Source organism: Salarias fasciatus, chromosome 12 (assembly GCF_902148845.1).
Source record: "Salarias fasciatus chromosome 12, fSalaFa1.1, whole genome shotgun sequence".
NCBI classification, from domain to species: Eukaryota; Metazoa; Chordata; class Actinopteri; order Blenniiformes; family Blenniidae; genus Salarias; species Salarias fasciatus.
The window spans coordinates 29,988,450-30,218,776 of NC_043756.1; the positions used below are offsets into that span (position 1 = coordinate 29,988,450).

The 230,327-nt window shown below is 44.2% G+C and overlaps 8 protein-coding genes and 1 non-coding gene across 15 annotated transcripts in view; 2 read left to right on the forward strand and 7 right to left on the reverse strand.

Annotated features, from left to right (window-relative positions):
* Positions 1-21,759: 21,759 nt before the first annotated feature.
* cacna1ba (calcium channel, voltage-dependent, N type, alpha 1B subunit, a) lies at positions 21,760-120,824 on the reverse strand. Of its 2 annotated transcripts, XM_030105731.1 has the most exons (52): positions 120,097-120,824; positions 117,633-117,738; positions 116,094-116,233; positions 83,103-83,194; positions 82,827-82,979; positions 81,051-81,238; positions 73,179-73,282; positions 68,524-68,639; positions 67,715-67,801; positions 66,103-66,186; positions 65,529-65,735; positions 64,084-64,196; positions 63,202-63,314; positions 62,990-63,121; positions 62,567-62,639; positions 62,370-62,487; positions 62,175-62,242; positions 61,606-61,712; positions 60,413-60,478; positions 59,537-59,572; positions 57,373-58,197; positions 56,805-56,992; positions 55,398-55,518; positions 51,798-51,927; positions 51,523-51,582; positions 51,213-51,319; positions 50,771-50,782; positions 50,127-50,147; positions 46,919-47,015; positions 45,727-45,887; positions 45,494-45,631; positions 43,562-43,763; positions 42,658-42,822; positions 42,041-42,151; positions 41,884-41,967; positions 40,197-40,202; positions 39,291-39,407; positions 37,489-37,554; positions 37,315-37,406; positions 36,895-37,045; positions 35,506-35,633; positions 34,500-34,596; positions 32,772-32,877; positions 31,098-31,205; positions 30,199-30,314; positions 28,627-28,769; positions 27,731-27,869; positions 27,533-27,652; positions 26,055-26,093; positions 23,847-24,081; positions 23,429-23,646; positions 21,760-22,443 (listed from the first exon to the last, which is right to left on the reverse strand). In XM_030105731.1, exons 1-52 carry the CDS (start codon positions 120,408-120,410, stop codon positions 21,880-21,882), a joined length of 7,284 nt encoding a protein of 2,427 aa, XP_029961591.1. In that variant the 5' UTR covers positions 120,411-120,824; the 3' UTR covers positions 21,760-21,879. The 2 variants fall into 2 exon arrangements, with proteins under 2 accessions (XP_029961591.1, XP_029961590.1); XM_030105730.1 differs by lacking the exons at positions 21,760-22,443; positions 23,429-23,646; positions 23,847-24,081; ... (2 more) ...; positions 27,731-27,869; positions 34,500-34,596 and adding an exon at positions 35,272-35,368 and having other exon boundaries at positions 28,606-28,769.
* Positions 120,825-121,830: 1,006 nt separating this feature from the next.
* On the reverse strand, positions 121,831-134,310 carry LOC115398782 (histone-lysine N-methyltransferase EHMT1-like). Its single transcript, XM_030105732.1, has 23 exons — positions 134,272-134,310; positions 132,932-133,314; positions 131,274-131,403; positions 131,105-131,193; positions 130,803-131,013; positions 130,578-130,714; positions 130,356-130,499; positions 129,762-130,060; positions 129,598-129,681; positions 129,411-129,499; positions 129,185-129,291; positions 127,273-127,395; positions 127,064-127,165; positions 126,868-126,972; positions 126,195-126,349; positions 125,943-126,110; positions 124,956-125,100; positions 124,776-124,853; positions 124,502-124,617; positions 124,314-124,400; positions 124,158-124,236; positions 122,350-122,525; positions 121,831-122,158 (listed from the first exon to the last, which is right to left on the reverse strand). The coding sequence occupies exons 2-23, from the start codon at positions 133,283-133,285 to the stop codon at positions 122,062-122,064; spliced, it is 3,075 nt and encodes a 1,024-aa protein (XP_029961592.1). The 5' UTR covers positions 133,286-133,314; positions 134,272-134,310; the 3' UTR covers positions 121,831-122,061.
* A 933-nt stretch (positions 134,311-135,243) lies between these two features.
* On the reverse strand, positions 135,244-146,925 carry arrdc1a (arrestin domain containing 1a). The gene is made up of 8 exons (XM_030105733.1): positions 146,745-146,925; positions 140,241-140,351; positions 140,080-140,130; positions 138,991-139,145; positions 138,488-138,670; positions 137,815-137,991; positions 136,934-137,432; positions 135,244-136,197 (listed from the first exon to the last, which is right to left on the reverse strand). Exons 1-8 carry the CDS (start codon positions 146,860-146,862, stop codon positions 136,160-136,162), a joined length of 1,332 nt encoding a protein of 443 aa, XP_029961593.1. The 5' UTR covers positions 146,863-146,925; the 3' UTR covers positions 135,244-136,159.
* LOC115398840 (U6 spliceosomal RNA) lies at positions 136,449-136,555 on the reverse strand. Its single transcript, XR_003932610.1, has one exon. It is a non-coding gene; the product is annotated as a U6 spliceosomal RNA (small nuclear RNA).
* Positions 146,926-152,203: 5,278 nt separating the features above from the next.
* LOC115398481 (P2Y purinoceptor 2) lies at positions 152,204-154,643 on the reverse strand. The gene is made up of 2 exons (XM_030105266.1): positions 154,589-154,643; positions 152,204-153,416 (listed from the first exon to the last, which is right to left on the reverse strand). Exon 2 carries the CDS (start codon positions 153,382-153,384, stop codon positions 152,374-152,376), a length of 1,011 nt encoding a protein of 336 aa, XP_029961126.1. The 5' UTR covers positions 153,385-153,416; positions 154,589-154,643; the 3' UTR covers positions 152,204-152,373.
* Positions 154,644-154,828: 185 nt separating this feature from the next.
* On the reverse strand, positions 154,829-162,750 carry nelfb (negative elongation factor complex member B). The gene is made up of 13 exons (XM_030105600.1): positions 162,361-162,750; positions 161,055-161,215; positions 159,926-160,025; positions 159,605-159,835; positions 159,337-159,522; positions 159,153-159,265; positions 158,972-159,074; positions 158,109-158,204; positions 157,881-158,023; positions 157,629-157,735; positions 157,413-157,554; positions 156,083-156,191; positions 154,829-155,132 (listed from the first exon to the last, which is right to left on the reverse strand). Exons 1-13 carry the CDS (start codon positions 162,460-162,462, stop codon positions 154,974-154,976), a joined length of 1,752 nt encoding a protein of 583 aa, XP_029961460.1. The 5' UTR covers positions 162,463-162,750; the 3' UTR covers positions 154,829-154,973.
* A 7,339-nt stretch (positions 162,751-170,089) lies between these two features.
* On the reverse strand, positions 170,090-179,658 carry LOC115398509 (ectonucleoside triphosphate diphosphohydrolase 2-like). Its single transcript, XM_030105317.1, has 9 exons — positions 179,483-179,658; positions 175,395-175,512; positions 174,161-174,311; positions 173,893-174,052; positions 173,267-173,494; positions 172,590-172,862; positions 170,927-171,046; positions 170,649-170,783; positions 170,090-170,433 (listed from the first exon to the last, which is right to left on the reverse strand). The coding sequence occupies exons 1-9, from the start codon at positions 179,597-179,599 to the stop codon at positions 170,227-170,229; spliced, it is 1,509 nt and encodes a 502-aa protein (XP_029961177.1). The 5' UTR covers positions 179,600-179,658; the 3' UTR covers positions 170,090-170,226.
* A 25,015-nt stretch (positions 179,659-204,673) lies between these two features.
* Positions 204,674-211,542, forward strand: fgf17 (fibroblast growth factor 17). The gene is made up of 5 exons (XM_030104922.1): positions 204,674-204,824; positions 204,915-204,951; positions 205,135-205,312; positions 208,072-208,178; positions 211,235-211,542. Exons 1-5 carry the CDS (start codon positions 204,793-204,795, stop codon positions 211,523-211,525), a joined length of 645 nt encoding a protein of 214 aa, XP_029960782.1. The 5' UTR covers positions 204,674-204,792; the 3' UTR covers positions 211,526-211,542.
* Positions 211,543-221,106: 9,564 nt separating this feature from the next.
* The window catches only part of LOC115398579 (SEC14-like protein 2), a 19,781-nt gene continuing 10,560 nt past the window's right edge, over positions 221,107-230,327 (forward strand). For 3 of the 6 annotated variants that reach the window (XR_003932584.1, XR_003932585.1, XM_030105416.1), the window contains exons 1-3: positions 221,107-221,429; positions 223,441-223,516; positions 224,975-225,046. Coding sequence is in view for 4 of the 6 variants with exons in the window: in XM_030105416.1 (XP_029961276.1) it covers positions 221,376-221,429; positions 223,441-223,516; positions 224,975-225,046 (202 nt within the window). In the remaining 2 variants the exon portion in view is untranslated. Of the gene's footprint in view, positions 221,430-223,440; positions 223,517-224,974; positions 225,047-226,899; positions 227,097-230,327 lie in introns of those variants that run through there. The other 3 variants (XM_030105419.1, XM_030105417.1, XM_030105418.1) reach the window with 3 other exon arrangements.

Sequence of the window (230,327 nt, forward strand, 5' to 3'; positions counted from 1 at the left end):
ACTCCACCAGGTAAAAGAAACTTAAATCTTACTTGAGCGCTACTAAACGAGTGAAGAGGGAGTTCCTCTCTTCCGTGCACGTGAGCCACAGGGACGAGTTTTTCACTAAGCTGCATTACGCCCAAGGCCTGCAGGGGGCGCTGTTTCGTATAAAACGTGCAAACTCCTCAATGCACCTTTAACCTCTATTATACAATGTGGCATATTGTGTTTTACACAGATTTCAAGACTCCTAATCTCCAATTTTCCAAAACTTGCCGGCCGCTTACCGATTTGTTCCGGCAGCTCAGTGGGCTGTGCAGCCGCATGCCGTGCTCCTCGGTTGGGAGACTGGAGGACAAACGGTGTGATTACGGTGACTGAGAGGTTAAAGGTGGAAAATGTGCCTTAAGCTTCATGTTTTGCCGTTCTGTTTGAACTGGCTAGCTTGGCTACAAGCAAGCAGAGCTTATTTGCTCACGTGTTCAGCCGGCAAAGCATCATAGGAACTGCAGCTAAACAACACGGACTGACAACCGGGTGGTCTTTATTACCGTATTTTCCACAAAGAAGGCACACTGTTGGTTTTTTGAGAAAATTAGAGGCTTTTAGGTGCACCTTATAGTGTGGAAAATACGGTAATGGTAATCTTAAAATCTTCTCCTATCATGCTTTATTTGACAGTCTGGAAGAAGAAGCCTCCAAGCAGGGAGACATGGACATATCTGCTGGAGGAGAAATCAAAAAGTATATCTTGGGTTTACAAATAGATTTTCACAATTTTATAATTTCCATTTCAAATCAATAATCACTCGTGCTTCATACAGGGTTTGTACGTTTTAAAAAAAACCTGGAAAAGTCATGGAATTTGAAAATGTCGTTTTCCAGGCCTGGAAAAGTTTTGGAAACATAAATTCACCCCAAAAGTTTTGGAAAAGGCATGGATTTTTTTTTCTCACCAAATTATAACATTTAGTAATAACGACATTTATTAACATTGATTTAAAATTGATCAATAAATATTTCATATCAAAGTGTCACACATTGATCTGATCAGCCTATGTTCTTGTCAGGTCACGTGACGTGCGTGGCAAGGTGCAGATTGGATTGTGCGATAACCTGCAACAACAGTTAGCCTCGCAAGTATGCCGGGAAAGTGCTCGTTCAGCAATATCTGGCTCCACACAGAAAAATATAAATCATAGCTGGAGAAGACAGAGGACAAAGGCAAAGCTAAATGTGTGGTATGCAGTAAAAAGTTTGATAACTCTGATATCGGGGAGGCAGCATTGACTAGCTATGCTAAAGGAGCAAAGCACCAAGCTGCTGTGGCTGCCCGCGAAGCTAGCGCCATCACGAGCTTTTTGTGACCCCAGACGACCTCCCAGACAACAACTGTGACGCTGGCTGTTTGCAGCAGCAGTACCACCACCTCGACCTTGAAACAAGGTACTCTCTCAGCTGCTGGCTCCAGAAATGAAGTGCTAACTGCAGAAGATTTATGGGCGCTAAAGGTAGCTGATGCTCACTTTTCATGCAAATTATGTGCGGTGGAAAATGCAAACGGTTCAGAGAGAGGTGGTCAAGCCTGCCCTCACTTATCAAAGCATGGTCAAGCTAGCACCCAATTCTTTCTGCGGTGCGCGCATACGCTGTGCATTACGGGAACAACATTTTCTCAGTGACTTCACAGTAACTCAGTAACTCCCCCCTGACCTGCCACCTTAAAGTGGTGGGGGAGTTTGAGTGCCAGCGTGATCCCAGGAGCCATGTTGCCGGGGGCTTTATGTCCCTGGTAGGGTCTCCCATGGCAAACAGGTCCCAGGTGATGGGCCAGACTAAGGGCAGGTCAATAGCTCCTATGATAAGGTTAAAATCTAGGTCCGTGAAGTCACCCGGTATGGCGCAGCTGGAGCCCCACCCTGGAGCAAGGACTGTGGTTGGGGCTAGCAAGCAAGCGCCTGGTGGCTGGGCCTTTGCCCCAGGGCCCGGCCGGGCTCAGCCCGAAGGGGCGACATGGGCGAACCCTCCGGCGGACCTACCACCCACCGAGGGAATCATAGGGGTCAGGTGCAATGTGGATTGGGTGGCAGCCGACGGCAGGGTGCCTGGCGACCCGATCCTCGGACACAGAGACTAGCTCTAGGGACATAGAATGTCACCTCGTTGGGGGGAAGGAGCCCGAGCTTGTGAGGGAGGCCGACACATACCGGCTAGATATAGTCGGCCTCACCTCCACACACAGCCTGGGCTCTGGAACCCAACCTCTCGAGAAGGGCTGGACTCTCCACTTCTCTGGCGTTGCCCGCGGTGAGAGGCGGTGGGCTGGTGAGAGTTTGCTTATAGAGTATTTGCAGTCACATGACCCAGAAGTTGGCAACAGGAGGACCGCCGCCATGTTGAAGTGAAAACAAACAGTGATACGCGCTGTCATCCCTAGAGAGTAGTGCACTGTTATGGCAATTTTATTTAATAAAGGGCTTCCGCCGGTGAGTTCGTTTTGGTATCTTTTATTATGCTGTACAGCAGGAGAAGTCACGCAGTCAACAGAGTAACAGAGTGAGTTCTGCCCTCGCAGGGGCGTGCAAGCCTCTAATAACTATCTGCTACGTTCACTACCAGGGGCCTTGACTGCACCGAGCCATAGGCTGGACACAGGAAGTCTCCCACGAGTGCCCGCAGCTGCTACGCTAAGATTATCAGGAAAAGTAAATTCTAGACAAAGCATTCGCGGTTCCCCACACATCTGAGTGTGTGAGAGCTACGGGTATTTATAACAAATAAATCTAAGCACTGCAAAACAGTTAAGCATGCACTCAATAGAAATTTCCACCACATATTCCCCCCTTTTGATTAAATCAATCACGTTTTAATCAACCTTATGGGAAATTTCACCTGATCACCTGATCACTCAACTTCAAATCATCAAACCATCAGGATCAGTGGAGATGTGTGTGAAAAAGGAATCAGAAGGTTCAACAGAAGAAAACGAAGAATACTGAGCCAAAGTAGCCATGTGAGCCATATCAAACAATGAATCATGAGAATAATGCTGCAGGAAAATGAAGACAACACAGATAAGGAAAAAGCGAGCATGCCAGCAATCTCAGTAAGCCAAGCTCGCCAGACATCCCCAGAAGTCCCATCCGGACAAGGGGACGCCCGTGTCCTGAGAGTGCAATTTAACAAGCAGGGAAAACAGCTGAGTGTCTACGTTAGTCATGTTATCTGAGATGTCAGGAACCCAGGAGCAGTGCTGATCACCTATGAGAGGGCAAACCCCACTTTCTTTTCAAGAAGGAGGTCCAGGGCCACTCTGTTCAGCAGGCCCAGGACACACAGCCTTCTGTTCCTCCATGAGGAGGTCAAATCCATCAGTAACAAGACTAGTGAGGCTCTCATGCTGGTTATGAATGGTGCCATGCTAAGGGAAGACACCTCCTTAGAATGCTGCTGAAAAGGAGAGGGAAAGGGAAAGGGTAAGGGAAAGACTAAGACTAAGGGTAAGGGTTAGAGTGAGAAGCATTAGGATGTCACAGCTCCGAGCCAGTGCTATTCCTGCCTGCATGCAGAAATGTGTAGAGAGAATCCTGGAGAGGAACAGGAACAAGGAATTGTCAAGTGTTAGCGGAGGCAGTATAAGGCTTAAAGCACAAACAGTACAGTTGGCATCATGTGACTCTGGAGCTACGGCAGGGGCAGCTCTCCACCGCAGGCTGTCCTGGAGTCCTGTGAGGTCCACCATACGTCTGCGACGAAGCAGGGGGGCCACTGCGGTTGGGGGCAGCAGCACCCTCAGGAGCAGGAACATCTTCACCGTTGCCTGGTGGAGGGTGGACTACCTCACACAGGAGCTGATCTCAGGGATTATTCTGCCCTGTGGCTGGGAGATCAGCTGTTGGAGTCAGGGTGGTGCTAGGAAAGGCTTACAGTGACTCGCCTGGCTCCAGGTAGCTCGCTTTGCTACCTTAAAAGCAGCATGAGTCCAGCAGGACCTGGACCTGGCCACTGCCTGGCCTTCCAGTGTTTCCTGCAGAAGTCCTTCACCTGGATCCAGTCACCTGGGTTCAGCCAGCGAAGAGTGGAGAGGCCCTTCAGTCAGGAGGGGAAGGGCCCTGTGATGGTCTGTCTGATCTGAAACAGAGCAGCTCCACGAAGTCCACCATCAGGTGGTCACAGGGTACTCAGGTGGCGGTGAGCAGCATTCCCCATGGTGTTCTCCTCGCCTTGCCTTGTGAGCTGCACACACCAAACACTCTATAGTGCTGTTCTGCCACCACTAAGAACTTCCCAGAAAACCACAATGATGTAACCTGGTGGGAATGATGTACCATTCCCCCCTCAGAACCACCATGTAGAATATATCACATCAGAATGGGTTAGTCAGTTAATCGAAGCTCCGAGTGAGAAAAAAAAAACTGTCCTCATTCCCCAGAAAGTTGGTGAGAGTGTAAAGGAGGGGCTGAGCAGTCTGAAGAGCCAGCTCAATGAAAACAACTTCAAACACAAGCTGCATGTTATCAGCATGTCCTTCAACGCCGTCCATTCCCCCGGCGTGAATCCCAAACAACCTGAGCCTGGCGGTCAAAACAGCGCATCGTGAAGCAAGCTGCTAATATAGAAGGAACATTATCATTTTACCAGAACTATCAGAACCATAACATCACAGTTTGTTCAATATCAGAAACAACGAAATGACAGGTCGAGACAGAAAAGTGAAGAAAGACTGCAGGGCCCGGGACGCTTCCAGTGCATCTGGAGTCCAGGAAACCTGCAAACATGCAGTCAGAGACCTAATGGGAGCAATAAAATCAAAATCATTTGGAATAAACTGTCGGCAGCAGGAATACATTCCCAGGAAAGAGACAACCTGTTTCCTGGTGAGCGGATTTGGTGTGAAATCAGGTGTATCATATGGACTGTCCGTCTCAACTAAACACCTTCAGCAGTTATTCACGCCATAACACATCCAATACCTGTAACCACTGTCATCATCCAGGACGTGTTAATGTGACACTTGGCCTCAGTGTTACTCAGCAAGGTTTAGCTGAGCTTATTAAGCTACATAATCTATGTTCGGTCCACAAATATTCCAGCTAAAACAGATGGAGATGGAAGTTCCATCTGTGTCAGTGGATCTTGAAACTGACATTTGATGGAGGGTTCTTGTAGCCAATCATAAACAAACCTTCACTTAAAGGTCTAATACACGATTTTCTCGAAAAGACGAAGCCTCAAGTCTGTTACTCACTTTTTGAACAACGCCATGCGCCAGACCATCCGCCCGGCTGTCCTGCTTCTCCCAGGAAACGCGGAAGTGTACGAGCGCGATCTCCTCTTCTCCGGCGTGCACGGCTCTGTTTACAGTTTCTGCGATCCGCCTCGCTCATAAATAAAGCTTTTTTCCTGAAACAGTTCCAGTTTCATTATGTCAGACTCGCCATCGGTAAGTACTAGCTCAGAAGCTCACGGCTACAGAAACACTCTGAATGCGCAAAAGGGAGAAGCTGATTGGGCGCAAGCACGTAGAACCGCCTTACGAAAGCAGCTCTTCAGAATGATTGACAAACAGAACCACCAATTATTTAGGTGATCCACCCGGAAATCAAAATCGTGTATTATACCTTTAAATAAGTTCTCTTGTGTGTTTAGCATTGGTATATTTTCTCCATAATACGTACAGATAAACATAAAGTTCACAATATTAAAGCCTGACATCTTAAATAATTTCACTAAGACGATGAGCCTCACAGCCTGTGGTCAGAGCCACAGCGCTGTGGGGGGAGAAGTGACCCATAAGGGAGGCAGCCTGCTGCCTCTTCTTTCTCCCTTTATCAGGATTGATCAGTTCTGTTGACCCACTAATATTCCCCCCTTTCCAATTACCTCTCTTTTTCTCTGTCTGTGTGGTTTTGTAAGTGTCTGTGTGTGTGTGTGTGTGTGTCTGTGTGTGTGTGTGTGTGTGTGTGTGTGTGTGTGTGTGTGTGTGTGTGTGTGTGTGTGTGTGTGTGTGTGTGTGTGTGCGTGTGTGTTCATGCTCTGACCTCGGCGATCAGCCAGCAGTCAACATGTCGTCATCACGTCGGAAGTTTCCACGTTCGTAGTCAAAACCCCATCGCCTCCACAACCTCCTCAACCGCCAGCCGCCCCGCCTCCAGCCTCTGGAGCAGCTCTCTCCATTATTGTGTCCACTGCTTCCACAGCCACAACAGTTTCTCCCTCTCCCCTGCATTAAAAAAAATCTCAGCAGAAAGAGAAGAACAGAATCACCACATGTCCTCACAGGCTCAGAAAAAAACAATTTCTCCCTAAATCTGTGTCAATCTGAGTCCCTCTAGTTGTGTGTGTGTGTGTGTCTGTACTTCCCGCTGCTGTGAAGCTGCTCTCCTCAGGTCAGTGCGGTGCGGCTGGCAATGGAGGATCGGGATTGTGGATCGGAGCAATGGGGGTACCTGCAGGAATTTTCTAACAAAACAAACAAATGCTTCCCAGACAAAAAACAAAACAAAAACACATTAGTATATTATTTTGTACTAAACTGTCTGATCGGTGCATCTTCAACCTCACATCATCAGCTCACTAGGCTGTGTGTGTGATGCTGTTTCTCAGGCCTCTGCAGTTGTTTCTTGTTCAGCTGTCCTCAGCTCCTCAGCTGTGTTCGGTGTTCTTTAATGTTGAAAATGTCGACTGATAAGGAGTGTCGGGATATTGTTGTGTTGTCAGATCAAATGGACAATCTTGACGTAACAAAGACTGAAACCGGGAGAAACTACAGATGTCAGGCTGCAGCATGACCCATATCCACGGCTGCGACTCAAGAAGTCCCCGATCTGGAGTACACCAACATTTACTGTTAAATAATCGACAGTTCTGCGTACAAGAGCCTGGATTCCTACAAGTATTTTTTTTTCTGGCTTTGTGGGAGTGCTGGGACAGTATCGAATCAGCAACACGGAACATTCTTGTGAAGTCTAAGGTGCGTAAATCTGCTAACTTACGTGTCAATGATAAACTCTAGGCCAAATAGACCTGTTCATCATGTAAATACAGTCGGCGTTTCTATATTTTCATTTTTAAGGAAAAGCGATCATCAACAACATTGAAATGGTCCTAAGTTGTTGGCAATGCAGAACTGTAATTGTTTTTTATAATGCACTTCCCACATTTCACACATGTTGTTGTCTTAAAAGACATTTTATTTAACAAGTTGGTGACTGAAGACAGCAGCCGCAGTAACTCCCGGTATTTCATAATTAAGCTGATTTTTTTTTTTTTTTTTTTTTTTGACTCTACAGAGTGAAGCACAGCGAAGAACAGAGTAACAACACAGTCTGGTTTGAACACAGAGCCAGCAGAGTGACAGCATCTGTCTTCAAGCAGCAGCCAGGACCTCCCAGAAAATCCCTCCTTACCTTTACTGAAGAGAATCTGCTACCCAGAATCGCAGAAATTCAGTTCTGAGGCAAAAGGGTATGAACACTATCACATCACAACAGTTCACTTGTGTCCGTTTTGTAAATTATTTGAAATATTTTTTTGAAATACTGATACTGAAACGGTTTCAGTGTCAGAACCACAGTGCCGAGGCTCATGTATAAGGGTCGATTTTTTATTACATTTCTTCTCTGGATATTTGGACGATACGAGATAAGTAGTACATAAAATTGGTAATAATAATATATGTGGGGGAACTTGCATGGGAGCATAATATATTGGAGCTTGTTTGTCCTTTCCAATGATATCTTTAACGTGTTTATAAAGGTTTTATTGTTTTAATCTTTCAGGTGGGGGTGTGACCACAAAAAGACAGCCCTGTCACTGTACAAGAATGTTGTGCAGCATATCCACCAAGAAGCTGACACTGCAGTGGTTGAAGATGCCGACCTGCACATCCTGCCAGAACATCCACACTTAGGGGCGTCTCCAGATGCCATGATAAAATGTCATTGTTGTGGACGAGGGATCCTTGAAATCAAGCGTCCCTACTACAGAAAAGATGACAGAATTACACAATTTGCAACTGAGAGGCCATTCTGCTTACAAACGATATTTTCAAGTCTCCACGTCTTTCATAAGCAGATTTATAAATGTTCTGTGTTGTGTTTAGTACTAAAAGAAGCATGTGACAAGAGAAAAAGACTAATCTTGTGTGGTTTATGAACAATGACACTTATTGCAATGTTTGTCATGTCATTCTTTACATTCTTTGGGGTTAAATGTCAAACATTAAAAATACATCTGTACTTCCAAGTCTCCCCATCATCTCTCACCTGTTCTAAAAATTGTTCCTTATGTATGGATTCCACAAGTAAGCATTTAGCCATATAAACAGTGACTAGAAAAGCATACAATTTTTCACATCAGCTTCCATTTCCGGGTCCACCACTGCCTCTGCTACCATGTCTTCTGGCTGGGGACCATCCTGAAAAGTTGCATGGAGGGTTAACAACACTCTCGCAGCTTCAGTGTGTCTTTCAATTGCCCTTCTTTTTGTTTTTGCATCCTCTCTGTGCATGTAGCTTTGAAGAGCTCGCTGTCTTCATCCCTCTGGATTGTCAGACCGGGGTGGTGGTTCCCCTTTTCAAAAAGGGGGACCGAAGGGTGTGCTCCAACTATAGGGGGATCACACTTCTCAGCCTCCGTGGGAAAGTCTATACCAGGGTACTGGAGAGGAGGGTTCGATGATAGTCAAACCTCGGATTCAGGAGGAACAATGCGGTTTTCGTCCTGGTCGCAGAAAACTGGACCAGCTCTATAACCTCCATAGAGTGCTCGAGGGTTGGTGGGAGTTCGCCCAAGCAGTTCACATATGTTTTGTGGACTTGGAGAAGGCATTCCACCGTGTCCCTCGTGGTGTCTTGTTGGGGGGCGCTCCAGGAATACGGAGTCCAGGGCCCCTTATTAAGGGCTGTCTGGTCTCTGTATGACCGGAGTAGGAGTCTGGTCTGCATTGCCGGCAGTAAGTCGGACCTGTTCCCGGTGCATGTTGGACTCTGGTAGGGCTGCCCTTTGTCACCGGTTCTGCTCATAATCTTCATGGACAGAATTTCTAGGTGCAGCCAGGGGCTGGAGGGGGTCTGGTTCAGGGAACGCAGGATTTCATCTCTGCTTTTTGCAGATGATGTTTTCCTGTTGGCTTCAACGAACCCGGACCTACAGCATGCACTGCGGCAGTTCGCAGCCGAGTGTGACGCGACAGGAATGAGGATCAGCACCTCCAAATCCGAGGCCATGGTCCTCAACCGGAAGAGGGTGGCCTGCCCCCTCCAGGTCGGTGGAGAGACTCTGGCCCAAGTGAAGGAGTTTAAGTATCTTGGGGTCTTGTTCACGAGTGAGGGACGGATGGAGCATGAGATTGACAGGCGGATCGGTGCAGCGTCTGCAGCGATGCAGTTGTTGTACCGGTCCATTGTGGTGAAGAAGGAGCTGAGCCGAAAGGCGAAGCTCGCGATTTACCGGTCAATCTACGTTCCCACCCTCATCTATGGTCATGAACTTTGGGTCATGACCGAAAGGACAAGATCCTGGATACAAGCGGCTGAAATGAGCTTCCTCCATAGGGGTGCTGGGCGCTCCCTTAGAGATAGGGTGAGGAGCTCAGTCACCAGGGAGGAGCTCGGAGTAGAGCCTCTACTCCTCTGCATTGAGAGGAGCCAGCTGAGGTGGCTCGGGCACCTTTTTAGGATGCCTCCTGGACGCCTCCCTGGGGGAGCATGTCCCACCGGGAGGAGACCCCGGGGAAGACCCAAGACATGCTGAATGTCGCTTGGCTGGCCTGAGAACGCCTTGGGATTCTCCCGGAAGAGCTGGAGGAAGTGTCTGGGGACAGGAAAGTCTGGGCATCTCTGCTTAGACTGTTGCCCCCGCAACCTGGTCCCAGATAAGTGGTGGAAAATGGAATGGAATTTTAGTGGGTCGCTGTAATGATAAGTTCAAGGCGCAGTCCATTGTACTGAAATAGTCAAATGATAACTGTGATTATCAGTCAGTCAAAGTGTAATGATGAATACAAGGCCCTGTTCATGGTGCTGAAAAAGCCAATTGACAATTCTGGAGCAAGTCATCAGTAGGTCACCATTTCATGATTATTCCAAGATGCTGTCCATGGTGCTCAAATGGCCAATCCACTGTTGTGGTGACAATTATCAGTTTGTCATTGTTTTAATAAGTCCAAGGCGCTGTCCATGGTGCTGAAATATCCAATCCAGCATTTTGGTGAAGATTATCAGTGGGTCACTGTTTTAATAAATTCAAGGTGCTGTCCATGGTGCTGAAATAGCCAGTCCACCATTTTGGTGAAGTTTTTCAGTGGGTCACTGTTTTAATAAATTCAAGGTACTGGTCATGGTGCTGATATAGCCAATTGCCTGTTGTGGTAAAGGTTAAAGGTGCTGTAGGCAGGATTCAGCATCTCCGACATCTTGCTTAGGTTTACCTACGCAAGATGGCGATTTGACCCATCTAAGATGGAGATTTGAAACCCAGCACAGCCAATCCTGTCCTGTTTTCTCTGACATTACACCCTTACGCAAGTTAAGCCCCTCCCACAAGAACGTGTGACGAAAGCCCCTCGACCAATCATGGTTAGAGCCTCAGGGGCTCTTCTGATTGGTCAAAGATACCTGGAGCTGTTGAGATTCCTTTTCAGCTCAGAACAGAGACAGATGGAAACGCTGCACCCTCGCGGTAGTGCAATTATGCTACACTCCTAAAGGATTATCAATGGATACTCTAACATTTAATCCAAAGAAAACACAGAAAAATTAGCATTGACTAGCCAAAATCCTGCATAACGCACCTTTAATATTAGATTAATGTTTACTGATAAGTCCAAGGTGAAGATTATCAGTGGGTCATTGTTTTAATAAGTCAAGGCCACTGTCCATGGTGCTTAAATAGTCAATCCACCGTTGTTGTGAAGATTCAAGTCAAGTCAAGTCAATTTTATTGATATAGCACATTTACAGACGGCTTAGCTGTGCCAAAGTGCTCCACAAAGTGCAAACAATAAAAGCAATCATAAGAGGTGAAAAGTCAAAATTAATAAACAATCATTAAAACACATCTCGAACTCAAACACAAAAAAAAAGACTAAAGTCAAGGTAGGACCTAGCTGAATGCCAAAGAAAAGAGGTGGGTCTTCAGCAGGGTTTTAAAAATTCCCAGAGACTCGGCTGCTTGGATGTGGAGGGGAAGTGAGTTCCAGAGTCTAGGGGCTGCCACAGAAAAGGCTCTGTCCCCCCTGGTTTTTAACCTTGACCTGGGAACGGCGAGAAGGCATTGGTCAGCAGACCGTAATGCTCTGGAGGAGTTGAGGAGGTGGCGAAGATCTGTCAGGTATGGTGGGGCAAGATGGTGAAGCGATTTAAAAACTATTAAAAGGATTTTAAAATGAATGCAGTAGCGGATTGGGAGTGTTAGTGAGTCACTGTAATGATAAATTCAAGGTGCTGTCCATGGTACTAAAATAAGCCAAATGATAACTGTTATTATCAGTCAGTCAAAGTGTAATTTTGAATACAAAGCAGTCTTCATGCTGCTGAAAAAGCCAATTGACAAATCTGGAGCAGAATATCAGTAGTTCAACATTTCATGATTATTTCAAGATGCTGTCCATGGTGCTGAAATGGCCAATCCACCACTGTGGTGAAGATTATCAGTGGGTGATTGTTTTAAGTCCAAGGCAATGTCCATGGTGCTGAAATAGCCAATCCACCGTTGTTGTGAAGATTATCAGTTGGTCACTATATGATTAAAAATCCAATTCACTGTCCATGTTACTGAATTAGCCAATTCATCGTTTTGGTGCAGATTATCAGTGGGTCAATGTTTAATGAGAAATTCAAGGCACTGTTCATGGTCCTGAAATAGCTACAGGTCAGTTTTCCATGAAAAATTCAGTGCGCTGTCCATGGTGCTGAAACAGCCAATCCACCATTTTGGTGCAGATTGTTAGTGGGTCAATGTTTAATGAAAAATTCAAGGTGCTGTCCATGGTCCTGAAATAGCTACAGGTCGGTTTTCTATGAAAAATTCAAGGCGCTGTTCATGTTGATTAAATAGCCAGTCCACCATTTCGGTGCAGATTGTTAGTGGGTTGATGTTTAAGGATCAATTCAATGCACTGTCCATAGTGCTGAAATAGCCACTCCACCATTGTTCTGAAGATTATCAGTTGGTCACTGTATGATTAAAAATCCAAGGCGCTGTCCATGTTACTGAATTAGCCAATTCATCGTTTTGGTGCAGATTATCAGTGGGTCACTGTTTTAATAACAGTGGGTCAATGCTTAATGAAAAATTCAAGGCCCTGTCCATGGTCTACAAATAGCTACAGGTCGGTTTTCCATGAAATATTCAAGGCGCTGTTCATGTTGCTTAAATAGCAAATCCAACATTTTGGTGCAGATTGTTAGTGGGTCAATGTTTCAAGGAGCTATATCATGCAAAATCTACTTTTTAAAGGTTTTAAGCATGCCACAAAGTTGATTTCCCTTTAAAACCAACCCCAAAACGTTATTTGCCTTCATCCACGAATGTCTGAGTAATCTTTTTCAGTCTGCTGCTCTTTACAGCAGCCCCTCCCTTCGGGTAGAAAACAGCTCATTTGAAACTCTTCAAACCTTAAGTACGTCACAAAAATTGAACTCCTCCCCACCACCACTCTTCTCCCACCCCACCCCCGCGCAGGCAACATGCCCACTCTCCTCTGACCAGCACGCAGCTGATTCGCATTTTCCACTGAGGAGACCCCCCCCTCCGCAGGCCCTCGGCAATCAGCGTTGCCACTTTTTGTATTTCCAATTACGGAGATAAACTTTAACCATCGTCTGAAAGCAACAATCAAGCAAGAGCAAGAGTCTGAAAGGTCTGCGCTTGGTGAGTTTCTAACAGGAAAAAACGTTTTCGTGTCTTTGCGTGTAGAGAAGCTAGAGCTAAAGAGCTAAAGCTAAGACGCTAACGTATGACATGTTTGTTTGAAGCTCCGATTGGCTGAAGTACGCTGTCAGTCAAAGTCCAGAGGGGGAGAGGCGGGATTTTCAGTGAACCAGAGCGTTTTCTCTTCCGGGTTTCAGAATTAGCCTCTGAAAATCTTTTATTTAACACAAAATTACTTTTCCTTAGCACCAAAAATAAACTATTACCATGTTAATGCCAATAATAGGGTTTGGACTTGCTAAAAAAGCATGATACAGCCCCTATAAGGATAAATTCAATGTGCTGTCCATGGTGCTGAAACAGCCAATCCACCATTTTGGTGCATATTGTTAGCTGGTTGATGTTTAAGGATAAATTCAATGCGCTGTCCATGGTGCTGAAATGCCAATCCACCATTTTGGAGCAGATTGTTCGTGGGTCAATGTGACATGAAAAATTCAAGGCGCTGTCCATGGCACTGAAATACCTACAGGTCAGTTCCCATGAATTATTCAAGGCTCTGTCCATGGTGCTGAAATAGCCAATCAAAAATTGTGGTGCAGAATATCAGCAGGTAGCTCTTTCATGAAACATCCAAAGCACTGTCCATGGTGCAGTAATAGCTAATACACCATTTTGTGTCAGATTATCAGTGGGTCACTCTTGCATGCAAAATCAAAGGCGCTATCCATGGTACTTAACTAGCCAATGGAAAATTGTGGTGCAGATTATCAGCAGGTCGCTTTTTTGTGAAAAATCCAAGGCGCTGTCCATGGTGCCTAAATAGCCAATCCACCGTCACGGTGCAGAGTATCAGCAGGTAGGTCACTGTTAAAAAATAAGTCCAAGACGCTGTCCACGGTGCTGAAATGGCCAATCCACCGTTGTGGTGAAGATTAACAGTAGGTCTCTGTTCACTAGTGATTTCAAGCTGCTGTCCATGGTGCTGATATAGTAGTAGTAGTAGTAGTAGCAGTATTAGTATATTTATTAGGTCAGCAAGGAAAAAAGTAAACATTGTAACAATTGTGTACTATGATGGCATCGGCATCATCATCATCATCATCATCATCATCGCCATCCACATAAGTTATCATCGTCAGCATCAACAAATCATCATCAAAATCTTCATCAACATCATCATCCTGTGACTGAAGGGTTTAGGCTTAAGTCAAAACTTATTTTGCCTAACCCTTTTCAACCAAAACAAAATTTTCCATATTTCGTAGGAGAAAAGGAAATTTACTGTTGCAGTAAAGATTAACATCAGGTTGCAGTTCACTGAGAAATCTGCAGCGCTGTACATGGGGCTGAAATAGCCAATTCACTGGCACAGACTGTTAGTAGGTTGACTTTTAATGATAAATCCAATATGCTGTCCATTTGACTCAAATAGCTAGAGGTCGCCTTTACATGAAAAATCAAAGGCGCTGTCCATGGTGCTGAAATAGCCAGTCCACCAGTTTGGTGAAGTTTTTCAGTGGGTCACTCTTTTAGTAAGTCCAAGGTAGCCTGGCACGCCAGACTGTTTCTCCATGCTCAGGGATACATGGGGAAACAGTCTGGTAGCACGCCAATTGAATCTGACTTCTGCCCGGCAAACTTCTGCCGAGCCAATCACAGCCCATGAGAGGCGGGAGTTAGCGATGCGTCATATTATACCCCCCTCAAAACAATCATGGTGGCAGCCGCAACACAGCGAGGTTTTGTCATGGCTCTGTCTGAAGTTTTGAACGAACTGAATTTGGCGTTGAAACCACAGCAAGAATCTGCTCTGAAGGCTTTTCTTTCTAACCCCCAAATTCCACCGGACGCAAAGCGCCGCGTCGCGTTCCAGAAGCACTGGTGTTATGACGGATCACCAGAACACCGGCGCGCGCCACGGCACTGGTGATTTGCTAGGTCACCATTTCTAAACCGCGCCGCGCCGCGCCGCGCTTCAGGAACGCGTCGCTTAAGTGTCCGGTGGAATTTCTGGGTAAATTGGATGTAAAACTCCATGCCATTATCCCATGTTATGGACTACAAAACCACTACAACAGAGCGCTGCGTACGTCGCATTGTCGTTGCGTCACAGCCTTGTTTCTTGGATTGGTTCTCTCCGCTAAATAGTCCCGCCTCTCGTCAGCCTGTTTGAAATGATGCCAGAATGGCGCGGTACCAGACTGTCTTGTGTGTAACACATAAAGTCAGTCTGGCATGCCAGGCTAAGTCCAAGGCACTGGTCAAAGTGCTGATATAGCCAATTGCCTGTTGTGGTAAAGATTAATATTAGATTAATGTTTACTGATAAATCCAAAGTACTGTCCATGGAGCTGTAATAGCTAATACACCATTTTGGTGCAGATTATCAGTGGGTCGCTCTTGTGTGAAAATTCAAGGTGCTGTCCATGGTGCTGAAATAGTCAAATCGAAAATTGTGTTGCAGATTATCATCAGGTTGCTCTTTCATGAAACGTCCAAGTTCATGGTGCTGAAAACAGCCAATTCTTCATGGTGCATTATATAAATAAATATAACGTAATAATAATAATAATATAATATACATCATAATATATCATATAAACATTATAATATGATAGAAATAAATTTGAAAATTTGAATTTAAAGGGGGGGGTATTATGCAAAGACCACTTTTTGAGCTATGGAGCTCAAAAAGCCTGATGCAGAGGCAAATTTGATTAAAGTTTTTTTTTTTTTTTTTGGACACATGCAGCTTTCACCATCCAACTTTGGGCAAAGCTGTTGCTTGAGTGTGCTGTACAATGATACTAAAGGGCTAAAAAACACGTAATACCCCTTCTTTAAGGAAATATCTCTGTGAGTGCTTTTTGGAATCTGTGAGTCGGGACTGACTCCTCAGATAGCGACTTTTATCTGATTGTTGGACAGTGGCACGAAAGAGTCACCCATACAGTCATAGAGTTTTAACAGTTTCTATTTACAAATGAAATATTCTTTCATTATTTTTAAAAGTTTGACCAATTACAGACAGAATATAACTTTGATATAATGTGATAGTTAAGAATAAAACCTGAACAGAAACTACTAGGTTTAGCTTGCACGAACCTGACAGTAATCCATCTTTATTTCTAGATGAGTTCTGTCTTTTAGTAAGTTTTGGCTAAATAAACTCAACAGTTAGCAAAGTTACCAATAGCATAGTCATGGATTATGAGAAGCATCATTTATTTAAGCTATAAACTCACCACATCATCACGTACAAATGTCTATTCATTCATAAAATAGCTTTATAAAAAAAAATGAATTTCAGGTTGTACAACAAAATAAGCTGAATCAGTTGTGAGAGGCTGGTTCGGATTTATTAACACCAACTTATATATGGGCCATTCCATGTCAAATCAACCAATATCCAAAAAGTTCCAGCAGCACCACCTTTGATTTCCACCATATTCAGTCTGTGTGTGCCATTAGGTCCCAAAGGAAGGTAGGAAACTGGCTTTCTGTAAAATGTGTATGCATTTTGCTTTTACACCCCATTATATGGGGGTAGGTTTAGGCCTACAATTGATGGTCGTCATTCTGGTAGGTAATTCACATTGCCATAATTCTTGAAATATAACAGCTAGAGGCATGAAATTCACAGGATCATCTCATTTTTCACTGCTGAGTACAAAACAATCAGACTTTTAACCCTAGCCTGAGTGTGAAAAATGTTTTGGAGGGTTGATTTCTTGAAAAAAACTGAGAATCTTAATTTCGCCCATGTCTTTACAGCTCTCTGTATGCCTTTTAAATTAATAAATTATGACTCACAGTATTTAGTCATTGAGTATGGGTCTTGACTGACATTTTAGAACCACTGTTGAAATACTCAGCTGTTTAGTTTCTCTGCAGGACCACTTCAATTAGGGATGAATCTAGAATTTTGTGGAACTCAACCATATTTTTCACTGTGTGTGATAAATAGCACCACTCTGAAACTTTTTGCAGTGAATCTTCATATTCCAGTAATAAAAATGTCAAAATATTGAATTGGTGTTCTATCTCCTTCATATAGAAAATCTATGTCAAAGACGGGCCTGAAACTGCCCTCGAGCAGCATTTTTGCCATATAACATATATTATTTTGAAGTATCAAATGTGTCATATTGCACCTCAGGTATATCAGCAGATGTTATTAAACCACACCTAATACCTGTTGAGGCCAACACACCCTGTTTTTCACCCTAACCCCAAACCCTCCCCTTAAAGTACGACATCAGTGTAAATAGTTGTGCTGTCCCTAGACTGGGTGTGTTGGTCTCAACAGGTAATAAGTGTGGTTTATATATATATAAATACTCACCAGTCAGCGTGGTTAGCCTGTAGCATCGTCGTCTTTATCCTACTAGACTAAATGAAGTCAACTATTCTTTCATTTCCATCTTTTTTATTTCAAGGAACTTTTGCTTCATACAAAATGTTTAATGTAGAAACAACAGCAGAATTGCAAGTCTGGTCGAGAAACATAAAATCAGGCAAACAAACATTTCACCGAATCCCAAGTAAAGACCCAGATGAAGGAATGTTCCAGTTCTTCGGCGCGGCGGTGGAACGTCCACGTCTTCAATACTGGTTTTGAAATAGAAACGACCCCACGCTTTATATCAAAGGTTAAAAATCAACAACAAAAAGGACATATGGTATCTAAAAGTACTAAAGTTCCTACATGCACATACATCGTTAGAACATGCAAACATTTTGTTTTTTTTTCCTCCAGAAAAAGCCACATGGACACTCAGGATCCGCTACTTGTTCTTGAGAGTTAATTCCTCAGATGTTGAAGGTTTTAAAACCACAATATGATAAAAACTCCTCGGAGCAGATTTACTGTTTATTTACCAAAACCTCTTTTTTCTATTTATTTAGTTTTTTTTTTTTAATCGCACCCTCACAGGACACGACTCCTCCCACTTTGAATTGTGGGTAAATGTTCCGCATGCAAATATAGGTATAAAGTTGCTGTAATCCTAAATAGTCTATCTGCTTCTTGTTTACACATTGTGCCTTTATGCAGGTTGTCGTTTTTCTTTTTCATTGTTTTTTCTTTTTTTCGAGGTGGATTTCCGGAGCTTTTTCTACGAAACATTTGGTCACGATCATGCTGAAGCCTGAATCTGAAGAGACCAGCACGTAAAGCTACAGGATGGATGGAGAGATGGGAGTTTTTTGTTGTTGTTGTTGTTTTGTGTTTGTGTGTTGTTGCATAGCCCTACTCGCCTGTCTGCAGCAGTATGTTCCTCCAGGAGTCCTCAGAGACACCTCGGTAATCACATCTGCCCCGCTCCAACAGGTTGACTTTGTACAGCAGACGCTGAAGCTAGTTGCATATAACAGATATTGTGTATTTGTGTGTGTGTGAGTGTGTGTGTGTGAGAGAGATGTGGTTATTTCCTTGTATTTTACTCACACACCACACAACTTCCCCTCTCAGCAGTTTTTCCAAACACTAAAAATAATTTTATGCAAGGGATTAGCTGTTTTGAGTTCATGACGTTGTTTTCGTTGTTTAAAATCCTTCAAACTGCTCCAAACACAGCGAAAACTAACTCCCACGCGATTATCAGCTCACCACATTAGCATTTACGGTCTTTGAAAAGCGCAGCTGAAATGTTCTGATTTTTAAAACGTCTTTAAAAGTGAAATAAATAAAGTTGTGGCAAACTTTTGTCAGATTTCAATATTTAGACAATTCTTTGAATTTTTTGTAAATACCTTGAATAAATGTGAAATATGGGTTAAATAATTTAGGAATTTTAGCCTAAGCATGTAGCATTTCCTTTGCTGAGCTAGCTTTATGAGTATGTAACATTGCCTTTCTTAAAAAAAAAAAAAATCCTTAAATCACCTGTTAAACGAAACAAGAACATGATTTAAAGAAAGCTTGAAAAATAAAACTAAATGTAGAAATGTAAGAGGCTACAATTATACTCCACTGAGCTAGCCCATTTAGCATGAAGCAGTAAAGTTAAAAAAAATCCCATAATTTATCTACTAAGAAATGAAAATAGTTAATGACATAAGAAAGGCTCCAGATATGCTCTTATAATCTCAAAAAAAAAAATAAATAAATAAATAAAACACAATCTCATTTTATTCTTCTTTTTCCGACAAAAGAAGAATAATAAAAACAAAATCTTGTTAAATTCAGAAGATGCTAATGTGGCAGAAACCACTAGGCAAGGATTTTTGTTGAATCACATGCCATTGAACAAATTTAAGCAAAAGGCTTTCCTGACAGCTCGCAAGATTTTTTTGTATGGTAAATATTCTGTATTGACAAAATAAAAAGCACATATCTACCTTTATATGATGAGAATGAGAGTGTTTAAGTTCGACTGACATCTTTTGTGTAGACTGTTTTGTTTTTCTCATAAGTAGCTCCACAAAGAAACATGCTAATGTCTACATGTCACATTGTAGGGTTGGTAGTTGAACTTCAGTTGATTTAAAGTGTTCAATCGACGCATGAACAACCAGAATGAGAAGACTTTTAGTGTATTTGAACCTTTAGCAGCTATTTTTTCAGTCACAGCTGGAGAACTGGAGCACAGCTAACCATGCTAAACTTGCTAACTGTGCCAAACGTGCTAACTCCAGGCCTGCTGAAGAGGAGAAGTTGATCTCTCTGCTTGTTTTATCGCTCTGCTCCCTGTGAGGGTTTAACAACCAGCACGAACTGACAGCTCCGGGGAAATAAAACCCCCTTTCTTCATGCTGATGTTTAATATAAACCAGTTAGCTCACTGTAAAATTCCCTGCTGCTCAGCTCCACGTCCACACTCTCTTAACGCATCAAACGATGGAAGAACAAACCCAGAACACACACGCATGCGCGCGCACACACACACACACACACACACGCACATACACGCAAATATAAATCTGTATGTTTGTGATATAGTAGTGTCTGTACTTGTACTTGTTGCACACAGATTAGTACACTCGTAAATAAAAATGTGTACGTTTTCACTTCCACCTCAAGGATCACTGACTGAGTCTTTCTTTACCCAAAGTTCAGACTGGCAGCTTCAGTATTTGTAGTTTGGTCTGAAACCCTCCACAGCCACATGTAGCTCCCGAAGCCACCACAAAAGTCTATGTTTTTATCTGGAAATATGACAAAAAGATTGTGAAACCTAGGATAAAATGGCTAAACACAGTTAAAATGGGAAAAAAAAAAAGGTAAAAACTGTCAAAGTGACAGCTAATTTGAGGAAAAAAACCCAAATGAAATGTACCAATCTGAGATATACTGGTAGTCAGAGACATTTACAGGTCCTTGTAGACAAACACACAGCTCAGTACACTCTGAGGGGACGCATAAGCTCAAATCAAATGATACACACATATTTTTCTTCCAATACAAATCTGTGTGCTGTCTATGTAAACTCATAAACCCCCACCTCACACACACACGCACACGCACACACACACACACACACACACACACACACACACACACCCCGGTGTTTCCAGTGAGCCCCTGTCTCCAGTCTCGACATGCACACTGTTACTGGCATTAATGTGAATAATCTGATGTATTTCTGCAGTTATTAGAGTTAAATGTTCGCATAGTGTTTCCTTAACCCTCTCCTCCTGCACACACACACACACACACACACACACACACACACACACACACCACAACACTCAAACCCATGACTTAGCCGTTTGCTCCTCTTCCCACTGTAGGCATGGACTCTGCTCGCAGATAAGGCCTTCTGTACAACGTGTTTTCCTGCACAGCTACATACAGAATGAGTCTACTCGCACGTGGATGCATTAGAAAACAGTTGACGTTGCATCTTCTCTCTACAGTATATCTAAAAAGGATAGGCACTTCGTCTTAAAACATCGCAAAGGAGTCTGTAAGAAACGTCAGACCTGAAAACGATGGCAAACCGGAAGCAGTTCACACAAACACGCCGCTGTCTCCCTCCATTTGTTTTTTTCTTTGCCTCCCCCGCCTCATATGAAAATAAATGCACACAATGAAAAGAGAAAACATCGAGAAGGAAGGGTTTGTAGAAAAGGAATGAGTCGCTGGGGTGTTTCTGCTCTTCTGGGACAGGGTCAAAGGTCATCTGTTCGGCCGACACTGAGGGAATGTCGGAGAGGATTCAGGCATCATCATGGAATGGTTCAGGCCTCGGCTGAAGAAAGTGGGAGGTCTGACTCCTCGTCTTCATCACCTGAGTGTCAGAGCTTCAGTCTGCCCTCCGACTCTCAAACAGCAAAACCTCAATCTAAGCTGACTGAACTGAATTTTAGTTTGGTTAACGTAGACCAGCAGTTCTCAAAGTACGGACTGGGGCTTTGACCACGTTTTCCTTCATATAGGTTTCATTTGAAAGGGCATCTCAAATTAGAATAATGATGGAAAATCAATTTTTCCCCCAAAATTTTGAAACTTCCATGCATTTTAGATTTATCACACAAACACTAAAAGATGTTGTTTTTCATCATTTCACTTTGAAAGTCATGAAAAATAATTATATAATAAAAAAAATATATGTATAAAAAAAATACCGTAACGTTGGATGTTTTTCCTATTTACCGTTAGTGGTCACAATTAAAATGTAGAAGATGTTTGAACTTTTTCTGTTATGAGAGCTGAAGTAACTGAGCCACGCTGCCGTGATATTCCAGTTTTCTGAGACGCCTGGCCCCGTCGCGCGGTGTGTCGCTGTTTGAGGGTCGGAGACGGCGTCAGAAGACTCCGAGGTCAGCGTGAATTGGGAGCAGCCCCTCCAAAGACATCAGAAATGAGCAGGAGCTCCGTATGCTACGTACTCCCCGGAGAGGAGGGTACTTGTTTTGCTGACATTCAGACATCGGCGGCTGAACGCGGTCGACTCTCCGGGGTCGGGTTGAAACACACACACAGTGACGATGTAAACTAAAGCCTTCAAAGAAGATGATAAAACTCATCACGATTCCTCCAGGATGCATTCAAAAGGTTGGTTTGAAGCCATGCTAGCACCATTCGTCCTCCTCCGCCTCCTGGTAATACCTGGGAGCCCTGACGCCGGGGCCGGGGCCGCCGCCGTCGCCGCCGCCGAAGCTGAAGTGGTACCCGTTGGGCAACCCGAGGTTCTGCCGTGTGGCGGGGGGCGGGGCTCCGATGGAGCGGGGCAGTGCGGTCCGAGAGGAGCGTCCGGCGCGGGGGCCGGGGGACGCCGCCGCCGCGTCCCGGAAGACGTCCAGCTGGTCCCGCAGGCTGCCGTAGGGGCCGCCCGGGGCCTCGCCGTGGCCGCGGCCCAGGAAGGGCTCGGAGCTGATGCGGGTGACGGGGCAGGGGAGGAGGTGGCGGGAGTCGCTGTGGCGGAGGGCGTTGTGCTCCGACAGGCCGCGGCTCAGCCGGCCTGGACTCAGACTCGACTGGCTGGACACAAAGTGCACGGGGGAGGAGTTGGCAGTCTTGAAGGCCACCCCGGGCCGCGGGGTGAGGGGGGTCTGGGGCAGCTGCCGGCGGCCGCGGCTCGGCGTGCTCGAGGCGGAGCTCAGCGCCACGGGGCCGCCTTTAACCCAACCACTGCCCTAGATGAAAAGTGGACAAGCAATTTGAAACGATAGAACGATGAGGAAAGAAAAAAAGGGAGGAAGACGGAGGACAGGAAGAGACAGCAAAACATGGTGCATGAAGACAGACAGGAAGAGGAGACGGAGAGAGGAGACACACTGATGCGAGGTGCAGGACAAATGGATGGAAAACCATGAAGAGAGAAAGTGGGAAAAGAAGCGAGAAGCCATGAAAGGCTGAACACAGCAGACAGAGCAGAAATAAGCAGAAGAGAGACAGCAGCGTCCGTCTCTGTCCAACACTTCATCAACACTCTGGAAACAGATGGACAGGAGGGAAAATCTCCCCCCACCCTAAAACATCCTATCAACCACTTCAGCAGACAAAAACACAGTCAACGCAATGAATTTTAATGTCTAAAACTAGCTTGAAAAGGGGGATTTTTCTCTCTTGACTCACTTTAGATTTATTACTAAGTGAAGCTGCTTTAGGTTTAGAAAGAAACTAATGAACAAATACTAATTTAGAGAAAATTGAATAAATATACTCATCTTAGTAACATTAGGAAAGTACTGGAAAGTACTGAAAAGACTTTAAATAAGCAAAAAAATATTTCTATTAAAAACATAACTACTGTTTTTTAAAACTGTCATCACTGAGCTTTGAGTAATAACTATAAGAACTTTATAAGAAAGAAAAGTAAGCATGATTTAATAAGCTAAAATATACTGTCAATGTAACAGAAAAAAAGTAAAACTTCCTCCAGAAAACAGACGACTGTGAGTCGTCATCTACTTAAGTGGATCATCTGCTTCCTGACATCAGTGTGTTTGTTGCTCTCGTCTCCACCTCTGAGCTTCAGCTTGTTTCTTTATGTGAAAAACTATCCAGGTTCTCTCTATAGAGGAGCTCTGAGACGAAACCAGATGAAGACCCTCAGAACTGCCGTCTTTGTGAGGCGCAGCCCTGCTATCGGCCTGAGGTGATTTCCTGCCCCCCCACCTGCTTGTTGCTGGTTTCCTGCCCCTCGCTGGGGGAGGCAGCACAGCTGGCGGTGGCAGACTTGGTGTGGCAGTGTTCCCGGCTGCAGTAGCGGTCACAGGAGTAGTAGCGCTGCTTGTCGGCGGAGGAGTGGTGGTGTTTCCTCTCGTGGGAGCGCCCTCGGTCGTGTCCTCGCTCCCTGGAGGCGGGGGGGTTGGACGCCGGCTCTCCTGCCGCTCCTGCACGGGGGGGGGAAATATAACTGCGGGGGTCTGCGGTGGGGAGCGGGCCCGGACAGGCTGGGGGCCACACTTGCAGAGAAGTTTAAAGGCGAGTTGTAAATAAATTTCCACAAAATTAAATGTAAGTGAGTCAATGTAAAGTAAAAAAGTGTGTGTACATATGTGTGTGTGTGTGTGTGTGTGTGTGTGTAACTGACCAGAGCTGGCAGGCTGAGCACCCAGAGGTGTATCCAGAGACCTCTGCCTCTTCTCCCGGTCTCGGTCCCGGTCTCTGTCCCTGCGGTGGTGGCAGCGGTGGTGGTGGTGATGGTGGTGGTGCGGCCGGTCCTGGCTGGGTTTCTCCAGGGTGTAGTCCCTCAGGTTGACCTCCTGGGGCCGCTGTGGAGCCACGGTGGAGGCGGACCGCTTCATGGGACTGGAATCAGGGACAGTCTGAGGGGGAGAACCAGAGAAACTCATCTGATCTGAGAGTGAAACCATCTGCAGCTCAGGCCATGGGCTTTTTTTGTTTGTTTTGTTTTTTTAGTTAGATTAGATTTTATTTCGGCCATAAAGCATACATGGCAGATAAGATATGTATGCATACATATACATGTACACTCACATACATGGACACAGACAGACAGATATATATGTATATATATATATATATATATATATATATATATATATATATATATATATATATATATACATATATATATACATATATATATACTGTATATATATATATATATATATATATATATATATATATATACACACACACATATACATGCATACATACATACACATATGCATACATACACTTAAACGCACATCACACATATACACACAGTTAACATATCATTTGGCTGAAAAGGTTTGGGGCTGAAGCCGAAGCTTATTTTGCCCACCATTACCTCGCCGCTGTATGAAAATGAAATAGAACCTTACACAAGTCGCGCCAAGACAACAAGACAAAAATCTAAATAGAACATGGCAAAGGGAAACGCTTTTGTTAATTGAAATATTCTTCCTGTCTTTTGTAGCAATTTTTTCTTTTCCATTTGTTCTTTTCCTTCCTTTTAGTTCTACTCTCTCTTCCCCCGTCTTTTCCCTTTCCTTTCCCTGTCCTCTCCCTTTCCGTCCAATTTTCCTCCCTCCTCCTTGTACTTCCCCCCATTTTTGAGGCCGATAAGAGTAGTACTTAGAGTAAATGGTAAAGCGGGATAGATTACAGAAAAGCAAACAAACTAACATAATGAATAAATGAGTGAATTAACGAATGATTAGTAAAAAAAAAACAAAAAACAAAACGGAAAGTTTAGCTTGGTTGTAAGTTCTGTATGATGTGTGTTGTTGGGTTTGTCTGCTACTTCAGTGTAATATATTTATTAATGACCCTTGTTTTGTATAATTTTTTGAATATATTCAAAGACTTTGCTGTTTTCAGTTCCTTGTCCAGGCTGTTCCACAGATTCACCCCTTTGACTGAGGCACAATGTCCTTTAGTGTTTGTTCTTGCTTTTATTTTATTGTCTATTGCAGTGCCCCTTAAATCATATCTGGTCTCTCTTTGTTTGTCTGCATGCAGTCTGGGAGAATATCGTGATATGTTTTATACATTATAAGTGCTGTGTTTAACTTTGTTAAGTCATCCAGTTTAAGTCACCGGTTTTTAATGAAAAGGGGATTTGTTGGTGCATGATAGTCGCTTTGATTGATAATTCTTATTGCTTTGTTTTGTAGTATGAAGATCGGATGGATTATTGTTTTATACGTCTGCCCCGACACTTCCACACAGTATGTTAGATATGGCAATAAAAGGGAGCAGTATGTGTGTGGAGGGATTTTTTTGTTGATAAAATATTATACTTTGTGTAAGATAGCTATTATTTTTGATATTTTTCTTTTGAAGTTGTCAATATGGGCCTTCCAATTTAATTTGTTATCTATAATCACGCCTAGAAATTTGGTTTGGTTTACTAGTTCGACGGCTCTGTCGTTAATGATCAGTTTTTTTGGAATTTTGATCATTTTGTTACCAAATACCATGAAATTTGTTTTATTTGTATTTAATGATAATTGATTATAATAATGTCTTATTTTCCATTTGATTACAGCCATAAAATGTCCAGAAGACGAATCTAGCATCAAAAAAGATTTTAAAACAAATTACCAATTTGATGATGTAGCAATTAAACATGATCATTGTGACTGACTGAGCTCTGACAGTGTGGGACTAACAGAATATGTATCAGTGCTTTAGAATGTATCAGAGTTCTAGAATGTGTGAGAGTTCTTCTTGAGCACCCCCATTTAAATGATCAAACTGTAACAAAGAAAGTGGAGGTACTTCTACTACTTCTACAGTTCTGAAAAAAAAAAAAAATGAAGCGAGGGTGTGAGGAGTGTGTACGTACGGCCAGGTGGATCCCAGGAGAGTGACGGGAGTGACTCCGCTGAGACAAAAGACAGAACAGGACGGTCAGTAACAGAGAGCGGAACAGCCACTTCACCAAGGATGGAGGGATTAAAGTACATCAGTACGGCGAAAACACGTCATCGTTTAAAGAACATGACAAACACACCAAGCTTACAGTGACTCACAGAAATGGATTTTTCTGATGCACACTGAAACTACAAACTGATTTCCTGCGACATAGAAAAAGCTCTGAAAGTGTTTGTTAAAAGGTTTGTCAGATTTTTAAAAAGCATATTGAATCTTGATTAGGCGGCGGCGGTGTCAGGAACATTATCACGACTGTTATTGTAATGTTGCATGCAAAAATACTTGACGAACATTAACAAAGGGAGAAGACGGAAATCCATATGGACAGACCGCCAGGTTGGACGTTGATGAGCAATGAACTCAAAACTAAAGCGCCATTTTCGTGCAAACAGATCCCCAAAGTGCAATCAAACTTTTGCGTTTTTCCAAATCCATTTTCTTTGTTGCTCGCTCAGGTTTCACGACCCACAGACGACTCCTCCTGGATTCACGTGAAGGAGAAAAGTAATCTGCTAAAAGTGGAAGATAAAGTGGTGCAGGTGAGGACTGGGAGGAGCAGTTCCCATCATGCTTCAGCAGCAGCAGCAGGTCATTTCCAGCATTAATCCAATCAGCCGGAGGATTTCCTGCTCTTTCTTCCAGAGGGTGAGGAGAAAAAAAAAGGAGTCAACAAGCTGTTCCACCCATCCTTTCATTAATCCTCCAGCGTAACACAATTACCCTTCCCTCTCCCCAAGAATCTTCTGGCTTCCAAACCATTTGCAGCCACTCTCAAGTTTTCGGTTGGCAGAGGGAGAAAAACAATACTGGACAAACAGCTGGCGGCCGGCCAGAGTGTAATCAGATTACTGCAGCCTGTTCCAGGGGCTGCGAGAGCAGGATCAACAACGGGCCGGTCCCAGCGGGCCGCAGGAGGTATGCACTTTAAACGCTCCGATCGATCGACAGCAGCGTCACTCAGGAAATGAGCATTCAGTGAAAGATTCATCTGGAGCTTTTCAGACTGGAGACACAGCTTCTACAGAAAGCTGAGCGAAGCTGAGTCAGTGTGCTGTCGAGCAGGGGGGAACCCCTCCAGTGGGGGAACCTCAAAACAAAACACACTTTCTAGACTCTAGAATGTCTCAAAAATTCTTTAGGCAAGTCAAACCAGACAGAGAATCACACAAATTAAATAGAAGAGAAAAATAGAATTAGGTGTAACTGACCAAATGAAACACATTTTACCATTTAGATGTGAAACTTTTCTATAAATGGCTTCAATTTCTCAAAGAAAGTCCAGAAAAGGTTGCAAAATCTAGTGTCTCTGGGTTTTATCTCATTTAGACCCACTGGTCAAACCAACTGCACAGCAGACATGCATGTGGCAGAGGTCCGATGTGTTCTCACCTGCAGCTCGGCGTTGAGTCGAGGCATGGAGGCGGCTCTGCCCTGGTTATCCAGACCGGAACCGGGAGCCGGGATGGTGCTGCTGACGCTGGTCTCCATCTTCCTCATCTCCACTGACTCCTGAGCACAGACACAGGATCCGCTCGGTGTCGGGCTGCGGGTGAACGGGCACCGCTCTCCTGCCGACGTGTGCCGAACCTGAGCGGCGGCAGCGGCGTCCGGCGCGTCCTCGGACGGACCCCGGGACACGCTCTTCTTGGTCCTAGCTCGAGACGGCTCTTTGGGTTTGTCTGTCGCCCAGGAAGAGGACGGCTTGACGCTGCGGTCGTGACTCGGCCTGCGTGTTGTCAGTGGGGCCAGTTACACAAACTCACACTTCACTTCCAGTGACTCACCTTCAATGAGTCACCTCATCATCATCATTTAAAAGCCTGGAAATTTATAGGTAGTTCCGTTTTTTTGTGTGTGAATCGGTACTTTGCTCACTTCTCTTCGGGCAATTAGGGCTTTGCAACCTACCACTGACATGTTGTCACAACGTTCTGATGAAGATGGGAAAACAGTCGAAACATGTCAGAAGATGTGTTGAAAAAAACCTACTTCACTAATGAGAAGAACGCAAAATATTGGAAGACATTGACATTGGAAGACTCTGAGTCAATTTTTCAAAACTATCAATAAAAGACTAAAAACCGAAATTTGAACTAGGCGCGTAAAGCTGCTTTCCTGTCTCAAAATCTGCACGTTCTGGAAATATGACGATGTGAATATGTTTTATCTTTAAGTTTCAGGTTTGAAGAAACATCTTTAAAACAGAAAGTCCATTTGAAGGTGGGACTTTTATTTTTGTATCAAACACATTGATTTTAACGAGGTTGGTTTGTGGTGAAGTAAATTTTAAAATCCATGCAGGAAAGAGATTGAAAAAACAAAACTGAAGGGGGGGACACGTTGATCATCCCTCAGAGAAAATCACATCTGGTGCATTTGTGGGATGAGCATATAATACGTTGAGACTAAAGTATTTTTGTGCCTCTGTGTTTGATTTGTTATGCGGAGTGGGTGTGGCTGCGTCCCCCGGAGGCGGGACTTACACGGCGGCGCCCCCGTTGTTGAGGGAGTTGGAGCTGGGCGGGGCCTGCGGCTGGGGCTGGGCGAGGGGTCTGGGCTGCGGCAGGTCTCTCTCCTGCATGTGAGTCAGAGGCAGCAGAGGCTTAAACAGAGCCCCGACCTTGCACTGTGGAGGAGAGACCATGGACCATGCTGAAGACATTCAGAGGCAGCAGGCAGAATATCGATGCTCCCGGATACAGACCGCGGGGGGGTGGCGGCTAGATGGAGGGGGTCGAGAGGCCAGAACCACCACCGCCCTCTGGTCTGGACACCCGGGGCAGAATATTCTATTCATTTCTGGAGCTCATGCTTTCATGTGTGAGTGTGCTTGAGTGCTTGTGAGCAAACCAACATGCACCAGAGGGGTGGAAGTAGAACCTGCAGCCACAACCCAAAATCTGCCTTAATCCCAGCGCAGCAGGTGCAAACTGAAGAAACGCCGTGCCACTGCAACCTGAACTTAACCGGCATCAACAAGGGGAAAGGCTCTCAAATGATACGGAAAAGAAGATGAATTTAATACTTAAAGGTGCATTAAGGAGTTTTCCAACCTTAAAAATACTTATTTTCCACCATAAATATGTTACACATTTTTAATGATGTGTACAATGTGCCCTGACATATTCATTACAAGTTCCTCTAACAGCGCTAAATTGTCACTTGAAAGTCGCAGTGCCGGTCCGGCACCAGCATTTTTTTGGGGAGAATTTGAAAGGAATGATGTAATGCGCGCTCCCACTGACCTGATTTAGTTAGGTTTCATTTTGTCCGCCATTACTCCGCCAGATGCTTAGTGAGCAACAACTGAGCAGGATCTTCCAGAAAGTCAGAACAGACTGGCTTCTAGCACTGCCACAGCTCCACACAGACTCCACCAGCCAGAAGAAACTTACATCTTACTCGAGCGCTACTAAACGAGCAAGGAAGGAGTTCCCCTCTTCCGTGCACGCCAGCCACAGGGACGAGTTTCACTAAGCTGCATTACGCCCAAGGCCTGCAGGGGGCGCTGTTTCGCATAAAATGTGCAAACTCCTTAATGCACCTTTAAACATGGAAATGAAAATTTAAACAATAAAAAAATGCATCAATTTCTTTTTTTTTTAAATTGGAAATAATCAAATAGCAAAATAACTTAAACAAAAGCAAATTTAATAAAAAATTAAAATTAACTAAACTGAAATACAAATTGCAAAAAGTAAAAAAAACAAGTGACTTTCTTTTTCAATAAAAACTCCAGTTTAATCTCCATCTAAATCTAAATCATCTTTTCAGATTGTAGTGGCAGAAGATTTTTTTCCTCAGGCATCTTAAATGCATTTCTATTTAAGATAATGAATAAATAAAGCAGATGGTAACTTTTGTACATCACCAGAAGAAAACAAAGGCTGGTGAGTGCAAAGGTTTCATCGTGGTGTTTGTGTGGGCATACAGTCCAAATGTGTGTGTGTGTGTGTGTGAGTGTGTGTCCATGCAGCAGTGTGCTACAGCGTCCCCTGTGTGTGTGTGTGTGTGTGTGTGTGTGTGTGTGTGTGTGTGTGCTGTGGATGTTGTACCGGGGGGCCTGATGTGCCCTGCTGCTGCTGCAGCTGCAGTCTCCGGGCTCGATTCTGCTTGTAGTAGTCGAAGATCATCAACGCCGCATAAACCTTCCCAACTGTCAGCTCATTGGCTGAGGAGGAGGAGGAGGAGGAGGAGGAGGAGGAGGAGGAGGAGGAGGAGGGGTGAGGAGAGAAGACACAATGTGAGTTAAGGAGGGAGGTGGGGGGGAGAAAAGATGAAATAGTGCTGACTCACTCCTCCCTTCCTCCTCCATCCATCTCTATTTGCTGCTGGTCTCCTGAATTCTTTGGTTTAAATAAGAGGAACTTCTTCCAGCGAGACACTTGATTAATTCACAGGAAGTGATTACAAGAGATTTTAGAGGGAACTGAAGAAAGAGGAGCTGGAAGGTCCTGGCTGTGGTCACAGTGTGTGGAGGACGTCTGCGGTCAACAGGTGGCAGCAGAACAACAGCTCTCTCACACACACAGTCACGGCCGAGCCACATGTAGAAGCAACATGCTGACAGGAACACACAGGTATTTACAGCAACTCAGATGTTTACAGTAACACACAGATGTTCAGAGTGACCCACAGGTGTGTGACTTCGCAGGATGACTGTGGAGCAGCTATTAATTCCGACTTGTAATCTCTAAAATGATCTCAGGCATTTTGTTTGTATTTATTCTCATGTTCGGGGACAGTAAGAGGAAGTGGAGGGTACGGTAAACGCGAAGGACCCCACAGATCACAGCAGCCATCACCAGGCCTCATTATGGGCTGTCTCCATGGTGATGACCCGGAGACATTAGGGGTTATTGTTGAGTTACGTCAGTGAGTGAACAGGAGAAGTGAACTTCTGGAACAGCAGGGCAAAGACGAGGAGGGAGTGTGTGGCGGAGGGGATACGTACGCTTGTGAGGCGTCACCAGCAGGTCCATGGTCTTCTGGGAAAGGCTGGGCCACACCGTGGACAGCTCCTTCTTCAGCTCAGCGTCCGATAGTCGCTGGGCCACCATGCCTGAAAACCCACCGAGGAAGAGACGGAGACGGACTCTGAACTCTAAACAGTCAGCAGGGCCGGCTAGAATGGCTTCAACAACTACAACAGCAGGAACAATCAAAACTGCTTCAACAGTTACAACAGTAAAAACACATACATATGGTTTCAAAAGACAAAAATGGCTAAAATAGCTGTAACAACCAAAATAAAAATAGAATAACTGAAACAGATAAAATAGACAAAACAACTGAAACTCCAAGAAAAGCTAAAAGAGCTAAAATGGGTAAGTTAGTGGAAATAGCTCATGAAATGAAATGACAAAGCTGAGGCGGCGACACAGGCAAAATAGTTAAAACTAGGGATGTGCGAGTACCGATACCAGGTATCGGTATCGGGCCGATACTGGCCTTATTTCAAGGTATCGGGTACTCGTGAAGGCTACCGATGCCAGCCGCCGATACTCACGGCAAGAAAACCCCACGCGTAGTAAGCCCTCCTCACCAGCAGTTGGCGGTAGTGCAGCTGAATGGGATGCAAGCTGCCGACAAACATGAAAGAGGAAGAAGCTCCTCTCTGGAGTCGCTGACAGGCGCAGGGCTACACTGCAGCGGACTCACTTCTCCATGAGTCTCATCCAGAGCAGAGACAACAGGAATGAATCCAGAACGGCTGCTCGTCTCACCAGAACCGCCGGTGTGGAAATTCTGTTATATAAGTGAAAACGAGCCGAGCTTTGCAGAATGCTAACTCTGCAATGCTAAAATTGCTAAAGGAGGTGCGCGATGTTGTTCATTTACCACTAGTAATTTGTTGAAAACCTCAGGGCGAAGCTTGTGGACGAGAGTCTGACGCTGTTGTGCTGGAAAAAAAGAAAACTCCGGCAGCAATTCCACGGCAAACTCTCCAGAAAACCGAGAAACTGAAGAGCAGAGATCCGAGAGCAGCACAGAGAACACCAGCAACTCTTTAAACTCAGGGGTTTTTCTATCTTTGACTTTAGTTCTTAAAAAAATCATTCAAATTAGTACATTTAAAAACCTTAGTTTATGTAAAGTGTAAAACTCAGAGGAATTGTTTTGTCTTGCACTTAATTTCATTTAAATAAGTGCAAACTCAGTTGCTTGTTTTATTTTTCAGACTATTATTTTGGACTTAAACGTAGTGGCTGGGCTGCCTTTTTATTGGAAATAAAATTCATTTTCAAAAATAATCTCATTGCATTATTTTAAATTTTATGTGTATAAAGTATCGGTATGCAAGTATCGGTATCGGTGAGTACTGAAGATGAAGTACTCGTACTTGGTATCGGTCTGAAAAAAAGTGGTATCGCACATCCCTAGTTAAAACAGATGATATAAATAGTAAAACAGCTGAAACTGTTCAAATGGCCAAAAAAGTTCAAATGTAAAACAGCTAAAATGGGCTAAAACAGGTAAAATAGTTGAAGCAGCAAAAATGTCTTCATGTCTCCATTATAGTTCCATAAATGTCATGAAATGCAACGTGAACCCCAGTCTGGCAAATCATGGCTAAATCTAAAAGTGTGCCGAAGTTTGATCTGGAGGTCTTGGGTCCTGGTCTCACCTGAGGCCAGTTTGATCTCCAGCGCGGTGCGAATCAGCGCCATCAGGGTGGACGTGAAGTGGACCGTGTTGTCGTCGGCGATGGGCATGTTCATCTTGACGAGGCGCTGGGGGAGAAGGCCGAGTGACACATGTGCGTTAGCTCGATCGGCCGCGGCCCGGAACACAGAATCCACCCGGAGAAATCAATCTGTGTGCTGCTGTCAGGTTCACTTCCCTTCCGCTAAGTTTTGGTGCAAAAATTTGGGCTGCATGGTGTTTCAAAAAAAATAATAAAAAAACATAAATAAATAAAAAAGACTTCCTGTGACTTGGTTCAGCACACAAAAAGCCTTCTCCACAAGAACGCACAGAAGAGACAAACTAGACATCCACATTCACTGCTACTGGCTACGGTATGCACTACGCCGCAAGTCAAAGTGCACTGGTGCAAGACTGACATCGACCCAAAGAAAGGTGAGAGAAGGCATGTAACGCATAACCATGAAGGTGCCTGGACAGTCGCAGGAGCTCCACTCTGTGCTCGCCATCCTAGCAATCATCAACTTGGAGTTGAGGAGGCCGGGTGCGCTCTACGTGTGATAGAAGCTAGTAGCAATGAAAACAGAGAGAGTCCATTCCTCCGAGCTTCAGCAGCCTTAGCAGGAAGACTCAACGCAAATGAAAGTGATTAAAGGAGGGAGACTAATGGCGCCAGAACGGGATGCTGAGTGTGGGCTGGGTTAAGAGTTGAGCTCCCCTGAACACAGAAAGCATTCACCTGCATGAGCTAACAGAGGCAGTGCAGACAGTCAGAGACCAGTCAGGATGAGGCGGGGCGGACGCGGACAAGACGCACACGCACACGCACACACACACACACACACTCTCACATGCACACAGTAGGAGAGCTATTTTTACATCCTCACTTAAACATTTATTGTGATTCTATTTTGCTTCATCCTGGAAATCCTCCAAATTCATCAGATAGCAGTTGAAAGCGAAAGAGTTGTTTAGACCAGTGGTGGTTCCCAACCTGGGGTCCGGTGCTGAATATTAACAACGGTGAGTTCGCCAAGGTTCATATAAATGCAGCAAAGCACTCAAAATCATCATTTGAACATTCACTGAGTTATCCTTTGTTGATCATGTGTAGAAGTATATTTACAAATTTAAATCATCTGTATGCATTTATCCTTTGTTCAACGTGACTGGACTCCTGTACAGGGGACTGCAAGAGAACTTTTCCTTATTACTATCATTAAAATCCAGCAGTTGCATAATTTGTTGGTATTGTGCAGCAGCAGTAACGCACACACATACACACACACTCAAACACACACATATAAATACTACCCACAGTGAAAATGACATGGGAGGAAGGGATGAGAAGGAATGAGCAGCAAAGAGTGAAAGGCACACACAGAAAGTGTTTCTCCCTTGGAAAAGCAACAGCTACACGCACGCACGCACGCACGCACGCACACACACACACTGCTCCACAGTAAGTTTCTGAGGTCCTGATGGTCTGGGAAAAGCTCCGTGTCATTATCTTTAGAGATGGCTTTGAGCCCACACAAGCAGGAGAGACAGGAGAGATGAGGACGGAGGCTGGGGAGGGGGGGGCGGCTGGCACCCCAAAATATCAGAGCAAAACAAAGTGAAGGAGAGGAAGAGGGGGAGGAGGAGGGGAAACACAGCAGAGCACAGACACTGGCTCGAGCCAGGGTGGAGGAGGAGGAGGGTCTACCTTGTAGGCGACTCTGGGCGGACATTTCTTTCCCAAACCTAAGGGTGGGGACATGTGGAGCAGCATCTGATACATTTCGAGGTACTTGATACGGCCACTTCACGAGGTAGGGAAACCAAAAGAACAAAAAAACAACCGAGGATGGGGAGTTAGAGAAGGAGGAGAGGAACAAAGGGGAGGAGGAGGAGGAGGAGGAGGACAATGGAGAAGGACAAACAGAAATCTGGTGTTAATAGATTTCCTGGAGTGAGATGTTGGAGGTGGATGCCATCGCCGGCCACTGGGTGGAGGCACGGGGATGCATCGCGGTGAGGCTCAGGATCCCTGAGAGGAGAAGATGGGGCGATGTAGGGTGAGGAAGAGGAGGAGGATGGTCAGGGATAGAGATGAGAGCATCGTAACAGGGATGTCTGCCGGGGGCATGCTCGCAGACATCCCGCTGGTACTTCAACCAATGTGCACGGAGACAAAGCTTTCAGCGCCACCTTCAGGCCAGCGCCTGGCCTTCCTCCCGCAGGTCGCCTCCAATCGGCCCTACTCCTCTTTTGGAGCTGCTCCAATCTTCTCCTAACAGGATGAGGAGGGGTGGGGGGAAGCGGCGTGCCGTGGCTTGGAAAGCTTTGTTTCCACTCCGGCATCATCAACCAAAAGCCAGACAACTTGGAGGGGCGGGTGCTCGTGTTGGTGCACAGCCATTCAAGTTAAAGAAAGTCTCGTGGCAGAGAGGCACACAAAGCACCCCCGGTGACGGAAACGTCTGGGATTTGCAAACCTTGTATGCTACCCTATTAGGGCAGTTCTTCCCTAAGCCGAGGGGGGGCGAGATAACGCGCAACAAATTGTACATATCCTTATAGGAAATCCGTCCGCTGCGGGAAAAGACAAGCAGATCAATGAGGAAACGTAGAGGACAGCGTCACATCAACAGTAATCATCAGTGGGAGCAGGCCGCTAACATCCAGAGGAGGGGAGGGGACGGGGAGGGAGGGGGAGGGGAGGGACATACCACGCGGCCGGGTCGTACTCTGCCCAGACCCGGATGAACTCGTCCAAGTGGTGAGGGCCCAGGATGGACGAGTCCCGGGTCAGGTACTCGAAGTTGTCCATGATGACGGCCACAAACAGGTTCAGCATCTGCAACACGCCAACCCAGCGGCACCCAGATCAACCCCACAGCCCACAAAACCTGGGACAGCACCTCCACCCAAAAGCAACTTCTGTTCCCCTCATCCGTCAGACCCAGGAATAACGAGCCAACCCGGACTTCAGATGGAAATCTGCACCTCTCATTGTGGTTCTGCAGGTTCTTTCCTGTTTCTCCTTGCCAGTCACTTTTGCTTGCTCGTGTCCAATTGAGTTTTTTTTTTTTTAATTGCCCATAACTTACTAAAAATAAAGATGAATCGCACTGAACCCCACTGAATTTACCTATGAAAGATACTTTAAAGAAAAAGTACCTAGCACTATATTTGCTATTGATGATTGCTGTCATAATTGTTTGAGAAGTTATTAGGTATTTGGAAGAGTGAATCTTTCGTTACTTCCAATTGTGTCCATCTGTAAGACCCATTAATAATTAGTAAACTATTTTCATCAGATAAAACACTTAAAAAAGGTAAACAACATTATATTTGCTGTCTACACATTTCTATTAGTTTAATTGTAAATTCATCAACTATCTATTCTCCTGTTTTGCTTGTACTCTTAAATACTCTAATTCTCTTACTAACCTGTTTTACTTCTATGCAATTATTTATTTAATGTAATTTCATGTATTCCTTTGCCTTTGTGAAGCATTTCAAATTGCCTTGTGCATGACCGGTGCTGTACGAATGAGCACGCCATTGTTGTAGCGAAGTTACTCGACTAGTTACCTGTAACAGAAAGTAACCCGTCACCATGAAAAGCTACTCTTTCATCACTTTTAGCTTTAAGGTGCATTAATAATGAGCATATACTTTCTTTTAAACTCTACTTTATAAGTTACTTCAAGTAAAAAGTAACGAGCAATACAGCATAGTTGTCTCAAAATTTACTGGAAACAGAAAACTAAATTGAAAATAAAATTAGTAGCTTAGTAGAAACTTTTTGAACTGTTTCTCTTTGGCCTGTCTGTCATTTGGAGTTAGTTCGGGATTGATGAGGCCCTGGTTCCAGTAAATAGGAGTTTAATGAAATAATAAGATGGTGCTAATTGAATCTGCATGAAGGATGAAAGAGAGCGGAAAGAGAACTCTGACTCTTTTCACTTAGTGCAAAAGTAATCAGTGAAATTTCGATATAACAATTATTCCACAATCGTAATCAGTAATTATCAAAACTGGAGCAGTTACGGTGCCTGAATACTTCGTGACATATAGCATAGCGGCTACATTCAGCTAGCTGCACAACTGACCAGGAAGGAGCAGAGGAAGATGAAGGAGACGAAATAGAAGTAGGCAAAGTCGCTGCCACACTCCTTCCCGTGGGTCCCCGATCGCTCGTCACAGGCGCGGTGGCTCAAACACGACAGCATGATCTCGTGCCAGGCCTCCCCCGTCGCACTCCTGCAGGCCGCCGGGGAGAGAAGAGGAAGGAGAGGTGAGGAGGTGACGCGCAGGCACCTGTGAGGACTGGAATTCTGTCGTTGTGCATTTGTCATTAAATTAACATTTGGAAAGCCAATATATGAGTTCTCCTGAGTTGCAAACATGAAACCGCAGAGTTCATCTGAGGTCCTGCTTCTCCCCTGACAGACACTTCTGCAGTAAAACTGTATGTTCACGGTGATGTAGAGCGTACACAAGACACCTCCTGTACAATACAGCTCCCTGACCTGAACAGCAGCATGAGGGCCTGCAGGAACGTGCGGAAGTTGTTGTGGTGATTGATGGCCGTGTCCTCGTTCAGATCGATGTTCCCGAACACCTGCAGCGGGAGACGCGTGGAGACGGGGCGTCAAGTCCAGCGTTCCCAGCGCCGGCGTCTGCACCGGAGCCGAGTCACTCACCTGCATCCCGATGATGGCGTAGATGAAGAAGAGCATGGCAATCAGCAGGCAGACGTAAGGCAGGGCCTGACGGGAACAGTGACGAAACAAAACACGCTCAATTATTTACACACACTCCGGATTGTTCCAGCCAGCGTGTCTGACTTTATGCGTGCGGGGAGTTACTGTATGTGTGAGCGGGGGGGCTCATCTTTATTTATAGACCAGGGTTATTCTGGGTAAAAAAAAAAAAGTGAAAACAGACAGAAATCATACTGCAGAGAAGAAAACAGAATCATTCAGCTCTGGGGTGAATCTTTAAACTGAGGGCCACTGACTGAAGCAGTGCGCTGAGCAAGAAAAACGGGGCAAAAACCAAACCCGAAGCGATGCAGAGCGATCCAAAATGATTCATCCATCAAGCCAACATGGGGCCAGCAGAGCAGAGAAGGTCAGACATGTGATGAGCTCTGAGCTGCTCCCATGCTAACTGATGAAGAGAATTAATCCAGGAGATATCAGATCGAGACCAAGTGGACCATGACTGGTGCACCTATGAAGGAAGGTGGCAAGCTACATATTGGAGCCACAGATTTAAATCTGTTCAAAGGTCTTGTTGAGATGGATTTGCACCCATTGGTGGCATTAAAACATGGTGGCTTGAGCGCAACAAGAAAAATCAGAGGAGCGGATGTGGTCCTGGTGGTGATCTATTGCCTGAGCTTTCCAGACCACCTGCCTTTCCCACAGGAGCATCCGTCTCTCTGCTAGACGCCAATTAACTCGGAAGAGAACTTCACCACAGAGTTCAGACAGTTCCACAGAAATGGAAGTAAAAAGCGAGTCTGTTCCACAACCATCGGAACAGGATAATTCCTCTTCAATCTATGGAGAGGCTGAGATGAAATCTCTGTCCTGTGGCATTTAACAAAAAAAAGTGGACTTCACCTCTCCTCATCCAGAAATACAGAACCAGAGCTCCAATGCGTTTTCAGATTAATGTCAAAGAAAAGCCCACAACTTACAAAAACTGAAGCTTTTTCCTGCACAGCTTTATCATTCATGGGTCGTTGCTCAGAAAATGCTTTTTAACTCCAGAATCCCAGAAAACACCAGGTCCAGGTCTCTAGATTTAGGACATCATCTTAAAGTAAGTACATCCCCACTGAGCAGAGCTGGAGAACCTCTGGCAGCGGATCTCAGGGTTTTGCTAGTTTGTATGTTTTCTGAAGACACGTTTCGTTACCGTGTCTCTTTGATCGTCCACATGCTGCCATGTCTCACTTGGGGTTTTGTGTGAGATGTTAAAGTGGCAACAAACTGCTTGAACCTCTGTTCAAAGTGTTTGACCTGAAGGTGAGACAGAACTGACACACTTTGTTTTAAAACTCAACATTTAATGTCTTGAACGACTTCCAACTATAGCTGGAGTCAGAACTGTTGTCTACAAGACGATGATTTACTGGGAATGGCACCATGGTAGTTTGTTTCTCTCTGTCTCTGTCCTTTCCTCTCTCGACTTCTGTCCCGTAAACCCAACTGGAACAGGAGAAAGTCTCCTCCTCTGAGTCTGGTTCTGTACGTTTAATCCTGTTAAAAGGAAATTACTCCTCACCTCCTCCTCCTCCTCCTCGCTCATGTGGAATTGTTATTTTCTTTCTCTCAAACTTCCTTGAAATGATCATATTGTTATTGACGCTATACAAATAAAATTGAATTGAACTGAATTGAATTACAGGTTGAGAGGTTGGGGTTAAGAGCTTCGGCATTAAACCGGCGACCTCCCAAGAAGTGTTTTTTTGTACGGCCGCCCTGAGTGTCACCTTGAAGGACTGGACGAAGGTCCACAGCAGGATGCGGATGGTGTAGCCCTGCCGCAGCAGCTTGATGAGCCGCGCCGCTCTGAAGAGTCTCAGGAAGCTCAGGTTGAGCAGCCGGTCCTGTTGAAGACACAGACGCAGAGTCCACGACTCAAACTCAACACGACTCAGACCGCATGGCGTCAAGCAGACACCAAAACTCCACAAGTCCGAAACTGATTCAAGTTCCTCACAAGTGAAGTCTCAGAAGAGAGAAGGCTTTGTATTCTAAGCAGATGAAAGTATCGGCAGCTTCTCTACACTGTTGAATTCTGGGTTCTTTTCTCTCTAAATTCCACATGTACTTATTGAAAATTGGCTGCATTAAAAATACTCACTTTTATGAAACTTCAGAAACTGTTACAGAGTTTGAAATTATTAGATGATGATGAAGTTCCAGTGTTAACTAACTGTAACACAGATCTCAATCGACTAATAAGAAAAATAAGGGTTGTATTAACTAATGCTTAAGCCTTATGCAATGACTTACATTTGATATTTGATTCCTATTAGAACATGAACAAGGTCAGAAACCAAGAAACTTCACGATTTCATAGAAAATAAGAACTAATTTTGAATTTGGTAGCAACCAAAATGTTGAAAACTTCATTTTCACAAATGAAAAGTCAAAAAGAAAAAGAAAAGCTTTGATTTACATCCAACCTGGTGTCCCACCTTGAATCAAGGTTGATAAAAAAAAGTTCCAGGTTTGATGATTTTAAGTCACATCGTCTTCTAACCGTCAGGAAAACTTGAGCATCAACTGCTCTTCATTTTATAAAGTTTTGGCTGTTATTAAGCTCCTTAATAATGAAGAGGTGTCCTGATACTTTTGTGGTGCTTTGAGGATAGCAACAGGAAGTCACTCACCTGTGTCTACAGACGTTTGAGACCGGGGCATGGCAACACCGCAGGACGACAATCAACAAGATGAGGACGTGGAAGGAGAGAGAAGGACGGAAGATATAAAGAGAGAGACAGAGTGGAGGCAGCAGGACAGGCCGGAGTACACTAACAGTCATAGAGCACAACAAGAAGTGGTACAGGTCAACAAACATGCAGTCTGAGGCCGGGGGGTCAAACACAGCTCGGACGAGAGATCAATTGATAAATAACAACTCTTCGAGCAAGTTTTCGAAGTGTTCAACCCCTCTGAAGAAACAGAGAGCCATGGGAAATCTGGGTTTCTCTTCAGAATCAAATGGGTGAAAAAAAAAACAACATCAACTGCGTGGCTGTTACAGTAGCAGAAACGTGTGTGTGTGTGTGTGTGTGTGTGTGTGTGTGTGTGTGCGCGCGTATGAGGAAAGTTGTGTGAGTGTGTGTCCATTTGACATTGTGTGTAATAAGATCCAGAGCGTCAGCTGCCTTCCCTCATATTCAGCTGCTGGATAGATGCACTAATTTCTCAGTCTTTACACAGCAACCAATCCGATTTATGTCTGAAAACATTTGCGTTGTTCATGATTGTTCCTGCTGTTATTGTGGTGAGAGACATTTCCTCAGCTGGCTCCCCACAACTTCTAACTTCAGACTTTATCAGCACTTATGTTCTTTGTTTTATCTGTCAGTTTGTTTGCCGTACCGTATGTTATTTTTGACAGTTTTTGTTTTTGAGAAGGTTCCATGATGAACAAAAGCAAAGAAACTAAAAACAAAACACATTCCAGATGAGAAATCTCATGTTACATATGGTCCTCATTTAAATAATCATGACGTATAAACAAAAGCTACCCAAACTGCAGCTTTATTAACATGAACACGCAATTCAGCTGATGTTTTAGGTCTTTTTGGTTGTTTGTAAATGTGCTGAATAAATACGGTTATATTTTTGTTTATTTCTTTATTGATCTCATAACTGCAGGTTTTATATTGAGCTCAGTCTCAGCTTGCAGGTTCATGCTTGTCTGATGGAACTTCAAATGAGGATTCTACAGTTGCTGCTCCGCCTACTGAGGTCCCTTTTCCAATAAAAACCACAAACTTTTGTAGCATTTTCTGTGTGTAACCTTTACTTTCTGAAAAAGGTTTCCAAAGTGGAACTTTTTGAAAACACAAAACTAATTACACACACTAATCTTGATACTGTAACAGCCACTGATGTGATTTTGCTCGCCGTAACACAGCCAATGGTAAATTTCCTTCCGGTACGAACTGCTGTCTACTTCTGAAACTTAGCGCTCACTAACACACTAAACTAAACTCTTGGGCAAATTAGAAAGAGTGGAAACTTGTATTTAAAAAAGCCGGTAGCCTTTGTGCTGTCTCGGGGAAACTAAATCCAGTTGGCACTGTTAGTTTGACCCCCCTGGTCTAAACACAGAGATAACTGAATGAGTAGAGAAGCAACAGAGAAAGCAACACAGGAGGCTGCATGTTAACTCTCTGAGGAGGATTCAAAGACGCTCCTGTGTCGGATAAATCCTTCCTATCAACAAACGCCCGGCTCAGACTCGTCCCCAGGACGAGCGGCCCGGGCTCCCTGCCAGACTCTGCCAACGTGGCTCGCTGGCTTGTTCTCATAAACGCAGCCGTACAGGACAAACCGAGCTCTTACATTGATTTCAGTCACCAGGATGTCAGTGATGCTGCCCAACACCGTCACAAAGTCAAAGACGTTCCAGGCGTCCTTCAGGTAGTTCTGAGGAACAAGACATTCGGAGTCAGGGTTCCAGGGCCTCTTCTTCCAGAGCTGCTCTGTGGGGGACACTCACCAGAGGACCGAAGGCGATGATCTTCAGGATGCACTCCAGAGAGAAGAGGGTGGTGAACACGATGTTGAGGTTCTTCAGCATCACTTCATAAAAGTCAGGAGCTCCATGAAACTACAAATCAGGAGCACAAAAGGAGTTTGTAAATAGTGTAAAGTTTATAGACTGTCCGCACTTGTGTTTGTATATTATGTAGAAAAAGCTGGTATCTAAGATAGATTGAAGGTCGAAGTACTGTACAGAATATAAAAGTGATTTGAAGAGTAAAAGTCACAGTGATGTAGAAGTTGCATTCATTTTTCACACTGAGATTTATTAAGAGTTTGACTTTGTGACTTTTGAGTTGATGAAGTTATTGAAATAGGCCACGTGATAAAAGAAAAGAAGAAAAAGAAAAGAAGTGAGAACCCCGTTTCAGTTTGATCCAAATGAATCCCAAACATGGAAAACGTTCATTGTCTTTTCCAACTTTTTCCAGAAAAAAGTGTTTCACTTATAATCTGGAAAATACTGTGATTTGAGCTGAAGGCGGTAAATAGGTGAGCAGCCGTGGAGGACAGGTTTTCCTCTGAACTGGAAGACTCTTGTGTTTCTGGTTGAGTTCTGTCAGATGTTCTCACCTTCATCATGAGAACCACGGTGTTCAGGGCGATCATGATCATGATGGAGTACTCGAAAGGAGCCGACACCACAAACTTCCACATCCGGTACTGGAAGGACTGCGTGTTCTCCGGCATGTAGCGCGTCAGAGGTTTGGCGTTGATGGCGAAGTCGATACAAGCTCTCTGGAGTACGGACAGGAAGAAGAACACACTTCTGCTTCACTGCAGCGGGTATTTACACTCAGAACAAGAAAATAAAAAAACAAAAGAAAGAGGCTTCAGATTCTGAAACAGAAAGTTTCTGGAAAGAGACATGGAGAATATTATGGGATGGAAGGATTAGGAGGTAAAATGCAAAATAGGAACGTATGTGACAATGAATGTTCTAAAAATGTACAATATCTATCACAGATGAATACCAGCAAATGAAAGAAGATATTTTTGTAAGAATTAAATGAATAAATGAAGGGATGGATGGATGGATGGATGGATGGATGGATAGATCAAAGATGGATGGATGGATGGATGGATGAATTGATGGGTGGGTGGTTGGATGGATGGATGGATGGATAAATGGTTGGATGGCTGGATTGATGGGTGGTTGGATGGATGGATGAATTGATGGATGGTTGAGTGGATGGATGAATTCATGGGTGGGTGGATGAATGAATGGATGGAAGGATGGATGGATAGATGGATGGATGGACGGATGGATGGATGAGTGACTCCTTTGAACCACAGAAACATTTGTTTCCACTAACATGGAGCTTTCAGAACTTTGGAGCATCTCAGTAATTGCACTTTTTTTTAATTTAAATAATTATTTCAACTCTGTGCCAATCAAACGCAGTTTGATTGAATGAGTGAATGAAGCAGTACTTTTTTCTCTGGGCGTTGTGAAGCACTGTAACTGCGTTGTTACCTCGTTCTTCTCCAGGCTGCACTCGGACAGGGCCTTGTCGCCCTGCTCCTGGAAGGTGATGATGATCAAAGCCACGAAGATGTTGACGAAGAAGAAGGGGAACACCACGAAGTAGACCACGTAGAAGATGGACATCTCTATACGGTATCCCGGACTGGGGCCCTGGTCCTCGAAGGTAGCGTCCACAGAGTGCTTCAAGACACTGCAGGTGGGGTTATCCAGAGGTCAAATACAAGTAGGAACTCATTAAACTCAAGAGCAACACTTCAGAAGGACATTAACTGTAAGATGACCGCACCATTGTGAAGATTCAGTACGACTTCCTTGGTATACTTAATAATTTCTCTTTCAAACATTGGCTATTTATTAAATTCATTTTCAAGCCTAACCTATCCATTGTGTGCAACTGATTAGTATTCAACATTGAAAATATGAAGGTTTATTTAGCTCACACAGCAACGTGAGGCCGCACAAACGACCTCCAGGCTCCAGAAGTGAGCTACATATAATCGACTCCCGTGAGAGTGTTTCATACGCTAACCTTCTGCTAATTACTCTGACTCTGAGTGTAACAGGATGAAGAAATGTCTGAGCAGGTCACCGGCGTGGAGGCAGCAGATGGAAAACACTGTGTAAATAAAACTGAGGGAGAACTGAAAAGATCAGAATCAGTAAAGTTGGGATTTCTTCACAGTTTATCATTTCTCTGATTCTCCAGTGTCTTCAGAAAGCTAAGGAACTTGTAAACAGAATCTCTGATAAACAAGCAGAACTGAACACGAAAACTATTGAATCAACCAAAAATTAAACAAAGAGACGAACCAAGACGGTCTGAATTAAAGGTGCTGTAGGCAGGATTCCGCATCTCCGCCATCTTGCTTCGGGTTACCTAAGCAAGATGGCTATTTGACCCAACTAAGATGGCGATTTGAAACCCAGCACAGCCAATCCTGTCCTGCTTTCTCTGACATCACGCCCTTACGCAAGTTAAGCCCCTCCCACAAGAACGTGCGACGAACGCCCCTCGACCAATCACGGTTAGAGCCTCAGGGGCTCTTCTGATTGGTCAAAGATACCTGGAGCTGTGGAGATTCCGTTTCAGCTCAGAACAGAGACAGATGGAAACGCTGCGCCCTCGCGGTAGAGCAGTTATGCTACACTCCTAAAGGATTATCAATGGATACTCTGACATTTAATCCAAAGAAAACACAGAAAAATTAGCACTGACTAGCAAAATCCTGCCTACAGCACCTTTAAGTACAAACACAAAAGTTACAAAAAATGATGCTTCACACTGAATAATGAGGTAAACTAAAAGGCCCCATTTCCACGATGTTTCACACAAAAAAGCATCGTTTTTGTGTTTTTGTTTCAGAAAAGTTTTGCATTATACTTCGACATTTTGAAAAGGGTTGCTGTTTCCATGGAAACAGCAGAAACGCCGAAAACGACGTGGCAAGCACGTCAGCGGATGAAAAACCCCCAAGTTGTTTTTCAAGAAGTTGTGATTTCAGTGGCTCTGGGCACCGTTGCCATGTAAACAGACACTCAAAACATTACAGAAAATTTCCGTTTTCACTTCAAAACACTGTCGTGTAAACAGGATCTAAGTTTACATAATATGATTGATTATTGATGATCAATGTTCCATTGAGCTGATTTTATGTGATTTCCCATCAGAGGCTTAAGTGTTCACAACTTTTCTACAGATATGAGGAGGAGATATCAATATTAAAAATCAGTTACAGAAAAAAACAATTGGCTAAAGTTTTCTGTAAACCATCAAATCATTTTTGTCTGAAAACATACATTTTCGTTGTGCAATGACAATAAACTCTATTCTATTCTATTCTAGAGCGTGAACTGCGATGACGCGTTTTAAACACTATTTAACAGAGTGAGAGCGAGTGAAAGTAAGCGGGGTGGTCTTACGTTGGCCAGCCCTCCCCGGTGGACACGGTGAAGAGGGTGAGGAAGGCCCACAGCACGTTGTCGTAGTGGAACTCGTACTTCTTCCACTCGCGGGGCATCGCCGCCACTTCGTCTTTGTCGTAGTCGAGGAACTGGCCTCTGAAAGACACAAGGAGAAGAGCTGAGAGGGGCTGGGGGGGCGGCGGCTGGCAGGAGGGGGGCAATAGAGGGGGGTGGGGGGGCTTCGGACGGACTTGCAGTCCTTCTGCAGGCCTTTGGACTCGTCGGTGCAGTAGAAGAACTTCCCCTTAAAGAGTTGCACGGCGATGACGGCGAAGATGAACATGAAGAGGATGTAAACGATCAGGATGTTCAGGACGTTCTTCAGAGAGTTCACCACGCAGTCAAACACCGCCTGGGGAGGGGACACACGCACACACGCACACACACACACACACACCAGATCATTTCTTTCTAAAGCAAACCAAAATATGCCACTTTCGAAAAACCACAATTTTGAATTTGAAATTTGCATTAGTGCAACAAATGTTGTTATTCCGAAGTTTTTCCAGATTTTAGATCACTTCATGAAGGTCAAATCATAAAAGATGCAGGTTCACTGAGGCTCAAATCTGACAATCAGTTGGTCTTTTTTGCATTTTTATGCAAAAACCAAAAGATTGATGTAAATGTACGGAAATTTAGATTTGATTATTCTTTTGTGAACTCCTATGGGTCGATCAGAGAACCAAAGCTACAATATATATTTTAATTACAGTATTTTCTGGACTATAAGTCACTTTTTTTCTTTAAAAAAAAAAAAACAGCTGTGTGCAGTCAAGCAATCTATACAAGATAAACTTACACATCAAAATATACTGGTAGATACCATCCTATACCACTCGAGGTCACTACGGGATCAGAGAATTCTGCTACAGAACCAAACAAAAATAAAATGTAAATGTAAATAAAAATGCTAAAATGTGTCTCAGAAAGAGCTCAGAGAGTGTGATAAAGTTTTGAAGGACCGGAGGAAAGCAGATAAAATAAAACTAGGCTGAAATGTTGAGGAACAAATTCGCAAAAGGTTCTGGAACGAAAGCTGCTGGATGAGCAGTGAGACTATTTATTCATTCTTCATGAAAGTTTTCAATAATTTTGACTTATAATCCAGAAACTAGTACTTATTTAGCATCATTCTGTTCAAAAGGCTCCTTGAACGGCCTGATATAAATTCATAGCTGTTTTTTTAAACTGGCGGTTCCACACATGAGGTCTGGGACCCTCTGGAGAACAGCCTCAGAGCTCTTCTCCTGAAATGATATTTAAAAAATTCAGCATATGCTGGTTTCTGGTGGAAGTGAATCTGCTGTGCTGATTAGAATCACAGCGAAGCTCTGCGGTCGAGGTTGAATGAGGCAAAAGGAAGCTTTGGAGGAGCAGGACCTTGAGTTTGGGCAGACGTTTGATGGTCTTGAGAGGCCTGAGCACCCGAAGGACCCTCAGTGACTTGATGGTGCTGATGTCTTTGCCTTTGGTCCCCCTGTGGCCAACAAAAACACTCTCAGAAAAGACAAAGTGCAAAGCTTCAAGCCCAAACTTAATCCTTTTAGAAAATGCCACGTGCTAAAAGATCAGAAGTCATCTGGCTTGAAATGTGGCAGGAGTGACTGCATGGCGGGAGATGGAGAAGGGATAGAGGACTTTTTTTTTTTTTCCACAAACACAGACACATGCATCACCCAGTCCTCCCTGTGGGTGTGTTTGTGTGTCATGTAATCCTGGTTTACATGAACAAGTCTGTAGTCCCTGTATGAACACATGCGAGACATGAGTTAATTCACAGGAAATCTTGAAAGTGTTCAGAACACGGAAGCATGCAGACATGGCCACACTGACGATTGTGCATCAGGGATCTTAATCCACGAGCTGTTTCGCTTCAGCGCCCGTGGGATTAGGATCTCTCAAGAAGGCTCGGACAATGATTTACTACCTAAAAGAAAATATTAGTGATGAAAAGACAATAAAACACAAGAAGAAGCTCATTGATTGCATGGTCTTTGTGTGAATAGAGTTGTCATGAATCAACGTCTCCTTCCAAACCGTGGCTTCTTTTCGACTTTTTCTTGACAGATGTGACAACTGAATACACACACACACACACACACACACACGCGCGCGCGCGCCAAAACGCGACACTGCAGATGGCTGATGTTTTTGTTTCCTCAGTGTTGAAGAACAAGCGTCACTGAGTCACTGCAAACACTCATACAAGGTTCTGGGAAACAAGAAACCCGAAGAAAAGGGAAAAAAATGTGCCGATCAGTGGAGATGTAACAAATACTGACAGGTAGGAAGGATTTCGCTTTATCTCTGTATGTAAAAGAAAAGAGAAAGATATTCTAAGGTCATATGTTGGTATAAAAATCTTCTGACTTGCGGTGTTGACAGAAATCATCTCAAATTAAAATTCAAATTAAAACATGTACTACAGACTCTCCACAACCTCTGAGTTTTGTTCTGTTGAAAGCTCAGATTTAGAGGAGACAGAAACTCAAGTGAGACACAGTAGGATGCTAAAAAAATGCCACTACTTCAAACCCTCAAGCCAAAAATCCTCCGACACATCTAAAGTCCTTTAAAGTGGGTTAGAAGCGATCATGTGGTGAGAACCCAGAACCCCAGATGGGCCTGTGCCGAATAAGCTCCTCGAGCCGCCGTGAAGACGACGATAAGAAACGTATTCACATGGACGAACAGACAGAGAATGTCAAAGGTCACGTCTCGCTATCGCCCAGTTTAAAGACTCGCCATGAGATTCTTGAGAAAATACAAAAATGGATCAGGGAACGGCTGAATGCACAGTCATATTTCATGTCTCGGGACTGTTTACTGTATGTATTATAGAAGAAAAACTCGAAAACTCGAAAATGTTGGAAAAAGATGTAAAAATTAATACTAATGCAGTGAAAAACGCTGCCGATCAGGTAACGGTTACTGTTTTCCCTTTATGCTTTTTTAATGGTTTACATCTCACCAAAGCACTAAGATGGGATTTTGTAACACCTTTACGCTTCATTTGAGATTAACTCATAAAACATCTTGTATAATCACACTTGGAAGTCGTCACTCGACCATCTGAGTTCAGTTTGGCGCCTCGGAGCTCCTCTAAATGAGATGCATCGCTCTGAGCTGGTCTTTAAAGTTTCCCACCTGCAGTTTGTCTGCCCAAAACAACAACAGCTAAAAAACCTTTCTAAAACAACAGGAACAGGAAACCAGAGAACCAAACCGAATCCTGACGGCTGCTGATCCTCTGATCCTGTTCGAGGGTCGGATTCATGTCAGGATCTGAACGTTCAGAACATACTGTAATTACGCAGCACCACTCAGCAGTTTGAAAGGCTTCACGAGCTTTAAACTTCCCGTCCTATTAACCAGCAGGAAATAATGAAGTAACTCTTTTTTCACACATGCAATAGCTTCCATGCTCTGATGCACATCGGTCCAGCATGCTAGCATTTGTATCCTTCAGACAGTTATGATGCAAGCTAATGAATTTATTTTTTTCATTCTGAGAGCTTCCAAAGGAAACCCTCACCACCGGGAAGCAGCGTGGAGGTGGGTCGGACTCATTAGAGGGGCGAGAAAGTGAGAAAACCTGCGAGACGAGGTGGGGGTGTGTGATTGTTGAACTACAGGGAGGATGAGGGGCCGAGACGGAGACCGGCTGAACCCTGGAAACTCTGATTTTACCTCCAGTCCCTCTGCTGTCGCTCTCACGCTTTGTCCTGGACGAACCTCTGCATTTAGCCTGCAGAATTATTTAAAGGTTTAGATCTTTTACGAGTCAAAAGACCTTTTAGCCTGCTATGATCAGAGGTGGCAAAAGTTCAGACTTTTCTCCTTTTTTGGGTGATATTAGTTTTTTTTCTCTTGCAAATAACATATACTAAAAATACATGAAGCACACATCATCGTCATTATCTTTATTACTTTTTACAAATCTTGCATTTAAAGATATTTCTGTATAAAACCTGATATTTCAGTGTGTTGTTGTTTCCCCAAAATCAGTAGATTTAGGTTATATTTGACTCAACAAAATTAAAAGAAATAAAGTAAAATTCATTTCATAAAAAAAGTCAGAGGAGATTCCATCAGAACAAAGTTACATTCTCCAATTTAAAAATATTTCAGTCCATCACGGAAAGAAAGAAAGAATCACATTTAAGTAGAGTAATTGAGAAAAAATACTGAGATAACTGCTGCCTCTGATCTGCTTTAACTTTAACTTCTTCCAAAAAGCCTCATGATTAATGTGAACTTGTTACCTAAAAACATCTTTCTGGACTTCTCTGTCAGAAAAACTCATGCAGGTGAACTAATAACCGTTTCTCTTCCTTCCTTTAGGATGTTTTCATTTGCTCTGAATGTTTACAGCCTTTAAAAAGGAGGATGTGGCGACAGACCACGGGGATATTGGGCGATTTGTGGTTTCATTTGAAAGCTCTCAGACAAACTTCAGCATTAAATTCACTCCAACATGATTCCTGCTACATGGAGGCTGACGGAGGGGCGGTTATGGAGGTGGGAGGGGTGTTGTACGTGGATGGGGAGTGTTTGAGATGTCATCTGGGGGGGGGGGGGTTCCCACCTGGTCACACCTTGTTGCGATCTACTTGGGGGAAAACAGTGGTAAAACAAGGTACAGCACATTTATGGATGCTTCACACAAACAAGATAAAACAGACCTTTGTATCACGACAACAGCAGAGTGTGTGTGCGTGTGTGAGACAGGGAAACAGTGTGTGTCTGTGCGTTACAGGTGGTTCGTGTGTGTGTGTGCACTGCATGCTGAGACCCAACGCCCTCTCACACCGATCTGATGGGTTCAAACAGTGAGTGTGTGACAGATGGAGGAAGACGGAGCATTCCAGCCGAGCAGGAAGTGCTGATGGAGATGAGTCCCACTGCCCACCCCCAAAATGCCCCGCTCTCGATGTGCGGCTGTGTGTGTGTGTGTGTGTGTCTGTGTGTGTGTGTGTGTGTGTGTGTGTGTGTGTGGTGGGGGGTGGTGGGTGATGAACACTCAGGTGGCATGGCCCTCGGCAGCAGAGGGCGGACCTCCAGCCGGCCGACATGAGGGTCACCAGCTGAGATGGAGACAAGGAATGTACTCCACACACACACACACACACACACACACACACACACACACACACACACACACACACACACACACACACACACGATGTTGATGACACAGACAGGCAGGCTGAGAGGGAGAGGAGGCATTACCCCATGAAGCTCCTTCAAAACGAACCCGGGACAGAAACAGGGAGAAGATCGAATCAATGAAACTGCACAAACAAACACACACGCACGCACGCACGCACGCACGCACGCACGCACGCACGCACGCACGCACACACACACACACACACACACACACACACACACACACACACACACAGCCACCAGGTCCAAACAGAGACAACATTACGCTGACTCAGCAAATCCAGCAACAGCTAAAACCCACTCAAGGTGTTCTCAGTTTAATAGTGTTCAACAACCTGCTTCTACCACCAAACCTGGTCTATAAAGACCTTTCATCAGTTTCAAATGGCTTCAGAGATGATTTATATAATCAAAGGAAACAAGGAAGGACTTGACAACGCCAGGCGAAACGGAGGATAAAACAAACAATCTGAAAAAAGATGACAGGAGAAATGGAACTTACGAAAATGCAAATGCCACCAGCGCTCCACTGACCACTATGAAGTCCAGAATGTTCCACAGGTCTCTGAAGTACGAACCTGGATGAAGCAGCAGGCCCAGGTCCACCATCTGAAACACAGTGGACTTGATTATTAGACAATTTGTGCAGAATAAATAATGGATCTGTTATGTGATTATACTTATTACCTTTTCCTTATTTATAAAACTAACCTGTTGTCATAATAACTCTTTACTGCCCCCGAGTAAATGGGAGTGGAACGTTCGGTAAATTACCACGAGTCACAACACATCAGGCATTTATGGCAGCTCACCTTGATGACCATTTCAAAGGTGAAGACTCCGGTGAAGGCGTAGTCCAGATATTTGAGTACCTGCAGGAAAAACAGTGAGACAGCCGCTCAGTGAAGACACAGGAAAAAGAAGAAATGGTCTGCGTAAGAGTGTAAGAAATTTATCATGAAGAACCTTTCAAACTAACGGTCTCACATGAACCATATCGGATTATCAGAACACATTTACTGAAATTTTACCACCTTTAAATACAAAACCATCCTGGGTGTGTGTTGGCACAGTGTAAGTGTCTCACGTTGTTTCGGGGGGCGTTGGTCCACACGGGGTCCTCCGCTGCCAGAGCGATGCTGCTCATGGCGATGACCACCAGGATGGACATCTCGAAGTAGCGCAGAGTCACGATGTAGTGACACAGCCGCCTGACCCTGGGGGAGGACGGAGAGCGGCAGAGGACCAGAACACTCTAAGCTACCAACACCTGACCAGCTGCTCCTCACACCGACTCTCAAGTTCACAGAGCACAAGCCAAATACCATTTTGGTTGTTTGGTTTGCCATGCAAACCTTATAAAGATGAAGATTTTATATTTTGATGGGAAACTGTTAATTTATCAACTCAGTCTTCTGATGCATCTCAAAAACCGCAGATTACTGGCAAAATAAATGATTTCTAGATAACAGTATTTTCCAGAAAATGAATGACACTGTTTTTTCTGTTTTGCTCTTATATTAAGAATTGACTTAAAGGTGCTGTAGGCAGGATTCGGCATCTCCGCCATCTTGCTTTGGGTTACCTAAGCAAAATGGCGATTTGACCCATCTATGATGGCGATTTGAAACCCAGCACAGCCAATCCTGTCTTGTTTTCTCTGACATCGCGCCCCTACGCAAGTTAAGCCCCTCCCACAAGAACGTGCGACGAACGCCGATCAACCAATCACGGTTAGAGCCTCAGGGGCTCTTCTGATTGGTCAAAGATACCTGGAGCTGTGGAGATTCCTTTTCAGCTCAGAACAGAGACAGATGGAAACGCTGCGCCCTCGCGGTAGTGCAGTTATGCTACACTCCTAAAGGATTATCAATGGATACTCTAACATTTAATCCAAAGAAAACACAGAAAAATTAGCACTGACTAGCAAAATCCTGCCTACAGCACCTTTAAGTACAAACACAGATCTGTCGTTATCCCCCGTAGACAATTTGAAACCCGTTTTACTCAATAGAAATCACCCAAACCGCCGTCTTGGATGAAAATGCACGTTAAAACCGTATTTGTATGATAAAAAACACGTCATAAACACAGAATCATTTCATCAACCTGTCCAACGTGTTCAAAAAAGACGCTTGATTTGGAACAAGCCCGCCCAATCTGGCAACACGGAGCTGCTCCGGTCACAGAGCTGTTTTGAGCCATTTTGGTGTCATTTGGCTTTTCAGCAGTGACGAAATGCAAAACCGTTTGATGTGGAATAATGCTTTGTTTTCAAAGTTCTCAGGAACACAGTGTGAAGGCCGCTCTGTTTTGTCTGAAGTCACTTGGAAACAGCGTCTGCTAGTCTCGTGAGATCTAGCTATATGAGATGGCATGGCCGGAAGTCATGCGAGAGTCGGGCTGGATTCTCCCCGGAGCAACAGCCTTGCTCTCAATCAGCTGATTTGTGTGTGCTTCCTCTGCAATCCTCAATAAATCCTCCTTGTGCAGCGTCAACACCTTGACTCGTCATCTTTGGCTCTGATTCACCAAAAATTCCACAACAGTTTGGGGGCTCGTCCGGGATCTAAATACAACATAAACGAGGTGAGTGCAAATGTTTCCTCTGTTAAATATTTAACTCAGGAAGTAATGCCTTACCTGTGGGGATGTTTGACTAGATAAAAGAACTATTTCATAGTTGATTGGAATTGTAAAAGCAAATTTCTAAACATAAAGAGCCAAAGATGTCCCTAAATTTTTTGATTGATTCTTCTCAATCAATTGCTAATGATTAGTAACAATTGGGTTGTAATAATAATTTAATTCTAACTTGGAACTGTGGCTGAGAGAGCTTAGGAAGAGTTTCTAGACTTGGAGTCTGGACGGCCCTGGGGGCCACTGGCGTGGAAGGGCTGAGTCCCTGAAGCGACTTTGTTTTCACTCGGATTGGATCCGATCTGAGATTGACGCACCGCAGAGCTTGGGGGGTATCTTAATATAGCCTCTTCACCAGGGCGGGCCTGGTGCATGTAACAGAAGGGTTGATGATTTCCCTAACGGGCTGACCTGTACTGTTGCAACTGTGGGTGGCGTCGCGTGTGGAAGTTTCTACTGGTGAAACTTTTTGAAAACTGGGTGAGTGTGATTCTGCAGGTCACACCTCACGACTCTGACTCTCTCTTTCACGTTAAAAGAAAAGGGGGTAAATAGAGAAGAAAGTCATGATGCTGGGAGGTTGTTTAGGTTTGTAGAGGACATGTGTTGCTGTTTGTGTTGCTGTTTTGTGTGCAGTTATTGTTTGTGCTAAACGTTTGGTAAACACCAAAGTGTTAAACATAGGAAAAGAAGAGACAGGAAGTAGAACAGCACGGCGTGGTCTGATCCCGTTGAAAGTTTTCAGCAACTATTCGATAAGTTCACACCGGTCGGGATGGTCGGCAGGACCAAGATATTGGAATGTTTGGCATGAAGGTATTTGCAGCTGTCACTGTCCCATGGTATGCTGGTTTGTTTAAATTGTGCATCCATGACTGAGTGCTGCTTGGTGTTTTTGTGACAGTGGATCAGTTGGAAATGGTCGTTGAAACATAGGTAACTTAGGACATATAAAATAAAAATGACAATGCACTTGGAGGAACTGATCTTATTGATGTTTATGGGAAACATTAATATTGACGTGTGACACAAATGAAAAGTGGTTTTACTTTGTCTGGCTTTACTGTTTCCGATAGTGAGTTAGATTATTGTTAAAATTCGAATTTATTTTGTGTCTGGTTTTGTTTAAATTGAAATTTAACAACAGGAGGGATTGATGTGGAATAATGCTTTGTTTTCAAAGTTCTCAGGAACACAGTGTGAAGGCCGCTCTGTTTTGTCTGAAGTCACTTGGAAACAGCGTCTGCTAGTCTCGTGAGATCTAGCTATATGAGATGGCATGGCCGGAAGTCATGCGAGAGTCGGGCTGGATTCTCCCCGGAGCAACAGCCTTGCTCTCAATCAGCTGATTTGTGTGTGCTTCCTCTGCAATCCTCAATAAATCCTCCTTGTGCAGCGTCAACACCTTGACTCGTCATCTTTGGCTCTGATTCACCAAAAATTCCACAACACCGTTCATTCTTCTAAAGCGTATAATGACTACATCACGTTGTTTGTTCTGTATTCTACCAGAAGAAGGAAAAAAATAGAATATTAAGGCAAAAACACGACAGATTTTATTTTGAAGTGACTTATTTTGGAACACGTATCGCGTTTCCTTCCGGGCACGCGACTTGCTTCCGTCTGAATTGACGCGGTAGGGCTCCGGCATGCGGAAAAATAGGATCTTTGCGGAAAGAGACCGGAGCTCCGCAGAAGCTCCGGAACCGGACCGGAGCCGGACCGCGGGGGTGAATCCAAAGAAAACACAGAAAACCTAGCACTGACTAGCAAAATCCTGCCTGCAGCACCTTTAAATACCAAAATGCTCTGGTGGATACCATGTTGGACCACAAGATTTCACTGTGTGACAACAGAAAGCTACAATGCTGCAGCAGAAAAACCTCCATTACTGAGAAAAAACTAAAAGTTATGAAAATTACACTGAAAAATATAAAATGTAAAGCAGAAAGATCAACTTTTCTCCTCATTGTGATGTTTCTAACAGTAAGCATGTTTTAATGAAACACTACAGTGTTTCTGACTCGGTGAGTTCGAGGAGACTCACGGGTTGGCCTGTCCGAAGATGAACATAGAGCTGTAAGGCAGGATGGGTTTGGGTCCAATCTGAGCCAGGTCCTCCAGGGTCTTCTCAGTCATGGGCATCGTCTCACAGTCCATGCTGTTCACTGGGAATACAGACGATCAGACCACTGTGAGCTCAGATCACGTCTGACATGAGAAATGAACTGGTGGCGTGAAAAGACAATGTGGCTCAGCGATTTATTGGTTGGAATGTGAATAGTAAACCTCACATGAATAATCCTGGTAGCTAATTGTTGAAGGTAACCAATAAATAACAAGACTTGGTCAAACGTTAGCATTATGTAACTCCAGCTATTCATTCCTAAAGGTGGGTCAGTCTGTATGTTAATACATGTATAATATGACAGTCTTTATCTGTTTTAGCTATTAAGTCATTTATTCAGTTAGTTTCTGATTTGTATTTAAGTTCTATTGTGTTTTTAATTGTACATCAGCAGCTTGACAAAAAGCCAAATGTCGTCACACATGTAACAAGTAGTATTTATATTCAGCTACAGAAATAACACATCATGTGTCGTAAAAGGTAGCATTAAGTCAAAGTCTTCCTTCAGCCTTCTGGTCACTTCTCCAATTATTCCATTAATGCAACCAAAATCTGTTTTTTTTCTCCAGGACTAAAACATCATGAATACTACAAATAAATAATCAGCTGCATTAATGAATGCATTAACATTAACGTTAATGAACGTTACTCTGAGTCAGATTTAATTTTGTCGCTTCTCACAGAAAAAGATCAAATAAGAGATCGACTACGGCTCTCTGGGATGATAGTGCTGAGTAATCAGGGCTAATGAAGTGGGATGACTGGAGAGCAGAGAAACATGAGTCATTCCCGTCAACTCAACCCTGAAGAAGAAGAATACCAATAAACAGTCACACAAAGTGGATTAAAAATGTTTACAATACACAAAAAATAACTTTGTTGACTTAAAAGTGAAACGGTTATCAAATAATTGAATCAGTCTGCCTGAGTAGGTGAACTGCTGACATTCATTTATCCATTTCTTTGTTTTTAATCCTCATTTCTGTTCCCTTTCTGCTCTGCTCCTTATCTTCTCTTTACAGTATTAAAACAGCAATTCAGTGAAGCAAGATCAGAAAAAAAAGACATCCCATGGTATTAAGACGTCCCTCATGAAAAGTAAAAGTGTCTTAAACTTACTGCTGGGCCACAAATCTCCTTCCAACAGAGCTTCAGCCTCTGAGGAGCATAAACTAATATTATTAACAAGTGAGAGTCAGATGTTTGATTCGGGGGTGAATAAAATCATGACTGTATCAAACTGTGAAAAGGAAACCCTCAGTGTGTGTGTGTGTGTGTGTGTGTGTGTGTGGGGGGGGGGGGGGGGGGGGGGGTGTCATGACTCACTCTGGATCAGGGTGGTCTCTCCGGGTGGGGAGGTGATGGTGACAGGAGGGATGTGGATGGAGGACTGCGAGGTTCGTCCGACGTTCCTCTGGTTGTCAGAGTCCTCTGGCTGGTCTGTGGGCCAGTTCATCCTCCTGGAGCCCTGCTCGGGGGAGATAGCCAGGGACTCCCCCTCTGAGTCACCCACCCTGCATCAAGAGACGCATCACACACTGAACGCCTCAACAACTCGACAACTCCGACTACGAACCGAAAATCACGACACTGACGAACATCATTTCAAGACAATCTGCATCAAGTCTGTAGAGAGTCAAGTCAGCTGAACTGTAACTGAAGTCACGGCTGGCCGGGGGAGGGGAATCGGGGTGTGAGAATGGGAAAGGAAGAAGAATGTGCAGTGGGATCTCAGGCCACATTTACATGATCGCCATCAACTGCATGTTTGTTTCGGAAACGTTTTGTGTTTAAGCTACAATGTTCAAAAATGATTTCCAGAGATGTTGGGAAAAAAATTGCACACAGTTCCACAGTTCCTCATGCAGTACCATGCTCAGTCAGTTAAATTTACCTGTAACTGTGGCTCTTCTCTCTATCGTTGGACTCCTCCCCCTCCGCCGTGGACTGACCCCTGGATCCATGAGTCCGATGCGTCCTCCTCTCCCCGTTCCCGCCGCTGTCCCCCCTGGAGTTCCTCTCCCCATCTCTGTTGGACGAACGGCCATCTTTATGACGGGACTGCCGCTCCCCCCTCCCCCCGCTATTCACTGTCCCATTGCCCCCTCGGGACTGGCGGTGCGAATGATGATGCCGGTGCTGTCTCTCGCCGGTGCCGCCTCCGCCGTCCTCCCCCGAGCTCTGGTGGTGGTGCTTCTTGCCTGCCTCGCGGCTGCGGGACCGTTCGCTCTTCCCTTCTTTGCAGCGGCTGCCGTCGTGGTCTTTGGAGTGGCTGTGGTGGACGTGGTGCCGCCCCTCTTTGGTGGCGTCGCCATTGTCGTTGGTTTCGTCTCTGGTCCTGGCGCGGTCCCTGTCTCGGTGGCGGTGGTGGCGGCGGGGCTGGTGAGGGGCCGTGTCGAGCGGGGGAGGCGGTGGAGGAGGGTCGGCAGCGGTCTCAGCCTCCTCCGGTGCGCAGGGCGTGTGGTGGTGGTGGTGGTGGTGGTGGTGGTGGTGGTGGGGGCCGCCTATCAGAGCACCGTCTCGAGGCTCCACGACCAGCGGGCGGTCCAGGTGGGTCTTCATGTCGGGCCGGATATGGAGGGCGGAGGACAGGCGGAGGCGCTCTTCGGGGTCCAGTTCGCTGTAGAGCGCCTCGCAGCTGGCCCGGTTATGCCTCCTCATCTGGTTGGCCCTCTGCTCCCACACCGACATCGTCTTCACCGGCTTCTGCTCCTCTTTGCTGCGCACAGAAAGAAAAACCAAACAAATCACAACCACTGGAGCGCTGACAGTTCAGAAGGCAGCATAAAACTCTGCGGGAACTATCTCCTGAAGCTCCAGCTTTATTATCAGCAACACAGTTTGGACACAACAGTTTATTACAGCCACAAAAGGGTTCAAGCATCTCCGACGGATACACGGACAGGCATGGTTTCCTTTATGGCACATTTAATATGTATGTACTTTACACTCCATGGCACATAAAACCAGCAATATATCTTGTTTTACATCTCATGATGACACACATAGTCCCTACATGCTGAATGATTTACAGTATGACCACAGTGCAATGGAGCTTCTCACACAGCAGACGATGCTTCTATTCATCAGACTGTGGAGAGAGCTCGTCTATGGAAATGCCTCAACAGAAGGTCAAGCATGACTACCATGCTTGGTTTCTTTTTTTTTTTTTTTTCCTTTGAGGGGGTGTGTTCATGTGTCTGCATAATAAAGCATTTTGAGATGGTTGAATGCATGCACTTGTCACAGTTTGTGACTGGGAATCTGTGCTCTTCCTTTCTATTGTTTAACAGTCGATAACTGCAAGCTGGGCTGCAGACATACAGCTTCGGTCTGTGTTTGTCCTGCAGGAGCATTCTTTGATTGCACATTCTAGAAAGCACAACACACTGCATTAGGCCTAAGGACCGCATGGGACTGTTAGACTGGTAAAGGCTCATTTATGCTCGAGTTTTTTTGATATGTAAGACATGTGTCTCCACGTATGCAGATGATGGTGAAGTAAAAGTGGCTAAACTTTAGAGAATTGATGGCAAACCTGAAACATTGAGCAGCACAAAAACAACCGCTTAAAAGACACTTCCTTCTGTAAATCAGATTACCAGAGAGGAAAAAAAAAAACAAATTATAGGAAATATGCTATTATCAGAGAAATGCATTTTCAAAAGGCTTCATGATGACAGTCTCTTCAACCTTCGCCATGTTTGTTGTGACCAACCCAAATTTGTGTTCTGTTATCACAGAGGCTATTGTCAGGTTGACTCCGAGATACAGAGACATTAGAGATACAGAGTAATGTCCATGCCAACCTAAAGGGTGTACTTTACAAGAGCAGTAACAGGAACTCTGGTTGAAACAGGTGCAGTCATTTTGGTGCGTACGCGGAGCATAAATGAGCCTTGAATGAGCCTCGAACGTGGTGTGCTGGTGATGACAGGGGAATACACCGGGAAGGCCCCGGTTTGGAATTTGGGCTCTTGCTCTCAGGCATGTAAAGAATGACAAGATGATCATATGGTCGGCGTTAATGGACCGTCTGTCCAGCAGGCAGTGTTTACCTCAGGTAGTGATGAACAGGGGTGCAGACATAACTCCTACGAACACATAGAGGGAGCCACATTGAAACAAACGTAGCGGAGAGAAGGAGCTGCAAAGGGTCTGAAACAGGTTACAGGCTGAAGCACGGTGGAGGGGGGCGCAAATAAGCAGCAAAGTACTGACACCAGGTAGGAAACATCCACACAGGTGCAAAATTAAACAAAAATGCAAAAAAGAAAAAAGAAAAGAAGCTCCAGCTTCCTCTTAATGTCATTTTGAACGCTTCTATCTCAGTTTGGAACAAAGAGAAAGTTATAGATAGATAACCTGAACATCTTGCTCCTAATAACTGATGTAACTCCAGCAAACATCTCGATTATAGAGCATCTTCCTCCCGCTAACTGACCCACACAGGGTTGTCAGCTCAACTGATACTAACACTACAATATTACAGGTATACGACACACTTACAGTAATGGAAGAGTTTATTTAACAAGCAAAGAATTGCTTCTTAAATGTACATTTTCATGCAAAATACTTAATAACATTTTGAAGAAGCCACTAAAAACTGGAATCAATGATCTGCAATAACCTGAACGACACTGTTGGAAAGAACAAATACTGAGATACGACACTGACTGACACCACTGTGGCACTTCACAGGGGGAGCATGAGAAAAACAAAACACACACACACACACACACACACACACACACACACACACACAAATGTAATTAGTGAAACACACATGTAGCCGGAGGTGAAATCGCGGAGGAGCCGCCACGTTCTCGTCCCACAGTAAAAAAAAAAAAAAAAGAGAAAAAAGAAGAAGGCATTTTGCAAGAGGAGGGGTGATGGGAGGGTTGGACAATCGGAACAGAGAGGTAGTAACTCACAGTGAGTTAACGCTGCAGATGGATGAGCTGCTAGAGTGCGCGTTACCTCGACTGCGTGTTAGAAAACTGTACATGCACAAAACAAAAGTGGGGGAGGGGGGGGGACATCATAATAGGACGGAGTCAGAGAAAAATAACCAGACAGGGAATGGACATTTTCTCCGTCTTCTCCGTGGCCTTCTGCGCTCAGACGTCAGAAGGACTGTAAACTGAAGAAGAAAGGTAACGAACCATCGAGGAGGTTCTGACTGCTGTGGTAGCGGCAGAGTCATACGGCACGATTAACATTTACACGACAGACACTGAGGTCAAAACCAAACCAGCAAAATCTAAGCCGACGTTCGGAAGGACAGAATAAAGTTACAGGTGGAGAAAAAAAAGTGGAAACACTTGCAGGTTCCGTTTACAAGTCGATGTGTCAAGTGAAAAAGCATCATTTTTGTGTTTTTCCGTTGGTAAAGTTTCACGTTCACACACACAAACGGCAGAAACGCGGAAAACAATGCAATTAGCACTCCAGGCCACCAGCTGGTGTTGCTGTTTGTTCTTCTAATCAAATGAAAATTTACATTTTCTGTGGCTCAGAGTAATGTTGTCGTGTAAACGGATTTCCAAAACGTAATGAAAGCTTTTTTGAACATTGTGGTGAAAACGGGGCCTGAACTTTTGTCTTCGGTAAACACCGAGTCGCTGTCTCTCTCTGGCTTGCTAACAGTGATGTTTGCTTTAGCATTAGCAATTATTATCTCCAAAATGCAGCTCGTTTAAAATTAAACCAAATTACTGAAGCACTTATTTGTTAGTCGCTATCACACATGAATTTTTTCACTGTTAGCATCAGCCGAAGCTGTTTTAACCATTACCATTAACATCTGCTAGTTTCCTTTTCCTTTTCAAGAGGCCAGAATGTGACAGTAAAGCAACAAATATTTTCCAAGTTGAGGCTTATTTCCAGTAATTCATCGAGCGACAGCGCATCTAGAAAACTCATCTATCAGTGGCTGTTCTTGGTACATTACTGTTTTAACTTTACCTTTACTACTAGTTAGTTACTTTTCCATAAAGCTAACATGAGCTGATAGAAACAACACATTTAAAGTCCTGTGTAAACTGATCGTTAGCATATTCAGAAAAATACATCCAGAGCAAAGGAACACCGACTGTTGGTACAGTATGGAAGGAGGGGGACTTACGCTGTGATGGAAATGTTAGCGGCCGACATGGGGCTGACCTCCTTTACCTCCTTGGCCTTCTGAAGCGCCAGCTTCTTATTGATCGCCTCCTCTTGCTCCTCCTCATCCTGAATGGCATGTGAAACGTAAACATTCACGCAGGCACCAAGACCTTCCTGTGACATTGCGATCATCTTTTTTCTGCCGATGTGACTGGTCTGCCGGTGTGCCAAGCATTTTCACAAAGTCGCGTTTTCAGTGTCTCTGACTACCGTTGTCATGTCAACAGGCCCCAAAATGCAACTGAAGTTTTCCATTTTTCCTAAATGTATCACACGTCACAAGGGTTTAAATTTAACTCAGAAGGCAAGAGGATCTCAGTTTACTTTGATGGCTTTTCTAGAGCTATCTGGAGCAGAATCAGAGGGTGTTATTAGAGACACTGTGATCGCGCCAGCCGAGGTGAGGCACCCTCACATCTTGCCAATGTCAACAGGCTCCAGGACTGAGGGTCTGTGTGAGATCGAACAAATGCTGCTGCTTCCTCCCCTCAGACGGAAAACTGCACTAAAACAAGGAAAACCCAGTACCTTTGTGAGCTCCTGTGCATTTGCCAGGTTATCCACAGCGATGGCCAGGAAGACATTGAGGAGCGTGTCTGGTTATCATTATCATCAGGGAAAAAAAAGAAGAAGAAAAGTCTCATGATAAATGCTTAAACACACAATCAATATCTAGGGGGGCGGCGGTTCTTCCGATCGATTGGGATCAGTGATGCAGGATACAGTTTCCAAAGAGGGTGAGGACAATGAAATAAATGGAGGAGAACATCCCCCCGTGCACGCCGCCCTGCGACTTGATGCCATGGTACATGACGGCGTTCCAGTCCTCGCCTGTCAGGATCTGTTGGGGAGGAGAGGGGCGGGGGGGGGGGGTCAGAAAAACCAAAGCCAGAGACCGCAGTGACGGAGCTGACCTTTACCTGGAAGACAGTGAGGATGGCCGCTGGGAACGTGTCAAAGTTGGTCGTCGGTGTTTCGTCTTCAAAATTAAACCTGTGGGGAGAAAACAGTTTGGCTGTGAACGCTCTGTCGGACCTCCAGCTGCATTCGGCAGCTCCTTGTCCCCTCACATCCCCCCAGATGATAATCTGCATCTCTCTGTTCTGTTTTTCCGATGTTTCAAGCATGTATTTTTTTTACATGTTTTTTTTACATGTTTTTTTTTACGTTTCTTTTTTTTTTTTGCAGTTCATTGCCTGCTTCTGAACAGATATTTTTTTCTCTGACTTCAGCATCGTCTGTACAGTAAAACTCTAATCATTTGGAAACCTTTGGCTCAAATCAGGATTTTGTTTGGAACAGTGACCAGATCCCAGTCAATTATGAGACGTGAACAGACTTACTGTCCACCAAACAGCTGCATGCCCAGAAGAGCGAAGACCACGATGAAGAGGAAGAGCAGGAAAAGGAGACTGATGATGGACTTCATGGAGTTCAGCAGGGAAACCACCAGGTTCCTCAGAGAGTTCCAGTACCTGCAACACCATCAGATTGCAGTTTTACCGCCTCGTCGTGTGCTTTATCGCCGACAACAGAGACGTGGCGCGAGGCTCACTTGGTGACTTTGAAGATGCGCAGCAGTCGGAGAGCTCGCAGGACGCTGATCCCGAATGAGGCTCCGGGTTTGATGGCAGCCCAGATCACCTCGAAGATACTGCCGATGATCACCTGAAGGAAATGCTCCCATCAGTACAACGCTTTTTAAATCATGTTTGTGCTCTGAAACATAAAACCCCAAACACTCTAAATAGCCAAACTTAGAAAACTACAAAATCTCATTAAAAGAAATAAATCCACAACAAATGTATAAAAATGTTTTATACTATTAAATAATAAGAATAAATATAAATAATAAAACATCTAAATGCAATAAAATAATAATATTAAAAAAGCAAAAAAAAAAAATTATCAAAATATAAAATCTGTGAATCAAAAAGAAATCTGTTAAATAACAAAGTAGTACTTTAATTGAAAAGAAGAATGAAAAAATAATCTACAACAAATGCTGATGATTTTTTTAAATATCGATTGTGTTTATTAAAAGGAAAAATTATTTGTAGAAGATCACTAATAAATAAAAAATGAGTAAATCAAATAAGTAAGTTTGAACAACACAGTGAAATCCATCAGGGAAATGTAACATAATGTAAAATTATTAGCAAACTAAAACAAACAGATGAAATGCCCTTAATGAACTGTAATCTTAATGTCTGTACAGAAATGTATGCTTCTGTCTCTGTATGATTAAACAATCCTTATGATGAACTGAACATTTAACAAACTGAATGTGAGCGTCTCTGTGTTTCTGGAGGTTCTTTTGCATTAATTCTGTGTAAACAGAGCTGGAGTGGCGATGTGATCAGAGGTAAACAGGCCAGGTCGGGTCAGGGAGGGGTGAGAGGGGCAAATCCTGCCCCCGCCCCGCACGACTCCTCACCCCGAAGTCGAAGCAGTTGAAGGAGGAGTGGAAGTAGTTCTGCGGCCCGAGGCCGTACATCTTCATGGACATCTCGGCCAGGAACAGGCCCAGGAAAACAAACTCCGCCAGGTCTGAAACACAACACGCTCAAACGCCAGGGCTTCGATATAAAAGAGAGAAAGAAACCCAGGCCTGCTGGGCAAACACAGCAGAGAAAGAGATTATTGTTGTGCGTTGATGGGAGGAGATAATGGGTGATCGAGGCAGGTGCACACAGAGTCAACATTGCAGTGGATTACATTACACAGCGAGTGACTGGGGAAGAAAGTTACCATGTGAAGTAAGTTCCCAGCATGCATTTCTACATATTAAAGGCGCCAACCGCGATTTTAATTTAACCAGGATGAGAAAAATGCTTTTTACATGATGTACTACGAAGTCCATGCTATATTTCTGTGAAAAAAAAAAAAAAATCACACACTGATCAGCGTGTTTTGGATATCTGGCCCCGCAAAGCGCTGCCTGAGGATTCAGCGTGACGACCTCTCTGCTCCACTGGCAGCTGCCGCGTGCGTGGAAATGGACATCATTTAAAAGGTCACTGTACGTTTCACTTGAAACGTAGTGGAAACGGGGCCTATATGTGGACTGGTGTTTGAACCAAATGTTAAACGAGCTTCAGAATGAAACCCGAGGAGGAACAGATGTGGCCGATGGGCAGAACTTCTCTGGATTGCAGGACCTGAGACTGTGTTTCAGATGTACAAGAATTTAACGTTCTTCCTCTACTTCATCGCATGTTGGCTGCAGCAAACGGAAAAACTCGGAAAGACTCGCCGCATATAATTTGCACCGCGTTGCGGCTGTAGCGTGTCATGGCACAGGTAAAACTCAGCTGCTGAGAGGAACTGACTAGAATGGGGGCTTTCCGTTGCGCCTGCGCACCACGCCACTGAACACAAGCAGTGGAATTTGAGCCTGACATATTGTCACTTGTTTGTGATGAAACTCGCTGTAAAACAATGGTTTGTAATCTTGTAAATAAACAAATACTTGATTAAAACAAACTTTTTGTTTAAAACCAAGTCTGCGGTGATTTTGTAGTGATGAAGGAATCTAGAATTGGAAAAACAGACAGACGTATATTTGATGGACACTGGCCCATCATTCTTGGTAACAAAGGTTAAACACATTTAAAACCTTTAAATAACTGTTACTGAATTGATAAGAAATGCTGCTGAGAACATTATTAAAACTTGAACATAATGATTGCAATGCCTTGAGTGTTATCATCAGATAAATTTCCCCTTGTTGGCTCCATTTTAATGTATTTTGAGTCGAGCCAACAATGACATGAAGTTCTCTTTCTTACTGAATTCAAAAGAAGTCCCTGCACCAGCGTGTCATGGCAGCATCACCGATGTCCCCGGAGGTGTGCTGGCTCCGGGTGCTCAGGTACTCACATAGGGCGTAGGTGAGCCAGTCGGGCTGGTCGTAGTGCACGATGGCCACGCACAGCGTGTTGAGGCCCACCAGGCACAGCACGGTCCAGTAGAAGCTCTGAGACTTCACCAGGCGGCGGATGGTGAAGCGAATCCGCTTTTCCTTCCTCCTCAAGTACGAGGAGCTCTCGTTCTTGCTCTTCACGCTGGCCCGGGCGAACGGCGACCCTGGGGGGGCAGTGGGGACGAAGAACATGGAGCTGCGATAAAGTAACTGCTGAAGCTGAAGCCCCCCGCCCAGCTGAGTGGTCTCCGCCGTCTGCACACATTTAGCCTGAACTATATTAAACCCTCAGTAACTTAAATTAAGAACGGGTGTCAAGGGGGACTGGACACGGAGGAGACGGAGAAAAATGGCTCCATTAGAATTTCATTACGGGCACAGGAAGACGAGCAAGTTCATCATTTCCTGCTCTATTTCCAGCCTCCTCCTCCTCCTCCGGCCCCCCGAAACACCTCAGGACACATCTACCCACACCTTCCATCCATCCATCCATCCATCTACCCATCCATCTACCCATCCTCTGATCCTCACCAACAGACGAGATGTCGGTGAAGTGGTCCTCTCCCTCCTCTGCATTGATCAGGTCGTTCTTACTCTTCTTGGTTCTTTTCAGCACTGCAAACAGACAGAAGTGGATCAGGTCAAGCAGCAGCTCTCTGTCAGAGGTAAAAACAGACAGAGGCTCCAGGATGAAAGACTTTAAAATCGGTCCTCACCAGATTACCGTGCGATGTGATTTACTACATCCGACTGTTTATTATTCAGTCTTTTCAATGAGAAGGTGACAGTTACAGCAGACCTTTCCTCTCAAGCTCAGTTTTCAGTGACTCTGAACGAAAACCCAAAAACGTTTTGGAAGTTCAGTGGTTTTTCCTTGAAAAGTGTAAACTTCGTATTGCGGAGGTAGGACGCTCCCCCTGCGCTTGCATTTTTCTAGGTTTTGCGTGCGAACACACTGAGAGGAGCAGCCAGAGGAGTGTGAAGAGCTCTCCTGCTCCCACTCCGCCTCCCCGCTCCTTCTAATCTCATTAACCCTCCACCCCGACGCCAGTAATCACTGTGACTGCTACCCCGGGCGAGGCTGCAGGTGAGAGGCAGCGCGGCCTCGATAAGAGCGCGCGCGCACACACACACACACACACACACACACACACACACACACACACACACACACACACACACACACACACACACACACACACACACACCTCAGGGGTGCCAGTAGAAATGATCTGTATCAGCCACACACTGATAACTCAGTTAGGAGGCTGCACAGATGGTGGTGGCTCTCACAGTTTGGAGTAAGCCAGGAACCCCCCTTCCCGACACACGCACACACACACACACACACACACACACACAGTCTAAATCCAACAACAAATAAGATGCAAATGCTGAAATGGCAGTGAAAAGCTTCTTCTTGTGTGTGTGTTGCTGAGTAAGAAGGTTATCTGGTTTCATTTGAACAGATTAGATCAGTTGTTGTCAAGGTGTTTTTTCTTCAACCGCCTCATACTGAATCCATAAAAAGGCAGTGGACTCCCTCTCCAATCTGATCCCTGATCCACTTGGGCCATGTTTACTTGACATCTTGAGGCGAAAACAGAATGCTTTCAGAGCGTTTTGGGGGTTTGTTTACTTACACAACAATGGCGCTGAGAGCGCAGGTTTTCAAAAACGACTCTTCAGTAGGTTCACCACCTGCCCCGTACTATCTGGGACTTACGGCATTTTATTCTCCTTTCCACCGCAAAGTATGAATGGATTGTTCGAAAAATAGCTGTCTAGTTCACCAGTTCATCAGTCAGCTGTTAGCTTAGCCATCAGTCATTTTATTTACACGCCTATGAACGCAGCCGCGCTCTGAACAGTGACTGGCTGTGTTGTTCCTCGTCCAGCCTCGTCTCATCAGAGCCACTGCTGTTTGTGCGCAGGAAGGAAGCTGCTGCAGAAAGCTTCGTCGTTCACACAACTGGTGGCTGTAATGTAGCGTAGAAGTGATTCAGCACTTAAAAAACTCCAGCTGCTGCAAACTAATGTAGCTCAAACGAGGGTTTTCATGTCAGTTACCTGACCTCGGCGCTTGCCTGACAGGGTTTTCAGCATCAGTGTGTTTTCTATCTTCGGTTTGTGAGCCTCTCACCAGAGTTGGTGTGTTTCCTTTTGTACCACGCTCCATCCAGACACTTCTCCACTGCGTTCTTGTCTTCCTCAGCCAACATCACCTCCTCTGCAACACAAACACACCAAACTGAACAACGCAACAGTTTCATCTCTCTGCTTCTGAGTTCTGGATACCGAAATAAAAAAGCCCACTGAACTTCTGAGGACCGCCTGGCTGTGAGGAGCCCACATCGCTTTCAAAACTCCTGTTGTGCAGTTTGAGATGATGTTACTTTAATAAAAGCACTGTTCAAAAGTTTTTTAGCAAAAATCTGTCACATCCCACCACATTAGCTTATCTCCGCCCTTCAGAGCAGATGGGAATTACTGTGTTTCTAAACCTACAGGTTCCATGAAGGAACAGAATAGAGCTTCCACTAGTTTGCCTGTGCTTGATGTGTGGAGAGAAGAAAAAGTTCCTAGAATAAAGATAATTGACTAAAATAGAACGACTGCTAAACTAAAATAGCTAAAATGGTTGAAGTGACCAAATTAAACTGACGAAACAGCTAAAATGTGCAAAAAAACAAGTTAATTTTGCAAAATTAATAAAACAGCTAATATTTAAAAATATTTTTTAAGTGTTAAACCTGCAACAAAAACAGTTTTAGTTGATTTACATTAAACATTTGTGTGAGATTCCACAAAAACAGCCAGCAGCACTAACTAGTGGCCTGGCGGACTAACTACACTGCTCCCAGGGCTTCTGCCAATGAGAAGGACCTGAGGCATCGGGGTGTGTGTGTGTGTGTGTGTGTGTGTGTGTGTGTGTGTGTGTGTGTGTCCGACCTGCTTTGCAGATCCACTCCAGGTACCCCGTCAGCTCTCTCTCTATCTGCTGCTGTCGCCGCAGTTTAAGGAACTCCTGCCTCTTCTCCACTCGCTCTCTCTCCTTTGCGAACTCCCTGCAAAAAAAAACAAAAAACAACACACAAACACACACAGACGTTTATTAGAGAAACATGTGAAAGCCCTGCAGCTCTAACATGCACAGCAGCCTCACACTCTGGATTGTTCTGTCCGTCGTAACTTCAGATTTGGACCGAACGTCTCAACATTACGTCACTCTGAGCTCCTTGAACGACGACGTAATGTCGTCGTTTTGCATCACAATAACTTGATGATTTGCAACAACCTCTTGTGCCGATGACTTTATTTTCTTTGTTTGCACAAATAACAGTTCTTTCTCTTCCCACCAGTTGACATCAGCTATTTTTTTCAAGCTGAATTTCTACGGAGAGCATCATTTTCCAGTCACCAATGACTTCAAAAACACGACTGTTGCCCCTTATCTGACAATTTTGTTACTTTTCTGCTTTAAAATAATTCTGAGGATCGGCTTGAACTCTCTGTTGGGCTAGTGTTCGACCACAGGCCACGTGTTTGAAACCTACAGGAAAAATGACGGCCGCATCCAGATAATAAACCTTGTCTTTTGTGTTATTTTCGTCCTGGCAGTGGACGTATCTGTTTCCCCTGGGATGCATTGTAATCCCGAGTGTTGGAATTATGTCACGCAGTGTGTGGGAAATGCAGGAGAAGAAAGGAGAGATGGAAGGAGAAGATAAAGACGAAGAAGAAGGAGTGGAGGGAGGCAGAGAGAGTACAGAAATAACAGAGCGAGGATCTCCGGTCCACCCCCACCGCTCCGTGATTGGTGGCTCTCCCACACAGCGGAGGGGGAAGCTCCATTCTGCATTGCAGAGGCTGTGTGTGTGTGTGTGTGTGTGTGTACACAGCCAGGATCTCCCGGCGTCGGACCGCCGCCGAGCCATGCTTCTCACACAGATACACGAGTGTCAGCATCAGAGGAGGTCATTAAAAGCTTTCATGCTCGCACAGAAGACGAGTCGCTCGCCTGCAGGATCCGCCGCACTGAGAGAGAAACAGGCGGATTCTGCCTCGCAGATCAGCGGCGCTGCTGCACAAATCCTCCTCTCATGTCAACATGCTGAGATCTCAGCAAGGTTAAAGGTTTGAAAACACTGAAAGAGGAAGTTCATCAGAAATACTGAGGATTCTTTTTTTTTTTTATGATTCAAACGACCGATCAGACAACCAAACTGGAGACTCAGAATTTGGCTTTGGGATCTAATTTGGTACGAGACTCAGCAAAGACATAAGCAGATTAAAATTTTAGTGTTCTGATGGAATTGTAGTATTGAATTAATTTCTTGAAATACTCATAAAAAAAAATTATTGTCGAGAATTCATCTCTACTACTACTACTAATAATAATAATAATAATAATAATAATAATAATAATAATAATAATTTAGGTAATTAAAGATTATTTCTGAATAACGCAAAATAAAAAAAAATTAATTAATTACACAATTAATAACTCTAATCAAGCCACTTCAAGTGGTTTAGGAAGAAACAGTTGTAGTAGTACCTCATAGTTGACAGAGTTTATGTAATAAAATAAAAGCTGGGGTTTAAAACAGAGCCTTGTGGAACACCAGGTCAGATCATAAAGAAGAAAAAAATAACATTTTGCATGTTTGCATGACTTTGATGAGTCTATCAATTGACCAATATAAGTGTTTAAAGATACTATTAAGAATCTATTTTCCTGCAGCACATAAAACGATACAAAGTTTCAGGGTTCTCTTGGCCACCCACTCCTGGCTTTGACCAAGATAAAAACAGTGTGAGAGGATTTTTCAGAGTGTACGATTGACGGTTAGATCGCCGTCTCGTCTCGGACCGCCCACACTGGCTGGAATAAAGCGACAGAGGGGGTCCGCTGCCTCTTCACCCTGCATGTGTCTGAACTCCTGCCCCCTTCTGAAGTTCACATCGTGGCCTTTAAACAACGCCAATGCCCCCGCACGGCCCTGCAGACAGCAGCGCCGACCTTTCACCTCCCCGCTAACTGTAAAACCATCTGACAAGGTCTGTGGAGGGAAATGAAGAGACTCTGATTCTGTGCACGAGGGAGAGAGAGCATCCAGCTTAAAGAGATGCAAAGAGGCAGTAAATGCTTCGTTTTAGCTGCAGCGCCGGGAGTTTTTCTGCCTGCACCTGGCTGCTGACTCTGGAAAAATCCTCAAATGAACACATAGAAGAAGGCTTCAGAACGTATCAACCTCCTGAGGTTCTGCTGCTTCCTCACCACATTTCATGTTCATAAAATATATTAAAACAACCAAGAAATTAGAATCTAGTAAAGAAATACTGGAAGTAGCAGCTGAAAAAAAGAAACAAACAAAAAAAAAGGGATCTAAATCAGAACCTTGTAGAACACCATGTGGGAAAAAAATAATATGCATGTCAGACATGCATAGATATATACATCATGTGCTTTCAAATGCTGTTTTTGCATGATATATTACATTTCTCCGGTCAATTATAAAACAGGAGGAAAAACAAAGAAGCACAACCACTGTTAGTGGTAAATAATCCTCATATTTTCCATAATGAGCTGAATTCTCCACTGAGCCAGAGCTGTATCACACCCTGAATGAAAATAACCCTCAAAACAGGAAAGTGATGAGCATTAAAAAGTCTGTGAGGTGAAACAAACATTAGCGTCGCTGACGCTGCTTTTCCTTCACTCCGCTCATCAGAACTTCTGTCCCCAAGGCTCCCAATCCATCAAAACCGAGGAAACAAGGTTAAGTTACAGGAACTAATGTGGAAGTTTCAAAAAAAATAAATAAAAAGACAAGATGTTGTACAAAGACGCTCAGCTCCACCTTCATTTTCAGACTGACCTTATGTGAGCAGCCTGGTGGAACCAGAACACTAAAGACCACAGCAGTAAACCAGAGCAGAGACAGTGAGGAGTCCGTGAGGTTCTTTCACTGTCTAATCATTCAAGCCTTTCTTGACTTGTTTTGTTTTTTCTATTTACTTATTTTTTATCTCAAATCTTTTACATTATGTTCCTTTGTCAGAACATGGAATCTTTAGAAACACTGATAATTATGTAGTGAGCATACCAGGCTCGGGGGTGGCGCTGTGAGCTGTTTTTGAAGTGAAACCACACACGAGCAAAGAGAGTACGCCCTGAATGTCGTGTGGAATTTGTAGGATTTTCTGTAAAACGACTCTCAACTATAAAACTTGAAGCCGTTCTCAAAATGCTGCATCTTCAGTGGATCAGAACACAGCGATATCATTGATAGACACACAGAATACAACGCAAGAGGTTCATTTTCACTTGAAAATGCCGTTGAGCAAACCGGAGATTCAGCATGGTTGCCATCTTAGATGAGGACACGTTTCTCCTCCAGCACATTCACTTCTATTGAGGTCTTTAAACAACTAAAATAATCAGAATTTAATGTTTATTTGAACCAATTTTCACAGTTTGGTTTGTTTCAACCAGCAGACGAAGTCTGAGGTGAAGACGAGTGTCGGCGACAAAGATGTGTGGCAACCAGAGAAACTAACTTTAACTAGTACTACATACCGGCATTATCATGCATTTGTGGGATGAGCATCAGAGCTGAGAAGGTAAAACGATGCCAGATCCTTGCTTGTGAATTCAATGGCAGCTTTCATTTTCTGCTGTTTATTATTTGATTGGCCTGAAGTGGAGATTTAGAATTCAGAGTCGTTCCTCTCCTGGTTTTGTGGGATTCGGCTGCTGCAGCTGCTCAGGGCAATAAACCAAGAAAAAAAAAACTAAAACAATAATACAAAGTAATAAAAGCAGTGCGTCGCCCTCCTGGTGCTCTCACTAATGCTTCAGAATCACACCGACGGGCCCTGAACGCATCAGGCGGGCGGGGCCAGTGGAAAACGATCAGCAGAGGCAGAGGGGCTGATTTATGCTCATAGCTACAAAGTTTTCAGAGTTTCTGTGAAAATGAACATTGTTTTCAAAGCGTTGCCATGTCAATGAATAAATAACGATAAAATGTTGACAGATGTCACAGATTTCAGGAGTTCTTCAAAAATATGAGACAGCTTCTCATCACACATGTGAAGTTCCAGCATTAAAATACATTCAGTCTGGTAAAATATGATTCTCATGTTAACATAACGCAACAAAATCCAATTTGGGGCCATTTTTGAAGATGTTAATGACTAAAACTTGTCTGATTCCACTGAAAAACAAACAAAAAGAAGCTTACATAAACATACAATCACTGCATTTGATCCTAAAGAGCTTGATGTGGATGTCAAATGCCCGGATAACCTATTTCTCACGCATAAGAAACATAATGCAATCTAATATTTATTTCCAATTTTTCCATCCACAGATGCGATATATTTCTCATACATTTTCAAGGCTATAAAACTATTCTGTGCAAAAACAAAAACACATAAAAAAAACCCCTTAGGGATTAATATTCCAGAAAATACAGGAAAATTACAGTATTTTCCCAGTTTGTTCGACAGATATAGAAAAAGAAGCTTCAGACTTCACCCCTCAGTCACCCTGCGGTGTGTTTGAGGGCGGAGGGCATGTGGTTAAAGTGAGTACTCACCCCGAAAGGACACCCAGCACCAGGTTGAGCATGAAGAAGGAGCCGATGATGATGAGTGGGATGAAGTAGAGCCAGTTCCACGTGTTCCCCGAGGCATCGTTTGCCTGGAGCACGCAAACACACACACACACACACACACACACACACACACACACACACACACACACACACACACACACATCAGGACAGGTTTCAACAAATCCTTGCAAAAGAGAAAAATCATCTCAGACATGATGAGACACTCCTGTCTGACAACTCGTCTTCAAACTGGATTTTCCTAACAAACACCACTCAGCAGGAGGAGAGGCTTTCAGTCCATGTCTGGTTCTTGTTGAGGATTTGTTATGGCAGGATGATGAGTGTCACTGATCCACCAAGTTCTCTCACACTTTGTCAGATTTTTATTTTACACGCAAAGCTGAATCAAAACTGGAGACAGACGTTATTTTAGGTTTAAAAGTTTTAGGAAATTGCTCTCCAACCTGGACGTTAGTCGGAGGAAGATGCTCGATAATCTGAATGTTAGTGGGAGGAAGATGGTCTGGGCAACAAGAAGTAGCAGCAGATAACTGAGATGAACTACCAACCTGCAGACAGTTTAGAAAGGGAACCTAACGGCTCTTTAAGAATGCTGATGTTAAATGTAGCTAATATGGATACGTACATGCTAATGTTAACACTGTGAAGACAACTGAATTACTTCAGTAAAAATGCTGTACTAATATCATGTAAGCTGGAGTTTAGTGAATCAGTAGAAGTGCTTTCCTAACAGTTAGCTCCGTGACTGAAGTGGGAACTTTCCTCATGGGAAGCTCCCAGCTGGACTGTGTTCTAGTGGACTTTGGAACCTGGGAAGTGGGAACTTTCCCAGTGGGACGCTGTGGGTTGATCGTACTCTGCTAGAACGTTCCCACCTCTCAGGTGACTCATGAATGACGCCAGTAGCTCCAGAGAGAAACTCCAGCTTTAAACCCGTCTTCTCACCGGTCCAGTGGCTCTCCAGCCATCACTCCTTCCACCTCGCCTGAGAGCGTCTGTACAATACGAATGTTTGCAGAAAGTCTCCGAGAGCATCCACTGGCGTTATTACTGTGGACGGTTAATTTGATCGCTGTATTGTCTCAGCATGCGCCCGTTCGGTTCATTGCGATGCCTTCCTCTGGCTAACAGGCTCGCCTTAATTTCTCATCTGGCATCCATACATTCGCTCATTGTTTCCGCACACAAAGGAAGAGTCTCATTATCCTGTGTGATTGTTAATAAAGCAACGCTGGTATAATTGCCACTTCCACACAATGGAGGCATTATGTGAGCTTAATTAGAGGGGAACATGGTCGGATAACATGAGACATGCAAGACGATGAATTCACATGACAGAAGAGTGAGTGTCATGTAAAACATGGGATCAGAAAAGATGTGAAACTCTCACATGACTGGATTTATTCTGACTTTATGTCTGCGAAAAAGTCCAAAAATGTATAATGAGTGAGAGATTCAAGATGACTTTCAGTACCCGGCAGTTCTCAATGGTACTAAGAAAGTCAGGAAAATATTACTTTAGATTATCATTGGGTTAGAAAACATGCAAAAAAATCAAGTAACTCACAGTATGAACATTCCTTAAATGTACTGTAACTATCCAGGATGTACGGATGAATAGCTCATGTTACAAATATGTGACATCTGTTGAAATCCAGCTTTATGTTTTAGTGTTTGATAACGCAGAAACGCACCCTGAGAAACTATCCGTGCAGCTTTAGCAGCTGTGCCGTGGCAGTAGAGCTCCTCTCGTTGGTCCTAACTTGCTCCACAGCGGCTAATTGGATGAGTTTCATCAGTTGTATAACTCAGATTGCGAATCATCAAATAGATTTCTCATCATCAGCGGCCTCGGGGACCGAGTGCAGAGCAGCCGTCATTAAAACCCTGCAAGATGAGAGAAAAGTGCCTGTTGATGCACTGAACCTGTAATTCAGGTGAAGCACTGCAATGTTTTTGTGGTAATGAGCTGCAATAGCAGGGTTCTTCATGTTTGTGTCCACAGATACGATGTGATGCTTAGATGTCAATATGAACCTGAAGCTCTGAGAGGTGTTTGTGGCACTTGCTTGAATCTACGACACTGAGAATAAAGACGATTTTCCAACACAGATAAGGAGTACTGAATGAGAATGATTAAGGCCATGATTATCTACTGATGTCTAGCTATGTATCCATCTATAGTTGCATTTTTCCTCATGTCCATGGAGACAGAGACGGACCCTTTTCCAAAAGTTCCACCATTGGAGCCATTTTCAAGACGTTGTGTTTTCAGTGGCTCCAAGCATCAGTCTTGTGTACACAGATGCCAAAAACCGTCCCACAGTTTTCCATTTTCCCTTGAAAACGTTCCCTAAACAGGGCCTAAAGGAGTGAAAATTCAGGCTTCCCTCCTGGATATTGGAAAGTTTTTAGATGACCCAATAAATCATGCAATTATGTCAGTTGAACTCATAAATGTTGTCGGCGTCTGGACAGTTTCAGGAGCGTTACCTGCTCTTTGGAGACAAAACTATGATAAATCATGAATCCGAGATAATAAGCCCTAAAGGTTTCTGTGTGTGACCGGAGTTCAGACTGAAACTGTCTCCTGTGATGAGACAAGGCCGACAAACCCTCCTGCAGATGACTGCCGAATTGATTTTACTCTAAATGACTTGTTACCATTGATCTGCTCCTGCTGTGTGGGAGAGGGGAGGTGCAGATGATGATGATGGTGATGATGATGATGATGATGATGATGGTGATGGTGATGATGATGATGATGATGATGATGATGATGATGATGGTGTGGGTTTCATATTGACCCAGTCTTCCAGTATGTGAGACAACGTCTCCTCTGAGTTCCCACATGCTGATGTTTCTTTGCGTCATGTCGTTTCTCTTCATTATTCAGCACTTGGTTGGTCGCCGCTGACTGAACTCCTCACTCATGCTGGATCGTCTTTACATTCTCACGTAAATTGCTTCTAACCAATGGATGGAGGTCTGAGGCAGAGCTGGACTTTCAGGAAGAGCTGCTGAGTCATCGGTGCAGGTTAATCCTTGAATGTCAGGTTTTAAGGCTGATCCAATTGAGTGTGAAATCAAACACATCAACAGATAAACAAGTTGGACTTCAAGAGATTGTTGTAGAAAAATACCATCTTGATGAAGATGAAAAGTATTAGTCAACAAACCTTTTCCATGGATGAAAACTCAATGAAAATTCTCAATGTCTTTCCCGTGTTGATTTGTTTGCATGAAGTGATTTGTTTAATGTGTTAAGGTCCTCAGGAAGTCCTGTCAGTAGATCCACCTCCAAGTCCAAACCTTTAGTAGATTGGATGTTTTAATAACCACGAACAAGAAAAGTTTGTATATCACTTGTTGCGTAAATACGACACCTGGTGTTTTTTAGGGGTTATGAATTAAATCTATAATATAACAGTGATTATTGCTTCTCTCTGTTGCTGCATCAACTCCTTAAATTCCAAATAATCTTCAAAAAAAGGGAGAAAATCCATTTGTTTGTGCTCTAAACTGGGGAATAACATCATAATTTAAAATAAAAGGTATAAAACTCATGTTAAAGAGTTGGTATAAAGCTGATTAAAAGATGCACCACAGCAAAGAGACAAAAACAGATAATGACAAACATTAAATGGTCCGATAAAGACAGATTGAAACCCTCTTCGGCTCTGTGTGGAAGACAAGCTGCACATTCTGTGGGATTTATGATCTGTTTTTATCATAATCTCACCGTCAGATTTTCCTTTATTGGGCACGCTTCACCAATGATGAACGTCATAAACTTTCCTCCTGCACCACCACAGCGCAGTTTACTGACAATCTATAAATGTTTAACTTTTGTTTCTGAGAACACTGATTCTTCACGCATGACCTGTCTTACATTGAGGGTCCATAAGGCTTCAAACTGTATTCAGAAACACATTTATTCACTTTTTAATATGGATCAATTACTCCACCCTAGTCCTTTGAGTCCGATAATTTTTTTGTAAATAAAAATAAATGAGAATTCACATTGAAGGAAATGATTGTTGTTTTCATCCTCAAACATCAGAATTAAGTAAAGCGTTATATCTATGATGGTTGTCACAGACATCGGGGTGTAACAGGATTGATTCATTCAATGCACATCCTGTTTGCTCCTCCTCCATCACAGATAAACTAGATTTGAGCAGAAGTGGTCCAGCTCTGCTCTGTAAAATAATCTGACGAAGGTGCGAATGCCAGCAGTAGACACAGAGAGGTGTGTGAAATGGAGCTCAAATCTATTACATTGATTTGGAAAGGCATTTTGTCTGCGAAAAAGAGATCTTCGTACACCTCCAGAGATGCTCAAGGTACTGTAACCGGTCACTGACTGAAGATTAAAGCTGCTGTAGGCAGGATTTTGCTAGTCAGTGCTAATTTTTCTGTGTTTTCTTTGGATTAAATGTTAGAGTATCCATTGATAATCCTTTAGGAGTGTAGCATAATTGCACTACCGCGAGGGCGCAGCGTTTCCATCTGTCTCTGTTCTGAGCTGAAAAGGAATCTCCACAGCTCCAGGTATCTTTGACCAATCAGAAGAGCCCATGAGGCTCTAACCGTTTTTGTTCGAGGGGCGTTCGTCACACGTTCTTGTGGGAGGGGCTTAACTTGCTTAAGGGCGTGATGTCAGAGAAAACAGGACAGGATTGGCTGTGCTGGGTTTCAAATCGCCATCTTAGATGGGTCAAATCGCCATCTTGCTTAGGTAACCCTAAGCAAGATGGCGGAGATGCCGAATTCTGCCTACAGCACCTTTAAAGGCATCATATGTGAAATTCATTAAAAAAAAAAAATAAAAAAATAAAAAAAGCTAATAAAAGCAACCTGCTGCCGTGATGTCAATACATTGGTAATCACTGACTTAAAAATTGATAGAAAACAGAGATTCTAAGCAACTTTGTCCACTTCTTGTGTGGTTATAGAAAGATGTCGGATGAGGCAGAATAAAGGTTGCTCTCTATCATAAGACACAGGAGTCTTTGGCCATAAAGCCGCTTGGAGCTGGAAGTGGCTTTATTAGTGCATTAGCTGGTGTCGGGGTGAAGCGAGAGCACACCAGGCAATAGAAAAGCCATTAGTAGCCCTGCGCTGCCCCCGAAAGTGTTTGCCCGAGGACAGCCATCAATTGAACGGCAGCGCCACACCCAAGGTACCCTCTCACACAAACACAAGGAGGGAGGCCGGAACCGACACCACTGAATACTAACCATTTAAACCCACTGTATTTTCATTTTTAACCTTTCAACATCCCCGTTGTAGATACAGACGGGTGAACGCTGAGGAAGGACTGCCCTACTCTGAGAGGCAGGAGTCCAACAAGGTGGAAAAAATTCACCTGAACAATTCATGTCTGGCTGGATATGACTGAATTGTTTGAAAGTTACAGACATTGCTAAAGTACGTCTGTGCAACTTGCACTAGCTGGGCTTGATGTTGGATATAATTTGTTGCATATATGTAGGAAACTGAATCTGTACTGTTATTGAAAACCAAGTTCATTCATTCTCCAAATGAGAACACCCCCTCTTTTCCACCTGTTACCGTCACAAATGGTGTGCCACAGGGTTCTGTTCTAGGTCCTGCATTATTTTCGGTACATAGGACTTTAAACAGTTTCTGCTGTAGTGTGACTGATTCATCTTTATGCTGATGACACAGCTCTTTATGCTTTTTGTCCTGACACACACTTCTCAAATGACATTAGTCTAATTTCAATGACATTGAACAGATTTTTTTTGTTTGCCATAAAACCAATGTTACTTAAAGTAAATATTTCTTGCTTTTGGTGGAAAAAAAATATGTTCTGTTAAAATGATGCAACACTATATCTTCTCTTTTATTCACCAATTATGATATGGTGTGAAAAGGCGGCACTGGCTGTCAGAGACTGGAGTTAATGGTGACGAGGTCCTGGGGTTCTCATCCAAGTCTGGCAATCGGTCCACGTCCGAGACGAGTGGCGCTGCCGCCTGGGCGTGATGAATGGCAGCTTCGATGAGCTGGATGACGCTCCCACAGGAAGTGACACAGCCGTCACTCCTCTGGAGATGATCCCATCAGAGCGTCGACCAATCAGAGAAGAGCAGTGGTCAGACGGTGTCACGAGTCCGTCGGTAACCCGAGAGACGGGGAAATCATGGATGAAGGCGAGACCCTAACCTTTGTCTCATCTGGACTAAGTCTGGATTAATGGCTTGGGAGGTGTTCAGGTCCAGACAAAGGTGACAATTGTATTTTTCCACCAATGATTAATCAAATCTGACTGTACTCTATAAAGTGTTTCTTTGAGAACTACCCGCAATTGCTCATCAAGTCATAAAACATGAAAGAAAATGTGAAAAAAATGATCAATGGCATTCTTGAAATGTTATTAAAAATGCTTTGCATTGATTGGTTGATTTGGTAAAGGGGCGAAGCCTGATTCCTTAACAAAATCGCTTATATAGATGATAGTAATGCCTTTGTTTCTAAATAATCTGGTCTTGTCTTGTTCCCATCAGATCACTTACACATGTTCACCAAACATCATGCCTTTCTGAGAGAAACTACAAGTGCATACCTTTGTGTGGTACAAATCACAAAAAAAAATTCAAAATACAAACAGTGTTTGAAAAGGGCCAGAAGTGAAGTCCTTTGCACAGCAAAAGCGTGTTTGAAAGAGTGAAAATTGATGAAAGAATCTTTAAAAGGAAAAGCTTGAGTTTCTCCTCCATTCACCCTGAAGTCCTTCGGTCCACGTTACAGAAGAGAAACAATTATTTGACATCAAAGCAGCCGCAAAGAAGTGTTATCTGCAGCGTTCCTTCCTCCCAGCACCGATGGCTTCAGTTCCTCTCGTACATCCTTCTCCCACCACAGCTCTTTAATAATTGACCCTCCTTACATAATTGTTTCTCCCGTCATGATATAATTGTGAGTCTTATGCAAATGGCAGCAAGCTGTGATTTGTGCTGCAGCGCAGCGGTCCTAATGGGAGCTGTAGCTGTGAGTCACCCTCCTCTTGTGTCTGATCGGACAGCAGACAGGAGCTGACGGCACGTCCGGCGTGGACGAACAGGATGCAGCGGCCACGCACACTTTCTACTCTCCGTTTCTGCACGCTGACATTGTAACAAAAACTATGAAGATGTAATGAGTCAGGTTCATATTAAAAACAATTACAATCGGCTAAAAGGGTATGGACAAGTTATTAGTACTTTAAAGGTTGAGTTTAATTAGTTATGTGCAGAGTTTTGTGAATAATGGCAATTATTTGCTTTTCCATGTTCAAAAATCTGCCACTTTGCATTTCGCATTCATTTTAAAGTCTCATAAATTTTTAAATTATTATCATTTTATGACTTTAGAATCAAGTTATGAAGCTTTTTGTTTTTAATATTTCTAATATTCTTACTATTTTTTAATTTTTTGATCGTATATTGTTTTATTTTAAGGCTTCTACTGCTGATTGGCCACAAGAAAACAGCTTCAGATAATGCTCATGCTAGCGCTAATATTACAGGTAAACTCAACAAATGTTAGAACTAATATTACAGCTAATGCTACAGCTAATGCTAGAAGTAATTCTAACCATGGGTTCAGTATTTCTAAACTGAAAATTGACCGTTTTTTCTGCGGACTGAGAGACTTTAGCTGAAGAGCAACATGTTCATAGAAATGCTAACTTTAGTATAAGGTAGCACAACGTAGAACACTTTGGAAACTTTAGGATTTCAGTAAGTTGCTCTGATTTGTTTTATTCCTCAAACCCCTCCCCCCACATTGACGTTCAACAGACAGGTCTTTCCTCTGACTCACGTTGTAGAGGATATCCACCCAGCCCTCCATGGTGATGCACTGGAAAACGGTCAGAACGGCAAAGAGGATGTTGTCAAAGTTGGTGATGCCAAAGTTAGGTCCGATCCAGTACTCCTTGCAGTCGGTGCCGTTACCGCAGGTCCTCGCCGGCGCCTCCAGGCCACATGGGAAATCCTCCACCTGCTCGCCTGTGGCCATTAACGCACGCCAACGCACAAACACAAAGAAGTATTTTTAGAAAGAGGCTGGGGATCTATTATGTAAAGGTTCTCCAGAAAAACATGCCATCATATGCATAAGACATACATTCAGCTACAAAGATACATTTACTTGAGTTCTATGTTTAGTATTGTGCATAAAATTAGAGCAAAAAGAATCAGTACTACAAAAACACCAACACCATTTGTCAACCAGTTCAGAATCAAGATGACATAAAGAAAATCACACTGAAACCGGAGCTCCAAAAAAGTCCATATCCTGAAAGTGCTCTAGACTGAAGACTCACGACTTCTGATCCGTCAGTCTAAAACCAGCTTTGACTGTCACTACAAAACCAGTCTCAACCCAGTTCCGAAAGGTTTTAAGTTGGAAGTCCAGAACTACATCCAAGGACATCCTCATCACAAACAGAATCTTAACCATTTAAGTGTCAAACAAGCAAACAGGAAAACACACTAGTCCAGACGAAGGAAAAACCCAGACAAACCAGTCCATAACCAAAGACACTAAAAATATAAATAGAATGAAGATGTCTCCAAAACTGCAAACTTGTCCAGATTGAGGGTAGACTAAGTTAGGAAGAGAGAACCAAATGAATCCGAAATCTCAATTTAACCCCAGTAATAATAAATAAAACATCAAGAATTTGTCCAAATCCAGCTTTGAACTGATATGTTCGTCTCCAGATGGCAGCAGAATGATTCAAGACATGAGCTAGGTCTCAAAGCATGTCAAACCAGCCAAGAACAACATCCAAACCCAGTTTCATCAGAGCACAACCTCAAAAAACGTTCAAACCAGTTTAGAACAAATTCTAAGGTCATGATGAAACCTGTTTCAGATGGGCCAAAACTACTCTAAAACCCTTCCAGAATGAGACTGAAACCAGTGTAGTACCAAGTCTAAAGATAGTCCAGCTAAAATCCGTCCTAGACTGAAATGTCCAAGATTAAAAACATGAGCCAGAATCTCATCCAGATCAAATCCCGAGATATTCCAAAACATAAATACAAAGAACAAGTCTTAAATCACCATCCAAAGAGTACTAAACCAAATTGTGAATAAGGTCAAAGTCCTTCCAAAAACAGTCTCCAACTAATATAGAATGAGGCTGAAATGTGTTACAAAGACTAGGACATAGTCCAAAGACTTTTCAAACACAGAATAGAAATCATTTCCTGAACCACTTTTATGCCAATTTGGAACAAAACCTGAAATCATTAAGAAACCAGCTGTAAATGAGGCTAAAATAAGTTTGAAGTGGTTTCAACCAAGCTCAGAATGAAATCCGAATCCATCAGAAAATCAGCAAAAACCAAGTCCAATGATTTAAAGGACATAAGAAACAGAGAGAGTGAAGAACCTGGTCTATTTCACACCAGATGAACACTGAAGAACCACAGCAACAAAGAACCATCGTTGGTAAATCTACTGTCAAGTTACAATTATACAATCATATACATTTAAGTCCAGTCTCAATGTTTAGCAGAAGTGGGGCACCGTCTTATTTACTAGTCACACCATCTGTCATCCGAAAACAACTTTCAGACATCTCACCCGTGTCCGTCCTGAAGCAGGTGCGGTGGAACTTTCCCATGTAGAAGTCAAGGCCGATGATGGCGAACATGAGGATGGCGAAGAAGAGCAGTAGGCCGATCTGCAGAAGAGGCACCATGGCTTTCATTATGGACTTCAACACCACCTGGAGACCTGAAGGAGGAGGAGGAGCAGATGAAGAGCAGTTTTACTTTTGAGGCTTCTGTCAAATCATTTGTGAAACGCTTTACTTTGCCAAACTCCTGGAAAGGGGACTGTACTAAAATATGAACTCACTTGGAATACCGGAAACCAGTTTGAGTGGCCGCAAAACTCTCACCGCCCTCAGCGTCCTCAGGTCAAAGTCTGCGCCCACAGTGGCCAGGATCCTGCAGAGGACGGCAGAAGGAGCGCATTACACAGGAGGACCAACACGTTACACGCATGTTACACAGCAGCACAGGCCCATTACACACAGCCTGTTAACTTTTCCTCATATATTTCAGATCTGATAAACTAATAAATCATGGTCGACATGAAAATACAGTTTGATTTTAATGAATTTGTTTATATTTCCTAGTGGTAATGGCCGTATTGTAGAACAAGACTGAAGCAGAAATGTCATGAAAATCCTATTTCATTACAATATTGTCCTCTCTGTAAAAGTAAATCCTGGTTTGAAAACTCATCTTTAAATCACTGTGACTCTGATTGCACTCAGAAAACTATTTGTAATTTCTGGTGTACATATGCACTCTCAATAATAGATTTTACTTGTGTTATAAATCTGAAAACAAATGGCGCCACTGGAAAGAAGCCACTTGTTAGGGACTACACGTTCCCACACAAAATTTACTATAAAAATGTCCCTGCCTCATTAATCTGAAGATGGATTTCACTGTGCAAAGTGGCTTGTTGGAACCTTAGGTCTGTACACTCCAAATATCTCCAGGAAAATTTGAAAATTTGAAATGTAGGAGGTTGTGGTTTGCTTGTGCACACTCAGAATTTCTTAGGAAATCGAAGGCCGTATTGACACAACAATGATTTCAAGTTTCAACTCCTGTCGAGGTTTGGATGTCTGTTAACAGGACGATGGCGCTCAGAACCACTGATGAGGCAACTTTTTTAAAACGGTTCCCAAGGTGGAACTTTTTGAAAATAGTGCTACTCTGTCTCCATGGAAACTGGGGGAAATGCAAATTTTCTGAAACGCCGCTACTGCTCATGCACCACAACTGTATTAAAGAGTTCTGCAGTAGATGGACGATAATAACAATGGCGGTCTGCAGGGCAGGCGTTCAGCTGCTTGGAGGTTTCACACGTCGAGCTCGCTTAACGACAGGTTGAGGAGCCAGTGTCCTTTCAGTTCTTCAAGCAGGGAAGTGTTTACATTCATCGACACAGTGCAGAGAGTGCGCCGGTCACAGGGATCAGTACGGAGAACAGCAATGACGGCACAGAAGCGGGAGATGGTATGCAGAGTGGTGAGGACCTGTGGACGTAAATCATTCACCGCTGAGCTTCTTATGAGCCCCAGCTGCTTCACAGTAATAACTTTCTCTCTGTGCTGCTCCTTCCCTCAGGGGAGAACCCTGCATATCTTAGACAGCCCTTTCTCAAAAATCCACCTCAGTCCAACGCACGTGACAGCCGTGTCTTTGAGTCTGACGTACGATGAAAAGAAGTGTCACAACACAAGGCTGCGTGTGAGGGCAGCAGAACAGAAGGGAGCAAAAAATGAGGCAGGAAGATGGAAGAAGGCATGTTAGGTGAGTAAACTGCTTTCAGAAGAGGATTTTATATCTAGAGTTTCCACTTTGTAGTGACAGAACAACTCAGGGATCTTTCGTTTAAGCATTGGTGGATCAGGAGAAATGGTCATGGTCAATCACAATGACATTTTTTTTTTTTCCTCATATGAGCTCAAATTTCTCCAACAACCACAATGAAGGTCAGTAAACCACAACAGATCATCCAAGGTCCACTGAAAAACCATAAAATCTTCTGAGATCCACCAACTCGAAGCATCTCTAACCTGAAACATTTGTTCCAGAAACCAAATGAATCGATATGAACCTGGACTGATGAAGACAAAGTGTTTCATTATAAATTCAGACACTGAAAAAGTTATGTTTAGTCCATCACAGTCACTCTGTTGACATTTTTTTCAACTTTAAATGACTAAAACAAAAAGAAGTCCAGAAATGTCCACAAAACCTCCTCCATTTCAGATTCGCAGTCTGTCCACATGTCAAAATATCCTTGAGACAGTGAACCTCAAAACGCTCCCAGTGGATCGACTGAGCATTTGGAACGGCCTCTATCGGGGTGTGAGCGTGAATGGCTGAATGTGACAGTCTGAAGCACTTTGGGGCCTGTTCGTGAAAAAGTGTTACATAAGAGAAATCAGTACTATTGATCCACAGCCATTGCTGTTGCTGATGGACATTATGGTCCAAACCTCAGTGATGCACCTGAAGACTTGAAATACCTGAGCACCACTAGTTGGTTTGATTAACCAGTCTAGCTGAGGAACAGCATGAAGCCACTTGGATAACGAGTGAGCAGTCCTGGATAAATGATAATATGTATCAACTCCAATGATCTTCTAACCCGATAAGACCAGTTCACACACAACCGATGTGGATTGGTTCAACTTTCATCATTGAAGCAATGGCAACAGCTGAAATACAACAATATTTAACCTCTCATTACAGTCGATGTTTTGAAGGACTGTCCAAAATGTATGTATACATGAAGAAAAAAATGTATATGCAAGACAAATGATTTGTCCATCCCCTGATCTAGAATCTAGATGTAGATGTTGTGCATTGCTCACAGTGGGTGTGTCCAACACAGCTGGCTTCATGGTGGGAATTTTTTATTTTAATTTTTTTACTCGAAGATCACAGAGGAGGTCCAGATTTGAGAGGTCCCAAAGGAAAAAAGGCTGACAATGTCTCAAAAACCTCCCATTGAGTTCCTGTATCGGTTCTCAAACACAGAACATCATCAAACACTGCCTGAGGCGCTGGACTGGAAGGAATTACTGGTACATGAGAGAGATTGTTAGATCAATGAGAATGAAAAAAGAAGAGGGGGAATAGAAATGAAGAGGGAGAAATGATGAGCAAATGGAGAGCAGAAGGTAAAAGAGTGGATGTCTGATCAGGGGAGGATGGAGAGACATGGACGAGTAGAAAGAGGAGCAGATGTGGGAGAAGGAGGGTGAGGAGCGGCAGGAGGAAACAGAGGCTCAGAGGGACGGTTCGGGGGGGGGGGGGGGGGGGGGGGGGGGGGGGGGGGTGAATGGATGTGCATTAATACACTTAGCTCCTGAGCTCAACTTCCACCAATCAGACTCCCATGTTCTCCCACTGGGAACCCACAGCATCACCACAGTGGAGCTGAGTGTTCACAGCCACACACACATGCAAATATGATGGAGTTTGTTGTTGATACACTAAAGAAACCAGAAGCTCCCGACACTGGAGCTTGAAATGGTTTCTGCCTGAGATCCTTTCCTACTTCACTCTTCCATTAGCCCTAATTCACCCTTATTTTAGCCTTATATTATCATTCTATTATCCTTATTTAACCCTTATATTAAAATCATGTCAGCGTTATTTAACCCTTACGCTACCATCGACCTCACTTCTTATGAGCGACTCAGCATGAGTTTAGTTTGTATTATATCACAATGTGTTTTTAGTAAAATAGCATTTATACTGTCAACGTTTAGCAGTTCATGAAGTTTTTAGTATGTAAACGTCAGTACAGACCAAGGGGGTCAAACATACGGCCTGTGGGCAAGAAAAGACCTGCCGAGTCCAATCCTAAGGCCTCAATCACACACACGCGGTCACTGCGCGGGCGCGGGGCGGACGCGGAGACGGCGCGGCGCTGGAGCGGCGTGTTCAGGCGTCCCTTTCTCACCAGCGCGGTCTGCGTGAGAGGGTTGTCCACAGCAACGGGCGGCTAGTGTCATATGTTTGAAGTAATTCCAGAGGCGTTTCGGGAGCAAAAGGATGTTTATTCCCAAGAGCAGGCATCCAGAAACGTGCATCAGCATCAGGAGTCAAAAACACACAACACAATGCGGCTTCCGTAGCTCCGGCATAGACCCATAGATATAGATCTCTAGATATATGTATCTAGACACGCGCGCTCCTCTCAACTGCGCTAAATAGTAAATTCAAACGGATCATATATCTGCATATATGACAACGAGGCCCTGTCTTCATTGTTTTCAATGGGACTCGCTCCAAGCCGCACGGAAAAATAGACGGAGCACAACACTGGCGAAAGCCTCTTGTGTGACCAGTTTGTGAGCAGACATGAGCTCAATGCATGCATAGGAAGCCTCGCTGACACGAGATGTGTGTTTATGCCGTTGGTTTCAACGGGACGCCGCGCACAGCCCGCTCAAGTCCGCGCAGAAAAATAGGCTTGATTTCTATTTAGAAATCGCCGCGCGGATTTGAAAGGGCCACACGCGGCAGTGTGAAAGGACTGATCTGTTTGCATGCAGTTCTGACTTTTCCACGCAGACACCGTGCAAACCCGGACAGATCCGTGCCCGCACAGCCGCGTACGTGTGAATGAGGCCTAACCGGTATTATATATTTGTCCAGTGTTGGCTTGAGTGAGACAATCAGATCCACTGATGGAAAAGCTCCACAAGTTCTCAGGACGTACAAATGCTTTTCACATACAGAAAAAGACACCGAGACCAGGGCCGAGTGCCAGAGTTCAGTTTGCTCACTTCTGGTCACCAGCAGCACTTTTCTCTAGTCGGCTTTGCTCTGCTGAGAATCATCCAAGACAGAGCTAGAACTCCACAACAGAGTCACGGACAGGCTTCGTATTTGAACCGTAATCCAATATATTTTCAGAATTTGCAGCAAGCCAATTAAAAATTTAATTGAAAGAGCTGTAGTTCCACCACGTTTGCTTTAAGTCCTGGAAATTGCCTCCGTGGGGCCACATGGATCAATGAGCGTCGGCTGTCCATGCTGCTGTAATAAAGACGCATGGGTTTGTTTTTCTAGTAATTACATGGAAACCCACCTTCTAATCTGTGGTTTTGTCAGAAAATAAACTGAATAAACTGAGTTAGCAGAGTGGATCGTCTTCAGATCAAGGTTGGTGGATCAATCCTCCGTTTACGCTACATTTTCAAGTGTTAACAGAAAACTTGCGATGCGTTAGGGGTTCGGTGCTCGGAGCCAAATCCGGAGTAAATAGTTATTCTGCTCATGTGAATGTTCTGCTTAAAAAATGGATTTTGGAATGAGAGGAAGGCAACAAATGTCTCCTGCATGAAAGTCCCACAGCCGCTTTTGTTTCGAGGTTAATTAATCCGACGTCCCTGCACGACCACAGCCGAATGCAGGAGCCATGAAGGCTTGCGAGGAGCTGAGGGAGCCACCAGCTCAAACAAAGCAGGTGGAGGCTACATAATCCAAAGCATCGAGCATATCTGCTCACAGAAAATCACCTCTCTGGAACGCATGTCCCCGCTTCTCCAGCAGCAGTGTTTATATACACTCCCCAACCCGGTGATGGACAGGTACCATGAGAGCAAACAAAGAGACTGGATTCAACACGACAAAACAAAATCCTCCCACTTCAAACTGCCTGACAGCACTTCATTCATTTTGACCGCAGCATTAAAACATTTTTTTTTTGTTTTTTGCTGTTTGGTAATCCCACTCAGTGATGACTGTGGAGATCATTTTAATGAAAATAACAATGCAACATGCAGATGATGTGGGATTATTACCTAGAATCACGCAAGACGGGATCATAATTTTCTAGCAAATGATTAGTTACTTCCAGTAAAAAGTGTCCAATGGGAACAATGTTCACAACATAACTGTTGTGTTAGCATCACCATTAACTGAGCTATTAGCACTTAGCGTGTCTCATTTTAATAACTGATGTACTCATTAAGTTAAGGTGAAGTTATATCAGCTAATGGGAGGAATATGCTCTATAATCTGGATGACAGAGGGAGGAAGATGCTCTGTAACCTGGATGTTAGAGGAGGAAGAATAATCTCAGTTGGCTCAGGGAGTTGGATGAAGACAACATCACAAAAAGCTCCCTGAAATTGAATAAAAGTAACCAAAACTTTGTTAGTAATTCCAAAATAATACCCAGTTAATAATCATGACTGACAAAAATAAAACTGAAAGGGCTTCAATGCTTCAGCAGTCTTGGTGGGCTCTGTTCAGTTGCATTCAGCCATTCACGCACATGATTGGTGGAATTTTGAAGTTTAATGTGTTACTGAAAGACACTAAAAGAAGAAGAAGGGGGATCGAATGACCAGATTGGAACTGGAAGATAGCCCTCTCTGAACAATGACCTACTGCAACACAATGCTTCATAACATGGTTTTCACACTACCATCCACAGCCACCTTGTTGGAGTGAGTAACTGCTCTGCACACCCACCATCCACCCCAACCTCCTCCTGACTGGGGTGTGGATGGGCTGAATATTTGAGCTCCGCCATACTGGAGGGGCTGAAACACGAGAAAAACCACAATCCTGCACCCCAAAACACGGGCAGAGGGTTACATAACAAAAGGATGAGGCAGCAGTGATGAAGCATTCTGGATGGGACTCGTACAATCAGATGAAAATAAAGAGCTGCATGAGTCAAACAAATGAGAGCGCTCAATCTGTTTGTTTCCAGCTGCTCCCTGAAGAAAGCTGTGCGGGAGAAAAGCAGCAGGTGACTCAGCACAGAGCCGGCCCGTGGCATAAGGAAGCCAGAGAACTCGAAGGAAACGTACATGCATGGACAGAGAACTCCCAGCAAACTCCTGTGTTGACAGGTGAAAACAGAGGAGAAGCTTTTTTGGTATCGTCTTTCTTTCAATTCTGCATCATTGCGCTGACTTGTGAGAGTTTAAATTTGGTGAATTATTTAGGTGCTGTCTAGCCAATGCAATGGTGACATTTATGAGGATTTTATGTGAGAAAGACAAGCAGGGAAGTGAAAATTTCTCTTCCGCTCTCTTCCGTTTGCGCCTAATTGCTGCTTGACGTGCCTGAAGGACCTCCAAAGGATGTGGTATTGTAGTGTAAAATAGGTTTTGCGTTTGACAGGTGAAAAATTGAAGTTGTGTTGACAATACATCACAAGTTGTGTTCTTTATGGGGCTCTTATTTTGAAATGCCAAATCAGATTGCTCTGAAGTTTGGTAAGTGACATCGTGGGAAGGTCTGCTGTCATCCTGGGGTGAAATGGTTTGTGGATATCAGAGGGATTTTTGCCGAGTATAAGCGCGCACTGCGGCACTTAGTTTTACAGTATGTGCAAATCTGGTGAAGAACTACAGGAAACGTTTGATATCTGCAATTGCAAACAATAGCTTCTGCACTAAATATTAGCACTGATTTTCTCATGAGCACAAATACTTGTCAATACTTCAGGAAACAACCGAAGTGCAGTGTGACCGGCGGCTCACACAGGCGGAAGGAAAAGTAGTCCCCACTGGTTTACACGACTGTCGTGCTCCTTTTGCTAAAATTTTTCACTTTTACTCCAGTTTGTGTCCGTCCTCCAATGAATTTGAAGTTCTGACTCTATCATAGATCAGATATGCGGGATTGTGTAGCATCGTTATTTCAGTATCCATGCGCGCAGCTGTGAAGCCGTTGTGACCAGCTCGTCATTAGTCAGAAGCTCCGAGGACCTCCTGGGGACCAGTCGCATCTCCTCAACGGGCTCCATTGGCGAACCCCTCAGCTCTCTGGGACTCGGCTAAAACATTCACAAAATGCGTGAAATCGTGCACCTGCAGGCCGGACAACGTGGAAACCAGATTGGCACTAAGGTATGGAGACCCTGTGATTTTTAATGAAACCTGGAACTGTTGTTTGGTTAAAGACTTTAACCAAACAACCGTTACAGCTCCTTTCACTTAAAGTCAACACAAGTGACCGCCTGTGGCGAGTAAAGACAGTCCTTCTGGATAACTGCAGAGTTTTGTGACTGTTGCGGGAAAAAAAACCTTTGATTATGCGGCACGTTTTCATAAAAAAATGCAACGGATTGTGGCAGATATTTAAGCAATGAAAATGCGGGAACTTGCAAAACACCCTGTTCTTACTAGGCTACTATCATAATGTGAAGAATCATGACTTTTAGTGCAGCAGATAAATGACGTTTTCAAGGTGAATCGCTGAAATTGTGATACAAGCCAAACTTGGCAAAAATACTAAATAAGGGTTACTTCTTTGAAAAAAAAATACACTGGCCACCTGAAATTAAAGATAGCTGCCATTTTTTAAGAAGCCCGCCATTCTGGCATATTTTACCACAGAATCTGGTCGCAGTAACAGAACTCGGGAAGTAGGTCAGTAGTGGCGGGGCACAGAAGCATCCTTCAGCTGGGCGGTGGCAGGCGGAGACGTCCCGCCGGGTCACGCTGGATGCTGCTCCACCCGAAAGAGTCCCATAACATAGTTCATCTCATTTTCTCTCAACGGCTTGTTCAGCTGCCTTCATGTGATAATATTGAATTATTCTGCATTTTCACTATGAATCCAAAATGTATGCTGAAACGAGGCTCATATCCAAAACTTTGGGAGGAGGAGGAGCCAGAAAATCATCCCTACCTCACAAAAAAAACGTATGTATATTCCCGTTCTCGATGTGACAAAACAGAGCCGACTTTAGCACTGTGCAAGTATTGATAGGCTTCAGTGCTCTTATAATTCCTCACAGCCGAGCCATCCGCGCCAAGAGACAACACGAAATAGTTGAAAATATCGCCATACATGACCTGTGGCCACTTTTTCATGTCATCCCCCCAACTCTGTAATAAGTCCCGGATGAGGCAGACTCCATCCATTTGCGTTTTTTAAAGAGGTTTTCGTTTCTTCCTACATCATTTTCTCAGCTGTAAACACCGCCAGTACGCTGTTACCAGAAGTGCTACTGAAAACAGGAAGTCCCGCCCCTTGGAAAATGGGCGGGGCTGAATACGATGAATAGGCAGATGCTGAGGGCGCCGTCCATCAGGGGGCGCCAGCGCCGCCGCGCTTGCAGCGCAAATGGGAAAGAAGAAGAGGTGTAACTTTCTAAGTAGTTTTACTTGTTAGTAGTAGTTATTAGTTAGTAGTAGTTGTACAGTTGTACTCTTTGCAAAGACGACTAAATAATTACAGTTGTCTACAATATTATTTACCGAGTTATCGGCGCCCCCCAGCTGCCCGCCCCCACGCCCCCCTCCTCCCCCTCTCCTTCCCGATTCACTTCATGATCGATTCTGGACGTCCTCCATCAGATTATCAACAGATGTCAAGACGACCAGAACTTTCTGGTGTCCCAGAAAGAAACACAAGAGGAGGAGAAACGAGAAAAGACAGATGTAATGTCACATGGAATTATGTCTCTGTTGCAGAACGTCACAAATAGCGCAAGCTAACTGTTTTGATACCAGTCAATAATGTGGAGGGACTTGTTATGGAAAACAATGTAGATCATGTATGGCGTTATATTTGTGCCACAATTCCGAGGGAGGCAAAAAGATGAAGTATGCATTAGCGCACCTACAATTTTGTGCGCTTGCTCGACCTGCTTCTCTCTCTCTCTCTCTCTCCCTCTCTCTCTCTCAATATGTCTCTTGCGCTTGCTCGACGGGCCCTGTGCGCTCGCTCCACGGTGTGCAGTGTTAGAATTCTGCCACGCTGATTGGTTGCTGCGGCTCCAATCAGATTTTAGCATTCCAGAAGTATGTCTAGAACCAACGAAGAAGAAGAGAATGTAAACAAACAGCAACCTTTTGATTTCGAAAACAGACAACGGCATGGCTTCAGAGCGAGACCAAAGTTTACCACCACAGCCTCAAGTAAGTAGTTTGTTTCATTATATTATTACGCTACCACATTGTGATAAACTTAATCAAATTGCGGTTTTTGTAAGCTTGTGTGTCTTTAAATTTAGAATTACATTAGCTGTCCAATGCTAAGTTAGCCTATCCGTGTCAACGAGACAAACACATGCCAACACGTTTATAATGTAAAGTAAAGTAAGTTAATCTGTCCCAAAATAACAAATCAGCTCCCAAAGCATCATATAAATTGTTTGGTATTGTAAGGATAAAATTCAGCATTCAGAATTTCTTAGTCTTCAAGGTTTGGAGCAATTCTGTGAGCGCGTGTGGATGTGTAATAGAGTAACCTTCATTTATCTCATCATGCCTTCTGGTTGGCTGACGGCTCTGCTGCTATTAGTCACTTTTCCACCCAGATCTTATAGTTGTGAGCCGAGTTGTTAAAGCGATACTTCAACAATTTGGCAAATTGGCCCATTTAGTGCAATTCCTTAGTCATTTCGAACAGCATACTTACTTTTTTTGTGAGGGCGAGCTGTTGTTTATTCAGAGGCGAGTCGGGGAAGGTTTTCGGGACGGACACAATGGAAGTGGATGGTATTTTTGTTCCCCCTCGTCAAACTCATCAAATACACAATCCAACAACCCCAAAACACTTTGGTGGACACGTTATAATCCGCACATTCACTACGCTGTGGAACACCAACAAATAATCTTGTAGCGTTACGACACTTCACAAGTGACTTCACATGTCAATCTGAGATTTCACTCGGCAAATCCGTTCGTGGAAGGAGGGAGTTGCTGTAGAACTCTTTGCGTTCATTGGATGGAAGGACACAGTGCGCCGCCTAACTATGTTTGGTTTCAGCCAATCACTGCAAAGAAAAAACCTCTTGCTGATCGTTTTTCAAAGACGCAATAGAGGATTCATTCAAAACAGATTTAATGGCTGTCGGGACATCCATTGTTTTCGCTAGCCATGCTAATATTATTAGCAGTCCGTCACTTCCTGCTTCCGTCCTGCTTGATGTCCCGCCCTAAACGACGCGTGATTGGTCTGACCAAAAAAAATCTGAGCGTGATTGGTCCAGCCAAAAAAAGTCGGATCCCGAACACATGAGGCTGGAGCGGTACAAGATGGATTCTCGTGGTGTGTGAGAACAAATACCGTGAGAATTCAGCTTGCCGGCAAGGTTAACTCAATGGAGTCACATACTCTTTTCAGATGTGCTGCTGAAGTTTCTAAATCCCCCCTGGACCATCTACCACATCTGCTGCTGCTGCCTCCACCTCAGCAACTCAATCCACCTGGGATGCAGCAGAATCAAGCGCTCATCCTGGTACCTCCACCTCAGAATCAAGCGCTCATCCTGGTACCTCCACCTCAGAATCAAGCGCTCATCCTGGTACCTCCACCTCAGAATCAAGCGCTCATCCTGGTACCTCCACCTCAGAATCAAGCGCTCATCCTGGTACCTCCACCTCAGAATCAAGCGCTCATCCTGGTACCTCCACATCAGAATCAAGCGCTCATCCTGGTACCTCCACATCAGAATCAAGCGCTCATCCTGGTACCTCCACATCAGAATCAAGCGCTCATCCTGGTACCTCCACATCAGAATCAAGCGCTCATCCTGGTACCTCCACCTCAGTTACACCTTCATGAGAAGAAGCTGGCAGAACTTTACCCCAACATGTGGGCTGCACTGAGAATCTCTGCCACTTTTCCTGTTACAGTGGCTTCTGCTGAAAGAAGCTTGATGTTTGATTTTCTGTACCATTCATGTCAGGTACTCATATTGTATTGCATATGTTATTCATTTTGCATTTATTTATGATTTATTATGTTGTCGACTATGCTGATTGGGAATTTTCTTTCTTTAAATAAAAAAAAATTGTCAAAGACAAAGCTATCAAGTTTCTTGTTAGTATACAGTACATGCTGGAAATGCAAGGGGGCGGCGCCACCTAAAATCTTGCCAAGGGCGCCGGATTGGTTGAGGCCGGGCCTGACTCAGCAGCAGATGGGATGTGACGCCTGCAAACAAACAGGCTGACCGTCAGGCTCTCTGCAGCTCCTCTGACGAGACGCTGGACGAGACTCCAGCTCCCGTCTGATGATTTGGCAGAAACAACAAAAATGTACAAAGGAGTTGAAAACCAAAGTGTCGCTTCGCCAGCACCTCACACCTGCAGTCACCGGAATCAACCCTGCAGCTGCAGGTATCTCCCAGCATTCCTGGTAATCAAGTTAGCCTAAAAGGGGATATTTCAAATAAAACATTCATCTTCTATTAACTTCATCTTCAGTTAGGTGAGGATGGTAGATCTACATTATCAGAGAGACAGAGGAGGATCCACCAGGTCCCCAACAGCAGAGAGCAGGAAGCAGAGGTGGCTCCCTCTGAAGTCACATGTCAGTGATAACACGGACAGCCGCGAGGCACCACTTTGTCATTTATTAACTTTATCTGAGTGTCGGCATGATTTATGCATTATCCAGTGACTGCTTACAACAGGCTGCAATTAACGGCAGCGTTACAGTGGACTGCAGATAAGAAGAGTCAAAGCATTTACTCTTAAAACAACGGGAGGAAACACAGCTTGTGGCGCAAACTGTGGATTATAGATCATCTAGATTATAGAGCACCTTCTTTCCACTAACTGATTCTGACAGTTCAGTCTTATCAACACAGTTGATGACACATCATTTACTGAAAATAGCTATTCAACACAATGTGCTAGTTACAATGAGGTTTACCACATTTTCAGTGTTTCAATTCTAAAAAGACATTTTATTTGAGAGAGGAATGCGGCAAAGCAACAAATGTAAATAGTGAGGTACAGTCCAGGTATTACAGAGTTTAATACTTGAGTAAGTCTATCAGTCACACTGGAGTGTTTATGTTGAAGATAAAGTCTTAAATCCTTTCCAAAGCAGATTTTTCTAATAAAAAGAAAGAAAGCGGTAAAATCCTGCTTTGTTCCAGTCCTAAGAGGCTTTATGGTGACACCAAGGCTGAGAGCTCTGAGCTGCTTCCTCATCACCAGCCGCTGTTACACCACTTCCAGCCAGAGTGCATCCTTCACACCCCATTAGAGGAGGCCTTCAGCAGGTGAGGCCTGGCGAACGGCGTGTCTGTCTGACACACACACACACACACACACACACACACACACACACACACACACACACACACACACACACACACACACGCACTTAATATGCGCCTTCCGTTTGCCAGTTTGTGCAACAACTCATTCAACATGAATTACAAATCCATTATTTGTATTCCAGGGTGCTTCAGCACCTCTGTAATTACAGCAAAAACACACATACACACACACACACGTGTGGGCCAACACACAGGAATGAGACAACGGTCTGTATAGGGAGGTATATATGGAGCTGGTTCGGTAGTTCGGTGAGGTTTAATTTTTTGTTTTTCCAAAACTCTGCAGCTCGCCTCATTACCCGGACTCCCGCCATTCACCACATCTCCCCCATCTTACAACAACTCCACTGGCTTCCAATGAAACAGAGAATTAACTATATGACACCACTATATAACCCGGCCCCGCCTGACAGATCTGACCTCCCCCACATCGCCACTCCTGTCCGTTCACTCCGCTCTTCCTCCAGCCTCCAGCTTTCTGTTCCCCCTGCCCGCCTCGTCTCCATGGGGCACAGAGCATTCAGTCGCTCTGCTCCCCAGCTCTGGAACGCTCTCCCTCTCGACCGCCGCACCACTGACTCCCTGCCACTCTTTCAAGCCAGACTCAAAACTCACCTGTTCAGACAATCTCACTTCACCCACGGCTCATAGTCGCACTCACCATTCAATGTTGTTGCTCTCTGTTTTATGTTGTTAATACTGTTTTTAACTTTTTCGTGTCCTTGGGTGCTTTGAAAGATGCTTTTAAATTGAATAAATCATCATTATTATTATTATTATTATTATTATTGTTTTAGATTTGAAAAAGATAAAGGGTAACATTTTACTTGAAGCACGCTGTATAACGCATTATAACAACGTACATTTATAAAGTATTATAATGCCATTCTAGCACTGTGTAACTATAGATATAAACACTCATAAATGATCACAAAGCTTTAAAACATTGATTAGGGCCAGGACCTGGTGTCTAACCCTAAACCTTACCCTATGCTGTATAGTGGGTTATAAAACATTGTGATCATTCATGAGTGTTTTTAACTACTTATAAAGCGTTATACAGGTATGCTTCTAGTAAAGTGTGACCAGAAAAAGAAACCAATCCACCCATTGTGTGACACTTCTGGCTTTGAGCGGATTTTCTGTGTGATTCAGCCTCATCTGTCCCAGGCAGATCCGATCTCCAGCAACGCTGTGAAGCTCTTCAGAGTGTGAGACTCTTTCTGGGAGTGACACCTTGTCACCGCCGACCCCGGATCACACCGCCCCGGTGACACGCTGCCGGAGCTTCCCAGACAGCCTCGGCTCAGCGTGGCATTGGGCGCCGCCGCCCGTGCCAGCGACCCGGTGAGTCTGACGGATGAGTGCAGTGGAGCAAAGAGCTTCATGTTTAATTCAGGACAGTACAGTAGGAAGACGTCCAGGCTTTTACTACTGGAACAGCTGGAAGGTGACGTCTGCTGGCTCGGAGCGGACGGTTCCCAGATAAAACGACTGCAGACGATCTGCTCCTCAGACGTTTCACTTTCTATCAAAGGATAAAGTTGGATTGACAGCGGGGAGAAGCTCCAGAGACGAGCCAGACACCAGCTTAGCACTGCGTGTTTCCCGCTGCGTCTGTGTGTGTGTGTGTGTGTGTGTGTGTGTGTGTGTGTGTGTGTGTGTGTGTAATCTCTCTCCTGCAGTTCATCTTGTTGCGATGAAGCCAGTGTTTTGTCTTGTGATGCTGCCCGAAGCGGCGCAGAGGCAGGATCTATTGTGCAGGTGGTGTTTACCTGCTCCATTCAGTTCGTTTAATCCAGTCTGCTCCCAGTGTGTGTGGGTGATTCTTCACTGTCTCCCCTCTTATAATCCCATCTGAATTCACTTTATGCTACTCAGCGAGCTTGCGGCGTGAAGCCACATCTGTATGTTTCAGCGACTCTGTGAGAAAACGGAGGAAACTGAGAGAAACAATCAACCAAATAAATAAAACCAGTCAGCACAGAAATTAAGAATGGACTTGCTGATGGTCTCAACCACTAAGATATTCAACATTTATTGAACAGCATTAAACAGATGCAATATGAACATTTTAGAGTCAACCTAGTGTCCGATGTATTCCAGAGAAACCTCTAATTAATTAATATAATAATAATTAATAATATAATAAAGAAATAATAAAATAAAATGATATAATTAATGATATAATAATAATAATTGCAGGTTATTACTGTTTTTATGCACGTCTTCCTTTTTCTTTTACCTTTATTCCTTCAAAACAGCCTATGTCCACTTTCTTTCATTTCCATTCTCTCATTTAAAAACAAAAAGGAAAGTATGAAGCAACATAAGAAGAGGATCTCAATTTACAATCACGACAAATAAAATCTGCAGCGAGAAAAAGTGAGTCAGAAAAGTCTCAAACGCTTCTTTATCTTGTCCACTTTGACCCTCAGATTTTCTCATTAAAAACTAAGACAAATACTCCTGAGTATCCTCACGTTTGGTCTAAAGGACAGACAGATGGGCAGAACAAAGGAACTTGATAAACATGAAGGTTTCACTTTCTCTGAACACCTGCGAAGAAGTCAAACTACACAATATAATGGAAAGAGAGGGAAAGATTTCAAAGCACTTCAGGGTCGTGTCGTACGAATCCGTGTGTCATTCGATCAAATAATATTTCACTAAGAATCAAAAAACAATATATTGAAAAATTAGCCGTTTTTCCTTTTTTCATTTTTAAAATAAAAACAAATAAATGAAAATTGGTTTGTTTTTCAATATCCCGTTTGTTAAGACAGATCAAATAAAGGAAAGTTGAAATACTGGCCACAGAGCAGACTTCGATGTGTTTTTTCAATTTCTTCGATCCATAAAAATAGAACAAGGCAGAGTTCTGTCTTATTCTTTTTCTGACAGACCGTGGTGGTGGTGGAATTATCCATATTTTGCCATCGATGGCAAATCGATGACAGTCCACTACAGGGGTGAGCGTTCATGTTTTTAAAGGCGCACATGGAAAATCAGCACTTGTATTAAGTTCATTAAAGACGTAAATACAAACTACATTTTTTTCATTAACCATCTTTATTTCCAGCATGAAACACTAAAGAGTGGCTACTTCTGCAAGTCAAGATGGTAGACGCAATCAATAATGCAATAATGACCAGTAATATGAAAAACGTGATTACTGTTGGTGTAATAATGTCAGTAATTTTCAGTGGAATAATGTTTCTGCAGTGACACTCTCAACCTAAGGACTCCTGTCTCTTTGCTCATATTGCAGAGGGTACAATAACTACGTACAAAGAAAAAAAGTAGCTAAAATCACAAAAAAACTTGCAAAAATTGCTACAACCGCTTCAAAAATGAGCTGAAAAAAGAAAAACATGTAAAGCTGCATTTGAAAAAGTTAAAATGTCTTAAAAAGTCCAAATTATGTAAAACTTTCTGAAAAAGATGGATGAAACTGCTGAATCAGGTACTCGGCTGAAAATATAAAGAAACGCTTACTCCCGTTCTGCAGCTCCAGTTACATTTGATTTGGTAAAAAGTGACAAAAATGGCAAGACCATATACAGGTTTAAAAGTTCAAACTAAAATTTTAAGATTAAGATGAATTGTGAAAGCAGATTTGTATCATCCATTAAAAGACTCATAATAATCCAAATGAGAAAAGATAAAATCGATTGCGTCCATGTCTGTCATCACAATCTACCCAAACCTGAAAACGGTGCGGCGCTCCATCACTTTCAGAGCCCTTGGTTTGCCAGCGCTTCAGGTTTCCACAGCCATAGGAAGTCAGGACTTCCTCTTGGACCAATTAAAAACATATATTAATGAAAGTCTGACAGCCTCCTGAGGACACACCAGCGTTTAGTGGGTGGAAATGCTGCTAATGGCACGGAAAGCAGCTGAAATTATGACAACCCTTCCAGATCGATTCCCATCCAAATGGTGAATGAAAATAATTGCATATAAATTGCATTTATGCTGCCAATTCCTGTCCCATTAGTCTATTATAGTGTCATTATGAGAGGCTGGAAGACACACCGGGGAGAAGACACTGCCTAATACTGAGCCTGCTACCTGGAGTTGTACACCTGTGCAACCGAAATACCAACAACTGTCTTCTCACACTAACGTCAACTGTTTGAAGCACTTATTTTTTACCTCTACATGTTGTATTAACAGCTGAATTTTTCTTTTTCCAGTTATTAGTGATTATTAAGTAGTTATTACAACTATTTACTACAGTGGTGCGCATGAGCAGTGGCAGCGCTTCAGAACATGATAAATGGGGCCTAAAAAAAAAAACTGATTACTTAGATAAAACAATGGTGACCAATGACAGCACCATAAAGACGATGAGATCTTTTCCACAGTAATCTAAGAACTGTGGCTACACCTCCAGTCGTCTCCTCGCGGAACATGACCCAATTCCTCAAATGTGTGAAGGTAAGAAAGCTTAAATGGAAGGGAAAAAAAAGCCTGAGTTAAAGCGGTATTAAAGTGAGATCGCGACAAGATAACAGCAGTAAATCCTGCGGCTCTCAACACGTTGAATCTCCACCTTCTCTTTAACGCAGCGTCTGCATCGATATTCCCAGAGTGAGTCAGCTCTCTGGCGAACGCCGCGACTCTCGCTCTGCTTCGCAGAAAAGTGGATTAACTGTGGACTGAAACACTCCTGTGTGCCTCGTTTCAGAGTTTTACGTCTTCACACGACTGGCTCGATGGAGACAGAAGCTCCTGAGTCACACAGCGTAAACAACATCGGTTCTCTTAGTGAAGACGCATGGCTCTGCTGTGCCACGTATTTCCAGAGAACGATGGTGGAACGACCATTTCAACCCTCAGTCTTCCTCACCCAGAACGGGGGGGGCTGAAACCTGCAATCCATCCGAGCCGCCATGGTGTGCATGCATCCAGCATCCCGGCTGGCCCCAAAATTTCCTATTCCATGCAATATTCATGACAGCCCCATACTTGGGCTCAGCTCAATGGCAAGAAAATAGAAAATGTCTTCCTCGGGGAGAAGGAGGAGGAGGAGGGGGTGGAGAACAGGGTTCAGACTGGGTGACAAATCAGATTCACTGTGTATTTGTACTGTGCTCAGACTGGGCTCCTCTCCCATGGAAAGGTGGAGAATGGAGCAGACTCTCAATATAATAAAATATAATACGCCTCCACTCTCCACTGTATTGAGTGGAGGCAGAAGTCGGGCTGCAGCTGACAGCGTGTGGAAGAAAAAACTGGTTACAACAGTATCAGGAGACGAAGTCAGAGTTGATACAAGTTCAGAAACAGTTGAAAAGTCAGTCCAAGCTGCTGCAAAATGAGTCCCAAATGTACACAAAAAATTAATAAATAAATCAATGGAAAGCTTCTTCAAAGTACACCAGATGAAATTATTGTAAAAAAAAACTTTAAAACTGCCCAAAATCAGGCAGATCTCGTTTGAATACTTCTTAATACAGACAAAACCGATGTAAAACCTCTTCATCCAAGTCATCTTTAAAATAAACTAAAAACGACTATTTTAAAGCCAGTTAAAAAAAAATGTCCACAATCAAGCAGTCAGTTGAGGCGTTTTGCTCAAGTAAGACTCACATTGAGGAACTTATTTTTTTCACCTCATATGTGAGCCAGCTCAACATTTAATTAGTAGGTTTGGAAAGTCTGGAAAAAAGTGACACTTCTGCTTTTTAATGAAAAACATTCAACATGTTTTTGTTTCATTCTTTTGCTTAAGCCTGATGTGAATTGAAAATCCTTTATTAGTCCCACAGGGGGAAATTAACAATACAATACAACACAAGCACTGACACTGTAAGACAGACAATCAGTGGTCCTAATGTTCTGGCTGATGGTGTTATTGATCATGTGCTTCCTCCTACAGGGGGCAGTATTGACCCTTCCCGTGCGCTCAGCTGAACAAACGGAGGATGCTTCCTCATATCTGTGGCTGTTGCCTCATTAAGAAACGCTGCAAACTTTTCCACCTTCGTCTGGGATCCGTCCGCGAGCGCTCGTCCACGGCCCCACAGGGCGGAGCGGAGCGGGCCGACGACGCCGAGGACAGTCAACAGCTCGGCGGGGGTGAAGGATGTGAAGCTGAGGGAATGGATAGATGGAGGGTGGAGGGTGGAGGAGGAGGAGGAGGAGGGACGACACAGAGGAGACGACTGGAGGTGTAGCCATAGAAACAAAGGAGGCTCCACTGATCTCATTAGAGACAAACAGCCGAGAGACGAGCTGCAGCTCAGCCGGTCGCTGGCTGCTCATATCTCCACATGTACAGCTCAGGATTAATCTCATTAATTCACCGTTAACGGAGCACCTCGTTCTGGGGTGGCGAGCAGCAATTACAACGGCTGGACGCAGATCATTTATTCATTTGTTTATCATTTGTGATGAAAACAGAGAGGGACCGTCGAACCCAGCCCAATGGAAGATTCTCGATTCTGCTGTTCATTGTTGTCACACATGAAGGAGCAAAGTGGCGTGATTTAAAGAATAAAAACGCTGACAGCTGGTCTAATGACACACGAACAGAAGGAGCAAACACAGATGACACGTTTTCACAGCACCGTTTGAAACGTTGTGTTTTTCAGTTTATCATCAAGTCTTGAAGTGCTTTGATTCATGACAACAAAAAACTTATGTCTAAATCAAATCTTGAATACATCATAATCCTTCAAAAAGGAAGTCGATAAATCAAAAAAAAAGTGTAAAACAAGACTGTCAAAAACTGGAAAACCACTGCGCTCTCCTCCTCCTCTCCAATTTTTTTGTTTGTTTGCTTGTTCACTTGTTTGTTTCCTTCACTCTCCATCGCTCTGCCAGTCTGTGTCCCCCTGTCAGGTCCAGCAATATCATGTATGAGTACTCAAAATAAATATAATAAAGTAAGAAACTCTGTTATTAAGAGGGGCTTTATATTTAAAAGCTCCTCTTGGAAGAGCAAGTCTGTGGGGATCATAACCAGAAAACCAAAAAAAAGTCCATAACCAGCCAAATAAAAATCTAAACGTTTGTTGAAAACTAGACAAAAAAGCCCCAAAAAAAAACAAAAAAACAACAACAACAACAAATGTAGTACAAAAGTCAGAAATACGTTCAAAACTGGCCTTGAATAAAGTAGGAAAATAACTGTAAAACTCATCTAACATACAACAACCCAGACTAAAGCTAGTTCATAACAAACCTTAAAACAAAAAATAAATAGATAGGCATGCGGCGTTCCTCAAGGCTCCATCCTGGCCCCACTCCTGTTTAACATCCACGCGCTTCCAAAATGTGCTGCAGCTCTGAAAAGGAGACCACGTCAGTCCAGTTTTCAGGTCTTTGCAATGATTTCCTGTCATAGAATACATTTAAAAATAAAACCCAACCTCTAATTGGTTTCGGCTAAAAATCTATCACAGATCTTCTGTGGTGTTCTGATCCATCGAGACCTTTCAGGTCATCCAGATCAAACCTGTTTTCTGTTCCAGAGTCAACCAGATATGCAGAAGCTGACCCTCTGACTTGAATGTCATGAACAAGATGAAGAAGTAAAGGAAGCAGGTCACCCGCCGGACGAAGTGTCCATACATCTGCATCTACACGCTGGACTAACACGTAAAAGATGCCGTCGCCGTCACCGACATGGCGCTGCAGTCTGCCTCTTTATCAACCGCTGCTTTAACGGAGTCTGACCTGATTAACGTCTGATGTGAAAAGCACATCCAGTCAGAGGCTGCACAGACGATCACAGTCTCGAGATTCGACTGCAGTTTGACAGCATCAGCAAAGCGATGTCTACTCATAACAAATACACAGACGTATGACTTGTGGAGATGTATAATCTATGTAGTAAAACAAACTTTTCTCTCCATTCAACTTGTTTTCCACTGAGAAAATGATCGACACTGTCAAAAAAAAACAAAAAAAAACTGGTGCTTTCTTAAATCTGTCCTCTTTATTCTGTTTTGGATTTAACTTTCTTGTGTGTTTTGTTATCGACACATTCCTAAAGATCTCGTGACTGAATAAAATTTTTTTCAAATTTGAGAAATAAACATCTCGTCATATGGGATAACTCGGACGTTGTTCTTAAATAAGCTGCTCAGGTCAATAGTCTCATCAAATTCTAGGGTAATGCAATGTAAACATAGACAGATGACTGATAGCTAAATACTAGAATAGTGCGGCCTGATTTACTGATTTATTTACTAATTTATTGATCTTGTGCAAAGTGCTAAATATTATAGATTGTATTACAGATATTACAAATAGACAGAGCTTTCAATTTCTGTGCATTTTGCAGATGATCAACTAAAAATTACACCATGACTGAATTTACACACAAACGGAATTTAAATGAGATTTTTGCATATCAAAATGTGACGTCTAATCCGACAGCTCTGTAGCTCCGACTAGTGGCGGGCGGCTGTATGACCGGTTAGCAGCCCTATGAAAGAAAAAAACACTGACTGATGTCTGATGTCGACTAGTGACAGGGGGAAGGTTTCATCTTTTAATCGACTGGTCGAGGCCAATATGTGTGATGTTCTCTGGCTTTAGGAGGAGGTTCTGTGCTGATTTCCAGTCGGGGTCACTGGAGCCTCCTATGAGCCACTGACGCAACACACAGATACAATATTTGTCCAGTCAAACGTGCCGTGAGGTTCAGATCGAACGGGCGCAATAAAACCGGGCCGGAGCGTTTCCGTGATGGACAGTAAGTGCAAATCAATTCTTCCAGTTGAGTCGGAGCTCCGAGGCCAAAGGCAGCGTCCATGTAATGGACATCAGCTTAACATAATGACAGAGCACGCTCAATAAACTCCACTCATCACTGTCTGGCATTCAGACAAAGAGATAACATGGCTGAATGGGGCAAAATAACCAATTCTGAAAAAGAGCCTATTCAAGAGTTGCAATCTGGGCGTGGCCCCGGGCCAGAAAAATACCAGAAGCGGCTTTGTTTCATCCCTCTGCAAATAGACTCAGCTATTCAGGCTCCGCGGCTGCTATCGCAGCTGAGAGGGGGCAGCGGTGCCCGGCTGCCTGTCGGGTCCTGACCCACCTCCGATAAATGAGGCGGTGGGGGTGGGGGTGGTGTCGAGACCTCTACTGGGCCATCGATCGGCAGCCTCAGACACTTGGGTCCAAAACAGAAAACATGCTCCCATCTCTCTCTCTCTTAGTAATGAGGCAGTGGAATGGTCCACATGTTCCTCTGAAAAGGTCCAAAGTTCAACTCCCATCTGCTTTTTTCTGCCTAATTTGTTAGATGCAGTCCACCTGACAGACAGACACTGTGTCGCACACAAGCTAATAGTTCTAATATAATAATGTGAGATAATTTAGAAAGTAATGTGATTTTCTGAAGCTCTGATAAACGTTGTGAGGAATGATCAGTGAAGCCTTCGCTTCAGCTAGCTTGGGTTTCTTTGGTCCAAACTAAGTTTGAACTGCTTTCTCTGCCTCATTTATAAGACACTGTCCAACTGCTGATGGTTTCATAATAAAAACAGTTTTCACATTGACTTTATTTTTTTAAACCTTCTTATGTATTTTTTTCCCTACAGCTAAATGCATTCTTCTTCTTCTATTTTATGATAAATTCAACTAAATGAAAGTGAAGTCTGAGCTTTGGCTCGCTTTAGATTTTTCAGTCTTGAAAAGATCCAAAGTTTACCTAACAGACAGATACTGTCAAAAAATCTGGTTTAATCTGGAACAGAAAATAATGCAAGAAAAGCTAATATAAGAGGTGGTTATTAGAAAGAAGAATTTTACTGCTTTAATATTGAAAAAAAACAAACCCTTTTACATTTTTATTTCCATAGTTTCACATAATATTGATAAGTGTTGCTTATTCTATGACAACTTATACAAAAACACAGTCCATGCATGCTAATCTCTCTGTTCTGATCATTTAACTGTATTTTGTTTAAATTTATATTGACAATAATGTAGCAACAAATAAAAGTCATGAATGAAAACAAAATGCAAAGAATATATTAATTATTTCTCTGTTGTATTGATATTTATTTAAAATGTTTTAATCAATATAAATTTTATATTTGTTTTGCATGTGTTGTGAATATTTTCCATGTTTTGCATGATGGTCCTTAAAGTCCCACTCCAATCCCCTTTTGCTTTTTAAACATTCTCAGGAGTGTTTCAATTATATATTGGTTCTGCAGACCGCCCTCCGCCTCTCCTCATCGCAGGGAGATCCGTTACTATCGGATCGCACGACTGTCGGTGGACTGCCCCACAGTGTCCGGTGTTTCAGATTAACTGGTTCTCCTAACTGGTGCTGGTAATAGCAGATGTTAAAATAAGACTCATGAAAGGCAGGTCTGTAACTGCAAATAACCGACATTCGTCAGAACAACTACAAGTTTCGGTCGCGTTTTCAACATCCTTAGGTCACCAGTTAACAGGGAACCCATATCATCCGAAACACTGGGCTGAGGACGTTACGCCGCTTCTTCCCGGATAACAGCAACTGGGGGTTCTCTCCAGCCTGTGAATCCCTGAACAGTGTCGCGACACCATGCACTTGACTGCGTTAACAGGAAAAGCCCAGGAATGAGCGGGGCAGGGTGGAGTGGGCGGGGCAGGGTGGAGTGGGCGGGGCTCGCCAGAGGGTTTGTGACGTAACAAGTCCAGTCTTTTTGATTTTGGATTTTCTAGTTTGATTGTCGCTCATAGAGACTTGAATGCAGAAATACTCAGAAAAATAATTTTGAGGGCAGTTTTCTCAACACGTCCTGTAGCACAAGAAAAATGCTACGTGAACATGTGAACAACATAAAAACATGATTTTCATTGGAGAGGGTCTTTAATGTTTTCCTCTTAGCTTCAATAGCGGTAAATGTTTGTTTATCCTCTGAAATGTGAAATATAAATAAAGCTGTTTCTGTAATTTTCATTTCTATTCATGGATTCATTTTCTCGTTCTTCACACAGACATGTTTGGATTAAACTGTGACAGCAGAGTCACAAACTGTGATTCAGACCCGTCCTGGCATCTTAAGAGTGTTACAGTCTGTTTACAGTGTTATACATTCACACGTCTCAACACTGGTGCACTGATTCATTCAGGGAAATGTGAAAACGAGCCAAAATGAAACGGCGGCCACTGCCATTGAAATCAGACGCCGTCTCTCTGCACGTGTTCAGGAGGGAGTGGAGGCAGCGCTCGCATTTCCCAGCACAATCCTCCACTTCCCGAAGAATAAAAGTCCATTTAAACAAATGGCCGGGAGAGTCCCGTGCAGCTCGGCAGCCAGTCGAGCACCTCAATCCCCACCGGGCCTCTTCAGCGCCGCTCCCAGCAAATGGGCGGATCCTCGGAGTAGTTCTGACAGATGTCGGTTTCTGGGAAGCGGGAAGCATTCGTTTTAACTGGCCCCACTCATGGCTGACATTCACACCACATTCTATCATCTTTCAACAGATTTGCTTCTGAAAAAAATGCAGGGATTTATTATAAATGCGAAAGGTAAAGCTAGTGAGAGACAGCAGCTCGACAACAAAACAAACAAGAGCACTGAAACTTCTTTAAGTTTAACTTCTGAAACTTCAAAAAGTTACTCAATTCAACTCATACTTTTACACAGATTTCACCATCTTTCAGGCTAAAATTCTTCTTAAAACATGTAAAGAAATACAGATTTCAAATAGATTCTGACTGTGAAAGTGGATGTAGAGACTCATGGTGGAGGATGAAGAGGAGTCATACTGAAAGAAGTCCGTGTTTTCAGTGCAGAAGAACACAGATCTGGGTCAATACTCTACCGCTTCATGCAATAATGATGCCTTATTTATAGTGAGCTCTGTACGCTACGCGCCTCAGGAAAGGCAGACCGGAGCAATAATGTGGGCTTATCAAAGGAGACAAAATGCCCCCTCGAACAGGGCTAATTCATCCAGTGAAACCTGATCAATTATTCATCTATTTGTTCCAAGTTTCCCTTCAGAGAGCGGCTGCTTACAGAGGAGCTGGCTGTGCTAACGCTGTGCATTAGCTCCGACCGCAGCGCAGCCATCATCACCCCATCCACCGGACCCCCCCCCCCCATACCTGCAGGGCTCATTGACTGCGGACTGGATCAATGTTCTGCTTTCAGGACCAGGTACTTCTCTTTAACTCCACAAAGGACTGGAGAGGAGAACAGCACCTCCTGTGTTGCTTAACACTCTCTCGGTTTTAACAAGGCTAATGCAGCAGTATGACTGCAGTGTTAGCATTAGCATTAGCTGAGCTGTTGGCACTATGTGAGTCAGTTTAATAACCGATTCACTCTATAATCTGGATGTTAGCGGAGGAAGATGTGCGGATTCCTCTGCTGATCACAGAACATTTGAATTGATGAAGCTGCAGCCTGTCGCTGAGTTCAGACTGCAGGGATCACAGGAAACAGACGGAGGGTTAAAACCAGAGCTCGCAGCCTTTCTTCTCTTTCCGAGGATTTTGTTTTTCAAAAGACTCACAGCTTGCTGTTCAGACTGAAGAGTGAAAGTGTGAAGAAACAGCCATAAAAGCACAATCCACTCAGGTGAAGAAGAGTGAAGGACGACCACGGAAACACAGTGAGAGCATTTGGATTGCAGCTTTGCAGTTTATGATACCAACGAAACACAAAAACCACCAGAAAGCCGAGATGAAAAGCCAGGACTTGTTTCTAACAAGAGCTTCTCAGAGCCAAGGAAAAACACACAGCAGCGTTAAAGAACTGGCAGATTGTAAAACTTCGAAGTTTGTCAAGAAGGAAACAAGCTGGAGACTTGGGATTGAAACAGAAAGAGAAAAATCCAGAAAGAGAACTTACACAAAGGAAACAGAAGCCAAAGTCCAAACCGAAAGAAAATCCTGGAAGGAAAATCAAAAAGAGACAGAACTGAGCAGCGAAAACAGGAAAAAACACACTGCTGAAGACAATCAAGAAAAGAAAGACACTGAACTGAACATGAAACGAGACCAGACCAGACCTCAGAACTGAAACATGACAGACACATGAGGGAACACAAAATTTGAAAACAGTCAGGCAGAAAACTAAGAAACGCACTAGGTTGTCAAGAAAAGTCATTTATTTATTTCTGCACTCATAAACTATGAATCAATCTAGCTCAATAGAGCAGAGTCAAAGACAACGCAGCAGACAGAAAAGTCTAAAAACTCAGATTTAGAGTCATTCTGAAGGGTTCTGGGAGTTTGTTCCAAATATTTAATGCATGAAAACAAGAAGCAGCTTCTGCATGTTTGGTTCTGACCGTAATCTTAAATAACTCAAGAAAATGTTCAATTGGCTGTTTTTGAAAGTTTGAGGTCTCGTTTAAATGACAGCATTTTTAAGTGAAGATGGGAAGCTTTAGTTGAGTTGTGGGGGTCATGTACACGGCGACGGTGGTCGGAGTCACTGAAAACACAAATCCTTCTTCAAGGAAACGCGGACAAACACAACTGAATCTGAGGAAAGAGAAAGAGCACTGTGATGTGGAAGGGACAAAAATAAATCTCAGAGCATGAAGACATTTGCATCTCCTGCGCAGTGATCTATGCGTTTCTGCTACTTCATGAATGTGATTAAAACTGTCCTCAGGTGTTTAAACGGGGATTTGAAAAGTGTGCTGCTTCGATAAGAAATGGCCCTGGTGTTTGAAGGGGCTTGGAGCTTTCCTCATTCTGACACCATCGCTGCTCACAACGCGTCCTCCATTGATCCACTGGATCCATTAGGGGGGGCTTGGCTGCTGCACTCGGCCTTCATGAAAAGACCAGCTCTGAACCTCCCGGGCCGGGTCAGGCCTCAGCGATAATAAGAGCGTGTATCGGCCCCCGTCCTCCGATCGATGGCGTATCGAGCCGCGCGTCAGGTGGAGAGGGTGGTGGGGGGCAAATCCACTCTCAGCATCACCACGGCCAACACAGCAGCTCGGCGAAGTCCCAACAATCCAGATAGCGTTCCGAAAAAACATAAAGATATCTCTGTTCTGCAGCGCTTTTATTATAAATCTAATTAATAGATGCTATCGGTGGGGGGGGGTTGCTCTGTTTGAAAAGTGGCAAAGTCAGCATCTTGGGCTCCGTGGAATCAGAAGGAGGTCGAAGCTCTCACACATGGAGAGCTCAGATTAAATGCTCCTTTAGCTGCTGCTCCCTCAATGACTTTATTTTGGTACCAGCTCGACTCACTCTGAGAGAAAAGTCACGCTTTCAGACACTGAATTTATACTCCATGCACAAATTACACACACGGCTGCTGCTTCCACGATAAATGAACTCTACCAATGACCGGTTTTGACCGATTTGTCTGGTGTTCCGACAGCGAACCACCTGGAGCCACATCTGACCTCGACGCAGGACCTCCAGCCTGGAGGGAGTGTGCAGAAGCTACACACCGACACGCCCATGTGCACGTCCTCCAACGGAGCCGAAGCCGCCCCAAAACCTTCCAGTTGCCGGATATAAAAGGAGGATTTTCCAGAAGAAAAGGAAGTGGAGAGACCTGCCTCCATTCCTCCTGCTGTAATTACAGCCACTGCCAGTAAAAGCACTCCGCTGTAATTAATTAGCAACAATTAGCAGAGTTTACAAAACAGCTCAATGAGAGAGGTGAATGTGCCGTTTGCGTAGCAACGTCTCGTGTCTTTTTCAGGCCCACTCGGCTCCAGTTCTCCGCTCCCTTCTGTCAGACTCGGCCCAGCAGCAGTTTGTGAGGGTTAGAAACACCTGAGCTGTCAACAGTCTGATTCACAGCACACGGATCGGGTGGTTCCTCCTGTGATAGGAGGCCAAAAATAACAAGACGGTGAGAAATGGGAGAGATTTCTAGGAGAAAGAGCTCCACTCCACCCATTTGATGATGACAGCTTGATATAGAAGACTCACAAGAGCACGATGAAATCAACAGAAAGCCAAACAATATCGACACTTTTATTGTGATATGTTCTGTGTTTAAAATCTCATTTGTTTTACAACTAATTTGAAAATGTCCCCAATCTTAATACTGAACCAATATTGCATTTAATGTATTCTTTTAATCACTCATGTTTATGCTTTAGGCATTTAGACTATAATAAAGTTAATAACATAACAACTTGCCAATAACCTCATTAAAAAGAGGCTCCCAGTATTCCATGAGTTTTTCCACTTTGGCTGGTTATCACCTTAAAAAAATGACATTTCTTGCACATTTGCAGTGTGTTCATGAATAAAAGGTGAAGTGGGTGGTATAGATGCCATTTTCATTCCCTCAGCTCTCTGGATCAGTAAACACTTTGAATCTTTAGTTACTCATGTGGTTCAATAATACAAGTGAAGAACCACATTTTCTGCTCCTGACGTCTGCAGAACAGCTGTGAAGACTTCTGTTTCAGACTTTGGTGCTCACTGTAAGAAAAATACAGCTGAAATCTGTTCAGTTTAACATTTTCCATTTCATCAATGAACTGTACCCACATAAGTTTTTATTGAAACAACCTTCCACCCACATGCAATCTACATTTTTCGGAAACTGCTAATTTCTTGAAAAAAAATCCACGACCACGGATATTCAGATCTAAAATCAGTATCCGGCTATCACCACAACGACCGAATATTGGCACATTTAGATATCTGGGTCAAACATAGCGCCATTAAGCTCAAAACTTAGGTCATCACAGTTCTCTTGAAGAATTTCCATCCTGCATCATTAACCCAACATATCTGACGACTTGTGGTATTTGACTCGCAGTCAAACAGTTTAAACTGTGCTCACAATGCACTTCTATGTCTAACAGCGGGGAAAAACTCAGGATACCGCTGCATGCATAATGCAGCCTGCTAACTCCCTTTTTTTTTTTCTTTTTTACGCACACAAGTTTTGAATTGCAGATGAGGATTTAATTATTTACAAAGTTAAAATCTCAAGGAGGCGGACTGCTAAATTGGTTGAATAAAATGACACAAATAACCCGACAATCACCTATAAAATAAGAGCAAAGCGCCTCGTTTACGGGCCGTGAACAGGTGTAGCAAAGAGTCAACATGGTTCCAAAATTTCCTCTGAGATGAGATCAGTTCAGCTTCATGGACGGCTGCTAATGCTAATCACGCTGCTTTGGATACAGCCGAACGTCTCTCTAATTCAAGATTAATGAGATACTCCTCAAATCTTCGTCAAATAGTAACTGAAGTATCTGCCTCCCCTGCTGCTGCACCGACCATCTCCATCACTGCATCCGTCAATCTTCTGCTTCTGTCTGCAATGAATGTCTCTGCTTCTTCTTCTCTGTCAGCTCCTGTAACTGTCTCCAAACCTCACAGCAGGTCTCACTACCTTCCTTTAAAAGCTTCACTCTGGCTGCTCTGGTTGTGTCGCCAGTCATCTCCAACACTTGTGTCCACCCGACATAACCCATAACACCAACTCTAACCCTGCATCTTCACAAGCTGTGATAAAATCATAGTGTTGAGCTCCTGATGGATCAACGCTGCAGCTTCATCAGCGTTAGCGTGTTAACACGTGGCTCTGGCGGCTCCGACGCACACATCACCAACAGTTTGAAACTCAGAGGGCCTGATAATCAGTGAGTCACTGCTTCGGCCTAATAGCTCCGGGTTTCTACACCCAACATCCTGCAGGAAATGGACGTCATCATGGACAAGTGATTTGTTGACGTGTGCATGTTTTAAGTGCATCGCTCACGTGTCTTTGTGTGTGTGTGTGTGTGTGTGTGTGTGTGCATTGTTCCACGTGAGCAATAGGGCATCTGTGGTGTGGCACCAATGAGATGACCAGAGCTGCTGCTGTAATGGCCTCCATCCACCACCCAGCCTTCAATTATGGTCATCAGGTCAGCCAGCTCAGCTTCAATTCAATCAGGCACTGCTCGGACCGCTCCCACACACACACACACACACACACACACACACACACACACACACACACACACACACACACACTGAGGAGGTTGTAGATGAACGCAGGCCCTGACAAACTGTCCCTGACCTTGACGGAAGAGCTGCAAAACATATCGAGGTTGATCAAGATCAACATGTGCGATAAACAATGACTGCTGAATTACGATTTAATTCAATGTGCATTTAGAGTCTGCATATTCATACAGGCTGGATTTCATACATGAGAGAAAACTGAGACCAATAGCAATTAATTCACAGAACTTGAGCCAATAAACCATTCCTAATTATTTCCTACCTGGTGGTAACAGAGAAAAGGAAAATATAACAGGTTCAGATGGGGACCTTATCTTGCAGAGTTTGCCATGCAGATTGTTGCTAAGGTATGTATCAACGGTAGCATGTGGCAATAGCAGACAGTCAGCATGTGAGGCGTTCGAGGGATATCGACAATTTCATCATCTCTAACAATGACCTGTGGACAGACACAGTACACGTTTAGGGAATAAACTGTACTGGCTGCTTTGTAGTCAGCACATGATGCATTTAGGGAACATCTGCAAACTGACGTGGTTTGCAGCAGTCATGCAATAGAAAATTGTAAAATGCAGCAACTGCACTTAGGGGAAATTGGAAAATTCATCATGACCTGACTGAATAGCCAAAATATGTATTTAGGGAACATCTGCAAACTGTACTGACTGAAATTCATTTATCACGTGACGTTTTCATAAAACATCTACAAACTGTGGTGGTTTGCAACAGTCAGTATGTGAGACGTTCAGGGAACATCTGCAAATTATAGCATTTGAAGGCTGCAGTCAAATGAATAGGTTTCAAATGAGAGGCTCAGGAAACAGCCTGTATGTGAGGCATTCAGGGAAAATGTGAAACCTGTAGCATGTAACAACAGTGTTCAGCGTGCATCAGCAAATCCATCACATGTAGCCTGCTTGACTGGCAGACCAGCCACTATGGACATGGTGGGAACATCTGGAAGCTGCAGTGTCGTCAGCATGCGAGGCATTCAGCGGGCAAACGGAAACTGTAGCATTAAAAGAGGCGTTCAGGGGATTTAAGTGGCTGCATCTCAGGACAGTCTGCATGTGAGGCGTTCACAGACTTTAGCAAGTTTATGATTCACCAAAGAAGAATCGTCTCCAATAGGAGTAAGGTTTAAAAAAATAAAAAAATTAGTTTAACAGGTTGATATTAATGAACAGACTTGTTGGACAATTGTAGTATTTATGTTTCTGTATCCAAATTGTAAGAATTTCTTCATAAAAGCAAGCTGTTCGGTGGAATTTTAGCAGAGCAGTCAGGAAGAGTCTGTGTTGTGCTATGGAGATGTTACCGTGGTGTGAGCAGCATCGAGCAGAGGAAGGCAGGATGTGTTTGAGGGCTGAGAGCAGGTTGCAGATCGAGCACTTATTCATGGTGAAAAAAAAAGCTGAAAAATTCACAGGCCAACAGAGACTTGGTATATGGATGCATGAACTGCATGGACGTAAATATCTGAATATTGATGTAAATACAAGCCGGTGACAAAAGGGATTGTTCAAAAAGTCCAAATATACTACAGATTAAAGGACTGGGGGAAAAGAAAGGGGCAAAATATCTGTAATGAAAGGATGAAACTTCCAGAAAACCTTGTTGTGGTTTGATACAAAAGCCACATAGAAGAGTGTGTGTGTGTGTGTGTGTGTGTGTGTGTGTGTGTGTGTGTGTGTGTGTGTGTGTGTGTGTGTGTGAGAGAGAGAGAGAGATTCTGGAGTAAACCACACTCATTCCGGTCCCTGAGTGGAGGGTGTTTAGGGACTTTCTGCAGCGTAACAGCATCCTCCGTCACTAACCGCCCCGCCCCAGCATCCTCCCACCTCCCCCCATGACACACACACACACACACACACACACACACACACACACACACACACACACACACACCAACAGCACTATTCCCGTACACCATCTCTCCTCTGGTACCAGGGGATCCTCTCTGTTTACTCCACAGACGATCTGTGGTAACACTGTCGCTAGCCCGTTAAAAATAACAACACAAAAATACAAATATAGATATAAGTGTTGCTCTGTTAAAGAAAATATGCTCACATAAAGCACAGCAACATTCTGTGGTCTGTGGAATGAATGTCTGACAAAGCTACAGCAAAGAAATCATGAAACGCGTCTTCTTAAAAAGCTACATTAAATATTCTCTCACAACGCACAAAGATTTAAGGGGAAACTGAAGCAACAACCCAGCAATCAACAGAGCTGACAAAAGTAGAATTAACATTTAAAATAAACACATTTAAATATACAGAAGAACAAAACTATCTGACTTATTGGGTTTTTTTTATTTGAAACATCAAAGATGTTGGTGGAGAAGGTGCGAAAGGTGGTTAGAAAGTAAGAAAGGCTCAAACTAAAAGTACTGATCATCAGAGGAAACTGTCATTTAATGAAAAAAGAGAGAAGTAAAAGTTTAAAAGTGGCCAAATCTATTTAAATCTACCTTTTTTAACATATTGGCTCCCAGCAGGGGAGGTGTTCAGGTGAGAACTGTAGAATCCAAAAACAATTTGAATGTAAATTCTACCACTGTCAGGCATTTAGAGAACAAATTGGACTCTAAACCAAACGGTCATGCCCGCATGAGACTTTGGAGGTTATTTCAGGGACTGCTGGACATCTACAAGATGTCTCCAATGATATCCTGCACGTGAGGCGTTCAGGGAACTTTTGAATGATTGCATCTAATGGCAGCGCGCATGGGGGGCAGCATAGCATTTATAAAAATAATTTGTACAGTACTCTGAGGACATAATTAAATTGCTGCATCTTTAAATCGCCTGCACGTGAGGCGTTCAGGGGACCCCTGGAGTTGTTGGCTAACCCACTAGTTTTAGTTGATGTCCATGCAGCAAGGTTCACAGACATCTTTCAGAGGACAATGAAAATGTTTGACATATTGTATCTTTAATCATTTGTCGTGTTGCACACAAGTGTCCTCATCTGCACTCATGCAATAAAGCAACAGAGAGAAAGAGGTGAAAATATTCAAAGAAGGGAGTGGGGCTGTCATTTCTTCACTGCATTAATCCTCCACCCCTCTGGTTTTCTGCATGTCTAATGCAGACAGCGGCACCTTATCAAGAGTCCTGTTTATTCAGACAGGAAGAAAACACTCGGCCATCTGGAAAGGCTCGGCTCTGCTGATCATTACAAATGCAACACACACACACACACACACACACACACACACACACACAGCAAAGCGCTCCCCTCCCCTCATTAATCGCTGCTGCCCATCAGCTCTGTCAGTTAGCAGCTGTATAAGCCATTAGGCCGGCGCTACTCACCCTGTTAGGACCACCACAAAGTCCATTACATTCCAGCCATTACGCAGGTAGGAGCCTTTGTGAAAGGCGAAGCCCAGGGCAATGATCTTGATGCCAGCTTCGAAGCAAAATATTCCAATAAAGTAAGGCTCTGTGTCGTCCTGTCGGGGAGAGAAGACACAGACGGTTGATACAAAGTAAGAGTGCTCATGTCGAGCACTTCCACTGAGTCAAACAGGGTCAGTCTGAGACAATTAGTCATTTGAATTAGTAATCAGAGTTGATGAAAGGTGAATTTCAGGAAGTACATTTAAATTTGAGGTTGAGCAAAGCTCTGTGACCCATGTGAGCAAATTGGACATCAAGCATCCCAGTCACTCCTGTTAAAATGTAGAAATAAACGAGTATTTCTCAGCTTGAACTAATAGAAAAATACTCTGTAAGGCGCAGACAGATAAGGGTTGGGGCCACATCTCCATGGAGCGGATCAATGAGAGCGGGCAGCGGGGACTTGCTGCCTCGCGGGGTGACATTTCATTCTTGAAAACAGTCATGCAGCAGGCGCCGCAGCCAGAGGCTCTCTGATTGGACCGAGCGGCTCGCAGCGCTTCTTTAATGGAGGGATTTAACAAGGGAGCCCAGGATGGATGGAGGGGGTGGAGGAGGGGGAGACGGGGGAAGGAAGGTTGGGGGAAGGAAGGTTGGGGGGGGGGGGGGCGCAGCAGGGGTAACCTGAGGTAACGACACACTGGGGTGATCACAGGCAGCTCTGCAGGTTTCTGCTCCTCCTGCAGCCCCGAGCAGCAGGAGGAGGAGGAGAGGAGGAGAGGGGGACTGGATTAAACCCAGTCTGAGAACAAGAGCAGCAAGCTCATTAAAAATGGGTTTAAAAGGTACAAAATCATTTTACTTAGTCTAAAACAAGCAAAAAAAAAAAAAGAAAAACATTAAGTAATCACAGTGTAGCAGAGAATTCTGGGAAGGTTCACTAGAAAACCAGCAAGTACCAGCACTGGTCGTTGTGTAATACCAGTCTGAACCACTAGGTGGTGCAGTGAGTCGTTAATCTCAATTCAAGAGAACAAAAGAAAGAAATTCACTTTGCTTAAATGTGGCATCTTCATTTTACTTCACTTTCAAATTTACTTCAAATCAAGAAAGAAGCAAAAGCAGGCTGTTTGAATTACCTTTATCGTGATTAATTCCACGTTTTATACACTGTACATGCCTTTGTTTTTGCCAAATGCCAGATTTAATGACATTATCATAAAAACAACTGTTGTGTGAGCTAGATGCTTTTGAAATATCTTCTATAGTCTACGACTGTCCTCATCCACTTTATTACCGTTACCCGAACGGTCAGTTTTGATTCATCATGCATTTTCAGTCAGGTTTGAGATTTCAGACTTGAATGGCTGTTGGTTCCAAATTAATGTGATGAAACTTTATAAACATAAGACATGGATTTTCATTCAATATCAAAACTTTTAAAGCACTAATATTTTTCAAAAACGTCTCCCACACAGATAACAGACTTCTGGTTTCACTGCCGGGACTCACCAGGCGCTCAGACATGGGCGTCTTGTCCGAGGCGGGCAGGTGCTGCTCCAGAGCCAGGACGATGCAGTTCGCTATGATGGTGGCCAGAATCATATACTCGAACGGAGTGATGGGCGAGTTAAGGAGAACTTTCAAACACACACTGAAACTCTTTCAAATATCCAGTCAAGATACAAAACACTTCCACTCATCAGAACAGAATTAAAAAAACCTTTGATCTGTAACATCAGGAAAACACACAATCACAACACAAACTAATTCTTCATTATGGTAAATTTTAAAAATGAGAGTACTGAGGACTTAAAGTCTTTTAAAGTGAAGTATTGGAATCAATGCACTGCAAGTGCAGATGGAAAGTGAAGTGACGATATGATATGACTACAGTTTAGTCTGGCATTGAATATAAAGCACAGAAACACAACAAACTTATTTCAAAGGGAATATTTCATCTTTCAGAATTAACATGAGGAATACATCTGTTGTCTACCACAATTAAAAATGAGTTTCATGATGCAACAGGTTCTCGTGGGAACCATTCTTTTATTATTTGCAGCTTGGGGTTGCTTTCTTTATCATCTTTATCATTCATGTCATTTAAAGTGAAGTAGAAGCAAATTCCCATAAAAGGCATGTGAACTCAGAATTGCTTTCAGTCGATTTGAGAAATTCCTGTAAGTAATAGTAAATAAAAGATCATTCTTAACAAAAATGTCCTGGGAAAGATCTGAAAATTAATGTTGAGATAAAAAACAACCTTAAAAACGGGAAGTCTGAAGCCTACAGCTCCTCTGCAGTGGCTAAAATAGAGCTATAAACTATAAAAAGTTCTTAAATTCAATAAATGTAGTTAAAGTACTAATTTTGGTAAACAAATCCAAAGTAAACAGAGAAGCTGTGATTTCACTATGTGACACATAAAAATAAAGCTACTCTGTTCCATTCTGTTGTCTTCATTTTGAAGGTTGAACATGTTTAGTAATTATCAATTTCATCTGGTGAAAAGTGAGCAGACACCTCTGTTAGTCGTAAAAATCACAGCTCTACAGAGTTAATAGAAAATGAATTTGAATGCATTTATTAATCTCTTTTCAATGTAATCCAGATTAAGAAAAGTCTCTTCTGAGGGATTAGTGGCCACTGTATGTTCTCTGTAATTCATAAAAAAATAGCAAGAGTTGTCCCTCTTTCTGACATCTTATATATTATACATAAATAAATATTCCTCTTTAATAGCGAAGTATGTAACCCAATCAGCCAGTACACAGAAGCCTACATTTCCCACAATGCATCTGCACAGCATCCTTCACCCTGGAGTCCTTCAGCAGACTGTTGACATCTAAAACCTCCAACATGATGTTAGAAACCTGTTTCTTCTGTGCTGGATATCATCGACATGCAGCATCTCTGCACACTCACACTCACACACACACACACACACACACACACACACACACACACACACACACGCAGTTTGTTCTGTTCCACACATAATCATACAGATTATATACGTGCACTGCACCTCTGCTGTGTCATTACTGACCCTACAGCCAGTGGGCTCCCTGTGGGCCCCCGGTTGGCCCCCGGCTGCTCGCGGGGCCACGACGACACTTCATCCTACAGTGGCTGCTCTGATAATGCACTGCGACAACAAAAGCATGATGAATGTCTGCTCGGCGGCAACCGGCAGCCGGTTACACAACTTCATCTGAACTAAATGCAAACACTCTGCACGTGAGAAATGACTCAGTTCAACAGGTGGCCGTGCACAGGGAGATGTGTTCGAACCCTGCAGCAGAGTGCTGCTCGCCCGGCCCGGCCCGGCCCTGCCCGGCCCGGCCTGACCTGCTGTCACACCCATGCAGACAGGCCTGTTGCTGAGGAGAAAGGCTGCTGTTTGCTGGGAGTTCAGCACCTTGGACAGCTCCATCTGCAGAGAGGAGAGAGGCTGGGGGGGTCTGCACAGACCGCGCGCGCGCGCGCACACACACACACACACACACACACACACACACACACACACACACACACACACACACACACACACACACACACACACACACACACACACACACACACACACACACACACACACACCAGAACTGAGAGCTCAACCTGATGTCTGGTTTCAGCTGAAACAAGAGAAAACTGGGATTACAGCTCTGGCTCAGGCTAATTTTCCCCAAAAGATTAACAAATTAAAAACAAAAAAAGTTATATCTCAACTGGAAATGCACTGTGTGGATAAGCCAATCTCCGAGATCCAACTGTAAGCCCAAGTGTAAACTTTAAAATACCATTTCCATGATTATATACAAGCCGGATTAAAGAGTGCGGTCGTATGCTTGACTGTAGGCGAGTGCAGCACATTACTGGTGCATTTTTCTCATATCTTTTTGTCAAAAACTCTTAAAATGCGCGTTTCGTCGGCGGAGCCCACCGCGCACAGGTGCCGGGGTAAGGATATGGCCATTCGGTGATCTTTTTGGCATATTTCCGGATGATGTTGTCCTCGCTGAAGATGAACAGAGAGCGATTGACGGTGAGGCAGTTCTGCTTGACGGGGATGGGGTTGTAAATGGCCATAGTCCGGGCTCTCTGGGCCATCGTCTGCTTGTACATCCTCTGGCCCCCGGGAGGCCCCGGCGGCGGACGGCTGGCCCCTCTGCCCGCCGCCGACGCCGTCGACCCCGCCGCTGTCGAGGACTGACAGGAGCCGGGACCGCTGCCGCCGCCGCCTCCTCCTCCGCCTCCTCCTTTGTAGTCTTCGAAGCGAGCCATTGCGGGATAGCGCGGATCTTCTTGGGGAAACCAAAACTGAGAGCAGAAGAGAAATGGAGCAGAAGCATCACCACAGCGCGCCCGGCCGTCCCGTCGTCCCCCGGCCGCAGGTGCTTCAGGTGGGTGAGGCGGCGGCAGCCGGCCGGCCGCTTCTCCTCCGGGCTCCACCCGCTGGGAGGGCGTCAGTGTGCGGGCTCCGGAGCTCCGCGGCCCCCCATGCCGTCACTCCGTCCGGGCGGGAGAGTGTGGCTCAAAGTTTGGTGCCATGATGCGGGGTGTTCTTCCTCCTGCTGCACCTCCTCCCCGGGGCTCCTCAGTCACTTTCAGCCGCTGAAAATCACAGCCTCCGTCCCGCAGACACCGCAGCACATTCCCGCGTTTCCACTGAGCCGCCGCGGGATTCAACTAAATTAAATCAAATCAAATTACAAACCAAAACGTTTCGTTTCTTGTTCCCTTTTTCCTCTTAAAGATGAATAACAATAATAAAAAAAAATTATAAAATCGTCGCCGCTTCACAACAACTCTCCGCTCACGTGAACGCGCAGCGCGGTCTGAATCCACGTGATTCACTCGGAGGCTCCACCTGGAGCTGTTACCATGGCAACAAGGAGGAGCCTTCACAGTAAGAGCACGCAGATGGAGGGTTTTCAGAACGAGATTTACAAAATAAAGTGCACTCACACACACTAATTAACTCTCCAGACACACACGCACACGCACACACTGACAAAGAAACACAGGCGCGCAAGCGCACGCACGTACACAATTTCTTTGTCAAACACATTTTCTCCAAACAAAGGTGAGCACACACAGACATTTTCTCTCCAAACACATATTCCAATCGTTTTAATTCCCATTCACGCTGTCTCCACACACACACACACACACACACACACACACACACACACACACACACACACACACACACACACACACACACACACACACACACACACAGTCACACACACACACACACACACAGAGTCACCCTCTCTGACGAAGGCACGCACACACAAACCAACTCTCTCCAAACACACAATCTTTTAAAAACTCATTAACTTATTCAAAAAATGCCCTTTAACTGTCTCCAGAGACAAACATTCAGCCTCTTTCCCACAGGTCCTCCCTCACACACACGTTACTACCGTGACATGTTTTCTTTCTCTACATCTAAAACATTTTCAGATTTACTTCATTATAAATCATGTTCACTTCACTCCAACTGTTACTTATTTCTAAAATCCCTTTTTCCTTTGGATTATTCACATTCATTCAATTGAACTCCTTTTTTTCATCTTAAAATTCACTTCTTGTATGTGTTGTATTCATCTGTGTTGATGGCACATTAATCTTTACATGCACGCTGTCTTTCTATGAAAACTTTCAAGAAGAAAGAAACAAGACAAAGTTATTTTAAAAGTATGTATTTCTAAGTTGAACATGTAGCAAAAACAGACAACAAAACCTGCATTTACTTTTTTAATCCACTATTAAGACACTTTGTAGGATTTAAATTCAATTCAAGCTAAAAAGAACAATAACAATAATCAGTTAAAACTAGTTGAACTATAGAACTGAGAGATCCTGAGCTCTTCATTCCTGATCACTGGCTGGATGAACTCAGAGATCCGAGGTCACGGTGGAGTTTCTATCGGCCTCCAGCTGAGTGGCGACACTTGGGAGAGCCACACTGACAGCTGAAGTACTTCCTCTTCACCCTCCAGTAGTGATCACCATAGTCAAACCTGGAGAGACAATTCATCAAATTCATGTTCCATGATTCAGTGGAAATGAGAGATTATTGACTTTTAATGTTCAATACTGGTCTTCTGTGATAGAAAATCACTGAAATTATTAAAAATCAAAGGATAAAATGGAAAGAGTGGCAGATGGATGATGAAAGCCGGGAAAGCGGTTAATTTCGTTCAGGTCTTACCCGATGTGTTCGCCGGCTTTGATGTTCCTGCTGGAGAAGAAGGCGATGCGAGGGAAGCGCAGGTCCTGGTGCATGGTGAAGACTCTTACGGCCAGCAGGTTGGGCTCGCACAGGTGGTTGATGAAGCGGCCGATGTTCCCGAACAGCCGGGCGTCGATGCAGTGGACGTCGCCCACCTTGACCGGAACGTCAGAGAAGAGAAGCGCTGAGGTCACGCTTTTCTCCAATAAAAGGTAGGAAGGAACAGGTGAGGCCTGGCGTGGAAGCCGGGTCGCACATTCACCAAGACAGACATACACAATTCAAAACCACTCCTCTGAATACATCAACTGAAATCATCATCAGAAGAGCAAACCAGTCAGGAGACAGAGCTGTGCTCCAGACAGATAAACAGCACAGCAGCGCCACCTTCTGACCAAAGCTCACGGGTACGCCTCCTGAACATCTGAGATGGAAAAAAATCCTCCTTCACCTGGAAGGTGGGAGCCACATTCATTTTCTGTTTTATTATCATTTTAACTGTTTAAACCCTTTAATATTATTTAAAAAAATGACCATGATTAAAGGGAACATGAAATCAAGACCAAACTCTCTAAACTTCACCCACAGATCCTTAAAACACTTCTGGAATCTTTGAAATAGAGTGAGGACCCGTTTACACCACATTTTCAAATGAAAACTGAAAACTCTGGTAGCGTTCAGACCAGGACTCTTCAACTAAACCCTTATTCCTTAAGGGTTGTATAGAAGATCTTTATTACTAACAAAAATGAATTAAAGCTAAAAAATGGCGTTATTAAGCTGTAGCAGCCTTGTTTTTATCCTGACCAAAAAAAAAGAAAAACAATCAACTCTGGATGTTGTAAAACCAACATTACTCTAGCCAGTAGATAACGAGGTAGCCTCGTTATCTATTGGTTTTCTAATGTGTCCTACATTAGTAGCGTAACTGTGATGCTCCTACGCCCTTTTCGTCCCCCCTCCCCCACGCGCTCCCCCCCGCTCCACCATGCTAAGCTCTGCTGCCGCTATCAACACCTTTTCACCTGCAGACTTGAGACAATTTTTCTTAATCATAGCTGCAATGTGCTGCTATTTGGCGAAAATGTATGTTTTAATCTTAAAACAAGACTTGTATGAAAAAGTCCGGAGAGTGAGAGGAGGAGGGGGGGTTTGTTTACGCGTGCATGCTGCAGCCACACAGATCAGCTGTGAGCTCCAGCGTCTGCTCCAGTCCTGCAGCTCCACACAAACCTCCCCGTCCTCCTCTGATCCACCGAGAGCAGGGACGGCTCAGGGACAGGGTTTGGCGCAAGTGCAGGATTTCACTCATATTCGCTGTGTTTTGTGTTGTTCAAAAGGACACGTTGGCAGCTATGTGTTAGCGCTATGATGCTAAGTTGCTACATGCTACTTTCTGCGTAAGGAGGAGGCGTTCCTCCGTAGAGAGCAGGGGAGGAGGGGTGTGGGTCACGCATGCGCAGCATTTCAAAAAGGACTAACTGTCACTGGATTTCTCTCTCCATGGAAAATCCTCGATACAACCTTTAAACCAAGTTGGATTCTTTTCTACTGGATTTTGGTGCATCTGGTGTGAAAGAACCAAGACTCTATTTTCTCCTTCAGCTTTGTAGTTGAACTCTGCTGCCCTCTTAAGGGGAACCACTGCCACTGCAAGTAAAACACAGTTCTAAAGAAACTGCAGATAAACAAACCAAAAAAAAAACCATGTGTCCTTCTGTAGAGAGCTGGTCTTGTCTGGTAATCTCTCGACAGGTTCATCTCACCAGCCATCAAAAAGTACGAACCTTGTTGTCGAGCGTGAAGAGGAAGGAATCGTTCTCTCGTTTGTCAGCCTCGGCGTCGCTGATAATCTCCCCGACATACCTGTGGGAGGAGGAAGAAGATGAAGAGGAGGAGCAGGAGGGACAGCAGGAGCTGAGCGCGCCTCCAGTGTGACTCACTCGCAGACGAAGGTTCCTTGAGGAACGTCCTGCATGGCCTTCACCCCCCAGCCCATGTTCAGCGTCCTGAAAAGTTGCAGCCGCACCCTGAGGCCACAACCAAACACACCAGCAGGTCACTGTGTGATCCCTTCACCAGCGGAGAGCGGCACGGAGCCGGGAGGCTCCGAGGAGGAGGTCACTGTCACCTGAGGCCGTTCTGCACCACTCGGTTCCTGCAGGTTCTCCAGCAGGAGCAGGCGTGGTTACACTCAAACAGCACCGGCGGCTCGCGCTGGCAGAAGTCCTGAGGGAGACGACCCTCCTGAAAACACATTTTACCGCCTTCACTTTCAATCTGCCTTTTTCTGCCCCACTAGAGACATCTAGTGGTCACAGACTGTATAAATCAGAACATTTTGACATCTAATCCAAATGAGCAAGAAAGTTGAGACTTGCAACGTGAAAACTGTGTGAACTCACGCTGTCATACCAGCAGCGCAGACTGAGCTGTCCACACACACAGGAACCGGACACACAGTCGTCAGTACAGCCACAGTGCTGAGAGAGGAAAACACACACAAACACAGTTTTCACATTAGAACTTCAGATCCACAGCGGCGGCACGGTGGAGCAGTGGAGCGCGGGGCGCGGGGCTCCGACCTGCAGGCGGGTGATGTCCTTGTCTATGTTGAGCGGCGACGTGACGCAGCTGTCGGGGATGTATTTGAAGTTGTCGGGACACGGCTCGCCGTCCACACCATTGACACAGGAGATGGGGACAGACTCGTAACCCCGGGAGACGTCTCTGAGGGAGGAGGGGGAATCAGATTACACAACCGACAGAGGAAAACCACTTTTATAGAGAAGCTTGATGAAATCATTCTAATTCAGACTCTCTTGTCCAAAAGTGCCTATCCAAAGTGATGTACAACACAGATAGACATACAACGATTACACTCACATTCAAACCTCGGGGCAATTTAGGGTCACCAATTAACCTGACATGCATGTTTTTGGACCAAGGGAGCATGGGGAACATGCAAACACCCAGCTGGGACTTGAACCCAGGAACTTCTTGCTGTGAGGCAAGAGTACTAACCACTGTTCCACCGTGTAGCCAACTACTGTTCTGAATATTTCAAATTAATTAAGATTTCAGTTTGATCTGAAATTTTATGTCTTTGTAATATCTTGACAAATCATTTTATTCTTTAAAAATGTGTAATTAAATTCAGATTTGAACATTCTATTAAACTCGTAGATTTGATTTTGCATTCATTTAAATTGTAATTCTTTTTCTAAATATTTGTGGTGAATAATACCTTTTCTGGTTTTTCAAACATTTTTTAAAATTGTTTAAAAGATTTCCGTTATAATTTATAACCAGTGTTGAAACTTTTAATTTCTGATTTTTTTTTTCCTGTACTTTTGCAATTTTTTATATTTAGGTGACATTTTTGGAACTACTACTATATCGTCGACATAAAATTGAATTTGTCATGGATTAGAGAACAGTGATTGTCTTCTATTAATTCTCCCAACTCTTCAATGCTTGATTTTCTCCTCAGGATACTAATTCCTGCAGCTGCGTCTCTAATGAGCATCAACAGGAGGAACTTCAGGTGTTTCCAGTGAGATCCAGCAGACCTGCTGAGCACTCGCTCTCCCAAACAGTCTCGGCCTCGGCGGGCATCGGTGAGCTTCTTGTTGGCGTTGAGCGCCGCCCACACTTTGGATCCAGTCAGGCAGCAGTCCAGAGCGGTTTGGCCCTCCACGTTCCTCAGAGACACATCAGCGCCGCGAGACAGGAACAACCTGGAGACACACTCAAGGTCAAGTCAGGATCTCAGGGGCGTGTGTGTGTGTGTGTGTGTGAGCTGAAAGGAGCTTCACACTCACACAACGCACTCCAGATGGTTTTCTCTGGCCGCAACGTGGAGCGGCGAGTCTCCGTGCACGTTGATGGCGTTCAGGTCGCAGCGGGCGTCCAGCAGAGCCTGAGCGATGTCATCGCAGCCCGACAGGGCGGCCCAGTGCAGACACACGTTCTCCTCCTGGCGAGCACAACAATCCACCGTCAGTGCCGCCGTTCTCAGAGCGTTACACTCCCCTTCTCATTCACACTGATCTCTGAATCCACTGCTGCTGGTGGTGCAAACAAGACGCCAGAAAGTCCAAAGTTACAACTCCAAAACCTCAAGCAGAGCTTCTGTCTCCAGTACTGTGTCACTATTATGCTAAATTTTCGATTTAACCTGTTCAAAGTTCAATTTATATGCTTAAAGTTCAATGTTATGTGTTTAAAATAAGGTTTTGTGTGTTAAAAGTTACATTTTTGCCCTCATATTGGTCCATTCAACATTAAATAGTACAATCATCTGTTTTTGTTCTGTCTTTTCTGGACTTTTGGCTTGCTGATTCCAGGTTGATGTATTGTTATCAACACAGGAGCTCCATCTGAATGAAAGCTGTGAACGGAAATATGTCACTGATAAAACTCCCGTTCAATCTGAAACTCTTCCCGTGGTAAAAGCGTGGAGTCTTCCCTGTCGTGCGTGCTGCCTTCACTGACCTTGTCCCGTATGTTGACGTCGGCTCCTTTGCCCAGCAGCAGCAGCACCACCTCCACGTGTTTGTACTCGATGGCCCAGGTGATGGGGGTCCAGCCTCCATCATCCTGCACGCGCGCACACACACACACACACGCACCGGCTGCAGGACTCACTCACACACTCGGGCAGTGGCTGAACCTCTGGGTGTGTTTTTACCTGGCAGTTGATGTGCTTGGAAGCCTTGGAGAGCAGATGCTGGATGACATTGTAATGTCCCAGTTTAGCTGCCAGGTGGAGACAGGTGAAGCCCAAGACGTCCTGAGGAGGAGACAACCAGGCGTCTCAGCAGGTTCGGGTCTGGACGCCACGGAGTCACAACACTCCGATACAACAGCACGACAACCCAGAAACCCTGCAGGACTCACCTTATGGCCGACGGCGGCCCCGGCTCTGATCAGGTACTTCACTGTGTCCAGGTGGTTGTTCTCGCAGGCGGACATCAGCGGCGTCCTCTGCTCTTGGTCAAACATGTCCAGGTTGGCTCCGGCCTGAGAGACACACACCAAGCCACAGATACTACTTGGAACATGAAAAATACACTTTAAAATGTATAAAATTGAACTTTAGACATAAAAAAATTGAACTTAAAAAATAAAACATTGAACTTAAAAATAAAAAATGAACTTAAAACATAAAAAACATAAAAAATATTTAATTGAGCTTTAAACTTAAAATGTATCTTCGAAATATAAAAATTTGAACTTTGAATATATAAACTTGAATTGAATGATTAGAAAATTGAAACTAAAACAATTTAAAGGGCAACTCCGTTTTTTTGACACCTGGACCTTATTTCTAGGTGTGTCATGCTCATATACTCACTCAGACAAACATGGTGCAGCTCAGAGTCCTTCAGAAGTTATTTAGATCCAACCGATATAGCGGGGCCCCCGCTGCGGGGGCCACGGCAAGGGAGCTTCAGCGCGACATAATCTCTGCAAAATCGCTCATTTCGGCCATATTTTTTCATCCATCGCCAGTGTTATCATAAAGTCAGCTCGTCTACCGTCTTCAGGTGGGTCAGCTGACAGTTTTCACTAACTTAGCCACAATTAACTGGGATGGGAACGTTGCGGAGCTCCTCTCCCCAGCAGAGAGGCACTTTGAGTCGGCCTCGGCTGTCATGGCGCTCGGGCGTCTGACTTCCAGGTGCCGAGTTGGAGGTCCGGAGGTCCCAAAGCCGGCGGAGACGCACGGCTCTCCTCGCCAGGAGGCTGCGGAGCTCCGCTCCCCGGCGGATGCGCGCCGGCCACGGGGCGCGCGGACACCCGCTGTGCTGCTTCTGGAGCTCTCTCTGCAGCGGGAGGATCCAGATCTCCGCCGCCCGGCGGAAGCGCGTTCCAGACCGGGCCACAGGGCCCCGCTGGAGGCCCACCTTCCGCATGGAGGTGTCAAAGAAGAGCGAAGCGCAGCAGATCCCATTAGAGCAGAGCAGAGCTTTGAGCATCCAACCCCGGACCGAAAGGCAACCCGGGGCCGCCATGGGGGTCCCCCGCCCGGCACAGTGCTCAGCGCCGCCGCCGTGGCGGACGGTTTCCCCCGACCCAGCGGCCCAACCTCCAGGCCCGGTCGGGCTCCGCGGGCGGGCGACCTGACCCACGCGCCGGCCACCCCTGGCCATCCGACCATCTTCAGGTGGGTCAGCTGACCCACCTGAAGATGGTAGACGAGCTGACTTTATGACACTAGCGATGGATGAAAAAATATAGCCGAAATGAGCGATTTTGCAGAGATGATGTCCCGCGCTGAAGCTCCCTTGCCGTGGCCCCCGCTAAATCGGTTAGATCTAAACAACTTCTGAAGGACTCCGAGATGCATAATGTTTGTCTGAGTGAGTATATGAGCATGACACACCTAGAAATAAGGTCCAGGTGTCAAAAACCCGGAGTTGCCCTTTAACTTTAAAAGTTACAATTGATCTTCAAGTAGTCCGATAAGGTTCATTGGGCCTTTTTTTGTATTCATGGTTTGGATTTGCCAAAACATGTCAAGGTAGGCAAAATAACCTCTGGCCTGTGTATATGAATCCAAACCATGATCTTCAAGTACAATAATTTGACTTTGAACATGTAAATGTGTGTTTTAAATGTGTAACAAAGCATATTTTACATTTGAAATTCACCTCTCTACAAATTTGTACAATACTATTGTTGTCATCTTTAAAAAAGGAAAGAAGATAAAAAAAAAAAAGGGGGAATTCTGAGGAGGAAAGTGAAACGCCTCCCTCAGAGTCAGAATCACAAGTATCTCCCAGAATGACTCACTCCAGCTCCTCACCTGGACCAGCATGTGGCAGACCTCGTGGTGACCCTCGGCTGCCGCGGCGTGAAGCGGGGTGCGCTTGTTCTGACCATCCATCAGGAAGTTGGGGTCCTTCCCATTGACTGCAGACACACACACACACACACACACACACACACACACACACACACAGCGGGGAGAATCTGTGAGGTGGGTGAGGGCTCGGTGTGAACGGGTGGAGCGCCGTCTTTCTTCCACTCACCCAGAAGATGGATGACCTTCTGCAGGTCGCCCTGCTTGGCTGAGACGTACAGCTGCCTGGCGGGGTACTTCACTTTCTTTGGCTTCAGGCTGTGATGAAGAAGATGAAGAACAGGAATCAGTCTGTTCAAACTGAGAAAACTGACTATTTTCATAATAAAAGTCAGATAATTTCAGATTAAGAGTACTTTTCATCATCGAGGGCCGTCAGGATGTTTTCCAGGGACTCTTTGGGGAGTCTCTCTGCAGGACGTGGAGCTTCGTCCTTCAACCTTCAGCAGACAAACCGAGCGTTGAGGAACTTTGCTCTCGTGTTGTGAATGAAGTGTTTTATTCCCGAGCCTCCTCCTACCTCTTGGGACTGTCGTCTCGGTCCCGCTGCGGCTCGCTGCTCTTCTTGGCTCGCAGCGTCTGCGGCACGGCGGGCGTGGCGGGGACAGACGGCAGCGTGGCGGCGGTGGGCAGCGACGGCCCCGGGTTGGAGCGGGGCACGGAGGGCGAGGGCTCGGCCCGGGGCACCGTCACCTGCGCCGCCCTCGTGGCGTCCTCGCCACAGTGCGGGCAGAAGCGGCGCTCCTTCAGGATGGAGGCGCAGTCCCAGTGGAAGCGGTGGGAGATGTTACCGTACGGCCGGCACTCCAGGAAGCTGCCCTGTGGGCAGAGGTTTTTTTGTTTTTTTTTTAAACAGCAGATAATAAATAACATTGCATAATTAAAGTAAGCTGTGAAACAGTTTTCAAACAAACACAATGAGGTCGCCGTAAATTCAATTCATTTTGCTTTATACGTTAGAGACTCAGAAAGTGTCAAATGGAGTTTAAATAAACGCAACTTTTCAGTCTCATTTCACAGAAACTTAAAGACAATGGAGCTGGAGTCAAATTACAAGTACTCAGCGCTCCGACAAATGTGCAGATTGAGGTGGAGTGGAGGCGGTGGCGCTCACCGCCCTGCAGAAGAGCCCACAGCCGGGGCAGCACTGGTGCTTGACCATGCCGGCCCGGTGGTCCTCACACAGCACCAGCAGGTGCACCGTGTTGGAGGGTCTCATCATCTCCTGCTTCATGGCTCGCCTCTGGCAGCGGCTCAGCTGGGAACACACAGCAACGCTCTGTAATGCTCGTTCTCTCCTGCGAACTGACACACGGTGTCCGCTCCGCCGGTTTACCGTTCCATCAGCGGTCTCCATGGCCATGCAGATCTGATCCACGTGGCCGCCGCCGCACGGCGTCTCCATACGACAGCAGCAGAGCGGCAGCTCCTCCGCCAAGTCCGACTCAGTCACCTCAGCATCTGCTGCTACATCTGCGCACATGCACACACACACACACACTCAGCATCTCCCTGCAGCACTCAGATGGGGCTCAGGGAGGAGGGTGAGGCAGGACCTGACCTGACAGGGGAGGCGACAGCAGCTCCACCTGAGCCTTGAGGTCCAGGCAGTCCAGAGCCAGCTCTGTGTATTCGACAGGGCCGCCCGGCCCCGCCTGCTCCTCCTCCTTCTCCTGCTTTAGAGGTTTGCTCCTGACCACTGGAAGCTGTCGGTCCTCTGGAGGAGCCTCGGGTTTGTGTTCCGCTGCAGCGCGGCTCTTCTTCATCTCTTTCTGATTCCAACACGGACGCCACAACATTCGGTTCTCACTTCTCCAAGCAGTTTTCCTTTTGTGTTATGAGATTAACAGATGAATAATGTACCTTATTGTGCTGCTTCACAGTCTTTACCTTCTTCTTGGGCACCAGGTTGTACATTCCCATCTTCCTCTTCCTCTTCCTCCCCCTCGCCGCTGGAAAAACATGAATAACACACACCATGACCAGGAAGTGATAAACGTGTCATTCAAACTCATCTCTGACTCTAACTGACCTCCCGGAGGTTTCTGTGATGCAGCAGAGACTTTCTGCTGAATGTTCTGATCAGGCTGAGGTTCAGCTCTGGGACCATCAGACTCCTGGGGATCCACCGGAGTGGCTTTCCAGGCCTTCTTCCCTGCAGGCTTCAGAAACAACATAATCTATCATTTAAGCGAGAAATAAGTAGATATTTGCAGTCCAGATGTTACCGCACACACAGGCAGCATTTTCACTGACCTTTTAAAACAGCTTTTGCCGCCAAAGACGACAAACAGAAATGCACTTTTCAAGTACCTTGAACCATTCCTTAAGTTTTCTACTTATTGCACATATGCAGAAGCTTAACACATCTCATAAGAACTCCAAACAGAAAGGCTGGATCTTTCTCCCTTCTGAGAGTTTTACTGCTGTATTACAGAGTTACAGAGTTTCAAGTTGAGGAGAAAACATTTTGCATGTGATGGGAGGAATGAAACACATAACTGAAAATTTGGCAGAGATGGAAAATTTACAATCACAGTATTCAAAATTATCATTAACTTATTACTTATATAAAACATACACTCACCGGCAACTTCATTAGGCACACCTGTCATGACATGACAGCAAATCAGTGCATTTAGGCATGTAGACATGGTCAAGACGATCTGCTGCAGTTCAAACCGAGCTTCAGAATGGGGAAGAAACGTGATTTAAGTGACTTTGAACTTGACATGGTTGTTGGTGTCAGACAGGCTGATCGGAGTATTTCAGAAACTGCTGATCTACTGGGATTTACAGAGAATGGTCCGAAAAAGAGAAAATGTCCAGTGAGCGGCAGCTCTGTGGGTGAAAATGCCTTGTTGATGCCAGAGGGCAGAGGAGAATGGCCAGACTGGTTTGAGCTGATAGAAAGGCAACAGTAACTCAAATAACCAGCCATCTCAGACTGGTTTCTTGAACATGACAATAAGTTCACTGTACTCAAACGGCCTACACAGTCACCAGATCTCCATCCAACAGAGCACCTTTGGGATGTGGTGGAACGGGAGATTCGCATCATGGATGTGCAGCCGACAAATCTGCAGCAACTTTATGATGCTATCATGTCAATATGGACCAAACTCTCTGAGGAATGTTTCCAGTACCTTGTTGAATCTATGCCACAAAGGATTAAGACAGTTCTGAAGGCAAAAGGGGGGTCCAACCCGGTACTAGCAAGGCATACCTAATAAAGTGGCCGGTGAGTGCAAATTAATACACAGTATTATTAATTATATATCTATATCAACAAATTACATCTAATTCATATATTACATGTTATTGTAATACTGTTATATAATATTTATTACACATATATACAATGGAGTGTTCTTTTTTTAGTAAGTAAATCCTGTAGATTTTTGATAAAATGTACTCGCAGTCTTTAACTAAAGGGAAATATTGACACCTAAAAGTAAAAGTATGGATTCAACTTTTGGATTCAGAAAATTTCAGAAAACATTTATTCAAGAATCAAAGTAAAACTTCAGAATCACATCATGATTTCATAGAGTTTCTAAAAGAGTTTCCACATTGATTTCTCTTCAGTTTTCCTGCTGTTCTAAGTTGATCCCTCTTAAATTCCTCACCTAGCTTTATAATAACTGTAATAAGTTGTTAGAGCTGGTACGACGCAGTCCGAATTTTTACCCTGACTGGAGGCGCTTCAGGTGTTTCCTCCTCTGCTGGCGTCCGGCCTGTTCTGGAGCTGAGAGTCATTCCGTCCGCACTGCCTGAAGAAGCAGTGGCAAGTCTCTCTCTGATGAGGGGTGTGGCCAGACGCCCCGCCGTGCTTAGAAACAAGCCGGCGGGCGCCGAAAAACGTTTCCCCCGCCCCGGCCCTGGCCTGCCGCGAAACGAGGCATTGCTGCTGATAATGATGGGAGAGCAGTGGAAGGGGGTAATGGACACTTTGTGTGCTTTAGCAGCGGCGGGGGGGCGAGAGGCTGGGCTGGAGGGTCTTCTGCCGGACAGAGACCCCTCGCGACCAGTGCTGGGCTCCATGGACGAAGCTGGGCAGACTGCAAAGGCTTCTGGAGAGAGAAAAGTGTATCTGCTGACTTTTCCACTTAACTTTAAACATGTGACTACTACTCATGAAGATAACTTATCTTCATTTCGAGGGTAAAATGGGTTTTGTGGCTACAGAAAAGACACACATTGATCGGTAGAAGAGCGTTCCTGAAAAAGCTGCAGAACACCCTGAACTAGACTGTCACCACTGAAAGTTTAGAATGGTTTAAGCGTTTACAGTCATCCAAATGTGTCTTTATTGTTTAAAGCTGCCAACTGTGAGTATGCTGGGAGTTTCTCTGTCATGACCACAGCACTGATAAAATACCCTTCCACCACATATTTACTGAGACTTAAAACTTTTAACAAACACGCAGACACTGAAAGGAAGTCGGTCATCAGTTAACAAGGACACCAGTTCATCCGAAACACCGGTCAGAGCTAACTATTGTTATTACATGGAATAGGGTTTAAAAGTATCCTAAAACAACACGTATTGCGGCCCCAGATGTATTTTAAGAACCTTGAGGCAGTCTTCTAACACTCTGGGTTCATAACTCCGTCCAGAGATGGAATTTAAAGATGTTTCACGAAGTTTTAAAAGCGATGTGTTTACCGCAGGGAGCAAGTGGGATGTTTTGATTCTGGTGAACACGCACAGAGAACTCGTTAAAAGAGTTACAAATATAGCTGAATATTCATCCTGATAATCAGAAACGTATTTTAATGGTCTGTAACTGCCCGCTGAATGTTTGTGCTTGATGAAGCTGCTCACTTTCTGGAGCAAAAAGTCAACAATTAGCTAAACAACATGCTAACGCACGAGAAGCGAAAAGTAGCTTAAAGTAGGAAGAAAAGCGGAACAAAGTGGGTTTAAGTGGCTGGGCGGGTTACAGACGACCGGTACCGGCAGAGAAGAGGAGAAACCGTCAATTAGGAAGAGAAATAAAGCGCAGGCGCTGCAGTTTCGGACTTACCAGCGTCGTGATGCTCTGACCCGTTTGAGGCGGGGCGGGAAACCAGGGGGCTTTACTTCCGGTCCAGTCTGATCGGTCACGTGGTCCTGTGGTAACTAGTTACTAGTTACGACACTAGAGATTAGTTTAACATGTTGAATGAAATAAGCCAAGGGCGTCATCACTTCGCATATATTTCACTGACATTTGCGAAGTTTACCAATAAATTACATTTAAAACATTTCCAAAGAACAGACGGATGAACAGGTGAAATGATGGATGAAGGATAGAAGGATGGATGGACAGGTGAAGGATGATGGATGATGGATGGATGGACGGACAGGTGAAGGATGATGGATGGATGGATGGACGGACAGGTGAAGGATGATGGATGGATGGATGGATGGATGGATGGATGGATGGATGGATGGATGGACGGACGGACAGGTGAAGGATGATGGATGGATGGATGGATGGACAGGTGAAGGATGATGGATGGATGGGTGGATGGACGGACAGGTGAAGGATGATGGATGGATGGATGGACAGACAGGTGAAGGATGATGGATGGATGGATGGATGGACGGACAGGTGAAGGATGATGGATGGATGGATGGATGGATGGACAGACAGGTGAAGGATGATGGATGGATGGATGGATGGATGGATGGACGGACAGGTGAAGGATGATGGATGGATGGATGGATGGATGGACAGACAGGTGAAGGATGATGGATGGATGGATGGACAGACAGGTGAAGGATGATGGATGGATGGATGGATGGATGGATGGATGGACAGGTGAAGGATGATGGATGGATGGATAGATGGACAGACAGGTGAAGGATGATGGATGGATGGATGGATGGATGGACAGACAGGTGAAGGATGATGGATGGATGGATGGACGGACAGGTGAAGGATGATGGATGGATGGATGGACGGACCACGTCCATCGATGAGAACAGAAAAAGAAAACTTTTTTTTTTTTGCCTTTGCAGGTTTATTTAGAATCCAGACAGCAGTTAGAAAACACTGAAAACAATAAATAAATATCACTTTTTGCACATCCGACATCAATTTGATTAGGAAATATTTAAACTTAAATGTGTCGATCTGAAATCAACTCTGAACAAGAGAAAAAATCCTCACATAACGGTGAGATTGCACATGGCTAAAACTATAAAAAGACTGATTTGAGAAAGAGTTGTGTAAGAAACAAAAGAGAAACAGGAAATTTGAAAACACCATTAAACAACATCTCTGCAGATGTTGCAGGACATGAAAGTAACCAAAAAAAAAAAAAAAAAAAAAAAAAAAAATCGAAAAACTGGACCATGTCCTTACAAAGTTAAAAGCAAACATTTGGATTATCGTCATGACACTGAACAAATCAAACTTTTAATCATCAAACTGTTTCACCCTGAAAAAAATATGCCTTAACCAGCTTCTCCTTATTAGTCCAATCACATGCCTCCTTTCATGTAATGTAAACTAAAACGCTGCCTCCTGCTGGCCGTATGAAGAACAGAGCCTACTAGTCTGCTTCTCTTTCAAAGTGCTAAAAGTATCACAAAAACTTGTTTTAAAAAATAGAATAAAGTGTCCTCCTCCTGTTGGATATTTCTTTGCTGGAGTTTGTTCACAGGGCTGCAGAGCCGATGATCAGTTCACGCTCCAACCAAGACTTTGATTCTGTCTCATTAAGAAAACCTGCACACACACTAAAATCCTCCAGACTCAGCTCAGGGTCAGTTACTTGGTTTGAGCATATTTTCTCTTTTTATTATTTTATTATTAAAATGGCAGGACTCCTTTTGAAGATGCACCAATACGAGCTACACATCAACATTCTGCTTGGTCGGAGGTAAACTGATCGTCATCGCCATGGGTTGTGTGTCCGTCCGCCTCATGTGTCGCAGCTCTCATCGTAAGGAGGAGGAGCCTCTGTAACACAAAAAAACAATGCATTTGTACTTGAAGCTTTGTGTAAATGGGGGTCGAAAACATTATCTCTCACTCTCTGAAGTCTTTATGATGCTGTCCTTCTGTTTTCTTTTTCCATTTTAAAACCTGCTATGGACAGTTTCCCTTTTTTGAGACATTATTCTAGCTCTGTCAATAAAATCCAGTAGCAGAGTAGCATAGAGTATTACTTTATTAATCCAAAACTGGGAAATTCTGGGGTTTTTTTATTTACTAAGTGTGAATGCGTCACCATTAGACATGCCAACCTTGCACAGGGAGTCATGCTTTGCTTCTCTGTATCGTTCCAATTTTAGTATGTGCACAACAAAGGCTGTACAATGGAATGAAAGGTTGCAGTCATGCAAGTTTTTTTCATCATAACAATGCAGCTTTCTGTGGTCATACAGTGACATCTATCCAGAGGTCACAGATGGAAGAAACATTTTAAAATACAAGTCACTCGAACAGCCAAACAATGTTTTTTGTTTTTAAATGCATCATTATGTTTCAGTGGCATATGTAGCAGAGTTCATTTGTGTAACTTTAATGGCAGAGTTTGTGTTAATAAGACTGTAAACACAACAGTGATTATGTGCTCTCAGGGTGTATCGGTACAATTACAGCTCATATAAAAAATCGCATGCTCATGTGTCCAGATATTTCATACGTCTTGAACTTGGTGGTAAACGGTCTACAGTGAGTGTGCAGTGTGTACCTTGTGGGTAGGACGAGGTGTTGTAGTTGGGAGGTGGGCCTTGAGGCACTATCATGGGGCTGGAGGTGCTCAAAGAGGGGTAAAGCCCTGTGACGCCGGGGGTGCTGGCGGCGGCGGGCGGCTGCTGGTTCTGGCCAAAGAAGAGCCCCGGGGCATAGCTGAAGGCGTTGGGTGACACCAGCTGAGACTGTCTCCTGTTGTCCTGCATCATCGGCTCTGCGCCGTCGGGGTAGTCGGCTGGAGGAGCACTAGGGGAGTTGTGTGATGACGCCCTGAGGCGGGGGGTGGGGCGGGCGGCTGGTTTGGGGGCAGGGCGAGGGGGTATCGTGGTCCCAGCAGCAGTGGCGGCCGCGGCGTCCGGTGTGGCTGGAGCGTCTGCAGCGGACGGAGGAGCCGGAGACGCAGCGGCCTTGTTGGCCGTTTGGAGTCGTTTATCTAGCGAGACGTTCCCAATGTGGATCGGTAACGTCAGAGTGACGTCAGGAAAATTCAGGCTGACCTGAGACAGAAGAAGAAAGACAGGAAGCATCAAAGTTAAACTGTGAAAAAACTTAAAATCTTTTACAAAAGGTGGGGCACGTTAAATATATGAAGATGTTTGGGGGTTAAAAGTGCAGCTGCGTACCCACACGATGCGTTCAGGTTCACATGGAGAAATATAAAAGCTGGGAATGTTCAGTTTGAGGCATTGGACTGATGCAGGATGAAGTTAAGTTCGCATGTTCTCCTCGAGTATGCACAGTGTCAGCTCTGACTTTCTGTACTGCCTCAAAACACCGATTTCAATAAAGCTGGGATTGAATACTTGTCCCAGTCTTGTTACTCCTCTCTCAAGATCTTTTAGCATGTTTAACCAAACACCTTCTCACTTCTTCACCTACCTTGACGTAATATTCAATCTTGATAAGCTCGCAGCCTCCGAGGAAGGACTGAGGAAGAGGAGGAACAATGATCTGATCATTCCACTCCACCTCCTTGTTGGCCTTCACCACGCCGCCCTCCACCTCGGCGATGGTCCTCAGGTCGTGGGTGGGCTTCTTCGTCTCATAGGTCACTCTCTGAAGACACAAGTCTCAGCGGTCAGGAAACTGTTTACACAGCGAGGTGAAAACTCTTAGAGTTTACCGGACGACCGTGTTGGGACTCTCTGAGGAGTGAACTTTTTAAAGTGCTTCCAGAATTCAACATCTTCAAATTAAACAGCTCTCCTCATAAATAAGGAGGCAGTCTTTTCTGAAATGAAGGAGCGCATTCTCATCAGCATTCATGATTTAACAGCTGTTCTCCAACAAAAGTGAACATTTCCTTCAATTTCCTACACTGTCATCCGCATACAGGAAGAACATTTCTTCCATACAGTTACTGAGAGGACCTTAGTGGACTTACATTAAAGCTGCAGTAACTTGTCATTCGTGTGATATCTACTCACAACAATATACAAAACACTAAAGACTTTGATCCGATAAATGATGTTTGCACGCATCGTGCATTAATGCTCTGCAAATTCAAAATGAAAGTTTGCACCCTCACGCCTGAACCTGGTGCGACACTGACCTGCATCAGGCTGGCCGCCATCTTGCCCGTGGTCTTCCCGGACTGGTTGTGGATTTTGGCAGAGACCTGGATGACCTGACCCGGCGTGTAGCCCCTCATGTCAGTCTGGGCCTTCAGGACCACCGTGCCAGTTTTCATCAGCATGTAGGAGAACTGCTGGGTGATGGCTGAGGATCGAACCCCCTGGATGAACACACACACACACACACACACACACACACACACACACACACACACACACACACACACACACACAGTGTCCACTTTGTGCAGCATGCAGTAAATCCCGTCCGAACCACAACACATCACAACCAAGCAAACTGAGAGATCAGACAGAAGCTATTCCATAGGATTTACTGAATATTTCCTTATGTATCAAACCATAACATTCATTTTATAACATTCTGTGCTTCTGCAGTTCATGATAAGAGTTTTATGGCCTATTTCCAAAGGTTATAACGGTTGATTGTCACGTTTAACAGCACCCATGACTTCAGTCTCACCCATATGTCTGGCACTTCGTTGAGGTTGAGCAGGCTCAGCAGGAAGAAAGACTTCTCTGCGTCGTAGTCTTTGGCGAACCGCGGCGTTTCGATGAATGCTCTCACTCGGTAAATGATCTTGCCATAGTTTCCTTCAAAAGACGTCGGCGCAGTGGCTGCAGCGAGGGAGTCAGACGCGTTTAGTCAGTTTGGCTTGTTTAAAACGAGAAAGACTTCTTTGTCTTTTGTTTTTATGTGAGTAAACATGTAAATCCAATTGCTGACCAGTCTACCGGCACTTCGGGGCAGAAAACACACACAAACACACTCTGGAGGTCACACGAGTTTTAAGTGACAGACCAGTCGGGCTGGTTTGGAGTTTCAATGGAAAGAGAGAGAGACAGAGAGTGAGCGAGCAAGAACATGAGAGAGAGAGAGTGAGAGAAAGAGACAGAGAGAGAGAGAGAGAGAGAGAGAGAGATAAATACATAAATGTAGCTTATTTTCAAATTTCCACATGATGAACTGCATCTACTTTACTATTCTTATAGGGAAAAAAACTCTTATTGGCCTGTCTTGAAAAATTAAATCACACACACTTCAAGTATTTCAGTGAGGACTGGATAAATGGTCAGGGAACGATTGTGAGCATTTAGGTCCTGTTCACACGATGCCTCAAGTGAAAAGCACATCGATTTTGCTTTTTCGTAGCAGGCAGAGAAGTTTCACGTTCACAAGAAAACATTTTGGAAATGATGCAGTTAGCATGTTGGGCCACTAGTGGGTGCTGCCGTTTGTTTTGTAATGAAACCACAAACACAGAGAGCAGTATGCTACAGACATGGGCAATAATGGCGACAGGAGCGCCGGTGTGGAGAGAGGCTGAAGCCGGATTGCTCCTCCGGGTGACTCGGCTCTAAAGCTGCATGCGCAGCAGCAGTGTTTGAAAAAGTGGTGGAAAATTTGTGCAAATAAACCCTTTAAAGGCTGGAATCAAACTGATGCGGTGCAGAGAGGGCTCCATCAGGCCCCGACATGTCTGCCAGGGAAACACACACACATATTAACACACACACACACAGTGTTAACCCTTCACTCAGCGCTGCTCACCTGGAATGAGGAACTTGAAGGGAAAAGTGTGCGCTCCTGCTTTCAGGGTTCCTGTGAGGGACACAAAACACAGAACAGTCGTCAGAGAGAACAATCGGCCTCCTGTTCTCGCCCCGGGGGCCTCGGTGCCCATTTAACATGGAGGAGACAGACTGGGGCACCTTTGTCTGCCACGGAGACGCTGCTGTTGAAGTACTGCTCCTCCGTCGTCCACGTCGGGTCGTTCACCTTCGTCGTTATGCCGCAGAAGCCATTGCAGTTCACCTTGATGGCTGCACACAAGGAAAATGAACAAACGGTGTTTAGTCTGCAGCAGAGAACCACTTCTCCTGGGGAAATGGTATCACCTGTAGAGACATTATTCCCTGGACTGAAACAGTACAGCCAAACACTGGTGGCTTTTTGAGCAATGAAAACCAGATGCCTTCAAAATAAAAGCACACAAGGACTCAACCAACTCTTACAATCATAGAGTATTTCCCAGACTAAAAGGTGAGCTGGCTCCTTCAGGCCTGAACTGGAAACACAATGGAAAGAATGCTTTGTGTTACTGTGAACTGTTAGATGTTGACTTCAGGTTTTTGTCCACAAAAATAAAATCATTCTTTTCTTTGTCAGTGACAGAAATCTGGATCCAAGCCATGGCTACATATGAAAATGGTGCTTTGACCCTGAAACACGACGACGTCTTCATATCTGTGTCGCAGGTTTCAGAGCCTGGAAGTGTGAGCAGGTCATCAGGTATCGCTGTCAGACCGTTTCACCGAATCATGACGAGACAAAGGGAAATGTGCCGAAGTCGTCTCTGTAGGATGGAAAGTTTCTCTGACGTCTAAACCTCCCTCCTCCCTCCCGTCACTCACACGCTGTACATTATTTAAGCCAGTTTGTGAGCTCTTATGACAGCTCCCTTCAGCGTTAGAAACATCCTTTGTGCAGAAATGGAACGAATTCCATGAAGATTCTCACTTTACTGAAACAGCGGCTCTCAGCCTCGGGTTCAGAACAGTTTCGAAGAGGTTTGGCCTTCTTGAAGCGGAGCACCAAAGACATCATGCTCCTCCACTATTTAAGCTCGTGACTGTTGAGTCATGACGTATTGACTCATAATTATCGGCGTTTTATTAAAAAGAACAAAACAATGGAAAGCCACGTGGATGGAGCGGCTCTGCATCCCCACATTAAACTCAGTATCAACACACCTCGCTTTTTAACCAAGAAGGATGAGTCACACAGTTTTTCCTTTTTTTGTCCCTCAATTTGGTCGTAAAGCTGAAAACGTGCAAGTCGTTCACCAAAACATCACAGTGATAACAGAGACTGGAGGACACACCCAAATTCACCAGCATGCAAGACAGAGACCCGCCAAAGACAGCATGAGACAGTTTCACTGCTCCGGGCTCACGCTGTAGAAAAAAGGCCGATCTGGCTGTTTGACAAGCAGACAAAGCTAATCAACAGCTAAATACTCCTACAAGAAGAAGTGCACTTAATAAATAACACAAATGTGAGATCATTTAGATGTAAGAGTCCACATATCCCTCTTCCAGAAAAGTTTAAATCATAAGTCAAAGATGAAACAGTCGTGTTGTTTGGGGGATCTGTTTTATTCCACTGAGGAAGGAAAACTATCAAAGGACAAGTTTCTGTTTGAGTTCAAATGCCATTCTCACTGTTTCACAATCTACTTCTGATACCTTTCAGCTCATTTTCCATTAATATTTTCAATGAAGTAGAAAACTCAATAGCCCTTTTCTTAATTTGAAGTATTTTTCCTTCTAACCTAAGCTTTACATGCTAAATCTGCTTTTAGGATTAAATGCACTGACATTCTGATCTGTACTAAAAACCCAAAACAAAGAAAACCTCTTTAAATACGACAATTTTCCAACTAAAAACAATTAATCGAAGTGTTCAGGATTGCAAGGAAGATCCTGGAACAGTACTTCAGCAGTTCCGAGAGGTTTTTTTTTTTCACCAAGTGAAAACCCTAAAAAGCTGATGAACATTAATACATGTAAATAAAAGCAGAAAGCAGAATGCAAAGCCAAGCAGAGATTCATCCTGAATGTCTGAAATCCATCTCCATCTGCAGTTTAACATCATCCAAAGATCCAAACTCATTTTCCTGAAGTTGTCACACAATCTTTATACAGTTTGAACGTCTTTACATCCCAGTGTCGCTCCGGAAAGTAGCTTTAATCCTCACTCATTTCATCGACTTGTTTCGATTCAACCCGATTCAAACTGAGCTGTATACTTTTGTTTAAACGGTAAAACGTCTCCGGTGCAACAGCTGACATGGCAATGTGAATTTTAAAATTAAAAAATGGGTTTAAAGGATCTACAAAATAGCTGCAGTTGTGTGGTTTTATGGTCACTAACTGAACTGCTTCATGAGTCATTTAGTTTCAGACATTTGAGAGTCGGGCTCACGTCATTTGCATCCAATCAGGTTCAGCTTGCTCTCTCACAGCAATAACACTCATTCCCATAGAATACTCGAGTCTAGGAACAACAATCACTGTAAACGTTTCAAATATCTTTGTTTGATAAAATTACAAGATTAATTTTATTAAATTTTTAAAGAACAGATTGTGATTATTGATCAAATAATTAGCTGCCTTGTTTCGGCTTCACTCGTTTCACTTCAACAACACTCAACTATTTATTGAATGAAATGGAAACAGTGTCAAGTCTTTTTCTCTTTTGTTTATATTCACAACAGTCCTATAAAATCCTCCGTGACTGATTTTAAAAGCACCGTCAATATTTGCAGGAGTCACATGTTTCATCGAGAGGAGAACTTCCCTCACGACAGTCGGACCGGTTCCACCTGAACAGGAATGTAAACAGACGAGAGGCCTGAAACAGACACTCCCAGACCCAGAGAGGCAGCATTCAGCCGGGGAAGTATTGATCTGTGCTTCAAAATGCAAGGATCAAAGCTGATAGATGGATAATAAATGTGTGAGAAAGCCTTTATGTTCTCTGTTTCACCTGCGATGACCTTCACTCTGATTCCAGAGACGATAACAAAGACAATGTGGAAAATTGGTAGTAACTTCCTGTTTTCTGACGCTCGTTTGCATTCGAATGAGAACTTCCCGATGGTTTGGCCTCTTATCTGACGAACGGCCAAGCCTCACATCTTTACTATCAGAAGGCAAACACTCCATTGAAGTCCTGAAGTGGAGGATAGAGTCACTTTTCCAGTGAGCCTGACCTCCTCTAGCTTCTGATAAGGGAAACTTTGGCCTATTATGTCATGTTAAGTATTCACATTAATGCTCCCGACCCTTAGAAAATGGCGGAAAATTTCCACTAAAGCCTCACAGAGTCACATGTTCAGTCCAAAACCAAAAAAAAGGTTTAAAATGAAATGAAACACAGCAAAAGCTTAAAAAACTCACATTTTTAGAGAAAAGTTATTGAAGAGCTTAATTTATATGTATTCTTCTCTCGATAAACAACTGCCTTTTTTCCTGGAAAATGAGAAACATGGATGAGTCTGAAGGAAAAACCTTGTGGCACAGAGGACTTCAGACAGTTTACAGAACAAAAAAAACACATTTTGTCATTTATTAGGTTTTACAATACAACGACTGAAATAGGAACACAAAGTACTAATAATGAGAGAGAATTTCTGGAAATTTAAATGAACTGACACTAAGCAAAAGCAGGATAACATTGATATTTCATCCATTTTTTTCTGAAAAATTAAACTTTTTCTTTTGATATTGACTCAAAATGAGAGTTACTGGCAAATCTAGTAATGGTTCATCAGTTGTCACTGTATCATGTAAAAGTTGAATATTTCACTGTATTTCACACAAGAAAGTGCCATTAATATTGGCTTTATGTTAAGATTGCAGTCATTTTCAGTAGTAAATGTTTCAATCATGTATAATCTGTCCAGCAATACCGAGGGATGCCGGGCAGTGCGGTGCGACGGCGCAGAACGGTGCTCACACGGAACACGGAGCGTTTAAAGAAAGATTTTTTCTCTTTTTTTTTTTTCCTGTACATTTGCCCTGGGTCCGCAGCGAGGTCCGCAAATTGAGGAACCCGGCTGTAAACGACAGCAGAATGACAATTAAGAAAAAGCCTTGCGAACAGAGTCAGAGTTTCCGCTCATAATATGTGTCAAGTGACTCACCAAATTGTGTGACCTGTTAAAGTCATTTCAGATACCAAACAAACCCTCTGGGAATTTAGACAAAACTTTCAGAAATGAATGGGAGCTGCTATCTAATGCAATAAAACTGTATTTTCGGTTCTCCTGTGCTTCACACAGTGAGATGAAATCCATTTAAAGTTTTCAACTTAAAAATACAACTACACACACCGATTATGTCACCCATTTGAACAGATAACACACACACACACACACACAGCGGTGTGTTTCGTAACTGTTTGGCGAGGATCGTTTCCCTAAGGCAATTTTTTCTGACTGTTCTCGATGAATCAACGGTAAACATTCCTGTTGAGGAACTGACCGGTGCCGCTTCTTGGAAACAGGATTCCACATTATACATGGAGACAAAAGGTATAAAACTGTGAGAGTAATGCCAGTATTTATAAGCACAAAAGTGTTTCCATGCTTTCATTACTGTATAATTGAATAAGGCACACAATCACACAGAGGTTCACGAAAGCACCTTCATGGCATTTTTAATTGAAAACAGATCATTTATGGGTTTTCGTCTGGGAAAAATTTGGCTTTTACATGGCAACGTTTTTTGAAAACGATGTTTGCTTCTATGGAAACTGGAGAAAGCATGTCAGGACATGATGTTTGTTTTTTTGAATGAAACCACAAAAAAGCATGCAGAGAGCAATACAAAAAAAAAAATCGGACAGTCAATTACAAAGTTGGATTCTTATTCAGGGGGAGTATCTCAACTTTAAAACCACCAAGTTCCAGGAGAATATGGACCGGGAGTCATGACACAACGGAGGATAACCTTACTGTCCGTTCAATACGGCTGTGGTGCACAGGCTCAGCATTTCTTTAAAGTTGGAGTATTTTGAATAAAAGATTTGAAAAAGTTGCTTCGAGCACCGTTGTTGTGTGAACGGACCTCCAAAACGCTACAAAACCTTTCCGTCTTGACTTGAAAATGTTGTATAAATGTGGCCGAAACAGCTGAATTCCATTTATTTTCCAACCGACGCATTAATGTAGGTGGTTTTCTGTAATCAGTATTTTTTCTGTGTCAGTTTTGTCAGTGCACTTCCTCAATTCAATGCTTCAAATGACACGTTGTTTCTTCAGTATAAATGATACTAAAAAGCTCTTTTAGATTTTAAAATGTTGGGTCTGTCTCGATCAATAACAAGAGGCCATTTTTCAGTCAAACAGAGAGTTGCTGGATTTCCTTTTTGTGCCCAACAGCTGTCAGATATTTGATACAAGAAGTGCTCCTTGTTTGAAACTGACCCATCTCCAGAGGCCTTTAGCCCTCACGTTTATAACAACACAGAAAACCACAACCGTCAAGGCGTTCGCCTACATCGAGCAAACGGTCAATCCAAAGAGTACAGGTCAACATGTGGAGGTGTGACGCCAATGCTTTCAGATCGCTAAAGAGCTCACAGTTCATATCTGAGATGATTCACACTCTGATATCTAGATGTAAATATGACAGGATGAACGTGTGTAGAGATTTGTTGAGGAGAATATTTAAATGTATTGAGAAGCTACAATTAAACTACAAAAAACAAGTTTGAATACTAATGGACTGTTAGACATAGTAAGCAGATCAAAAACAAAAAACAAACTGCATGTCACCAATTTCAGATTAATGATACATCGTTAATCCCAGAAAGAAATGTTTAGTTAGTATGTCTAACTCTCTAAATATTGTATTTATATTCAAAATAAACTTCATGTATTTAATTTATTTACACAAAAAAAAAAAACATTTAAATTCGAGAAAGTCACACAAGCTTATCTTACTCTTAATACACTAAATATATTTAGCTTTTAATAGATTAAATGTGAGGCTTTTTTATATATTATCCATAAAGTATGGGTGTTTCACGTGTTGAAAGGTTTGTGTTACTGCCACCTACACAAACAATACATAGAGATATGTTAGATTGAAGGATAAAAGGATAATCGCTGCACACTTTATTGCAATTACATCATTAAAATACATTAATTTCACAGTTTTGACAGAATGAAAACGGTAAAATTTTATAGACTGTTGAGTAAATCAAAAAATGTTGATATATAGATTTAACATCTGATAACAAATTTTCTCAGATAAAAATGTAAGTTTTGGGTATATTATGGTGGTCATGTAAAATCTACAGGTTAAATAAATTACAATCCTTTGAACACAGGCATTTTAGAAGTGATTATAAATTTGAGAGGGTTTGGATTGACTCTAATTCCTGTTTGAGCACTTCCTCTGGGATTACTGGAAGAGACCTGAGAGCAACAACCATAGACATAACAACAACCTGATGGAGGCAGTACTGGAGGAAATGGATCCAAAAAACACGGATTAAATTCAAATAACTGCGTTTTCTCTTTCTTATTTCTTTTCTTTGCGTTTCTTTGTTTTTTTTTATTAAGACAGGGCTCGCCACAGCAGCCCATCCTCCACTTCCTGGTCCCCCCTCCCCTCCAGGTGAGCTCGTGGCGTCGGACTCACCTTTGCACTGCAGCGCCTGGTTGACTTTGAGCGTCACGGTGCCGGAGATGGACTCTCCCGGACTGTACACCACCTTGTTCTTGTCGAAGGAAATAGAAAACTCCTGCAGCTTCCCCATTATCCGCCCTCTGCTCTGCTCGGTGCGTCCGGCTCCCTCGCGGCTTCACCCTCACCTGAAGGAGAGAGATCACCTGTGCGCGTGTAATGACGCTGCGCTCTGACCCCGCCCCCTTTCCGTGACGTCGTGACGTCGTGACGCCTGTTCTTGTTTACGGATGAGAGAAACAGGAGCGGAGAGTGATTTTATTGTCATTTCACAAGTTAAACGAGATTAAAAGACAACTCTATGTGGTGCAAAGTACGAGTCCAGATTACAAAATCTGCAAAGGGGTCAATAAAACTAGGGGAGGCATACGAGTAACGAACAAAAGATGGGTGTAAAATAAATATTTACACTGAACACTGAGGATGACCTTATTCAGGATGTGTGTAAATTTTTATGGCTAGACCTCATTCTCATCTGAAAAATATTGTAAATATGTCCATTTCTCTTTGCCTTTCAAAAATGTTTCCAGTTTATCTGTCTGTTTGTATATTTCATGTTTTAACAAAATACTGTCATGCTATACTGTAGATGACTGTTGTTGCAAATCGTTTCCTTGTTAATTCATACAGTAATATGGTGATATTAAAATAAAACATGGAATATTTTAAGATCTATTATCTATTATTATTTGCATTTTCTTTTTCATATCAACCCCTTTTTACCCATGTCATTCTACATATGTGCTGTATGTTTTTTCTATATGGATGTAATAATATTTACTAGTCGTAACTACAGTTCTACGAGTGTGTGTGTGCCCACCTACGGGCGTCACTATTGGTAACCTCCTTTGGCGCCAGCCAGACACTGGGACAGATCAAAGCAGTTGCCACGCCAATCCTGTACGTGCTGTGGCGCATTCCACGCCCCTCACCATGGCTATATAGCACTTCGTGTGGTGCTTAGCCCACCTATGGGCTTAGCTATTGATAACATAGCAAGGCGGAGGCCTTAGGGATAAATGTACCCCAAGCTGGACAGGCTGACAAGATTGGCACAGAAGAAGGAGCAAAGCAGGCCGTACGCCAGTCACCACCCACCAAGCCCTCAAGACACTGACGCCAAGCGCCCTCGCACCAAGGCGTTGACTATACACATGTCGGAGTAAACCCGTGACATAACATCAATGACCACAGGCTGGTTAAGACTCCCCAGAGTCACACCAACATGCAACAAGGACCTACACCCAGCCTGAATTCCCAAGGGAAAACAGCAGCCGGCCAGATCAACACATCATCCACTTAAGCGACAGGACCCCTGTCCCCGCTTAAGACTGACAAAGTCACTGAATCCACGCACATATCCACAAGATAGGAGCGCACAAAAGTGAACACAGAAGACCAGGAGGCAGCTGGGCAGATGTCACCCACAGTGACGCCTCTGCACAGAGCCGCCGAAGCAGAGACACCTCGTGTGGAGTGGGCCTGAACCACCTCTGGTGGCGGGCAGTTCCGTGTCTCATAAGCCACCGTAATAGCACCACCAACCCAGTGGGCAAGGTGCTGGGAGGACAGCAGGGGGTCCACGGCCCCTGACTCCAAATCCCACAAATAGCTGGTCCGTAGCGCGGAAGCAGCTGTATGCTTGACGTAGCAACACAGAGCCCTGACCGGACACAGCAACCGCAACCACGCCTCGTCCACTGACGAGCCAGGCGAGGTGCAGGGTGCCTTGATCCGAATCACGCTTGAACGAAAGTTCGAAGTGATGACCTTGGGGTGAAAGGCCCAGTTGGGCCAGAGATGAACCAGCCCACATCCTGGCTGAAGGAAAAGCAGGAAGAGCGGACCGAAAGGGCCCACAGATCTCCAACCTTTTTGACAGAGGCCAAGGCAAAAAGGAGGGCAGCCTTAAAGAGAGAAAGCAGAAATCCGCCTATTCCAAGGCTCGAACGGAGGCCCCCTAGGCCCTCCAACACAGTGTGGAGATCCCACGGGGAACCACATGTCTAGGGGGAGGCCTCAGCCTGCAAGCACCCGTTAGAAAGTGCTTCACCAGCGGGTGGCTGCGTGCCGAGAAGCGCCCAAAGCCCTCGTGGCCCGTCGTGATGGCCGATGCAAACACCGCGAGGGTGGATGCAGAGTGGCCGCTGTCCAGAAGTCCTTGTAAAAACTCCAGAACCCCGCCAACGGTGTAGAAGCCAGGGTCCAATCCCTTCTCTGAACACCATGACGCAAAGAGGTGCCACCGAGATAGTAGAGGGGGCTCTGGTCCTCTGGATAGTGGACAGCACCGCTGGGGGGAGATCTAGCCCGGCTAGTCTCACCCTCTCAGCATCTAAGCCAAGAGTCTCCTGCCCAAGACAGGGCGGGACCGAAGGGCACCCCCCATGTGGAGCAGAGCATCGGGCTCGTCAGGGATCGACCAGGGATGCCCTGCAGCCTGGGCTGGAATTGAAGCAGCACTTTCTGCGCCGCCGTCATCTCCAAAAACGGACGGAACAGGAACCTTCGTGTGTCTGTCCCTCACTGACCAAAGGTGGAGGCAATTGAACCACCTCTGGAGTCTTCGAATGTGCAGGAGGCCCAGGTGCACCACCGGGTGGGCTGCCGCCACCATGCCCAGGGCGACCCTCACCTGGTGGACCCACACCAAGGGTGACGTCACCACAGACCGCAGCAGGGACAGAAGTGAGGACTGTCGCTCCCTGGAGAGACAAGCCATCATGGTCAAAGCGTCTAGCTCCAGGCCCAGGTACTTGGTGCGCTGGGCCAGAAGGAGCGCACTTTTTTTTTTTTTAATCACAATAAAGCCCAACTTCGCGACATGTTGTGGAACCCAGGCTGCATGCTCTACGGCTTCCTGCTGAGAGGACGACAGCACCAACCAGTCATCAATGTAGGTGAGGATTCCCAGACCTCGACGATGAAGGGGCTCCAGCGCAGTCTGCACACATTTGGAGAAGGGGTGCGGAATGAGGGAGTAATCGATGGGGAGGCGGTTGTACTGACACAACGGTCCCCGATGGCAAATTTGAGGAACTTCCTGTGCCTCAGAAGAAAGGGGGTGTGGAAAAAGGCGTCCTTGAGGACGTCATCCAAAGCCCGGGACGGACACTCTCCAGGAGGTGTTTGATCATCAGCATGCGGAACCTCCTGGTGGTCATGTGAGAGATGAGGGTGCGTAGGTCCAGAATAGGCCTCACTCCCCCCTGCTTCTTGGGAACCAAGAAATAGGGGAGTAGAAACCCGAGATTCGCCTCCTCCAGGTCCACCTCCGTTATTGCGCCTCTGTGCAGGAGAGAGAATGCCTCCTCCATGAGCGTGACCGTCCTGGAGGGGCAACTGAGTCGCATGCGGAGGATGCCACTGCCACGGCAAACTGCAGGGCGTAACTGTTTTTCAGCATCCTGGACAGCCAGGGTGAGAGCGGGCCCAGCACGTCTCTCAATGTGTGGAAGTGATGCGTCAGCAGCTGCACCGCATTCACATCCAGACTCACCGGCCCGCCCGCCGTCTCGGAGCACAGACACAGGGGGCCTCCCTCGAAAGGGCCATGCCTGGGCCCGGGGTGGGAGAAGAAGCCAGGTGACCTGCCAACCCCCTGCCGAAACATGGCGGCCGATACAGATGAAGCGGCCATGAACTCGAGCCAGCGGCGCCATGATCAGACCTGGGCAGCAGAAAGACAGTGCCAAACTGCCCCACTGCGCAGGCGCCATCCCTCCTAGGGCGTTATATTTTCCCCGGCTCCACCGTGAGCTCAGCGGTCAGCCTGGGGCGCTTCTCAGCGGCCACAGCATCCTCACTCATCCCCCTCTTCCTCTAGGGATGACATGGCGCCTCCGCTGACGTCATTACATCTCCGTGTAGTGACGTGCAGCGCCGCCAACGTCGTAGGGGAGAGGCGCTCAGCGCTCCTGACCAGGGAAGGCCCAGGACGCGTGAGTGGGGGCGTGTCACATGCCACTATTTCGGCGAGCGCGGGGCCAGAGCGTCCCCGGCCGCCTCCGTCCACCGCTTCTCCCGTGTAGGGGCCAAAGAAGAGGAGGAGACACCCATGTTGAGCTTAGTGCGGCACTTAGTGTGCACTCTGTGGCGTGACCGCGATCAGTAGAGCTGTTGCTTTTAGTGATGTAACAGGCCTGACGGCATTACTACATATTTCACGGTAGAGGAGCAAGCGGCAGGAGGCCTCCGTGACGCATTAGCCTCGCGTGTTCGCCACCCTCGGGAGGCTGTGGTGAACAGAGCCGTGAGACGCTCCCCCGGTTCGCGTTGCAGAGACACTGCTCCCGTGAAGGCAGCCCGGCGCTCGACTTCTTCCAGCGGGAAGAAGAAGGCAGGCCGGACAGGAAGCACGCTGAGCTTGATGCTTACCTCAGGGCAGGTGAAGCAGCGGTCCTGCCGGTCTCTCTAATGCAGCGGAGTCTCAGCAGGTGAAGAGCTCGACGCCAGAAGGCGAGATATCTTGGGCGGTCATCTCCATCTTTGTCTTTGTCATGCGTCGATATAGATCTCAGGAGCTGAGAAAGAAGAGAGCTTGAGGGGCTCACCCGGCTATATAGCCATGGTGAGGGGCGTGGGATGCGCCACAGCACGTACAGGATTGGCGCGGCAACTGCTTTGATCTGTCTCAGTGTCTGGCTGGCGCCAAAGGAGGTTGCCAATAGCGAAGCCCGTAGGTGGGCTAAGCTCCACACGAAGTAGAATGTTTAGACACACACACTAGTGTAGGAAGGCACTACTGTGTGTGTATACATTTGCATAAACAACCCTGACAATTCGATGCCTATCAGAACAACAGAGACTGTATTGAATTGAATCAAATTCCTTGAGTATTGCGATTGTGTTACACAATTGTACTCATTAGAAGCTCCTTCAAATAGAAAACTTTGTTCAAATTGAAAAACTCAATACTTAACATGTAGCTCTGTGCGCAATGCTGAAGCTGATGCTAAGTTTTTTCCTACTATTCTATATATAAAAAAACAAAACTATTCACAATGTAAGTTAAAAAACGAAGAAGCACAAATTATTTTGTTGTGCAAACATATGAAATTCTATTTATTGAACCATGTATCTCAATAAATCAGCTTGAATTGAAAAATGCTTCCTTTTGCATGAAATAATGAGATGCAATCATTGCTATTACTAAATTACAAAGCAGCTAATTACTTTCTTTTGTGAGTGGATGCCCACAACATTTCCATTTGGTACCGAAGTCAAAAACAACAAACACTTTTTTTTTTAACAGTACAAAAAAGGCAGATAGCTACAATGATCAATAAACACACATTAACTAAGATGTCTAGTTGAAGTTATATAATCCTGTACATCCACACAAATATGCTGAAAATAGTCCAAAATTGCTAAAAAAAAAAAAAAAAAAAAGAAAAAAAAGTGAACGAAAAAATCTCAAAATATCAGTTCTTCCTTCTGATGAAAGTCCAGTGAGACCAAAAACATGGGAGAAAGCTGCCGGTGTTAAATCAAAGAAAATCAGTTTCTTACTTTAAAAAGCTACTAGACTTATTTATGGTTTAGGAAAATATCTTGACTGTGATCACAACAAGCACGCTGACTGTCACCTCAGCTGATTGTCGTGACTCGCCGTCATGTCTGAGTCACTTCTTTTCGGAGATTCTCTCTGAGCAATCCTGAAAGATCTGAAGGCCTCACGAAAACTCTGGCAGCCGAAGCAGTACAGGAGCGGGTCCAGGCAGCCGTTCAGGCCCGCAAAAATCCAGGTGGTGTAATACGCCGTCTCCATCTGCTGGAGAGCAGAGCACTTCTGTGGGTAATACTTCATGAGCACAACGAATATAGTCCGCACCACGTTCATAGGCAGGAAGCACAGGCCAAAGATCAAGAGGCACAGGCCAATCATGTGCCGAGACTTCTCCTTGACTCTCAGGCCTTTTGCTGTGCTGATGTTCAGGTGCTTCAAGGAGATTGCCAGACGGCTGTAGCAGAACACAGACACCAGCAAGGGAAGCAGGAAGCCGACTGTAAACAGAACAAAGTTGATGGAAAAGTACCTGTTGGTCAGATTCCTCTGATAGAATGAGACACACTCCAGACTGTTCTCATCTTGTTTGCTGAGAATGAAGGCGATTAGGAGAGACTGAAAAATGATCAGAATCCAAATTCCTGCGCAGAGCTTTTGGACAAACTTCTTGCTTTTCATGCATGAGTTCCTCTTGAAGTGCACCACCGCCATGTAGCGATGGACGCTGATGAGGGTGAGGAATATGGTGCTGCCGTAAAAGTGCAGATTGAGCAGGGTGAGCTTGGCTTGACACAGGAACTGTCTGAAGTGCCAGTCGTCCCTCATGGCAACATGCACGGCCATCATGGGAATGAGGGCGGTGGCGACGGCGTCGCTGAGGGCCAGGTGGAACTGCAGGGTGGTCCCGGAGGTCCAGCAGGACAGCCGGCAGCAGAACACCCAAATGCTGAAAGTGTTGAGGATGAAGCCGGCCAAGAAGACCAGGCACAAGACCACGGTGATGGACACGGGCAGGCTCTCGCTGGCGCAGAGCTCCGAGGCGTTGCTGCTGTTCCTCGCCAGCCAGGACGCCACTACAGGGTCCATCTTGTTCCAGACTTCACTTGTTTTTCACTCGCCTGTGCAGAAAGAGCAGAACGGCGTCTCAGTGACATTCATTTAGGAAGTAATGTGTTGAACAAAAACTATAACAGACTAGCATGAAGTGGAAGCTAATTTGGCATTTGGTCAGTACCACAGTCTCTGAACCACAAGCTAGAAAAAGGTGAACTTCGCTGTTCTCACTACTGTCCAGTAGACCGTAACTTTTAACCTCATCAGGGCCTTCGAGCAGACAGCTGCTGACACTTGTCTCCATCAGGTCCACCGTGTCCGTCTGACTGCTGCTGATTATCACTCCTCTCCCCTCTCATGCAGACTTGGTCTTCAAATCACTGTTATCTGCACACATGGAGATTCCTGCTGCCCAACGTCATTATCTCTGGTTTGATTTCACTCACTGTCACTATAATTCAAAATCATTTGTCTCTTCTTTTTCCACAAATTTTGAATCAGATTTCTCACTTTTGTATGAATTAGAAACACTTCATCTTGATAAGTGTCTAAAAACATTACACGCAATTTCATCATCGATATGCTGAATTTATCTACTGTCACTGAAAGCTGTTTAATGTTGTGAACAGAAAGTGTATCTTCTTTTCACACCCTTGGAGACAGGGCAGCATCACTTCCTGTTCTCAGTATTACTGAGGAACTGAGTATTTATACTACAGATGTATATCTCAGCGCTTCCTCCCAACTAAAAGCGAGGTTTACCAACTCCTTACTGTTATAAGTCAACTCTGAAACCACATCAGCAAATCAATCTAACTCCTGGGAACACATCGACTACTTCTGCATATTTATGATTATTTTTGGTAATCAAACTCATTGATAGATCCCAGAGTTCATGACTGCACCTCTGTTTAGTAGAAGTACCTGTACTTCTGTACCTTAGTGATGAAAACAATGACATTTATAATAATAATAATAATGCACCATCAGCCCCTCCGACCACCACCTACCATTAACTCTCACACTACTTTCATACTTAGGCAAGGTGGGTGAAGTGTCTTGCCCAAGGACACAACAACAGTTTTACACCTGTGGGAGCAGGGATCGAACCGCCAACCTTCCAGTTGTGAGACGACCCGCTCTACCATCTGAGCTGCTATTGCAGAGCATGAATCACCCTACAAGTTTTTCACCTCCTGCAGACTCGCTAATAAACTCATTAAAGAAGAGTTCTTACCAGAGCCGACGTGTCTTCAGTACGCTGGATGCAGTCTCACTCTGACTGGGCATTGAAGTCGCTGCCCACATGTGGAGCTGACGGGGGGGGGGTGGAGCTGCTCTCCGTGCATCATGAAGCCTACAGGAGGACAACGGGGCGACCAGCTGCCAGCCACATTACTGGACTTTCTTTCTTTTTTTTTTTAAATATGTCACATTCACATTGTGTTTAAAAATAAATGATGAAACAAGTGTGGAAATAGTCATTTATTTACAAGGTCCTGGCAGTTCTGACACACAGTTACATAAGAAAATACTCTCTGGACGACAACAAACTCGGCTATCAGCTACAACATCGTCTGGAAACAACGGAGATGTTCTGGGGAGGGGGGGGGTGGGGCTCCTCAGAGGGGCGTGGTGGGGGTGGAGGCGGTGGTGGGCACGGTGACCGGGTGCAGCCCCAGGTCCAGGGAGGGGGCTTCGTCTGGAGGTGGGGGGCTCTTCTTCAGGGCCTCCAGCTTCTCGCTCAGCTGGGTGTAGAGCTCCTTCAGCGGCTCGCTGCACTGTGGGGGCACAGGGGTCGCACACGGGGGGGTCACACACTCTCGCCACCTCTCTCAACGCAACACACACAAGCAGGAGAACCTGCAGCGGCCACGACACTCAAGACAGCTAAAATTCACGTGGTGCATGAACACGACTCCGTCCCGCTCCTCTTTTAGAAGAAGAGTCACGGCAGAATCTACAAACACTGTAAAAGAGATTTACACAACGTTTCAAGTGAAAACGCATCGTTTCAGCGTTTTGGTTCAGAAAAGTTTCACATTTACGAGCCAGTGTTTTGAAAGCAATGTCCATTTACATGTTCTTGTATAAATACAAACAACAGCACCAACTTGTGGAACAACGCGCCAACTACATCTTTTTTCGGTGTGTAAAACGTGAACTAAGTTGTTGCGTGTGAAAAATTTGATTCAGTGAAAATGAGTTTTTGAGTATTGTTAAGTTGTATCAGTTTAAAGGAGTCATATTATGCAAAATTCACTTTAAAAAGGCGTCTTTACAGTCATATTGCCTCCCAGAGCCTCTGTATGATCCCCCAGAAGTGAAAAATTCAGTCACCTCCATCAATTGCGCACTCCACTTTTAAGAAAATATACACTCAAACACGCGATTCTGAAATCTTCCTCTTCCTGACGTCAGAAAGAGGAACACCCCCCGCCCCCCACCCCGGAAGAGGATCCAGCCTTTGGGGGGCCCCCGGATAGGTGGTTATAGTAGTATGTGTTGCCGTAGCCTCATTAAGACATTCAAATTTGAAAATTGTCTTTTTCCTCCTTGTCTCTCTACACCACATTTTTGAAAGTGAAACTGAAACCTAAGCTGAAACGGTTGAGGAGACATGCCTCTGACTGTGCCCCCCAAATGATGGAACGCAGGAGCTGCTTGAATGCTTCCACCGGAAAGACATCCGGTTCAGTCTCTGATATTTCAATGTGTGAACGGTTCCCACCTGTTTGGGGGGTTCGAGGGTCTTCATCAAGGTTTCCATGTAGGACGGCAGCACTTTGTGGTGGAGGTGCACCAGCATCCGGAGGGCGTGTCTGTGGACGTTCTCTTTACTGAAGGAAAAAAAAAAGAAAGATGGAAAACAGTCAGGAAACATCATCGAGACGTGAAATGTAGAAACAGATGTCAGGTCAGCTCCGTCGCAGCTTCCAGCATCGGCTCAGACGTCTGCTTCACTGACTGTGGAAGAAATAATGAGGTCTGTCCAACAACTTGTTACTTTTTTTTTTAACTCATACTTTTCTTTTTCACACTTAAAATTTAGTCGTTTAATTCTGTGGCGCATGGCTACTTTTTTTAACATCACATTTATTACAGTTCAGCGAATCAGTGGTGACTGATAATATTGTTACTGTAAACATTTTACGACTGGAGGATCAGTCTGGGCCTCAGCTGACACTTCTGGTCAAATCAACGCTAAATGTGTTGATAAGAGCTCACGGTCACGATTGCATTGAGTTACACACAAAATATTAGTTATCACCAGTGTTACTGAAATTAAAGAACAGTTTACTCAATAACATTTTCAAGCGAAAACAGAAAACTTTTGTTGGGTTCTGGGCGTCCGTTATAATCGGCAACGGGGCTCAGAGGCACTGAAAACTCTGTCAAAACGCCTGTGCTCCGTCTCCATGGAAACAGAGGGAAAAGGCAACTTTTTGAAAATGTGTCTCTGTGGTGACTTTTTGAAAAGGCTGTGAGTCTGTGGCTGTTTATAGTGTATTGCCTTCAGCATCAACTCACCATGGGTCCCAGCATTTCTGTTGTTTTCATGGAAACAACATCCTTTTGAAAACATTGTCCCGTAAATGCAAAAACACAAAGTATACATTTTCACTTGAAACACTGTTGTGGGAAAAAAAAAGTTGCATTCCTGTAACCATAGCTACATATGCTCATTTTTCACAATATGTACATTGTGTAAGTTATTATCACCAGAATAAGTCTGACAGGTTGTGCAGTCCGATCACTATAATAATAAAACATTAAGTGCCTTTAACACAAATTTAGGGACATTTTCCAACAACCTGAGCTACAAAAGATGTTGAATTGTAATAATGTTTATTAAAACAACAGCAAATACAAAAGAAATACAAATTCGGTGTTTTATATGTTTAAATGATTTAATATCTTTTATAACAGCAACCTGCAGGAATCTGTGTGTAACGTGTTGTCCTCAATATCAGCACGACCAGTTTCTTCTCCTCTATGTACGTGATGAAGTGTAAAGACTGAAAACGCTCGTCATAAACGAGTTTCCTCATTTCCCCCACCTGGAGAACGACGTGAGGAGGAAGCCGTCGAAGACCACGGAGCAGAACTCTTCGGAGCCGAACTCGTCTGAGAGCAGCGTGAGGTGACCCGTCAGCAGGTGCAGGAAGATGTCCCCGAACGCCATGTCGTTGTAGGTTTCAACTGAAGGGGTCAACAGATCAGACCCTCTGACCTTGCAGTGCGTCGGGGTTTTGGGGGAGAGGATGTGGACTCACCGAGCGCCGGCAGTAACCTCTGCAGGGCGTTCTTGTTCCTCAGTTTGGCAATGTGGAGAACGTAGTACAGCCCCATCTCACAGGCCACCCGGTTCTCCTGCAGGTACCTGACAGCCAAACAGGAAGTGGAAAAGATGACCTGGAGTCCCATGAATGATTATTGATTTCAACCAGAAAGAAAAACCCCGTTCACTCCAACTGAAGAACATCCTCCAGGTGGTGAGAAAGTGAGGCCAGCCAGGTGGGACTCACCTGTTGAAGGCCTCCGGCAGCGTGGTGGGGTAGGCCAGCGGCACCTTCTCCTCATTGGGGAGCTTCAGCTCCACGGTGAAGGTGTGGTCGTCCACCACCACGGACATCATGGCGGGCAGGAAGCGCGTCACCACCTCCAGATCCTGAAGGTGCCGCAACAAAAACACTTCAAAACATCTTCCTCTTCATCTTCATCGTGGAGCTGCGCAGATCCAGCTGAGAACGCACCAGACGAGGCTCTTTGAAGACCTGGCTGTCGATCATGTCCCAGGCGCCCTGGCCCAGAGACAGCATCCTCAGCAGCAGCATCAGGTCCGGACTGTCCTGCTCCACACACACACACACACACACACACCGCCGTGGTCACACTCTAAACAAACCCCCAGAAGCTCCGGCTCCTCAGACTCTGCTGAGGATCGGACCGCTCGCTCCCTCTCTGGGTTCTCATGATAGACAGAATCATTGTTTTTATCTATCGAGCTGAGTTGGAGAAACTTACTGGAAAACGGAAGCAGGAAAATGTGATGACTGAACATTGGAGAAGTGGAAGGGTAACAGAAGTTTTACTTCTTCCTGACTCTTTTCAGATATGTTTAGCTAGATATCGGTCTTAAATCAGGTTATATCTTTACAGTGGAAAGATATGTATAGCTAAATAGGTGTGTGTACTTCAGTTCAGATTATTCATTTCTGTAGATTTCTATATATTTGTGTGTTAGTAGAGATATGAACTGCATATACAGATTTCCTTCCTTTTCAATGCTTCTGTATTTTGTGTGTTTCATCCTGTCTAATGAATTATTTTTTTAAAATGTAAAAATAAAAACCTGGACATTTCAGGAGATTTATCAGATAAAAGACAGAAAAAGGATTTAACTAGAAATAGTTTCCATTGATGCTGCTGTTCTCATGAATTCTTCATGACAGATGCGACATGTTTTCAGACAGTGAGTCTGAATGTCAGGAAGCACATGTTGTCTTATTTTAGCGTTTGGAGGGAAGTGATGTCGGTGAGTGAAGCTGTTGCATAAGCGTCGTTGCGTCAGACGACCATAGGACGGTCTGGAGTCTGGTTCGCTCTGCACTCTCACCCGCGGCAGAGCGTCCTGACTCAGCAGCTCCTGCAGGTTCCTCATGATGCTCAGCACCAGCGTGTTGCAGGCGAACGGGTCGCACAGGATCATGGAGAGGTCCCTGAAGGCACACAGCCATGAGTTAATGTGTTCATCACGGCTGTTAACCCTCCTCCTCCTCCTCCTCCTGGAGTGTTACCCCAGCACTTGCTCCTGCCCCTTCTTCACGCCGTCCAGGAAGCCCTGCAGCTCTCGGGCTCGCTTCCCGTCCACGAACTTCTCGCGGATGCAGGCGTCCAGGCACCAGGTGAACTGCGGAGGAACCAGGGAGCGTGAGGGCCGGCTGGGCTCCGGTTCTCCCCCGGGGGCCGTCCGGGCCTCACCTTGTGGCAGGGGTCGACGGAGCAGATCTCGCTGATGTCCAGGTCGTGCAGCGACATGAGCAGCTCGGCTCGCAGCGTGCAGTAGTGGACGTTCCGCGTCCGCAGGAAGAGCGTGCGCAGGAACTGCAGCACCATGTCGTACAGCTTCACGTTCTTCCCGATCATCTGGGTCAGCTTCAGGACCACCTGAGAGACACGTTATCGCTGGAATCATCCTCTGAACCAACGGCGAAAGGTGAGAGGAATTTCCTTGAGGCTCTCTTCTCACCTCGCCCTGCCGCCGTGTTTTGGGAGAGGGGCTGAAGAAGTTGTGCAAAATGGAGAGGTCGCTGCTGAAGAGCGCCGCCTCCTTCTCCACGATGTACTGCTTGAGCAGCGGGGACACCTCGTCCCCGAACAGCGCCTGGTTGTCCTGCCAGATCTGCCGCTTCACCTCCACGGCGCACACCTTGTACAGCTCCTTGTCGGCCATCACCATCTTCAGCTTCTTCTCTGGAACCTGTGGAGACTCGTCACCTTAAAGCACACACTCCGCCGGCTGCAGCCGCGGTGGCACACACTCCGCCCGCTGCAGGTGGTTCTCACTCACCTTGGGTAGATGCTTGAGCACCTGCATGACCACGGGTTGAATTGAAGGCATTTTAACCAGCGGAAAGCTTTTCTCCAGCAGCTCCTCCAGCTTCTTGTATCTGTGAACAGACACAAAGAGAAACACTTTCACAATGACGGACTTTTTTTTTTAGGCCAAATGCACAGATCCATACATGGCGCGCGCACGTGTGTGTGCGTGTGTGTGTGTGTGTAAGTAAAATGTAATCAGTATTCAGATCTGGAGAAAGGCAGAAGTCTTTCAGGTGTTGATCTATTAGGGGCTTCAGCATTGAGACAGTTGAGAAAGCACTAACGGGTGAAAACCAAATTTGGACTCTTTCTAAAAACGAACGGCATTTTTGAGCTTTTATTTTCTCCAGCTGAGTCTAAGAGGAAGAGCAGGATCCTCAATCAAACCAACATCTGCTCTGCAGACTGCGATATGATACGGTTTGATGCCATTTTCATGGATATGGGCCTGGTCTGTTCCATCCAGAGGAGAATGAGGGAAACTAATAATCACATAGTTCATCTTGTGGAAATCAATACACCCTGAAAGCATGAAATTCTTCTCAACACACTTGATTTCATCAGCGGTAACATCTTGGAGAACAGTGTGCATAACGTCTAGTGGGGTTTAACTGATGATATTAAAGTGAGGAAATCAGGATTGAGTCCAACAGGTTTCTATAAATTCACACATGAGGAGAATGGCAAATATACAGATTAATGATAGTCCCAATAAAAGAAATTAGCCGTGTTCTATTAATGTCACGTTTTCACCGCGACGGACAATTAAAAAAGTAATTCTGGTGACTGATTTTGACTGACTAAAGCAGCCAAAACTGAAGTACTGAAACATGAAGGAAAGCATCATGTAGGCCGTTTTCCCCTTGACGTTTCAGTACTTCAACTACCTTTTTAAAAGCTGGGCAAAATGTGACACATTTTTTTGTTGTAATCAAGTTTTTACTTCTCAACAGGGCAATAACTCGACAGCACACGAAATTGTACAATATGCATTGTGTAATTTACACTTAGGAGTTGTTTATTAGTCTGTTCTATGATGTGTCGGGTTTTCCTGATGTTATCCGTGACTGGAGATGGAAGAAGTCCCGCCGACTCACCTGTCGTCGTCCTTCCCCTCTGCGATGGTGGCCACGCGCTCCATCAGCTTGTCCCGCAGCTCGTCGAACACCGACTGGTGGAACTCCAGCCGTGGCGTCCCGTGGAGGTCGAGGAAGGGCAGAGCGGACTGCAGGGTCGGCAGCAGGATGCCATTTTCCATCTGCACGCATGAAAAAACACACAGTTACATTAAATTACTGGATGCAAACAGTAAGGCAGTGTGTTCGGAGCTTCTGAGAAGAAGAGGCAGAGAAAAGCTGTCAACCAAGAAGCTCTGGACAACTTTTCATTTCCTGACATTTTGTGCTTTTGTTACTGGTTTTTAGACCTGAAACCATTTATTTTGAACTCTCTTGTTTACATTTACATTCAATACTTACTTTTCCATGACTGATCAAATTGTTCTTGGTCAATAGTGCTGTGTTGTGCTTCTACTCTCAATCCATTTCCATGCATATAATAGTGAAAATGAAGCCTTCTATATTTTAATATGCAATATCTGATTTTTATTCTGACTCGTTTGACGTTTTAACATCGTAAACCATTACATTCTACCAGCTTCTACATTATACCATTATATTCTCTGTGGGGAAATGTTGTGAAAGAATTTCCCTCTGGTATTATTGAAGTATACTGTAGACTATTCAATTAACAAGCACAGTTACGTAAAGGTAGATTAATTATAAATAATAAGAAAAATAACAACAATAAGATTTGTGTGAAATAAGAAAGAAAAAAAATCATGCAAGTGTGAGATTTAAGTCACGTGTTGTCCACGACTTTTTTTTTTTATTATTATGGTCACAAATGGTGTAACAGTTACAGTAATCAAGATAACGGTAATTATGGAGCAGGAGGTTCCTGAGTCGAACCCCGCAGCGGACACAGTTGCCCGCTTCATATAACTGAGAAAAATATTTGTCATACCTAAACGTTTTTAACACTAAAACATTTGTCAAATTGTAGACAGCAGGCAAAAGCAACAATATATGTTAACAATATTACAATCATTCCGATAATTAAACAGGTGACAGAGTTTCACACTATATCTTACTGAGAAGGATACTTCAATCAGAAATAAGTGTTTTGATACACAAAGCGTTGCGAGTCAAGTCGTGGATGTGAAGCAATTTCCAATGAGTGAAAGGTGTGTCGATATTTCCCCCTCCAGCTTCTCCAACCTGCAGGTAAGACAGACGATGAACAAGCCCCGGAGGTGTTTACATTGACCTGTGGATTACTGGGTGATGCGGCCTCGATGAAGAACCTTGTTCGCACTGAAACGTGGTGTTTGCAGGTGGTTACCTGAAACTGGTCGATAGCTTTGAGCGGCTCCGTGCAGTTTGTCAGAGTTTCTTTCAGATCTTCTCCGTTGGAGATTCCGAGCTCCGGCAGGCCCGCAAACATCGCGGCTCCGCTTCCAGCATGCACTAAAAACACACACCTGAGCACGAGTGAGCAGAGGAATCAGAATGATTAGGATGCCCGCCTGCAGAGCGGAGAACAGCCAAACATTACGCACCACTTCCGGTACGGTCCGGGACTGGTCTAGCACCGGCTGAAACAAGTAGCCGGAGCAAACGTTCCGGGACATGCCTGCGCGGGAGCGTAAACGTGCTCGTTTATTTAAGACTTGAATGACTTAAATTTTAAGTGCAAGTGACTGGTTAGAGATGGAAAACGTGATCTGTGATTCATCTAATACAGATAATTTTATGTTAGATGTAACAATGTCATAAAGCAACCCCTCCCCCCCCCACTGTATCACACTTATTTCTAAATACTGTAAACCCATCTCTTCCCCCTCTCTCTCGATCAGCAGTCAGAATATCAGCTATGATTCAAAATTGCCGACTTGCACAAAAACACAATTTTTTTACTAAATAACTATATTGAATTCTGTCTAACAGAATGTCAATTTTGCAATATTTTGCAAAAGGAGCTGAAAAGTGAAGATCCAGTTTTTTTTCCAAGCTCCCTGTGGCCCCAAAAGTGAAGGAATTTCACTTGAAATCACTCTATGATATTAGCTCTTCTGATGTAATTTTGATTCCACCAGCTCTTTCTGTAATGAGGGGTTTTTTTTTTTGTTTGTTTGTTTTTTTACTGTCAACTTCACAATGCTTTTTGGGTAGACCAGCGTTGCTGTTTGGTTTTCAAATTTTACAGCCGTTCTGACATCAAAGAACATGTTTTACTTGATCGGTCTGAATGATTTTGCCATTGACATAATTTTAATTAGTCGAAAATTCTGTTACGGGTGGGGTCGGAGGCTCAGGCGCAGACGACACGGGAGAACAGATGGCGGGCAAAAAATGGATTTATTTTAACAAAGGTGAGCCCAGAAGCAGAGCCGGACCAAGCTGGGTCCGGGATGACTCTCGGCAATTCTCAGTCCAAGGTGAGATCCGAGTCCGGAGGAACTAGGAGCAGGCAGGCGGCAGGAGCGGCAGGCGGAGCGGATCCCCAGACTGCGAGCAGAGGGAAAAAAAGGTGAATTCACAGATCACGAGAGCAGGTAGAAGCAGGCACGTCTAACACACTGTAGCAGAGGTTAAGATCCAGCGCCGATTCCAGCCAAGGACGCCACTTAAATAGGGACGAGAGCAGCTGACCCTCATCTGGCTGATGAGCTGGAACCACGCCTCCGAAAACCCGCTCCAGTGCCGCCCACCTGAAAAACAAAACAAACGGCCTCCCTATGAGGAGGCCGGGGGGCTGGCCATGACAGTACCCCCCCTCCTACGTGTGCCTCCAGGCACACGCACCAATCGCCCAGGATGGCGGCGATGAAACTCCCGGACGAGACTGGGGTCCATAATGCGGCCCCGGGGAACCCAGGAACGCTCCTCAGGTCCGTAACCCTCCCAGTCCACCAGGTACTGAACCCCTCGACCCCGGCGGCGCACATCCAGAAGCCGCCGCACCGTATAAACCAGGCCGCCATCCAACATCCTGGGCGGAGGCGGGGCACGGACAGGGGGGACCAGGTCACTCTCGGCCACAGGCTTGATCTGAGAGACGTGGAAAGTGGGGTGGATGCGCATGGACGAGGGAAGCTTGAGACGCACCGCGCAGGGATTGATGATCCTCTCCACTTCGAACGGTCCCACAAAGCGAGGAGCCAGCTTCCGAGATTCAACCCGAAGGGGCAGGTCCTTGGCCCTCAACCAGACCTTCTGTCCAGGGGAATAGGTGGGGGCGGCAGTCCGCTTGCGGTTGGCCTGCTGCTCCATTCTGTGGGAAGACCTGAGCAGGGCGGTCCGCGCCCTCTTCCAGACCCGTTCACATCTCCTCATCGCAGCTTGAACGGAAGGAACGGCCAACTCCTGTTCCTGGGATGGGAACAGAGGGGGCTGGTACCCCAGGGAGCACTGAAACGGGGACAAGCCTGAGGAGGAGCTAACCAGCGAGTTATGCGCGTATTCCACCCACGGCAGGTGAGTGCTCCAGGCCGCAGGATCCTCCGCAGAAACACACCGGAGCAGGGCCTCCATCTCCTGATTTAGGCGCTCCGTCTGACCATTAGACTGGGGATGGAAACCAGAAGACAGGCTCACCTTGGCTCCCAACGCCGAACAAAATGCCCTCCAAACCTCCGATGTGAACTGTGGTCCTCGGTCGGACACGATATCCACAGGGATGCCATGAACGCGGAACACTTCAGTGACGAGCAGGTCTGCTGTCTCCTTGGCCGATGGCAACTTACAGAGGGCGACAAAGTGGGCAGCCTTGGAAAACCTGTCCACAATAGAGAGGATTGCGGTTTTACCGTTGGAGGGAGGCAGGCCAGTGACGAAGTCCAGTGCAATATGGGACCACGGCCGACTGGGCACTGGCAAGGGTTGAAGGAGGCCAGAACAGGGCCGAGTGGATGTCTTATTCCGGGCGCAGACAACGCAGGCCGCCACAAACTCCCGCGTGTCCTTGTCCATCGATGGCCACCAAAACCTCTGTCGTAGAACTCCCAATGTGCGGGTGACTCCAGGGTGGCAGAAAAGCTGGGAAGAGTGTCCCCACTGCAGGACCTGAGAGCGGACAGAGCTGGGCACAAACAGGCAGTTAGCGGGGCCGTTACCTGGACCTGGCTCGTGCTGTTGAGCCTGTTGCACTAGGGATTCCACCTCCCATGTGAGAGATCCGACAGTGCAGGACTGGGGAAGGATGGAACCTGGTTCTGATGGGGAGTCCTCGGTGGCAAACTGGCGTGACAGAGCATCTGGCTTGATGTTACGCGACCCCGGGCGGTAGGTCAAGGTGAAGTTGAAACGCCCAAAAAACAGAGTCCAACGGGCCTGACGGGAGTTCAGACGTTTAGCAGAGCGCACATACTCGAGGTTCTTGTGATCAGTCCACACTATGAATGGCTGCTCAGCTCCCTCCAGCCAGTGCCTCCACTCCTCCAACGCCAGCTTGACCGCCAGAAGCTCTCGGTTGCCGATGTCATAATTGCGTTCTGCTGGTGAGAGGCGGCGAGAAAAAAAGGCACAGGGGTGCAGCTTGTTGTCCGAGGTAGGGCGTTGGGACAGAATGGCTCCCACACCGGTTTCCGAGGCGTCTACCTCCACCACAAACTGGAGACTGGGATCAGGCTGAATTAGTATGGGAGCTGTAGTGAAGCGAACCTTGAGTTCCTGGAAGGCCTTCGCGGCCTCTGGGGACCAAACAAACGGACGAGTGGTGGACGTGAGAGCAGTGAGGGGTGCGGCCACCTTACTGTAGTTCCTGATGAACCGGCGGTAGAAGTTGGCAAAACCCAGGAACCGTTGAAGCTGCTTCCGATTCTCCGGCTCAGGCCACTCCTGTACCGCCGCCAGCTTAGCTGGATCCATGCGAGTCTCTCCCTGTGAGATGATGAAACCCAAGAAGGACACAGTGGACTGATGGAACTCACACTTCTCGGCCTTCACATACAGGTGGTTCTTCAGGAGTCTCTCCAGGACCAGACGGACATGCTGGATGTGTTCCTCAGTACTGCGGGAGTAGATCAGGACATCGTCAAGGTACACAAAAACGAAGCGGTCAATGAAGTCTCGGAGCACATCATTCATGAGGTTCTGAAAAACCGCAGGAGCGTTAGTGAGTCCAAATGGCATAACCAAGTACTCAAAATGGCCCAGCGGAGTGTTGAACGCGGTCTTCCACTCATCCCCCTCACGAATGCGGACCAGGTGATAGGCGTTGCGGAGATCCAGTTTCGTGAACACCGTGGCGCCGTGCAGGGGAAGGAAGGCCGAGCTAAGCAAGGGCAGCGGGTAGCGGTTCTTTACGGTGATGTCATTTAGACCTCTGAAATCAATGCAGGGTCTCAGAGAGCCGTCCTTCTTGCCGACGAAGAAAAACCCCGCTGCCACCGGAGAAGAAGAGGGACGAATGGTTCCAGCCGCCAGGGACTCCTGAATGTAGGTCTCCATGGCGGCGCGCTCAGGCCGGGTCAAATTGTACAACCGGCTGCGGGGCAATGTGGCTCCTGGAAGCAGATCGATGGGACAGTCGTAAGGTCGGTGTGGCGGCAGAGAGAGGGCCTTGCTCTTACTGAACACTTGGACCAGGTCGTGGTACGCCTCAGGGACTGCTGACAGATCTACCGGTTCTGGCGGGGAGGACTGCAGAGAGACATGTGGAGTGAGTGCAGAACGTAAACAGTTACTTAAACAAAATGGGCTCCAGGAATCAATCTCCTCCTTAATCCAGTCAATGCGGGGGTTGTGTTTACGCAGCCACGGGAAACCCAGCACCAGCGGGGGCTGCGAGTGGTCAATGAGATGGAAGGTCAGAGTCTCATGATGATTTCCAGAGAGCACCAAATCCACCGGACAGGTCTTGTGGCTGACCTGAGCCAGATGGAGCCCATTTAGCGACCTCACAGCTAGCTCAGACTCCAGCGGAACACAGGGAATGTCCAGCTGGCGAGCTAGCTGGATGTCCATGAAACTTTCCTCTGCACCTGAATCCACCAGAGCAGCAACAGGAACAGACTGGGTGAGATAACAGAGAGTGCCGGTTACCTGAAATCGTTGAGGGGTCTTGATGGAAGTTCGGCTCACCCGCAGCCCCGCATCTACAGGGGAGCCTGATCTTTTAGCGGCCGCTTGGGGCACTCGGCGACATAATGTCCAGTGCCGCCGCAGTAGAGACAGGCGTTCGCGGCCCGGCGCTGCCTCCTCCTCTCCTGCGAGGAGAGCTGGACCCGGCCGATCTGCATGGGCTCTGGCTCCGAAGCCGAGACCGACGCCCCCGTTCCCGCTGGCTGATTCAGCGCAGAAACTACGGAAGCCGGGACGCGGCTCGCTCGCACCCGACGGCGTTCTCTGATGCGGTTGTCCATGCTGGTGCACAAAAAAATCAAGCTGTCCAAATCGGGAGGTCGCTCTCGGGTGGCCAGTTCGTCCTGCAAGTCCTCCTGCAGGCCCCGTAAGAACGCGCACTGGAGAGCGCTGCTGTTCCATCCGCTCCCCGCGGCTAGAGTCCGGAACTCGATGGCGTACTCGGCCACACTGCGGCTTCCTTGGCGGATAATCATGAGCCTGTCCCCCGCGTCTCTGCCCTTCACCGGGTGGTCAAAATTCCTCTTCATCTCCTCCGTGAAGGCTTGATAAGTCCGACAAGCCGGCGACTGATTCTCCCACAATGCCGTTCCCCACGCCCTTGCCGGGCCGGAGAGGAGCCCGATTAGGTAAGCGACGCGGGACCGGTCGGAGGGATAAGATAGCGGCTGCAGCTCAAACACGAGAGAAACCTGCGTGAGGAAGGCCTGGCAGGAACCAAGGTCTCCAGCGTACCGCTCAGGTGTGGGCGCATTCGGCTCCCGGAATGGAGCCATCATCTGCGGAGCCGGAGCCGGGACCGGGGCGGGGGGAGGAGCCACCGCGGAGACCGCTGATGAGGCAGCCAGGTGTTCGGCGATCCCAGCAACCTGCTCGGACAAACGGGAGACCTGGCCAAACATTGTTCCCAGGACCTTGTCGTGTTCGGCCAGCTTCTTCGCCACAGACTGCGGAGCCGAAGGTACCTGGTCTCTCCCGGGGTTGCCGTCTGCTGAGCTCATCTTGGCTGGATCTTACTGTTACGGGTGGGGTCGGAGGCTCAGGCGCAGACGACACGGGAGAACAGATGGCGGGCAAAAAATGGATTTATTTTAACAAAGGTGAGCCCAGAAGCAGAGCCGGACCAAGCTGGGTCCGGGATGACTCTCGGCAATTCTCAGTCCAAGGTGAGATCCGAGTCCGGAGGAACTAGGAGCAGGCAGGCGGCAGGAGCGGCAGGCGGAGCGGATCCCCAGACTGCGAGCAGAGGGAAAAAAAGGTGAATTCACAGATCACGAGAGCAGGTAGAAGCAGGCACGTCTAACACACTGTAGCAGAGGTTAAGATCCAGCGCCGATTCCAGCCAAGGACGCCACTTAAATAGGGACGAGAGCAGCTGACCCTCATCTGGCTGATGAGCTGGAACCACGCCTCCGAAAACCCGCTCCAGTGCCGCCCACCTGAAAAACAAAACAAACGGCCTCCCTATGAGGAGGCCGGGGGGCTGGCCATGACAAATTCCATAACTGTAAAAATACAGTTGTAAAAAGACAACCACATTTTCACTCTTTTCATAAAGAGCTGTGTCACTTCATTTCATATTTGAAATGGAGAAAATAATGCTGTAAAACTTATACTGTCAGAGAGAACCTTGACCTTACAAAGAAACCCTATTCCTGTAGTTGTTCTATAAACTTGTCTTTTGGGCTGCTTCCATGTAGTCTTGAAGAAAATGAAAAACAATGTTACTGTGTGACAGATGTCTTTATTTTTGTAAAACAAAACAACAAACAAGCAAACAAACAAACAAGAAAAAAACAACATCAGCAACCAATTAAATATAAGAGTGAGAAGGTACAGGTGTAGTCCTTCGGACTGGCCTCAGATCCTGGTCTGTGTGAGAGTAAGACATATTTTGTTTGAACATTTGGTTTTGACCCGCATGACTTCCTGTCATTGGACTGAAGGTTTTGTCTCCTTCTGTTGCAACAAGTCATGTTTTTAGAAAATATCAAGAATATAAAGTATCAATATTTATTTATTCATTTATTTTTAGAGGGGTGAAAGCGGAAATTTTTCAACAAAGAAATGATCCTAGTGAAGTGCACATAGCTGATGAAGTGAAGTATAATAAAGTATTTATACGGCTGCATTTTGCCGAATTTGCCAGGCTGGCACAAAAAACTCTGATCAATGTTTGTACTTCATAAACACACATTCCACATCAATTCTTACAATAAAACATCTTTTCAGTGTTTGTGGTATGAATGTCTTATTACATTTGGGAAATAGGTGCAATGAACTGAACCTGTGTGGTGTTTGCATGTTCTCACTGTGGCTTTTATGAGCTGTATTGTAAATACTTATGACTCCTTGTCTTTGGGAAAAAAACAGGTATCAAGTTGGTCGACTAGAGGAAGGGGGATCCTACAGTCCAGGGGGCTATAGCTGACCCATCTTATTTATACACCTTCAGACCTTAATTAATGCATTATGTGTCTTTTATTGGTCCTTATGTAGTTTTAGATGACAGGCGCCTTAAATTGTATATTTGGGTGATGAGCTGTGATTTTAAGAACAGTGTGGTTGAACATCATGATTTGTACTTATGATATTTATGGTTTAAAGTAACGGCAACAGCAGACTCTCATCTTTACAGCCAGGCCCAGACAATGAAGCTATAAGATGTGAAAACAACCCTGAAATGATCCGATCTAAGATGATCTGCTCATATATTGTCCTAATTTTATCTCTCAGAAGGCATATGAGACTTCAATGTCACAGATTTATTCTGGTGATTACTCTGCTGAGAAACGTCTCCGCAGATCAGAGGTTCACAGCCGAGGGCTCGTTCGGACGTAGTCATCATGTTTTCTGCGTCTCCTCTCGTGCCGAGCAGCCTCTGAAACACGTGTGTGCTGTTTCTGTCACACAGCAGAGAAACGAGGAGTAAGATGCTAATGCGGTGGCTGGAGAACGGCGCAGGCCAACAAAATGAAACTGGGACGTCTAAAAAAAGAGGACAAGGTTTATTCTTTGGTTTCATTTTATACATATGAACATGCGATTCTGCAGGAGGAAGCTGAGAGTTGCTGATATGATTTTCCCATGTTTGGACGAAGGCGGGCACGCTTTAGGATGCTTCCTACACCAGGTCTTGGTTAGTTCTCGCCTTTCTGTATATCACCAGTATGTATCCCAGTGCGAAGATGAGGAGGAGGATGAAGAGGGTGAGGATGCCGGCCCACGGCCCCGAGGGCATGGCCTTCATCAGCCCCAGCCTCTCTGCCGGCACCAGGTTGCTCTGACTCAGCATGTAACCCAGAGCCCAGCCGACAGACGCTCCTCCGGCCTGCACACAAACAAGAGGACGCTTTCAGGAAACACACTTCGTCCAAGGAAAAGCCAGAGGTAGCGTTCCGGCTTGTAAAACTGATTCATCCAGAATCAAGCTGTTAACATCAGAGCTTCCTGAGTCTAGATAACATTAAGGTAATTATATTTCACCCATCATAGCTCCATAACCGGACACCCAATACTGTTAGCATGCTGTACTATTAGAATCACCTTCTTCTGAAACGAGATGGTGGGAAAGGAAACCTCGTCGAAGTCGTAACCCTGCGTCAGGAGAACCTGCACGAAGTTGGAGACGGCGCAGACGCTCTTCATGTACCTCTCTTCCTGTTTCGTCTTCTCCACCATCTGTTTGGAAATACACAAAGCCAAACGTCTACATTCTTCAGTCGGTACCTCGCCCACCATCACTGTTTAACAGTCAACACTTCAGAAGCGTGGGGCTGTTTTGGGCCACGGGTCTCAGGTTTGACACCCCCGCCTGAGCGTACCTCGGCCATGTTCATTCCGCAGACGAGCCGCACCGCCTTGGCCGTCTGGTTGGGGGACGTGATGGGGATGCTGGTGAGGCGGGTGAGGTAGCTGTAGGTGAAGTAGAATGCAGAGAAAGCCTGCAGAGGAGACGAAGCTTCGGTCAGAACAAGGAGCCTGAGACGGCTGTGAGCTACATGTGAGAAAATACATGTAACAAGGTAATGATCCAACGTGCTACTGATTAATGTAAAATAACTCTAATTCATGTGGTGCAAAAATGCAACAAATGTTTAATTTTGTCTGAGAAACAGAAAAAAGGATGAATACATTTTACAGTAATGCTAATCATTTGCTTAATAAACGTCACAAAAGAATCAATAAATTAAACAAATGAGGTTAAATTATAAAAAAAAAATACATTTTATATTTTAAATCGTTCTCATGTCAAAAACAAATAAATAAGTAAATAAATCAATAAAATGAATGAGGTACAATGACAAAAACAAAATATTATCAAACTGTGTTCTTCTTCATCTTCCAGTAAAGATGTAACAACTTAATAAATGTGTATGAACAAATTCACAACTATGAAAAAATAACTACATTAACAAAAAGTGATGAAACAAATATTGTCAAAAGAAATTGTGGTTTTATCCACTTCATTTAATCTTGACGCAATTTCAGTACAATTGAATAGTTTGTTAAAGTTTTTTTTTCTATTTAAAGTTTTGCTATTACCACATTCTCGTCCTTTTTATTGCCTTATTCTAGAATTTAACTGATACATAAGGTACTTTGCCTAAACTTGCGAGGAATTTGTTTCATAAAGTTGGAGGTTGTCTTCACCTGCTGGAGTTGCTGACTCCAGCAGGTGAAGACAACCACTTTCTATCTTTCTTTCCTTCAGAGAGATTTAACTGGACGGATGGTCGTCCGTCTGTCTGAACCTCAGCTGTACGCTGATACGTATCACTTTCACTTATACAGATAGAAGCAGCGGCTGTTTGCCTTTCCTGACATCTCTGGCAGACTTCAGACTGTAGAACAGCATCTCTCCTCTCAGGCATCAGCTCTAACAAGATAATGTCCACTGTGATTATCACAAGAGTCTACAGGTGGAGCAGAGAGGCTAAATCCCTAAAGTGAAAGTAAAATTCCAAAATCAAGTTAAACCAAGTACCCTATTTCCTCTGCCATAATCCATACCTTTTGTTGCTTGACAGGTTATACGACTTAGAATAAGAGAAAACTAATATATCAAATTAAAATGGACTGTTCCATGAGTGACCACTAGATGTCACTGTATGACAACAGAAAACTGCTACAGTCCCACAGACTGTTAATGACGAACTGAACTGTCTCCACCTCTCTATGTTCTTGACTTAAGCACTGAAACCAGCAAATGTAGAACATAATGTTTTCAGATCACTGCAAAAGGCAAAGTTTCAATTTAACATTTAATCCTTCCAATGTAACAAAACCACCAGGGAAATTCAAAATATAAAGAGTTACTCATCTCTAAAATTCTAAAAAGTGTCTAATTCTGCAGGTTAGAACCCAGCTGTGAAGCCTAAAAAGGAAATATCTGAGATGTTTTCATGTTTCTTTGTATTGATATCCTCACATCCTCTGATGTCTTCTACCGAGCCATGACTGCACTGGAGCTGCTCGCCGTCTCACCATGAAGCTTCCTTTCACTCTGGGCTGGAAGACTCCATCGAAGGAGCACTTGCTGTAGTTGCAATTGCTGAAGGAGAACATGGTCCTCACGTCGGCCAGACACCAGTCATAATCTCCCATCCCCACCACCGTCACGTTCATGTGAGGGTCAAACTTGGCCGGCCGGTAGTTCTTGGTACACGGAGAGTTAAAGACGTCCTCCCCCAGCTTGATGGTGGTGTTGAACTGTCGTGGGTAGCAGGGGTGAAGTACGTAGGACCTCACGCCCTGAGTCTGAGAGCGGCAAAAGAAGAAGAGAAACACTGTTCTGGTTAGCAATGCAAGATGCCTTTTGGTAGCATCTTTGATTGATGTCTGTCCAACATGGCTCCTGTGTTGAATGGTTGTGTAGACCGGTATGCGGGGGGGGGGGGGGGATTAACCAGGAGTGAGTGCAGTCTTAACAAGTTATACTTAAAAACATTTTAAGTTAGAGTCCTGAACGTACATATGTGTCCTGATGAGACAATAAATATCAGCTGAGACCAAAGATTATCAGGAAACGCTCCATTAACTCCCACTGATATGCTGATGATGTTTCGCTCCTGCACTGCTGAGTCAAGAAGCTAAGCCTCACATTTTCAGGCAACACAATTTCAATGATTTCCACCAAAAGTTCAGAGACTTTCCGGGCTTACCTTGATGAGATGAGCCATGAGTTTTCTCAGAAACTGGTCCTGGCCGTAGCACAGGAAGCTCTGTGTGTACAGTTTGTAGGTTTTCCCGTAAAGCTTCAGCTCCATCAGGTTGCTCTTGTCCTCAACTGTCTCTGGAGTTTCGAACGTGATCTGAGTGGAGGCTCCACCTAAATCCAGCGCACCGATCGTCTCTTTGCCAGAATTCAGCCACTGGCCAATGAAGCCATACTGAGGGGCAAGAAAAGATCAGCAATGAAGGAAAATCCAATGTCGGGACTGAGATGATATTCATCCAATTCAGAACAAAGTTTACACAGAGAAAAAAAAAACATCTGAGACTTTCAGAGGTACTGGAGAGCTAATTTCTTTCTTGTAGGAGCCACCATTCATGCACTCAGACACCAGAGTTTCCATGCTAAGTGTTGGCACACCTGTGGGAATCCCCGGAGCTTCAGTCACTTGACTAAAGACACTTGTATACTTGTATCAGACACTTGGAGATTAAGAGATGGGAGACTCTGCTTGACCAACTGAGCAACATCCACCTGTATTTTATTTAAAGATTTTAGCATCATGTCCTGAAATGTGCATGAGATGAAAGAAAAGAGAATTGCAGAGCTGCTCACCTTGACAAAGTTTTCCAGGAGGTAGTTGACGGTGACCCAGCCGTACGCCCCCTCCGCCTGCCCGCTCAGGATCACCGCCTCTTTAAAGTGGAAGGGGTAGGAGCGCAGCTTGGTCTCCACTTCCTTCAGCACCCGCTGGGCCTCCGTGGAGTTAACGATGCTGTCAAAAGACCGCAGGAGTTAATCAAGACACGGTTGGAGCTGCTTCACGTTGATGATTAATGAGTGCTGCTGTAATGTGAAGAGACGGAGGAGAAGGTTTACGGACTCCAGCAGCCTCATGCCGGCCGTGGCGCCCAGGCACAGCGGCGTCTGCCTCTGCCTGGGTTTGGGGATCTTGTTCAGGGCTTGCTGCATGCAGGCCTCCAGACTCTTCGCCGCACCTCCCCGTTTGCCCGCGTAGCTGGAGATCCCTCCACCTGGGAGGAGAGAGAAAGGTGAGATCTGCCTCGATGGGAACTCAGCCTGACCTCCTCGTTCGGGAATCTCTAAGGAAACTCTGCAAACAAACTGAAGCCAGAAGGAGGAAGAAGTGCCAGTGACTCAGGTGGTACGAACTGTCTGCTGAGGAACTGTGGCCTTGCACAATCCACAGCGCTTCTGCCAATGATTATTGATATTCAGAGAGGAAGTGAAAGTGACACTGTCCTCAACAGCAGGGCAGTCCGAGGCTAAAAGTCATCCACTTTCAGAGGTATTTATAGATGAAGTTCTGGTTTAATCATTGAACTTCATATGTGAGTGCAAATTTTTCAATAGAGTCGATCACCATCTTAAACAGGACTCTCCAGATATAGGGCTCATAATTTCACAGTTATTTGGACATTTTATAACATTTAGCACCAGACGGTTTTATTAAAATGTACTTCATGTTGAGAGATTGTAGTCAGTTCCCATGGTAACTGTTAATTTTTGTGAAAACAGAAAAATTTCCATCAGTTGCACTCTGTATCACAACAAAGAAAATCTTTAAAGTTTAAATTTTAAGGTTATTATGGCACTGTTTAACCGGTAAAGCACACTCAAGATGAACCTGGTCTGTATGTGGCCACTGAAATGTGTCTGATCTGATCTGAAACATGTGATTTGATACACCTGGAAATACAATAGAAGCTCAGATTTCACAGTGTCTTTCATCTTCAAAGCTTCTGCGTGACGAGAACCTCCAAAAGCTCCAGTACTTTCGTGTCTTTCTTTAACACCCAGTCATCAGCTTCATTTCTCCAATGAAAAAAAATGTGTACTTCCGAAACAACTTTATTACTTTTGTTTTTGTTAGTTATTTTCCATATAACAAATATCTGATGGTGATTTTTTCTTCTCAAATCAGTCTTGGATACATCAAAAATTATCCAAATATTGACTTGCATTAATGCTTTTCCAGTTTTTGTGAAGCGTCAGATTTAATATTTTACCACATTCTAAAGTAGTTTCAAGAAAAAACCGTCACAAAAAGTTCCATTAAACCACATTTATTAGCAGAATCAAGCCAGGAGGCTCACCTTTGACGTGACACTCGTCGTGCTGCGTGACGATGCCGGTGCCGTTCTGCTTGTCGGCCGGCCACTTGTAGATGTACATGGAGGTGTGGGACGAGCCCGCATCCAGGACGATCCCGTACTGAAAGAAATGACACATTCAGCGTCCAGGGAGATCCAGAGGACGCACAAGCAGGGTCATTTTGGCCATCCAGTTAAGACAAATAAGTGTGAATGTGACATTATGGACACAAATGGAGTTGGAGTGCTTTGGACGCTGTTTTCAAGAAGTTGCATTTTCACTGATCCCGAACACCATTCTCGAGTAAATGCAACAAAGCACAACAAATGTTTTATGTTTTCATTTGAAAATGTTGCATTTGTCTTCACAAATATGTTATATTGGGGAAATGTTCTAGAAAAGTGGGAATAGATTATGCTAATAGATTAACGTACAAGGTGCAATATGAATCTCCAAAGTCTGATTACGATTGTCTTGGCTATGGTTGTGGAAATGTGCTTGAAAAAAGTAAAAGCCAGATCATCAGACGTGCTGCTGTTAACACGTCAGGGACGTTTTCTCAGCTGGCCCACCGCGACTTCAGTTTGTAGAGTTTATTTAGAAGATTATTTCTGTTGGACCACACTGTCTCACCTGCTCTGCGCCTCGCCAACAGGGTGTGTCCAGGGCATTTTGCAATTTTCATGCACGGTGCAGTCTACCGCATCCATGCCTGCATCCCTCCAGTTATGATGATGCACATCTATGAAAAACTGTCTGTCTTGTTCCTTGTCAGACCACTCACTCATTACTGACTTGATTGTATGCATATGTGTGTGTGTATAGATTACTTATTGATTAAATATGAAGCACACAAAGAACACACAAACACTTTGGAAGCCTGCATGTGAGGTTTTAGTGAAGTGTGTGCACTGCGCCCGTCAGACACATGACCAATAGTCCAGATGCACTCCCAGCGAGCTTTCAGCTCACCTTGCACTCAGAGTTTTAGCATGAAATTGTCAATGCGCCAAGCTGAATCTTCCGACACTTCACCCTGGGACGTGGCTCCACCCATCTTGGTGCAAGCTGAGCGGACCAGTCAGCTTTTTTGGCTTTGCGCGATGTTGCGCCTGTTGAAATGACCACTGCGTGGCCCTTCACCATCCTGCGCTCCGCAGCAAAAATAGAGTCCGGCATGTTCAATAACTTCCTCCTGCATGGTCAATTCATGTCAAAACCCGCATTCAGACGCTGCATTTTGCATGTTTAGTTTCATCCTTAGTTTCTGACACACCAGTGAGGGTTTTAATTATGAAACTCTGACTTTGGTGTGGCGGCTGTAACCACAGATGCTGTGCAGATCTGTTCCACTTTGCTGACATGCAACTTGTGACATTAACAGGATGTCTGACGGTGTGGGAGGTGGCACACTGCAACCCTCTGTGTGTGTGTGTGTGTGTGTGTGTGTGTGTGTGTGTGTGTGTGTGTGTGTGTGTGTGTGTGTGTGTGTTGGGGGCGGGTAAGAAAAGCTGTCACCGTCTTTGTGGTATTTCTTGTATATTGTATAAGGCTATAGAGGTGTTTCTCGGAAGTTACAGAAAGTGACACATTCTGACAGAGAAATTTAAGACAGGAGATTCACACAGACAATGTTTGAAGGCCGGCAACTCCTGAGAAAAAATAAAAACAAAATCAAAAAACTATAAATCAAATTTATCGCAAAAGTTAATCACAAAGAAAGTTACTTATGATGGATCTTACAAATACTGAGTAGTATTTCGGGTTACTTTTAGTCTTGAACTATATTATCTTCATTACTTGTGAAATGTATGCGACTTTTTGCTCCACTATGAATTTAATACAAAAAACATACTATATGCAATGCATACAAATGACAAATACAGTTCATTTGTGATGCAATGTATTAGAAAACTCTTGCTTAATTTTGTTTTAGCATATTTTTTTTAAACATTTTTACTTGTTCTAGACTTGTCAAAGCATTCATATGATACAGTAACACAAACAAATAAATAATTGTAAATAAATAATAATTGTAAATAAATCTATAAAAACATGTAATTCTATTTTTAGGAATATACATTTACACAAAATTAATCAATACAAAGCACACACTCATGTAGAAATAAATAGTTAGGTACATTCAAATACAAAACACAAATATCTAGTTTAAAGTATGTCATTTTACTCATAATAGTAATATACGGTATTTCTCTTGAAATCACAAGCTGTGACTTACAAATCCATAATTTGAATTAATACTTTAAATCTGCTTATTTGTAGCTAATAAATTCTGCATTGTTTGTTAATTTGTTAACAATCAAGTAATTTTTATGCACTTTACGTGCTATAATGAAGGTGTTATGTACAGCTAAATTAGATCAAATGCGTCAATGATACTTTTTAATGCAGGGTATTTAGTAGAAACTACAGCACTTTGACTCGAATTTGTGAAAATGTCCACGTCCTGCTGCAAAGCTTTGATTGAATCCAATCTTTTGTGTACTTTCAAGTCCTTTCATGCAAACAGTGTGTCGGTGAACAAAAGGAAGAGCTCAAGAGCAGCGAGGATCCAAGAAAGTAAAACCACAATTTGTTTGATGTGACTCTTTCTCTCACACACACTGTTCAGTCTCTGAGGCTGCGAGTCGGCTGACGGCGCCACCGCAGTGAGGCCTGCCATGGCCCGACGCACAGGGACGGGGTTCAGAGGCTGGAGGGCGGAGTGAGGCCAACAGCTCGGCCCTGAACACCTCTGAGACCAAAGAACTGCTCTCTGACTTCAGAAACAGGAAACCCGGCGTGTCTGCGACCCGCACGCATCAGTGGGAGGGCGTGGAGAGAATGGCCTGCTTCAGGTTCCTGGGCGTGCACAATGATGCGCACCGCCGATGGAGCTCTGACAGCTGGAGGGAGTCGAGATGGCCCGACTTTTTAGAATCCTCAGAGGGATCAATCTTTAAGACGAACCTGCCGTTGTTTTATCGTATTGCCTCTGGTTCTGTACTGTGACAAACAGGAAAGCTACAGAGGGTCATTAACACCACCCTCCTCCCCTTCCTGGAGGGCCTCTTCAATACCTGCTGCCTCAGGAGGACTGGCAGTGTCCTGCCAGACCACACCCACACACACACACACACACACACACGCCCAGTCTCGTATTTCTATCCTCGTGGGGACCGTCCATTGACTCCCATTCATGTCTAGCCCCTAACCCTGACCCTTACCCTAACCCTAACCCACACCACAACAAAGCCTAACCCTAAAGAAATGTTTTTGCACTTTTACTTTTTTCAGTAACAACAACATGGTCAAGAAAACACTGTTTCTCCTACTTAGGACCGGAAAAAGGTCCCCACAAGGCACGTCGTTCCACGTTTTGCTATCCTTGTGGGGACATTTGGCCCCAACAAGGATAGAAATACGAGAACACACACACACACACACACACACACACACACACACACACACACACACGCACCCTGGACACAGTGTGTTTGAGCTGCCTCCCTCTGGCAGGAGATTCAGGAGGAGCTGAAGTCATGAACAGACTCAGGGACAGTTTTTATGATCAAGCGAAAGTCTCTCTCAATGTACACTGAGCTCCTTTTGCTGCTACTGAGTCACTTTACTGCTGCTTTTACTCTATTTTCAGTTTTATGTGTAATTGTTTTTCTTTTGTTTTGCATATTAAGCTCATATTTTTATTGTTATTCCTTATCATACAAACCATCCTCTTATTTTAAATGTAGTAAAGACAACTTTGGACATTTGAGCCATTGTTATAATAAGATTTGCCAATAATCTGTGAGGTTATTATGATCAGGAGTAGCATAAAAAAGCCTGTCCGTCATTATCCTTGCATTCATTTTAAATTGTCATGCAGAATGTGTCTTTTTCCAGTGTAACTTCATTCTACAATAAATTGCACGAGAAAATAAGATAATTTCCTCTGCATTCAGAAAAAGACTGAACAAGCCTTTCAAACAAGCATGGTGTTCTTCTTCCCCATCAAGAACCGCTGCGCTTCTGTTTCACAATGGACTCGCGTCTGAATCCACTTCTAATAGTAAGAATTGCGCGTAATTACCATGTTGTCCGGAGCCGTCTTCATCTCTCGGGCTGGAAGAACCACCAGCAGAATCCCCACGACGGCCAGCACGAGCAGCACCGCGGGGGGGAGGACGTGGGAGAGCCGGACAGCCATGACGGACCCGAGGACGGCATGAGGGCGCACGGTGCGCGCGGGACCGTTAAATAGAGCCGGACTGCAGGGGGGATTGGTCTCGGCGAGTGACGCACCGTGCGTGTGGTGAAGTGCCCCGTTTCCTCTTTAGCTGCACGCGCGCACACAAACACGCGTGCGCGCAAAAAAAGATCATGAAGGAATTGAGTCATTACTATCTTTACATTAGAGACACCAAAAAACTTAGTGTAGTTAGTTATGTAATAGAATGGACCTTTTCAACATTTAAAGTTCTGCGGTTTGCAAACTAAATGAACTCCAGAGGTGATAAAAGACTCAAAGCTTACTCTCATAGTGCAAATAGAACAAAATACAACACTAAAATTGTACAAAATGATGAAGAATAATGCCATACATAGCGACACAATGGCACAGAATAGAGACATTCTGCTGTTATGAACCGTGTTTAGTGTGGATTTGATTTGGTGGAGCTGCATGTTCTGCTGTCTCCGACTGCTGTGATGTTACCACACCACAAGAGGGCAGTACAGGACGTGGGTTTTTTCGGGTTGTGATACCCTGGTTCTCGGGGATGGAGCGCTGGGGGGAGCGCTGGGCTGGGGCGGGCAGCCTGGGGCCCGGTTCTCCTGGGTATGGTCATGTCCCTCCGCCTCTGGCTTGGATCTGCATGGGCTCCAGGATGGCTGCCGGTTGTCTGGGACCTGAGGGCCTCTCTGGTCTGCTTCTGGTCTTCTCAGGGGTCAGAGGTCATATATGCATGATCACTGTCACTTTTGCATGATCGCGCTGATCTTTAATTACTCTTCTTATTCTGCATGTGGACTCGATCACCCTTTGTTTCGTGGTGGGTTAGACTAATGGCTATCTGGATTAGGCCTCTCCTGATGCTCTTCTGTAACGTGATACCTGGATCCTCAGTTTGAACATCCCAGTTCACTCCCAGCTGTTCGCCAACAAAAATCAACCAAAGGTAGGATGTCCTCTGTCATATCTTTATGCAGGTGCAGTCGCTGCTCGTCTGGAGCGTCGATACTAATTGAAAGACCGTCGTATCTTTGCTCTTCTTTCCTTCTGTCCACTCTTTGTTTTTGTTTGCTTGTTTCTTTCTTTCACTCTCCGTCTCTCTACCTGTCTTTCTGTCCCCCTGTCAGGTCCAGCAATATCACGTGTGTGTGTGTGTGTGTTCTGTGATGGAATGACGACCTGTGCAGGTGGACCTGAATCTGCAGCTGGGGGAAGATGAGCAGACCCTCAAACAGCAAGCAGTGCGAACAATCCAGTGTGCACGCTGCACAACTGTTCTCGGTGATCACAGGCAGACTTTGGGCGTGTTTGACCGCCTCATTGTTCACCCTAATTGTAAAGTTAGGACACTATTAGAAAGACTTAAGCCGCGGGCATTACTGCATTGTCACTGATAATTAAGATCAGTGAAGCTGGTTGCTTTCTTTGTCAGGAGGCAGAAACAGTCATGTGGTTGACTTGGTCTTCAGATGGTGAAGCTTGAACCAAGTTCTCACAGAAACAGGTTTTTCCACTGATCGCATGCTTCATGTGGTCAGAAAATTCACTCATTCAACTTTTAACTTTCAACTCTTCAGTTGTGTAACAACCAATAATGTCATAATTCTGTACATGTTAAATGTAATAAAGACAATAACGTAATAATTACTTTTTTTCCCCAATGTCTCCTGGCCTGTGGATTACAGTAGCTTTTAACAATGTAATCTTAGAACTTAAAAACATCAGAAAGTGAAACATTCAGCCAGAAATGACAAAAAAATCACATGTGCTATAGGAGTTTGAGGGCCACATTCTGGTTAGTGTGCTGTGACGGAGGTGTCTCATCCCAAACGTTTACTGCACTTTCAATATTATATAAGCTGGTTGTGTCAAAAAAACCACAAAGAGATTTAAAAAAAAAACCAAAAAAAAAACAAAAAAACAATACTGTGGTCCATAAGTCATTTATTTTCATATGGAAATCATTTGACTCGGTGACTTAAACTGAAAAAACAAAAGTGACTTACAGTCTGGAAAGTATGTTGCTAGTTAGTATTATAGAGTGTTAAAGAAAATGAAAATCTGCTGTGTAATATAACTCTCCTGGTGATTATGTGCACCCTGCTGTGAACCAATTGGATTCCTCTGTACAGTGGAAATGATGTCAGGCTTCTCTCTGAGTATAATGCCCAGTCAAACAGTGCATTACATCAAGTTACAATATATTCCCTCTCCGGGCGTCCAATGCGAATAGCAATATAACTTCCTTAGAATTGATTTCAAATCCACCTGCAGCTGTAATCAGGGAGCAGTTATCCGTTTTCCTCTATAAAATACTCCGCCTCCTGTCTCTGCTTCACTTTCAGCGGCTGATTTCCTGTCAGTTAACATTTAAAATATTCACACCAGAACATCAGTGAGCAGCTTCCAACGTTCAGGGTAAAACCCCAGCTGACTGCTGCTAAAGCTGAGTAATTCATCACTTTCCACACATATCTCTTTGGATTATATTAAAATAAGATCCCTATTTGTTTATTTACGGTGGCTAAATCAACAATACACAAATCAAAGATGATTAAGCCTCACAAGCTGTGAGTCTGTCATGATGGTGTTTCATGTCTCAGCTGAGATCTGGTGAATTCAGCAGCAGATCAGACCAGTTTTGATCGAGGTTCAGCCTGAAATGAACAGGTTTCGGTTCAGATGGAGCTTCAGACCTCTGTGGTCTGCATCGGGGCGTCTTCTTCTGCTCAATCTGAAGCCAAGCGGTTTAATCCACAACATAAATCACAGCTGCGCCAGATCTGAAGAAGCAGCTTTTTTGTGACTGTGTTTTTGGTTGGGCTAACTTCCCTTTACTTGAGGCCTTCTAATGCATCTGAACCAGGCTCTAGCCAACTCAGTTGTTTAAAAAATGATGAGAATTACAATAAAATTATGTTTTCTTCTCATTTTACATGAAAAACAAACAAACAAAGAAAAAAAAATTAAATGAAGCAAGTTCCCTGTTATAACCAGCCAGTTTTAATCTCTTCATCACCACAGAAATCCAGAGATTATCCCATAATTTTGGACTAGTTTCCCTGTAGTTTGGATCATTACAACTTACAATGCACTTGTGAAACATTTCAAAATAATATTATTTTCAGACCATTTTTTAAAAGTTCTTTTTTTTTCATTTACTTTGCACAGTCGTACAGGACAAAGCCATCAAGTTTGTGAGTTTTCACATCCTATAGTTCCCCTACGCCGGCTGAAGATGGCGCCACACTAGTCAAGTGTTTAGAAAATAATAGTCCTTTTTCATTCTACGAATTAAAAAAAAACAACAAAAATGAGCATAATAATAATAAAACAGGATGCTGTTTCAACCAGAGTATCCAAAAGAACTTAGAGTGTGCCAACACACAGTATTTCAATGAAAAAAAAACCCTTCTCACTTCAGAAAACTCCGTTGTTTTTAAGCACACTGAGCCATACATTTGATTTAAAACTGATTTCTGCTGATATATCATATGATATATCATATACAAATATGTCATCATCATGCAATATGGTGAAATCCGTTGTTATTACTACATTCAGCCACTGGAGGGCGACAGAGGAAAAGCTTCAGCACCACAAACACACAGACCTTCAACGTTTGGTTGATTTTCATCCATCTACATTGTTTCTTCTTTTCCCGGGACTTTGTAGTTTTAGAGTTTAGAGCGACCAACTTCATTTGAATATCCGTGGAATCTCATTGTTTATGTTTGTAGCGTGTTGATCTATCTGTGAGTGGCTGTTGACAAAAACAACCAACAGCACCAACTCATGGCCTGGCGTGCTAACCGCATTGTTCTCAGTGTTTCTGCTGTTTCAGCGGGAACAGACGTCGTTTTCAAATCGATTCTGCGTGAATGTGAAACTTTTCTGAAATGAAAATGCGAAAACTTTTAGTTTTCACTTAAAACACTGCTGTGTGGTATGGGGCATGTGGAAAACAAAGCTGGAGAGTTGAGCGTCTCCATCAGAGGTTCTGACAGTGTTTGTACAGGTGATTCTGGGAGCTTTTAGCAGAACCCTAACCCTAACCTCAGCAGGCCAACATCTAAAGCCAGGCCAACCGAGGCTTGACTGTCACTTTGACCAAGTGTGTGTGTGTGTGTGTGTGTGTGTGTGTGTGTGTGTGTGTGTGTGTGTGTGTGTGTGTGTGTGTGTGTGTGTGTGTACCGAACTGCAGATGACACTGCAGCTTGTGGTGGGCGGGGTATCTCTCTGAGATTGGTAAAGTCCAGAAGGGAGCAGAGAGTCTGAGAGGTGGGAAGGAGGTATTGGGGGTGGGTGGATGGAGTGATTGCCCGAACAGAACTTTGGTAAGGGGGGAGGGCCGGGGGGGATGGTCACACAAATGGTAGAGAGGTGAAGAGGTCGGTAACATAATTCTGAAATGCACAGATAAATCAGAAGTGTCCAGGCTCAGTGGTCCAACCAGCCACCTGATGTTTCCTTTACAAACACTCCCCCCACCAAGCCTCCCCCCTTCCCCTGAGAGCGGCTGCACTGTAAAAACAGTCTGTCGCTCCTTTTCTGACCATGTTTTTTTCCAGTGGAGATGAATGAGAGAAGAAAATGCAGATTTCGTTCACTTTGCCTCGAGAGTTTTCGACGTTTTGGTACAGCAGCTTTCTTCTTTTGGCCTCAAAGTGAGAGAATATCAGAATTGTCTTTTCATTGATGCATTAAATAATGACCAACAGTGTGACAAATCATCATCAACAGAAATGATCAAGTTAGCCTAATCGCTCAATTAATTCCACCTTGTAACACCATTTTCTGCCAAAAGATGAAATCGTTAGATTGTGTCTCAGTGTGTGGGTTTTCTCCAGGTACTCTGGTTCCTCCAACAGTCAAAAAGTATGATTGTGAGGTTAATCGGTGACCTAGCATAGCCCTATAGCTGTGAATGGGAGTGTGTGGTTGTCTGCCTCACTGTTTGTCCTGTGATGGACAGGAGACTGTCCAGGTGTTCCTGTCCTCACCTGTCCAGGTACACCCTGCCTTTGCCCATAGCAAGCCGGCTCCAGCTCCAGCACCCCATGGCCCTGCACAGGATTAAGATGCACAACATAGAAGATGGATGAATGGATGTGTTTTATGTTACGAAAACCCAACAAAATAACGTTTATGACAAGAGAGAACCATATAAAGCAAATGCTTTAATAAGTCATCGTAATGATAGAAATTTATCTGTTGTGTCTTTTGTGTGATTTTGAATTGGTGAGGAGAAAAAAACTCTTGAAATAACTTTTTTATGTTCTCTTTAAAGGGGTGATATCAGTCATTAGCCCAACCAACCAGCCAACCAACCAGCCAACCAACCAGCCAACCAACCAAGCAACCAAACAACCAGCCAACCAACCAGCCAACCAACCAGCCAACCAACCAGCCAGCCAGCCAACCAATCACCAACAGACCTGTCGAGCAGTGAACCAACTAACCAGCCAATCAGCTAACTAGCCAATCAGTCAGCCAACCAACCAACCAACCAACCAACCAACCAACCAACCAACCAGCCAACCAACCAACCAACAAACCAACCAACCAACCAACCAAGCAACCAAACAACCAGCCAACCAACCAGCCAACCAACCAGCCAACCAACCAGCCAGCCAGCCAACCAATCACCAACAGACCTGTCGAGCAGTGAACCAACTAACCAGCCAATCAGCTAACTAGCCAATCAGTCAGCCAACCAACCAACCAACCAACCAACCAACCAACCAACCAACCAGCCAACCAACCAACAAACCAACCAACCAACCAACCAACCAACCAACCAACCAACAAACCAACCTACAAAAACCAAAAAAAACAAAAAACAAAAACCAACCAACCAGCCAAGCGGTGAACCAACTAATCTGCCAGTCAGTCAATCAGCCAACTAACCAACCAACCAACCCGCCAGCCAGTCAGCCAGCCAACCAATCAGTCAGTCAGTACTGACAACATTTACAAAGGACTTTCATATAATAAAATCAATCACAAATTGCTACACTTTAAAACCTGAACCCGTCTCTTCTCCTGCTGACAGGCCTGATATACTTCTCTATATTTATAATACAGCATATATTTTCTATATTTCTCTCAGATTCAGTATAACCTTCCTGAACTTCCTGATCAACCAAGCGCCTTCCATCTATCTTCAGTAAGGGGAAACTAGAGAAAACCAAACATGCAAACTCAACGTAACAGAATCTGTTTACACAACAGGAATTGCGGAGAAGGAAACGGCATAATTCCCTTTTTCATTTGAAAAACATTACATGTGCAGACAACAGTAAATACCGTACACCCAGGAGCACAAGTAACACTGAATATGCTGAATTTTGCGTGTCTTCAGAAACCTGTAGCCAATACACAACATGTTGGTTATTTTACCCCTGGATTTGATTTGTCTGTGACCACGCGTCGAATCAGTAATGAGCTGCTTCCAGAAACCTCAATCAGCATCCCATCTCTCCCTGGATGGTCTCTATTTCCAGCCAGATAACAGCAGGCTGCAGCTCTCCTGTTAATTAGATGAATCACTCTGCATCCATCAGCATCTCATTTGGTCAGTTAGCAGACAAACCTTCAATCAACAAGACTCCCATGATGGCACACTTTCAAAACACTGCTGTGTTTACACGTGTGACGTCTCCTGATGTGGCCTGAAGTCTGCCTCTTGGCTTAAAACTCCCTCCATGTGCAGAAACAACTTATTCCAGGCTTTCATTTCAGCTGTTAAGCTGTTTTTAACCACAATTTAATAAAATAGCTTCTTCCACCAAATTTTTTCAAGCCAATTTAATTTATTTTCTACCTACCATGTTAGCTGTATGTTTTAGCTACGTATTTTCAAATCAAATCAAATCAAATCAAATCAAATGTTGCCCTTTTAGGTAGGTATTTTAGCTCTTTCCTTCTGACTGAGTCATTTTATCGATGTTTTTATCTTAGCCCATTGTAGCTATTTTTTCTCCCAGCTTTAGCTATCTTAGCAGTTTTAACTAGAAGTATTAGCTAGTTTAACCATTTTATCTTCATGTTTAAGCTATTTTTACCATTTTATCTTTATGTTTCATCTATTTGAAGCACATTTGTGGGATGGTTTAGCAGTTTCAGCCCTCTCACCATAACTTTTTGAGTTGTTTCATACTTTCTCTCCACACATCCAGGTGAATCAGCGTCATTGGCAGTGAAAGCCAGTGAGCGAGTCTGTCACGTATTTATTTACATGTCATCTCCTGGGGGCTTCAAACCTTAACCCCCCCCCCCCACCCCCGGTCTGGTCCCAATCCACATTTTTTGCAGTGTAGCTGCGGCCCTGAGAGCTTCCACAGGCCGTCCCTGCACTCTGAAGAGCCGGGGCATGCAGAGGGCATTCACACCTTGTTAAGTTTTACAACTGGGGCATTTGTCGGTCCCAGGCTTCTATTGCCCCGTGACTCGGACTCTGCTTTGAAGTGACCTTCTCCGTCAGCCGAGGCCATGAAGACATTCGGGGGGTCTTTCGGATGAGTGCGACCGCAGCATCTCTGGGTGCATTTGGCCTGCTGGAAAACACTAAAGTTCCCTTTTTTTAGGGGCAGTTAAAGCGTTAATGTGGCATTAATTTAATTACAGGGGCGGTCATTAGTGAGAAGTGTGGACTGGGAGGGTCAATGACTTCAGTGTATTACCGCTTGAGTCAAAACTTTTTGTAATATCAATAACTGTTCACCAGTTCTGAGATTTAATTTCAAATTGGGACTGAAATTGATCAAAATTATTATTTTTAGATTACTATTATAATGTACATGAGTCACACTTGAACCACGCCGTTTCTTGAAAGATTTAAAATTTTAGATAAAATATCGAAAACTTTTCAAAATCTGTTCAGTGTTTGAATAGCTGTTTAAACATTTTGAACAATTTTTAGATCAATTAGCTGTGACTGAAATTTTGCTATTTTATGTTAATTTTTTGCATTTGTAGCCATTTTAACTTGACTATTTAAGATATAGATGTTTTGTTATTTTATTTTTCTTTTTATACATATGAAAAAACTGTCTTCAGCTATATTTGGATGTTTGAGCAGACAGACATTTTGTCATTTCAGCTGTTAAAGGTGCAAAAAGTAAGAAATATACAATAAAAAAATAATAAACATTCCCATTTGTCACCTGCTGTTGAACAAACATTCCCTTTAAACAATCTGTCTTCTCCATCAACAACGTCTTGGTCAAGTTTTTTTCTTTCTTTTGTGGGCGGGGCTAGCCCGTCACTACTTTCTGGTTCCTGAGCCAATCGTATGTGAGTTCTCATCCTCGGTCTCTGAGAGAGAGAGTAAAGCAGGTGTTACTTTATTAATCCCAGACTGGGAAGTTCTGAAAAATTCTAGAAATTCTGTGACACCAGCTTTGCGCTCTTTGCCATTTCAGTCCTTCTAGCTGACATTCTACCTTTTTTTTTTTTTTTTTTTAAATCTTTCTATATTTCCCATGTTTCACTACTTTTGGTATTTTAGGTGTTTCACCATGTGACCTTTTCAGCAATTTTAACTGGTTTTCTTGTTTTAGCCTTGAGCAATAAAGGCAACATCTGTGATTTTTTTTTTTTTTTTTTGCCTGTTTTCTTTTAAAGTATGTGTTTTGCCACTTTAGCTTTTGTTTCTTCAGTTTTGTTCAGTGTTTCAGCTTTTAAAAGCCATTTCAGCTGTTTATTTGTTTATTGTTGCCATTTTAGCATCAGCTGAGTTTAAGGCGTTATAGATGTTTTGTCATTTTAGCCATTAAAGACATGTAGCTAATCAGTTCAGTCATTTTAGTTGTTTTCAACAGTTTTAGATGTTCACAGTTTTTACTATTTTCACTTTTTATCACATTTTTTACAATTTTAGCTAGTTTATGTAAATTTTACATATTTTTTTTTCCTGGGGTGAAGGTTTTCACTTTTTCACTTTCTCTCTTCTTTTTCTTCTTCTTCTTCTCCTTCTTTTTCTTTTTTTTTTTTTTTTTTTTTTTTACCATTTTGAGGACAATTTGAGGGCAGAGCAACAGGAAAGGACTTCTGCCTGAGCTTTTATGAATTGAATTGCGTTTGATCATTTGGCGCTTGCAGCAGGGTCATTAGAAGCTGCTGCAGTTCTCACGAGGGAGTTTTGTTCTGCCCGGACGTTCCTCAGATGAGGTTACAGCTTCGTGGATTGCTTCACTTTAGTTTTTCCCCCCTATTACCTGTGCATGACAGACTGCTGTAAACTGCATGAAGGAATGCCCATTGAGGTGATTAAAGGAGCAGAAAGCAGGTGATATTTAAGAGCGGGGTGTTGGGGGGGATTTGGTATGCGAGGACCGACCTCTCTGAGCAGGAGGGGAAGAGGGGAGGTGAAAGTATGAGGCTCCTGTAATCCCGCAGCACAGTCCCATCCTCTGACAGACTGTTATTTGTGTCAGCCGCTCGTCACTCGCAGGAATCCTGCTCGATTCAGAGCGGCTGGAAAAGAAAACCCACTGAGCAGGAAGGATTCAGAGCTGATCCCAAGCAGGATCAGGTTCCCCCCAAAGACCCCTGTTCATCCAGCGAGGGACAAACTTACATTAGAATAGCTTTTTTTTTTCTTTTTCTTTTTCATTTCAGGGGAGCTTTGCTGTAAAACTGAACACACTGCTTGAAGATTTCCCTGTTAATTGTATTAATCTGGCATCGTATTCGTGGAATGTAAGATGAGTTCACCACGACCGTCATGGAAAACACAACTTTTCTGAAACGCTGGTGCTGTGCGTGGCTGTAATAAGTAGTTCTTCTGCACATGCTCAGCAGATGGACAATAACAACAATGGCGGCCTGCAGAGTGGCCTGATGGGAATCACGGAGTGTTGCAGTGAAGAAACACATTTGTTTAAATCAAAGCTGCAAAGATGATAATGATAATAAGGATTCTGTTTAAAATACATTCACATAGTGCAGATAGTGTTCCCTTTGAAGTCTTGTGAATGTTTTTTGTGTCTTCACAGTGCAGACGGTGGACAGGAGGCACCTGAAACAGTGTTGTGCCCACCTTTTCAATACCGGTGACTTTTCTTGTTGGGTCTGAATGTAGGATTAAATCTTTGGAGCACACCCACTCTGCAGAAGCTGGATGTGAAATAAAAGCCTCCATTGTGTCGACGGCGACTCCCTCAGCCCTCCACCCCAACTCCTCCGCCTCCCACCCCGGGACCCTCACGGCTCCCCGGGCCTTCCCCGGCCTCACCTTACACACACTCTCTGAACCCTGAACCGCCAATTAGCCGCTCCAATCAGAGCCGGCACTCCGGACTAATTGTTTCTAGCAGGTCTTTGTAAAGTACCGAGTTGTTTCCATTCAGGGGGCCTTGGCCACCACCTCGTGTGTCAGATCGGGGAGGTGGGGTGGGAGGGGGGCACCGTTCCAGCTGGGAGATAAGCCACAGGCCTCAGAGGAGACTTAATTTTCACCTTCCTTTCACGGTTCAGGTGCAGTTGTGTATTGCGGTGTAATCTGCAGTGGGTGGGTCGGTCTGACAGATACAGTACCTCACAGGATGTCATTCATCGCCCGCTTCCGGACTCTGTTCAAAAGAGAGAGAGAGAGAGAGAGAGAGAGAGAGAGAGAGAGAGAGAGAGAGAGAGAGAGAGAGAGAGAGAGAGAGAGAGAGAGAGAGAGAGAGAGAGAGTGTTACTACTGTCCTGCATTTTTCTCCCCTTTCTGCCTCAAACAAACTGTCAGGACACGAAGTGCAGGACTTTTTCCTCCTCAAGATGTTGGTAATGATGGAACGGCGTCCTTCACCAGGCTCCAGTTTGGGATTTGAACCCTCGACCCAGTCCATGTTTCACTGCTCCTGACTCCTGGTTCTGCAGAAGGTCTCCTCCTCTGACTCTGGTTCTGCAGGTTTCTTCCTATAAAAATTGAGTTTTTTCTTTTTTACCGTCTCTTACTTGCTCCTGTTCGAGTGTTGCTTTTTGTCTGTAAGTGTCCTGAGTTACTGGGTTGTATTTGGCAATATGGAAATAAAGTTGAACTGAACTGTTTCTGAGTCTGAGCTCCATCTGGATCGGGAGACGATGTGGACGTTGTGAGGCTTAATGCCATCCTCACCAGGTTTCTCAAAGCAGCTCACCACTAGAGTCTCAATAAGCCAATCACTTGTGTCTGATTGGCTTATTGTGACTGTTTGTATTGAATTTATGTCTGTATTTAATTTTACTTTTATTATTTATTAATTTATTTTCAGCAAAGTGGTTTCTGACTCTAACAGAATTGCCCCTTGGGGATGAAGGAAGCTGCAGCTGGAGCAGATCAGCAGTTCATCACCAGACGAACAGACACAGACATTTAAATTCACAGCTGCTAGAAATTTAGAGACACTGATGCATTTTAAAGTGTGGGAGAACAGAAAGAACATGCAAACTCCACACAGAAGGGTCCAACCTGAATTCGAACCCGCAATAAAAGTAACCCCCTACACCACAGAGCGCCGGCCGGTTAACGTCTCTGGTGCAAAAGTCGGTCTGCACCCCGAGAGCTGCTCTGGTATTAATTGGAGTGAGACTGGAAATGTACTGGGAGCTTCACACACACACACACACACACACACACACACACACTGCTGTGGACCCTTGTGTCCAGCCTGTCAGCCTGAGGAGGAGGAGAAGGAGGAGGAGGCGGCGGCTGGGTGCTGAAGTGAGGTCTAGGCAGACTTTTCTCAGGAATGCTGCGGCTATCAGAAGTGACATGTAACCGTATCCTCTGTCAGATCTGGAGCTTTATCTGCTCCTCCAGCCTGCTGACGTCTCCTGTCTGAACCTGAGAGCCTCGTACAGGAGGAGCCTCCTGCTGCCCTGCACTGACCTCCACAACAAAACATTTCAGCAAACCACCTGTGGCAAAGCCATGTCAAATTAGTCCAGAAAACATCTAGATACATTGCAATCATTGACAAAGGCCACCGTTACGTCGCATTTCAGGTGAAAACACACTGTCACTGTGTTTTCGTTTCATAAAAGTCTTTCGTTTACACTGGAACATTTTAAAAACCATGTAGATAGCATGCCAGGCCACGAGTTGGCGCTGTTGGTTGCGTTTGTGACAATGGGAGGTTAAAGTTGCTTTGCTACCAAGGGTGACTATGGGACCACCTGAAGAGCCGTTTTCAAAAAGTTGCATATTTGATGTCACTGAGCAGTGTTGTCTCAGGAAGGTACCCCAAAAGACAATGACATGCTTTCGTTTTCACTTGAAACTTGTTGTTCTAAACAGGACTTAAGATACAGTTCACTCAGGTGTAACAGAAACGGAATTTGTCACTGCAATCCATGCATGCTTCTCATCACGGTAAGTCCAACATTGTTTAAGATGTATTGTTTCTCTCTCTCTCTCTCTCTCTCTCTCTCTCTCTCTCTCTCTCTCTCAATATATATATATATATATATATATATATATATATATATATATATATATATATATATATATATATACATATATATATATATAAGTCAGTTCCGTGGCCTTCAGGACTGTAGAGGTACAATCATTCATCCAGTCACAGATGAGATTCATCACTGAGTCATCCATGTGTCCACATCCTCAAGAACCAAAAAAGAACTGAAAAATAGAGCAGAAACACTTTTTTAGACAATCTTATAGCGAGATGATGATGATACGCTGTTGATGAAGCTGCGACTGCTGATCTGCTGGGCTGAAGCGTTTGTCTCATGTCAATTGTTATACAGTTTGGCTTTTTTTGTTTTTGGTCTCTCATTTCTAATCCCTTTGACTGACTCCCCTTGCCTCCCTTTGAATTGATGTATCTTTTTTTTTTCTTTAAACCCCATTAATTCCGTTGCACTTGTTGCAATGAAAATAAAGTTCTATTCTATTCTATTCTATTCTATTCACCAATCTAGTTCCGTCAGTTAGTTTGAGGAAGATGCTCTGTATTAAGATGTTTTTCCCCATTAAAAGATGGATTCTTAATCTCATGGCATATTTTGTTACAATCGTGTGACAATAGAATTTAAAAGCTTATTTAAAACTAAAATAGGACTTGAATTGATTACGTGCTTTGCTTTCATGAGCTACAAACTGTTAGACAAAATGTTCATAGTTTTTCTTTTTAAATTTATAATTCATATTCATCGGTTCACTTGGAAAGTTTACAATACAATACTGAAAATGAAGATTCTCCAAGATATTTATTAAAATTTGGATTTTTATTTAAGGATGGATGAAAACCAGCAGCAGTAATTCACTTTGTGAGGCTGTCACTTTGCGTATAGACATAAGTCTATAATCAAGTACTTTAATTACATGGAGGTTAAATCTAATGACATCTTCATCAGGCTCACTTACGCCACATCGTGATGGTCCACGACAGCATTAATCTTCAGAAATAGCACCTCTTGTCTTTTTACTGGCATGCCCCCCACCCTCTGTCCCTCAGTAGGTGCCCTGTTTATCTTTCAGAACAGCTCCACTCAATTACAGCCTAATTAAAGGGCAATTATTTGCTTCGGAACAGTGTGCTAATGCCTGTTTGAGGCTCCGCCGCCACCACCCTTTTAGTTCACGCACTTGCGATCCGACTGAGTGTGCTAATGGCATTACTGCAAACGTCTTTGACCCCCACCTCTGTTTTCTTTCCACTCAAGCAAACAAGATCAAACGCTGTTATCACAGCAGATAGCCGAGGCCTCTGCACCATCGGGGTCCGCAGAAGTCCGAGGCAGGCGCTGCCAAGCCAACTGTCGGGAGCTAATTCACGTACCAATTGTAAACGGATCATTTTTACAGGCGTGTTGAAGCCCCTCGCCTCAGTAACGAGTCCTGTAGCGACTTGCTGGAGGCTGGGTGTTGAAACTTCGCAGGTGAACGGAAACAAGAGATGGTGTGTGTGGGTTTTTTTTTTTAAGTGTTTAAGTGCTGTGTTTGAAAGTGTCCTGTTACGCTGCTCCCTGCGTGACCACCTGACCCCCCTCCTGTCCCCTCCTCCTGCACAGGTCTGACACTCCAGGGTGAGCTGGGTTTGGTGTTTCAGAGAGATTTCACCCAAACGTTCATCAGAAGCCCCTTCAGTCTCTCATTCTCCCCGTCAGATAATGATCCTCACGTCACCGCTGCCACCAAGCGATGGCGGTTTTCCCTCCTCCTCGGTTGAAGTAGCACCAGGCCTTGTTTGTTCAGGTCACTGTGTGACTGATGGCCTTCTGAGTGGCTCCACGGCAGCACAGGGCCTGACCGCCGAGCCCAGCCCGGCCCTCATCGGGATGCAAAGGGGCCTTTGATGGGGCGGGTGGTGGGGTGGGTTCAGGGGGCCAGATGCGAGGAGAGATTGACAGGGGTCAACGGGGGCCCTCACGGAGGTCACAGCCAGGTAAGAGGGTGGCGTTGTCTTCATCCAACACACTTGACTCAGGTGGCTGGATTAGAAAGGAAGTTCTGCTTTCTGCATGGCAGCAGTTTGGAGATCCAGCTGTGTGAAGTATTGGAACTGCAGCGACGTGTTCGCCTGATGAGTACGTCAGTCTCAAAGAAATGAGGCAGTAAGCCACCTTCACCTCCTGCCTGCAGCAGGTGGACCACGCCTTTATTTTTTCACCAGTAGTTCTTGTTTCATCAGGAAGTTACTTGTGATAAATTGTCTTTGACGTTGATGAAGATCGGGTCAAGAGATGAATCAGTACAGCAGAAAAGAGCAGCAATAGATTAATCCAGGTACTGATACTAATGTTCATTAGCATTAGCTAAAGCTGATTATCTCAGCTGAACTGTAACATAGAGCATCTTCCCCCCTCTAACTGATGTAGCTACATTAAACTGAATTCATAAACTAGTCCCCAAAAACAGCAAAACTTTTCCAACCAAAACAAAAAATTGAAAAAATGTCTCACATCCAGAAATAAAGCAAACCTGACCTCCTGACCTTTGTGTCATCGCCAAGTCGGTCTTTATAGATCAAAACATTTCTGCTGATTACCTATTCAGGGACCATGAGTGTTGTAGGGACATGCCTGTGCCCTTCAGTCACAAGTGGGACTTCCCCCACTGGGGGAACTTTCCCACCTCTCAGCTGCCCAAATGCCCCATAACACACGAGGCAAACTATAAATTAACCGTTACAGAGTCAGGGATGCAGTGACCGTCAGGGGTGTCCTGTGCCATCTCCTTGCTCCACCTCTGCAGTTTCACTCCCTTTCATCAGTGAAATGGGACTGAGTCCTGGAGACGGGCCTGAAATACCGGGCGTGCTGTGGTGTCACGGGCTGGTGTGTGTGACGCTGTCGCCAGCCGCCAGTTTTGTAGGGCACCACTTGTCTTTGCTGTCGGTCTGGTGGCTGTTGTGTGCGGTGGGGATGGTGGAGAGGGGACGAGAGAGAAAGAGAGGGAGAGAGAGTGGAGGGGCGGGGGGGAGACAGAAAATAGAAAATGGAAAATTCCTGTGTGAAGTGCAGTCGTTGTTGATCAGGTGTGAACTGCAGAGTGGAGATCAGAGCAGGAAGGGGCGGAGGGAGCGGACAGCTGCTGCAGCCCCACATCAAGACCTTCCACTGCAGCACACCAGCTGGGACTGGGGGGCCCAGGGTGCACGATACCGGGGGCCCCCATGGCTCCTGACGAACAGGCCGGGATGGGAAGGCTGCTGAGGGGAAGACAACCCCAAGGCAGCTATCTATCCACAAATCTTTATTCCAATGTAGACACATGATGAGGAGCCACAACGCTTACGTTGCTATGCTGGGTCACAGTGAGGAAGATGCTCTACAGTCTGGATGTTAGCTGATGTTACATCATTTGGAGGAAGTCGCTCTAGATGTTCAAAACAGATTCATGAACTATTGACGAGACGAAGCAGCAAAAAATCAGCAGAGATAAAACATGCAGGCAGTCATTAGAAAGGGAAGCTAACTGCTATTCAAGCATGCTAACACCAACTAAAACACAGACTGAGCCGCTGGAGAGCTTCCTGCACGGGAACCCAGAAACACACGAGATGCTTAACAGGCAAAGGTGAAACCCATCAGTCATCAGACACGAGGAGTGGAAGGAGCCTGAAACCAGAGTCAGAGTAAGAATCTCAAAAAAACAGAAGAACAAAATGTGTGTTATTACATTCATCTTGTGTTTAGGATTGTGTATGAAGGCGTGTTGTTATCAAGCGAACCTGATCAGAGGATGGATTAAAGGATGAATGAATGAGTGTACTGTCATCTGATGTAAATGTTTTAAGTGAAGGCTGAACTGTTGATGGTTCTTGATGTGTCAGAAGCACAAAAAAATGAGCACATTCAAGGATTTGTAATAGTTAGCATCTATCAAAAAGACTAATCAGACACAGATTTTAATCTCAAAAGAGATCATGTCTACAAATAATTTTGCTTCATCAACACTTTAGGGTTGCCCTGCGACAGATTGGCGACCTGTCCAGGGTGTATCCCGCCCTCGCCCACAGCAGCTGGGATCGGATCCCGCCACCCGCGACCCTGAGAAGGAAAAGTGGATTAGAAGATGGATGGATGGATGAATGGAACACTTTAGGGTTGGTATTGCAAAGTATTTCAATGAGTGTTCTGCGAGGGGTTGAATTTATGATGGGCTTGAATTGGAAATATTTCCTTTTCATTGTGAAGGCAAAATATTTGCAGTTTTGATCAGCTTTGATGTCTGATTATTTACAGTCTTAGATGAAAATTTGTCAGATGTGTATTTTCACGTGAACTCACACTTCCAGATTATATGTTGATTATATGTTTATATGAAAATGTGGAAAAGAAGATCCACTTTCTCTGTGAGAAACTTGTGATCGTCAGTCTACCTCCGTGCAATCCAAACATGGATTAAGTGGGTGGAGAAGATGGATGGATGAGGTTTTCTGTCTTATTGTTGTTGTTTTTACCCCTGATTAGAAAAAAAAAAACCATCTGTCCGCTCTCTTGTTAGCATCCTCTGTGGGACATTTAATTCTAAAGGAAACTGCAATCATCCTAAAATGAACCAGATGGGAAAATGTTTGCTCCACCGTCTTCGCATAAAGGGTATCAGATGTGGCATAAAAAATTTTAAAAAAAACTCATGATGGTTCAAATTGAGGGAATTTAATGCAAAATGATTGTTTTGAGTGGCAAACTGTTCACATTCCCAGTTAAAATGATGACTGACAGTGTGTAAATCTGCACCCAGAGGTGAAAAATCTGCCACTTCACCCCCTTCTGGGCAGGAATAATTCAGCATAAGCAGCCATCAAAATGAATAAAAACAACTTGTTTTCTGTCTTCTACTGGAGTCAGGAGATATATGCTTTTAACCTGTCCTCCAGTAGTCCAAAAGCGTTTTGCATTGTTAATCACATCTGAGGCTCAACTGAACAAGAGCATTTTGGGGTTCATTGTCTTCCTCGGGGACCGCCCTCCCATCCGAGCCATAGCAGTCCCGACTGTCTTCAGTCTAGAGAGTCTATTTCCTGGTTTTCAATCAGTGTAGCTGACAATCGCTGATTACAGTTACTTCATGAAGAACCTGTGTGAGTCACTGCAGTGACTGATCCACTCCTTAATCTGGAGTTATATCAGTTCGAGGGAGGAAGATGCTGAAGAAAAAGAATGCAGAAAAGAGTAGAATCACATCAGACCATTTCAGCTGTGGCTGTCTGGACTCATCTGGTGTAGTAAATGAAGAAATCCACCGTCCAGGTTCCTTTTTGCTTTTATTCAGCAGGAACTCTGAAGAATTACCTCGGTGGGCGTCCGAGGTGTGTTGTGACTGCGAGTCGCAGTGATTTCACTGACATATGTCTGCAGTCTTCCCGTCAACTGATGACAGAATAAATCTTAAAAATGGCTATCAATGAGTCCTTGAAATCCCAAACCAGTCAAATATAATGACTCAATGTGTCCTGGTGAGCAGGAGGTCACATGGTTTTCCATCCATAACTAATTTCAAATAAATGGCTGCTTTCCCAACACTAGTGCTCAGAGGTCAAATTGTTTGCATGCTCTCCCCCCCCCCCCCCCCCCCCCCCCCCCCCCCCCACACACACACACACACACACACACACACATTCTCTAGAGGACATTCTGCCTTTTGTTGGATGTTATAGGTTGTTGCTAATACATGCTGCTGCTACCAAGTTCTTGTATTTCGCCTGTGCTGTTCTGCGTCGATCCTATTGCGGTCTCCCTCTTGGGCCTTCTCTTATTGTGGTTTTCTTTGAGATTTGCATTTCAATTTTTGGTCACCACACAGAAGGTAAAGCTGAATCAACCTTCTGGGATCCATTGTATGCCCCCGAGACACCCTGATCGACATAAGCATTTCCTAAACTTTTTCTTTTCGCTGGAGCAAATCGAAGATTCCTGTTGGAAAGGCTGCAGACCGCACTGCAGAACCCCTGATTTCTCAAAAATATTCCAGCAAAGCCAAACTACCCTGAACCCCATCAGGGAGGTTACGAGGTGTGTTCCAGAGTGTGGAAAGCAAGTCACTGTAGTTTTCTTTGACATTTGTTGAATCTATTTTTGACAACTTGGGATCAGACAATGTCTCAGGACACCCTCTGTGACATTTGATGTTCTCTAAAGACTTCAGGTTTGGATCCGGTACGATCAAGAGTTGATGTCATTTTGGGGATTCAACCTGTTCCACTTATCAATAGCTTAAAATCAGATGTAAACCCAATGGCAACGCAACATTTCGTGAGTATAATTAACTGCCGAGAGCTTTAGTGCGTCCATGCCATCGCAATCAATGGATGAGATAACAATGGATGTCTCGGGGGTCTTCGGTTACCACTTCAAAGCGGCCGACATGTGTGTCACTCCCATTTACAACAGCGTCAGTCTTCAGAAAGCGATCTGCCTTTGGCGTGACCTTGCATCTAACCCCGTTAGATATGCGCCTTGAGCATGTTCATTGCTCAGTGACATTTTGCTCCTTAAAAATAACACAGATGCTGGGCCCCGTCTGACTCTGTGGTCTCGGCGTGGCTGGACACTGTGGGGCTATTTTCATTACCACCACCCCCCAACACACACACACACACACACACACACACACACACAGAGCCCTCCGTCCTCGGTGTCTGTTGCACTCAGAATCGCAGTTGTGTGAGTCATTTTATTAGTTCTGAAGTCCAACATGTTCCCAGCTTCTTGGCCTGCAGATGAAGCGGTCAGCGCCTGTCTGCAACTGCCGAGGGTTAATCACGGATCAGCGACTTGGGTTTCACCTGTTGGACGTCGCAGCGCTCGGGGACTCAGGGGGATTTGCACAGTCTGGTCAGCCTGACAATGTTGTCTGTCACCTATTAGCTCCAACAGATCCTCCACAGCTACACACATCGCACCCCCCCCCCCCCCACCCCCACCTCTCACTAATGCACTAAATCTGGGGGGTGTTTCTGCGCTTCGCGTCCCTTCAGCGGTAAAGCTGGGCGTGCAAAACCCCTAAAAATGAAGCATCCATAACTGAAGACATTTCATCTGCACCAGTGATCGGCACAGGGCCGATTGATTGACAAGCTGAACTTGGCGTTACCTCTGTTGCTGAATAGCATTAGCAAACCAAGGAGGGGATCACCTCATTCTTTATTACCTGTTGATAGTAATTATGAGCTATTACCTTCTCAAAGTATTTAAAATCTCTACTTAACCACCTACTCCTTTATTTTGAAGCTTTATTATTCCACTTTTACTGCGTCTCATCTATCATTTTTATGATTTCTTCTCAAAATGTAAATTAGCACAAGAATACTGCGAAGTTACTGGATTGCTTGTTGCTACTTTAAACTGTAATTGAGTAACTACTTGGGTTACTTGGTAGAGTAAATTGTGCAAAGCAAGGAAGATGCTGTATAATGGATATGAGCTGACTGAGTTAGGACTGAGTTAGATTACAATTTTCTCTGGTAAATAGAAACTTCAGGTCAAGACTGAAGTTTCTTTCATCCATGACAAAACTAAAAGAATCTCACTGACATCTCTCAGACAGGGAAGCTAAATGCTGTGTGAGCATGCTAGCACTAACCAGGTATGGCAGCGGCATGCTAACGATGGTCGGGCTATAGCGAAACAGCGAGAGACAGCAGCTCTTTAACTGTTTTCATCCACAACAAAAGAGAGTGATTTCATGGAAACAGTCGTTGCAGTTACTCAAGATTCCAATCAGCTTCCACCACTGGGAGAAGGTTTGCTGGGAAACATCCTCTGATGGCTCCAATGATGCAACGTTACACTTCATTACACTTTTCTGTGTAGATTTATGAAGAGCTGCTTGATGCTAATGTGATAATCATATGATAGTGTGTGTGTGTGTGTGTGTGTGTGTGTGTGTGTGTGTGTGTGTGTGTGTGTGTGTTCAAAGGCTTTGCAGGACGGCACTCATTATGGATAAAGGGGGAGGGGAAACTAGTTCAAATTTATTGCCTGTGTCAGCTGTGTCAAATTTGGCAAGCTCAAATGGTCAGCTTGCAAATGGCAGGGCGATACCTAAGGGTCAGCAGCCTTTGTAATAAGCCCAGAGTTGTACATGTCCACCTCAGCATGCAGAAAGAGCGGCCCAAGTGGAGCAGCAGATGACTGTAACGTTCCCAGGCCGCTGAACCGGCGCACCGAAGACTGGCCTGATTGTGGGTTCGGGTGGCGTGAAAGAGCAGAAGAGCCCCGCCGCAGATGAAGAGCCGGCTGCTCGTCCAACTGAATCCGCCACTTTTTTTCACCCTTTTTTTCCTTTTTAGACTTTTCTCTTCTTTTGATCATTCATAAAGGGGGACCACCCACTTTCTGAATCCTTTGCCTCTATTTTCGCAGGGTCAGAAAGAGTGGCCAGTTGCTCTTTATGGCAGAGATTTTTACGATGTGGTCAGAGCTGTTTGGAGACAACCAGTTCTCCTTTCACTTGTCACTGGAGCTACAGTAGCCCCGAGGAAGGGCCCAGGCTGCATGGGAAATGAGTTTCAGAAGTCTCTGAAGCACGTCATATTTTTTCATGCCGTTCGTTTCAGGCCACACAAAGCAGATATCTGTATTCTGTCAGATTTAGGTACCTAACCACATTTATCAGCAGCATTAGAGCTCATTTCTGCTGATGAGAAGTAAGATTGCTGGCCAATATAACAAAAATATTAATGTTATTATTGTTATATAAGGTAACAAATAGCTATAATTCACTTCTACAATTCTACAATTTTATTTAGCAGACGCTTTTGTCCAAAGCGACATACGACCACTGGAGGCTTTTATTGGCTGTAAGGTAACAGATTACTGTAATGAACTTAGGAAATGGGTTAAAGTTGTTAGGATTTCCGAGCATCTTTGTCACTACTAACTGACATAAATTCAGCATCTTCCTCCGACTGACCGGTGTAACCTCAGCTGAGATTAAGCATGAGCCTGTTACCTGGATTAACACAGCATATTGACAGTGCTCCGCTCTATGTTTGACTATCAGCAGCCTGCGTGTCGCGGGGATCCACGGTTTCCCCCCTTCTTTCTATATCCCATTACCTAAACGCCCCGCTGACAACACGGCATAGCTGCAGATCTGTGACTTCCACGGCGATGACAGCAGGTCGTGCAAAAGCACTCCCACGGCCAAACATACCATCAAGCAGAAAAAGGATCCCTGTTCAATCCTGCACACGTCAGCTGACGCCGCCCATACACATTTAGCACAACAAAATGAGTTAGTTAGAAGTGACGAAGTGATCAACACATTATACATGTGTCTTTACACATGGCGACATATGACACAAAGAAGACTCTGAACTGCAACAGAATGAGATGCAATATGAACACAAATATTCAGAGCAAACAAAAAAAGGCTTGAATTCACCAATAGACTGATGCAAAGACTGCTAAACAACCCCAAAAGGGTTAAAGATAACTGGAGACTGCAGTAAAAACTCTAAACAACCTCAAAATATCAAAGGAAAACAGCATGAGTTCATATGCACAAGAAAAAATGGAATTAAACGGCAGCGAAATAGCAAAAATCTATTTTTGGGGGGGCTCAAATAACAAATGTGAATTAAATTCAGCCACATTACTTCATGGGCCTCAGAGGGATGCAGAGTCAAGCTAAACTTTCAAAATGTACAGTTTAATATCTAAAACAACAACAACAAAAAGTCATCTAAAATAAGAACAGGTGCATGAACATATATGGAAATGCACCTTTAAAAGTTAAAATTATATACTTTAAAGCAAAAAGAATCAGAAAAATGACCTAAATGAGCCACAAAATAGCAAACACTACACACAAAAGACAACAAAGGGATGCAAAATAACCAACACCAAAATAAAAGCACGCATAAATCAAAATTAGGCAAATAAATGAGATATGAAATCAGCAGAGATAAAAAAAAAAAATAAGTCATGAACTGATGCAAAATGAAACCAAAAATGCAAAATTCACAATTCAATTCTCAAAAAAAAGCAAAGGATAATGGACAAAATGGACAAAAACGTCCAAAAAGCTCCACAAAAACTGCAAAAACTTGACACAAACGACTACAACAGGACGCAAAATAACCTAACAAATTTTAAACAAAGAAAAAAATCAGAACAAGCCAGTTTGATTAAACAAAATTACACAAAAAATAAAACTAAAGATGCAGCATAGCTCATGAAGGGATGCTAAATGACCTCAAAGATTAACAGAATGACAGCAAATTAATAGAACTTCATCAAGCTGTAACTCTGAAAGACAGAACAATATACTTGAAATCAAAAAGATGCAGAAAAGTAACCAAAATGAGCCACTGAACAGCAAAAATGTGGACACACACGATGGCATAGGGATGCAAAATAAGCAACGCCACAGGAAAACCATACTTAAACTGGAATGAGGAAAATAAATCCTATCATGAGTAAGCAAAGATGCAACACAGGTCATGAAGGGCATGCAAAATAAAGACAAACATGCAAACACACAAAAGCTGCAGAAGTCTTTGGTGTCTCAAGGTTACTGACCAGCAGCTCCATGCTGTAAAATCATCACTCACATCACTAAGTGCTTGTTGATCTTAAAAGCAAAGCAAGCGGAATGACGGCTCGACGCGTCCTCGTACTGTAAGACGCGACATCAACACGTGGAGCTGCCGACTCCTGTCAGCCACTTAAAAGCAGATCAACATGTCGGGGATGCCTAACTGCTGCGTTTTACTACTTTATTGACCCCCCGGAGAGGGGCGAGGGTGGCGGCGGCGGGGTCAAGAGAACGTGAGAAGGGCAAGACGTGAAGGCACTTGGAGCTTCGTGTTACGCTGTTGTTCACAAACTCATCTGGACCCAGCAGCTACCAAAATACACAGCAGTCACTGCCTGATTACTCTTTAAAAAGTTACCTGAAAGTTATTGCTTTTTTTCCAACTTTCTATCCAAAGTGAAAATAATGGAAGCAAATCAAAGTCTGTGTGACAGTTGAGGACTAGGGTTTTAAGAGAAAAAAAATTGCACTGGAATATCTCGACTTTAACCGGATTTTACCTAAAGAAGGAGAACAGGGCGGTCGGTTTAATTTGATTTCATTTTCAGCGGTTTCGTTCACGCTGCAGTGAGCTGATACTGTTCCTTCAGCATGATCCGCTCTGGGGGCCACTGGAAATGCTCCACTGGGGCTAATGCTAAATTAAAATCTCAAATTAACTTTGAAATACCAATGAGTTACTTCACTTGTTTGTTCTGAAAGCTTTGGGTTTTGCTAATGCTAAAGCTAATGAGGGAGACAGCAGCTTTGCAGCTCTTCATCTGTGATGTGAAAAATCTCATCCAGCTTCGGTCACTGTAATTTTAAACTATATTGATTGTCATAAAAGATGATTTTAAGGTAATTTAATAGTTTTAAACATGCTGATATTGAGCTTTTGTTTTATTCAAACCTCAATAAAAAAACAACAACATTTCACTCAGACAGGGATTTGTACCAGCAACCTTCCACTGAAGAAACAACCACAATCACACAAGTAATGATACGAACAGCCAACAGACCATGCATCGAGTCCTAATTTCCATTGGACTTGATATGGAGCGTTCACAGGTTTGAATCGGACAGCTGACAGGCCACCATCGTGGGTACCCTGAGTATGACCTTTGACCCCCATCAGCTATTCAGAGTACTGTAATGTGGCTGATCCAGAATAATAGATTAAGAACAACGAGTTTAGTTTCAGTGTTTCTGTTTCGTGTGAATGAAGCATCACTTCCAGAACCCGGAACTTTCCTGGAACAAAAACGCTGCGTTTTCACCGGAGACGCTGACACCTCAGACTGAGGTTTATTTCTAGTCTGTCTGCTGAATGTTGATTCCATGAAGATGAATCAGCACCTTTTGTTTCAGCCTGAGGTTGAAGTGTGACTGGTTAACATGAGATGGGGGGGTGTAGGGGGAGGGCTTTCTCCAACACCTTTGGCTCACCTTTCAGCTGTTGTTTGGTCCCTCAGTTATTTATTTATTTATTTATTTATTTATTTAATACTGATGTGATCAGTCTAAACAGAAGCTTATTTCTTCTTTCTTCTCCACTAAACTGCTCTCAGTTTCATCTCACTCAAGTATGACTGGCTTGTTCAGGGCGCATCTCCTTATCAAATCCTAGTTAGGGTTTGGGTTGGTGACTTGGTGTGTGTGTGTGTGTGTGTGTGTGTGTGTGTGTGTGTGTGTGTGTGTGTGTGTGTGTGTGTGTGTGTGTGTGTGGTGTGTGTGTGTGTGTGTGTGGTGTGTGTGTGTGCGCCCACCCACCCACTCAGCAGAGGTTCAGGGAGGGACTTCTGCCCTGCAACATTTAACCAGAGAGCAGCCGCGTCCCTGTGCGTCAGAGAGGGCTTTTCAAAACCTGGATCCTACCCAAACAGAGACGCACTGGACGGCAAGGAGTCTCCCACACGTAACGTTTCATTTCTAAACTTTTTGATCCTTTTTTTTTCCCCATCTTAAATCCCCACCTGTTTAAAAGATAATGGATTTATGTGGCTTTGACGAGCCGCGCGGACCCTCCGGAGCGCCCCTGTCCAACCAGCCGTCCGGATCAGTGTGAGGACAGAGAGGAAGAAACAGGAGACTTTCTGCTGTGGATGGACAGGTCGAGGAGTGCATATGCAACTCAGTGTGGGGATTTATTTCTGGGATTTATCCGCGTCCACAATCCCGTTTGTAACCGGATGAAATAAGGATGTACGGAATAAACCAGCGCTGCTTTTACATGTAAGAGAGGGGGACGCGCTCCTTTCATTCCCATGATGTTCTCTTCAAATCCTCCCCTAATAACTCATTTATGTGTTGTTGCCTCTGCAGATCGATTCATTTTTTCGTGCTGTGGTGTCACACTCAGGTAAGAAACATACAGAAACAGATAAAAAAAAGAGTTGATTTTAAACTTTACCGACTTTTACGCACACACCCTCCTTCACAAATTTTACATGTCCAGTTAACGCAGACTGTAAAATGAGAAGCATGACAGCAGATTAGAAAGCCAAAATTATGTACTTTATTTTTCCCTTTTTGCATAAAAAAGGGGGAGAATCACCCGTCTCCTAATTTTAACCAGTATGTGAGGACGCAGGGCGCAGTGACGGACCAGCTCAGCCGCAGACAGGTCAGGGTTTACCAGCTCTACAGCCGCACCAGCGGGAAACACGTCCAGATTCAGGGCAAAAGAGTCACCGCCACCGCCGAGGATGGCAATATGTACGGTAAGAACTGCCCCCCGGGGCATTTCACATCTCTCACCAGCGCTTTTCTCCCTCTGGAGCTTCACTTTCTCACCAGAAAAAACGCACCGCTGCGCCTGTTTGGATGAAGACGCATCCAGATGCCTGATACATGAACTGCACATAAACTCATTTTAAAGATAAATGCAAAGCAGCAGCCAATTCTTCAGTCTACAAATAGCTAAGTCTACTTCTAAAAGTAAAATATTGAGAATGTTTTGATTGCACAGAAAAAAACTCAGACTTTTCATTTTTTTAAACCTCCAAAAGATATTGAATATTTTCAAAGAAAAATATCTTCAGTTGCTCTTAAATCAGAGCCACAGCATCAGTTAGATGATTACTTGTCTCTGAAAGTGATAAACTTGTTAGATTTGTGTATATTTCTGAGTTTCTTTGACTTGAATGATGGAATACTTTTTGGTTGTGGACTGAAAAAAAAGACCTTTCTGCATGTTTTTCTCCAGATTTACAACCCATACCAGATTTTCTCCTGAAGTAAACTACAGTGAAATTCTTTCTTTAAATAAAAGAAAAACAAAATTAACTGAAGTTAAATGGAGGGCTACATGCATGCATGGTCAATTCATTTAACCCTGTTTATGTTTTGATTTGATCAAATCCATAAATGTGATTATTTTTATGTTTATTTGATGCTTTGCTCATAATAACCTGGAAATATTTTCAATGTGGACTTATAATCGGGAGTAATACTGATTTTCCTTTCTGTGTAGACTCAAAACCTTGAAGAAACTATAGAAAACGGTTATTTCTCATGACAGATACATTTGAATGCACTTTAAAGCAAATTTAGTTCTCTGTTAATATGTAAAATATCGAAATTATCATGCAAAACAGAATTTCACTCCTATATATCAAAAGTTGTTGCATATTACTTTATCTTGATTGTGGGTAATTTTGTACAGCAGATCTTATTAAGTTGTGCTTAAATTGGTATTTTATTTGAGGAATACCTAGAAATGTTTTCATATCAAGAGTTTATAAATGAATAAAATGTTTTAATTTCAATTTTAAATGTTCCTAAAAATATGATTTTTTGTGGGTTTCTTTGATTCCCTGATGAGAAGAAACTGACCATATTTTTTGATTTGGACTCTAAGTACAAAACAAGATATTTCAGTCCTTTTTTTCAGCAGAAACTTGAAATAAAGTTTGCCTCAGTACTTGGTTTTAAATGAAAAATACAATGAAATACAGTCAAATCAAGTTTTACCCTCCTGATGTGTTGTTGCAACAGTTTATGATCAAGAGCAGCAACATTAGTGTTTCAATAATCAGTTACATTAGGATTTATCAATATGTCCATTAGCAGCCTTGTAAATCCAAAATCATCACATTTCTGCCCTTAAATGTGCTCAAATGTGAATAGAATGTGAAAAGCCTTTAGCTTTCTGTAACTATATATATATATATATATATATATATATATATATATATATATATATATATATATATATATATATATATATATACATATATATATATATACATATATATATATTGGTCTCAAAGTGTTTTACATGACAAAGCCGTACATATGATCTTCCTTCATCTTAAGCTTTAAAAGTAACTTTTACTCTACGTTTAAGCACTTTCACAGCTAAACAGTGACTCAGTCAATCTAAAATCGGGGTAAAATTAATCAAGAACGAAGAAAATTTGAACTCAAGCACATTAAGATGATTTCAATTGGCAGCTATAATTCTATATGCAGGTGGTTAGAAGTAATTTAAAGCGGCTGTAGTCTTTCAGAAGCAACATTTTAGGCATTTCTTTGCTTTATTCAGACCAGGGTTTTTAGTCATACGACGGTCACGAATGTGTTAAAGCGGTATTGAAGCACAGAAAGCTAACTTTCTGTTAGTATGTGCTAACGGCAGAGTGTTTGAAGGATCTGCAGGCCGCCGTGTGCAGTTTGAATGAAGCAGAAGGTAAAATCCTACATGTTTTCTCTCCGCTGTGCTTCAGACTGCCAGCAGCTGGATGTTGGTTTTTGGTGGAACAATCGTGGGTCAATTAAGTGAGAATCTGCAGTTTTGTGTTTCCCGGCTGGAGGCTGACGTACTGGGCTGGGCGCCCCCTCCCTCGGCCCCCCGGCCCCCCACTCCTTGCCCTGTGAGCTGCTTTCAGGCCTTTATGAGGAGTCAGCCTCCCCTGCTGTATCCATGAAACACCTCGTCTGGCGAATTAGCGCCTGATTAGGACAAGCGCTTTGTCCCCGCCGCCCCAATACACACGGCCATCGTAATGCCCATAAGTGACCATAATTAACTGCGTCTTAAAACTCCGCTGAGAGTGTGTATTCAGCTTCACGCAGTTCTTTCATGTGCAGCAATAACATTTGTGTAACCGGCTTTGAATAGCTGCTAACGACAATCTGAAGTCTCCACTCAACTCCGACGGTCAAGTACTTATGTCTTTTGGGGGGGAAAAAAAGGCTTTTTCTTATCAGATAACAATGGAGAAACCTAAATCTCATCACGCTCGTCCCTGAGTGAGAGAACCTAAGCTTAGCTTAGCGTAAAAACATCATCCTTTCAAAACGTTAGCGTGTAAACGCCGATCTTTCCTGAAACGAAAAATGCAAAACGATGCGTCACACTTGAGACGTTGGGCCTAAATGTCCTCTTGGATTTTGGTTGAATGTTCTTGTTTGTCTGTGTCAGTTTTCCACGTGGAACCATCGGCACGGTGTAACGCTGCATGTCTCCGTCCCGCAGCTCGCCTCTTTGTGGAGACGGACACGTTCGGCAGCCGAGTGAGGATACGAGGCGCAGAAAGCGGACGATACCTCTGCATGAACCGGAAGGGCAAACTGATTGGAAAGGTAACACACACACACACACACACACACACACACACACACACACACACCAAGGAACCATAAGTTTACTGAATATCAGGACTGTGCAGGAAATCCTCTCCTCTTATTTTGTTGAGCTGGTTCCACGTCAGCCTTTAACTTATAATATTCTTCCTCTTTCTGCAGAATAACCATTTCACTTCAGTGTTTAGAAAATCTGCACCTCTGCCTACTTTAATGGGACGCTATGTTTCAATGTAGATGATTAAATTGACTATTAGCTGTAGTTAGTCAAGTCAGATGCCTTTCTTTATGGCATTACAACAATATCTGTGCTGTATTTAGAAGAAAAAAAAATTATCGGTGACATTTGCAAACAGGGATCATAGCATTACAGCCTCAGTGTACCAGAGAATTAAGAAATAGTTTGAATTACTTCTGTGAGTATAAACACTTTACAATTTTTAAAATGATAGCACAATCAAACACTAATTTTGGTTTAATATTAAGAAAAAAAATATCCAGTGTGTGTTTAATGTTCATAAAATTCAGAATGGTAAAGCGTTTATAAACAAATGCAGAAATGCATTCAAATGCCCAAACATCATCAGTAACAATGTTACTTGGATTAATTTCTGACAGTATACTTACATAGATCATACATTATTTTGAAAGACGGCTCCTCAGTGTTGAACACAGCATATCTGTACAGTCTGTAGAACCTGCTGGTTCTCTGGATGCTCCTCGATTAGCAGGACTCAACTTTGTCCAATCTGTAGTGAAGAAATAAATCAGAATGCAGAGATTTTGTCATAATTAGTTCATTCAAACATCTATTTTACCAACCCTTTATCTGCATTTCTTCCTGTTCCTTTCAAAGTTGATGACAACTACATGAAAGATGATCTCTCAATAAAAACATTGAGTTTATTTCCTCCAAAATCCAACCACAGAGTTGATATTGCGATCCATTCTGCAGGAAACTTGGTAAAGATCATGTTAATGCCAGGAATCTGATTTCCATGCCACATTGTTAGCAATGCTGAAGCTGCTTGTTTTAATGTTACTGAAACAATACACTCCACTGTCAATAAATCACAAGTAAAGGATAATGAAAACATCTAAGGTCACAGATCAAACTCATGAAACAAAATACATTTTATTAGGAGATGCAAAATATCAGAGATAAAAAAAAATTAACAAAGCTCTTGATAATCAATACTTTATAAAATGTTTCTTTTTAAAACATTAAAAAAAACTGTTGTTGTTTTTGTTGTTAAATAGATTCTCTTTAAATGTGTAAAAATGACTTAAAAATGAAATTTCTAACGTCAGGATTCCTCTGAAGTGGATTCGTTTCTCATTGTTATCGGTCAAAGGTTTAAAAACTTCAGGAACATGAGACACCATTTGGCAGCTCCCCCGTTTACTAGAGAGGAAACAGTAACTTATGGCGTCACTGTTATTGATCCGATACTGATACCATCCCGATACTGATCTGATATCAGTCTGATCCCGATACCGATCCAATGACTATCCAATATCGCTTGAATAATGAAACTGTTAACAAAAACTTATTTGCATTAAAAGTCCTCAGATGCTCACATTGAAATCAACTTCCTTCTGGTGGAAAAATGCAAAGCAGAAGGTTTGTGGCTAATATTACTAAAATGAGGGTAACGTTATAGTTTCACTGCCTCCTGGTGGACAACAGGAAGTATTGACGCTCCTGATGAAGTTCGAGTTTCACTTGGGACTCCTGACTTCTCCTCACAGCGTAAATAAATTAGAGTCAACAGAGGCGGCAATCATTTACCATTTGTAGTTTCACCGCCAAGAGGAAAAGCGTGTAAATGTGCATCTTAATGACAGATTCTTTAGATTAAGCTTGTGAGGTTCAGGCTGGAAGATGTCCAGATATCACAGAAATGGAAAACAACATGCAGAAATCCAAGAAAGTCTCACCGGCTGCACCGCTGGAAACACGGGATCTTCACCGGGCTGAGTGATGGGAGGGAGGGATGGAGCGGGGGGGGGGGAGGATCTTCCCATCATCGCACACGCCGCTCCTCCTGTGTGTCCTCGGTCATAAGTCAAGCCTCTACTTCCCTCGGTGGAAATGGAAAATGTGGATTCACATGTCTGGCTGACACCTTCGGCCATAAATCTGTTGCTGCTGCTGCAGCGAGGAGTGTTGAAACGTGTGTGACGAGCTCTGTTTACAGATAAGACAGTCTGCCAGATTCACACGAGGCGGGATGACTTCACATGGACTCGCCCAGCAGCGTTCAGTCGTTCTCAGACATTTATTTCCATTTATACACTACCAGGCTCCCATTTTTGATCATGATCCAGGAAACAATGAATCGAACTGCTTTCAGAGTTATTGATTCATTGTTTTATACCAGTAACTTTGGATCTGTTTGTTTAAAAAAAAAGAAAAAAAACATACTGCAGTGTTAGAGTCCTGTAGTGAGGCGTGAGTATTCCTGTGGTGAAAGGTGACCAAATTGAGTTATACATAGTTTAACCAAAATTTACAAGTAGCCATCTCAGAAACATGGATTAGAGGTTTAAAATCATTCCTGGAAAATGTTTTACTTCCACTACTGGAATGTTTCAGGCATTCTTGTTTGAAATCCAGCTTTAGATTGTGTAGAAATTCAGTTCTGTAGCTCATCAGCAGCAATAAACTCCTCTATACCAGCAAAGTAGCAAAGTCACACATCGACTGATAGAAGTTCAGAGCCAATAACTGTCTATTTTAACCTTTAAAATCAATCAATCTGTTGTCCAGGTTTAAAAGGTGAGGTGAAACTGTTAAGAAATGATTCATTTCCACTGGAAACGTTGTGTAAATGGTTCCAGGGTAGTGTAGTGGTTCACACTCTCTTCTCATCATGAGAAAATCTCTGGTTTGAATCCCATAACATGAGTCTTCGTGTTTACAGTAGAAGACAAATTGACGTGTATGAAGTTGGTGTTAGTGTAAACCTGACATGTTTCTCCTGAGATGCTCTTGTTGTTGAAGTTGCTGAGCACTGCGTGTGCGTGACGTGAGGACCGTGTCGTGTGTGCAGCCCAGCGGCCGGAGCAGGGACTGCATCTTCACCGAGATCGTGCTGGAGAACAACTACACAGCGTTCCAGAACGCCAAGTACGAGGGCTGGTACGTGGCCTTCACCAGGAAAGGGAGGCCCATCAAGGCGTCCAGGACCAGGGAGAACCAGCGGGAGGTCCACTTCATCAAGAGGCTGCACACCGGCCCGCCGCCCTTCCCCAACACTGACCAAAGCAAACACTTTGAGTTCATCCGATTCCCGTCCACACGGCGGGCCAAGCGGAACAGGAAGTCACGCACCTCTTCCTAACACGGCCGTGGACTGACAGACACAGATTTTATTTTTGTACATGTTTTTGATAGTGAAATGAAAGCTCTGACGCTGTAAATCTAAAGTTATATTGCTGTAAAATGATCATGTGTAAATAACAAAAGAGAGTAAAGCAGACGGGTTATATTTAATTGTCCTGTGTGTGTGTGTGTGTGTGTGTGTGTGTGTGTGTGTGTGTGTGGCACCAATACACTGTCACGTTTTAAACCAAGCATATCATCCAGGTCGTTCATGTTTCTTATTCTATTCAGGTATTTTCTATTCCAATTCCAATGAATTAACCTTCGAAAATCCAAATATTCTGACTTTAAGCCACATAGCTGTGTTTATAAAAAACCCTCGCAGGTTGTGAATGGCCGGATTAACCTCCTGCGGAGCTCCGGGGCTGTAAGTCGATGTGGGGCCCCTTAGGCCCCCCCACCCTCCAATTTACAAGTAAGCTTCATTATTTCTACAAAAATCACACAAAAAAGACCCCCAATCTAAAAATATCACATTTTAACTGAAGACATAAATGACAGGTGAACTTGTTTTTTATTTAGTTATTTTATTTGTGAGTAAATCTACACTTTAAGTGAACTTCATTGAAACAGAACACATTTCATTGATAATGAATTAAACATTTCAGCTCAGTGTGAGAAAGCTAACATTAACTGAAGCTTCAGGTTGAACTGTACCAAACGTTATTCTTGATCTCCAAGGTTAAACAACAAAAAGCACTCTGGAGTCAGCTTGATGATACATGAATTAATTTACTCCAAAAAGCTTTATAAGTTTAATATCTCTAATCTCCGCCTCGTCTTTATGGAGAGAAAATGCACTCCTGGGTTAGTCAGCCTGTATTAATATGCCTAAAATAATCTTTATTCCACAATCAGTGGCACAGAAATGCGAAGTGGAGAAGTTTACAAGGCAACAGTTAATCTCACAAAGTACTGTAGTGTTCCGGGCAAAATCAACTCTCATTCATTCTCTGCCGCTTTATCCCTTTTTGGGGTCGCGGGTGGCTGGAGCCGATCCCAGCTGCTGTGGGCGAAGGCACCCTGGACAGTTCGCCAGTCTGTCGCAGGGCTGACATATATAGACAAACAACCATTCACTCCTAGGGGCAATTTAGGGTGATCAATTAACCTACCATGCATGTTTTTGGACCGTGGGAGGAAGCCGGAGTACCCGGAGGGAACCCACGCACACACGGGGAGAACATGCAAACTCCACACAGAAAGGCCCCGAGCCCCGGCCAGTATTTGAACCCAGGACCTTCTTGCGGTGAGGCAAGAGCACTAACCACTGCACCACCGTGCGGCAATCAACTCAACTTTGGTAAATGATGGTCTCTTGTAAAACAAGTAAAACTGACCAGTCCCACAAAAGAAATACTATTTTTAGCAAAACACAAATCAAATTCTTAGTGAAATCCAATGTTTTCTGGAAAAGGGATTATCATATACTGTAATAAAGTGTTGTAAAAAAAATCAAGTTTGTTTGGTTGCACAGATACATAATACATGCCGTCCAAAGGAAAATGACCAACAGTGGAGTTATGAAATGAGTCCAACGGGGAAACAGACACGGCAGTAACACAAGGCAGCGAGACGGGAGAGACTGAACATGTGGACCAATGAGAACTGGACAGACAGATTCCTTGAAGAGACAGCAGGACGAGCAGCTTGATGAGACAAAGGTGGATACAATCAGAGAAGGAGCAAAACAAAAGAGGAAAGAGGAGAGAGAAGGTGCACATGAAAACACATCGACTCCAACAAACACTTCAACACCACTGCATGAACCACAGTGTCTGATGTAACAATGTAGACAGGAGCAAGAGTAAAGGAACCAGAGACACCAACAACTAATGGTACACAAGTAACAGAAAAATACAAGCAGCCATGAGAAGAAGACATGCACGGGACACAGGAATAAGAGCAAATAACGGTGAAGAGAGGAGTCTAGCTCTGAACAGCTTCACACAAACGGTGGAGACGTTTGGGTTCAGTTGACTCAAGGTCATCTTCCAATCTGACGATATTCTGATCAAACAGCTTCCATTTGAGTTTGGTGTAAAAGTTTCTGTGCCCAGTATACACACACACACATAGAGTGTAGAAGTAAAAATAGATGACAATAAGCCCCCCGACAGCAGAGCTGGATCTGATTGAGACCTCCTCATCACATGATTGTGTATTAACTGTGAGTAACACCAGGTTAGATCAGATCAGAGCGCCGTTTGGATTTCAGCAAGTTGAAGCTCTTTTAATGAACTTGGCACTGAGGGCAGGCCCCAGTCTTACAGTGACTTACCACTGGATGTGAATGTAATGACATCTATTTCTGTCGTTTCAATAACGGGGCTCCGGCATCACAGAGTTCTAACGAGGACTCAGTACAATTCCCTTCCCAAACTTGGACTTCCCTATGGACACTTATGAGTGGGACCTGATGAATTGTTTCGCTTTCCACCCAACACCCTGATTTCTATCCATGTGATTGCTGGCCGACGACGATGCGCTGTAATGCCTAAACTGGACACGAGTGTATATAGGTTATTTTCCATTTGAACGTTCACTTGCTTTCTACAAATATCAATTTATTTGTTATATTCTTTGTTGTCGTTATTCTCATCCTTTGTCTATTTGCACAATTATAAAAAAGGGTACCACTTTAACCAATCCGCGTTCAGTCTCTTATTCTCCACTCCTGGAGCCGAATTTACACTTCTGATTGAATCACAGCCCAAAGATTAACAGTTGTAGGCTACACGATTGATTGCTACCTTGGAACACGTCCAAATGGGGCAAAATATTGTTGATAAAAAAGTTTAAGTGCAAAATAAAGCATCAAACAATTGGGCTGAACACTTTGATTTTACCAGTTCTATCCTCCGCTGAATTATTATGCAACATCGTTCAACTTTTGGTACCAGATGCCAAGTCTGCTAAGAATCAATTTAAATCATGCAACATGTTTGAAGCGACAGTCTACTACATATATGAATTTAGTCTGGAAGGGAAGCTTGGCTAAAGCGTGATGAGATCTGTCGAGCTTGATGCAGCAAAAGAGATTCTGTTCACTACTTGGAAAAAGCAGGAAGGCAGAACATTGTTATAATATATCTAAGTAAATAAAACCCTGCAAAATTACATGTAAAAGTAATTGAAATGGACTGAAACTGAGTGTTGTGATTTTGGCTACCAAGTGGTACAAAAAGAAACCCTAATGTTCTTCTGAGTGCTGACTGCCGGCTTCCAGCTCCAAACCCCAGCTCCCTCAAGCTGTCCCCCTGCAGCAGAAGAGCCCACATTCAGCCCCATCCCAGCAGAAACCAGGCTGAAACTGGGTGCGCCACAGCCGACCTTCTCTCTGTGTCTGCTTTGTGCTGAAGGTCTGAGCTCCAGGTCCATTGTCTCCAGTCAGCCTCAACCGGTACGTTCTGAGTCCATGTCGGCTCCTCCAGACTGGCGCTGTAACCACAGCCTGGCAGGAAATGACTGCCAGTCTGTCAGAACCTTAGGAAGTAACCACAGGCGAAATTCAGTCAATGTATGGACCTTTATTAATAAATATCCATAAACAAAGAGATGCACATAAAAGGGGAGGGATGTCAGGAAATGAGCACCACGCCCCACTGGATTCCCAGCAGTCCCCACTGCTGTGACCCCACCACACACTGTCAGCAGGGCTCAGGGTACAGCTGAAGGCACACCCTCTGAACTGGCACACTGTCGCCCTCTGCTGGAGGAACTGCAAACAACACTAAATTCGGTGCAGTCTAAAAGGGTCTGAAGCTGTACTTACAGGTAACAGGTGTCACGCCGGGGAAGGGGAACGAGGCGGAACATGACTGGAGAACAGGACAGGAGCGTGAGGCGAGGCAGAAGACAACAGGAGATGGATGTCAGACACAGGGAGGGACAAGGACAGCGGGAGGATGGGAGACACAGTCGGGGTGCAAAACTAAACACTGGCAACTCGAGGGTCTAAAGGACACAGGCAGAGGACAGGACTCAGGACAGGCAGGACTTAAGGCAGGACTCAGGATCACGACAGCAGAAAGAGTCCAGCTCCTCTGGTTTCCTGCCCCCAGCCTGTGGCCTGCTCGGTCAGTTCTGAGGCAGAAGGTCTTGAGTTCAGGACGATCGAGACTGAACTTTTCTTTTTTTGCTTTTAAATGCACACTGGAACGAGGCCTCCCAGACAAAGCAACAGCCAGACTATCTGCCGGGTCAGTAAACCGACTGGGAGGCCTTCTCCCCCAGGACCGACGGCTCTTAACTTCTGCTACTTTTCATGAAATGCACTGCTAGAAACAGAACAATATCGCCTCCTGGACGTCTTACCCACCCAGTGATTCAGGTTCAAATAAGCTTCCAGACATCTGACTGGAAGGAAAAAATAAATAAAATAAAGGTGAAACAGTGAATGAAGTTTTTTTTTTTTTTTTTTTTTGTAGAAGTGGAGAGAAATGCTGTGAAATGTTCTGAGCGCCTGTTTTCTGTTTGTCTTTTACAGACAGTGAAGGGAACCATGTGGCCACAGCTCACATGAAGAAAGGCAGATTTATCAGACATCAATTCCGTGGCGTTGAAAAAGCATCGCCTCTGTGAGAGGCAGAGAACAAATGAAGAAATAAAAAAAAAGTCTTTCATTTCTTGGTAAATGACAATTAACAGTTTTATAACACGCCTCAGTGGAGCCGACGGCTGGCTGTATGGACGGATGGAAGGACGGACGGACGGACGGAGCTGGACCGGGACCTTTCTGGAGGAGGAGGGACTGTACAGAGCCACGTCAGACACTTCTGGAGGGGGGTGGCAACAACCAGTGTTTCTGTAACTGCTGGAGACACAACACAGCATGAGGACCGGACATCCCTGGACTGGACGTCAGTGGCACTACAGCAGGCTTCCTGTGACCTTTCACCCCGTGTGACCCCGTGACCTTGCTCCAGGCCTGGCACTGTGTACACCATGTGAGAGTGCCTCCCTGAGCCTGTTCCTGGTTGTCGGGGCTCTCCGCTCACGGCGCTGTCCTCTACAGACTGCCTGCTACATCCACTTCCCCCACAAGCCGTCCCCTCCTGCGAAACACGCCGGAACTGTAGAAACATGAAGACCTGATGTTGCTCTTTTATATTGCATATGCCTTAATTCATATGTTAGGCAATCATGAAGCTTTTCTGTTTGGAACAGCAGGAGGATGAGCAGAGGCACACAATCCAGTTCACAAAGCCAATACATTTCTTTAAGTGCACAGAAATATATTACAGAATATAGAAATAATTTCTGATTTCAGTATATTGTAACATACTGGAAAATATAATCTATTAAACCACATAAATGCCACAGCCTAATGTATTGAATATTTTCTATTATAGATCAATATATTTTGAGCAACATCAGACGTTATTAAAGGAGAGAGAAGGAGAAGACGCAGGAAGCAACTGGAGCAACATGTGATGCAGAAAAGAAAGGAAGCTTTTATTTTGGTAGGAAGCTGATCTGTAAACACAGGAAGAAAAACTTTAGATCAGGACACTTCTTTAACACAACACGGGCTGGTTGAGTCCGGAAACTGCGGTTCTGTAACAGCATGATAACCTGAAGTGTCCTGACACCACAGTTCTGTGGAGCACCTGAACTGTGTGGATCCTGCCCACACCGAGCTGCAGACTCGGATCAGTACAGTCCTGATGTGTTTCGTCTGTATGGAAACGCAGCTTTAATTAAAAACGCTGCTTAAAAGTAGCTTATTATAAAATACATCAAACCTCGACAGCCTCTCCATGACCTGAACCAGAAACTAAGTACAAAACTGGAAATAGATCTCTGGCTTTCAAACTTGAAATCCATGCCATCCTGACAATGTAACTATCAAAGGCTGCCCCTCAGCTAAAGCTCAAAAGTTATTTACAACACACGATTAGCAGCAGCAAAAATTTCAGAAGTTTTTCGCAGCGAGGAAATCAGTCACTGAACACATTTCGGTAAGTAATTCCAGCCTTGTGGCTGAATGGGAGTTAAAGGGTAACTCATAAACCATGGGTTTACATGGGTGGGTCTGGGGACAAACTTCGTGCAGGGGGCGTCAGCTATTCCTCTGACTGACAAGCGCACTTCAGCCAATCAGCGCTTCAAAACGCCAAAATGCTTTAGCTTCTTTAAGAGTTAGCTTTAGCTCTTTAGTTCCAGCTTCTTTACGAGCAAAGACACGTGAAAACGTATTTTCCTGTTAGAAACTCAGCAAGCGCAGGCTCTTGCTCTTGCTTGATTGTGTAATACTTGGTATTTTGGCTATAAGTTTACTGATTGCAGCTTTCAATCTTCACATTTAAGGTACATTACGCGCAGTGATTGTGTCACTTCCGGTTTAGGCACCGGAATTCGCCCCAAAAAAATTGAAAACAAAAAGCGGCAACGAATGTGCCGAGTCGAATCCCCCTTTTTTCAAGTTGCTCCTAATAATTATTTTATTTCAAATCAATGAATCAAACAACAGTGGTTTAGAGGCGGTTACTGGAGCTTCTCGCATAACAGACATTGCGCCTGCGCAGTGCCCGGACTGTCTGCCTTCACGTTGACCTGACACTGCGCATGTGCAGTTCCCTGAGTCTTCGAATCCCCTTCTGTGGGTTAGGGAGCCCTCAGCCTCGTAAACCAGCCCAGCCGACTCCACATCCACATTTGGATTGTGGAACTGGGGTGGGTCTGGGGACAAGGCAATAGAAAGAGAATCCGATTTTGCCGCTCTTTTTTTTTTTCAATTTTTTTTTTCGCGAATTCCAGCGACTAAACCGGAAGTGACACCATAACTCCGCATAGCGGAGATTTATTTATTTATTTTTATTATTATTATCAACACAAACTCTCCTAGAGGAAAATAAACAAAAACAAAAGCTAGGGGCGTCACAACACAATAGAAGAAATAACAAACAGTAACAGAAAAAATTGTATACAAAAACTTTAAGGAGGGAGGAGGAGTGTGTCTGCTCTTTAGGTTCCAGCACACCGCAGCTTTATTGTTAAAACAACCAAGCATTTGGCTCTGTCTTTAGACAGCCGGCAGACAGGCCAGGTCACTCTCATACCGACCCTTCTCACTCCTTTTCCAACATAACGTAAATGAAACTTAAAGGGCAACTCCGGTTTTTTGACACCTGGACCTTATTTATAGGTGTGTGCATGCTCATATACTCACTCAGACAGACATCGTGCAGCTTGGAGTCCTTCAGAAGTTATTTCGATCCAACCGATTTAGCGCAGGCCACGGCAGGGGAGCTTCAGCGCGACATAATCTCTGCAAAATCGTTCATTTCGGCTACATTTTTCATCCATCGCCAGTGTTATCCTATCCTTGTGAGGACACTCATTGACATAATGGATTTACTAGCCCCTAACCCTGATCCTTATCCTAACCCTAACCCAAACCACAACACAGTCTAACCCTAAAGAAATGTTTTTGCACTTTTACTTTTTTCAGTAACAACAACATGGTCAAGAAAACACTGTTTCTCCTTAATAGGACCGGAAAAAGGTCCCCACAAGGCACATCGTTCCAGGTTTTCCTATCCTTGTGGGGACATTTTGTCCCCACAAGCATAGAAAAACCCGTACACCTGTAGCGGAGCCAGAGTGGGGGCAAGGGGGCGGTGGCCCCAGGGCCCACAAGGTCATAGGGCCCCGTTTCATGTGATGTGTTCACATTTACTCGTAAATAAATTATTATAATAAAATATGCAGTGTGTGCCAGAAAGTATACGTATATGATTGTGGGCTCCAATTTGCCAATTCTTACATTACGACTGTCCATGAATGCATCAGAGCTGTAATCCAGCGCTGATTGGCTGTGCGACATGAACCAGTTTTTCATTTTGCACTTGATCTGAACTCTTCGGAGGGAAGTTAAACAGTAAGCTAAACACTATGCTAGCTGCTAGCGGTACTACCCAAAACCTCACATCGGAGCCACTGGTGAGTCAGTGAAACCTTCAAAAACATTATCTTTATCAGGATGCTGTGGTCTGAAACATCTGCCTATTTGACTGTGCCTTGTGTTGCTCTCAACTATAAGAGACCGCCAAGTCTTTTTTTTTTCTAACATACAGTACGTGAATTCCAAAAGATAATGTGTCTATATCTATCTGAATAGATTGTGTAATTTTTGACCAGCTGTGTTCATTTTATATTTAAGCTGTATCAAAGATGGTGCAGATTTAGCCCGTGAGTTTCTGTTTGAGTTTTCAGCACCATGGACAGCGGGCGCTCTGAGATTGACAGCTGTCACTCAGGCTGCATTTGTGTGTGTGTGCATATGTGTATTTGTTCTTCAGAACAAGTTTGTGAACTGGTTTGTGACTTTATTCTGCTTTCTGAGGCATAGAGGTTTGCTTGGCTCAATAAAAGTCAGCATCAGTGTGTTGTTTGATGGTAGCATGAGGGATTGTTTGAATGGTAAAATTACTATCATATAAGGGCCCATCGAGAATGCTCCGCCCCCTCTGTACTGAGACCCACACTCCGCCTCTGCCGTACACACACACACACACACACACACACACACACACACACACACACACACACACACACACACACTACGCTTTCTACTGCTGTCCTTTCTATTGAAACTTTAAAATGCTTCCTTACAACTGTGAACTGATTTTTTTTTTACTTTGGAAATTATAGCTTGTGAGATGAGTTCTTGATTTAATTATGAAGTACTTGTTACATTTACATGAGAACAAAAAATATGACCTTTCTGATTGTTGAAGTTTGTAGTTCTTTACAGTAAAGGCATAAAAGCAAAATTATAGATCAGCTCAACCAAGAAAAAAGGGCACTTGACCTCTGTGCAGGAGAGAGAGACAGAGAAAGAAGCAGGTGGTTTATTTATAGAGCACAATTTATATGTAAGGTACTCCGAAGTACTTTACAATGACATTAAATCCCAAGAAATAAATAAAATCAAGCAATGAAACATTGAACCACAGTGATGACCAGACATCTCTCTGGTTAAAACTTGTTTGCTGCCATCTAGTGTGCGTTAACTGTAATAGCAACTGGGACTGTAAGATCAATTTTGTAATCCAAACGATTACATTTTGTAAACTGTAATTTAAAAAAGTAATAAAAATTGTTTTATTATAGTACTTAAAGAAGCACACATTATATGATAATTGCACATCCAAAATATAGTGAGAAAAAAGACAAAATACATGTTTTTTAGGCAAATTAAATTGATTGTTAAAGAATAATGATGATAATCGAACAATATTGATCAGAAATAAACAAAGCCGCATAAGCATAATGCAAAAGAAATATGATGTTGTGGTTGTGAAGTCCAGATTCCTTCCTGTCCTGCAGCCACAGCCAGAGATCCAGCTCGTCCTGCAGCTGCTTCAGTCTCCCAGGTTTCCACTGATTGGGTAAAAATAAATTAATTTTACTGGCTGACCAAACTTCAGGGGTGGAGAATATTAGAATAAAATTATAATTCAGGCGTCTGGTTTGACCAGGCGGCGTTCACGGAACGTCGCCTGGTCACGTGACGGCGTTCGGCGAACGGCGTCTGCCCGTATTTGCGCCGCTTAAACGCCGTATTTTTGACGATTATTGTCTCTAATGGCCTGCCATACATATCGGCCGCCCATACACGCCTACTTGGTGACACGCCTCTCGCTCGCAGCCTGCAGACAGACCCGTCTCCCGGAGACACGGAGCCGCCCGGTGGCTGCAGCGCTTCCTGCGGCTCAGTGCGTCTCTGTGCGCAGCCGCTTCAAAAGACGCTCCCAGCTCCGGAGCAGCACCTCCGTCTCCACCGGCTTCACATCGCAGTCATGAGCGGACGTGTAGGGGATCTGAGCCCCAAGCAGGCGGAGTCTCTGGAGCAGGTAAAACCTCAGTCGAGCGTGTGTTTTTCACTGTGCGGCAGTGTGTGTGCGTGTGTGTGTGTGTGTGTGTGGGGGGGAGAGAGACCATTATCTCTCTCCAACAGTTCCTGTTTGTGCTGCAGATTAGAATCAATTCGGTATCTGCACAGCGCATATTGACAGTATTTTACCTTAAAGTATCCCGTCACTGTTTATTTCTAACGTGTCTGTTTGTTATACTTTAGCCTACATTCTAACTGGAGAATGAAAGATGAAATTGCTAGTTATGTAACCTAAAATTATTTTCTTTCCCAAATCCCAAACAGTTGTAAAATAGAAAAACAAAAAGAAAAAAAAAAAACAAACTAACGTGCTTTTGTATTGTTGTTTTAAGAAATGTAAAATTTCTGTCATATTTCATCACCTCTGAGCCTCGTTCTGCAAAGGTTTCTTCCTGTTAAAAGGGAGTTTTTACTTTTCACAGTGGCTTGTGCTTGCTCTTGTGGATCTGTTGGGTTTGCTCTGTAAAAGTGTCTAGAAATTACTATGTTGTAATTAATTGGCACTACATAAATAAACCTGGATTGAATTGAATTAAAGGAAATTGGGACAGGAACAGCAATGATAACATGCAGAAAAAATACAATACAGGTCGCTTCAGGTGTCTGTTACATGGTTCTGGACTAGTTTTAACTTTCAAAGTGAAAGCCTGTTACCAACACCCATCACCAAAAGTCATTCATTGTCTGTGGATACCATTGAAATGATATATTTTACTTTGTAAACAAAGGAATGTCAGGTAAAATCTAATTTACTGCCACTGGAGTACTGAATTTATAATAGTGATGTGCTTTAACACTGGGCTTTAATACCAATTTCTCCTATGCAGGTGAATCCACAGCTGGCATCATCAATAACACTGTATTACTAGGGTAAACAGTGTTCTTTCTCATTATTTATCTCAACTCTAAACATGACCGTTTATGAGATGGGTACATTTCCGCCTCTGGCATGATGCTATCAGCAGTGTATGATTTCAACAGCTGCATTAGACGTTACGCCAGCTGGGAGTAGACTACATGATATCATTGGAATATGCGCTTTTATCTAAGATCGTAATTACTGAATAACTACCAATATTTTTACATTAGAACTGAATAAAAACAGACCTCAAAAGCAAATAAAAATGGACTAAAATCATGGTCAAGCATTATTTATATTGTGAACAAATTGATTGGTTCGACTTTTCATTTTTTATTTTTTCCCATTATTTGTGAAACACTTATTTAATATTTTGTTAGTTAACCTATGTTTTTTAAAATTATTTAGTAATAATAATGTTAATAATAATAATAATAATAATAATAATAATAATAATAATAATAATAACAATTTGCTATATTCACATTTTGAATTTGGAATTTCTTTATTAAATTCATTTTTTGGGTCTCAGTTTTGATTTTAACTTAATTTATGTTTATGATAAAGTACAGTGAGGATGAAATACTGTTATACTTAAAACATATGGAAAACATAACCTAATTTAATATAACATATTTATTAGTAAACAAATAAATGGCTGGAAAAAAACAAGAAATGATAAAAGACCTTGAATTTGGCAATATTTGATTTTGTTTTCATCACAGTTTTCTTTAATATTATGAGAAAAACAGTGAAAGAATTAGTCCAATTAATTATTTGAAATTTTTTTTGAAGCCTTAATGCTTGTGAGGCCATATTTATTTGGACATTCAGTAAACACAGTTCTGACACAAGCGCCTCTTTATGCATACACGTGTTGTTTTTTTAGGTTGTGCTTCTTTATTCTAGGTCACAAGTTTCAGCTTAAAAATAAAAAATAAGAACATACTGATTGAAAATTAAAACCGTGAAAACAGATTGGAACAGAGAAGAGCTCTGTGTTTCTCAAAGCTGTTTTCCAACTCCAGGCTCTCGACCGTGACTGTGACAATGAAGTTAGAGCTATCCTGAAAGTCATGCAGCTCTTCTTCTCTTCTTCCTTTGGTTGTAGTTCCGAGTGAGGATACAAGATATTCTTTCTCAACTTCCTGCCCAGCATGACCACTTCCTGTTGCGCTGGCTCAGAGGTGAGGTGAAACCTGCCGACTCCTCAGGGATCAAATCCTACAATCCAAGAAAAGAAGCAGAAACCTTCTCCCTGTCATTCTTCCCCTTCGCAGTAAACCTGTCATTGCATGGATTCAATAAATCTGTTGTCGCAGTCATGCAAGAAGCAGAAGCTACGGGGGTTCATTACACGAGAGAAGTTGTTGCAACACATGCAAACGTTGGGTTGGTGGCAGTTGAGAACGTAGTGCCAACTGCTGTGGAGTCTGGTTTTCTTCGATTCGGCCTGGGCTGTGTGTTCAGGAAATGGGAAGCAGTGATTATAATCAGGCGTTGTTCTGATTAGCTGTGCAGCAGAGCCTAGCACTCTGCGTATCAAACTAATCCAGAGGTAATCTCATTAAAGGTGCACTACGATGCAGCAGCCCGTCTGCTGCTGGGTTTCTGGCTCCCTCCAGGGTTAAATTCGGCTTTTGTTTTTTTCTTTTTTTTTTAACACTGTGGAAGTACAGCGTAGCTTTGGAGGGACTCTGTTCTATAATGAGGCCTTGCTAAATGACCATGGCACTTGTGAAACACTGGCTTTGAGTGTCACAACTTCAAGTGTTGATAATGAAGCTCTGTTTGCACTGTGTGCTCTACAGGATTCAAGTTATGTCACTCAAAGTATGAATGTATAGACAATTGCCATTCATTCAGTGTGAAAAGACTGTGTAGTACTGTAGCATAGTTAGCGCTAATGATGGACATGAATGTGTTCTCATTGTGCACAAACAGAACTTGAGGAACATTGTGTTCTATCAGGTGGTGTTGGTTAAATTACCAAACTCAGAGACAGGGATGGATCTTCTTCTGGGAGCTGGAGCAAGGAGGGCTTTTATTATTCTAACCTTCCAAGCTGTTAAACATGCTTGGTTTTATGCTGTGCAGCTGAATCCAGTGCTTATTAGACTTGCCAGTGTTCTGATATCAGGAAAGGTCTGCCAGGAAACTACCTGACTTCTCTGGACACACATCTTCACTTCACTGGATGTATTCTGGTTAACAGTCTGTCCCATGTGTATTATTATTATTTTTTTTAGGTTGCAGATCTACTTAGAAATCTCTAAATTTGTTGAACATGAGATCCAAATGAAAACAAAAAGCCTTTGTTGAGTTTTGGATATGCGTTTACTTCACAGCTGTGAGACTTTTTAAAAATGCTCCTGTAAAACTATTTAAAGTGCAACTTTATTATAACACTGCTACTGCTCATGCTCACCACAGCTGGAGAAAACAGTCATTCTGTAAACGTGTGAGTAGATGCACAACAATAACAAAGTCTGCCTTCAGAGCGCCACGACTCCCAGTCCATATTCTCCTGGGACCCGTAACAACAGTTGAACTGGGCTGTCTTGTCCATACCAATGTCCCTGTACTCACCATTCTTAATCTTTAAAGCGTACTGTTCTCTTTGCTTGTTTGTGGTTCCTTTGCAGAACCAACGGCGCCAGCTTGTGGCCTGGCATGCTCGCTGCATTATGTGAAGGCACTGACTTGGGTGACATGTGGTGACTAACATCTGAGTTTTTGTTTTTAGTCCTTTGTGTGGAATTCTATTTGCAAGCAGAAATAACATGCAACACTTTTTTACGTAACACTTGCAGTTGGTTTCTATTGCACTAACAGTGGGACTGTTTTTGGAAATTGGCTATTGTCAGGGTACTTACTGCAGGTCAATTAAAGGTGCTGTAGGCAGGATTCCGCATCTCCGCCATCTTGCTTAGGGTTACCTAAGCAAGATGGCGATTTGACCCATCTAAGATGGTGATCTGAAACCCAGCACAGCCAATCCTGTCCTGTTTTCTCTGACATCACGCCCTTACGCAAGTTAAGCCCCTCCCACAAGAACAGACGTACCCCCCTCGACCAATCATGGTTAAAGTCTCATGGGCTCTTCTGATTGGTCAAAGATACCTGGAGCTGTCGAGATTCCTTTTCAGCTCAGAACAGAGACAGATCGAAACGCTGCGCCCTCGCGGTAGTGCAGTTATGCTACACACCTAAAAGATTATCAATGGATACTCTAACATTTAATCCAAAGAAAACGCAGAAAAATTAGCATTGACTAGCAAAATCCTGCCTACAGCACCTTTAACAGACATTATTTTTCAGGGCCAATTTTGTTTTGGATGCCCAAGAATTATTTTTATAAAATGACAATAATCCACCCATCTTCTATGCTGCTTCAGCCTCTTCATGGTTGTGTGGGCGTCGGAGCCAGTCCCAGCTGGATTACACGCTGAACGGATCTCCTGTTCATCACAGTGCAAAAACAGAGGCAGCCGCACACGCTCACATTCACACCGAGAGATGATAACAGCCATTGGGTGCAGCTCTTGGAGTGTGTTGTAGTTAACTTTTGCATCACAGTGCAGAGAAATAAATCTTCTTCGGCTTCCTCTTTTGGCTGAAACTTAAAGAGGTTGTGGTCACCAGACAAGTGTCTTTGGAAAATCTTGCTCTGCTTGTGATATAGTGATGACACATAAATGCTGTCACTGTCCCTTCTTCTTGGCCTTTTTTTTTCAGGTTTTATTCCCAACTGACTCAGCTAAACTGCAGTCAGGGTGATTACTAGAAGACTTTGTCCCCAAGTGCATCGTCCCTTCACCGAAGCAAACATACAGATATGAGAAGGCAGTTTGAGAGCTTTGAGCAAATTAGATGTGTGGTTGTCCACCAGTCATGTGCTTAATTATAAGCCTTCTTACGGCTGAGGATACTGTTGTGAATGACATCTCTGTGTGAGGAAGTGGCAGGAGACGCAGCAGCCATACTCACGGTCCTCTTACGGGGTTATTCCAGGTCAAAGTCACTCTCAACATGCTCTGTGGGCCGTTGGAGTTTTTACCAAACACATAAAATTGTACATTAATGATGAAAAATTTGCTGTAAAATTGATTTTCATGGTTAAATTTTCTGTCTTTCATTTTCCATTATGATGAAAGAATATGTTACCTTAATAATTGTGACTTTTTTAAATTTCGGTCACTCTTTTGCGTTCAGTCGCTTGTTACTATGTCAGATTAGAGTGTTTACGAGAGTAAGTTTTGAGTACAGCTGGTATTGCTAGTGTGTCAGTGGCAGAGCGACTGTAATCCCCTTAGCAGAAGTATTAGACTGTTCATTCTGTTCACCTTCAGTCATACTGACACACTCAATGTGCCGGAACACAGAAGGGCACACTTCCTCATATTATAGCATTTCTGATCAAATCTTTGCGTTATGTCTATGCACAAATGCTCTCGTCAAAAAAGTGCTGCTTAAGGGGGAACTATTGTCAACATCTTTTGAGTTTGTGTATTCTAAAACTTTCTCTTAAAACCATTTGAAGGAGAAACCTTTTGACTTTCTGTTGCTTGATTGCAGGCATTAAAATCAAAGTACGGTACTGAAATCTGAGCTTCCTCACAGCTACAGCATCAAAGCCAAACTGTGTGAAGCTGTGAAAACACTGCAAACTGGAGAAAAAAATGAGATCTGAGAAGAGACAGGAGTTTTCTCGTCATCAGCAGCAAGAAAAACCCTGTATTGCACCGTTTTCTGCAGATGTAGAAGGTTCGAAAATGCACAAAGTTGAATCATTTGTTGTATGATTGGATGCAAGAAAGAAAGAGAAAATGAAAGCTGCATGTGGAAGATATTTTTCCAAGAATTGTATTAATTCAAATGAAGCAGTATGTGTCAACCTTACTAGGATAAATGTGACATCAGTCCCAGAAAGCCCACTTAAAAATGAAAACTGGTCAGATTCCAGGAGTCCTTTTTAATCAATAGCAATGAGCTTGTTAACATAAAAGTGCCAAGTGCTGGTCATTTTACACCAGAATCATCGATTCATTGATGCCCTCCATTACGAATCAGAAACAGGTTTTGTTTGTTCATTTCTGTCGTGCAGCTCACGGGGATACAGACTGCACACACAGGCGCCCTCTGAATCATGGAGATCTGTGGCTCTGATCAGATTGTTTTCTTGCTACTGTTTTGACTGATGCCTTATATCTTTGCATAAAAGAGCCGAGCAGACTACACACGTGGACAAAATTGTTGGTACCCTTCGTTTGATGAAAGAAAAATTCACAGTGATCAGAGAAACAGCTTGAATCTGACAAAAGTAGTAATAAATAAAAATTCTATGAAATTTAACTAATTAGTGAAGTCAGACATTGCTTTACAACCATGCTTCAACAGAATTATTTAAAATAAATGAACTCATGCAGCAGGCTTGGACAAAAATGATGGTACCCTTAACTTAAAGGTATAGTGGACGATTTTCCCAAAAGTCGAAGCCAAACGTCTGTTACTCGCTTTTTGAAAAACGCACATGCGCCAGACCGTCCTACCTGCTCTGCTGCTCCTCCCGAGGAAACGCCTGTCAATGGCGGGAGCGTGCGAGCGCGAGCTGATCTTCCCCGGGCGTGCACGGCTCTGTTTACTGTTTCTGTGATCAGCCTCGCTCATAAACCTTATTTTCCGAAACAGTCCCAGTTTCATTATGTCAGACTCGCCATCGGTAAGAACTGCCTGAAACCGAAGCTCAGCGGCTACATAAACACTCTGAATGCGCAGATAACGGGAAGGAGCGCGCTTCACGGCGTTACGCAAGCATTTCTCCAGCGTGATTGACATGTTGGAGGACCAATAATTGAGATTCGCATCCCGGAATTCATAGGCTAAGAACATCGTCCACTATACCTTTAATATTTAGTTGCACAGCCTTTTCAGTCACTGCAATCAAACGATTCCTGTGACTGTCAGTGAGACTTCTGCACCTTTCAGCAGGTATTCTGGCCACTCCTCATAAGCAAACTCGTCCAGTTGCCTTTTCCAGATGGCATGTGTCAGCTCTTTCCAAAGGTGTTGGATAGGATTAAGGTCAGGGGTCATACAAGGCCACTTGACAATAGTCCAGTGTTTTCCTCTGAGCCATTCTTGGGTGTTTTTAGCTGTGTGTTTTGGGTCATTGCCCTGTTGAAGACCAGGACCTGCGACTGAGACCAAGCTTTCTGACACTGGCAGCACATTTCTCTCTAGAATCCCTTGATAGTCTTGAGATTTCATTGGACCCTGCACAGACTCCATACCCCCGGTGCCAGATGCAGCAAAGCAGCCCCAGAACCTAACAGAGCCTCCTCCGTGTCTCACAGACAGTGTTCTTCTCTTAATATGCTTCATTTTTCCTTCTGTGAACATAGAGCTGATGTGCCTTGGCAGAAACTTGCAGTTTTGTCTCATCTGTCCAGAGGACATTCTCTCAGAAGCTCTGTGGCTTGTCAGCATGTAGTTTGGTAAATTCCAGTCTGGCTTTTTTATGATTTGTTTTAACAGTGGTGTCCTCTTTGGTCCTCTCCCATGAAGTCCACTTTGGTTCAAACGGCGACGGATGGTCGATCTGACACTGATGCTCCTTGAGCTTGAAGTTCACTTTAATCTCTTTTTTTGTTTTTCTGGGCTCTTTTGTTATCATTCGTATTATCTGTTTTTTTTATTTGTCATAAATTTTCCTGCTGTGGCCACGTCCATGAAGGTTGGCCACAGTCCCATGAATCTTGAATTTCTGAACAATATGAGCAGCTGTAGTCACAGGAACATCAACCTGCTGGAGACGGTCTTATAGCTGTCACCTTTAACATGCTTGTCGATAATTTCCTTTCTAATCTCCTGAGACAACTCTTTCCTTTGCTCCGCTGGTCTATACTGAGTGTGGTCCACTTCATGTGACTCCCTGTCACCCTCTATATGAGCCACTGACTGATTACAAGACTGTGGACACCTGTGAAGCTAATCAGCGGACACACCTTGGACTGACATGTCCCTTTGGTCTCATCATTTTCTGTCTTTCCTAGGGGTTTCATCATTTTTTGTCCAGGCCTGTTTCTTGAGTTTATTTTTTTGAATAATTCTGTTGAAGCATGGTTGAAAAACAATGTCTGCCTTTCATTATTTAAATTTCATAGAATTTTTTATATTATTACTTTCGTGAGATTAAAGTTATTTCTCTGACCACTTTGAATTTTTCTTTCATTAAACACAGGGTACCAACAATTGTGTTGACGTGTGTATTACATAATCTACAAGCTGGTGTCAAATGAAATTCATATACATTTTACATTATGTTGAATTTAGATCAAGTTTTCAACCATCAACCAAAACTTATGGCAATAACACAGAGTTTCTTAAGTAGTACCACTGGAAGCAGTTTGAGGTGCAGTCATTAGCTCCGAGACACGACATGTGGACAGGGTGAAATAATAGGCTGCACCCTCGAGTTTGAGATTTCAAACCATCCTCAGCCCAAATATATCCTCATATCATCCAGCTACGATAAATCATCTATCAGTCAATTCATGATGAACAATTCTGTTGGAAATAGAAGATAAACCTCTGTGTTCGTGACTCCAAAAAGAGTTCATAGAGTTCAGGACCAAGTCTGAAGACTAAATAATGACAATAGGATGCAGTGAGAACATTAAAAAAAACAACAACCTGATAACGGAATGAGTTTACTTTTAATGAGATCGGTTGACGTGAACAAGAAAACTCCACCGTGGACGGCAGAACAGACATGGGCGCGGAGCTGCCCTCATGCCACATGAGGCCCTTGCCCTCAGATTTTGGGACGTTTAGTTTATATCTGACCGGGACCCTGTTTAAACGAGAACTTTTTTTCTCCTTTTTTTCTAAGTTTCATTATAAAAACATCATTTTCAGCGTTCCTGCCATTTCTGTGAAAATGGACATGGTTTCCGAAATGTTGCTGTGTTTACATGAAGCTTTTCTGAAACAAAC

Excerpts from the sequence above, each read along its gene's own strand:
- cacna1ba (XM_030105731.1), bottom strand. The coding sequence starts at position 120,410 with ATGGCTCGCTTCGAAGACTACAAAGGAGGAGGCGGAGGAGGAGGCGGC. Across the intron at positions 64,197-65,528 it reads CTGGCTCACCTACGCCCTAT|ACCTGGCGGAGTTTGTTTTC; the intron begins GTGAGTACCTGA and ends GTTGTGTTTCAG. Across the intron at positions 27,870-28,626 it reads AACAACGGGGGCGCCGCCGT|GCCGAGTCACGACCGCAGCG; the intron begins GTAAGTCCCGCC and ends GACAACACGCAG.
- LOC115398782 (XM_030105732.1), bottom strand. The coding sequence starts at position 133,285 with ATGGAGCCCAGCACTGGTCGCGAGGGGTCTCTGTCCGGCAGAAGACCC. Across the intron at positions 130,500-130,577 it reads TGGAGACCGCTGATGGAACG|CTGAGCCGCTGCCAGAGGCG; the intron begins GTAAACCGGCGG and ends GTGTGTTCCCAG. Across the intron at positions 124,854-124,955 it reads AGGACATCACCCGCCTGCAG|CACTGTGGCTGTACTGACGA; the intron begins GTCGGAGCCCCG and ends TTCCTCTCTCAG.
- arrdc1a (XM_030105733.1), bottom strand. The coding sequence starts at position 146,862 with ATGGGGAAGCTGCAGGAGTTTTCTATTTCCTTCGACAAGAACAAGGTG. Across the intron at positions 139,146-140,079 it reads CTTCAAGTTCCTCATTCCAG|CCACTGCGCCGACGTCTTTT; the intron begins GTGAGCAGCGCT and ends CCCTCGCTGCAG. Across the intron at positions 137,992-138,487 it reads TGGCGGCCAGCCTGATGCAG|AGAGTGACCTATGAGACGAA; the intron begins GTCAGTGTCGCA and ends TTGTGTCTTCAG.
- LOC115398481 (XM_030105266.1), bottom strand. The coding sequence starts at position 153,384 with ATGGACCCTGTAGTGGCGTCCTGGCTGGCGAGGAACAGCAGCAACGCC.
- nelfb (XM_030105600.1), bottom strand. The coding sequence starts at position 162,462 with ATGTTTGCGGGCCTGCCGGAGCTCGGAATCTCCAACGGAGAAGATCTG. Across the intron at positions 159,266-159,336 it reads CCGTCGACCCCTGCCACAAG|TTCACCTGGTGCCTGGACGC; the intron begins GTGAGGCCCGGA and ends GTTCCTCCGCAG. Across the intron at positions 158,024-158,108 it reads TCTTCAAAGAGCCTCGTCTG|GATCTGGAGGTGGTGACGCG; the intron begins GTGCGTTCTCAG and ends CGGCACCTTCAG.
- LOC115398509 (XM_030105317.1), bottom strand. The coding sequence starts at position 179,599 with ATGGCTGTCCGGCTCTCCCACGTCCTCCCCCCCGCGGTGCTGCTCGTG. Across the intron at positions 174,312-175,394 it reads CGACGAGTGTCACGTCAAAG|GTGGAGGGATCTCCAGCTAC; the intron begins GTGAGCCTCCTG and ends CTCTCCTCCCAG. Across the intron at positions 171,047-172,589 it reads GAGTGAAAGGAAGCTTCATG|GCTTTCTCTGCATTCTACTT; the intron begins GTGAGACGGCGA and ends TCTCCTCTGCAG.
- fgf17 (XM_030104922.1), top strand. The coding sequence starts at position 204,793 with ATGTACGGAATAAACCAGCGCTGCTTTTACAT. Across the intron at positions 204,952-205,134 it reads TGCTGTGGTGTCACACTCAG|GGGGAGAATCACCCGTCTCC; the intron begins GTAAGAAACATA and ends TGCATAAAAAAG. Across the intron at positions 208,179-211,234 it reads AGGGCAAACTGATTGGAAAG|CCCAGCGGCCGGAGCAGGGA; the intron begins GTAACACACACA and ends TCGTGTGTGCAG.